The sequence below is a fragment of the Cavia porcellus genome, unplaced genomic scaffold, assembly GCF_034190915.1.
Source record: "Cavia porcellus strain 051 isolate PalLab524CR breed Dunkin Hartley unplaced genomic scaffold, mCavPor4.1 scaffold_16, whole genome shotgun sequence".
Lineage (NCBI taxonomy): Eukaryota > Metazoa > Chordata > Mammalia > Rodentia > Caviidae > Cavia > Cavia porcellus.
Genome location: NW_026947499.1, coordinates 58033878 through 58322235, shown reverse-complemented (window position 1 = coordinate 58322235; position 288358 = coordinate 58033878). Strand labels below are relative to the sequence as shown.

General features: G+C 39.9%; 1 protein-coding gene across 1 annotated transcript; it reads right to left on the bottom strand.

Annotated features, from left to right (window-relative positions):
• Window positions 1-89810: 89810 nt before the first annotated feature.
• Window positions 89811-228504, bottom strand: Cd109 (CD109 molecule). The gene is made up of 33 exons (XM_063226895.1): window positions 228294-228504; window positions 226938-227110; window positions 196606-196634; window positions 191876-192106; window positions 185372-185497; window positions 166112-166151; window positions 164192-164276; window positions 155432-155528; window positions 155047-155188; window positions 153931-154040; window positions 151623-151847; window positions 150539-150640; window positions 150383-150445; window positions 148842-149018; window positions 146112-146264; window positions 139204-139278; window positions 138627-138687; window positions 126381-126519; window positions 125314-125431; window positions 123634-123747; window positions 122121-122339; window positions 121239-121377; window positions 117508-117684; window positions 113287-113368; window positions 110833-111061; window positions 109107-109272; window positions 107291-107481; window positions 106719-106874; window positions 105578-105643; window positions 102268-102410; window positions 98589-98736; window positions 96823-96925; window positions 89811-94660 (listed from the first exon to the last, which is right to left on the bottom strand). The coding sequence occupies exons 1-33, from the start codon at window positions 228365-228367 to the stop codon at window positions 94485-94487; spliced, it is 4329 nt and encodes a 1442-aa protein (XP_063082965.1). The 5' UTR covers window positions 228368-228504; the 3' UTR covers window positions 89811-94484.
• Window positions 228505-288358: the final 59854 nt, after the last annotated feature.

Here is a 288358-nt window from a genome sequence, read left to right as displayed (position 1 = left end):
ACACAGGCATGCATTTATCTCTGTAGTGTGATGTCTTCAATCCTTTCATGAATATACACAGGAAAGTTATAGCTGGGTTACATGATATTTATATTTTTTATTTTTTGAGGAACTTTCATACCGATTTCTGTAGTGACTATTCTAGTTCACATTCCGCACCCCAACAATATATCTTTTTCATCATAGCCTTTCTAGAATTTTTTCTGGGCATATGTTGTTATTTTATTTTGTTTTATTTTGTTTTGTTCTGTTCTGTTCTGTTTCGTGAGACAGGGTTTTGCTAGAAAGTTCAGGCTGACCTTGAACTCACTATGTAGCCAAAGCTGATCTTAAACACACAGCAATCCTCCTGCCTCGCCTCTTGAGTGCTGGGATTATTTTGTGAGGGGATTTTTGTATGTTTTATACATTCTAGAGATTAATCCTGTATCAGAAGTATAGCTAGCAAATATTTTTTCCCAATCTGAAGATGTCTCTTCATTCTGTCATCTCCTTTGCTGTGGAGAAGGTTTTTAATTTGATGTGGTCCCGTATGTTGGTTCTTGCTATTGTTTCCCATGCCATTGTAATCTTATTCAGCATAGTCTTTGCTTATGTACATGGCCATCATCTTATAAGGACATCAGTGACACTGGATAAGAGGCCTACCCATTCCAGTATGACCTCATCTTAACTAAGTCTACTTGCAATGACCTTGTTTCCAAATAAGGTTATATTTAAGTATTGGGGTTTCATTGTATTTTTTGGTGAGAGGCACACAATTTAAGCTGAAAAGACTGGGCTTTAGGACTTCTTATAAAGATATCACATCATCTATGTGGAAGGCTTTCCCGAGAGATCTCCAGTTCCTTATTTGGGGAATTTATTATCTTTCTTAGCATAATTATATTGAAAGTTATTGATTTTGCATTGTAATCTAGAATGTTATATTCCTTAAATTCTGCAATTTTTGAGAGCAACTCTGCTTGATGTCTTTTTGTTTACTTAGCAATAAACCACCTCCTGCTGTGAGGTCACCACGGACAATTCTCAGCACAGCTGCTCACTGATTTCTAAGCCATACAGAGCACAACTGTCTGGCTTCTTCAGCCAACCAGGGAAGTTTTGTTTTTAGAGGACTTGCATAAATAGGATAGACTCACTCCAGAACAATCTTCCTGTAGTCATGTAATGTAACACAATCGTGACAGTGACATCTCATCATAGTCTCACTTTCTACCCACTCAAAGGGGATTATCCAAGGGTGAAGGTCTAGAAGGCTCATCTTAGAATTCTGCCTACATCATTTAAAGTTTCTCTTCCATGTACCCTGGAAATTTTCATGGCTTTGTTATTACTTGTCTTGGAAGTATGAACAGTGTGAAAATGCCATTAGAGGCCATAAATTTAAGGAAGCACTAAACATATTTCTAAAAAGTAACATGTTTCAGTCTTCAAAGTTATCTGGTAAATCTATCAGGAGGCTGTTGCTCTTTTTTGCCATTCTTTATCCAAGACAACATCTGGAAGAATAATTTTAGAATAAGTTCTGTCACTGTCAAGTTATGCAGCTCAGTTTTAAAAAGACAAATTAAGAATAATATTATTTTTAAGGTTTTTAACTTTTGCATAAATTAAATTTTAACTTCTGCAAAAAAAACTAATATAGGAAGAAAACAACTCATCTGGAGGCTAAGGACATCTGGAATGATATTTTAAAATTTAGAATTACAGAGGATCTCTGAGGTCCATGGGGGGGACCTACAGAAGTCTGTACCCAGAGACTCACAGTCATCCAGGAACCCACTGTGAGGCCCACAGGGACTGGGAAGCTCCACCCAATGACCCAGGCTCATCCGGGAATGCTCATTGAGGCTTGCAGAGTGTGAAAGTCCATACCCAGCAGCCCACAGTCATCTAGGGACTCTCAGTGAGGCCTTCATTAATTGGAAGTCTGCACCTAGTGACCCACTCACACCCAAGAACCATCTCTGAGGCCCACAGGAACCAGGAGTCTGTGGCCAGTGACCTGCAGTTATCCAGGAACTCTTGGCAAGGTCTTCAAGAACTAGAAGTCCACCTCTTCCAACCCTCACTTACCCAGAACCATTTATGAAGCCCATAGGGACCAAGAGTCTACACTCAGAGACCCGCAGGTATCAGTAACCTTCAGTAAGGCCTGCTGCCAGATGGGCTGCCAGCATGGTAAGCAATTAGGATTTGGCATCTGACTAGTTCCTGAGTTCCTGAGGAATATAGGAAAATGCCAGAATGAAAGAACCAAATGCAGTCTCGAACTTCCAGCCCCTCCAGATCTGGTACAAGAGACATAGACAGGGATCAAATTAGAAACCACACACCTGAAATTTATAAAATAATAGCAACAGAAGAAAGAACTCTGGGAAGCTGTAAAGTAAAACAGAGCACAAATAATCTCTCAGGTAAAATTAGAAGTGACAAGCATAATGAAAGAATTGGTGAACATATCCAAAGAAGACATAGATAAAAAAAAATAGAGGAGCATAGGAAAGTGAAGGAAACCTTGAATGAACAATACAGGAAACAATTAGAATACATGAAATAGATTCAAAGAGATATCTGGGTGTTATAGTCAGGGGTTGTGAGAACAATTAGAATTAGGACATGCAGTTTATAATATTGTTTTATGATGCTCACCCAGAATTAACATGAGAAAATGCAAGAAATCTATCTACAATACTAAAGACATAGAATATTTAGCCAAGGGCCCGAATCCCACAGCAATGTCCCACATGAGTCCAGATGAAGGCCCAGAGCTCATGACAGTGCCACCCGCAAGTCCAACTGGAGGTCTAGAGCCCACAAGAAGGATCCATGCCAGTCTCTTTTATGGATCCATGTTGAGAAGGCCCAAAGGTCAGCAGTGGAAGCTAGGAAGCCTATGCCAGCAGGGTGAAGAAGCTGTGCTGATAGGGTGAGGATTCTATGCTGGAGCCAAGAAGTCACATTCACAACAAAGATCAGGGCTCTCCTGAAAAGCACCACAGCTGTACTCAGTGACACAGAAGCCCCGAGCTCTGACTATGACAAGCACAGTCAAGTACAATCCAGGAAGCCAGCATGACAAATTCATCCTGGAGACCAAGTAGCACACATCTTCCCCTCCAGAGCCAGGAAACAATGCTCGATGTAAGGACCAAAGTTTCTCCAGGAGAACCAGTGGCTCAAACAGCAACTCATAGGCAAATCCACAATGCCTCAATGCCTCAATGCCTCAATGCCTCAATGCCTCAATGCCTCAATGCCTCAATGCCTCAATGCCTCAATGCACCACAATGCCTCAATGTACCTTAATGCCCTACTTCTCCTTCTCCACATCTCTATTTATGCTGGCAACTTTCCTCAGGTGGAGCATCTATGCTCAGCAGCATCTGATGTTATCTAGCTGGTGTTAAGTTGACCACCAGTTTTTAAGCCATTACACCAGGAAATCAAAAAGTCCATTGAAAGCTAGCAAAACACCATAAATGAAATTGAAGACAGACTCACAAACCTGGAAGACTGGATAGCAGCTAGTGATTATGAAAGGAAAAAAATCTCTTAGAAATAGCAAAGAATCTGGAAATAACAATTTAAGACATACAAGACAATTCAAAGAGAAACAATATAAGATTGATAGGTGTCAACAAAAAAGGAGACAACACAAATGATGTAAAAAGACTATTTTCAGATGTCATGGCAGAAGTTTTCCCAAACATGTGAAAAGAACCTGACACACAGACAAGCAAAGAATATACAACTCAAATTAACCATAACCAAAATAAATTTACACCTTGATGTATAATAATCAAGATCCCAGAAGTTCAGCATAAGAATAGGATATTAAAAGTTGCTAGAGTAAAGAAACAGATCATATATAAAGGAAAGCCTGTCAGAATCAAGGCAGGCCTCTCAACACAAACCATTAAGTCAAGAAGAGCAAGGAATGAAGTATTTCAATTACTAAAAGAAAACAACTTTCAACCCAGGTTGAGGTACCCTGAAAAAACTGTCTTTCAAAATCAGTGGAAAAATAAGATGCTTCCAAGACAAAGAACAATTGAAGAACTTCACGACCACCCAACCAACTCAACAAAGAATACTGAAAGATAACCTAAAAAGAGATAAAAATGACCACAATTCCAAGAACAACAACAGAAAGAAAACAACAAGCAAGACAAGCAATCAAACAGAAGATAAAAAGTAGGAAACCAACAGCAGAAAGATAACATGACAAAGATAAGCCAATAGTTATCAGCTATAACCATTAACATAAATGGCCTCAATTCATCATCATAAGAAACAGACTGCATAGTGGATCAATAAACAAAATTCAACAACATGCTGTTGTAAGAAACACATATCATTTTTTCCCCATTCTATTCTGTGGGAGTAAGAAACACATTTAACCCAAAAAGAAATTCATAGACTGAAAATAAAAGGATGGAAAACAATACACCACATGACAGGAACCCAGAAAAAGACAGCAGTAGCTATTCTATTTGCAGATAATGTGAACTTCAAACCAAGAATGACAAAAGAGATAAAGCAAATTACTACATACTTGTTAGGGAAAAACTTCAAGAGGAAGAGATAACAATCATAAATATATATGCACCAAATATGGGAGAACTCAACCATGCAAGACCAATATTAACAGACATGAAAAATCAAATAAGCAATAATAGAATTATAATAGGGGAACTTAACACCTCTTTGAAACAAAGAGGCACATCAACTGGACAAAAAACCGGCAGAGAAATAACAGAACTGAATCAAACTTGTTAACAAATGGACTTAATAGACATTTAAAGGGTGTTCCACCCAATAACATCAGAATACACATTCTTCTCAGCTGCACATGGGATGTTCTCTAAAATAGACCATATACGAACCCATAAAACATGCTTCGGTAAATGCAAAGTAACTGGAATTATCCCATGCATATTATCTGACCATAGTGCATAAAATTGGAAATTTGTGACAAAAGAAGCGACAAAAGCTCCATAAACACATAGAAATTAAGTAGCACCCTACTGAACAGCCAATGGATCACACAGGAAATTAAAGAAGAAATTAAACAATACATACAATCAAATGAAAATGCAAGTAAAACTTACTGGAACCTGTGGGATGCAGTACAAGCAGTCCTAAGAGAAAAATTTATAGCACTGAATTTTCATATCAGGAAAACAGAATGAGCACAAATAAACAACCTAATGCTACACCTAAAACTTCTAGAAAAGAAGAACAAGTCAAACCCAAAGCCCAAAGAAGAGAGAAAATTATAAACATTAGAGCAGAAATGAATACAATTGAGACTAAGAAAACAATACAAAGAATTAATGAATCAAAAAGTTGGTTATTTAAAAGAATAAATAAAATTGATAAACCCCCAGTCAAACTTATCCAAAAAAAGGAAAGAAAAAACTGAAATTCATGCAATAAGGAATGAAAAGGGTAGAACTGCTATAGGCAATGTGGAAATACAGAAGATCATCAATACCTACTTTGAAAATCTTTACTCACATATGATTCAAAAAGCAGAAAAAAATGGACAGATTCATAGAAGCATCTGAATTACCAAAGCTGGACCAAGAAGATATAAAGCTGCTGAATAACCCAGTATCATTTAATGAAACTGAAAATATAATTAAAACTTACAAACAAGAAAAGCCCAGATCCTGTGGGATTCTAGCTGAATTCAACAAGAAATTTAGAGATGATTTAATAGCAGTGCTCCTCAAATACTTTAATGAAATTGAAATGGATGCAATTCTCCATAACTCATCTTGGGAGACAAATATTTCTCTGATACCAAAACCAGAGAAAGACCCAAACAAAAAAGGAAGTTACATGTCAATTACTCTAATGAACATAGATGCAAAAATCCTCAGTAAGATACTAACAAATAGAATTCAACACATAGTCAAAAAAGTTATACCCATGACCAAGTGAGATTCACCCTTCTTATTCAGCACTAGTCAGTATAAGTAGATCAACTTAGGCAAAATATGCTAAAGCCTAGGAAAGCTAACTTCCTAGCTTATGGAAGGCCTTAGGGCCATCCCATGTGCTTCAGCATGAAGTTGGTGAGTCCCTGTGCTCAGAGCATCTCCATTGTGTTCCAGCTGAGCTGCTTCTAAGAACATTAAAAAGGATAAGGAAAGTTTTGCCACTGCCCAATTGGTCTCCTTTGTTCCTTCTAAGAGAATAAATACAAATGAAAACAAGTGGGCTTCTTAAATCCACTCCCAGATATTTGCTTCATATGCTGAACAGTGGCTAATGAAGATAGGGCTGTAAGAAGAGAAATTTTAAGACAGCTCTGGTTCCTGCCAAGACTTCATCTGAAACAGGCTGTAAGCTCCCTTCCTGGAAATCAATGCCAGACAACTATAGAAGCTAGAAGGAAACACAAACCACGTAAATTAATAGAACACCTAAAAAGATAAGGAAAACCCTAAGACTGAAGCCAGCCACGAACTGATTTGTATAACAGTTAGTGACTGACGCCCAGAGGTCAGCAGCGAGAGAATGAGCCAGGCAAATGCCTTTTTTCAGTTTTGCATTTGCTCTATTCCCCTTTGCCTCAGGATGTGTATTTCCATATCTCAGGTGTCAGTAGAGATCTCCTGAGTTGTCTGTGATCACAGGAAGGATACACCAGAGGAAGGCACAATCCATCCAGGATAAAGACTTTGAAAATCATAGCATTTGACTCTCCACACCCCAGTTCTGTGGCTTGCAGTCCATTATTCTGTCTTCTCCCCTGACACTCCTCCCCCGGATATTCAGATCGGTCCCTGGCCAGAGAGTGACTCAGGGAATTGCTGCAAGCTGGGTTATCAATGAGCATATTAGGGCTCCTGAGTGTCTCTCTGCCACTCCCCCTAATTTATTCATACTAACTAAGAACTACTCACTTTACCAGACCATGTCCCCTACAGGGAAATGAATTCAGGAACTCATCAAAAAAGATGTCTGAGAAGAGTAACTTTTCTTTTAGAAAAAGTCAAACAAGCTGAAAAACACAACATTTGAAGCAAGATTTTTGGAACAAGCAAATTAATGTTCTAAATTAAGTATACATATATTTTTAGGCAATGAAAAGAGAATAAAATGAAATAAACTGGACTTGGAAGCATGCAAGACCATGTATGTTAAAGTGGAATGTTAAAGGACAGACAAAATGTTGAAAGATGGAAGATTCCAGTGACAAAAAAGCACACCATCTATACAGAAACAGGGTCAAATTGATGTCTGATTTTCAGCAGCTGGATGAGATGAAAAAAAGGGTTGTCAAGCTCGATTCAGGCAAGACCCTTCCACACCCAACCTATTTTTCAGCAGCAGCACTATTGTCAGCAGAGATCTAGCTCCCCCCAAGATGTTCTAAAAGAGACAAAACATAAATAAAATCTTACAAACACTGAGACATTCAAAAATACCCAAACATACACTCTGAATGCCTTAAGACTTTGTCCACTGAAATACTGAACATCCAGAAAACTTTGATCATTATACTTACTAAGATCTCCTTGCCTAATGTCCCTTACATTTTTTCAAGCCCTATTTTTTAAAAAAGACTGTTTCAAGTGACCTTCTCTCAATCCTGGGAACTGGGTGGCCGGAAGTGAGTGTCTGCACACCATCCCAAGCCCTGGGAGTTTGGGATTCTCGCACTGGTCAAGGAACTTCCCAGGTAGGTTCCTGCCACACTCAACCTGCTCCACCTGCCTGCCTCATCCCCTGGTGACCCTCTCAATCTGGGGAACTGGGAGGCCAAGCCCCAGGAACTGAGGGCATAGGAGACAATTTCCAACAGGCCCAGGGGAAGCCTTGGAACAACACTTGAAACATGGAAATATAGGAAAATGACAAGATGAAAGACCAAAGTACAATTTTAAAACTCCAGCACATCCCAAGAAACATTAGGGTCTATATACATAGAAGAAAATATATGCCATACACCTTCAATACCTCAAATAATATCAACTGAAATAAAGAAGCAACTCCAGGAAGCTTTAAAGGAATTCAAACTAGAAATAATCTCACAGGTAGAAGAAGAAATGATAAAAGAAATGAAAGAAATTCCTAACACATCTAAAGAAAACACAGTTTAAAAAATTAGAAGAACAAAGCAAAAAGATAGAATCCCTGCATGAACAATATAAGAAACAAACAGAATACATGAAGCAGATTCAAAGAGATAAACAGGAAATCAAAAACTCCATTGTAACTTGCCAAAACCACTTCAACAAAAGTGAAGATAGAATTTCAGATCTCAAGACAAGATTGCAGCTAGTGAACAGGAAAGGAAAGATCTTTTAAAAATAACAAAGAATCGGGAAATAACAATTCAATGGCTGCAAGATGATGCAAAGAAAAACAACATAAGACTGATAGGGCTAAATGAAAAAGAAGGGGACAACACAAAGGATATCAAGAGGATATTTAGAGAAGTAATAGATGAAAATTTCCCAAACATGAGAATGGAAACTGACATCAGGATCATTGAAGCATATAGAACTCCAAATAGCCATAACCAAAATAAAACTACACCCAGACATACAATAATCACCATCCCAGAAATACAACATAATAATAGATTATTAAAAGCTGTTAGAGAGAAGAGACGGCTCAACTAAAAGGAAAACCTATTAGAATGACAGCAGACTTCTCAGCACAAACAATAAAGTCAAGAAGAGTATGGAGTGAAGGATCTCAGATCCTACAGGAAAATGATTTCCAACTTAGACTGATGTACCCTGCAAAAAGGTCCTTCAAAATGGATGGAGAAATAAGATACTTCCATGACAAAGAACAGCTGAAGAACTTCATGACCACCAAGCCAATCCTGCAAAGAATACTGAAAGACAGTTAGATACACTTAGGAAAAAAGCACTAAGCAAAGCAGACAATTAAACAGAATGGAAAGATAAAGATGCAACAGCAGAAAGAAAACATGTTAACAATAAACCAATATATAACAGTTATAACCATTAATGTAAATGGTTTCAATTCAACAATTAAACAGACTGACATAATGGATCAAGAAACAACATCCAACCATATGCTGTCTATAAGAAACCCATCTAATCCAAAAGGATACTCACAGACTGAAAGTCAAAGGATGGAAAACAATACTTCATGCAACAGAAACCCAAAAGAAAGCAGAGGTACCTATTCTGCTTGCAGACAAGGTGAACTTTGAACCAAGAATGATCAGAAGAGATAAAGAAGGTCACTACATACTGGTTAGGGGAAAACTTCAAGAGGAAGAGATCACAATCTTAAATATACATGCACCAAATTCCAAAGCACCCAGTTATACAAAGCAAGTATTAATAGAAATAAAAAATCAAAGTAGCAATAACACAATTATAACAAGAAACCTTAACACACCATTGACACCAAAGGAAAGATCACCAGACAGAAAAAATCAAAAAAGAAATAACAGAACTGAACCACACCTGTGAACAAATGGACTTGATAGACACATACAGAGTATTCCATCCAACAATATCAGAATATACAGTCTTCTCAGCAGTACATGGGACATTGTCTAAAATAGACAACCCAAAGAACATATTTAAATAAATGCAAAAGAGTTGAAATTATCCCATGCATGTTATCAGATCATAGCACCATGAAATTAGAAATCAATGATAAAAGAAACTGCAATAAACACACACACATGGGAATTGAATAATACACTCTTGAGCAATCAGTGGATCAGAGGGCAGAATTAAAGAATAAATTAAACAATACCTACAAACTAACAAAAATACAAAATGCAACTTACCAGAATCTGTGGGATGCAATGAAAGCTGTCCTCAGAGGAAAATTTATTGCACTGAGTTCTCACATCAGGAAAACAGAATGAATACAAATAAATAACCTGATGTTACACCTCAAACATCTAGAAAAAGAAGAGCAAGTCAAGCCCAAAGCCAAAAGAAGGGAGGAAATTATGAAAATCAGAGCAGAAATTAATGCAATAGAGACTAAGAAAACAATCAAAAGAATCAATAAATCAAAGAGTTGGTTCTTTGAAAGAATAAATAAAATTGATAAGCCCTAGCCAATCTTATTTTTAAAAAGGAAAGAAAAATCTCAAATTCATGCAATAAGGAATGAAAAAGATGAAATCACTAAAAACTCTGTGGAAATACAGAAGATCATCAACACCTATTTCAAAAACCTCAACTCTCATAGGTTAAATAACACAGAAAAATGGACAGATTCCTAGAAACATATGAAGTACCAAAGCTGGGTCAAGAAGATGTAAAACTGCTGAATAACCCAATTTCTATCAATGAAATTGAAAATGTAATTAAGTCCTTACCTACAAAGAAGAACACAGGCCCAGATGGATTCACTGAGGAATTTTACAAGAAATACAAAGAAGACCTCATGCCAACACTCCTCAAACTCTTCAATGAAATTGAAAGGGAAGCAATTCTTCCTAAGTCATTCCTGGAAGCAAGTATTACTCTAGTACCAAAACCTGAGAAAGACCTAACTAAAAAAGAGAACTACAGACCAATCTTCCTAATGAGCACAGATGCAAAAATCCTCAACAACATATTGGCAAACACGATGCAGCAAATCATCAAGCAGATTATACACCATGACCAAGTGAGATGCATCCCAGGCATGCTGGAATGGTTCAACATATGTAAATAAAAAATGTAACCCACCGTATCAATAAAACCATAAGTAAAAATCACATGATCATTTCTATAGATGCAGAAAAACCTTTTGATAAGGTCCAACACTCATTCATGGTAAGAACCTTACAGAAAATTGGAAAGATGGTCTTTACCTCAATATGATAAAGACCATTTATGACAAACCAACAACCAGCACATATTAAATGGCCCAAAACTGAAGTCTTTACCTTAAAATCAGGCACAAGACAAGGATGTCCATTATCACCACTCCTACTTAATATAGTACTGGAAATGCTAGCCAGAGCACTTAGACAAGAAAGAGAAATAAAAGGGGTAAAGATAGGAAAAGAGGAAGTTAAATTATCATTATTTGAAGATGACATGATACTCTACACAGAAGACCCTCAAAACTCCATGGAAAGACTCCTAGATATAATAAATAAATTCAGCAATATAGCTGGATACACAGTCAACACTCATAAATCAATAGCATTTTTATACATTAACAACAAAACTGAGAGAGAAATAAGAGAAGCCACACCCTTAACATTAGCCTCCAAAAAAAATGAAATACTTTTTTTTTTATTTAAAGAGAAAGAAAAAATACATGGAGATAAAAAAGGGTAGAAATAATACAGAATTACAGAAAAATAAATGGTAAGAAATCGCCAGTTGATAAATTACATATTGTAATCTTAGAAATAGCTGTTCAGGTTACAAAATTAAAGTACATAAAATGACATTCAAATAGTGACACTGGCAACACTTCTGCTCAGTGATCTAACAAAAACTTAGTAATATGGTTATCAGTCCTACACACTTGTTTTATATCTTAAAGAGGGTAAGATTAAACATATCAAAACAGAACAACACACTTTTAAAAAAACAATTTAAAGAAATACAGATTTCAAAGCAAGTCCACTGGAGATCTTCACTGTCTATCTAATTGTCTTTAGTTTCTTCCAAATAGTTGTCCCCATCTTCACACACATTAAATACATACTGCATATTATAGAACTAATCAAATCATTACAGGATGATGAAGCTTTTTAGGTCTTCAAGATCTGACACTGGGGAAGACAATAATAACTACCATCACATTTCTCATTCTCTTCATAGTAGCTGTCCTTATCTTTACATATGCTGATATTGAACTTAAGAGACTAGACTAATATCACTCTGATCAGTGAATAATAGTATTGCTAGATTTTATATCATAATGCTACAAAATTAGAATTGGGTTTCTTAGTGTCTCTTCTTCTTCAGAGTATCTGTTCATTACATATTGCATTATATAATCTGTTCCCATAAATAATTTTTTAAAAGAAACTTCTCATGCATGAATTTCTGCATGTATATCTATCCTTTCTGTATTATAGGGGAAAACAAATCATAACAAGACAGCAAAACAAATTCCTAGAAAAACATGCAGTGAAAAAGACACATAAGACCATAATATTAGGTGATCTACCATAGTCACTATGCTTTCTCTTGTTATTTTCCATAGTCTTGTCCACATCATTGGGCTTAATATAGTTAAACATAGCATTACCTAGCTATTTTTATAATAACACAACTTTTAAAACATTGTAGAACTTGAGAGCTGTTAATAATTAATACTGGTATGGATATCTTTTACATCATGTCATCTTCAGAGTAGTTGCTTCTACTTTTAGGGTTGATACTATCAAGCATATCAAATTCAAATAAAATCAGCCAAGGCAAAACCACGGTCTTATGAATCAGATTCAAATAAGATCAGCCATAGTAAGACAATATAAGTAGTACAGGATTTCAGCTCAAGTTAATAGGAAATTAAGAATAGTTACCATGGTATAACCTGCTATGTTTGGGTCAGATGTCTGTGACCTCAAATCCAATATGAGTGGACAGACCAGAACAAATTAAATTAAAACTAAACAGGGCGATAAGACTACTGTGACTTTTAAATCCTGATACACTATTAACAATGACCTCTGCCTTTTTTTGTAGTGTATCAAAGCTATCTATACTAAAGCCTATAGCTTACCATCTCTGCCTCATGTCTGCTACTCCACTTTACTGCTATAATTTGTCCACCTTACTCCCTCTTTCCACTGTCTGCCCAGTTCATTGAGTCCTCTCTGCCACTGTTGCTGGGATCCTGGTATCCCTTCTTCTCTTTCTCTGGAATGTCCTTCAGCACTCTCTGTAGAGTTGGGTTGGTGGCCACGGACTCCCACAGTTCCTCCTTGTCTTGGAAGCATCTTATTTCTCCATTAGTTTTGAGAGAGAGTTTTGATGGGTATATGAGTCTTGGTTGCATATTATTTTCTTTCAGGACTTGGAATATTTCTCCCCATTCCCTTCTTGATTTAAGAGTTTGTGTTGATAAGTCTGATGTTATTTTGATAATTTTCCCATTGTAGGTAATCTTTTTTTTTTCTGGCTGCTTTTAATATTCTGTTCTTTTGGTGGATTTCTGGAACCTTGATTATTATATGTCTGGTTGTAGATCTATTTTGGTTGTAGGTAGCTGGTATTCTGTATGCCTCTTTTATCTGGATATCATTTCTTTTTGCTATACATGGGAAATTTTGCTTTAATATATCTGTGAATATTCTTTGTATTTCATTTTTCGTTGCTCCTGCTTCCTCACTCACATTCTTTATTCTTAAGTTATGTATCCTTTTGTCATTTTCTAGCCTTTGAATTGTTTCTTTCTGGTTCCTTGTTATTTTTAAGAGGTCTTTTCTTTCATGATCATATATGATAAATCTCTCTTCAAGTTTCAGAAGGCTGGCTTTAGTTTCTGTCAAGGCAATTTTCCAGTGTTCAATGGAGTTTTTAGTTTCCTGGTAATCTCTTTGGATCTGTTTCATGTATTCTAAGTTATGTTTAAATTCTTCTTCAGAAGCATCTCTTTCTTTTCTGATTTCCTCAGTTCTTCCATCTGTGTTCTTTTGGGTGGGGCTTGTCATTTCTTTAATTAATCTCTTTATATCTTGCCTCACTTGGATCAGGAATACCGCTTTAAATTCATCTATGAGGTCATGGAGGTATTTTTTTTTATTTCGGCTGATGTTGTGTCCAGTATTGGATGGTTACTGTGCTTGTTCTCTTCAGTGTTTACTTTTCCTGGACTTATTTTCTCATGTTGGGAAGCTGGAGATTTTTTTTATTTCTATATCTTGTCATGTTTCTGGTTTCTTTCAGCCTGGAGTGTTCTGGGGGTCTGTGGCCCTCTCTGTATTGCTTAGGGCCTTTTAGAAGTGCATTGACTTGAGTTTTTGCTGTCCTCCCCAATTTGCTGTTATCTGGGGTAGGCAGGGATGAGGGGTGGTGCAGGCTAGCCTCTAGCCTCTGTGCCAGTCAATCTGCAAATTAGGCTGTACTTTGTGGGTGTCGCAGAATCGTGACTATTTTGTATCTGCTTATTGGATCCCAACCAGAGGCTTGGTTCAGCCCCAGCAGGTCCTGCCAGTTCTCTTTGTGCTAGAAGCAGCTGGCTAATATCACCATGGCACAGGGCTCTGCCCAAATCCCAGCTGTCCCCTTCCAGACCTCTCTGTGCCAGGAGCGACTATGTAATGTCCCCGCAGCTGTGGGTCTGCCCAATTCCAAGATGTCCTCCACTAATTCTCTCTATGTCGCTGACGCCAATATGGCGCCGGGCTCTGCCCACTTTCAAGATGTCCTCCACCAGACCTCTCTACGCCAGGGGCAACTGTCTGATGTCACTGAGCCGCGCACTCTGCCCAACTCCAGGATGTCTTCCACCAGACTCTCCGTGTTATTGATGCTGCTGTGGTGGCGGGCTCTGCCTAATTTCAAGATGTCTTCCAGCCAGTCACAGCATCTGTACTCAATCCCCAGTACTCACCAGGACTCATGCAGGTCTTCCTCTTGAGTCTACTGCACACTACACCCCTTGCCTTCACTGCATTCCCAACACAGCATGGAACAGTCAGAAAACTGCACAGTGCCCAGCTTCGGAACTCCGGAGCTTCTCACAATCTCCTCCGGCGCAGCCAGGCAGCCCTGGCTGCTTTGCGGGGTCCCGGGTCTCAATTTCCAGCAGTCACCAAAAGCCTATACAACTTTTCCTCTTGGGTCCACTGGTCAGTTTGCTGCATTAAAGGCACGGGATTTTCAGACTCCTGTTATCATCCATCACAGTCTCAGCACAACCTTAAATACTCCAGCCATGCTGTCTTGGTTAAGAAGAATCATTATCCATTCATCTGGCCCTCTCCATGCTGTCATATTCTAGCATCTAATATGATTTCTCTGGAGAGACTCTCTGCCCAATCCCCTAGCAAGTCACCATTTTTGAAACTCCCCAAAAATGAAATACTTAAGAATTAATCTCCTGAAAAAGTAAAAGATCTATACAGGGAAAACTATAATGCCCTGAAAAAAGAAATTGAAGAGGATCTCATAAAATGGAAAGACATCCCTTGATCATGAATAGGGAGAATAAATATTGTGAAAATGGCCATTCCCCCAAAATTACTATACAGATTCAATGCAATCCTAATGAAAATTCCAATAACATACTTTATAGATCTAGAGAAATCATCCCTAAAATTCAGCCGGAACCAGAAGAGACCTAGAATGTCAAAGACAATTCTAAGCAACAAAGTAAGGCAGAAGGCACTGACTTGAAGTTATACTACAAAGCCACTGTAAGAAAATCAACATGGTACTGGAATAAAAACAGATCCAAAGATCAATTGAACAGACTAGAAGATACAATCATAACTACAACACATTCAACCACCTTATCTTTGATAAAGGGGCTAGACATGTTCACTGGAAAAATGACAGTCTCTTTAATAAATGGTTCTGGAGAAACTGGCTCTCCATATGCCAAAAACTAAAATTAGACCCATGCCTATCACCATATACTTAACTAAAATCTAAAAGGATCAAAGATCTGAATACTAAAATGAAGACACTAAATCTGTTGGAAGACAAAGTAACTAACCATCTTGAAGACATAGGGGTAGGTAGAGAGTTCATGAACAGGAATCAAACTGCATGGGAACTATTTCCCAGAATCAATAACTAGGATCAATCTTATTAAAAAGTTCCTGCATGTCAAAAGAAATCTCCAGCATAGTGAAAAGAAAACCCACAAACTGGAAAAAAATCTTAGTGAACTGTCCTTCAGATAAAGGACTTCTGTCTAAAACATATAAACAATAAAAAAATCAGATCTCCAAAACTCAAGGACCCAATCCAAAAATGGGCATCTGAGATGAATACACAGTTCTCAGATGATGAAATACAAATAGCAAATAAATACATGAAAAAATGTTCATCATCATTACTCATTAGAGAAATGTAAATTAAAACAGCACTGAGATTCCATCTCACTTCAGAAACAATGGCCAGGATCAGAAAACCAACAACAACAAATGCTGGAGAGGCTGTGGGGGGAAAGGAACTCTCCTGCACTGTTGGTGGTAGTGTAGACTGCTGCAATCACTGTGGAGGTCAGTCTGGAGATCCCTCAAAAAGCTGGGATTGGAGGTCCCATTTTACCCAGCTATTCCACTCCTGGGCATATTCCTAGAAGAACTGAAAACATCACACCACTGTGATACATGTGCTCCCATGTTTATAGCAACACAATTTGTTATAGCCAGATCTTGGAATCAACCTAAGTGTCCATCAACTGAGGAATGGATAAAAAAGTTGTGGTATTTTTGTACAATGAAATACTACTCAGCTATAAAGAATTATCACATTGAGATATTTACTAATAAGTGGGTGTAACTTGAGACTATACTCTTAAGAGAAATAAATCAAACTCACATGTATAAATACCATATAGTCTCCCTAATGTAAGAAATAGTAAACATAAGAGTTTATGGTGATCATGATTCCCATTACATTGTTTTGAAGCCTTCTAATGATTGCATTCATTAGTTGTAATGGGTTTGTCCTGGTTTTTTTTATTTTATTATCTGTGATGGTGTGAATAGCTATTTTGAGGGTAACAAGTCATTATATTAGCCAGTACTGATGTAGTATCATCTTACTCTGAAGTCCTACAATGCTCTTGCTCTTCTGTTTCCATTGGCTCTATCATGTTGTACCTTATTGGATTGTATTACATGTGAAAGTATAAAAAAATTTTCTATGGAAAATGAGATAATAGAGTAGCCATTTTGTTTTCTGTTATTTGGTTCTGAAAGCCCCGTAATATTCTCATTCTCTTGAATGTTTTTATACTATTATGCTATGTTTGATACTATTGTATATGAAGTTATACTCAACTATTTCAAAGAAAGAGACATTGTGGTAGTTACTGTTAATTACAAGTTGTCTTCTGGTGAAATACTGTGTTGCTTACATTGCTCTGTTCTGATCTGCTTTGTTATGTCCTGTTTTGTCTTAATCTCTTTAAAATGAAAAATTAATAAAATTTAAAACCGAAAAAATATATACTTGAAAACAACAAACTAAAACCTTAGAAAACATCAACACTATGGAAAAGGAAATATCAGTAATTACAATAAATACAGACTGACCAAATGAAAGTGCAGGGAGGACTCTGAAATTGGAATTTTTGAGTCCTACATTTTCATCCACGAAAAGTATATGAAAACTAAAAATATACAGAAAAATTGAAAAGGAAGAAAAAGATATACAGAAAAGCATGATATAAGAAAGAAGGGATAGCAATCATAAAATCAGAAACTTTATAATGTAAGGTTGAAAATGTCATGAGAAATAAAGAACAGTACAAAAACAGAAACAATCAAGAAATGTATCAACCACAAAGAGAGGTTGATAAATCAGCATTTTGCTATAAATTTTAACATATCCTCTTGAAAGCTAGCATGTCTACCAGAAAAAAATACAGTGATATCAATGACTTTAATAGTAAGCTCTATTAGACACAGAGAACTTCACACCTAACAGAGAATATTCATTTTTATAAGTACACTATGTAACATTTTAAAAATTAAATGTTACATTCGGCCTTAAGGTGGAACTCAATACATTCTATCATATCAATAATCAATATATTACATTATTGTAACAGCATGAAAAATTTATAATTAATAACACACAGCTTTTTCAAAATATCTCTTCTGTGTGGGCATATATTTTACCAAATTATTATTGTGCTAATGAAAATATAACGAAATATTTAAATTAGACTCATAATACCAATTCTGTTATTCAAACTTTGTCAGGCACATCTAAATCAATACATTTTAAGTACATTTATCAAGAAATAAGGAAAGTTAAAAATAAATTGGTGACTCATTCAGCTCAGGAAATCTGGGGCGATGGTACACGCCTATAATCCTAGCACTCAGCTGAGGCAGAAGGATTGCTAACATGGCTTTTATTTGTGAAGTGTCAAGATGACTCTATGTAATGAATACCTCCTTATCACATGTGAAATTCTAGGTAAGTATAAAAATACAACAGCAATTTGTTACATAAATGGATAACAGATAGCATGGTTAGCTATTGGTTTTATTAGGGTCATTCCATTTATCCCAGTACTAATCAGTGCTTAACGAGTAGGACCTGAGGAAGTGAGATGCAGAACTAGTAGAAATAGTAATACAATGTAATAATAATAATGCAAGCTTCATTACCCTGCAACACAGTATGTTTAAATAATAATATGTCAACACAACAAAATTAATGGATGTCTTACTAGATAATTATGACTGCATATAATTCATTTTAATTATTCACTTCCCACATTTTATTAGACTTTTAGCCTTAATTCTCAGAATATAAGGAAAATCATAGATTTGATGTACTAAATTAGTTTCAAATCCCAAATTAGTATTAAAATTAGTTCTCTCTAACCACTCATTTTGCTACCTTTTTGCTGACCGAATATTCTGCACCAGTCATGGTGACAGTCTTTAAGAAAAAAAATCATTTTTTTAATATTTCATCTAGCAAAATATACCCTAAATGAAATCTCATTACAAAGCTTTAAATCAAGGCCTCACCAACACCTGCAGTATTGTATTGTTCCTTAATTCTTGAAACTACTTTCTGAAAAGCAGAAAGTTAACCTTAAATATGTATTTAAATGAAAATATAAACAGAATGAACAAGCATGAGAAGTGCTGTCCTCTGAATTAGGAATGTAGTGGTATCCCCTGAGGTAGTCACTGTGGCAGGTGTTGAGGATCCAGGTTTAATTAACATGGTTAATCTACTTGACCTAGGCAACACCATTCTGCAGTATACTACAAAAATGTTAATTGGCAAAGTAGGAGAGTTTTAGTTTACTCAGTATCATAGGCTGGAAGAAAATTTTATATGCAAAAACACCAAAGAGGTAAGTTTTTAATGCAGATTTTACAAGCTCACAGGGCAAAGCAGATGCCACAACTTTTAGTTACACACTGCGCTTCTCATGATTGAAATATCCTGAACAAATGAGTTGTCATGCCCGCCCCGCCCTGCTGTTCTGACCACTGCAGCCTGTCCAGTGGCAGCAGTTCATCCTGAGCACCAGACAGTTCAAAGAGCAGACAAGAGGAAAGTCGGGTATAAGAGAGACATGGTAAAACCTGCAACTGAGGAGGAAAGCAGTAAAAATGTAAATTCATAAAAAGTTGGTTTCATCTCGACTAATTACAAAGACTGTGCAAAAATAAATCAGCAATATTCCCTTTTTCCAGGTGTACAGAGTTAAATGCTGTGTGTTTCTCACTTATGGGTACATAAATTTACAAGAGGGATGTTGTACTAAAACGCTAAAAAACTAAAATAGTTAGTTAAAAGATAGTTATTAGCAGAAAAATTTAAAAAGATAGTTATTAGCAGTATTGTCATTCTGTGCTGAGCCCATTACCCTAGTAACCAAGCACCAACCACATAGTCATAGATTGACTGACCATGTTGTCATGCTGTTCTGTATGTCTCATTCCCCAAGTAACCTGTTTGCTGTGTCAACCTTTGTTCTGTTTGTAAGAGACAAATGATGCTGTGTCAACCATTGTTCCCTTTGTGACAGACAAATGCTCCTGGAATTGGCAGACCAAGGGCTATGAATTGGCTAACCACCCACTGTGAAATGCCTCTGACCTCAAGCAAAGGGGAACAAAGGCCCACCTTGTTTCTGTTTCTCATCGCTATGTACTTAATGACCAATGAGCTAATCATAAATGAACTATAACAATCTGTCAAAATTCTAACTCAGTTGCACAGCTTTGAAAACTCCATCTGCACTGTGCTGCTGTGTACCAACTTAAATAAAGCACTCTTTTACAGACATCTTGCCCCCCTTCCCATTGTGATTTATCTTGGACTTGTTTTGGGGTACAACAAGGTACAAGTCTTTGGTGTTTCTCCACAGATGATTAAGCTTTTCTGTAAACTTGAAATAGCAAAATGCTGCAAAAAAAATTTTTAATAAAAATTAGCAGTGAAATAGAACATGCTTGTTTCAGGGAAGCACAAGACTGGGTGATCTCAGCTGAGCAAACAGGGAAAACCTTTCAGAGAACTGACAGCTGTGCCCAACTCCAGATGAAAGGATAGAGGCAGCAAGAGTCCTGCAGTGGCTGGGGTGCAGAGTTGGGCCTGAGAGACAGCACACACCTCCGACTTTCCAGGGGGCTCTTTGAAGATGACTGGACATGCAGCAGTCTCTACCTCCAGTCCTGACTCTGAGCAAAACTAATGTAGGTAAACTCATCCTGGGAGGCTGACGTCCTTCTCTCCATGCTATTGTTCATTCTCTCTCATTTATTGATGCTGAGGCTTGCATCACCAAATCTTCCATCTTCTTCTCCTTTCCTCCACCCACTTGGCCCCACATGCAGTGACACCACAGAGTCTTGTACCCTTCCCTGGAAACTCTGCAGAGAAGATGCACTCATGCATGTGAGAGCTCTGCACTGCCTGATCTGTGCCCTATGCTGCAATAAACATATGGGAAATATAAGTTAGCGGTCACACCCTCCAGGAATGTACTGTCTGATTAGGAAGACCCTCAAGAAGATGCACACTAACCTTGTGGGAGAGGCCAGCCTCTTGGTTAATTTACATGAAAAGAAACTCCTGCAAAGAGTGACTGTGTGTCATAGTGGAACCTGCACACTTTATTTTGACCATACGCTTTCCAATTTTTCCTTCCTTCCTCAACAGTGAGAATCACATCTGTTATTTCTATAGAACTTCAAGTACTAGAGAATAATGTTTTCATACTACCTTCGCTTATAAAGTATTTGGTTATAATTATACCATTAGTCCTTGTAGAATCCTCAGTCCATCATTACTATGCCAGGTTATGGAGAAAGGATCTCCCATGGCTTTCCCAGGTAAAAGCAAATAATGCCTTCTTGCTTAAGTTACTTCTCTCCACCAGGCATGTAACTCTCTAGATGCACAATATATGGAGTTTGCATCCTATCTGACAGACTTACAAGGCAGCTGTGAAGGCAGATATAAGACCTAATCGGACTTCCGGTGTCATGGCTGCCCTGACCACAACGTAGTGCTGAGAATTTCTGTCCCGGCTAGACTGCTTACTGAGACTTCTACGGCCTACAGGCCTCATGGAAGGACTCTTGCAGACCGGAAAGACACACAATCTTTTAATATATTATGGAGGATGTCAAAGATGTAAGATCTAGCCAATTGCTCAGTACACACAATTAAGTTGCCATTTGACTCTTCCGGGAGAGCATGGCGGACAGATAACAGCAACTACCGGAGGCTCTCTGAAAGACTCGGCTCAGAAGCCAGGAATGGTGCGGACTAAGGAGACATAAGCAGGTGGAGATATGCTCTGCTGACTCAGGAACGAACTGGGCTGAGAGAAGCCAACTTGGAATGCAGTCCTGGTGCTAAAACAGGAACAGAAAAGACTCGGTGTGGAGGCTGGAACCGCGCCATTGTAAGCCGCGATTTGGGTTTCCCGCCGCACAGCGGCTGGCTGCCTCTACAGTGGCTCGGCAAGGGGAGACACGTGCAGAAGCTCTGAGAACGGCAATCTGCGAACGGCAGGGAGGCGTGCACTGACTTATGGTGAGGTGAGTGAGAGAAACTGACACTCTACCACAGTTTGACTCCAGCAGAGGACTTTCTGGGCCCGAGCAGTCCTGCGGGAGCAGGGCGCGGTGGCGACTCCAGCCACACATCCCCCTCTCGGGCGGGATTGGTGAAAAGTGCCTGGCCTGCGTGACGCTGCCGGCGGACCTGGTAGACTGTCCCAACCCAGATCCCAGAGCCTGACGGTGGCCGGGAGAGGAGACGCGTAGGCTGCCTGGTCCGTAACTCCCTGGTGCGCAGCGGTGAGCGGGAACACCTAACTGGCGCAATTCGATCAGGCTGTGGCTGACTGGGAGAGAAGCTGGGCCTCTTATACAAGCTTGCATATATAAGGAACAGAGAAGAAGAGGCAGCATGGGAAGAGGCAGCAACAAGAAAGGCTCCTCGGCCCCCAATTCTGAGAAACAGGCAATAGCAGACACCGCACCAATACACATAAGGCACCATATAGAGAGCCTCATAGACCAATTCAGGAATGAAGTTATCAGCGACCTGAAGCTAGAAGTATGCAGAATAGTTAGAGAAATGCTAAGCACCACCCAAGAAAAAACAGGTGGTGGAATGGAAGAACAGAAAAAAAGGGGAGAATTGTTTGATGGAGAAAACAGAGAAAGCATAGAATACGTGAAGCAGGTTCAAAGGGACTACCAAGATACTAAGAAGTCTATCGAAGACTGGCATAACAGCTTGAAAGAAACTAAGGACAGACTATCTGAACTGGAGGGCAGACTTGTAATATGGGAGAATGAAATGAAAAACTTCTTAAAAATAACAAAGAAACAAACAGCAATAATACAAAGACAAGAAGATGATAAGAGGATCCATAACTTAAGGATTAAGAACATAAAAGAAGAAGTAGGGACGCAAACAAGTGAACTACAAAAGCTACTCACAGAAATAATCCAGGAGAATTTTCCTAATTTAGCAAAAGGTAAAGATACTCAGATGTATGAGGCATACAGGACCCCAACTACCTACAACCCAAACAGAGAAACACCCAGGCATATAATAATAAAAATTCCAGAAATTCAATACAAGAACAGAATATTAAAAGCTGTCAGAGACAAGAAACAGACCACTTACAAGGGAACACCCATCAGAATTACAGCAGATTTCTCTGCACAAACCATCAAATCACGAAGAGCGTGGGGGGAAATAATTCAAGCATTGAAAGATAATAATCTCCAGCCAAGATTGAGATATCCTGCACAACTGTCCCTGGAAATTGATGGAAAAACAAGGTGCTTCCAGGATAAAGAGGAACTGGGGGAATTTGCAACCACCAATTCAACTCTACAGAAAGTATTGCAGGATATTCTAAAAAAAGAAAAATACAAAGAACCCAGAAATAGTGGCGAGGAGGCCACAACAAATGGAGCAGAGAACAAAATGAAGAAGACAAACTGACAGCTACTGACAGAAAAAGAGCTTAACAGAAATGAGGCAGAGAAGATTGGATGATAGGAACAGCTATTTTGGAGAAAATGACATCTTAATAGGTAATACTGATTTAGTATCATCTTGTTTTGAAGTCTCATCTAGCTTTTGTCCTTCTGTCTCCAATGGTCTAAATAGGCTGTATCTTATTGGATTTTATTATGTACGATAGTATAAGCAAAAACCTTTTAAAGACAAGGAGATTATACAGAAACCATTGTTCATTTTCTGTTAGTCGATTCTAAATACTCTGTAATGCTGTCATTCTCTTGAATGGTTTTACATTGTTTTGATATACTTAATGCTACAGTATACGAAGTTGTACTCAAGGATTTCAAAGAAAGAAACAATATGGTAACTACTTTTAGGTTAGGATTATCTGGTGGTGAAACACTATTCTGCTTAAATGGTTATGTTTTGATCTGCGCTGTTTCGTTGTTATGCCCTCTTTTATCTCAATCTCCACTCCATTATTTACTTTTTTATCTTTATCCTTTTAATTAAAGGAAAAAAATAGCAGGATATATTATAGTAACCCATTTTGACTTTTCATTACCTTGATTTAAAGCCCTGTATTACTCTCACCATCTGGTTTTTAACTGATGTTCCCCTATTCTGTTTTGCTGGATAGTATCAGGTTCGAAAGTTTAGGCATCAGCTGTGAAGATAATGAAATTCATTATGACGCCCATTCTTGTTGACTTTTAGCTACTTTTGAAGACCTACAGTGTCTCCAATGTTTTGGTTTTGTCGGTTTTATTCTTTACTGTTTTGTTCAATTGTATTATAACTAATGATATAGGCAATTCTATTAGAGATAGCGGGAGACATTATGGTAACCATTGTTGATCACCTGTATTATGTTTTTACATTATCTATTATGTCCACCCTTTTGACTTGACCGATTCTGTTCTGTTATGTCACATTTGGTTTTACTCTCCTCCAAAAAAGTAATAAGAACCGTGGGAGCAATGAAACCCAAAATGTGTAATAATCATGGTACAAAAGAGAGGAAAAGAAAGTGCTCTAAACTATATAACTGCATGTATATTTAAGTGTATAAGATAGAAAATGATATCACAGAGTTTTATTGGATCAATGAACAGAACTGTTTGCAGTATCATTGATGGAATGTCCACTTTACAAGCTTTAATTTTGTGACTTGAACAATTATTTCTAAGATGACAATATGTAATCCATTAACTAGTGATTTCCTACTGTTCATTTTTTTTCTGTAAATCTGTATAACTTGTACCCTTTCCCTGCTTTTTTCTTTCTTTTCTCCTTAAATAAAATTTAAAAAAAAAAAAAAAAAAGACCTAACCAAGAAACTCCAGGGACACTCCAGGGACAAAGAGGCAGAGCCACAGAACTGGCAGGCAGCACAAAAGGTTTTTCTAGAAAGGTGGATTTTATAATTATCCAAGTTTACTTTAAATTATCATTGAAATTACCAGTCGCATGAATGACAGACAGACTTAGCAAACATAGCTACTGAGAGTAGAGTGCCTACCAGCAAAACATCTAGCTGCTCCCAGAGTTTCATCATGAAATAAGGAAGGGAGGCTGAATAATCTCTGAATTCAATTGCAGTTCCAAAACTCTAGGATCAATTTAGCACAATAAATGCAAGAATGTTCCCTTTGTTTTTTTTTTAAATTTTATTTAAAGAAAGGAAAATAAAACAGAATGAGAGTACAAGTAATACAGAATTTCAAAAAAAAATAAATAGTAAGAAATCACTAGTTAATAGATTACATATTGTCATCTTAGAATAGTTGTTCAAGTTACAAAATTAAAGCATACAAAGTGGACATTCAAACAGTGAGACTGCAAACAGTTGTGTTCAAAAACTTAGTAATATGGTCATCTATTTTACACACCTAAACACACTTGCAGTTGTATCCTTTAGAGCACTTTCTTTTCCTCTTTTTTGTACAATAACAATTACACATTTTGGGTTTTATTACTCCCACAGTTCTTATTACTTTTTTTGGAAGAGAATAAAACCAAATGTGACAAAACAAAGCAGAGTCAGTCAAAACAAAGGACGGACATAGTACATGATGTAAAAACAGAATACAAGGTGATCAACAATGGTTACCATAATGCCTCTTGCTACCTTAAAAAGAATTGCCTGTATCATCAGGTATAATAAAACTGAACAAAACAGTACAGAACAAAACCAATAAAACATAAACATTGGAGACATTACAGAACTTCAAAAGAAGATAATAGTCAAACCAGAATGGGTATCATAGTGAATCTTATTGCCTTCAAAGTAGTTGCCTATACCCTCAAAATTGATACTATCGAACAAAAAAGAATAGAGTAAAATCAGTCAAAACAAGATAGTGAGAGCAATACAGGGCTTCAAATCAAGTTAACAGGAAATCAAAAAAATTACTATAATATATCCTGCTAATTTTTTAAAAATTTTTTCCCTTAATTAAAAAAATAATAAAAAATAAATAATTTTTTTAAAAGGGGGGAGATTGAGAATGTTTCATTTGAAAAAGAAGGCTGTTACTGTGTTTTTCAAACATATTCAATATCCTGGAAGTCGGTAAACTGATAGGCCAACCACAGGCATCTGTATATAGTGATATTACACATGATCTTTTCTCCTTCCTTCTTATTCTTTCTCATCATAATTTCAGTAATTCTCTACATGTTTGTTAATCTTTCAGTTTTTAGTATGTACTTGTGGCACAGAATAATTCCACTCATCTTGGAGAGCTGAAACCTATATACACACATCACACACCTTAGTCATCTTCACTCCTCCTAACCCGCTCCCTGCTCCCCCAGCCCTAAGGTCCCCTCCCTCTACACATAACCTACCTCCCTGTTTCTACCATTTCTCTTTTACTTTGCTCTTTAAACTACTAATATTTTAGGTTTCTCATATTACAGAAATACTAAGATGTTCATCCTATGTCTGATTTATTTCACTTACCACTATTTTCTGTATTTTTATACTGTGATTTTTATGACCTTTATAATACAAAATGCCTGTTAAAAAGTAAAGGATTAAGTAATGACTATAAATGGCAATAAGAACCCTCAAGATTGTCTTCTTCATGATGAAAATTCAGACTCATCAGGAAGCTGTTTCTACTAGGAAGTCTGCTCACCTTTACTCCAGCTTCCACACTGTCACTTAAACTCACTACTGACCACATTTCTAAAATATTTGTGGCATTCCTATTGCAATAAATGTAGGGGAAATGATATGGTAAATATGGCAGTAAACTGTTCACATGGAGAGCATTAAGTGGAACAATCAAAAGTGGCTGGCTGGAAAGGAAGTTGAATTCAGAAGATGAGAAGTTGAGTATAATGGAAGAATTTAAGGCCTCTGGACTCCAGCAGCCCAACTGCAAACTGCACACTGGAAGCCCAGGGTTGAAACTTGTTTACAAGTGCCTGATATGAAAATGAACTTTGAAAGGCCTTTGAGAAACTGGCCTTGGCCCTCTCAGGACTCAGAGTGACATCTGGGGCTTGTTTACACAGACTGGGAAAAGAAGCTATTTACATTTCAAATACTCCTTTGCTTTGGAAAGAATCAACTTCAGATGCCTTGCAGTTCTTCTCTGAAGACCTAACAAGAGACTGAACCCCCAACTGGGAACAATACCTTCCTCCAGGTTTGGCTGTCAGGATGTGGTAATATTTCCACAGGCAACTAGTGTCTGAGGGTAACCAAAAAGCTGAATATACAAGAGACAGACAGCCATATATACCCAAGAATTCTCTCACCCAAGTAAAATCAGCCAGTCATAAAAAGACAAATACCTATGATTCCACAGGCATGAGGTACCTAGAGTAATCAAATTCACCGGTACAGTCAATGAGGGTTCCCAGGAACTGTAAACACTGGAGTGTAGTTTCAGGTTCTCAAGAGGAAAAAAATTTCAGAGATGGAGAGTGGTGATGCTTGCACAGCAATGTCAATAACACTAAACTAGACACCTAGGGATAATTAAGATAATAAATCACATACTATATGTATTTTGTCACTTTTTAAAATTTAATGCAATGTTGCCTCCAGTTGAAGCAACTGAATCCTACTCAAATCCTGAATCAGTCAAATTGAACACCACAGTCAAAAAACGGGCTTCCTTTTCTTCCAATAACTATATCTAGCATTAGTTATAGCAATTAGCTGTGGGACAAGGCTAGTGCCACGCAGTCTAAAGTGCCTTGAAATAGAAACAGTTTGAATCATCATGAGATATATGAAGAGACTTTGCTCCGTTTGGCCTAAGAACTCAGAGAACACTCATTGGTTTCCAAGATGAGATTATGTACATAAATGATTTTTAAGTTATAAAACTGTATATAAATCAAGTGTCACAGTTATTGGTGCAGAACCCCCTTTCTATTCCTTCAAATTAAGGCATACATTTTACCACAAACAGCATTTAAAGTGATTTATTTGGCCTAAGTCTGTCTGAGCATGATAGAAGTTTCAGTGAGTATAATACCTATAGTCACTATATACAGGGAAGAGAAAACACATTAAATTTGTATGATGACACACACTATCAAATTTTCTATTTAGACTCTTAAAATCAGTAAGGAAAACAGAACATGCTGGATTAAGAAGGCATGCCAGCTCATTTCAAGAAAGACTAACCTACTTGACGAAGAAAAATGCTTGCTACAGCTGTCCTGTCAGAGATTGCATTTGTATATGCAAGAACCAGACGGAAGAGGGAAGGCAGGCCCTTTCTGTTCCCACAATCCCTAGGTGCATGATCTGGGAACAGGAATACAAAGAACACTGTCTTACATGAAAAGAGAAAAACAGCTTGAATTATCAGGCTAGAAATTTCATCTTGTATAGGAGTTTAAACTATGCAGTGCCCAAGAATTCAAGTTGGACTATGGGAGATTATGATCACTCCCAGAATTTGGCAGGATAAGAGGAGTTATGGTAAAGAACTGTGGCTCCCTCACTGGTTGAGGAGGCAGAAAAGAAAAGTGGACCCTCACCCCAGGCCCTGGACCTGCAAGGAGTCTCGTACTCCAAACCTTCTCAGAGCAAAGGGCTGACTTCTCAACCACTTGCCCAGACTTTGAAAGAAGTCTTACTAAGTACATTATTTTACTTTCTATCTCCTTTGTTCCTATTTTAAATTGCCTGGGCCCTTCATGTAAAGAACATCACAAACATCTGAACAGCTGCTTTGTGGATTAGGCCAGATTAAGTCACAGGTGGTCCAGAAAATGTCTCCGCTAAAGCTGCAGAGTGGACATGGGATCAGTTTGTCAAGACTGTGTCCTACAGGCCAGGCAGTGGCCATCAATAGAGATGCCTATAGACTCTGCTGCTATGCCCACTATATCACAAATTCCTGTGGGCAGAAACTAGATCTTTTTTCATTTTTTTTACTCTTGGTCAGTATTTTGCCTAATGCCTTATCTGCAAGCAACACACAGTTCTTTCTCCAGCTCATTTTGGTGAAAACTCTTGAGTGGCATTTTTTTTCCTTTAAATAACCCAGAAACCTCCTCCAGATGTTTCTCTTCTAACTAGGAATTCAGCGAAACATTTTTATTAACTAATATATCTTAGTGATGGGTTGCAAATGGCCCTGGGAAAAGAAGTGGGAAACATTTCTGAAACAAAAACATCTCAGCCCCATTTCTCCTGGAGTGACTTGCACACAGCCCAGCTTCACCAGGACACCTTACATCACTCTGGCTTGTAAGGCTGGGGTTCATTAAAAGACCACTGTGAATGTATGTATGGATTCTGGAAAGGCCCTAGATGCTAAGTGAGGTGGGTGGGTGCAACAGTTATGCCCACCTCTCCTAGATGAAAGAAGCCATATGTGATGTAGGAATAGCATTACCAGAATGGCCAAATAGCCACTGGATAAAAAACTAATTTATTTCCTTTTTCAGGAGACAAGGAGAAGAGTCTATCAAGGGAGTCTCTTTAAATTAAGGCACAGAGCTCCCATCACCTCTCTGCCACCATGGGGACTCAGCTGAAAGGTGCCAGAGGAAAGAGAACCCTCCCTTCACATCTCCACCACTGCATGAGCCCAGGTGAGCCACGTCAGAGACTCGGGCAGCCTCTCCTCTCACCACTGCCACTACTGTGGTGAACTTGGGAAGGCCCAGAGCCCGGAAAGAACACCAGCGACACAGGAGGATCCCAACAAAGGCACACAGGATGGACGGGAGAGACTGGTGGTGCAAAAAGTCTGAAGTAACAATAACAATATGAGCCAACAAGTTACTAAGGCCTCTACAGAACCGGCAACCGGCTTGAGAAGAAGCCAGGACTCAGCAACTGGCCCTTTTCTCTCAATGTTTTCTCTTTCATTTTTCTTTTTCTTCTTCATCTCCCTTTTTTTCTTTTCTTCTTTCTTTTTTCTTTCTTTCTTTCTTTTGCTCTTTTGTTTCTCTTTTCTAAATGGCTGGGAGAACTCCACCCAGGAAAAGTAATCCCATCCCTGAAACTAGGGACCAAATTCAGATAATCCCTTCAGTATTACTCCATTCTTTCTTTTCTACCCCCTTTTCTAGTTTTTCAAACCTTGCATGATCATGCTTTGTCCAGTAGCCTTGCTTCTACTTCCTCTCCCTAAATTTCCCCACCAAGTGTAAAACCATTCTACCAAAGGGAAACACTTTGCATACAAATTCCTGATTTACCATAGGTTCTTTTCTATAACTATAGACTCTGCTGCTATGCTCTAAAGTATTAAATCAATAGTTACCAGTTTGTCACTTTCTAATCTGGATTGATGTTATTGTTATTGCTAATTTTACTACTTTAGCTAAAATGTCACATCTGTTGTAATCAGTTGTTCTCTCTTCTGTAACAACACTGGAAAGCTCTGGGGTAACAACCTCACCACAACCCTATACCAACGGACCAAGGACTGAGGCAAATACCAACCCTCCACTCTTAATTAACTGGCAAGGCAGGATACCATAGCAGACAAAAATCTCCTACATAGGGAACATATCCCTGAAGAACAGACTTTTTCTTAAAGAGAATGTGATACTACTGATAAAGCTACCAACTAAAAAACCCAAAAGGACCATCACAGAAAACAAAATAAAAAAATTTTAAAGTAAAAAATGACAAGATATAAAATGAAAATGCAATCTCAGACGTCTAGCCCACCTAGAACATGTCCAGGAGACATAAACATGGAATAAATTTGAAAATACACAACTGAAATTTCTGAAATTATGGCAACCAAAGTAAAGAAACAAATTTATACAGAGGCTATAGATGAAATCAGAACAGAAATAACTTCCCAGGCAAAAAAAAAAAATCATTAACATTTATAAAGAATTCATCAGCAAATCTAGAGATACATTTAAAAAATAGATGAACAAAGAAAAAGGATGGAAACAATAAATGATCAATATAGGAAACAAATAGAATGAATAAAATAGATTCAAACAGATATCCAGGAACTTAAAAATTCTTTTGAAAGCTAGCAAAACCACTCGAATGAAACTGAAGACAGATTTTGCAGACCTTGGAGACAGAACCATGACTAGCAATAATGAAAAGAAACATCTGAAAATAACAAAAGATCGTGAATTCTATGAGAAATGTAGAGAAGATTTAATGCCAATATTCCTCAAACTCTTTGACAAAATTGAAAGGAAAGCAATTTTCCCTAACTCAATCTTTGAGACAAGTATTACTCTGATACCAGAACCAGAGAAAGAGCTAACCAAAAAAGAGAACTACAGGCCAAGCAACTTAATGAACATAGATGCAAAGATCCTCAAGATCTTTGCAAACAGAATGTAGCAAATCATCAAAAAAAGCTATACACCAAGTGAGATTCATCCCAGAGTTGCAGGGATGGTTCAACTTAAGCAAATCGTCATATCATCAGAGCCAAAGACAAAAATCACATGATCATCTTAACAGATTCAGAAAAAGCTTTCAATAAAGTCCAGCACTCATTCATGATTTTAAAAAGCCCCTACAGAATTGGAATACATGGTGTTTACCTCAATCTGGGACAAACCATCTGTGACAAACAGAAAGCTTTCACTCTAAAATCAGGAATACAACAAGGATAACCACTATCATCATATCCAATATAGTGGATATGGTAGAAACATTAGCCAGAGAAATTAGGCAATAGAGAAACAAAAGTACAGGAAAGGAAGAATTTAAATTATCACTTTTCACAGATGACATGATAGAAAGAACCAACATTGTGAAAAGTGTCATACTCTCAAAACTATTATATAGATTTAATGCAATCTCATTCAAAATGTCAATACCATACCTCATAGATCTAGAGAAAACATTCCTAAAATTCATTTAGAACCAGAAGAGCTAGAATAGTAAAAGTAATTCTGGACAGCAAATGCAAGGCAGGAGACATCACTGTCCCTGGCTTGAAATTATATTGCAAATCTACTGTGATACAAGCAGCATGGCCCTGACAAAAACCAGATATGTGGATCAATGGAACAGATTAAAAGATGCAGACACTACTACAAGCACATTCAGCCACCTTATCGTTGACAAAGAGGCCAAACATGTCCACTGGAAGAAAGAAAGCCTCTTTAACAAATGGTGCTGGAAAAACTGAATTCTCTGCATGACAGACTCGTGTCTGTCACCATGTACTAAACTAAAGTCAAAATGGATTGAAGATCTAACAATTAAAACAGAAACACTAAATCTACTGGAAGGGAAAGTGGGTGGAAATATTGAAGACAAAGGGATAGGCAGAGAGTTCATTTACAAAAACCAAACTGGTAAATATTTCAAAGAATTAGCAGCTGGGATCTCATCTTATCAAAAAGTTTTTGCACATAAAAGAAATCACTAACACATGAAAAAAAGCCCACAAAGTGTGAAAAAAAAATTAGTCAACTGTCCCTTAAGACAAAGGACTTCTATCTAGAATGTATAAAGAACTGAAAAAAATCAGGGTTCCTAATTCAAAGACCCAATCCAACAATGGGCATCTCAGGTAACTATACATTTCTCAGATGAAGAAATATAAATGGCAGATAAATATATGAAGACATGTTCAACATCATCAGTCATTCAAGAAATTCAAATTAAGACAATGCTGAAACTCTATCTCACTCCAGAAAGAATGGCTATCATCAAAAATCATTCAATTACAAGTGCTAGTTGGGCTATGGAGAAAAAGGAAACCCTTCTTGACTATTGGTGGGGGTGTAGACTGACACAACCACTGTGGAAATCACTGGAGAATCCTCAAAAAACTAGCATTAGAGGTCCCACTTGATCCAACTGTTTCCTTTCTGGGTACTTTCCCAGAATAATTGAAGACATTGTACCACAGCAATATAGTAGCACAACTTTTAATAGCTATGTCTTAGAAACAAACCAAATGCTAATCAACTGAGGAATGGATAAAAAAGATGCGGTGGCCTTCCCAAGAGCCAGGTCCGCCTTGGGGAATGGGAAGAGACTCAGCAAGAAGATGAACCAGGTCTTCCCACAAGCCAGCCAGTGTACAGGTTGGAAAACTAGAAGAGCATTTCCCGTCTACCCCAGTAAGCACCTGGCTGATATAGAGGAACTCAAGGTGAGATGATAGCAACTGAGGTGAAAGGAAGAGGTTAATTTTTGTATTGTTTAATTGATTTTTAGGCTTGGAGCTGACGGCAGTGGCCAATGTGGCAACTGTGGGGGATTTCCTTCTGTCTTGTTTTTGAAATCCAATGTTTTATTCCATTTTACTGTTTTGTCTTATTCTTGTATCTGGTAGCTTGAGCCACTATATTAAAGATAACAATATGCAGTGTAAACCATTGTTAAATTCCCATCATCTTGATTTGAAAAACTGTATAGCTATTATTTGTTATTATTGTTGTTGTCATTTTGATTTCGGTTTTGGTTGTTCATTTCTTGATTTTTTTCTGGGTTTTTCCCTTTTTTCTTTAAAATAAAAAAATGATTCAGAACGTAAAGAAGGTACAGTGTCTTATTATGAAAACAATAAGCCATTATGGAACAAGAACCAACAGATTTACAATAGAACCAAAGTGAACTTCAAGAAAGGAAAACACCTGAACCTTAAAATTGTAGTGAAAAATTTAAACAATAATTAGCCATACGTGGAAGGGGAATTAATGAACATATCATCAATCCAAGAGAATTACTGAGAATACAAAAAATGAGGTTTAAGAGATGAAAATAAAACAGAGAAATTAAAATATATAAAGAAGGGAATGAAAAGATCTAATATGTACGTAATGGGAGTTCCAGGAGCAGAAATAAAACACAAGAGAGGAGAGGAACTGTTCAAAGAGAAAATGCCTGAGAACTCTCCACAGTGAGGCTCATGTCTGAGGCAGGAGGGGAGTGACAAGGCTCATTTTGGGTAATAGAACAGACCTAAAACCTACGCACATCCCCGAGACCAAATGAAAACCTTTAAAGTTGTTTTGAAAAGACAGAGATGTTATGTTATCTACAAAGAATAATGATGATATTGACACAAGAGAAATGCCAAAAAAATGAAATCTCTTCAAAGTGATGAAGGAAAAGTAACAATGAGGAATGGTGCTAAATAAGGACACTGTTAAAGACTGGGAGTTCCTTCAAAACTCGCACTGAAAGAATTAACAAACCGCTTTCACAATATCTGTTGTACATTTTGGATTTTATTTACTCTTTCATGTTTTTAAACTAGGAAGACTGTACAATTTTTATACCCTTTCTACTCCCTTTCCACCCTTTATCTCTTGGAACCTTTCAACTTTTGAGGGAAATAGGGTACATGTTTATAGTACATAATGATCACATTCTCCATAAGAACTTGGTACCTGTACATATGTACACAACACATCGCAACTCCTTTATATTGTCCCACTCCTCTCCCCCCTCCCCACCCTTGAGCTCCTGGCCCCCTTCCCATATACTAAAGATCTATCTCACTATTTTCTGTTATCTGTCTTTTATTTTGCTCTTTATTCATATTTTGTTTTGTATTAATAGTCATACAAGAGAAGCCATGCAATATGTAAGCTTCTGTGTTTGATTTACTTCACATTATGGTATATACATTTTTCTATAAATGATTCAAGTTTATCCTTCTTTATGCCAGAGTAGTATACCATTATGTATAAGTACTTTCCTTATTCATTTTTCTGTTGATGGACATATGGGCTGCATCCAACACTTAGTTCTTGTGAATTGTGCTGCTATAAACATAGGTATGCATGAATCTCTGTATTATGATGTCTTTAACTTTTTTAATAAGAAACAGAAAATGAATATCTGGGTCAAATGTAATTTCTAGTTTTAGATTTTTGAGAAATCTCAAAATACCAATTTTCATAGTGGCTATATGAGATTGCACTCTTACAAACAGTGTAGATGGACTCCTTTTGCCCACAGCTTTGTCAGCATTTGTTATGTGATTTCTTGATGATAGCCATTCTTTCCAAAATAAGATGGAGTCTCAGTATTGTTTAAATTTGAAGTTCTCTAAAGACCAAAAACGTTGAACACTTCTTCATGCATTTATTGGCTATGTGTACTCCTTCTTTGAAGCATCAATTCATTTCAGATGTCCATTTTTTGATTGGGGTCTAATTTTTTTTTCAGTTCTCTGTCCAAAGACTAGCTGGCAAAAAAAAATTCTCATCCTGTAGGTCATCTCTGCATTGTTTTGGTTGTTACCTTTGCTATACAGAGATTTTCTAATCTGATGTGATCCCATTTGTTGATTTTTGGTACGACTTCTTGTGCAATTAGTTTCTCTTCAGAAAGTCTTTGCCTAGATCTATGTCTTTAACAGTTTTACCTATTTTATCTTCTGGCAGGTTGTTTCTGTTTTAACATTTAGTTCTTTGATGCACTTTTATTTTAGTTTCTATATAGTGAGGGATGAAGGTCTAGGTTCAATCTTCAGCATATGGATACCAATTTTCACAGCACCATTTGCTAGAGTCTGTCTTTCCTCTAGGGTAATTTTTGGGCCCTCTTGCCAAAGATCAGATAGATGAATGTGCCTGGAGTTGTTTCTGGGTCCTCTATTCTGTTTAATTGATCATTGTCTGATTTTTTTCCCAGTATGATGCTATTTCTTTCAGTGTAGCTTTGCACTGTAGCTTGAAAGCTGGGATTTTTATGCCTCCAGTAGACTCTTTACATAGACTCATCCATCTAGTGAGTCCAGTGACACTTGATTTTGAGCAATAACTCAAGTTCCTGGTATAATCTTCTCCTTTACTTAACATGTTAGCCATTCATCAAGAGCACTGTATAATGACTATATCTCTATGATTACCATCAGGATGGATCATGTGTGAGGACAAGTGGGAGTCCTCCAACTATCCAAGAGGTAAAAACAGACACACATAAAGTGGATTTGGAAAAAATGGGGGAAAAAATCTATACACATTCTAATGCCATATATCAGAATTACCCAAAGCTTGCCAAGACTCTTCCATGACACCTGTTACAACCACTCCATTGTCACTTAATAAATGCTCCCTCTGGGTGCCACCCAGCACTGTGCCCTTCCCCTGAAGAGAAAGGAATGGGAAGGGTGGGGCCTGCAGTCAATATTGTTTGCAAGATTTTGTATCCCACTAAAGCCTACTCTTCCCAATTCTGGAAAATGCCTCAAAAAATATTTCCCTTTTCCTTGTCATCTCCCTAATATATATTAGTAGAGTAGCCTCAAAAATCCCCTGCCCCATTTCAAAGTTAATCCTCTTGCAGACCTACCCTGGCTTACCTGCCACCATTAGAAGGCTTGTGTCCTGCTGGCAGACAGTACAAGCAGGAAGAAATAGCCAGGTCCATCCCTGTACATCAGCCATCATTGGGAAGGCTTGATTTTTTCAGTGGGCAGCCAACACAAGAGGGAGAAAACTAGACCTTCCCCTGCATATATGGTGCCCTCAGAAAGCTTACTTCTCTCAGGTAACCAGCATGGACAGGGAGAAACAGCCAGATATGCCCCATGTGTCTGCAGACCATAAGAGATTCTTGCTTCCTGTGGGCAGCCAGTACAGGCAGGAAGAATCACACAAACATGGCCCTGTGTGCTTGCCACCATCATGGCAGTCCCTGTGTAGCCACACTGGCTGAGAGAAAAAGCAGTCCCGCCACCATGCCCCTGTAGCCATAAGGGAAGTATTAGTGTAACCACACAGGTTCTGGAGAAGCTTGCCCCAAGCCCCACTGCTTCCCTGGAACCTGGGTTTGGAAAGACTCAGGTCCCTGGCCCATTCTCCTAGATTGCAGAGGGGCAGCCAATGTGGTAAGATGCCTGGGGCCCCACGACTGGCTTGTTGGGAGAAACCCAGGAAAATGTTAAGAGGAAGGATCAAAAGGCAATCTTAGACCTCCAGCCCACACAGAACAAGTCTGGGGGATACAGTCATGGAATAAACTGGAAGCCACACATCTGAAATCTCTGAAAGGATTGCAAATGAAGTAAAGAAATAATTTCATGAGGCTATAAAATAACCAAATCAGAAATCATATGGCAGGTAAAAGAATAAATCATAAACATAATGAAAGAATTGCTGAGCACATCTAAATAAGACATAGGCAAAACAGAGGACCACAGGAAAATGATGGAAACCTTGAAAGAACAACACAGAATGGAATTGCAATGCATGAAACAGATTCAAAGAGATGTCCAGAAAATTTAAAACTCCATCAAAAGCCGGCAAAACTGCTTGAAAGAGACTGAAAATAAAATTTCAGACTTTAAAGACAGCTAGTGATCTTGAAAAAAAGGTCTCTTAAAAATAACAATGAACCAGAGAATAACAATTCAACAGCTGCAAGACAATGCAAAGAAAAATAATTTAACACTGGATAGGAGTCAGCAAAAAAGTGGGGGCCAACACAAATGAAATAAAAAGACTATTTACAGAAGTAATAACAGAAAACTTCCCAAACATGGTAAAAAAAAAAAAAAAATAACCACCTGGCATACAGAACAATGCAAGGCATATCGAACTCCAACTAGCCATAACCAAAATAAATCTACATCTAGACATATAGTAATCAAAATCCCAGAAATTCAGCCCAAGATTATTAGGGGGCTGAGGATTTAGCTCAATGGTGTAAGTGCCTGCCTGGCAAGCATAAGGCTGTGAGTTCAATCCCTAGTATCAAAAATATATGTATTATAATATACTATATATATATACATATATTAAAGGCTCTTAGAGAAAAGAAACAGCTCACCTATAAAGGAAAACCCATTAGAATCACAGCACATTTCTCAGCACAAACCATCAGGTCAAGAAGACCTTGGAGTGAAGTGTTTCAAATCCTGAAAGGAAACAACTTCCAACCCAGATTGATGTATCTTGCAAAGCTATCTTTCAAAATTTATGAAAAAATAAGATACTTCCATGATAAACAACAATTGCATAAATTCATGACCACCAATCCAACCCCACAAAGAGCACTGAAAGATATTCTAGAAAGATAAAGATGATAATGTTCCAGCAATAGCAGCAGAGGGGACCACCAAACAGGAAAGGCAATTGAATGAAGGGAGAAAGTGGAGGGCCAACAGCAAGAGGTTAGCATGGCAGATATGAACCAAGGCCTGCCAGTGGTACTCACTAATGTAGATGGCCTCAACTCACCAATAAAAAGAAACACAAGGATATTGGATCAAGAAACAAGATCCATCAATATTCTTTATACAAGAAACACATTTAACTCAAAAGGAAATTCATAGACCAAAAGAAAAAGAGAGAAAACAATGTTCCAAGTGACAAGAGACCAGAAAACAGCAATAGCTGGCCTATAAACTACAGAATGAATAAGAAAGATATGATATTTTCATACAATGGAAAGCTACCCAGCTATAAAGGAGGATAATCTCAAGGCTCTTGTAGGTAAATGGATGCAACTGGAGATCATGCTCATGGGTGAAATGGTTCAGACTCATATGAATGAATATCATGTTATCTCTTAGCATAAAAAACTGGAGCAGTTAGTGGGATCCAAAAAGCACAATACATATTATGAAAATATAGGGGAGCGAACATCTAAAAAGGGCAGGTGGTAACAATTGTTAATTTCCTAACATATTGTTTTGAAATTCCTGTATTGTTTTCATAGTTTTATTAGCTTTGGTTTTATTCTGTGTTGTTCTCTTTGATTTTACTGTGTCTGATGGTGTGGACAGTTATTTTGAAGATAACAGAATGTATTATAATAGTCATTGTTGATTTCCTAATATCTTGTTTTCAAGCCCGGTAATACTTTTATTCTTTTGTTTTGATTGGATTTATTCTGTTTTGTTTTGTTTGATTTTATTATGTGTGAGGGTATGGACAACTATTTTGAAGAAAACTAGAGACATTATGGTAGCCCTTATTGATTTCTTATTATCTTGTTTTTAAGGTTCATTATTTTATATCATCCTGATTAACTTTATTCTGTTTGTTTCGGCTTGGTTTTATTCTCTTTAAAATAAAAAATAAAAATGTCTTTTAAAAGTTGGTCCTCTTATACACTTCAAATCAGTCTTTGAACCCCTCCACCCCAGAGACAGTGCAGCTGGTAGAATTATTGGCAGTCCCTGCCCTTCCATCCCAGAGACCTCTGCAGCTGATGGAATGGTCCACAGCCCTCTTCCTCCACCCCAAAGACCTTAGGGGTTGCAGGATCATTGGTTGCCACTCCTCCTCCTCTCAGGAGACCTCCAGATAGAGGGATCATTGGTCACCACTCCTCCTTACCCCAGAAACTTCAGCAGCCCACAGACCATCAGTGACTCTGTCCACCACCTGGAGAACCCTGGGGCACTGGTGAAAGCCTCAGGAACCCCTCACTCACACGGAGAACCTCAGAGGACCTGCAACAGCGTGGTGAGTTTCTCCTTCAAACAGAGGACCTCAGTGGGTCAACAGGAGCCACAGCAAATGCTCCCTACCAGCTGTAGGACTTTGGCAATCCCAGCAAGAGTGTGAATGAGTCCTTCTTCCATACAGAGGACGCCAGGTGGATTAAGGAGAATTCTTTTTTTTTTTTTTTTTTTTTTTTTTGTCTTTTTCCTTTTTATCGGTACCAGGGATCGAACCCACGGCTGCTTGCTTGCAAGGCAGGCGCTTATACCGCTGAGCTAAATCCCCAGCTCCCAAGGAGAATTCTTATAAAGCCTCCCCCAACCTGGAAGAACTTGAAATAGCCTAGGGGCCTAGGAGACCCCCAGTGACATGTAAGGTCCCAGTTGAGGCACACAATTATAGCCAGGTAAATCTAGCAGCCTGAAACAGCCTAAAGCCACAGTAACAACAGGAGCTGAGGTTGGCTTACATCAATACTCATAGGCTAGTCAGCCTAAGGAGAATACAAGACTCTTCCAACAGGCCCTGAAGGAGTAATTCAGGTAACTGGCCTCTCCCCTTCATTGTGGGACCCAGCAATGGGACAAACATCAACCACACAGTAGAACCCTAAGACACAAATGAAAATCAGTTGAGACTAGTGGGGTTGAAAAGACCAAAATATTAACCAAATAGGTAAAAATGAAAAAACAAAAAAGCAAAATGCAATCTCAAATGTCCAACCCATCAGGAAAAATCACAGGAGACATTGAAATAGAGGATATTAGAAGTCATACACCTGAAATTTCTGAACAGATAACAAATGAAATAAAGAAACAAATCCATGAGTCTATAAAGGAAACCAGATCAAAAATAATCTCTCATGTAAAGAAAGAAATGAAAACCTTAATAAAGGAATTGCCCAGTAAAGCTAGATAAGGCATAGATTTAAAAAGTACAAGAATATGGGGAAATGATGGAAACCTTGAAAAAAACAACTTAGGAAAGAAATAGAATGCATGAAACAAATTCAAAGAAATACCCAGGAAATAAAAAACTCCATTGAAAGCTGGCAAAACCATTTGAATGAAGTTGAGGATAGATTTTTGGACCCTGAAAACAAGATCACAGCTAGAGATTATGAAAGAAAAGAACTTTTAAAAATAACAAGGGTGCATGGAATAACAATTCAATAGCTTCAAGATGATGGTCATGTACAATAACAGCAATAACATCCTTTTTTTGGTACTAATTATCAGTATTGGTCAGGTTTCTCATCACTGGGAAATAATATCCAATACCCACAATTTAAAGGAAAATATTGAGTTGATAATTTCAAAGAGTTTACTCTATTGTCAAGACAGGGGTGGGGGAGATCAGGGCGGGAAAAATCATCGTGGAAAGGAATGGCAGAGCAAAGCTGCTTAATTCATGGTGGCCAGGAAGCAAAACAGAGGAAGAGTGCCAGAGAGGTAAGGGCCAGAGGCCAGCCATACACTCACAAAATCACACCTCCATGACCCCACCTAGCCATACTTAAAGAATGTTCCATCAATTCCCTGGATAATTTCAAAACAATCAAGTTGACATGGCCAAACTTAACTATCATGTCAGCTTTGGAAAGGTGAGGTCTTCAGAAATCCTGACCTTAGGTAAATATGAACAGAGGGCATCATTTGAGTAGAGTTTGCAAGGGACTTCTGACTTGAATCTCTCACTTGTGATGAGATACAGAGTCAGCTGAACCAATCAGATAGCAAGCCTCTGCCAGGTAGCCGCAGGACTTGATTTTAAACTTGCACATCTGAAAGAATATACAGCAGAAGAGGATTTGTGCACTGGGGTTCTGACAGAAGCCAATCAGCAGCAAAGGCAGGCTGGGACTCAGTTATAGGCAGATTACAGGTTATTTGTACTCTTCAAATGTTTGTTTCTCAACCAAGTCTACAAGGTGGATGGGACTACAATGCCACCAAGCACTCTCAAGACTCTAGATTTAACTCATTAGCACCAAGACCAGGGAAAGCAGCATGAGGCTGGCCACACAAAATTCCACCTCATATGTCCAAAGAGGAAGCTGTTATCATGAGCAGTCTTATAGTTTGGCAGTACATCTACAGTCAAAGGCATACACTACCAAGCAGTCTCTGAATTTAATCACACATGACTCAGATTTTCCCAGGGTCAGATTTTACAGGCTTAAGAAATTCCACAGAGAAAGGTAGTGGAAAAATCTACTGGGACAAAAAGGGCTGTAAAATGTCTGTACACAAGAGAGGATGGGAGGAGGGATGCCACCACAGCAAATGGATACACCTTACAAGACCTGTATGAGTACCACTATAGGAGGATAGAAAGAGGATGGATCTCTCCCAAAATAAAACTGGTAAGTTGAGCTGCATATGTGTCTTAATAACTTTCTTATCACTGAAACACAATACCCAACACCCACAACTTAAAGAAAAAAGGTCTATTTTTACTCACACTTTGTAGCAGTTTTAGGCCTTAGTCAGCTGGCTTCATAGGAGGGTAGTATGGCAGAGAAGAATCAGCTTGTGCATGACAAAAGAAAGCAAAGAAAGGGAACAAGGGAGAAAAGAAAGAGTAGACCCTCCCAGGCTATGCCCCCCAAGACCTACCTCCTGTAACACAGCTTCACCTCCCATCATCACATTAGGCTATAAATTCATCAGCAGATACCACTGATGGGTATCACATTCCTCATAATCCAGTCACCTCCCAGAAGCCCCACACATGAGTGCGTGAGACTTTGGGGGGACATCAAAATCCAAGCCATAGCAACATGTAACTCAGTGATACAGCACTTGCCTAACTTATGCAAAGCCCTTGGTTCAGTACCCAGCACCCCCCAAAAAATTAAAAACAAAACTAGTGAAAATTTTTCCCAGTTGATTTCAAGTTAGTTCATTGTAGTTTATGGATGATTGGCACTGACTGGCATTCTGATGAAACTAAAACCAAGTGCTTCTTACTGAGCTGATTAGTTGGTTGTTTGTGATTGCTTTGCTTTGTGTTATCTACAATCCTTAACCTCAGATTTCTTCAGCCTTTGAAACATTATGTCCTGGGCCCTGGCAATATGATTTTGCCTGGGTGATTCTCCAAAGTTGGTGGATCTGAGATTAGAACTATGAGGCTCTACTAAGACCTTTTAAAATCAAAGAATTGGGCTTCAAAGATTCTGAGGCCCTAAACCAATTGTACCATTCACATGAGTGCACATAAAGTCAACATGTTTACTTGGAAGCTAAGCACATTTAACTAAGACTGAAAAGAATGAGAAATTAGAGAATTTTATAATTCATTTATGCTTCTAACTCACAAAATTTATAGAAAATGATTTTGGACATAAATTTCTTTTGATGTGGGTCTTTAATTTCCCTCAGGGAATTTCATATATGAAAACAATTTAAATTCAGATTTTTGGGGAGAAAAGTCAGCACTTCCTGAAAATCAGCCATGCTGGGACTGGAAGAATCCAATAAGAAACCAACCAGCCAGCCTTTCTGGTAAGCAACGCAAGCTGCACGGCTTCCAGGAAGAGAAAAGTCAGTGCCTCCAGGAGCCTCTCGGTAGGCAGCTGAGAATCAAACACTCCCACCCAGTAAGCAACCCACTGGTTCGGAGAACAGGCTAAGTTGATAGCAACTAAGATACATAAAGCAACTAAATGCTTGTATTGTCTAGTTGATCTTGCAGGCCTGGGGCCAGTGATCTGAGCATCTCTTGGGAGGATGACAGCATGCAATATAGCAAATATGTGGGATTTCCTTCTATCTTGTCTTTGAAATCCAGTATTCTTACTGTTTTGGTTTGTTTGACCATTTTGCTTTATTCAATATTCTGTTTTGATTGGTTTTATTCTGTTTTGTTTTTGGTTTGTTTTGCTATACCTGATGGAATGGACAACTATTTTGTGAAGATAACAAGATATACTATGATAGATATTGTTGCTTTCCTAGTATCCTGCTTTGAAGTTCTATACCAATTTTGCTGTTTTGTTTTGATTGGCTTTGCTCTGTTCCGTTTTGTTGGATTTGACTATCTTTAAAATACATTTTTTTACTCAGATTTTAGACACCTCTACATTTTTTGTTTTGAAGAAGCATCTTGCTATGTAGTTCAGGCTGGCCTTGAACTCACTATGTAGCCAGGCTGGCCTCAAACTCATGGCAGCGATCCTACCTCAACTCCCAAGTACTGGGATTATAGGCATGTGCCACCACACCCAGCCCTCTATATTATTGTGAAAAGAACTAAACTAATACAAGTTTTGGAAGCAAAATGTTTATGCTGAGTTTTATTAGTAAGTGTATTTAATAGTATCAAATAATCTCACTGAAACCTCATGACATCACATTGAGCTATATAGTTGGACACAAATTGGGATGAATGGACATTAAATAAGTGATTTTACACTCTTCAAAAAATCAAAGGGGTCTTTGAATTTACTTAGCATGCATTTTAACCATTATGTATTTTCTGGATAAAAATTTATATTGCCTACAAGTAGATCCAGAATGAGACCTGAAGGATCATCAGTTGGTATTAAAGGATGACTATGTGCTAGCGGGACCAAGACAAACCTTACACCAGGGATGGCTATGTTCCCAGTTCACCTTATATATAATGGGTAAGCTCAGTGCAGAAGAAAGCACAGGTAGGGACTGTTAGGAATGTTTCCTCCAAACTCCTGCTATTTCTGTCGAGGTAGAGGAAGCTTCTGACCTCCTGCCATCGCTTCCCTCTCTCAAAGCAGGTGAGAGCAGTGACTTTTGTGCTTAGCAAGTGTAGGGAGCTTGGCCAGCCCAGTCGTTTCCTCTTCATAGGCACACACTGCCCACAGACCTCTTCCACTGTGCTACTTCTCTGGGGCCAGTTAACTGCCTTTGGGCTCTCATAACAAATAAGAATCTCAGATTTTTCCCTTTATTTAATTATATCCTCTATTCTTCCATTCTATTTCTGATTGTTCAGTACTAGGGGAGGCAGGAGGTAGCACTATTATGTGGGACCACTAGCGCTCTTGTTAATATGATCTGCTAGAACCATATCTGGTACTGATGCTGATGCTGCCGATGACGAAGATAGTGGTACTGCTGCTGCCACTGATGCTGTGCTGTTGCTGCTTTGCTGCTAATACTAATGCTGCTAATGCTGGTGCTGCTGGTGCTGGTGCTATTGTCAATTAGGGTGAAATAATGTTTTACACACATTGTGAAGAGATAGCAAGATCAGCTTCAATACTGAGCATCCCCAGGGCAGGCAGGCCCCCCCTTACAGTCTTACAAAAGACTCCATTTCTTCTCCAGTGGCAGCACATACAGCAATGGAGTTGATCAGGAGCCATTTGACACATACCCTCAAGCAAACCCAGCACAGGATGTGAAGGCTCCTTAATTCATGGAACCATTCCGGACCCACTCCTATAAAACCATGTGAGAGTGAACGGAATTGCTCCCAACTAAATATCAATATTGTTGTAATTGTTCTGGTTGTTACTTGTTAACCCCATCTGTACCTCTTTCCCATTGCTTTATGTTTCAGAACAAACTATCTTGTGCTTACTTAAGATATATGACATGATTTTATCAAGTACATATAGATAGTACAAGGATTACTGTAAGCAAAGAAAATTATATCCATCATCTCACATAATGACCCATTTTTATATTGACAAAACACTGTCACATTTGACTCCAAGCCTTTTATTAAGTGGTTCCACTCTCAAAGTATGTCTTTCTCATTTTTTAGTTTCTTAAGGCTCAAAAATTCCACAAATCACATTCTAAACAATCCTGCTCCCTGTACTAAATCTAATCTCCCTCTGTCATCCATTTTGATTCAGAACCATATTATATGACTTATATATTTTCCCAAGATGTCCAGTTCCTGAGCAGTCAAACTCTTAACACATATTTGTAAGGCCTCTATCTTTGTGGTACTCTACACAATGTATGCATGTTGATAAGCATTGATATGTATCCTTTTTTTAAGTGCTTTGGATTTAGCCATGATCTTGCACACCCTAGGAAAGCACTCTACTACAGCTACACTCTACTACAGCTATTCTTCCAGACTGATAATTTACTTTTTAATAAATGAAGGTTTTCTCTGCATTTCTTTAACATCTAAAAAATTCTTAAAGCTTCTCTTTCTGTTTTAACAGAGTAACAATGTCAAAGATATGCATGCCTGAACTACAAAAGTCAAAATCTCTTATGTGTATTGCTTTTTCCCAATATGTGTAAATTACATGTGGAAAATCAAAGGAATTACATATTTCTATGAACTGAACCTCAGAAAATGTTTGACATTCAATATATATTTGTCTGCTGAGCACCTAGTATATACCTGACCGCATTCTAAGTACAGAAGACTCCAAAAGGAAAATGTGAGCCTAGCATTTATGGAGATATCCCTAGAGATGTGTGAGACCTCAAAGGTGTGGCCTAAAGAACCTTTCATCAGGATCACCAGCAAACCTGTGTAAATGTTCAGACTTCTGAGTCTCAGGACATATTGAACTCAACCTCCAGGAAGGGCCCAGGAATCCCTTATTTAATAAGTTTCCAGTGATTCTTAGGCACTTCCGAGGAAGATACTGTGATCAACTTACAAACAGTACACTAAAACTTGCAAGAAAGAGCACCTAGTTTACACTGCTCCTGGAGGAAAAGGGGAGTTTCTCAAGGGAAATGATATCCACGAAAAGGTTAATGATAGATAAAGAGTGACACTAGTGGCAAAAGAGAAAAGATAGTCCTAGCAAGCAGTGGAGTTTGTTTTTAATTTGTATTTGCAATGATTCTTACTCAAAATAAACTTACTCAACACGTTGTTGTGGTGGGATTTGCAGGGGTTGTTTCAAATGTTTGCTATAATAGATGATACCATTTCTTTTAATTTTCACATTCCAAGACAAGCAAAGCTAATATTTAAAATCTTACTCTAACCAGCAATGCTGTGTATCTTTCACAGATAAAGAAATAGAGGTAAATAATTTGGTCATGCCTTATACCTAGAATATCTCAAAGTAGGACCATCCTAATGCATGTGCCTTTTATTTCACCATGATGTAGTATTTCTTAAAGAATGTATACTCCTTTGACATACATTTTATCACTAAATTTCTCCCTCCACTTAAGGATTTAAGACGAGTTAGCATGAATGCTCCACAGATCTATGAAAATGTCTAAATTTTGTTAAAATAAAACTAAAATCACTACTAACAGATTAATTCATTCATGAGATATTGCCCTTAGATTCCAAGTATGTTTATTCTCAAGCAAAAACCGTGGTCAAATTGGGAAACATCAGCTGGAAAAAGCACATAAAATTGTTGTTATGATTCAAGTAAGAATGCAAAGATAAAAGGGAAAACCACCAGACTGAATATTGTGACATGATATGACATCATATGAATTACGTTCAAATACCAGTAAATTTTTAAGAGGAAAATGTTTAGCTAGTCACATAATTAGTTCTGCTCTGGTAATCATCTGTTGGAATAAGACACAGTCTTAATTTTTATGACTTACTTCAGTCTGACCAATGATAGTGTAGAACACATATCCAGGTATGTCTTTCTGTGTCTGCTTTAACTGAATACCTTTAATACTAATTTGTGCCAATAAAATCATATTTGAGGTATAGAAGTAAGAAGAAAGCAGAACACAGCACATAATTTATGCTTTTAATTTAAGAAACTGAAAACTTTGGCTCAATTGATTCAATCAATAAGGAATTCATTATCTCACACAGTAAGAAGTCAAAATACAAAATACTTCCAGAGCTGATTGATTAGCAGCTCATGGACACCGTTAAATATTGAGTTGTTTCCTATGTTTGTTCTCAGCTATCTTCAGCAAATTCACTTCGTTCTCAAGCACATGGAAACCACAGTATCTACATGTCACGTCTTCCTGGCCAGACACATATAAACCATTTCTTCCCATGTATCTCATTTTATCAATGGGTTAAAACATTCCCAGAACCACTCGTAAGGACTTTAATTGTATCTTTGTCCAGAATTTTGTCAGAGGTCCATGCTTGCCCCAGTCACTGGCAAGAGGCAAGGGGCCTCTGGGAATCCCTTACACTGAGGTTCTCAGTGGCACTGTAACACCGCCCCCAACATGCCCTTCTGAGCTTCCCTAACACCACCACCCTTTGCTCACGTACAACAGCTCCATAACAAATGTTTAGCGGACTTTTAGCTGTCATAGTGATGGAAGTGCTTTTGGAGTTTAGACACTAGAGACGGATGTTGAATGTCCTATAATTCAAGAAACCACTTCATAAAATGAGGAAGTAACTGGGGTTTAAAACATCTACCCCATACACACCTTTGAGGATCACCAGCATCGATGCCTGGCAAGGGATCTGGGGACCTGTCTCCCCTGAAACACAGTTCTGTGGATGGTGGGCCCTGGAATGTAATCATGGTTCTGCTGAGCAGACAGCACTCTCAATACTCTCTGAGGTGTACAAACAAGTCGATACATGAAGACAAGAAGATACTGATGGAGAATTCAAGATGTGCATTCTTCCTGAGATCCTGGGTTCATGAATTATAAATCTTATACAGTTTCCATGATGTTACAAGTAGTACTTCAAATGTGATATGTATAAAGTCACTATTCTGGTCAATCAGGGGATAGATGTAATGCCCTTCACTCTAATGTCTTGAAAAGAATGATAATTATCATTGCCAAGTTTGATTCTCCCTATGAAATAGCAAACTGTGCTCTTCCTAAATGGTTTTGAAGAGAAGCACATATTTTATTTTCCCATCAGTGCCAACTTTTTTTCTATCAAGCACAAGAAAACACTACCAGGGTGATCCATGAAATATGGACTACGCCTGTGTGGGGACTGGGACAGGGAAGGTACACTTAGCTGCTGTCAGGACTCACAAATCTGGTTCTGATGTATGAGACTGTGAAAGAGGGTGGAATGAAGACTGGTGTTAAATTGTGTCAGTTCTTTGTTTTCCTCTTCTGCATCTGCTCTGCTGCTTGAGTTGCGCCCTAGGCTATACTGATGAAAGATTCCAGTCTAGGAAAGTAAAAACACATTGTCTTTAAATATGTTAAGCCATTCATGTGTAAGAGAAATAAGACATTTCTCTGTGGTGTCAATAGATTAGACCAGGACACATAAAAAGCTGTGAAGAGACAGTGTTCTAGCAGCCAGAGCCTTCTAATGATGGAATGATGTACACTAGGAAAGAGTAAGCATGCAGGTTTAGCACGACTGAAAGAAAATTAAAGTTCTGGACTAGCTTATCTTAATGGTGCCAGTTTCTTCTAGCCAGTGATTAATCGGCCTTAATGAAAAAAATTACTGTGAGAAACCAATTCCCACTTCCCTTCTCCAATCCCTAAATGCATACTTCACAGTGAATTTCATCAGATCTCTTCACTCCTAATCCAAAAGAAGTGTTCATTTACATCGCTTTAAACACCTGTATATTCAAGTAAAAATGAAAGATTTTGCTAGGAGAGAAAGGGAAGTTAGAGTATCTTGCTCATATTTAATTAGCATTCAAAAAACTTTCACTGTTACATGATAAATACATGCTAGTTATGTAACCAGCAACATATTAGAAAAGTCTTCACAAATTAAATCCAAATGTGTTAAAATAGCCTGCCTAGCCCAGACTTTGGAAACCCATCCACAAATCTAAATCACATGCAAAATGTTCATCCTTTACAGTCTTCAGTAATTTTTGGCTTCATTGGTCAGTTATCAAAATCACCATTGTATATCTTTAAAATAATCTCTTAGAAAATTAGATACTTCATATATTTAATCTATAACACATATATATTAATATGTACATATGAATTTTCAATGCTCTAGCTACAAAAACATAAAATTTATGCCCATCTGTAATAATTTTACTTACTATTTTTAAGTTCATTTATCCTTTTTCATTTAAGAGAATATTAAGTCATTCTCTTTTTTAAGTTCTCATACAATTCCAGAAAAGAAAATAACTGTGTTCAAGAAAAAGCAGACAAGAATTATGCAATACAAATGCCAAATTAAAGAGCTTTTAGATACCAACTACTTGATCAACATCCTTAAATAAATAAATAAATACATGCATAGAAAATTCATTTGTTTCAAAAATGGCATTTGTCAAAATTTTTATCACTGTAATAAAATCCATTACATAATGTCAAAAATATTGAATTTATAATCAAAAATGTATAGTGAAAATTTATAATCAAAAAGTATAGTGAAAAAGTATAGTGAAAACCAACCACAAAATGACAAACACAGCCAGGCACAGTGGCACACATCTGTAATCGCAACCCTCAGAAGGCAGAGGCCAGAGGATTGCTGCAAGTTGGAGGCCAGCCTGGGCTACCAACTGATTTCAAGGCCAGTCTGAACTGCATAGTAAGACCTTGTCTCAAAAAAAAAAAAAAACCTGACAAAAACTGTATGACTGTACTCACATGAGGCACCAGAGCAATCAAATAGAGAGCTACAAAGCAGTATGGCGGTGACAGAAGCTAAGAGGGCAAGTAAACTGGAATTAATGGGTGAAAAGTTTTAGTTTTATGAGGAAATAAAGAGATGTGGGCATTGGGTGCAGAACATTTGAAAGTGCCCAATACTACTGAACTGTACACTCAAAAATAACTAAGGTAGTAATGTTACATTATGTGTATTTCATTACAATTAAATTTTTGAAATTTTTTCCAGGAAAGAAATCTATTCTGGCTCTGACCTTTGAAAGTGCCTAGAATCAAAATGCCCAGTAGAGTAAACAGACTTATCTAGTCTTGCTTCTCCTACTGTTCCCAACCAAATAGAGAAAGGCAGACCTAAGAGAAAGTGTGAATTGAACCTAAATATTTTATAGTATCAAATGTAAATTAGGGTTCAAAAATGGACGGAGACACATCCAAAGAACACAGGCAATAGCCTAAGAGAGTTCCCAGCACTCAACCTTGCAACAATCAGAGCTTCAGACTTCACATGTAAGGCCGTGGATTAAATGCACATTGAATAAAAACAATCCATGAGTTAATGCTGGTACCAAAAAATTAATTAAAAGAAAAAAGTTCTTAAAATAGACAGCCACATAATAAATGTAGAAAAAATAACTGGAAAATTATAAATGGAAATAATAGCTGGCAATTACTCCATTTTTCTTTAATTTTATTTCAAAGATAATAAAACAAAACAAAACAGAATAAAGCTAATCAGAACAGAACAATGAAAGCAGTACAAGACTTCAAAACAAGATAATAGGAAATCAACAGTGGAAACCATAGTATCTCTTGTTTTCTTCAAAATAGCTGTCCATATCATCACACATAATAAAATCAAACAAAACAAAGCTGAACATCCAAAACAAAAGAATGAAAGTATATTTTAAAGAGAATAAAACCAAACAAAACAAAACAGAATAAAGTTAACCAAAACAACACAGTGAACATAGTACAGGATTTCAAATAGGCTAATAGAAAATCAACACTGGCTAACACAATGCCTCATGTTATCTTCAGAATTGCTGCCCATGCCACTAGACATAATAAAATCAAACAAGACAGAACAGAACAGAATAAAACCAATCAAACCAGATCAAACCAATCAAAACAGAACACTGAATAAAATAAAACAATAAAATGAAACAAAACAAAATAGCAAGAACAGTATTGGATTTCAAAAACAAGACAAAAGGAAAGCCCTCATGTTTGCAATACTGTATATTATTGTCCTCTTAATAGGTGCTCAGACTACCAGCCTTAGGCCTAAAAAGTCAATCGAACAGTATAAGCATTAAGTTGTTTTGGTACCTGAGGGATTTAAATTTTTATTTCCTTATATATTTTAGATACTAGTCTATTGCCTGAATAGTAGCTGGTAAAATTTTTCTCCCATTCTGAAGGTTGTCTCTTCCCTCTGTTGGTAGTTTCTTCTACTGTGTAGAATCTTTTTAATTTGATGTGATCCCATTTCTTGACGCTTACTATTATTTCTTGTGTAACCAGGGTTCTATTCTGAAAGTCTCTTACTATACCTATGTCTTCAAGAGTTTTACCTATTTGGCTTCTAGTAGATTAAGAGTTTCTGTTTTAGAAACACTAAATCTATTGGAAGACAAATTGGGTAGAAACCTTGAAGACATAGGGATAGGTAGAGAACTCATGAACAGGACTCAAACCGCACGGGAAATACTTCCCAGAATCAATAATTGGGACCACTTCTTATTAAAAAGTTTCTGCTTGTCAAAAGAAATCTCCAGCATAGTGAAAAGAAAACCCACAAGCTGGGAAAAGATTTTAGTGAACTCTCTCTCAGACAAAGGACTCTTGTCTAAAACATACAAAGATTTAAAAAAAAATTTCACACCCCCAAAATTCAAAGATCCAATCCAAAAATGGGCATCTGAGATGAATACGCACTTCTCAGAAGAAGAAATACAAATGGCAAATAAATACATGAAAAAATGTCCATCATCATTGGTCATTAGAGAAATGCAAATTAAAACCACACTGAGATACCATCTCACTCCTGAAAGAATGGCCAGGATCAAGAAAACCAACAACAACAAATGCTGGAGAGGCTGTGGGGAAAAAGGAACTCTCCTACACTGTTGGTGAGAGTGTAGACTGGTACAGCCTTTGTGGAGGTCAGTCTGGAGATTTCTCAAAAAGCTGGGATTGGAAGTCCCATTTATTCCAGCTATTCCACTTCTAGGCATATTCCCAGAAGAACTGAAAGCATCATACCACAGTGATATATGTGCACCTATGTTTATAGCAGCACAATTTGTAATCACCAGATCTTGGAAACAACCCAAGTGTCCATCAACTGAGGAATGGATAAAAAAGTTGTGGTATTTCTATACAATGGAGTATTACTCAGCTATAAAGAAGGATCACATTGAGATATTTACCAATAAATGGGCACAGCTTGAGACCATACACATAAGTGAAATAAATCAATCTCGCATGTATGAATACCAAAGTTTCCCTAATGTAAGTAATGATTCAAATATATAAAAATATGTGGTAATCATGAATCCCCATTATGTGGCCTTGAAGCCTTATAAAGTTTTCACTTGTTAATTGGAAAGGCTTTATTCTGGGCTTCTTGATATGGAAATATTTGAAGCTATAGTATATGAAGTTTTATTCAAATATTTCAAGGAAAAAGACAGACACTATGGTAACTACTACTAAGTCGGGTTATTTGGTGGTGAAGCACTAGGTTGCTGAAACAGTCATGCTTTGGCCTGTATTGTTATATTGTTATGTCCTCTTTTATCTCAATCTCTCCCTTATTCATTAAAAAAATTATTTAGTTATTTTTTGTTTTTTTAATTAAGGGGAAAAATTTTTTAAAATAGCAGGATATATAATAGTAATTTTTTTGATTTCCTATTAACTTGTTTTGATAATACTGTAATACTCCCACTATCTTGTTTTTGACTGATTAGACTCTGTTCCATTCTGTATGATAGCATCAAGTTTGAGGGTATAGGCAACTACTTTGAAGACAATAAGATTCACTAAGATGCCCATTCTGTTTTGACTATTGTCTCCTTTGGAAGTCCTGTAATGTTTACAATGCTTAAGTTTTATTGGTCTTGTTCTCTACTGTTTTGTTCAACTTTATAATATCTAATGAAATAGACAATTCTTTTTAAGGAAACAAGAGACATTATGGTAACCATTGTTGATAACCTTGTACTCTGCTTTTACATCATGTGCTATGTCTATCCTTGGTTTTGACTGACAGCTTTGTTTTGCCATATTTGACTTTATTCTCTCCCAAAAAAAAAAGTAATAAGAACTAAGGAGTAATAAAACCCAAAATGTGTAAATTTTGTTGTAAAAAAGAGAGGGGGGGGGGAAAGTGCTCTAAAGGATACAACAGCAAGTGTGTTTAGGGGTGTTAAATAGATGACCATATTAACGATTTTGGTTGGATCATTGAACACAACTGTTTGCAGTCTCACTGTTTGAATGTCCACTTTGTATGCTTTGATACTATGACTTGAGCAACTATCTCTAAGATGATAATATGTAATCTATTAACTGGTGATTTCTTACTGGTATTTTTTTTTTGTAGTTCTGTATTATTTGTACCCTTACACTGCTTTGTTTTGTTTTGTTTTTTCTCTTTTTCCTTTTAAATAAAATTTTGAAAAAAGAGTTTCTGTTTTGATGTTTAGAACTTTGATTCGTTTTAATTTTAGTTTAGTACATGGTGAGAGATATGGGTCTAGATTCAACCTGCTGGTTGTAGATAGCCAGTTTTCCCAACACCATTTGTTAAAAAGGCTATATTTCCTTCAGCAAAAGCATTTGGCCCCGTTGTCAAAGATAAGATAGCTGAGTGTGTCTGGAATCATTTCTACCTCCTCTATTCTGCTAAATGAGAACTTTAAAAGTTACTTACTCTCTTTCTAGTATTTTGATAGCTAATTTTATGACCTTGGTTTGATAACTCTTTTATTCCTTGTTAAAATATTAAGGAATCTACATAGCCTAAAATAGGGCCGTCTCTATAGATATAAGCTCATCAGCCTCTTGGATCATCTGCCTTATTGCACAATTTTATACAGGACAAAAAAGACATCCAAGCCCAATTTGAAGAGGAAAAGGAATCAAAATAAGAAGTATATCAGAAAAACAGATTGGCAGAAGAAAGAAGATGTTCCAGTCATGGATAATGTTTTTTGGACTATGGTAACTCCCACCTAGAAGAACCCACTGCCCCAGGACTCTGCCCAGCCACTCTCCTCCCTACACTCTTAAACTATTCCCTACAGCACTGTTTGTTTTAGATAATATTCATACTTGTGCCAACTCTTAGGGAAACAAACCTTTGCCTAAGCCTCTCTGCAGTACCACATCCTTAGGCTATGCACTGCCATTACCTAGCCAAAAACTAGTGTTAATTGGACATCTCTCATCTCATGTGGAATGTAGGATTCTATTTTATTTATACCTGATCACATGCTGAGTGGAAGGAACAACGATAGCTTTCCTATCTCTTCTCTATAAGTTTAGCTGTGGCAGCCTTAATGGAAACAAACACTAACTGTTACCATCTCATCTGTGTTACCTTAAAACACAGAAATTCTCCAGTCTCTGGAGACACACATTGACTGGTGATGGGCAGAAGAAAGAAAGAACAAGAAACATAATGAACTAGACAAGTCCAAGAAAAATCATAAGAATATGAAAAGCATTTGACCCAGGATAGTTGAGAGACGTGAAAACCACATGACAACACAGTGCTATCCAAAAACAAAATCTAAGAAATACACAGGGCTAAGGCAGAGACTCCAAGCCCACTGAGGTTGACTATTAAGGATAATGGCAGCTAATCCACATCAGTTCTGCATTCCATGTGTTATCATTCATGTAGATCATCTACGAGTTCTCCCAGACATGCAGGTGTCTTTACTTAGCTAGAATTCACCATAAAGAAATTGTTTGGTGTTCTGATGTTATCCATTCTCCTCACATTTCTTGCTTATGCAAGTCAATTGACTATATTGTTATTTCAACTAACTAAGGCTTTAGTTTCCCAGATTCATTGTTGAAAACCATAAGGCTAGTCTCTTTCCCTTCAGGAAATCAACCAAAAACAACTAGGAGAATGAGAAACAGAAAGTTATGCTCTAAGCTTTCTATTTTAATAAAATTCAGAGACATCTATAATCCAAACATAATACATGAAGCTGGGCTGACCAACACACTGAAGGTCAGAAGTGTGGGAAAATACCCAGAGAGGAATTATTTGGCTAAAGATCACAATTGTCAGAGCAGAAATCTCCACAACTGTGTGAGTAGATAGGCTGAACAAGGAAAAGTGTGTAAAACAGTAGAAATCACTCATCCATGCCATTTCATTTGTTAGACACTTTCAGGAAGAGAGTAAGACAGGGCAGAGTAAATTATGGATAGTACTGTAGCTGACATTTTGAGGCTACTAAGAGCAAATAAAAACTAAAAGACTTTACTCACATAATCCTGTATCATAAGAAATTTTACTTATAATGAAAATTTTCTTCAAAATGGGTACCTTTTAATTCCTCTTTCACATAAATCTTCAAAAAATATTGCTCAGAAAAAAAGCTCTACTCAAGTAAAGTGAAGAATAAACAAAAAGGAGCTGCTGGTAAACCTCTGCAAAATGTTACCAAAAAATATGTTTGTACATGTGTGTCTGTCTGTCCATGTGTCTGTCCATCCATCTGTCTGTGTAAGAACAATATTTACATACAGCAGACAAAAGCAAACTTTAAAAGTTAATGAATTAGGGACTTCCAAGAGAACATGGCGGATAGATAACAGCAGCTACAGAGACTCTCTGAGATAGCCAGCTTAGATTCCAGGAATGGTACAGTGTGGGGAGACCTAAGCAGGGGGAGATATACCCTGCCATACCAGGAACAAACTAAGCTGAGAGAAACAAGCAGGGGTAGATATACCCTGCCATCCCAGGAACGAACTAAGCTGAGAGAAACCAACTGGAAATGCAATCCCGGTGCTATGACTGGAACAGCTAAAGTCTCAGCACTGAAGCTGGAACCCATGCCTCTGGAAACCACAGCTTGAGTTTCCTGCCACTGTTGCTGCATCTGAATCAGCACAGCAGGACAGAGACGTGAAAGCTCTGAGAGCGGGAATCGGCAAACCGAATTGAGAGCAGAGCTGGCAGGGATCCTTGAATCGACCTGCGGTGAGTGAGAGGAACACAGACCCTTCCATGGACTAGGATGCTCTAACAGAGGACATTCTGGGACCAGGCAGACTAGCCAGAACAGGACGCTGCAGTGACTTCAGTCACATATTCCCCTCTCAAGTGGGATTGATGGGAGCACTTGACCTGGGTGACGCCGCAAACTAAGACCCATTAGGCTAGCCCAAACTAGGTCCCTGCACCTGGCAGTGCACCCTAATGCAGTGAAGCCTTCAGCAGGTTGGCTAACCTGGAGGGGCAGGCCCAGTATAGGCTGCCCAGGTTTGTGTCTCCCTAGTACACTGCAGTGGGTGGGAACACCTAGCCAGCACGACTCAAACAAACTATAACCAACAAAGAAAGAAACTTGGCCTCCTATATATGCTTGTATGGAAGTAACAAAAAGTATAGAAAGAGGGAGTAACAAAAAAGGGTCCTCAGTCCCCAATCCTGAAAACACTGATCCAAGAAAGGTAAATGCAAAGGAGAATGAGGACAGAAAACATGCAATATCAGGCACGGCACCAATAGATATAAAGCGATATCTCTGGGACCTCATAGATGAGTTCAAAAGGAAAGTATTTAACCAAGTAAAGCAAGATATAAGTAGAATAGTTAAAGAAATGACAAACACCTCCCAAGAAAATATGGATGGAGGAATGCAAGAACAGAAAAAAAGGGGAGAATTGTTTGATGGAGAAAATAGAGAAAACATAGAATATGTGAAGCAGGTTCAAAGAGATTACCAGGAAACTAAAATATCTATTTAAAGCTGCCATAACAGGTTGAAAGAAACTAAGGATACATTATCTGAACTAGAGGACAGCTTTGTAATGTGGGGGCATGAAAGGAAAAACTTCTTAAAAATAACAAGGAAACAAGCAGTAACAATACAAAGGCTAGAAGATGATAAGAGGATCTATCATTTAAGAATTAAGAATGTAAAGGAAGAAGCAGGGATACAAACAAATGAACTGCAAAGGCTATTCACAGAAATAATCAAGGAGAACTTCCCTAATATGGGAAAAGGTAAAGATACTCACAGCCACCTAAAACCCAAACAGAACTCCACCCAGGCATATAATAATCAAAATTCCAGAAATCCAATATAAGAACAGAATATTAAAAGCTGTCAGAGACAAGAAACAGATCACTTACAAGGGAACACCCATCAGAATTACGGCAGGCTTCTCGGCACAAACCATCAAATCATGAAGAGTGTGGGGTGAAATAATTCAAGCTTTGAAAGACAATAATTTCCAGCCAAGATTGATATATCCTGCACAACTGTCCTTAGAAATTAATGGAGAAACAAGGTGCTTCCAGGATAAAGAGCAACTCAGGGAGTTTGCAACCACCAATTCAACTCTACAGAGAATACTGCAGGACATTCTAAAAGAGAAAAATACCAAGATTCCAGAAACAGTGGCAGAGAGACCACAATGAATGGAGCAGAAAGCAAAATGAAGAAGACAAACTGAAAACTAATGACAGAAAAAGAGCTCAACAGAAATGAGGCAGAGAAGGTTGGATGATAGGAACAGCTATTTTGGAGAAAACAAGACATCATAATAGCTAGTGTTGATTTAATATCATCTTGTTTTGAAGTCCCATCAAGCTTTTGTTCTTCTGTCTCCATCTGTCTTAACAGGTTGTATCTTATTGGATTTTATTATATATGATAATATAACAAAAACTTTTATAGACAAGGAGATAATACAGAAACTATTGTTCATTTTCTGTTAGTTGGTTCTAAATACCCTGTAATACTGTCATTCTCTTGAATGGTTTTACATTGTCTTGATATGTTTGATTCTACAGTATATGAAGTTATACTCAAAGATTTCAAGGAAAGAGCCACTATGGTAACTACTTTTATGTCGGGATATCTTGTGATGAAACACTATTTTGCTTAAATGATTGTGTTCTGATCTATGCTGTTTTGTTTTTATGTCCTCTTTTATCTCAATCTCCTTTTTTATTATTTATTTTTTATTTTTAAATAAGGGAAAAAAATTAAAAATAGCAGGATATATTATAGTAACCCACTTTGATTTCCTATTAATTTGATTTGAAACCCTGTATTGCTCTCACCCTCTTGTTTGGACTGATTTTACTGTATTCTGTTTTGTTTGATAGTACCAAGTTCAAGAGTATAGGCAATAACTGTGAAGACAATAAGATTCACTATGATGCCCATCCTGGTTTGATTATTATCTTCTTTTGAAGTCCTGTAATGTCGCCAATGTTTTGGTTTTATTGGTTTTGTTCTTTATTGTTTTGTTCAATTTTAGTATAACCGATGATATAGACAATTCTTTTTAAGATAACAAGAGGCATTATAGTAACCATTGTTGATCACCTTGTATTCTGTTTTTACATCATGTACTATGTCCATCCTTTTGATTTGACTGACTCTGTTTTGTTATGTCACATTTGGTTTTATTCTCTTCAAAAAAAGTAACAAGAACTGTCGGAGTAATAAAACCCAAAATGTGTAATTGTCATTGTAAAAAAGAGAGGAAAAGAAAGTGCTCTAAAGGATATAACTGCATATATATTTAAGCATATAAGATAGATAACCATATTACTGAGTTTTGTTGGATCATTGAACTGAACTGTTTGCAGTGTCACTGTTTGAATGTCCACTTTATATGCTTTAATTTTGTAACTTGAACAACTATTTCTAAGATGACAATATGTAATCTATTTACTAGTGATTTTCTACTGTTTATTTTTTTGCAATTCTGTATAACTTGTACCCTTTTTCTGTTTTTTTCTCCTTAAATAAAATTTTAAAAGTTAATAAATTAATTACTTCCATAAAACAGGAACCCATAGCAAAAATGCAAGAGTCAAGCAAGAAATTCTTGATCAAAATTCCAATACCATTTTTTTCAGAAACAGGAAAAATCTATCCTAAAATTCATATAGACTCTCAAAAGACTCTAAATAAGCCAAAAAAAATTTTAAGCAAATCTAGAGGCCTCCCACTTTCTGATTTCAAAACTTATCACAAAATTTTGGTAGTGTGGTAGTGGCATAAAGACAGACATATAAGAAAATGGAACAGAATATAAAGCCCACAGACAAATCCATGCATACATGACTAAATGATTTTGGACCAATGTTCCAAATCCAACTCATAAGAAAAAGGGTAGCAATTTCATAAAATAACCTTGGGAAAACTGGGCATCTATAGGCAAAACAATAAAATTGGACCCTTACGTTACATCATATAAGAAAAGTTAAAATGCATCAAAGATCTCTAAAAGCCTTAGAAGAAAACAAAGGGAGTTTTTCAAGAAACTAGACTTGACAATGGTTTCTGGAATATGATAACACAGAAAATAAAAACACAGGAAATAAAAAATAAATAAATATGACAACAAAATTAAGTGCTTTTATATATCACTGCACATAATGAACAGTGTGAAAAACAATCCGTATAATGGAAGAGAGTATTACAACCCATAAAGCTCAGAAGAGATTTATATCCAGAATATATGAATCTGCAACTCAGCAACCCCCCCAAAAAAGAAAAATTTAAAAACTGATACTTGAAATAAAAGATAACATTCCTTTGTAAAGTTGATACTTGAGTTGACATTTCTCCAAAAAGCATATATCAGTGACCAAAAAACACATAGAAAGAAACTCAATATCACTAGTCATAAAGGAAATATAAATCAAACTCATGCTGTCTCCTGACAACCATTTGGATTACAGTTAAAATAATAGCAAAAGGACTTCCAGGAACATGGTGGAGCAGTAAGCAGCAGAGTAAACAGCTTCTCTGATAGAAACAGTCCAGATGCTGGAATATAGAATCGTGGGGAAGACAAGAAGGAAGGAAGTGGGTCCCCCAGACCCAAGAAGAGCCAAAAGTGAGAATTGAAGTCCACAGAGAGAGTAAAAAGGAAAACTTAAATGAAAAAGAAGGCGGTAGCTGGTGGCACCTTCCCCCTGGAGCCAGACCTGCTGTGTGAGAGGAGCTGTTGGAACCTGGGGACTCACGGTCACGGTGACTGTGATGGCTGGCAAGCCTGAAAGCCTTGCCTACAAAGAGACACAGCAGTAGAGGGGAGTGGCAGACACACAGGACTGCACTGGCTGGCAGTGAGTGCAGAGGGCTCGGTTCTCCCACAGGAGAGAGCAATTGGCTGGGAGACATTTTGGAGTTGGGCTGGACAAGCCCAGAACCAGAACTGCAGCTGGCTTCCTCTAGCAGCTCCAAGCTGGGAGCAGTCTGGTGGAAAATGCTTGGGTTGAGCCCTACCCCTGTGTGCGTTTCAACAACCATTGCTGAGGTTCCCTACCAGTAACCAGCTTGGTGCACAGCAGCCAGCCCTGCCTCTGCACTTACCTTAACAGCCATGGTGGGGGCTCTGGCCACAGCCTCCTGTGCACACTCTGGCAATCATTATTGTAGATACCCACAGTAACCATCTAGGAGGCAGAGGGCTAGCCCTGCCCCTGTGTGCACTCCAACAGCCACCCACAAGCCAAACAGTAGCAGAGGGGGCTCACGGAGTAGGGCAGATGTCAGGCAGCCAGCACAGGCAGAAAGAGCCAACAGATTCATCTTTGCCTGCTGGGCACCACCACTGGTAGGCCCTTTCCTGCAGGTGGCCCTCAGAAGCAGGTACACACGAGATAAGCTCTATGCACCTGTAAGCCACCATTAGAGGCCCTTGAATCCTTTGGACAGTCATCACCCACCAGCAAAATCAGACAAACACATCCATGTGCCTCCCACCATAGCTGGAGTCCCAGCATAGACACACAGGTTGAGAGAAGCAGCCTCACTTCCATGCACCCCTGATCATCAGGGAAGCCCCAGTGTAGCTGCACAGGTCTAGAGAAGCACACCCTATACCCTACTGCCTCTCTGTAAATCTGGAATTAGAGGAACCCAGGTGCCTGTCCTATCCCCTTACACTGCTTAGGGGCAGCCAACATGGGAAGTGCCTGGGACCCCACAACCAGCTTGTTGGGAGGAACTCAGGAGAATGTCAAGATGAAGGAGCAAAAGGAAATCTCAGAACCCAGCGCACACAGAACAAGTCTGAGAGATACAGTCATGGAAGAAAACAGAAGTCACACACCTGAAACCTCTAAAAGGAAAGCAACTGAAGAAAGAAACAACTTCACGAAATTGTAAAAGCAGTCAAGTCAGAAACAGTATCTCAGGTAAAAGAAGAAATCACAAATATACTGAAAGAATTGCTCAGCATGTCTAAAGTAAATATATATAAAACAGAGGAGCATAGCAAAATGATAGAAACCTTGAATGAATATAGAAAGGAATTACAATGCACGAAACAGGTTCAAAGAGAGATCCAAGAAATTAAAAATTCAACCAAAAGTTGGCAAAACCTCTTAAAAGAGACTGAAAATAGACTTTCGGACCTTAAAGATAGGATTGCAGCTAGTGATCATGAAAGGAAAGATCTCTTTAAAATAACAAGGAATAAGGAAACAACAATTCAATGACTGCAAGATGATGCAAAGAAGCATAAATTGAGAGATAGGAATTGGTGAAGAAACAGATGCCAACACAAATGAAATTAAAAGGCTATTTACAGAAAATAACAGCAGAAAACTTCCCAAACATGAGAAATGGAGCTAGCATGCAGATGAGTGAGGCATATAGCAGTCCAACGAGCCATAACCAAAGAAAATCTATACCCAGACATATAATAATCAAGATCCCAGAAATTCAGCACAAGAGAAGAATATTAAAATCTGTTAGAGAAAAAAGACAGATCACCTATAAAGGAAAACCCATCAGAATCACAGCAGACTTATCAACACAAACCATCAAGTCAAGAAGAGTTTGGAGTGAAGTGTTTCAAACTCTGAAAGAAAACAACTTCCAACCCAGATTGATGCACCCTGCAACACTATCTTTCAAAATTGATGGAAAAATAAGATACTCTCATGATAAAGAACAACTGAAGGAATTCATAACTACCAAACCAACCCTACAGAAAGTGCTAAAGGATATTCTAGAGAGAGATAAACATGACCACGATTCCAGGAACAACAGTGCAAGAGGATCACCAAACAAGACAGGCAAATGAATGAAGGGGAAAAATGGAGGGCCAACAACAGGAGGAGAGCAGGGCAGAAACAAACAAATGTACACTGGTTGTAACCATTAATGTAGATGGCCTCAGTTCAGAAATAAAAAGAAAACAGGGAGAGTGGATCAAGAAACAAGATCCATCGATATACTACATACAAGAAACACATTTAACTCAAAAGGATATTCATAGGCTGAAAATCAAAGGAGAGAAAACAATTGTTCCATGTGACAGGAGACCAGAAAAAAAATCAAGAGTAACTTGCCCATCAACCACAGAATGGATAAGAAAGAGATGGTATTTCCAACCAGTGGAAAGCTACCCAGTTATAAAGTAGAATAATCTCAAGGCTCCTGTAACTAAATGGACCCAACTGGAGATCATATTCATGGGCAAAACAGTTTGAACTCATTCACATGAACCCCAGCATAAGAAACAGAAGGAGTTAATGGGATCCAAAAGCAAAATAGTTATTTTAAGAGCAAAGGGAAGGAAATACCTGGGAGGGAAAGGTGGTAACTACTGCTAATTTCTTATTGTCTTGTCCAGAACTCTTGTACTGTTTTCACAATGTTGTTAGGTTTGGCTTTGTTCTGTCTTGTTTTGCTGGTAAGAATGTAAAATGGTAGCATTGTTATTCAAGGAGAATTATTTCTCAAAAAATTACTCACAAAACATACCTATGATACAGCAACTACATTTTTGGGTATATGCCAATGATTGGACATAAATAGATATTTATATACCCATATTCATAGCAGTATTATTCACGGTAGCCAAAAGGTAGAAGCCACTCAAATGTCCATTGATATATAAGAATAAACAAAATACAGGTATATGCTTTCAACAGAGTTTTATTCAGTCTTGAAAAAGGAAGGGAATCCTGACACCTCTACAAAATCAATGAATTTTGACATTATGCTGAGTGAGATACATCAGTCACAGAGGGATAAATACCATATAATTCCACTTTCATGATGTACTTGGAAGCAGAAAGCAGAATGGTGGCTGCCAGGAGCTGTGGAAAGGGGAGAATGGTGAGTAATTGTTTAATAGGTATTAAGTTTCAGTTTAGGGAGATGGAAAAATGTCTGGACATGGAGAGTAGTGATAATTGCACAGCAATGCAGATGTACTGAATGCTGCTAAACTATACACTTGAAAATGTTTAAAATGGTTATATATAGAGATAAATGGATAGATAGATGTTCTTCTAGTGGGGTAAAAGTGTTATAGTAACTAGTTATATGTGATAAGAAGTTTAATAATGTACTATAAGCAAAAAGTGAGGTATTATAAGATGGGGCTCTCTCGATGCCAAGGGCAGAGTTACAAATGGTCATAGGGAATGGATCAGAAAAACCAAGCACTAGAACCCTGGAGAGAACCAAGAGGTACTTCTCATCTGTGCCACCGCCTGCATCTGCCTCATTGTTCTTCGTTTCTGAAGTCCTGGTTTATATCTTGGTCTCAGTGCTAACTGTAAAAAGGCACATACGATACTGGCCCACATGTGTTCAGTCAGCTGAGGGGGTAGAGATGCATTGTGCAAACCTGACTCTCCTGCTGTAAACATGTGACAGGGACAGGGGAAGCAGCGAGGAGTCACCGGAGAAGAGGAAGCCACTGTGAGCTGCCTGGCAGCTGCCTAGATGCCACCATAAATCCATATACATATTTGGCTTTTTACACTCTGTTAAATTCCTCTTTTTCCCTATTGTCTCCAGGGTTCTCAGATTCTCCACCCTCACTGGTCCATCTATGAACGCCTTGGGTAAAAGGAGGAATTCAAGATAAAAAGCAACATTGGCAAGTGGTTTGGGGTCAGTTGCAGTATGTGACAAACAATCCATAAAAATAATGGAAGAATTCAATACTAAGGGGTAGAAATTTAAAACTTAAAATTATAAATATGTCATTATATGAGTTTTACTAAAAATAGCAGTTGTTGTGCTATTTAAATTCTTTTACCACAGTGAAAGAATAAGGCTTTAGAATGGTAAAAACATCTATTATTAAATTAATCTAAAAAATGGTTTCCGTAGAAAAAAGAAACTAAACAACACAAATTGCAAAGAGAAAAGGAGTTTGAGCAAATAAAAGCCAGATGATAAAAGCTGAATCTTAAAGAAAGAAAGAATGGCTCACAGATGGCTTCACAGCAGAACAGAATCAGCACAAAACTTAGGACACCCAGAGCAGGTCTGAGCTGCTCCCAATTCTTCAGGAAATCCAGTGACTGGAAAGACATTTGTTCTGAATTGTAAGACAACAAATTAGGTGCTAACAGAGATCTGGGATGAAGAATACAGGCACTAGAGTCATGGTATTAGGTGCTACCTCACAGCTGCCTAGGAAAAGTGATGTCATGTGAGAACGCAGTAACACTAAAATAATCTTTAAACAAGGGACAATAAGAATGTTTGCTTTGGGGCTGGACATACAGCTCAGTGGCACAAGTGCCTGCCTGGCAAGCACAAGGTGGTGAGTTTGATCCCCAGTACCTCCCCTCCCCCCAAAAAGAGTGTTTGTTTCATTTCGTCCCTAGGTATATTAAGAAGTAATAAATGTAACGTATTTCATTAAGTACCAAATAATATTTCAAGAAGTATTAATTTCATCACTTGAAAACAATATTGAGCTGATATGGAAAATGATCTCAGGTCACATTATTCTTGAGATGATCCTGGAGTCATTTTATCATCCAACTCCAACTTTCACTGTATATTTCTTTCCCCAAACAAAACATGTCTTTTCAATGTATGTGACGATATCAAAACCTAAGATGTTGGTGGATCGGGTCTGCAAGATTTGATCTTGATCAGGAGAGGTCACTGGATGCCAGGTGGATGGTACAAGGTAACAAGATGATGGAGATACCCCACACTCTGGAACCAGACTGCTTGGTTTCGGGCTAGCTTGTTCCATCTACTATCACATGATAAATACTTAATCTCATTTTATAGGCATCTTCGCGTGTAATAATGCAATTACCTTGTAAGGCATTTGGAACACAGGTCTAGCACAAAACCTGGGAAGCAGTTAGAACATTGCTGGATACATTGTAGCCACAAAACCTATGTTAGCTGCTGCCACGAGTGATACATAGTGACCACTGAGAGCTGCCACCTGGACAGTGGACTTTCCCATGCATGGGGTCAATAACAGGTGAATATTAAGCAACTGTTACCAACATCTTGGTATTGACTTCTCAGGAAATAAATTACACTGAGGAGAAGAAACTAGAGCCCTTCAACCAATGGGCCACACATCCCAGGGTCCCAGAACCCGTGAAAGAATCTCATTTCCAACACAGGGCTGAAGACCATCAGCTCAGACTTGGCATCATTTAGAACTGTATTGCATGGAAAACAAAGGGCCTGTAGAAACATTTGTGACTCTGTCTCTTGGTGTCTTGAAACATTGTCTGGTTTGCAGAATAATAAAAAGTGGAAACATCCCTATTTGGAGAAGTGTGAAAATAACTTAGTTTCTGGAAGCCTAGGTTTTATTCTTTGCCACCAACTCTAACACTAGGACTTGAAACACCATGTAACCTTTCTGAACCTGTTTTTTGGTTTTCTTAACTGAAAATAGCTGAGTGAGGGAGTTGACTCTAATAATTGGTTAATAAGTAGAGATCAATCCCCCACTTGGACTTCCCATCCTTCTGAGAGATTTGCAAGACTTTTTGCAAGAAGCAGCATCTGTGTGAGAAAAACTGCCCACTGTGCCCTCGTTCTGCATGTACTATTCTGCGTATCTGATGAATACGCATCACCCTTGAGAAATAACGACAGTTTCCCATAGGAAGGAAGGGCTGGGTCTTGTGACCCCGACTTGAACATCTGACTTCACATACATATTCTTGTTTTAGCGTCTCATCAGTTTTTTTACTAAGTTCATTTTAGATACACAAAATGATCACATTCATCATAGGGAATTTGTACCCATACGTGACACATTTTCATTCTTTTTTTCCCAACCCTCTCTCCCCCTTCCTCCCTTCAGCCCATCTTCTCCTCCCTATTCACAAAGCTTTGCTTCACTTTATCCTTTTTTTAATCATTTTTTCTTTTCCTTTCCTTCCTTTCCCTCTTCTCCTACCCTAGTTCTTCTTTCCTTTTGGAATTCTTCCCATATCACAATATCTGTTTTACATTTTGGTCCTTATTTATTATTTCAGTTTCTCACACCATAGAGACAATGTGATGTTTATACATGTGAGACTGATTTATTTCACTTAAGAGTATGGCCTCAAGGTGTTTCCATTTACCTAGAAATGCCTGAAACTTGTCCTTCTTTATGGCCAAGTAGTATTCCATTGTATTTTTAAAAAAACACATCTTCGTTATCCATTCTTCAGTTGATGTACATCTAGTTTGTTTCCAAGATTTAGCTATCACAAAATGTGCTGCTATAAACATGGATGTGCATATATCACTGTGGTATGATGTTTTTAATTTTTATGGGAAGATATCTAGAAAGGGAATAACAGGATCAAATGAGGCCTCTAATCCTAGGTTTTTGAAGAATCTCCACATTAATTTCCACAATGGTTGCACCAGTTTATACTCACACCAACAGTGGAGAAGGGTTCTTTTTTCCCTAAAGCTCCTCCAGCATTTGTTATTGCTTGGTTTCTTAACAATAGCCATTCTTTCTGGGGTGAGGTGAAATCTCAGTATAGTTTTAATTTACATCTCTCAAATGACCAGTGATGCTGAACATTTTTTCATATAATTATTTTTATTTCTTCCTCTGAGACGTGCATATTCATCCTAGATGCCCATTTTAGGATTGAATCTTTAAATCTGGGGGGACTGATATTTTTCAGTTCTATATATAGATATCAGTCCTTTGTCTGAAGGACAACTGGCTAAAATTTTTTTACACTCTGTGGGTTGTATTTTCACTCTGTTGGTGATTTCTTTTGTTGTGCAAAAGCTTTTCAATAGGATGAGATCCCATTTATTGATTCTTTGTATTATTTCCTGTGTAGCTGGGGTTTTATTCATGAAATCTTTGTCTACACTTGTATCTTCAAGTCTTTTGCCTATTACCCCATCCACACTGGCCTCACATGAAATCATGTATCTCACAATTTGAACTCTTCTTTAAATTCCCTTTGATACAGCTGAAATAGGGCCAAAATGTTTAAGAGTCACTTAAGAGAAATCAGGAGAAGAAAGTACAGAAGAAGACAATCTGGCCCTTCTTCAGCCCCCTTCCTGTCTGTCAGAGCAGAGGCCTTCTTGAACTCCTCCTACAGTAAGCAAACATCCAAATACCTAGAGAACCAAGAGCTTCTTCTCCAACCTCCTGATTTCCAGTCTTGAGTACCTACAACTTCTCCATTGATAGCTCCAGGAATCACTGCCCTCTTAGACACCTCCTTTCCTGACCATGACAACAGCATCACAAGAGTTCAACTTAAAGGGAAAAAAGAAGGCAGTGAGTGGGTGCTATGGAGGAGAGGTCGTTTTCTTCTAGGGCCAGATCAATAGTGCACTTTCCTCTTAGGAAATTTCTGGATCGTCTTCTCAAGTGAGAGGGGTTTCATGGGTTCTCATTAAACACTGTTATGCATGAGCCAGTTCATAATAAAATCAACCTATGGGAATCTAGTGCTGTACAATGAAGACAGACTTTGAGAAGTTCAAGAGGCAACTGAGCCTCCACTAACAAAAGTCCATTTTTCTGTCTTTTTTATTACATTTATTCTTCTCCAGCTGTAGGGAAGGTGTGGGATGCTGGTGTGGCTGAAGTAGGTGGAAAAAGATAGCAATAAATACTTGTTAGATGATTAACTGAGACTCTTTGATTCTATTAGGAGATTAAAATTCCACAAATTCTAGGTCAAGTTTTACTTGCTATAACTTATTCCCTAACCAAAACAGGCTGGGGAAATAATAGTAGATGCTGGCAATGGCATCTCTTTCTAAACTCCAAAGGTTAATGATCTTTTGGGTTTTGAACATCAGGATTTGTTTTCATAAAGTCAAAGGCAACTCCCATTCTGGGCATGCTTTTCTATTCAATAAATTATTATGCATAAACTACATGCCAAAGATAAGAATGCATCCAAAAAGTGGTATAGTAACAGGAGTAACCACACCATTTTAATAATCTGATTATCTTTTTTCACAAAAATAAGAAAAAGCCCTCTGATTTCATTTTATTTTTAGTACCCAGCAGAATTTTAAAATTCGGCAACAATTTGTGGGGGAAGTACTTACTTTTCTTGATCTTCTTCTGCCCCCTAGTGGATCCACATTTCTATGTACCATGAAACGATTGTTCCATTTCTCCAATTAGAATGACTGTAGTGTCTTATGCTTGTTATAAACCTTAAAATAAATTTAGTAAACACATTTGACTCTTGATAAAAACCTTATGATCATGTTTGTCCTTAAGAATTATGTATTAGCTTACAGCAACTTTACCCAAAACATTTTACCTAGAAAACATCCAACGAGAAATATTCTTGGGGAAATGGCATGTGGTGGTCTAAAGATCTGCAAAACATTGAATATCACACACTTAAAAGTCAAGATACACATTACTCTATTAATGATAAATCCCACAGAAGTGCCATTTTGTGATTTTATAAACTTTTTCACTAAACAGAGGCTTTTGGTCTTTAGTTTCTACCTTAGACCATGGCACTTCGTAAAATATTCCTTGGGAAAGGGTTGGCATGCAGGCGTCATTCCCAGCCCATTTTCTCTCCTGAAAGTGGCTGGATCTACATCCCGTGTCACACCTGTTAGTCCCCATCATATCAATTTCATTCCATTTGAACCCTCTCCATCAGGAGACAGGCGGGGCCCCCTCTGTAGTGAGGAACAGAGACACAGCACATGAAGTCCTTGACCTACTGCTCAGCAGTAAATGAGAAATTCACTCCTATACACCTAGGCTGATCTTAAGACACTTGCTCAGTGGGAAAAAATTCCCAGAGGCTACACACCAAATAATTTCACTTATATGACATTCTCCAGATGGCAAATATCTAGGTAAAGAACAGGTAAGAAGTTGCCAGGATTGGGAAGAAAAGGAAACTATGACTCGAAGAGCATGAGAGAGCTCCTTGGGGAGGTAAGTTATGTATTAATGAGAATGATGTTTATACAAATCTATACATGCAATTAAAATGTCTTAGAGTTATTTTTTTAAAAAAAAACATTGAAATAAGATGAAAAATGACATCTGTTGTCTCATGGACTGTATGTGTCATCAGTGTCGTAGCCTTCATAACATATTACAGGTCTTTAAGATGTCAGTGTTAGGGGTGCTAAACCATAGGCATACAAAATCAGGATCGGGAACTAGATTAGTGTTGCTGTTATTTACAGTGGTAGGTTTCTTGAGGGTCCTGGTTACTGTTTCTCCTCTTCAACAGGAATAAAATGAGATATGAGTTTGACTCCAAATGGAGTCTCACACACACACACACGTACTCACACACATTCTCCAGTTTCTTCTCTCCATCTCAAAACATGCTTTTTCTCATTACCTGTCTAGCTGTTAAGGGCAGACTTTTTAACTCTTCTCTTTTCTTCACTTCCCACATCCAATCTAGTCACAAGTCTTACTGATAATATCTCGAAACTATACCCATCCACACCCCCATTCTGCATTTAAAGAGTACACAGGGAGGGGCTAGGGATTTAGCTCAGTGGCCTAAGTGCCTGCCTTTCAATTGAAAGGTCGTGAGTTCAATCCCTGGTGCCAAAAAAAAAAGACTACACAGGAAATGAGAATTTGAAGGAGCTTAATACAATCACTTGCAAGTCAAGGGAAAAAAAGACTCAGGAAGGAGATGTGTCAAGTTATTAAGATGTTAAAAACAGAACCAAAACCAAACACTTCTAGATGCAGACTAAAGGTCAAGAGCTGGTGGAATCCAGAGAACATGGCGGACAGATTGCAGCAGCTATGCAGGCTCTCTCCAAGACCCAGCTTAGAATCCAGGAATGGTGCAGAAGGAGGAATCCTAACCAAGAGGAGATATACCCTGCTGACCCAAGAACGAACTGGGCTGAGAGATACCAACTGGGAATGCAATCCTGGTGCTATAACAGGAACAGATAAAGCCTGAGTGTGGAAGCTGGAGCCCGTGCCATTGAAAGCCGAGATTTGGGTTTCCTGCTGCCACAGCTGCATCTGAATCGGCTTGGCAGGGAGAGAGACGCGCGAAAGTGCTGAGAACAGGAATCCGTGAACGGAGTTAAGAGCTGGGCGGGCAGGGAGCCATGCATCAACCTCCAGTGAGTGAGGGAAACTGGGACGCTCCCACGGTCTAGGAGGCGCCAACAGAGGACATTCTGGGACCGGGCAGACTTGTTGGAACAGGGAGCTGTAGTAACTTCAGTCACATATCCCCCTCTCAAGCGGAATTGGTGACCAGTGCCTAGCCTACGTGACGCCGCTGACTGAGACCCAGTAGGCTAGCACAACCCAGATCCCAGCACCTGAAGATGTACCGTAGTGGTAAAGCCTTTCAGTAGGTTGGCCTGGAGGGGCGGGCCCTGCATAGACTGCCTGGTCCGTAACTCCCTGGTGCGCTGGGGTGGGCGGGAACACCTAGCCAGCACAATTCAGTCAGACTGTGGCCAACAGGGAAGGAAGCTGGGCCTCCTATATACACTTGCATATATAAGGAACAAAGAACATGGGAAGAGGAAGCAACAAAAAAGGCTCCTCAGCCCCCAATCCTGAGAAACAGGCAATAGCAGACACGCCACCAATAGACATAAAAGGCTATCTCCAGAGCCTCATAGACGAGTTCAGGAATGAAGTTATTAATGACCTGAAGCAAGACATAAGCAGAATAGTCAGAGAAATGCTAAGCACCACCCAAGAAAAAGCAGATAGTGGAATGGAAGAAGAGAAAAAAAGGGGACAATTATTTGATGGAGAAAATAGAGAAAACATAGAATACATGAAGCAGGTTCAAAGAGATTACCAGGAAACTAAAAACTATCGAAAACTGGCATAACACCTTGAAAGAAACTAAGGACAGATTATCTGAACTGGAGGGCAGATTTGTAATATGGGAGCATGAAATGAAAAACTTCTTTAAAATAACAAAAAAACAAACAGCAACAATACAAAAACTAGAAGATGATAAGAGGATCTATAACTTAACAATTAAGAACATAAGAGAAGAAGTGGGGACACAAACAAATGGACTACAAAAGCTACTCACAGAAATAATCCAGGAGAATTTCCCTAATTTAGCAAAAGGTAAAGATACTCAGATATATGAAGCATACAGGACCCCAGCCACCTACAACCCAAACAGAGCTACACCCAGGCATATAATAATCAAAATACCAGAAATCCAATATAAGAACAGAATATTAAAAGCTGTCAGAGACAAGAAACAGATCACTTACAAGGGAACACCCATCAGAATTACAGAAGACTTCTCGGCACAAACCATCAAATCACAAAGAGCGTGGGGGGAAATAATTCAAGCTTTGAAAGATAATAACCTCCAGCCAAGATTGATATATCCTGCACAACTATCCCTGGAAATTGATGGAAAAACAAGGTGCTTCCAGGATAAAGAGGAACTAGGGAAATATGCAACCACCAATTCAACTCTACAGAGAATACTGCAGGATATTCTAAAAATGAAAAATATGAAGAATCCAGAAATAGTGGCAGAGAGGCCACAATGAATGGAGCAGAAAACAAAATGAAGAAGGCAAACTGACAACTAATGACAGAAAAAGATCTCAACAGAAATGAGACAGAGAAGATTGGATGATAGGAACAGCTATTTTGGAGAAAATGACGTCATAATAGGTAATGCTGATTTAATATCATCTTGTTTTGAAGTCTCATCAAGCTTTTGTTCTTCTGTCTCCATAGGTCTTAACATGTTGTATCTTATTGGATTTTATTATATGTGATAGTATAAACAAAAACTTTTATAGACAAGGAGATTATACAGAAATCGTTCATTATCTGTTAGTTGATTCTAAATACCCTGTAATACTGTCATTCTCTTGAATGGTTTTACATTGTTTTGATATATTTGATGTCACAGTATATAAAGTTATACTCAAAGATCTCAAGGAAAGAGACAATATGGTAACTACTTTTATGTCAGGATTATCTTGTGGTGAAACATTATTTTGCTTAAATAGTTATGTTTTGATCTGTGCTGTTTTGTTGTTATGCCCTCTTTTATCTCAATCTCCATTTTATTATTTACTTTTTTATTTTTATCCTTTTAATTAAGGGAAAAATACATTTTAAAAAAGCAGGATATATTATAGTAACCCACTTTGATATTCTATTAACTTGATTTGAAGCCCTATATTGCTCTCACCATCTTGTTTTAACTGATGTTCCTCTATTCTGTTTTGCTTGATAGTACCAGGTTCGAAAGTTTAGGCAACAGCTGTGAAGATAGTGGGATTCATTATGACGCCCATTCTGGTTGCCTATTATCTACTTTTGAAGATCTGTAATGTTTCAAATGTTTTGTTGGTTTCATTCTTTACTGTTTTGTTCAATTTTATTATAACTGATGATATAGGCAATTCTTTTTAAGATAGCAAGAGGCATTATGGTAACCATTGTTGATCACCTTGTATTATGTTTTTACATTATCTATTATGTCCATCCTTTTGATTTGACTGACTCTGTTCTGTTATGTAACATTTGGTTTTACTCTCTTCCAAGGAAAGTAATAAGAACTGTGGGAGCAATGAAACCCAAAATGTGTAATAGTCATTTTACAAAAGAGAGGAAAAGAAAGTGCTCTAAAGGACATAACTACATGTATAATTTAAGTGTATAAGATAGACAATGATATTACTGAGTTTTGTTGGATCATTGAACAGAACTGTTTGCAGTCTCACTGTTTGAATGTCCACTTTATATGCTTTAATTTTGTAACTTGAACAAATATTTCTAAGATGACAATATGTAATCCATTAACTAGTGATTTCCTACTGTTTACTTTTTTCTGAAATTCTGTATAACTTGTACCCTTTTTCTGCTTTTTTTATTTTTCTCCTTAAATTAAATTTTAAAAAAAAAGAAATGAAATGCTGAGTGAGCTGCAGTTACTGCCCGCTGTTGTACCTGATTGCAGAGGAAGAGGCAACAACTGCTGATAAGCATGGGACTCAGCCAGCAAGAGAAATAGTACCAATATGGTTTTAGATTCCCAAAGACAGGAAGAAGTGCTTCCCAGAGAGTTGTTTTAAAATCAAAGAGGAAAAAAATGTTCTTCAAACCACAAATTTCTACTTGCCCATCTTTAAAATTATATTTTTAAATGATACCTCCTGTTCTTCACTATGTCACCCAATTTCTAAAAAAACAAAATGTGACTTTCGGGAAGATGGCAGAGTGGTGAGCTGCAGAGAAAACAGCCTCTCTGAGAGTCATCGTTCAGACGCTGGGGTATAGCATCATGAGGAAGATAAGAAGGAAGGAAGTGGGTCCCCTGGACCCAGGAAGAATCTGAAGTGCAAAGTGAAGTGCAGAGAGAATAAAAAGAGAAACTTCAAGGGAGAAGAAGGTGGTAGCCATGGTGCTCTGAGGTGGGACTTACTGCACAGGAGGAGCTGTTTGAACCTGTGGACACACAAGAATGGTGATGCTGACAGCTGGCCACCCCAGAAGCCTCTTCTGAGAGACGTGGCAGTGGAGGGAAGCAGCAGATATGAAGGACTGTACTGACTGGCAGTGAGTGCAGATGACTTAGTACTTCCATGGGGAGAGACGGACTAGCCAGGATCCATTTTAGAGATGGGTCAGATAAGCCCAGAGCCTAGAACTGCTGCTGGCTTCCTCTAGCCGCTCCCAACTGGATGCAGACCTAGGACTATGGCAAGTGCAGTCTGCTGGGATTATCCTCTACTCTGCCATAAAGCAACTGCTGTCTTGCTTGGATAGATCAGCATGATTTGGAACTCCATCTCCACAGGCTTCCATACTTCTGAACCCAGAGAGAATCCAGGAAGTGAACTGTTTGCTTTTCTTCTTTTTTTCTCCCTTTCTCCTTGATTATATTTATGAGTGTGAAAGTGGTTCCTAACCTCTTTGTAGGTGTAATTATATTCTGTTCTTCCTTTTATCTCCTCCATGTCTCTTTGCCTTCAGTCTTCTGCACCAGTTTCCCCAAGTGGGCACAGTTCCCCATTCTTCCAACCTTAACTTCTAATCTCTTTCCTTTCTTCCTCCTCTCTATTTTCTCCTTAATCCACTTCAAGTTTTAACCCTAAAGGGCAAAAGTGACACATTATAGATTTATATATTGCATAGTTATCTGATCTGTTTTACATTTTCGTTATATAATGACAAATCTAGTTCATATGGTTAAAAGTTACAAATTAAAGCTTAGTTCAGTTGGTTGTTTTCTAGGCTGGGTTTGATGCTATTGGTACCACTATAGCTAAAATTGACATAATTGTTCTAAACAGCTATTGATCCAGCTATTGATCCTGGTATTCCATAACTGACACTGACTAAGGGTCACAGAAAATATGTTGGCACAGTGGCAAAGAATCAGGGACTAGGCCAAACAACTTCTTATCTCCAACAAACTGAAGATCTTCCAACTGACTCAAAACACAAAAACCAGCTACACTGGAAGATATCGCAGAAAAAAAAATCATCACCTAATAGCCCCAAATACTACCAATAGAGCCACTCATCATGTGCAATTTATAAGCATCATCCGAGGAATTAAACTAAAAAAAAAGAGAGAAAAAATAGAAAGACACTTAAGCAAAATACATCCAGAAATCCAGTTCACCAAAGTCAAATTTAGGTGGCAATGAGGTGAGGCAATCCAAAAGCCCCCCACCAGATCTCTCTGAACTGGTAACAACAAAGCAATTGAATGAGGCTCTGGAAAAAATGAAATCACAAATAGTCTCTCAGCTAACTACAGAGATTACCAAAATACACATAGTCATGCTTAGCAATGTTAGAGCAGAAACAGACAAAAAAATAGATGAGCTGAAGAACACTATGGAAGCTCAGCACCAAAAAAAAAATGGAATCCATAGAGCAGATTTAAGCAGATATCCAGGAGGGAAAAAAAACCATGGAAAGAATTTGAAGCAGATTAGGCAAATATGAGGATAAGATCTCAGATATTGAAGATAGACTTGCAATTAGTGACCAGGAAAAGAAAGATTTCTCAAAAATAGCAAGAGATCATGAGAAATCAATCCAGCAGCTGCTACATGAGACAAAGAAGAATAATTTAAGATAACTGGAGTTGAGAGATCCAGCCATGGAGGGACTCAGGCAGCTTATTCACCCGCCCTCTTGGTAAGCACCTGCAGCTTGGGCCTGGAGAAGAACCATTACCTGTGAGCCTACTGCCATGTGAGCTGAAAATCAAGCACCCTTCTCCCACCTGCCCCTTCCCCTCTTAGCTACTGGGGATAGATGTTTCAACATCTCTTGGGAGGATGACCATATGCAGTAAAGCAAATATGGGGGATTTCCTTCTATCTTCTGTTCGAAGGCATAGGTTGTTTTCACTGTTTTGTTATGTTTCTTTTGCTCTATTCAGTATTCTCAATTGGTTTTACAATGTTCTATTTTTGGTTTGATTTTACAACACGTAATTGACTGGACAGCTATTGTTAAGTTAAAGAGATATACCATAGTACTTATTACTACTATCCCAGTATCCTACTGTGAAATCCTGTACCAATTTCACTGCATTGTCTCGATTGGCTTTGTTCTGTCTTGTGCTGTTGCATTTTTACTACTTTCAAAATTAAAAAAAAATATATGTTAAGACTCATGCATGTGTAGAATCTATAAACAGTTTATGAGAACTGATCTTATGACAATTGATGAAATGAACAGATACTTTGAAGAAAAGGAGACACTAAAATAGCCAGTGCTGATCTTGGAGTGTCATAGTGTGAAACCTAGCAATAGTGTTATTCTTTGTTCAGAGTGATATTAACCTGCTTGGGTTTATTCAAAGTCAACATAATTGAAGATATGGGTAACTGCATATATGTTTAAGTGTATAGGATTGATAACCATATTTCTAAGTTTTTGTTGGATGGTTGAACAGAACTGGTTGCAGTCTCACTGTTTGAATCCCCACTTTATATGCTCCACTTTAGTATCTTGAATAACTATTTGTAAGAAGACAATCTGTAATCATCAACTAGTGATTTCTTACCATTTATTTTTTCTTTGAAATTATGTATTATTTCTACTCATTTTCTGTTTTTTTAGTCTTTCTTTAAATTCAGTTTTAAAAAGAAGACACTACAGTACCCAGTGCTGATCACAGAGTGTCATGATGTGAAATCCAGCAATACTATTATTCTTTGTTCAGAATCATTTTAACCTGCTTTAGTTTGTTTAATCTAAACATAAATGAAGATATGGATAACTGCATGTATGTTTAAATGTATAGGATTGACAACTATGTTACTAAGTTTTTGTTGGACAGTTGATTAGAACTTTTTGCAGTCTCTCTGTTTGAATTCCCACTTTACATGTTCCATTTTTGTACCTTGAGCAACTATTTGTAAAATGACAACATCAACTAGTGATTTCTTACTGTTTTTTTTCTCTGAACGTATGTACTATTTCTACCTATTTTCTGTTTTAATTTTTCTTTAAATAAAAATTATTTTAAAAGATAATTGGAGTCAATGAACAAACAGGAAACACCACAAAAGACATTAAAAAATGTTCATGTACATCATGACAGAAAACGTTCCTGGTAGAGAAAAAGAATTTGACATTCAGATAAGTGAGGCATATAGAACTCCAATTAGTAATGATCAAAAAATCTACAACCAGTACCCTGCAAAACTATCTGTCAAAATTGATGGAGAAATAAGATACTTTGATGACAAAGAATATCATAGGAAATTTATGACCACCAAACTAGCACTCCAAAATGTCCTAAAGGACATTCTAGAAAGAGATAATAAAAGCTACAGCTCCATGAACCTCAATGGAAGGAAACCACCAGGGATGGCAAACAACTAGAGGAAGGGGTAAAAAGGTGGGGAGCCAACAACAGGAAAATAACATGACAAGGATAAGTCAATACACTTCAGTTATCACCATCGATTTAATGATCTCAATTCACCAGTCAAAAGACACAGACTGGCAGAATGGATCAAGAAGCAAGATCAAGCAATATGCTGCACACAAGAAACACATTTAATTCAAAAAAATTCATAGACTACAAGTCAAAGGATGAAAAGCAATATTCCGTATGACAGAAACCCAAAAGAAGCAGGGGTAGTTATTCCGTTTGCAGATAAATTTCAAGCGAGACTGATTAAGAGATAAAAAAGGTCACCACATCCTCCTAAAGGGAACAATTCAAGACAAAGAGATAACAATCACAACTATATATGCAACAAATATCAGTGCACTCAACTATATAAAACAATTACTAATGGACATGAAAAATCAAATAAGCCCAAATACAATTTTATTAGCAAAACTCAATGCTCCACTATCACAAAAAAGCAGATCAACTAGACAAAAAATCAGTAATGAAATACTACAACTAAATCAACCTTTTGAACAAATGGACTTACTAGCTGTCTATAAGCGCTTCATCTCACAACATCAAAATACACATTCTCCTCAGCTGCACATGGGACATTCTCTAAAACAGAACATACACTGGCTCATAGAATACATTTAAGTAAATGCAAAAGAATTAAAATGATCCCATGCATACTATCAGACCGGAGTGCAATAAAATTGGAAATCCATGGCAAAGGAAACCACAAGAACTTCACAAACACATGGAAACTAAATAGCACCCTACTGAACAACCAATGGGTCACAGATAACATTAGAGAAATTAGACAGCTTTTAGAGTTGAATGAAAATGAGAATACATCATACTGGAATATGTGGGACACAATGAAAGCAATCTTAAGAGGGAAATTTATAGCAGTAAATACCCATATCAGGAAAACAGAGCAAGTGCATATAAACAACTTAATGTTGAATCTCAAATTTCTAGAAAAAGAAGAGCAGGCTAAGCCAAAAGCTCCTATGAGGAAGGAAATTATAAAGATCAGAGCAAAAATTAATACACTGAAAGCTAAAAAAATTAAAATAATCATTGAAGAATTGGTTCTTTGTAAGATTAAATAAAATTGGCAAACCCTTAGCCAGCCTTATCCAAAAAAGGAAAGAAAAGACTCAAATCCCTGCAATTAGGAACGAAAAGGGTGAAATCTCTTCAAATCCTGCAGAAATCCAAAATATCATCTATTCCTACTTTGAAAATTTGTATTCTAGTAAGATGTAAAATACAGAAGAAATGGAAAGATTCTTACATACATATGAATTACCAAAGGGGAATCAAGAAGTTATAAAAATCCTAAATAATATAACATCAATAAAAGAAATCAGATGTAATTAAAAACCTATCAACAAAGAAAAGCCCAGGCCTTGACAGATTCACTGCTGAATTCTACAAGAAATGTACAGAAGATCTCACACCACTTCGTCTCAAACTAATGAAATTGAAAGAGAAGCAATATTTCCAAATTCATTCCTGGAAGCAAACATTACCCTGATGCCAAAACCAGAGAAGGACCAAAAAGGAAAGATAATTACAGCTAATTTCCCTAATGAACACTGATGCAAAAATCCTCAGTAAGACACTGAAACGGACTGTAGCAAATCATTAAGAAGATTGTACACCATGGTCAAGTGGGATTCATCCCAGGGATGAAGTGATGGTTCAACATATGTAAATCTATAAATGTAACACACCATATTAACAGAGCCAAAGACAAAAATCATATGATCATATCAATAGATGTAAAAAAGTTTTGACAAAGTCCAGCACCCATTTGTGATTTAAAAAAAAAATCTGCAGAATATTGGAATAGATGGTCTTTATCTTAATCTGATAAAAGCCATCTATGACAAACCAACAGCCAACATCATACTAACTGGGCAAAAACAGAAAACTATCTCTCTAAAATCAGGAACAAGACAAAGATGTCCACTGTCTCCACTCTTATTCAACAAATTCAGTAACATAGCTAGTTACCAAGTCAACACTCAAAAATCAGTATCCTTCCTGTGAAGGAATAACAAACTCACTGCAAGAGAAATCAGGGAGACAATACCTTTTACAATGGCATTCAAAAAAATGAAGCATCTAGGAATCAATCTCATAAAGGATATAAAACACCTCTACACTGAAAAATACAATACTCTGAAAAAGAAAATTGATGAGGAAAATGCACAGATATTGGATGCACCTGGGTAGGAAGAACCAACATAGTGAAATGGCCATACTTCCAAAACTGTTATAGATGCAGTGTAATCCCAATCAAAATCCAACAGCATATCTCACAGAGTTAGAGAGAACAATCCTAAAATTCATTAGAACCGGAAGAGACTTAGAATAGCGAATTGTGAGCAACAAAGACAAGTCAGGGAGTATCACAATCCCTGGCTTAAAATTGTACTATAAAGCCTCTGTGATAAACGACAGTGTGATACTTGGGGGGGAAAAAACAGATCCAAAGACCAATGGAACAGATTAAAAGATGCAGAAACAACTCCAATCATGCTAAGCCACCTTATCTTCGACAAAGGTTCCAAACATATTCACTGAAAGAAATATAGCCTCTTTAATAAAGAGTGCTGGAAAACCTGGCTCTATACGCATCTAAGATTAAAACTGTACTCATATCTTTCACCATATACTAAGCTAATATCAGAATGGATCAAAGATCTTAATATTAAAAGAGAAACATTAAATCTTCTGTAAGATAGGGTAGGTGGATAAAATTCTTGAAGATATTGGCATAGGCAAAGACTTTATGAATAAAACCTCAATCACACAACAACTATCACAAAGTGTCAACACCTGGGATCTCACCCCATTGAAAAGCTTTTGCACAGCAAGAGAAACCACAGAGTGAAGAGACAATCCACAACATGCGAGGAAATGTTTGCCAGCTTTACCTCAAAGGATTACTATTGAGAACATATTTTTAAAAATCTCAAAACAATCAGTTCTCTCAGATTTAAAGATCCAATCCCAAAATGGACACCTGAGATGAATACACACTTCTCAGATGAAATAAAAACAGTTAATTAATATGTGGAAAAAACGTTCAACATCATTGGTCATTTAAGAGATCCAAATTAACACAATGCTGAGATTTCATTTCACCTCGGAAAAAATGGCTATGATCAAGAAATCAAGCTGTAACAAGTGCTGAAGGGGCTGTGGGAATAAAGGAACCCTTCTCCACTGTTGATGGGAGTGTAGACTCATGCAACTACTGTGGAAGTCAATGTAGAGATTTCTCAAAAATTCAACTAGAGGTCCCATTCAACCTAGCTATTCCCCTTCTGAGAGAGAATTAAAATTCCCCTTCAAGAGAATTAAAAACATCAAATCATAGTGATATATGTACCCTCATGTTTATAGCAGCATAATTTGTAATAGCCAGGTCTTGGAAACAACCTAAATGCCCACCAACTGAGGAATGCATTTTTAAAATGTGATATTTTTACACAATAGAGTGCCGCTTGGCCATAAAGAAGGATAAAATAGAGCCTCCCATAGGTAAATGGGTGCAACTTGAGACCATACTCAGCAGTGAATAAAGACACATATGTAAACATCGTGTTGTCTCTTTAGTGTGAGAAGCTAAAAGAAACAACATGTGTATATGTGTATGTATATGTATGTAAATAACAGTTAAGATAGTTATACTACTGATTTCTCTGAGTTTACTGAAGAGAAAGATTTGTGCTGGTAATATTTGAACAATTGAATGCAGATGTCTTGCACTCTGGATGGATGATTTGGGGATGACAATGTGCAATGTATGTACCATTGTTGCCTCTTGATTGACATGTTTTGAAATTTTAAGGGGTTGTTTTCTTCTTTCCATTTCTTTTTCTTCTTGAAATAAAATGGTTTGTTTGATAACTTGGGCATGATGAGAGAAAACATGAAAACTGGAGTTCAAAGTCCTTAGGAAGAAAAGTATTCTGTGCTTACTAGTTTGTGATGCCAAGACCTTTCGTACATGACTTACCTTTCTCATTACTGAGACAGAACACCTGATGCCCAAAATTAAGGAAGAAAAGGTTTGTTTAGCTCACAGTTGGTAGAGGTTTCAGTCTATAATTGACTATCTCCAAAGCAGGGTGGCACAAGGCAGAGGGGCAATAGTCCATGGTGGTGGAAGACAGCAAAAGCAACACAGGAGAGAGGCAAAGGAGGTTCTTTTTGTCCCTTATACTGCATGCATGCTACCCACCCTAGGACAGGTGTGGTACTCACACCCTTAACCCCAGCACTCGACCATGAATCAATCATGGACTCTAGATTTAACCACCTCTGAAAAGCCCAACCCCCTCATGACTGTCTAAGGCTTTAGAGGGACACTTAAATACAAATCACAACATTCTGCTTCTGGCCCCCCAAAGATTCATGCTCATCCTTTTATGCAAAAGTCATTTAGTCCATCTCTGAGACTTTCCAAAGTCCTAACAGTTCAGCATTGCTGAAAAGTCCAAGTTTAAAGTCTCCTCTGAGATTGAAGGAAAACTCTGAGCTGTGAGTCTCTATATAAATGAAAAGGAAGTTAAACACATACAACATTCTTTTAATATTTTTTATTTAAAGAGAAAGAAAAAAACATGGAGGGAAAAAAGGGTAGAAGTACATACAACTTTCAATGGCACAAGATAGACATTTCCATCCTACAAATAATAGGATACAAAGGAATGGGACCAAAACAAATCCAAAATCCAACAGGGCAAACATTAAGTTGGGTAGTTCCATGTGCAGCATCCAAGGTATTCTGTGGCAAGATGTGAGCTCCAAAGGACTGAGGTGACTCCATTCCTATGACACTACCTGAGGTTGTAGCTCCCATAGCTTCTCTCTTGGTCCACTCTGCTCCCTCTTAGCAGTTTCCCTCAGATGATCCATATTCCTGGTTTCTCCAAACTTCTGGGGTCTCTACTGCACCTTTGGCTTCACACTCAAAACTTCACATATTGCCCTCTCAGGAGCACACTGCCTGGTCTTCTTAAAACTGAGCAGAAGCTTTTCTGACCCCATAGCTCATGCATTCTGCATACACCTAAAACCAGCATCATGTGGATGATGTCAGGAGCAGTAGTCAAGCTTCCCTCCCTCTTCGCTGTAGGGGTTGACAGCCTGGATTGCTGAGTGCTTTGAATTCAATTCCAAGGAAAAAATTCTGTAGGTTTCTGCCATTCTGGAACACAGTGCTCTGTAAAAAAAGCTCTCACTTTTACAATTTTGAGGTTGCAAAGGGTGGAGTCCTGCTGCTTCTTGTAATGCCCTTGGGCCATCTTTTCTATTCTCCTGTTTCTTCTCAGCAATCAAGACATTCTCTGCTCTGTCTTTTCAGCACATAGCTTTACTGGAGCTTCCTTTCTGGCCAAATTCACAATGCCTTAAGTTATTCTGCAGGGTTCTTTGCCCTTGATTCTCAACAGAAACCTGGCTAAAAACCCCCAACAGTAGTCATGCCACCACCTCAATATTCAACTACCTTGAAATTTCTTCTGCCAGATTAATTAGTCCAACTCCCTTAATCCTAGTCTCAGGCAAAGTCTCTTGATTCAAGGAAAATGCAGATGAACTTTCTGCCAATCATCTGGACATCACCTGGAGTCCAGCAATCAGTGCTGTCCTTCTCTTCATCAGAAACCTCCTGATCCTGGTTTTTACGAGCAGGATTTCTATCAGCCTTCTAGTCTTCTGAGTTCTGACCAGAACAGAACTGTCCCATACAGAACAGTCTTTGGCATTCTTTTTTAGCTGGCATCTCCAAATAATTCCAAACTCTTCCCAGAAGCCAACTCCCAAATCCCCTGAACCACATGGTCAAGTACAATCTCAGCAATGATCCCACTTCTCTGGTACCAAATTCTGCAGTAGGTACTTTTCTTGCTGCTGAGAGAAAATAGCTAATGCTGAGAGTTAAGGGTGAAAAGGTTTATTTAGCTCAGGTTTCAGTTCATAATCAGCTGGTTCCATGGCAGGATGGTACAGGGCAGACAGGCAACAGTTCATGGCAATAGAAGAAAAGCAAATTCTGTCCCTTATATTGTATGCAGGGCATACCTACCATAGGGCAAGTATAGCAGTCACATCCTGGTCACAATTCCAGTCACAATCCCAGCATTGGACCATGAATCAATGGCAAACTCTAGATTCAGCCACCTCTAAAAAGCACCACCCCCAAGACAGTATGAGGTTTTGGGGAGACACCCATCAGTGCATAACGTCAGTTGTAACATCATTATGATTTATCAGTTCTATCATTTAGAGTCCACAGAGTATACTAGGCATATCAGAAAGATGCATTCACCATATTTATATTATATGTAGATGTATAAAGTCTACAAAACAAGGTAAAAAAATTCAAAAATACAGGCTTACAATATGGTAAGTGAATCAAGAACAACATCAATAAAAAGATCGGTTCATTGTGCAAGGCAACATGATTAGTTACTAAATTGTATATGGCAGGCCCCAAATCAGCAAAAGCAAAGTCCCAACTCAAGAGTGCCCTCTGGCCCTGCCCTGTGAGAGAAATAGCCTGATTCCAGCTTTAATTCCTGCCAGGTCTACAAATGTTCTGTGTGTCTAGTAAAACCTCCAGGTTGTTATTTCCAACTGATTTCAGCTGATACTCCTGAGGAAATCTATTTGGCATCCCCATTTACAAGGATTTATTTTAAAATACAGTAAATAAGTTAGTTAAGATGGATGGTGACTATAGCCCTACCACTTGATGGGAGGCAGGAAATCAAGAGCAGAGGGTAAGTGTTAGAGACTTTGCCACCAGGGCTCGGCCTACAGGATGGGGCCAGAAAGCTATCAGCAGGCTCAAGTTCAACTTAAGATAAAAGATAGGCTTATTCTCTCCACAAATCACTACTGAGTGGCTATTACACACCATGCAAAAGCCCCTTCTTGCTCTCAAGGAGTTGTACAAGGTACTTGGTCTTACTGAATCTCAGCAGCATTGGTGATGATTAGTACAATAAGTACCCATGTCCTATTGCTGCTGTAACAATCTACCATAAGCAGGAATTTACTGCCTTACAGTTCTGGAGGCTGGGTTTAAAAGAGATGTCTTGATGCTATGCTCCTCTGGAACTGTGGACGATGTCTCAGTGGCTCCCCGTAACCCCTGACGGCTCACCGGCAATCTTCCGGGCTCCTGGCTGTATCATTCCAGCTTCTCTCTTCTCCTCACATGGGTTCTCTCACTTATGTCACTGTCTCAACATGGCCATCTTTTTATGTTCTTCTGAGAACATCAGTCCTACTGGATTAAGGGGCCTCGCTACACAAGCACGACTTCATCTCATTTCCAAATAAGGCCTCTGTCTGTGGTACCAAGAATTAGGATTTTGATCTCTCTTTTTAGTGAGGGTACAATTTGACCTGTGACAAGAACTAAACCAAAAAATTTCTTAAGTTCTCTAACTTCTAACACTCAATGAAACACATGAAATTAAGAAGATACCACTTTTAAAAACATCAGTCATCAATAGTCATCACCTCTGCTAACCAATTTCATGGACCATGTAAATGATACCTTCTGAAAAAGGGATGTTCCATTTGATCCCTCATAATATAGTCAAAAGCCACCCAATGGTCATCATTTTAGAACTTGAGTGTGTTCATAGTTGCCATGCAGGAATTTGAAGGCAAGTGTGAGAGTCCACATGGTCTCTTTATCCTAAATTTGTATGGCTGTCTGATTCTTTAGAGAGCTGATATAACATAAAAGGAAATAAGAGCTCACTATCAACCAGAGTAAAGAATTACCGAGTCCTTTCATCATGCCTGCATTCTAGAACTGTGGCACTGCAATCAGACAGACAGAAGAAGGAACGCTCTGATCCATATCTCGTGTGAGATAAATGAAAAATACAAAGCCAAGAAGACACTTGGGACTTCCTGATTTCTAAAACCAGTAAATAACCAAAAAAGGTGAAAAATAAAGAATAGAGAACAAAGATAAAATACAAGTTGTCAGAAGGAAACAGAATAGAAATTAGCCTAAAGGAAGTAGTGAAAATCCACCCACAAATATCTGTGCCCACAGGGACATGTCAGAGGTCTCAATAGTGAGTATTCATGTTCCCCTACAGTCTGACAGGACAGTGTAACTAGATCACCATATTCCTATATCTGAATCTCTATAGTCAAGATTTATCACCAGTTATCTGAATAAATTGCTTGAACTTTCTTCGAGGTCTCTTTTCTGAGTTTACCTTTATCAAAATAATGGCACAAAAGTAGCAAGAAGGAGAAGCATACCCATAAACCTCAAGCCAAGCACTGCCTCTGGCTCTGGAGGTGACGTCAGTACAGGCTACAAGGCACTGAAGGAACCCACCTCAAGGCGACACCTCAGCTTCCCTGCTGGACAATAGAAGGGTTTCTTTCCTGCCTACCCAAAGTGATTCTATGAATATAAATTATATATAGTGATTACAAATCATAGTGATATGATATTCACTGATATTACACAGACTTAAGACCATAATTTAGTAAGTACTCAAACTGTAGTAGATACTGCAAAATCTGCCCAAGACCATGCTTTGGTAGAGGTGCTGCGATCTACCAAGAAGTGCAATAAACAACATGCGGAACCCCACCTGTGACACAAATGTCAACAGACGAAGGACCCAAAATACTTCTATACTCCTGCCAAAGCCTGAAGCAGAGAATACAGCCTGACGTCTAAATCCAATGGATCTTCTCCTGGAAGCCCATTTCTGGGCAAATTTTCTTAACCACCACAGGCCTTTCTGCTGAGGCAAGGTCCAGGATCAGCATAGGACTGAGCAGGACATTGAGCGGATCCCAAGAGAGAGAAGGGTGAGATGAGACTCCCTTGCCAGTTAATCTTCCTAACTTGACAAAAGTGCCACAAGAGCACTTTGTCTCCTTTGGGGTGAGTTACAGGAAAGAGAATCTAAAAATTAATTTTAGAGGAGAAATCCCTGTCACACACACCAGAGGGAGAAGTTCTTCCCTCTGACAAGAGGCAGAGCCAGTATCTGAGGTTGTTGAGGCCACCAACAACCCCACATTACCCTCAGTGGCAACTGTGCATAAGTACATCTGGTAAACTGTTGGGTAGGTGGGTAACAAGGATCGATTTTGCTTGTGGGTGTACGTGTGTGTATGCATGCATTTGTGTGTGCACAGTTTAGTATTTATACTTCCTGGTATAAAACCCAGCCCTCTAGATTTGGGAGAAGGGCTGTAATCAGAAATTAAAGAAAAAGTTTCCACAAAGACTCTGATCACTGAGGCACAAACAGCCCACCCTGTCCACAGGATAAAAATACAGCACAGAGTTGGGAGAGAAGCCTTCCCCACCACCTTCAGCATGGAGCTCAGTATAGCTCTCAAGCAGCAAAGCCTCTGAAGAACAAAGCTGCCCCTTGACAGACAGGTGGCAGTGACACTTGTGGAAAAGTTGAACACAGACAATGCTGACAAATTTACAGGTCCCTAAAAGACAATAATGACCACAGCAATAGGTTTAACTCTTAGGAAAAAATCAGCTGCATGAGCAGAGTTAATCTCTTAAACTTGTGTATTAGTTTTCTGTTTATGACCTCACAGTTTCTGTGCATTAAGAGACAGCATCAGTTGAGCTCTGTTTAGCATCTCATGCAGGTGCGATGAGAGCATCTACTCAGACACAGTGCATCTGAGGTTCATCTGGGGGAAGATCCACTTTTGAACTCACCTTTCAGCTGTAGGGACTTCTGTTTCTTGCTGGTTGTCCCGAAGAGACAGCCCTCGGCCCCTTGAGGCCACTCTTGGTGTCCTGCGACCTGGGTCTCCCAACAAGGTGCCCACATCTTCAAAGTCAGAAAGGAGGCAGTGGCTCCAGCAAGAGCTCTGCAACCTAATGTCACCCTGTTCCCTCTGCTGACTGTAATCAAGTCATGAGGGACAGCCACTCATGGGATTGGAGGGAGAGCAAATCAAATTGTCATAAACATCAGCAGGCAAGTGTCATAGGTACCCTGAAGTCTGGCCACTACCCCTGGATTAAACAAGACAGTTTCTCTTGTGAAGGAAACCCAAAATTAGGCAGTTCGGGCACCTGGCCCCTTCAAGTTCTCCAGCCCATAGTCCTTAGGGTCTGGCTTTCTTCCTGACCGAAGGCCCACAGAGCTGCAGCCTGCCACTTCCAGGCAGAAGGATGACACAAAAAGAAGGGGGTGGGGGGTGCTCTCCTTGGAGAGACTTCTTAAAAGTGTCATTCACATTTCAATTTGTGTCCCACTTGATAGATTATAGACCAGGGCTCCACCTAGGTACAAAGGAAGTTGGGAAACAGAGCTGACACTCTAATTATACTCAGAACCCCAAAACAGGATAAAAAGGAGATAGAGTAGAGGAGGAGGGAAAGAGAAGTCTGCTACACTGGACATCAACAAAGTGATCCAGACGGGAAAAGAGAGCAAAGATCTCGTGGGATCGCTGTGAGGATCCTTGGGAGAGCACGAAGCATCCCTGGAGGCCCCCACAAATGATGGGCAAGATTCATTCCAGAGATTCTGTCATTATCTGCACCCCATCTGCACCCACGCCAGTGAGGTCTGGAGAAGTTGTCCCATGTTCCCACGGTTTCCAAACTGAAATCATTGTCAGACTCAGCTTCTTGCTTAAGAACTTAGGTTCAGGGGGCTGGAGATTTAGCTCAGTGGCATAAGTGCCTGCCTTGCAAGCAGGCAGTCGCGAGTTAGATCCCTGGTACTGCTAAAAAGGAAAAAGACAAAAAAAAAAAAAAAAAAAAAAGAACTTAGGTTCAGAACTGAACCCCTGACCTGCTGACTGGTTTCTACAAAGGAAGGCAAAGACTTTCTGTGATGCCACACTCCTCAGGGGAATCTGATAGTCAAGTTTAGAAATTACCAATATGTACATTTTCCAAAAAAATTACTTTTTCTCACCTTTCTTTAACTCGGGACGGTTATTTATTAGTCTAAATATCATGATGATTCTGATGACTCAACTGTCTTGTACATACCTTAGTTCCTTCTGTTTTTATACCTGAGGCTGCATAATTGATAAGGAAAAGTTTATTTGGCTCAGTTCTGAAGGCAAGCATGGCAGGTGGGGTTCTTCTCACAGGCAGAGGACTCGAGAGTCCTAAAGCAGTGCAGGGTGTCACCAGGTAAGGGGAGGGAGGAAACAGAGGGGCTGACCCACTTTGTAACAGCCTGCCCTTCTCCTGCGTCTGTGCAAATCCTGTCATGAGTCCCGGTACCTGAATCCCCCTCACAGTCCCACCAGCTTTCAACACCCAGCACTGCAGAGTTCCGCCTCCGCATGAGTTTGGTGGGACAAACCACAGCAGGAAGGATGCGGTAAGTTAATCAAGTGCAGGTAGTTGACAATACTAGGTAAGCTGGAAGTGTCCAGCCTGCTTCTCTTGAAGGCCCCTCAAGCCCAGCACTTTGCTGTTGGGGGCCAAATCGTTCTCTGCTGTGTCCTTCACTGTCGGGCATTCATCAGTGTCCTGGCCTCTCCCCCAGATGCCAACAGAACCACCACTGAGCGTGAAAACTAAAACAATCTCTAAACATTGTCACTGAAGGGTAAATTCATGCTGACTGAGAACTATGATACTATCTTTAGCCTTTCCCAGCAGCCCAGAAGTCTCATGACACTAGACATGTTTAAAACACTGTGCAACTGCAGTGTTATTCGGTGGCTGTGGTAACTCACGCCTCCACGTAAGGGCACACAAACTACACACCTGATACTTGTGCATCACTTCCATTAAGTGGAGTAAGTGTGCATCAAACATCAAGCCGTTTTCTATGTGTGACTCACCTACCACTCCCACACACCGTTCCAGTATCTAAAGCAAAGATGAGGAGAAACGTGAAGAGAGTTGGTAAGCAAGTATCTTAGACCTCATTAATGTCCACGCCTCATTGTGCAGGAGCACGTAAGCTGTGCTATTCCTCAAGATTAAATAGGCTTAAGTAAGGCAAATGTGCTATACATAGGCTTTAAGATACAATTAAGAAACAGAAAATAATTTTTTCCCTTAATTAAAAAAATAAATTTTAAAAAAGGGAGGAGATTGAGACAAAAGAGGACATAACAACATAACAATACAGGTCAGAACAGAACAATTTAAGCAACAGTGTTTCACCACAAAATAACCCGACTTTTTCTGATTTCCTATTAACTCGATTTGAAGCCCTGTATTGCTCTCACCATCTTGTTTTAACTGATTTTACTCTATTCTGTTCTGTTTGATAGTATCAATTTTGAGGGTATAGGCAACTACTTTGAAGGCAATAAGATTCACTATGATGCCCATTCTGGTTTATTATCTTCTTTTGAAGTTCTGTAATGTCTCCAATGTTTATGTTTTATTGATTTTGTTCTGTACTGTTTTGTTCAATTTTATTATACCTGATGATATAGGCAATTCTTTTTAAGGTAGCAAGAGGCATTATGGTAACCATTGTTGATTACTTTGTATTCTGTTTTTACATCACGTACTATGTCCATCCTTTGTTTTGACTGGCTGCTTTGTTTTTTGTCACATTGGATTTTATACTATTCCAAAAAAAAAAGTAGTAAGAACTGTGGGAGTAATAAAACCCAAAATGTGTAAATGTTATTGTAAAAAAGAGAGGAAAAGAAAGTGCTCTAAAGAACAAAACTGCAAGTGTGTTTAGGTATGTAAGATAGATGACCATATTACTAAGTTTTTGTTGGATCACTGAACACAACTGTTTGCAGTCTCACTGTTTGAATGTCCACTTTGTATGCTTAATTTTGTAACTTGATCAACTATTTCTAAGATGACAATATGTAATCTATTAACTAGCGATTTCTGTTTGTTTTAAATTCTGTATTACTTGTACACTTTTACTGTTTTGTTTTGTTTTGTTTTCTTTTCTTTAAATAAAAAAAAACAGAAAATAGGAACGTCAATTTTTATTGATAAAGCATGATTTCCTATTGATTACATAGTAAGGTACAATTAGTGATAATTAACAATGTTCCAAAGCTTAAAATAGCTTTCAGGATCACCTTGATCAATATATAAAAGCTTAGTTCTTGAAAAAATAAGGTTTTATTTCAGTGGTACACTTCTCATATGCAAAAGTTTCTCGAAACAAGAGATTTGTAAAGGAAATTTTATAAAGATTTCTCTGTACAAAAGAGATACTTCACTGTATCTAATGCACCATCCTAAAAATTCAACATATAAAGCCTTGAAGGACCAAATCACCACGCCATATTCCATTAAATCTATGAAAGATATCTTTTTTCTTTTTTTTTTTTCATTATTGCGAATTGAACCCAGAACCTTCATACTGAGCTACATCCCCCGGTCTTTATGTTTTACTTTGAGGCAGGGTCTCACTAAATGGCTGTTGCCCCGGCTGAGCTCTCACTTGTCATCCTCCTGCTGCTTCAGCTTCCCAGAGTGCTGAGATTACAGCCGTGCACCACAACAGCCAGCTTCGAAGATAAATCTTAAAAATCTGTGGGTAGAACACAGAACTGCCCTCTACCACAAACTCAATGAAGAAGAGAGGTAAATCTTGTGACAATATGCAATAGACTCTTACATCAAAACACACATCAGTACCATCCCTATTACAAACACCCATGTGTTAAGTGTCCTTTGACATGAGAAGTCTAGAAATCATCTAGAAAATGTTTATTTTACTGTATTAATAAGTGAAAGAAAAATTGCAATGTATTTTACAAAATGATGCAATGTAGCACTACCTTTTGATGAGGCATATGAAACTGGAAAATACCTAGAAATGGTTTCACAAGTCTATTCTCACTGACCTATACTTAATTTTAAAAGTGACATCTACTCAATTTTTTGAACAATGAAGAATAATGGCCCTCTGTTTTCAAATTAATAGTAAAAAGTAACTGCTCCTCAAACTATTCCCAACCTAACTTAAGGTATTTAATATTAACATATTAAGTTCTTAAAAAGTGCTATGCCTTAGCAGAATTTAAACACAAAGGAAAATGAAGAATGTACTCTTTTGGTCTAACAAAAGCCTCTACTGAGAATATAAAAGGTACTGATGCTTACCCAGGTGTAATCCATTTACTGGGGTAAGTGTCTCAGATTTACAATGTGCAAGAATTGATACTCCAGAAATATGTGATGATGCCTTGACCTATGACAGCCACTTGGCAGACTCAGAATAATTATAATCCTTTGGCTGGAGAACCTTGCCTAGAAGGTGTTTACAACATATTTTTATAGACATCAATAGTCAGTAGTTCCAATGCAGTCAGAAAAAAAGAACTCTAGATTATATGTCAGCAGGTTAATAAAATGGCTCTTTTGTTAAAAATTACAAAGCAAAATCAATTCCAATTTTTTAAATGTCATAAGGCGTCTAGAAATGTCAAATGAAATAACTGAATGTCAAAGTAAAGATAATTTGGATTATACTGCCAAACTACTAACAAACAACTTCACATGAGAAGAAATGACGGTTAGTTATGAGTTTCAAAAAGTACTATACCCAGGTTCAAAAAAAATAGTAGCAGAGAGTTATGCCTATATGTTCTCCCACATTTAGGATATGGTACCATATATAAGTACAAACTTCTAGGTAACAGCTGTACACTTGTATTTTGTATGAACACAGTGCTGCTAATTATAACGTAACTAAAATACTAAACCAAAGATAGTTTTTTTAGAACATTTTTAAAAAACAAAGCAAATAGAACACAGTAAAAGGAAGCATTTCATTGGACACATTTTCAAGAGCTCTCATTTCTTTTTTTAGCACTGTAACTAAAGGTAGTAACATGGCGAATCTAAATATAAACACGTCATTCTGTCCTAAAACTGTGAGGTTCCTACTTACTCCCAGTGTTCAGTCTGTGGAACCACTGGCCAATCAAAAACCAAAATGAGATAAGGGACAATGAAGAAATTTAAATGAGCTCATTTCAAGAAGCAAAACTGATGACATTCTCAGTGGATGAGTTTCAGCACAAGCAGACAAAAGTAAAATGATTTTTTATATTATTTCTCATAGCACGTGAAGAAAATAGTGTACACTATTACTTACTGCTCCCAGTGCACTGTATTTCTCCGTGTGCCTGTGGTCTTTCAATCCCTTCTTGGAGTGGAGCGCGTTCTCTGAGAAGCACAGAAGCAGTGGGGAGCGGCTGAGACACCCCTTTGGCCCCATGCACCACCAACTGACCTGACTAATCCTCTCCTCACCTCTGCTGCCTCCTCCTTACTTCTAATAGATGCATAATGAAAAGAGGTGAGTTACAAAGTACCTTTTTACCTAAAAATCTTAAGTACTATACCCAAAAAGTATATTTCAATCCTCGTTTTTAAATGAGGAAGTCTAAAACACAAACAATCTGTCTTCCGGTGGAATTTCCACCCTAGTGTTTCCCGATAAACAGTGCTAAGTTCACTATAAATTATTTAATACAGAACATAAGGTAGTGACAGTCACTACAAGGTTCTCTGGGCAGGCAGGCAGGGGGAATCTCTGCCAACACACATCATAAAATGATTCTACCTTCACAGAATTTCCAGAGAGTAAAGCCTGAGATCGCAGAACAGCGAGGACAAACATGACAAATGCCGTTTCTAGAATGAACTGTTCCTAAGGTGAAACAGATTGTTATAGTTTATATCTAAAATGCCCCCCAAAGCCTCATGTACTCATAGATGGGCTTTGGGGAGATGACTGTATTGTGGGTGTGTGTACTCATGACTGGATTAGCCCGCAGGTAGACCTGCAGCTGGGTATGATGTTGGGAGGTAAAGCCTGGTGGGAAGCGGTGGGTGGCTGTGGGGATATCTCCCCGCTTCCTTTTATCCTCCTTCCTGCCATGCCATGGGCTGTCTCTCCTCCACCATGCCCTCTGCTATGTCACCCTGCCTTGGAACCAGCCAACAATGGACTAAAATTTCTACAAATTGTGAGCTAACATACTAACATAAACCTCTCTTCTAACTTATAGGTGTTATGTGTTTTGTTCCAGCAATGAGAATGCAAGTAAGACACAGATAAAAAAAATTTTAAACTTTTCTCCAATTTAAAATAAATACATGAAAATTATATACTTGATATTTAACCACTCTCTTCATAGGCCACTCCCTGAGTTTCTGTTTTCTACAGAGAATGCAAGTATTAAAATATATAATGTTGATTGTTTCTACCTTGGTATCAAAATATCCATAAGCAATGTATGAACATCTATTCCAATATAACTTCTTAGAATTCACTATAATAAAAGTATTCTTTTTAAAATTAATTTTTAAAAATATAATTGCATATTTTAGTTTTCATAGACTTCTTTTTAAATAGCTAAAAAATACGTAGCAAACTCTTTGAGGCCCATGGAAATTATTTTCCCATGCCTACTTTGAGACAAAAATCCATGGAGTTAAGAAGCAAAATTAAACCACTCCCTGGATTTAGTTTTTAGAGTCCTTAATTTTTTTAATATCTAATGTTTGTTGACAGGCAAGAAGGAAAAAAGAAGAAAGGATGAAAAGGGAAGGAGCAGGAAAGGATTTTTTTTTAAGTCTCATCTCATAGGTATGTGAATATCTTCAGAGTACAGGGTGACCAATGAGCCAGATGCTCAGAATTCATAAATCTTCTTAAGGAATCATATTTTGCATCACATCACTAGACAGTGGCAGTCTGGTGCTCAGAGCCTTAAGCCTAGACAAGGTTCTCCAGAAGTCCAGGCCAACACTACAGCATTTCAGGTCAAGACTTCAAGTTGGCCCCATCAGCTCCAACTTCCTTCCCAGAGCACGTGGAGGTCACATGTTGTCAGAAACTTGTAGAGCACGTTCTTGTACTTCTGGTTCAAGCGTATTCCAGCCTCGGCCCTCTGTTCTCAGTCACATAAGGCACACGTAGCAGTGCTCTCTGACTCATGTGCCTGAAATATGGCTGGGTTTGGGGCTGAATACACTCTCCCCACTCTCTGAAAACCACATCACGCAGAAGAAGACAGGTCGCTTCTCATTCTCTCCAGGAGAAACAGAAAGGGTAGATAAAGGCTGGGGAGGTGATCTGACTAGAAGTGGAAAAAGACCATTCAACTTTTTAAAACTTGCCATCTACATTCTAAAAGAAAGAAACAATGTCCAATTCAGAAAGATACACTGAAACCACGGGGTGTGCATTAGATTGGAGGTAGGAAGAGAACAGGAGAAGCTCCTCCTGCTGGTTCCCGAAGAAATCCATCTTGAACGCTAGAGCAAACACTGATGCATACTAATGCTTGACGGCCTAAGACTATGTCTTTTACAAAATAGAAAAAATTTTTTAAAAACATTTTTAGACTGAAGAAAACAAAAACTTCCTTTAAAAAATCTTAAACAATTTCACATAGGGAAAATAAAAATACCCCACTGCAGTCATTCTGATCACACAAAGGCCAAGTGAAGAAATTACACCCTAAGACACGTTGTAAACCATCCCCTGACCCTGTGTAATGAAAATACCTTTTTTTTTTTTTCAAAATAGCCCGAGGTGATAATTCAACTATGAAAACAAAGCGATCGCGTGTGATTTCTGGAAATGTTAGTTTTACATGGAGTCCTTAAACAATAAATCACAGCCAGTGTTGCAAAGAGCACAGAAGCACAAGAGAAAAGACGAACAGGACTGAAGAAGGGTGATGGGGGTCTGAAGCTCCATCCTCACAAGGACAGTGGCCCTGGACGTCTTGGCAAAGGTCGCAGGAGGACAGCTTCACTCGGGAGTTGTAACTTCTCACCGCCTGCCTCCCTGTTCAGAGGCAGACATCAGTTTACACAGTGCCCATGTTTAGGCCACATTTGCCAAAATAAATGTAAGAGCATTTCAATACACTTTCATGAGTTTTTCACTCTTTGCATTATTTGACCTTTTCTTTACAAGAAATAAGGTGTCCAAGGGTGGCCTCAAGTGCAAATCAAATCCCAGAGAGAAACAATGCATTCAGCCCAACCTATCTATCACAAGCAGTTGGCCAGCACTACAGGGACCACATGGCTTGCAGATGCAAGCACTTTAATCTCTTCCTGAAACAGGAAAAATGCCAAACTGAAGACTGTTTAACATCTGAAACAGTTTATTTTAGGATGACATATTCTATACATTCACATAAAATTCTGATTATTAGAATTTCTGAAAAGAACTATTAATCATAGGCTTTATTTAAAAATACATATTCAAGAAAAAAATCTGTTTATGCAATGTTTTGTGTTGATGTTTTAACACACTGAGCACATACTGTCTAAAAACTACTCCATCTAAGTACAGTTACAGCACAAACTAATATTTTTGAAGTATATGGTGTCTATAGCACTATAAGAAAGTACAAGATAAAAATGCCTTTTAGTTTGCAATTTTTAAAAAGCACATTCTACTTTCAAATTTCTTTTCAGATTGTTTTGTATATCACAAATGTTTCTGAAATTTCAAAAATGGGTTAAAAGGCTTTATTTTATCTTTCCCATAATTCTATTTTTAAATGGCTCCTTCATAAATAAGTTGTTTTCCACAAAAATATTACAAATACTGAATCTTTCTCACTTCTTAAATATTTAAAAGGTTCACCATGCAAAAAGAAACTACTTAACTAAATACTATAAAAAATTTTAATGTTCTGCATATATCTAGAAAACGCCATTTGGGGACTTTTGTGCATCTAAAAATTACCATTTGAGGGATCCTGCAACTAGATTAAATAACAAAGCTGGATAACAAAGTACTGTCACAGAGTCTCCACAATGTATTCCATTACCCACCAGGAGAAAAGCACTATGTCTGTCTCCCAAGAACCTGGGTGGGTGCTCATCGCCAGCTGCAGCAGGAGGCCCAGTTAAGAAAGCTACACGCTGCCCTACTTCAAGCTTGAATACTTACTAAGCACTAGTAGCACAGTACACAAGCTTGTCTTGTTTTTAAGTGTAATTTTGTGGAGCTGTCTAACCCATGAATGCATTCTAATTCTGGACCACTTTAAGTGCTTATTCAAAGTCGGACTTACTACAATCAGCTACTTTAGCCCAGAGATCACATACTAAAAGTCACTCTCTGACTAAATACAGATCTCCAGACCACTTCTCTATTTGTTTTTCTTTTTTCTTTTTTGGTACCAGGAATCAAACTCAGGGCCTCGCATGAGACAAGCAGGCATGCCAGTTCTCTATTTCAACATCCTAAATTCTTATCATTTTATAAAATAAGCTACCAGTCAAATCGAAAAGCAAATTATCTTTAAGGACTACATTTTTCTTGATACACTAAAATAACATCTGTTATAATGTGCATGTTTTAGTAAACCACCAGATTCCTTCAATGCTGAAGCAGCCCACCCCCACGCCAGCCTATCCACCCTGCAGATGCTGCTCATCCCCCACCCACCACACAGCTCCCACTTGGCAGAAGGGGTCAGATGGAAACATTAACGGGCTTCTCCATGCCAATTTTCCTTGACAAATTGTAAGTGAAAACCTAAAACACTATGAGCAAACTATCACTTTTTAACACTCATATGCTAAATGTTACTATGTGACATTTATAAATGAATCCATAGTCTTCATTTAAATGGAAAGCTAATCTCCTGTATCTCCACCTCCTACACTTTCTCGTACCAACTGCCCCACAAACTAATCCAAACCACAAATGAAATTCAATTAAAAAATAATAATAATAAGGACAGGTATAGTAGCACATGCCTATAGTCCCAGCACTCAGGAGGCTGAGGTAGGAGAATTGTTGCAAGTTCAAGACCAGCTTAGGCTACAAAATGAGTTAAGACCAACCTGAACTACACAGTGAAACTCTGTCTCTAAAAGACAAGAATAATAATACTAATAATAATCCAATGAATAGATGGATAGATGGGTAAATGGATGCCTGGCTTAACTTCTGAAGTATTGGGAACTCTAGACCACACTTACTTGGTTCATAGTAATCCACTATGGATACTGAAGCATCTTGGGTATTTGACACTTTAAAGTTTCTCACAGCAGGAATATCAACACAAAACTGTGTTTCATTTACCTTGAAAAAATACAGAAGATTCTTAAGGAATTGGCATACCAAAGTTCAAAACAAAAGTGAAACACATTCCCTTTTCTTATTATTTTAGGAAACAGAAATAAACATTTATGGAGGATCTCTACATGCCAAGTACCACAGTAAGATTTTCCTATGAATTCTCTTATTTTAACCTGCAAAACAACCCTTCTAAGACAGGTATTGTTCATAGTTCCATTTTGCTCAAAAAAGGATATGAGAATCAGTTATTCAGTAAGGCATAAGCCCAAAGTGTGTGCTCCCAGGACCACGATGCCTCTCCCAGAGTCTGTCTTGGGTGGTGGACCCAACCTCTACCACTGGCAATGGCTCACAGAGCCTCTTCCCTAGGCACTTACCCTCTGCCTGTGGGAGCCACCTTAGCCTGCAAGCTAAGTAGCCCTGAATTGGGTTGGGAGGGTGCCCTGACTGATGTGGGGAACTGAAGGCCAGCCTCCCTGCCTCCCTGGGACAGTTCAAGTCAATCTGCAAACAGGATCCGTTAAAGGAATCAAAAATTTATGAATCCCTTCAAACATTCACTGCTTGCCCATAGTAGCATATAAAAAGTCAAAAACTAACCATTCAGAAGTCATTGGACACTCAAGATAACTATTATCAAGAATGATTAGATACAAGACAAACTCCCAAGGCAATTACATTACTAAATGAAACCTTAAATTTGTTTCTTGAGTTTCAAATCAAGTCCATGGCTTTCAAGTATTTAACTTATGAAAATTCTTCAACAGCAGAAGAATTGAAAGACTGAGTTAGTTTTAATAGGGCTTTAACCAGAATGCTTTTTAAAATGCTAAAATGAATAACACTCAGGGCCTAGCCTTTTAAAGGTAAAAAATTGGCAGTATATGGCTAACTCGAATTTAGCAAAAGTGGAATAAGTAACATATACCTCCTCCTCGGATACTGTGAAATCCTGAAAACACTTGGAATTCAACTTCAACTCAACCTAAGAGTTTTCACATAGCTGCTAGAGGGAAATAATAAACTTACATGCAAGCATGCAAGGACGTAACGATTTATGACAATAGTAGCATCTGTAATTCTTCACTGCAATTCTGCACCTTTACCTGATATATTCTTTGTGCCTATTCTTATATCACTAGCAACATTTTAGAAATGGCACAGGTACATAAAGGTTATATAATTGCTGTTTGTCACGACCAAGAGTCTGAGAACATTCTTCTACGATTTAAACACCTAATTTTCTGCGACAGGGACACTAACAATTTGAAGATACGTTTAAGATTTCATGAAAGCACTTTAAAGGCATTAAATTGTTCATCTGCAGCATTTAAGCAAATATGTTTAGCAATTTCCTGAGAGAAAGGGGCTTTCAAATTGATCTGCACTGAATTTATGAAATTATAAAATGGTACTTGCTCTATATTTTGTATCAAGCATGAAATTAGGACTTAAAAGTTATCAAGACTTTCCTCCAGCTCAGTACTTTCTTTCTAAACCAATTTTAGAGTGATGTCATTTTAGTGCAGACAAACAAGGTTACCATGTTAAAATCACTGAGAGACACAAAAACCTAATACAACAATCACTGAACGAAAACATATTTAAGATCGACTTCTGAACACAGTTAGTACTGACTTTATGGAACTTGCTTTTTACTACTTACAGAATCTAAATAGAGGTTGAGTTTCCCGTGATCATATTCCACTTTTTTCACTGTCTCACTCAGAGAAATGGTATCGGACGGCACAGCAAAGCCGCTGAGAAGGTTAACTTCCATGAGGGCCATGCCGCTTCTATCTGGGCCCAGAAACCTAAACCAAAGAGCAGAGGAAGGGAAAATATCCTTTAGGAAAAACCTAAAGCAGTTGGCAAATAGATCTTCATACCAAAATTAAAACTGCCAAATACTACTTGACTTCAAATAAAGTTCACTAAAGAAAATCTGACAACAGGTTTTCCTCTTCCAGTATGTATGATAGTTTTTCTGCAGCCGTATTAGGGGCAATGTAGCAGGGGGCTTGCTGGGCGAATAGAATGTAAGGCCACATGGTGACAGGTGCAGCAAAACGCCCTGTCAACAGACTTCCCAGTGTTTTGCAGTAATTATTCCAAAGCAAACCACATTTTTCATTTGCTCAAAAACTAACAGCAACAAACTTTCCAGCTGAAAACTAAAACTTGGAAAAGAAGCACCATGTGGCTACTCAGGGGAAGGCCCAGCCAAGTCATCAGCAACCTTTTCTCTGCCTGGTTTTAGGGGGACAAGATTACAGGTGAGAGGGTTCCCTTTGTTCTCCCACAGGCGTGGAGCACATTTTCTTTGGCGCCTTGAGAGAACCAGAGGCCTGGGAAGTGGCACTGCACTGCATGCCTCTTTGATCAGGAGGACCCAGGCACCAACATCACTTTGTCTCCTTGAGAATAAATATTCTGCTAAAATGAGTGAGTAGCAGAAGCCTGGTGTGCTTACAGGAAGAAGCGTCCTTCCAACATAAAAGGTTTGTTGCATTGTTATTTCTTGTCATCCTTTTAAATGTCAAAAGCAAGGACTGCTAGAAAATCTGGCTTCTTAGAGGTGACTACCATACATAACTGACTGAAAAGCCAAACGGCGGCTCAGCATCCAAAGCAACGGAAACCATCTGCTGGGCAATATCCACAGCCAGAAGAAACACTGCTCCAAGGTTAAAACTGGACTGGAACTAGAGGTGTCTACATGTGAGCACGAGATGCAGATGATTACTATTGTAAAAAAGAGAGGAAAAGAAAGTGCTCTACAGGATATAACTGCAGGTATGCGTAAGTGTGTAGGACTGATAACCATATTACTAGGTTTTTGTTGGATAGTTGAACAGAACTGTTTTCAGTATCGCTGTTTGAGTGTCCACTTTGTATGCTTTACTTGTGTAACTTGAACAACTATTTCTAAGATGACAGTATGTAATCTGATCAACTAGTGATGTCTTACTATTTTTTAAATTATGTATTATTTCTACCCTTTTTATGGTTTTTTTCTCATTAAATAAAATTAAAAAAAAAAAGAAAAGAGTTTCAGATGACAAGAACAGCCCATCTACCCTAAAGAGTGAACAGTATGATGCAATGGTCATATATATGTTAGCAAAATGCCTTGCTTGACCACAGGCACTCAAAAGACTGGTTCTCCTAGCCCAGGGCAGAGTTCATCAAACAGCATGACACACAGAAAAGAGTGTCTAGGGTTCAGTCTTGGACCCTGCTGATGGGAATAAAGTACCTGAAATATTATACAACCCTTTTTATGAAGTTCCACTAAAAAAAAAAAAATCACTCAATGTTAATTTGGGTTTTATATGAGATTTTGCTCAGGAAACTAGTAATAGCATTTAGAATTCTCTTATAGTCTTTACTGTATAGAAAGGCATTTAATTTCTGCCCCTCTCCCTTAACTAGTGTATGGCCTGCCTGACCGTGAAGCTGGTTACAATTAAGAACATTCATTGCTACACGAGCCCTGCGGCCATGATGAGACCTCTGTGTGGGCCGAACCTGGTCCTACATCATCTTCCCCAGCTGTTTCTTCATTCGACTTCAAAAGAAGTAAAACACGCCCTCTCACAGTTTCATGACGCTCTTCCTTTATGACCTTTCAAAGCCAGAATTTTAGACTTGCTTAGAGGATTTTCTTTCACTCCAGTCAGTGAATTCAACGAAGGCAGGTCCATGTCTTCTTGGGCTTGCAATTATATTCACACCTAAAACTATGCTGGCACACAGAGAGAACTAGCCAACATTTATTGTGTAAGTGGATGAATGAATGCAAAAGGCAAGGATAATAACAGGACTTCTCTATAGATTTCTCATAAGGTGTAAATGAGATGTATGTGAAATGCTCTGTACGGTGTTTAGCATTTTAATTGACGATAAATGTAGGTTACTGCTGCTGACAGTAACCACCTGATACTGTTATTCTGCAACCTCAGTGAGGTTTAATGGGAATTAAATTCAGCAGAAAAGGAAGCCACTTCAGAGATGCTGATATCTCCCTGATGCCTAACTGCCCAAGAAGGTGAGAAATGGGGCAAACACCTGTCCTAAGGTCATGAACAGAAAGGTCCAAAGGCAGGATGGATGAGAGCAATAATGGGGGAGACTGAGTTTAGCCATGGCTAAGAGGGTGGCACCTGGATGAACACCAAAACTACCTTCAAAGTTCAAGACCACACTAGTGACTCCCTGCCTACCAAAGCTACATGCAGCCATAATGCAACACGGTATCGGAAGGAGCAGACAGCAGCTCCACAGTGTTCAGCCCATTCTAGTACAACCCTGAGCTGTGTAACCCAGCAATCTGATGCAAGACCACAGACAAACAAGGAAGCAGTTACGAAGCATCCCAATGATTCTAGAACTCTCTCAAAGACTTTTTCTCAAATGTGTGTGTGTATTAAACAATCACACCGAAACAGGCAGGCACCTTCACAGCCCTTCATTGAAGTCATAGATCTGACAAACAGCCTCTTTCCCTGGTGATACAGGAGGCTTAGATGCCTGGGATACAGGCCAAATTAAGAACTGCTTTCATAAGTACTTCTAGAAGTTTCAGTTGCCAGAGTTTAAGTGTCTTAGATGTCATACTAGAAAACTTTCTGTATGTCTCAAAAGTCATTCTCTGCATTAAGCATACATAAGATTAGACTTTGGGTCAAAAGCATAAAAGTTAAGCTTAAATCTGAACTGGAATGAAATTGTTTCAGCAGAAAAGTAGCTCATAAAAAATCCATTTTGGAACATTAAAGGTGACTGCTAATTTAAAGTTTTCCTAGGGGGCGGGGATATAGCTCAGGCACACAGTACCTGCCTGCCAAGCATAAGGTCTTGAGTTTGAGTCCCAGTACCAAAAAATAAAGTTTCATAAGCTAGACTTGAGTTTTATTAACTTGAACAGTTTGTGTTTTTCTCTCTCTCTTCTCTTCTCTTTCTCTTTCTCTCTCTCTCTCTCTCTCTCTCTCTCTCTCTCTCTCTCTCTTTCTCTGGGTTTTTTTTTTTTTTTGGTACCAGGAATCAAGCTCATGACCACATGCTTGCCAGGCAGGCACTGTGCTGCTGAGCTACATCCCTGCATCTCTGGTACCAATTTTTCTTTTTAAATGTATTATACATATGAGGAAAACTTGTAAATAACTTTGGGCATGTTGAAGAAATGTGTAAATATAATTGTAGTATTTCTAATCCACAGTCTAAAGTATAATCCAAAATTAAATTCTCTATTAAATATTACTGCATTAATTATAATTTGATGGTGATACATAACTAAATCCTCAAATTTACTATTTAAAGAAGGAGGAAGGAGAGAAACCTACCTTGTACACACATTCAAATTTACATGATTGACATCATTTTCATCATCTTTTACGTTAACATCTAAATCAAAGGCTTCTTGATTTTGGGTTGATCTTCGTCTTCTAACAGACCCTGAATCCTTCACATTATAAACAACATTGAGCTGCAATAAATAACAAATTAGCAATAAATTACTAATAATAAATTGCCACCACTGGGCAGTCTAAATACTAGTCAATGATTCTAACTGGAATAAATCCAATTGAATTTATAATATTCAAACTAGAAAAGAATATAGTTGCATTGGGTAATAATGCATCATTATTATAAAATACTGTAAGGTTTATAAAAAATTATTTTTAAAATTGAGCAAACTGGTAGGTAATATTCCAAGTAAGTATCATGAAACATTGTAAATGATATTCACAGGATATTGTTTTTTTTTGGGGGGGGGTGTTGGGTTTTGTTTTGTTTATTTTGAGACAGGTTCTCACTACATAGTTCAAACTGGCCTTGTCCTCACTATGTAACCCGGTCACTATATGACCTTGAACCCATGGCAACCCTCCTGCCTCAGCCTCCCCAGTGCTAGGTTTATAGGCAAATGCTACCACCCCTGGCTGGTTTTTATAAGGAACATGAAACATGGTTCTCAAGGGGAAAAGAAAGTGACTGGCAACTTTGTCAAGAGCAAATGCCAACCTCTAATCTCTGCCACCCAAGTAAGTGATTTTCAACAAACTGGAGCTTCAGTGATTCTCTGCAAAATAAATTACCACTAAAATATCAATCGCTGAGGATTCATCACTGAATGCTTTCCAAAGATGATAAGAGAATGAGAGCTTTCAAGTCAACTGGTTTGTCCAGCACACACTGTCATCACACTGACATGAGAAGGGGACACAGCAGTTGCTGGGAACCCCAGGGTGCACGAGGACTAGGGTCATACAGAGTGACCCTAAATCAGACGCTTGCGTGTGTAACCAGAATTTACTAGACTAGCCTCATCCCAGGCTGGGGTGGAACCCATTAAAGGCTTTACCTCATCTACTATTTTTGATTCCAGGTGCATAAAGTTAAAAACTGCTGCATAACACTGTTCTTTCTTTTACCTCTACTTAAAACACGCGCGTGTGCACACACACACACACACACTCTCCTCCGAAGTAAATATCTAGCACCTTCCGTACATTGACACACTTTTAAAACCCTCTGAAACTCAATCTAAGAGTTCCAATCTTTATATTCTGCCACAACCCATATTCATATTATCTTTTATCCAGCAGATCATTGTGTTTATCTTACTGTGGACATTCTCCAGCTCTTTCTTAAACCATAAAAATTATTAATTTTAGAAATAATTTAAATTATTCCTGGGGCAGGTGGAGAATAGTTCTATAAAAACTGAAGAAGTGTAATCTGTTACTGCAATCATCTCCTTTGTAGTGAAACTTAAGGACTACTAGTTTGTCCCTTGGGCCATAATTAATACCCATTCACAACTACACAACAAGGTTTCTGTCTGGCCCACAGTAAAGCTCAACTTTTCCATCACAAAACTTCCAGAGATCTTGCAGATTATTTCCAACAGCTTAACATTTTATTACCCAAAAGTGGTTAACATCTACTGCAAACCTGAGAGTTTTCTTTGCCTTCCTTTTCCCCATACACTTATAAAAATACCACCCGAGGAAAATCCATTACCCATTTCTGGGTGACCAACATTTTTGCAGTTCTTTCCACCATGGTGAGAAGTGCCCATTGGTCCCTCTGTTTTCTAAATTTCAACGCAAACCTGGGATTTGCAAACATTCCGATTCATGGGTATCACATTCACTCCAATGTCCTTCAAACCCCAAGCAACAATCATTTACTTCCAGTGATTTTTCTACATTTGGTTTACCAAAAATATATTCTAGACAACTTGGTGAGTCATATACATATGATTTTTCAATTGTATTTAAAGTATACTATATTTTGGATCTAAAAGTCTTGGCATAAAAAAATAAATAAAGTATACTATATCTTTACTTCTGGGTTTACTCTTCATTAAAAGCCTGGAGACAGTAATTTCCCTATGGTCTTTGTTAGTAAAAACCAATACAATATATTTCCTCTTTCTATCTTTTTCCTAGAATCTGTCTCGTTTTCATTATCACCATTTTCTTGATCTTTAAGAGTATTTACTGTTATTTGAATATCATGCAAAACAATCAGAATTATTTGAAAGTTTCCAAATTAGACTTCCTTAGCAAGGCATACCTGACCTGGTAAGGCACCAGTCTCTCAACTAGAAGATCTGTACCAGGTTTGGAAAAGCCTATCTCTACAGTGGCCACTTCGGTACTTGAGTCAGTGCTTTGATCTCTGTTTAGTTTTTGGTTCTGTTTGTTTTTAATGCCCAAGTACATAATCAGCTTTAGTCCTTCCACATACTATTTTGGATTTCCAGGAGGATTATTATTCCAGCAAGTATTTTTATACTACTTCTGTTTTATTGTTACTCCTACTATATTATAAAGTGTAGTTTTCTTTGGATTGGCACTGAACACATTCACATGCTGCTTTATTTTCTATCTTATAAGGTTTTATATTAAAGGAACACATTTTCTGTCTCCAAGACAATAATTTGTAAGGTCACAATAACATTTATATTCTTAGATAAATATTGAGAATTTGTAAGTAAAATGTATATTTGCTTTTCAGTTAATAGAACTCTACAAGTATTACAATTTCTGAACTTATTTTTATACACAAAAAGTGACAGTCCCAACTGTCACTTGAAGTAGATTTCAACCACTTCAAAAAGTACATAATCTCCCAAATATATTTTCAGATAGGTTATCAATATATATAACTGCTGCCTACTCACTAGCTGGTAACATCTCTAATACTTTTTGTTGTTATTTTTTGAGACAGGGTCTCACTGTGCACTCCAGGCTGGCTTCAAACTCATAATGAAAGGGGCTGGGGATTTAGCTCAGCAGCATAAGCACCTGCCTTGTAAGCAGGCAGTCGTGAGTTCGATCCCTGGTACCGATAAAAAAAATGAAAAAGACAAAAAAAATAAAAGAACAAACTCATAATGACCCTCCTGCCTCAGCCTTGTGAGTGCTGGGACTACAGGTATGACCACCATGCTCAGCAGGTCTACTACTTTTTATTAAAGAGAGTACTTTTTATTAAACAGAGTAATTTATCTTAATCATAAAAGTATATCACTAAAGATTTTATATAAATTTTCTAAGGTAGAGATTTAGCAGTGCCCTAAAACAAAGAATTATTATAAAAAGTCATGTATAACTGAAAAAAACCAGCATTCTTACATACCTGACAGATAGCAAATCCAAAACCATTTGCGGTTATATCAACTGCAGCTAGCTGCGTCACAGCAAGCTGAAGAAAAATGAGAGAGAAGAGTGCGTGAGGGCAGTTTTCCATCTTTAGATCCTCCCAAGTAACACAAGAGAAGAGGGTCACCCTCATTAGGGGGAAGAAGCTCACAGCGAATGCCTGGAGCTCTGTAGTTTACAGGTCAGATCCCCAGCGGAGCAGTCAAGAGAATGAGGGCCAACAAGAGCGACCTCTCTGAGCCGCTCATCTCTGTCCTCCATCAGCACTACTCACCGCGCGTCCTCCTACTGAGGCCCAAGCACAAGGGATACAAGACAAAAGCCACACCCTCCCCAGCCTCCCTTAGTCAGGGCTGGCCCCCGCCTCAGACCGTGCCTGGCTTTTCCTCCTTGTCCTCTGCCATCACCCTCTTCCTCAGTTTCGAGCCTTGAAGTTGTCCCCTTCCCCCATTGTCTCATCTCCCCGAAGTTTAGCTAAGAGAATAAAGTAATCAACTAGCAGATTCCCTTATTGCACTTTAAAGCGAGAATCCTACTACTGCTTCTATCAACTTTTTTCAGGATATGTGGTGCAGCTAGAAGCATGACCTTCAGCAAGTTCCCTGCCTCTCTGTCTCAGTTTATGTCAACAATGACGAAAAAAGTATTTGCCTTAGAGTTGGCCTGAGAAGTAAATGTAATTTCTTATCTACAGTGTAATTTCTTATCTAGCATAGTGGTCATGAACAGGAACTCAGTGGGTGTTTATTCCCATCCCAGTGTAAAAGTGTCCGTGTTTTCTCCTTTCCACCAGTCTTTCCAAAGTTCTCATCTCCTCCACCCATCCTGAGATCGGCAACCTCAACCAGAGGAGACCGTCCCCAGTCCTCCCTGCCTGTCTCCCTACAGCTCTGAGAACAAGTCTTTGTTCAAGTCACTAGATTGGGAAGAAAGCACTGCAGGAGGCTGGAGCAGGAAAATCACAAGTTTAATCTCCAGTACCAAGGAAGAAAAGAAGGAAGAAAGGAGAGAAGGAAGGAAGGGAGGAATAAAGGAAGGGGAAAAAAGAGAAAGAGAAGGAAGAATTCCAGTATAAAGACCCTCCACATAGAATTTTAAATAACAGTCATTTTCCATACCTCTGCTGTCTGAAAGAGAAAGCGGTTGTGTGTGTCGATCAGAAACTTCACAGGACGTGGTGCACTGGGCCCTGACACCGTCACTTGGATACCTTTTGTTTCTGTATTCATTAGGACCGCAAATTCGGACAAGGCTTTTAAGGCCACGATGGTGTCCTGTTGAGAGAAAAAACCAGTTGTGCACACAGTGTATATCAAAATCTCTCAGGAGCAAACTCAGTAATATCTAGGACATGCTCTACACCCACCACCTCAAGATCAGACCCTTCCTGGAGGTCCCCAATTCCTCCATGCAAAACACATGAGAAGCTCTGCCTGGGGACCTGAGCATCCACTTTAAATCAGTTCCACAGGTGCCAAATAGCTATAACAGATGGGGACCCAAGTGACTCCATGTGAGTATCAGACAGGAAATCCACATGAGAAAAGTTCAGACTATCACCTTAAATCCTAAGTTACTCAACTTTAAACTGCTAAGTAACTTTATGAAGTCATTAAAAAAAAAAAAAAGTATGATTCCTAAATATTCATGAGTCAATAGTGTAAGTGGGAAAATCAACCGCGTCTCTCACCTGGGTGGATACAAAGCCCCCCAGGCTGGTTCTCTTCCTGCTGAGCCACCTCATAACAGGGAGGCCTTGGGGAGCCTGGCGCTGCAGGAAGTGGGAGAGCAGGGCATAGGCCGCCACCTCAATGTCCAGGGAGCGTGGCTGCCAGCCCTCGGACAGCGTAGATGCGGGTGACACCCAGAAACGCTCACCTCCTGAAGAAGAAAGGTAACAGCATTCAGTCAACATTAAACAGCCCTCCAGAGCCAAGGCCTCGCTGACTTAGATGAAAATACATTTTATCTGTGCACACACATAGGCCAAGCAAGGCTATGAGTATTCGCACACACCACATGCACCCGTAGGAACATGCACTTATATGTATGTCACTTTTCAAACTACTACAACTTAACAAACTTTCATCCTCTTTCTATTGCCTGTATTTGAGAATGTTTTAATTAAAATATTTTCCCAAGATAAATTCTATATGTCTGCCTCAAGCAAAACAACCATAAATGAAAAGTACTGTATTTCAAACATAAAGTGTATAGCTTCTCTGAGCCAGTTATCCCCAAAACAGTTTAGGACACATGAGAAAGAACCTTGTCATCGGATCTGCCACTAACCAGCTCTCACATTCCCACCAAACTGCTCCCTTTTTCATTGTCTGAAAGATGAAGTTATAAGTGCAAAATTCAAGCACTCCCTCCCCCACAAAAAACCCTGAGGGACGCTAGCCAAGTCGCCAACCTTCCTGGACATAATCCCATTCTGGCCCCAGACCAGCATCCCATGTGGCATCCCCAGGACTTCAATGGCAATTGCACTTGAATACAATGTGACATTCCATGAAGTCAAGGATCACTTTGGTTTCTGCAGTAATCCTCCAGTCTTCAGCACTGGGATATGGAACAAGAATTCTGTCTAAATTCCTGTTAATATCAATATAGTATTTCCGATAGCCTCACACTTCTCAGCACTTTCTACAGTTACTCCTTAAATGAACAGAACTTTGGATCAGAGAACATCATCAAAAGCCTCTCTCCCTCTCTCTCTCTCTGTCTCTCTCTGTCTCTCTCTCTCACTCACACACACACACACACACACACACACACACACAAACCTGGACCCCTGGCTACTTTACCAAGATCACTGTGGGAATAACTATACCTGTCCTTTTTGTCCTTTTGTGACATAAAAGCAGCTCCCATTTAAAAAAAAAAAAAAAAAAAGATTCTCACACACACTTTATTTAGTGTACTGTATTTAGTAGCAGCAGTGTTTTTTGACATTTGCATTTCGCTTCTATTTTTAAGCGTTTGCTATGAGGCAGGCTTTGCATATTATCTTATTTAATTGTCACAGCAACCCTAACATAGGTGTTACTCCACTTTACAGCGGAACTGAAACTCACAAAGGCAAGCTGCAGAAACAGAACTGGAACCCAAATCCTCCAGAACCCAAGGTCTCAGGGAGCACAAAAAGCTATCAAATCAGAAATGGTATCAGGGGCAGGGATACAGCTCAGTGGCACAGTGCCCGCCTGGCATGCGCAAGGTTGTGAGTTCAACTCCCAGTACCCAAGAAAAAAAAGAAAAAGAAAAAAGAAATGGCATCAGAACCTCAAAGAGTCACTGTGTAGGACAGAAAGTGTCTTAAAGAAGGAGGCTCTTAGTTGTGCAATTCTGTACAAAACTCCTCAGGAGCTCCAGGCATCAGAACCCACTGGCCCTCCTGATCTCCTTCTACTGTTCATTTTTCATCTCATTCCAAACACATAATACAATCAACTCCATACCTGGCTAAAGAGTCTAACGACCTCAGCCGGTCCCTCCTTTACCTTCCTCCTCTGCGCGCAGGCTCAGCACTCTCAAAGCCTCCGCCGCCTTAGGACTCCCCACTGAGGACAGTGCATGCGTTACCAGGGCCAGAGTGTAATTGTCTGAAATTCCTTGACTGAACTTGGACTCCAAAAAGCTGATGGAGTCTCGCACATCAATATTAGGCTTGGAAGAAGAAGATACATATTTTATTATTCAAAAATACCCATTAGCTTGTGTTAAAATAAAATGTACTTTTCATTCAAAAAATAGAGCATTCACTCAAAAAGTAACTTCAGTGTTTGTTAAACACCTACCTGGCTCCAGGCCAATGAAATTCACAGCACACACTGATATTTAAAGAGTTGTCATGGATTTTGAAAATAATACTGCTCTTCAGTTACATTGAAACAAGACCCATTCCTCAGCTACAGTACGGTATAAAAAGTAGATTTTGCCATTGTTTATCTCATTGAGTACCATTAGCTCATATGAAGGCAGAAAAGTAGCTTGAAGAAAAGATTATGCATATTTAATCTCAGATATTTAATCTCTACATTTAGAGAAAAGTTCATTTTCTGTGAGCCCAGTGCTGGGCTAGTAAAAGCTTAGTGGAGAGAACGAACTGTTGACCCTGTGAAATGTAGGTGAAGTAAACAGTAAGGAATCAAATACTGAAATCAAATCAGCTCTGAAACAAAATTAGAATTGTGAGCATAACTTTCCGCATACACTCATCTTGACCTCGGCATCCATGCCCATGAACCAGGCTTTGCAGAGAGTGAGGGTACCTTGCACTAAATTAGTGGACACTGCAACTGTTCCAAGATACTGTAGAAATGTAAAAAGCAACTCCTTCACAACCTCAACTTGCTGGAACACATTCTTGGGATAGAAGACAGGGTGTGGCAGAGCTGGCCGAGGGAAAGGAGGGGGACCTATCAATTACAGGACTCCAGGGCAACGCCAGGACAGCTGCTCATGATTTCCCCCAAGCTGTGGTCTGCAAACAAGACAAGCGGCCATCACAGTAAACCCGTTTTGAGTTTCCAGGATAGCACAGATGGAATGTACTTTGATTTTTGCGTTTACTTTCTTTTTCTTTCTTCAGTCCAAATTCACCTTACAGAGTTGGTTTCTCCCATACCCACTCAGCCCTCACTGTTCAAATAAATGTTTGGCACCACTTGTCTCATCCAATGCTTTGTTCCAAGCAAAATGGATCAGGGACACTTTTGATTGATAGTTATTTCTAAAGAAACTGCCCTATAACATTCTCAAACTCTGAAAAATCATCTTTCCTCTAAAAATAATAAAGTATGTCTTGACTTCTACTACCAATAAAGGTACAATACCTATAGTACAAAGCATTTTGGAATCCTCTTATTACTCTAGGAGAGTGGGTTAATATTCTTATCCTAGCTTTTGCAATGTGACCATAAATACAAAGCAGAAGGTACCCAAATTTCAAATAGATTTCAAATGCAATGCAAAACCCTTTAAAAGTTTCCAGGGCCAAGCATTATGACACACACCTATAATCCCAGCACTTGGGAGGCTGAGGCAGGAGGACTGCTGTGAGTTCAAAGCTAGCCAGGATTACAAAGTGAGTTCAAGGCCAATCTGAACTGCACAGCAAAACTCTGTTTCCAAAAAAAATTTTTTTTCAAGTTTCCAGACAAATATTTGGCCATCAAGATCTGCCTTCCTAGACTTTCCCACTATCACTTACTACAAATGAAGTACCTGATATTTTCTGTATCCCAGGAGAGAAGTCACAATATAGGCTGTGAGTGTCACTGGACTATTATTGCCACCCTGAAGGTCACTATGGATCACTCTTCCTGGCTCCCAAAATTCACCACTGGATTTCTGATGTCCTTTCAGCCAATTATACGTTCTGTGTAGCACATTCGGATCAATATCTATGTAAGGATCGGCTTCAAGGAAACATCTTAAAACAAAAGCTGACAACCTTGGTGAAAGGGAGAGAAATACATAAAATACACATTACAAATACACTCCAAATTGGTACTGAGCAAAAACTTCCCCATCAGAAAACTCACCAAAGGTAGAATCTGAAAAAGTATAAAAGAAGAAAGACAACACAACACACAGCCTAACAGATGGGCCTGGTTCCACTTGAGCCTGGCTTGGGCTTTCAGGCCCCCTCCAAAGATCAGATTTGGAAAGGAAACTGGAAGTCATCTAATCCCACACCATTCTTGTATAGATTGAAAATGATGTGACACTCCAGGAGAGTTAAGTAAGTTGTCCAAGGTTACTCATCTTTAGACTGTTCTAGCCATTTGCCAAAGGAGATTCCCACAAAGGAGATTCCCATATACTTTCCATTCAGCCCCAAAGCACAGACGAAGAATACACAGTTTACAAGCAAACTGCCGCGCTTCAAGTGAGGAAAATGGGTACTTTTCTTTCCTACAAGACTATACTCTGTGAGCCAAACCTGTCTAGCTCAGGGCATATTTATATGTGCACCAACCCCCCAACAGCCAGCAATGATTTCCAAATGGAGAAAACAATGAAAAGGGGGAAAGGATGGGAGTAGAGAAACAAGCAGAGGGAAGGAGAAAAGGAAGTAAGGGAGCAGGAGACAAAAAAGGATTCTTAGATTCTTTCTGGTCCAGTGCGTCTGCAGTATTGAGCATCTGACCCTTCACAGGAAAATGTTTGCTAACCTGATGAAAATGTATAATAAAGTGCAAAGAATTGTTAAGCAATGAAACCAAAGAAACCTTTCTGTCTATAGATCCATATACTGACTTCCTGACATGAGAAAATTTGAAGCAGATCTGTCTCATAAAACGCTTAGTGTGGTAAACATTACGAGTACTCTACAATACCGGGTTCTCTTTTACTTTTGTTATGCAGAGGAATTCACATTCCTGGCCCCCTAATGTTAGACACAACCATCTGAGCGTCTGTGACAATGATAAAGTGAGTCTAAAGCCCCAAATGCCAGTGCCAGATCATTCAGGCTTAGCTTCAAGGTTGTGCTGCTGGAGCCTCCTGCTAAGAAGGGGTGACGGCAGCTCCATAGTCACAGACTGCAGTCTCTCTATCCACCTCCACTGCAATGCAGCATGGGCCAGAAACAAACTGCTGTTGACATGCTGCTAGGATTTAGGAAGTGCCTGTCACCTCCAGCACACCTAACACAGACTGACAGAGAGTTAGTGCTGTAGTCTGGATCCTGAATGTCCCCCAAAGGTCCACAGAACAATGCTTTTGGAAGGTGGTGGGGCCTTTGGGAGGTTACCCTTGTGAGAAGTCCTTCGATTACTGAGATGTGCCTCCCGGAGGTATCTGGGGATCCTAACCCCTTTTCTCTTTCTCTTTTCTTTTCCAGCCACGGGGTTAAGTGGTCTACTCTGCTTTGGCTCCTGCCATAATGTGTGACCTCACTCCAGGCCCAAGCCAGCAGGGCCACTGACCGAGTACTGGGACCTCAAGTCAAGTTTTCCTTTGTAAGTTGATCACCTCTGGAATGCCACCCAAATGGAAAGCTGATTGACACTTTTGGCCAATCTGACTCTGGAATATGAAACTGAAGATGGTGGTTACTTAGAGATTCCATTCGGGACAAAGCTCTGGACGCTTACTGCATAATTCTATCACTGTTTGGTTGTCAAATAACACAACTTTAAAGAGACCACACAGACCAAAATAACAAAACATCAGCCCTCACAACATCAGGAAATGTGGAAAAAACAATGTCACAATGACCAGTTTTCCTTATCAACTCCACCAACATCATAAAGTATTTTTATCACAGCTTCTCCCACAAACAAAAGAGTAATTATGATTTGAATTTCCTAAGCAAAAATCACTTGATGTGTTCATGTTTCAAAATCATGCTTTTTAAAAAATTATATTTTAAAAAGATACCTTTTACCAGGGTATGGTAGCACATGCCTATAATCCCAGCACTCAGAAGGCTGAGGCAGGAGGATTGCGCAAGTCCAAGGCCAGCCTGGGCTCCATAGTGAATTCAAGGCCAGCTAAAATAGTTGAGATACTGTCTCAAAACACCAAAAATAAATAAATATCTTTCAAAGCCAACTACTGGAAGAGCAGCTGCTATACCTATAGATGGTGCCATGTGTGTCACCTTCATTGTCACTAAGATCCAAAAGAAGCTCATTCCACTATGCAGATCTGACTGTCAAAAACACTTACCAAGTGCTCCCAGAAGGATCACTATTCCCAAATGCACTGAAAGAGCCATCGTCCCTTTGATAGAGAAGTTCTCTCTGGTAACCTGAGAACACAAAAACTGATATTCAGTGGAATCCCTGTGCCATGGATGGAAATTTCTAATAATGGCTTCATACTGAGGAAATATGCGTAGAGAGAAGGGGAAAGAAATAAACATCACCACTTAATTCTTTATGTTACATGTCATAGCAAATTTAAAACACCAGCACTTTTCAAACAGCAACCAAAAATAAGAACTGTCAAATCCCCAAATTAAACTCAGAATACTATTGCATTGATGACACTCTTACTCTTCGAAAGCAAGCAAAATAAAGGCAAAGTTATACTTAACTCACCAATGTCCCACAGTGGTTTCCATCCCCACTCACCTAAAACTGCTTACTGCCTGAGAAAACTACTAATTATGGTATAATAAAGTTTAAGGGAAAATCAGAAAGTAGAAATATTTTCTATGGTTAGGCCAGCAATAGAGGGGCAATGTTGACATATTAAAATAAGTTCAAACCCTAGCATCCCCTAAAAATAATATAGTACAATAACTTTCATTCAACACTGATTAGATGTTAAGAACTGTTAAAGGTCGTTTTCAGGTATTAACTTAAGTAATTCCCATAGCAATCCTAGATGCAGACGCAGATGCAGATGCAGATCCCCTTTCTGTCAATAATGAGACTGGTACCCAGAGGATACACCATGTGCAAACACCATGTGCAAAGTTACACAACTGATAGGCAGTGAATGTAGGTCAGACAAGATCTGGTTCTAAAAACAGTCTTCAAGTGTTCAGAGATCTCTTTCTACTATTTCTATATGAATGATCCATCTTTTTACTCATCTGAGGCAATCAGGGATCACAAGGAAGCAGAATAATTTCCTAATATTGCACACACTCAAAAAGCAAAAAGGGCTCAGACAAACTCCTTCTGAAATTTGAAATGCAGAAGGCTGTTAGAATAATTATCCAGAAACTGATGTTTATGAAGGGTCACATAAGATGCATAACTTCCTTGGGTTATGAATTTTCTTTAGACTAACAATGAATTTAAAATCTTTAGGATTTACCATAATAAAAGGGAAAATATTGCTTATAAAAATAATTCAAAAAGTAACATTCTGGGGCCGAGGATGTAGCTCAGTGGTAGAGCACTTGACTAGCATGCTTGAGGCTCTGGGTTTTCAACTATTCTTGGTCAAAGTTTCTCTTGAAAAACTGAGCTTGCAGGCACTATGCTTCAAATAACTGAAAAACATGAGATTTAATTCTTTAATTAACAGTTTCAGGATTTTTCAATCCTTATCAGAAACATTTTTTACTTTGGGTTCTACCTTTTTTTAAACAACAAAACATATTTCATTCAAAGATGTAACTGTTGCTTTGACCAAAACACAAATGGGTTAGGTTACAGGGTTCCTGGGCCAAGTTATGAGTCAAGTAAACAGTGTGCTACTCATAAATGACAAATAATATAATATGACTCATACTAAAGCCACTTTAATTTCTTAAAAAATAAAAGCTACATTATATTCAAAGAACTTTGCCAAATGTTATGGCAAAAGAAAATAGTAAGTCTGTGAAATGAGACACTCATTTCATAATGAGAAGGGTCCTCATAGGAAACTTTTGCACCATTCTGAAATGTACTTTGGTTCAGCAAGTGAGGTGTTGTATTTTGGGGAGCTTCATTTTGCTGACTTTCAACAGCCACTTTGCCAGCTCCAAAGGGACCACACTGAAGCCACCGCAAATGTTTTCTGACTGATAGGAACATGCCAATGGAAGGTGGAATCATTAGTGTCTGCTCATAATTGAAAATAAGACCTGAAGATGGAAGACGTTTGTGCTTAAAACTCACCTATCCACTCTGCACACACTGAGGTACTCAAACAAGGATGCAGCAATGAGATGAACCAGGTGCGTGTGCACACACACACACACACACACACACACCGTCAGTCAAGAGCTCCCTTCCAGTGCAGTGCCCAACACAGATGATGATCTTAACGTTAAGTGAAGAATTGAAGTGATAATGTAAATAAAAGTTACTAAAGAGAAAGGCCCATCAAGGCCACTATGAGGAAAATAGTACCTGACTCATGAAAAGACGAATCAGGCATGACACTCACCTGTGTGATCTCAGCACTCAGAAGGCTGAGGCGGGAGGATCTTGAGGTCAAGGCTATCCTGGATTACAGAGGAGATGCTGACTCAAGAAGTGAAAGGAAAAGGAGGGGAGGGCTTTGCAGAAGTGGCTGAATCTAGAGCGGGTGGTGCTGGCATCAAGTGAGTGTGATTAGGCAATCAGTTCAGTTTGTCTGGCACAGTTCTGGCAGGGATTAAGGGTGTAAGTGCCACCCCCACCCTGGGGCAGGTAGCCTGCACACATTATAAAGGACAGAAAGAGGCTCATCTCCACCTTTTCTGTTGCTTGTGCTGTTTCTCTTCTGTGATTCCCCTCTGCCATGTGCCACCGTGTCTTGGAGCCAGTCGATTATGGACTGGAACCTCTATAAATTGTAAGCCAAATAAACCTTTTTCCTTTAACTTTGGGTGTTGGGTATTTTATCTCAGCAGTGAGGAAAGTAACTAAGACAGGGTCTAACCACCTCCCGGGGTTGAGAGGCAGCCCAGAGCACACAGGGCCTGGCACTAATTCGAGGAAATATAACTCTCTCTCTTCACATCAGAACTCAGGTCACACCTGACCCAAACTCTGAACCCTAGTCTCATGCTCCACACTGTCCCTGATATGGCCCAGATGGTTACTCAGCCTCTGCTGGCAGCACCCCATTCCAAGGAAATTTCTGAATGATACCTCCGCTCATCTCCTTGGATCCCACACCTCACAGCTCTCACACTGGTGTGAACAACTGCAGATGCTAACCCTCAGTTTCTCCTTCCCCACAGAACCCCATGCTTCTCCCATTTTTGTCAAACTCCATGAAGACCTCTTGCACACTGGCAGGACCCAAGCACCTTGGCACAATTCCTGGTCCTCTTGTATCCCACTGCTTCTAACAACCCGGGAAATTCCAAACTAGAATTACTCTGCAGTGTGCTGTGGAAGAGGATGGACTCAGCCAGAGCACCTAGAGTAGCCACAGGTAAGTTACTTAACCTCGAGTTCCTCAGCTATCAAATGAAAATAGTAATGCACCTACTGCCTAAAGTTTCTGTGAAAATTAACCGAAGCATGTGTAAAGCTTTTAAAGAGGGTTAGTTACTAATTACTACTATTACACAAATTTTAGCTTAGAATAAGCAGGTCTCTGAACCATAAGAAAACCCGAAAGAAAGATCACATCAAAATGGTGTCTTTCCCAGGCTTTCTAATTCTGTGGAAAAGTCAGCAAATGGCTTGCCTCTCTTGGCATATAACCCATTCATTATTTTAAAAAAGGAAAAGAAAAGAAATTCTTTAAAGCTTAGGAATTAAAAACAGTTGCACTATACTTTTCTTAAATTACACTGGGTGATTTTCCAATCATTTTGTATAACCCTCCAAATCCTCATAAGTCTGATGGACAGCACACATAACACAAATCACACAGGCAGAGAAACTCAACCAACTCTTTTGTACCTCAGCTCTGTATGGCATCACGCCGATACTCACCGTGAGCACGGAAACATTAGGTGGAGTGACCAGAACATGCCTGACACAGACAGCTAATCGATACTGTTAGCAAGTGGCTGACACTTCTAGGGTCTGGGTCAGTTTCCACCTCTCGGGGAGGCAAGGTACAGTCACCACCAGGATAACATTTTCTGAGGTGCCTGCAGGTCTCTCCCACCAACATCTCTCTGAGCCCCATCAGCGGGGCACTTTAAATGCACAAAGCAAGTCCTCACCGCCAATGAATTCCTGGAAGGGAAAGGCTTGACCTCCTCTATTCCCCAGCACTAGAACTGAGCCTGGCACTTGGACATACTCCACAAATATTGAGTAAGTAAGTGATTGCTCATTTCTTTAGATTTCTACAGCGTTCAGTTTCAGATCCTTATACCCCTAAAAGAGTCAGTGAACTACTGCCTAGCACATTTCAGCACCACTGAGCCCCATCATCTACTAAGACAAATCCAACTGTTCTGAGATGCCATACACCTCGGGTGAACCCTGCCTCAAAAGAGAACAGACTTTTTTGCACAAATTTGCACAAATAGAAATGTACTTCTAAAATGCTTACCTTGCCTCATAAATGAAAGGGCTTTTTCTTTTACATTATCTGTCAGCTGTTTCTTTTGAGTCAGATAATCCAAAATGTAGATATTTGGAGCAAAATTTATCATGTTCTGTTCTCCGCAGCCGTAAGGCATTCGAATCAGTGAAGCTAAGCCATGGATGGAAGGACCAAGGACATCTCCTGCAAGCACAAGACATCTCAGTCACTGGGTAGACACAATTAACAACTCACCCGCCAGTGGCAAAGAGTTTTCTACTCCATACAGAACAAATCTGGCACACGTGAAATGGGAGCACTACAGAAACTTTACACCACGTTACATGGCCAAAAAGTAACAATGCACAGTACTGAACTCACAAATCATGTACTAAATTACTTTTAGCTCAGTTGATGATATGACATACACATATTAGGTAATTTTTTTTCTTTAAATTTTGAAAAAAATGTCAAGAATTGATTATTAGGAATCATGATTCTCATACAGGAAAGAAATGTTTTTATTATTAGTATTTTTCATGTAAATATAACTTTATACCAATTTCTTACTAAAATGCTATAAATCCTTGAGAAACAGTATTTCTTAAAACAGCAAGTATTTTATAATGTGCTGCACTGAGCAACAGAAGGTATGAAATGTAAGTTTTTAATGACTCGGCATCAAAAAAGATTAGGATATTCTTCAAAGTTGGTAATCTACAATTAAATGAAATGCGTTTATAAGACTCATCACCCACGTTCATTTAATGCTGTTGCTCAAGAAAATAAAAGTTGAGATGTATAGAGGCTGAATTTCTATTTTAGAGCCCACTACTGTAGTTGTAAAAGAATATCCTTCAATGCAGTTCATTCTGAAAACTTATACAATGTCAAGTCCAAATATCTACCAAAAATCTGACCCTCAAAAGTAATTTACATAAGAAACAAAGGAAGACCTCTTTCTTATGAACAGGCTACAGCTCCACCAGCATATCTTCGACTTTAGATGTCAAAAGTGAAACAGTCACATTATTGCCACTGCAGGTCACATTTTTAGTATTCAAAATGAACCATACATTTAAAATCTCAAAAATCCAAAGAAAAAAATTAAAATGTATATATTCTGAGTTTCAAAATAGGTTTATATGGAAATAAAACTTGAAAAACCTATTCTTCATGTTAAGCATAGAGTTATGGGCTGGGAGAAGAACCAAGAAGCCAATCTCCCCTCCTGTGAGCCAGGCAGTGAGTGGGCTGGGAGACGAGAAGACCCCTCCCACAGGTAGGGAACCAGCTGATTCGGAGGAACAGAGGAATGATAGCAACTGAAGTACAAAAGCAGCTTAATGCTTGTGTTGTGTGACATTGCAGGCCTAAAGCTGGTAGTCTGAGCATAAGTTTAGAGGATAACAATACACAACATAGCGACTATAGGGGATTTCTTTTTATCATGTTTTTGAAATCCAATGTCGTTCTCGCTGTTCTGGTTTGTCCCATTTCATTGTTTTATTCTCTTCAAAATAAAAAAGTAAAAATATATTAAGCATAAATATTAAATCTCGAGTATTTTAATGACCATAGATAGACTCATTATTATTTAAGAAGTGGTGGTATACATTTAATCTTCAAGGATTTTTGCATGTGTGTGTGTGCGTGCATGTGTGTATGTGTGCACTTGTGCAAGCACTGTATCCCCAGCATCCCAATGCTTTGGGAGATGCTTAATCAGAATTCCTATAAACAGAAAGCTTAATTCCTTTTAAAAATTATATCTAGGCCTCCAAATAAAGTATAGGGATGGTTTCTTTGTATCTATCATAAAAAGCATTACATGTCGAAAGGTGAGATTTAAATGTACCAACTCCACACAATGAATATAATCATTATGTGCTGCCAATATGCAGTAATAAAAACTAAAAGAAAGAACTCTGAAAAAGTTCTGTAGGTACATGATACCTTGAAGACTAAGACACTATTTTAATGTCATTTCTTCTTCACTTATTTGTAAAGCACAGATCTATCTTTAAAAAAAAAAACAAAAAACCTTTAGGGATAGCTAATTTTACATGTCAACTTGAGTAGGTCACAAAGTGCCCTGATGGATCTGATAAATACTATAATGTTATATGTGGGTGTGTCTTTAAGTGTTTGTGGAAGAGATGAGCATCTGAATCCACGGTCTGATGAAGACAGAAGGTCTCAGGGGTACAACAGACAATAGCAAACCAAGGAGAGCAACAGCACACACAGCCAAGAAAGAAGATGTCTGCCATTTCTCCTGGCTCATGCTGAAGTCCAAACATCGTGTCTGGGATTTTATAGGACCAGCGCACCACCAGCTCTTGGCCTGCAGTCTCACACTTATCACCGCAGCAGCTGTTCTGGATCTCTGGCTTGCAAATAGCCTATGACAGGCTCACTCGGCCTCCAAAATGGCATCAGCACATTCCTCATAATAAAACTCCCTTTACATATGTACTGTTGGTTCTGTTTCTCTGGAGGACTCCAACTTCAGTTGTGTTTAATTTGAAAGAAGTTTTAAGTTTCTGACAGGATCTAGGAAAAGTGACTAAATCAATGGGCAGCTTCCAGATGTGAAGGTTGCTGTGTCCTCACCAAGAACTACTCCAAGCAATCATTCTCAGCCTGTGTTTAGCAGAATCACCTAACAAACCTTTTCAAAATAGACCAACCCTAACCAGAGTCCAAGAAATTCTAATTTAGTAGGTTTTGAGTTATTTGGGGGGTGGGGGAAACCAGTCTGATTCAAAGCTCAGGGGCATCTAAGGACACCTGAGGATGTGACCCCACCTGTCTAGCTCAAGCGCACAGTGGAATACAGTTATGTAGCCCTGACTTAGCGCAGGTAAACATGCATGCACTGGTCATAGCACTATGAAGAATGTAAACATGCGATGACCACCTGTATAAGATTATTACACAATAAAGATGCAGGCGGCTCCTGTGCTTGCGCTTTTGTGCTCTCCTCTGCTCCACGCTGCCTGCTATTGGTGCTGATGTCTTGCACATGTGCATTCTTTAATTTTTTAAAATTTTATTTAAAAAGGAAAAAACAAAACAGAAAAAGGGTAGAAATAATACAGAATTTCAAAAAAATAAACAGAAGGAAATCACTAGTTGATAAATTACATATTGTCCTCTTAGAAATAGTTGTTCAAGTTACAAAAGTAAAGCATACAAAGTGGACATTCAAACAGCAAGACTGCAAACAGTTCTGTTCAGCAATCTAACAAAAACTTAGTAATCAATCCTATATACTTAAACATGCATGCAGTTATATCCTTTAGAGTACTTTCTTTCCAGTCTCTAGTCTTGAGACCTTGCCCGCAAAAGCTCCTTTGGGCCCACCAAGTGGGCTGACATTGTATTTTTTTAAAAGCTTCATAGAAAATTCTGGTACTCGCTAGAGGTCAAGAGCCACACAAGCCAGAGCTCTACCTTTAGAAATAAATACTCTGCAGCCAGAGTATTGTGGGGTCTTGCTACGCATGGTGTGGCCTGCAAGCAGAAGCGGCACCCTTGCCTATTAGAAATGCAGGTGATCCATATGAACCCTGAAAAGGGAGAGAAGATAGTCTAAGGGACAGAACTTGCTGTTGAATCAATGGCTGGCACAAACAAAAACTTTTATCATCTCTTCTCATTACTAACAAATAAGGAAGTATACCCGTAAATAGAAGAGCAGTAGATACTATTATATACCAGTAAGCCAACAGAAGGTGATGCTGTGTTCTTACCTACTGCAGTGATCTGAACTCTCTCACTGCCACTGACCGTATCAGGGGGAAACGAGAAACTCAAAGTTTCCACGGTTGGCTGTCTGTTAGTCGAGTCTAGCAAGACGGCTTGTGAATATGATTTTTCTATCCCTTCAGCCTATTAAAAAAAAAAGGACAAAATTAATATCATCTCAGTTTCTTTACAGAGAACTGGACACTACAGAAGACACAGAGAAGTGGACACTACAGGCATCAGGCCTATTGTATCTGTAGTTTGTAAACAGCTAGATGAGTACCTATTATTTCTTGATTCTGACTTCAAATCTATATAATTCCTAGTTAAATTACACAAAATTCACGGAATACCAATGGAAATGACAAAAGAGATCAAGTGGGATGTGAAAACCTTCTGAGGCAGATTTCATTGTTATCCAAAAGAAAAATTACCTTACCGAAATCACATCTAATAAAGCAGAGTACAAACCCAGGTGTATCTGATCCTACAGCCAAGTGTTTATCCACTATGCTGAGCTGTCTTTTTTTAATTCTTCTCAGAAGTCTACAAAATCTCTTCTACCTATGTTGGGGGCACCAAAATTTCCAGTCTACTTACCAGCTTGACCATAATTTAGCAAGATCCCACGTAACACAGCTTATAGATGTAAAAGACCATAAAAGAGATTTTACAATTGTGTTTCTGCTTCCACTCATAATGGAGCAGTTCTAAAACATTAATGTGTCATATTTTTACACACAGATGAGAAAACATTAGGCAAGAACAGGAAGATTGAAGCAATGACCTACTAGACTTGCCAACAAATTTAACTGAGAGAAAAACCATCTTGTTTGATTTTCAATTACGTATTTCCATTTTATTTACTTAAAACTGCAAATATTTACCTTTACTAAAATCCTCTGGGTGATAGCATCAGAAGCCATGGGTGAGATGGCTCTGACTGTGATGGGGATTTCTCCCAGATGTGTAGGCCTAATTGGGAAAAGAACAGTTGTACCATCTTCACTGGGAACCAGAATGTCCTGCTGGTGTCCTGTAGCATTTATTTCTTTTGAAGTCATTAGAATATCAAATCTGTCACTCTCTTCAATGATTACCTTAACCTAGAAGGAAAAAGTACCAAAGATTTTTTTATAATAAATGCTCTTTGGTAAAGTGTTGTCTTATCACCACATTAAATCTGTGAGGCTCAAAATCAGAAAAGATGAGACAAACATTCAGCTAAGGGGAGAATGAAAGGATATCAGGAAAACATTTATTTCCTACACTTTCCCCTCTCACCTCAATATAACTGGGGAAAGAAACTTTTAGGCTCCATTTCTTGTCCTTTCTACCATTAAGTTCTCTCCTTACTCCAAGGAGTAATAAAGTTGTTACGGAAAAGTTATTTACAATATTTGTATCACAACCAGCCTAACTTAACTGCGACATTCTAGGAGACACTGGTCCCATTAGAAAAGCATAAGCCAAACAGAATAAATGTTACCACCTCTATTAGGAGTCTCTTCAAAACTTATCCCAAGAGCAGTGTTATTCAGAGATTAGTTCTAAAACACATGCCAAGTTTCTAGTCTCAAAAAGCAGCATTTTTCTAGGCTTTGTATTTTACTAACTGTTTGACAACTCACTTTTTAACTTGCTTCTCAAAATATTTTTTGTAAATAGTAATTATTATCCCCACTTTTTTTAGATGAGAAAACTACAATTAAGTTATACACGGTAAGTGGCAAATAAGACCACTGGCCTTCTGACTCCTTTTTTTTTTTTTTTTTTTGCTTGCATCATGCTCACTAAATTAAAAAATACAATTAAACCATAAAATGCAGCTTAGTAGTAGAGTGTATGCTTAGCATAAGCAAGGCCCTGCACTCAATCCCTAGCAACAATAATTAATTAAAATTTTAAAAACACTGCCCTGTATAGACATAGTACCTAAAGAACTTGTGGCATTTTCACACTGTAAAGCTAACTGCATATCCCTAGTTACTCTGGGGAAAAAAATTTAACCAAAATCTGTTTCACACTACTGCAGGCATAATAACACAGCAGACTTCATCCCTGGCCTCCAGGCAGTGACTGCCTAAGAAGACACAGGCACATGTGCAGCCATGGAGAGTAAAACACAACAGAACAGGAAAGGCATCTCAGTGTCACAACCATCTTCACGGGGATACGTACTGAACAACTGCAACAGGCCCAAAATGGCAGTGACAAGAGGAGGCCTCCGTGACCACAGGGAAGCCCCGCGGCTACCAGTGAGAGCCTGTGCTGGAGAGATGTGCTAATGACAGCCTGGCAAAGTACATCTATGCTCAGTCTCCCGGAGATGTGGAACGTGCTTAGCTGCCCAAATATTTCCCCATCTAACCTCTGCATGTTTTCTCTTGAATACATTACCTCCGTAGCATCTTTCAAATAATTGAATATGGTTACTTCCAAAGCAAATTCTTCACCTCTGATAACAGAGTAGGGAAGATTCAAAAAAATGAAAAATGGTTGGAAGGCTTGTAGCTGGAAAGAACACAGTGAATACATATTTTTATTCTCGTCAAAATGCTTCACATTATACATAATTAAAAGCAATACTTACAAAGCCTGTAAAGCTTATAAATCTACCTACTAATAGCTCCTCATCTATCAACAAAGAGCACATAACAACTGATCCCAAATAAATGACAGCAAATTGACTTGATTTATGTTACTTAACATAACAACCAGCAACACATTATGAGTCACCTGCCAGGAGTTAAGCATATCATAAATTATACCACTTCATCATTACAACTGTATAAGGGCATTATGCTCCTATTTGACAACCAAGAAAACTGAAGTTCAGAGATCTTTCATACTGCACACACATGTGCAAACACACACACACACATCCTCCTTGGAGAGCCAATGCTGAAACGGGCTGAGCCTGCAGGAGGTGCCAAACCCATCCTCTGTCTCTGAAGCTAAACCTGGATTCGTTTAAGCCAATGGTGTCACTGGTGCAGCAATTCCCCTAGAGGTTTATTTGAACCTTTGTGAAGGTGTCTTGGACTGTTACAAAGATGGAAGATGTTACTGGCACCCAGCGGTGAAGTTCGATCATGCTCAGGGAGCCCTAATCAATGAAGAACTATGTCGTGTTCTTCACAATTTCTGAATGTCTCTGTAGACATTCATGTAAACAATCTATTTAAATGCTTTAAGCTTACAACACAATCCCAATTTATACAAAAATCCTAAGCATTTTTCAACATGCAATGAATTTTTCACAGACACAACTAATTTGTAAATCAAGGGAACACTGCACCTTGTTTTGTGTGTAACCTTACCAAAAGTTGCTCATTATTTCAGAAATTTACAGCACCACAGGCAGTGGTTTCTGAGTTACTAAACTCAACATGTATACATCAAGCTGCATTCATAACCATTATACACAGGGTGGCTCTGCCCAGTGTAAACATTTAAGCTTCCTGACCACTGACATCCTGAAACACATATTATGTTATCTATTCTTTTCCTTTTATTTCCCCTTAGTACTTCGCACAGGATATAGTATTAATTTTTGAAACCATGTATGTAGGTATGACCTATGCATTTCATTTTGGATGGTAAAGAGGACACACGAATTGCTACAAGTGGAGGGCTTTTGGTACTGTACATCAGAAGTGACGGCATTGGTCTAAGCTACACATCAGCATTGTACTACTAATAGTAGCTGGAAACAGAATGCCATAACAATTTGACCAAAGAGATATGAAGGAATCATATATGCTAGGGGACATCTTGAAAAGTTCTGCTGACCCTTGAGGGACAGATGAACATTCTTTCTCTTTTACCACTGGAAGTTATTAGATCAGCTCAATAATAAATTTTTCTACCCAAATCTTAATAGGAACCTAGCACATCCAGTAATTGCATGTTGCTCACATTCTAAAATTTGAAATGCACAGAAAGCAGAAAGGCAAAGCCAACCAATCCCCAAATTATGGTAACATCATAAGCAATCATTTTTTTAAATCTACTGAGTAGCTGAAATTCTTAGCTTCGCAGTACTGTGACATGAATGTACAGCCTTTAAAATGCTACCTCCACAGGAGCAGTTGTTAGGCCAAGACCTAAGTCTTCAGAGATCACAAAAGCTGTAGCCACCCAGGAAGTGATAGAATCAGGTACAGTAACTTCAAATTCTTGATAAATCTTAGATCTGAAGTGAAGACAAACATAAAAATCACAAAAACCAAAATAAATCAAGAAATTTTGGGGAAGGATTTTAATTTTCTGTATCATCTGTATACCCAAATTTAATATTATTTTAGCATAAAAAGTAGATACCAAATTCTCAAAAACTAGGCCAAACTATTGCATACTGATCCTTTTCTCTTAAAATCTTTCTACAATGTTTCTATCTTCAGAATGACCACTATCTTTTCATAAATTTTGTACAGAGAAAAATATGTATTTCTAAACTTTTATTTTTTCTCAGTTGCAAAAGAGGTTTTTCTCTATATCTCCGTCAATGCTGACCTTTTTATAGTGGTGGTCTAAGATCTGACTCATGTCTGATTTAAGATATCCTTTAAAGTCTGACTATAAGACACTATCTAGATTGCAAGATTTTATTTTTTGTTTTTGTTCTTGTTTGCTGGACCTCATACAGTTTGAGACACATCCTGTACCACTGAGCTATAGCCCCAGCCCAAATTCCAAGACTCATTGGCTCAGGTATCAGGGTGCCCAGGATTGCTCAGCAAAGCTGCCCCTTCTTCCCTCTGTGGCTCGTGGGTTATCTTGTGAGGAATGCTCTTCAGTTAGCTGTCCTACCCTACAGTCCAGCAGGTAACGATGAGCATTTCCCTCCCATGGTCACAAATGGAAAAGCCATTTTTCTACAACCATAAGACTTTAAGGAAATTAAAATCTTCCTTCCTTTTTTTAAAAAACTCCCTCTACCTTGATGGTGCTCTGCAGCCACAGTCTGCATGTGACTTCATTAAATAGTTAGATTTAGTTGACATGATTCTAAAACAAAAGTCTCTTGGCTTACTTAATTCTTCATTATACTATATTTGTACTTAAACATTAGACAGAGCGCAAACTTTATTTAAAACACACAACAAGCAAAATATGCATGAACAAAGTTTATCGCTGTTTACCCCATGTGAACATCCAGCCAAAGCCAAGTCTCTGGAAAGTGCTTTCTGACATGTGGATTACTGGCTGAAGAAAAACCATGAATATCTAAGTATCCCTCATTTTCCTCCATATACCTCTCGGCATATTCGACAAAGTCATCTAAAGATAAACATGAATCTTGGTTAGGAACATACTCATTCAAGAGAATGAATTTTAAACTTGATGCCCAGAATCACAGTCCCTCTCAGATGCCTGTGTTTTCAAGTTCATCTTGAGAAACTTGAAAGGCACAGGAAGTTAACCGATTTACCAAAAACCACCTGGATGGTGACTTCAGAACCAGAATTTTAAAAAAAGAAAAAAAAATTCTTATTCCTACAATGAATAACCAAAAAACTACTTATCATCAAGGTCTTAAAATTTTTCAACTAAAATATTTTTCTTCTTTTTTTTATCTATTGCCATAGCCTCCCATGGTGCTGAGATTACAGGCATGTACCATCCCACCCAGTTTAACTTGAAATTTTAAGAGTCAAATCCCATTTTTAAAGTGTCCACAATTTTTGAATTTTTCTCTTTTTAGTTCCTTTGACCATTTATCACTGGCTATGCAGCCATGCTACAATCACCCAGTGTGTTGGGTTTTTCGGGAAAAAGGGGGCCATACAGACTTTCAATCATGTATCTTCATTTTTTTCAGTTTGTATGTAAGACCAAAATAAAGCCTACAGTGTTGTAGGCTCTAAGATTATAAAGATGGATGCAATGAGACAAACAGAAAACTGTAAGAGTATTATAAGGGTGCCAGAGATACGTAAAAGATCTGCTTGATGAATATGAATATGAATATGAATATGAATGATGAAAGGATATGCCAAGATAGAGAACGTCCAGGAAGATGGGAAAGCGGTAAGCAGTAACAAATCAGCCGCTCCAACATAGATATGGAATACAGATACTAAAAAATAATAACGTGGGGGAGGAAACAAGAGAAGTGGATCCCTGGGACCCAGCAAGGACCTGAAGGGAAACTGGAGCCCACAGAGAAATAAAAAGACAGACACAGCACAGAAAAGGAAGAGGAAACTTGTACTTTCTCCTCATCTCCTCGTTCATGGCAAGAGAAAGAAAGATTGAATCTACAGTGAAAGGAGATGACGCTGGAGGCCTCCAGGGAGAAAGGCCCCAGGGCATGGAACAGTTGATGCCATGTACTACCACAGCTGGTGAGTGACTCCAGTCCAAATGACTGCTGTGTCCCCTGGAAAGCATGCCCAGTCAGATACCAAGGCCAACTGACCTAGGACTCAGAGCAGTCGCAGACCCGTTTCATCTCAGGACTCCCAGAGTTAAACTCCCACAGTGACTATGTAAGGGACAATCATAGGAGACGTCCATGGTCAGGGAGCTGTAGACAAGCTGGAGAAAGACACCAGAGTGTTACAAGCTAAACCACTCAGACCTCAGCCCAAGACCAGACATCAGGTGCATCCTCAAGTTCCACGGATTTGAAAGTCTCAGAACCAATGCCAAACTCTAATCCTGCTGCCTGATTGCGGGGATTATCTGGCACTGCTCTGGGCGCTGCTTCCTTCCCATGTCTATCAGCAACAGCAGAGGCACAGCTTGAACTAGACCAAAACTATAGACCCCAGAAGACAACCACAGGCTTGAAGTCATAGAAAAATTTGTTTCTTTTTTTCTTTGCTTTTTTGTTTTTATTTTTATTCTTGGCAGGGAGGTTCCCCTCTGCTTGCTTGTTTTTATTTCTTTGTGAGGGTGAATTTTGTTTGTAGTTCATTTTGGTTGGTTCCTCATTTTGTTTTCTTTCCTTCCCTTCTGTCTTCTTCACCAGTTCCTGAAGCTTGGGTAATCTCCCTCTGTCCTTCAGCCTTGCTTCTAATCTTTTTCTTGTTTTATTTCTCTGTTTTTTCCCCTTCTCCCTTTTAATTTTCTCCCATTAGGGTAAAATTGCTCTACTGAGTGGATATTTACTGACAATTTTCTGATTTGTCTTAGGTCTTGTTACATAGCTATAAATCTTTACATATGATTAAAAGTGACAAATTATTACTTATCACAATTTGTGATTTTCTAGTCTGTGCTTGATGCCATTGTTATCGCTGACTGATCTACTTTACTCAAGGTGACATACCTGCTATGATCAACTGATCTTCTTTGCATACCAATACCTAGAGTGTCTGGGAGACACAATCAACACTACAATCCATAATCAATACAAAGAACTGGGTGCTAGGTCAAACATGCAGCAACCTCTTGTTCCTAATAAACCAAAGGGGCAGGATCCTGGGACAGACTCAAAGGCTGAAAGGCAGGTATCCTAGAAGACATCTCTGAAAAGTAGTCATTTCTAAGAGATCACATTTCTAGTAATAAAGCTACCTACCCTAAGCAATTTATAATCATCACTGCCAAAAACAAATAATAGAAAATGAGAAAACATGGAAGAATATGCAACCCCAGATCTCAAGCTCACTCAAGGCAAATCTTAGGGATGTTGAAGTAGAAGAAATCAAAACCCACCCAGCTAAACTTTCTGAAAAGGTGGAGTGGAAGTATTAAAGCAGATAAATGAGACTCTAAAAATAAAACAAAATAGAAATAATTACAGGGATAATTAGAGATGATGATCATAATGAAGGATATCACTGGTGAATCTAGGGTAGATACACATTAAAAAAATAAAGGCAAAGTCCAGGTATGGTGGTGCACACCTGTAATCTCAGCACTCAGGAGGCTGAGGCAGGAGGATCATTTTAAGTTTGATACCAGCCTGGATTACAAAGTGAGCTCAATGCCATCCTGAACTACCTAGAGAAATCCTGTCTCAAAAAAAGGCAAAAAAAATAGAGGAATTAGGAAAGTGATGCAAACCATGAATGCCTAGCATAGGAAAGAAACAGATTTCATAAAGAGGACTCAGATAGCTACCAGATTAAAAATTTTATTAAAAGTATACACAGCAGAATCAACAAATGTGAAAATAGAATATTATATCTAAAAAAAAGGGTGGTGGTAGCAATTGTCAAATGAAAGACTCTTAAAAACAGCAAGGGGCCATGAAAAATCAATCCAACAGCTGCCAAACAATACAGAGAAGAATAACATAAGACTAATCAGAATGAATGAAAAATTAGAAGATAGCACAAAGGCCATAAAACAAATTTGTTCACAGAAGTAATACAAGAAAACTTCCTAAGCATGAAAAAGAATAAGATAAGTTAATTAACCAAGATCAGAAAAACTACACTAAAGCATATAATAGTCAAGAGTCCAGAAATTCAGCACAAGAATAAAATATCAAAAACTTCTAGAGAAAAGAAACAAGTCACCTATAAAAGAAAACCCATTAGAATCTCAGCATATTTCTCAACACAAACCCTTAAGTCAAGGAGAGTTTAGAGTGAAATATTTCAAGCTGTACAAGAAAATAAACTCCATCCCAGACTGTGGCCTCAGTTCCTGAATTTAATTCTTTCCATGATTCTGGTTCCAAACAGAATTAGACAATAATCAAATCAAACTCAATGGTCACATTCAATGTTGACCTTATAGGTAATTTTTTGGTTCACAACCAATTAAGTTTGGAACCAGGAACATGGAAAGAATTAAGTTCATAAAGTAAGGTACCACTGTACTTTTCAAAATTGAAGGAGAAATAAGATACTTCCATGATAAAGGACACCTAAAGAAATTCATGACCACCAAACCAGCACTCAAAAGTACTGAAGAACAACAATTCCAAGAATCCCAATGGAATGAATCCACCAGGTGAGGCAAGCAATTAGACAGAAGGGAAAGAAAGTGAATCAACAACAGAAAACTGATATACTGAAAAAGACAAGTCAAAAAAAATAAAAAATAAAAAGACAAGTCAATACCTATTAGGTACAACCATCAATATGAATGGTCTCAATTCATCAATCAAAAGAAACAGATTTAACAGAATAGATATGAAACAAGACTCAACAACGTGCTGCACTCAAGAAACACATTTAACTCAAAAAGAAATTTACAGACTGAAAGTGTCAAGGAATGGGAAACAATTCTACAGGCATTCAGAAAAAAGCAAGGGCAGCAATCAATTAGGAGACAAAGTGGATGTCAAGCCAAGACTGATCAAAAGAGACAAAGAAGGGCACCATATACTTATTAAGGAATAATCCAAGAGAAAGAGGCAGCAATCATAAATATATATGCACCAAGTGCCAGAACACCCAATTATATAAAATAATTCACGCATATGAGAAATCAGGTAAGCACTAACACAATTGTAATGGAGGAACCTCAATATTCTACTGTCACAAATAGACAAGTCAACTAGAAAATCAACAAAGAAATACCAGAGCGGAACCAAACACTTGAACAAACGGATGTAGCAGACATCTAAAGAGTACTCTACCCTACAACAAAAGAACACACACTGTTCTCAGCAGCATACTAGATTTTTCTCCAAAACAGACGACATATTAAATCACAGAACAGGGCCCAGGATTTAGCTCAGTGGCATAAACTCCTGCCTGGCAAGCGCAAGGTCATGAGTTCAATCCCCAGTACAAAAAAAAAAAAAAAAAGACATTAAATCACAGAACATGTTTAAGTAAATGCAAAGAAAGTGAAATTATTCCATACATATTATCAGATCATAGTGTAATGAAATTGGAAATAAAGGGCAAAAGAAACCACAAAAATTTCATAAACACATGGAAATTAAGTAACACCCTCCTGAGAAACTACTGGGTCACAGATAAAGAAGAAATTACAGTTTGTATAATGAAACAATAATGTCAACATGACACACTAGAAATTATGGGATGCAATGAAAGCAGTACTACAATGGAAATTTATAGTGGTGAATACCTACATCAGAAAAAGAGAGTAAGTTCAAATAAGTAACCTAATGTTGACGTTCAACCTTTTAGAAAAAAAGAGAAAGTTAAACCAATGCTCATACAAGGAAGGAAACTATAAAGATCAGAACAAAATTAATGCAACTGAGACTAAGAAGATAATACAATGAATCAAGATTTGATTCTTTAAAATATTAAATAAGGGCTGGGGATTTAGCTCAGCAGCATAAGCACCTGCCTAAGCATGAGATCGTGAGTTTGATCCCCAGTACCAAAAAATAAAATAAAATAAAATATTAAACAAAACAGACAAAGCTCTAACCAACCTCAACTAAAGAAGAGAGGGAAAGATCCAAATATATGCAATTTGTAATAAAAAGAGTAAAATCTCAACAGATCCTGCAGAAATCTAAATCATTAGTACACACATTGAAAACATACACTCTAATACAATAGAAAGTTCAGAAGAAATGGACAGATTCCTAAATACATATGAATCACCAAAGTTGAATCAAGAAGATATAAAAATCCTAAATAACCCAGTATCAATCAAAGATGTAATTAAGAACCTATCAACAAAGAAAAGTCCAGGCTCTGATGAATTCGCTGCTGAATTCTACAAGAAATTTAGGCCATTCGTGGACTACAAGGGGAGAGAACCAAGCCTCACCAGGAGGCAATCCCCCCCACCCCAGAAACCACATCATTTTCATTGTGTTCCGAGGTTGGGTTTTATTCTCTTTTTTTTTTGATTATGTTAAATCTGATGGCATGAGCAGCTATTTAAAAAATAGCAAGACATATTATGGTAACCATTTTGGATTTACTATTGGTTTGTCTCAAAGTCCTTTATTGCATTCATTGTTGGTTTTTATTGTTTCTATTCTATTCTATTCTGTTCAATTTTTACTTTGTCTGAAGGTATCTTCAGCTATTCTGAAGACAACAAAAGGCATTTTGGTAACTACTGTTGATTTTGTAAGGTTTTGAATTACTGTATCACTTATACGGGTTTATTTTGATTGGTTTTATTCTGTTTTCCTTGGTTTTATCCTCTTTAAAAGAAAAAAAAATTCTAGAGAAGATCTAACACCATTACTTCTCAGCCTCTTTAATGAAGTCGAAAGGGAAGCAATAGTTCCAAATTCATTCCTGGAAGCAAACATGACCCTGATACCAAAACCAAAGAAGGACCCAAATAAGAAAGAGTTTACAAGTCAGTCTCTCTAAGGAACATCAGCGCAAAAATCCTCAATAAGATACTGGCAAACAGACTGCAGCAATCATCAAGACAATCGTACACCATGGTCAAGTGGGATGCATCCCAGGGATGAAGTGATGGCTCAACATATGTAAACCCATAAATGTAACACACCATATTAACAGAGCCAAGGACAAAAATCATATGATCATATCAATAGATGTAAAAAAGCTTTTGACAGATTCCAGCACACTCATGATAAAAATCCTACAGAAAATTGGAATAGATGGTCTTCATCTCAATTTGATAAAAGCCATGTATGATGAACCAACAGCCAACATCATACTAACTGGACAAAAACAGAAAGCTTTCACTCTAAAATCAGGAACAAGACAAGGATGTCCACTGTCTCCACTCTTATTCAGCATAGTCCTGGAAACTTTAGGTAGAACTATTAGACAAGAGAAAGAAACAAAAAGAATAAAAATAGGAAAAGAAGAAGTTAAAACTATCATTATTTGCAGATGGCATGATATTCTTCATAGAAGACCCCAAAAACTCCATGAAAAGGCTTCTGGAGTTAATACACACCCCCAAAAACTCCACGAAAAGGCTTCTAGAGTTAATACACAAAGTCATTAACATTCCTGGTTACAAAGTCAGTATTCAAAAATCAATACCATTCCTGTACACTAATAACAAATTGACAGAAAAATTAGGAACACAACACCTTTTACAACAACCTCCAAAAAAATGAAATATCTAGCAATCAATCTAATGAAGGATGTAAAAGACCTCTACATTGGAAGCTACAGTACTCTGAAAAAGGAGATTGTAGAAGATATAAGAAAATGGAGAGATATCCCATCCTCTTGGGTAAGAAGAATCAATATAGTGAAAATGGCCATACTTCCAAAACCGTTATGCAGTGAAATCCCAATCAAAATTCCAATAGCATGTCTCACAGAATTAGAGAAAACAATCTTAAAATTCATCTGGAATCAGAAGAGACCTAGGCAACAAAGATAAGACAGGAGACATCACAATCCCTGACTTAAAATTATGCTGTAAAGCTACTGTGATAAAAAAAAAAAAAAAAAAAACAGTGTGGTACTTGCCCAAAAAAAAAAAGACCCAAAAATCAGTGGAACAGATTAGAAGATGAAGAAACAACTCCAGACACACTAAGCCACCTTTTCTTTGACAAAGGTGCCAAACACATTCACTGGAAGAAAGACAGCCTCTTTAATAAATGGTGCTGGAAAAAATGGCTCTACACATGCTGAAGATTAAAACTGGACCCATTATCTTTCAGCATGTACCAAATTAAAATAAGAATGGATCAAAGATCTTAATATAAAAACAGAAACATTAAATCTGCTGTAAGATACAGTAAATAAAACTCTGAAGACATTCCTGTAAGCAAAGACCTTATGACTAAAACCCCAATCACACAGGAACTATCACAAAGTATCAACAACTAGATCTCACCCTATTGAAAAGCTTTTGCATTGCAAGAGAAACCACTAACAGAGTGAAGAGACAACCAATGACGTGGGAGGAAATGTTTACCACCTGTACCTTAGACAAAGGATTGTTATCAGCAACATATAAAGAACTAAAAAAAAAAAAAAAAATCAGTCCTCCTAGATTTAAAGATCCAATCCCAAAATGGTCATCTGAGATGAATGAACACTTCTCAGATGAAGAAATAAAAACAGCAAAGAAATATGTGAAATCACAAGTGGGAAAAAAAAAACAAATTAAAACAACACTGAGATTCCATCTTACCCCAGAAAAATGGCTATTCTCAAGAAACCAAGCAATAACAAATGCTGGAGGAGCTGTGGGGTAAAAGGAATCCTTCTCCACTGTTGGTGGGAATTCAGACTGGTACAACTACTGTGGAAATCAGTGTAAAGATTTCCCAAAAAACTAGAATTGGAGGTTCATTCAATCCAGCTAGTCCCCTCGTGGGTATGTTCCCCAAAAAATTAAAAACATCAAACCATAGTGATATATGTGCACTCATGTTTACAGCAGCACAATTTGTAATTGGTGATCTTGGAAACAACCTAAATGACTGAGGAATGCATTTAAAAAAAAAATGTGGCACTTTTACACAATGGAGTGCTGCTTGGCCATAAAGAAGGATAAAGTGGAGCTTCCCACAGGTAAATGGGTGCAACTTGAGACCATACTCAGCAGTGAATAAAGACACTGTGTAAGCATCATGTTGTCTCTTTAGTGTGAGAAGCTAAAAGAAACAACATATGTGTATGTGTATGTATATAAAAAGTTAAGATAATTATACTACTGATTTCTCTGAGTTCACTGAAGAGAAAGATTTGTGCTGGTAATATTTGGACAATTGAATGCAGATGTCTTGTGCTCTGGCTGGATGATTTGGGGATGACAGTGTGCAATGTATGTACCATTGTTGCCTCTTGATTGACATGTTTTGAAATTTTGTTTAAGGGGTTGTTTTCTTCTTTCCATTTCTTTTTCTTCTTGAAATAAAATGGTTTGTTTGATAACTTGGCCTCAAATTCACAGCAATCCTCATACCTCAGCCTCCCGAGTGCTGAGATTACAGGCATGTGCCACCATACCCGACTAAAAGGTTTTCTAATATGAAAAAAAGAAGAAAGAATATACTAAGAAAAGTTTCCATTTTGCCTGAAGTGACTTGCATTCCATTTTCCTTAAATCTCCAAGTGAAAAGCATCCCCCACAGAGGGGGAAAATATGAGCTCAGTACCAAAATCATATCCAGATCACAGTGAGTATCAGGAAAAAGTTATATAAATGAGAAGAAAGAAAATTATTGAGTTCAAATTTTAAAATATCAAGTTAGGTCATGCTGAAGAATTTGGACTTAATCTTCAAAACAATAATGATCCAGTAAAGGTTTTAAAATACTTCAAAAACATGACCTAACCCATGTTTTATAAAGACAACTTTGGCATCACAGGGGCGTAAAACTGGGGACAAACAGGGAGTTAGAAGGAGTCTGAAATGCCAAGGAGAGCTGATGAGAGCAGAAAGCTGGTCCAGGTCAGGAGGGAGACTCAGGCAGTGGGAACGCTCTGCCCCAGCATGGAGGTACCATGTATCAGGGAGGCTCTGAGCACCATCCTCAGTGTGTGTCTGGCTCTTGAGACCAGCCGGGAATCCCCACACCTCATCCAGGCAAAGCATGCAAGTAAGACCATCTCTGCACACTGAACACCAAGTGAATGCCCTAGATCTTAGGAGCAGCATAAAAGAGAAACCACAGGCTCACACGTGCCGAGCATGTCCCAAGCGCTTGGGCTGCTGAAATAATTCCTGTATGTGAAACTGCGTTTGCAGCCACTCCATGCAGGATGATTCTATGGTTTTGTATTGGCCCTCGCAATGATCCTGTGAGACATTACAACTCACTCTACACTGTAAAGGAAAACTTGGGATTTACATAGTTTAATTCATTTGCCCCAGGGACAAAAGGCCAAAATTTGAAGTCAGGAATGTGTGAAAGTAAATTCCTTTCCTAGTCACTATGTTACTTTACTAATGAATTAAGTATGAAGAGTTAAGAATGAGTTCTGGGCCAGGTGTGGGGGCACACACCTGCAATCCCAGCACTCGGGAGGCTGAGGCAGGAGGATCACGGTGCGCTGGGCTACACAGTGAACCCAAGGCCAGCCTGAACTACATGGCGAGACCCTGTCTCAAAAAAAAAGAGGAAACGACTACTTCATTACAAGAGACATGAAATCATACCAAGTCAAGGAACTGTTTTGGTTAAATCATATCGTGGAAAGGAAGTGTAAGGTCTAAGGAGAGAAGTTATAAACCTGATTTATGACACACTGGATCTGAGGTATTTGTGAGGCATCAGGGTGCAGAAACAAAAGGGTAAGACAAAGTGCTGAGTTGATCTAGAGTTGAGAGGAGTGGGGAAGACGCTTTGGAAAGACAAGGAACCGGGAGGGAGTGCTACCAGAATGATCAGTCTGTGCATTAGGCACTGGAGAGAAGTGGAGGCAAAAGGAGCCAATCACTGGAACTGAAAACCAAAAGACTGAAGGCCGAAGAACACAGTTAACAAATGGAGGGAACACGAAGGCAGGCGAAAGTACAGGCACTGGAAACGTCAGGGTACAGAAGTGCTCAGTGAGGACACTGCCGTGGGCAACACAGCATGTGCCACTAGAGGGCGCGAAACACAAGGACATTCAACTCCCAGGAGGAAGACTCTCAGTCAGCGGTGCACAAGTAAAAAAGTGCTGGCGTGAACGTTGACTGAAGAAGCTACGGTTGAAAACTTTGAGCTTCAAGTAACAGAGGGCTGTTGAATACAAGGTCTGAAAACAGTCCATAAAATTCAGCTTCTATTTAATCTGAGCCAGAAAAATGAGGGTCTGCCGCATGGGAAATTTTCCAGGGACATGATACGCTAGTAGGAATGTCAGGTTTCTTCTGTGACTATAAAAAGCCGGAAGTTTCTAGGAAAATGAAAAGGACAGAATAAGTGCAGTCATTCCTTGGTATCGTGGCAGTCTGGTTCTAGGACCTCATGGAATACGAACTCTCCAGATGTTCCAGTCTCTTATAAAATGGTCAGCAGTAATCTACACACTCTCTCCTAAGCTTTAAGTCACCTCTAGGTTACAGATAACACCTAGGACGATGTAAACAGTTGTTATACTGTGTTGTTTAGGGAAGAATAAGAAAAAAAGAGAGTCTGAACATGTTCAGGACAGAAATCTTTTTTCTTCTTCTTCTCAATCTTCATTTTGAGAAAGGGTCTCATTAAATCACCAAGTTGCCCACACTGGGCTAGAGCTTTCTGTGCTCCTGCCTCAACCCCCTGGAGCACTGGGATTCAGGTGAGAGCCACCACACCAGTGCAAACAGCATCGCTTTAAAATATTTTCAATTCATGGTTGGTTAAATCCACCAATGTGGAACCCACAGACACAGAGGCCCAACTGTACTGCTGACAATAAAATGAGGATTACAGTGAGCACTGGCAGGACCTGGCAAGTAGAGAGGAGCAAAAGCTGCGACTGGACAGTGGGTGAAGAGAGATGCCTGGACGGCTGTACAGGACAGAGAATTCTACAAGGAAAGCTAAATGTACCCTGTGTTTTCAATACACAGAGGTCATGATGACTCCATTAATCCTCAAAACTGTAAAATTCTGTTTTGAGCTTCAGGACAGGGCTCAAGGTATTCTGTGGGGGTGAGGAGAGCCCAGAGCCAGACAGTGAGGACTTAGTTTAGTGCAGAGTAACCGAGAGCCCCTGGAGAAGCAAAGACGGGGATACGAATGGTGACAAATCTCCAAGATGCTTTCCAGATAAAAATACTAGTATGATTTTGCCTGAAAAGAGAGAAACTTCTATGTTAACCATCCTTACAGATGCATTTTCTTCATTCAAAACATTTCTAAAGATCAGGGGAAAAAGTCACACAGTCACACCCCGCTTGGGGCAACTTAGCCAAACTCTGTCTCCAAAGATTAAAAAGGACTGGGCGTGCAGCACACTGGTAGGGCACCCCTGGGTTTAATACTTAGTGCCAAAAAGGAGAGCAGTGGCTTCTCCCCTAGAAGTTACTACTTCTTATTCCTGAGTAGCCAGCACTATGTAGCAGTTTGTGGAACCGGGATACAGATATGACCTCCTAGGAAGGGGACAGACAGAGACAGAGACAGAGAAACAGAGACATCCTACAGCAGTAACTGAGCTGTGTTTAGGTGCATTATCAAAAAGCTCAGGAACAAAATGTTTCAAAAACATATTGCTACCAGGCATGGCAGTGCATGCCTACAACCCCAGCCCTCAAGAGGCTGAGGCAGGAGGATCACTGTGAGTTCTAAGCCAGCCTGGGCTACACAGCGAGTTGAAGGCCAGCCCAAACTACAAAAAACTATGTTGCTTCTCTTAACTAATTTTAAAATAGTAGCACAGTTTGCAGTGTAAACTGGAATCACAGGAGCTTCGTATTTAGCCTCCTCAAAAATTAACAAAAAGCAAATGGGAAGGCATTTGTTTCAAAGATCATATAGGCGTCCAAATGAGCATCACATATTCTGTCCCAATACTTTAAAACATGACCTGAAAGGATTCCTACCTACCTGAATAGGTTAAAAATGCAAGGTAAAAGACAAATAATTTATGAGCATATTTCCAAGTCCTACTTACAAACACCATCGATATAATCCTTCATGAGGTGTGCATCCGTCAACACCCAGAGGCCACATTCCTAAAAAATTAATTTTAATTTTCTTTTAGGGCTGGGATTTAGCTCAGCGGCACAAGTGCTTGCTTGGCAAGTGCAAGGCTATGAGTTTGATTCCCAGTACCAATAAATTAATTAATTAATTAATTAAAGTTTAAATGTTTCTAACCACATAAGTGGCCCATATTCTGACTCACCCTTGCTCATTTTTGAGAGCTTAGGTACATGTATTCTCATTTTCTCTCTCTTCCTCTCACCCCCCAGACATACATCCATGTATAAATAGCTACTCCAAAGTCAAAGACACAGGAAAACAAATTCTCTGTTTCATGATAATTCCATTAACCTTTCTAATGGTGAATGTTTCTGTTTTTAAAACTGAAGGGTTATCTTTCCATTAAAATTATAGTTATGTAACAGTGCACTTCAGTAATACATTAACAAAAGATTAACATTTCATAATGATCATTAATTTCAATAATGTTTCCAACAGTAAAAGGCATTAATTTCCTTCCAAATTATACAGCAAACTAAACATACCTGAAAGACGGTAAAAGAATTCATAAACATGCCTAAATAATATCCTGTGTTATAAAGTTCCAACTCATGGACCACCTATAAAGAACAAAATACACAGAATGAGTGGATTCCCATCAATGTCTGCCTTCCATTACATTTCTTACCAGTAAGTAGACACAGCCTTCACATGTATCAAATGGAAAAAGATACAAATCAAAGAGTAGCAATGTGTAAATGCTTTGCTCATAACTCAACCCATGGATATTATATTTCTTATTTAAACTTAGTTTTACTCTGCTCAGGAATCCAGAGCTCCTAAGTATGGTCTTGACTTTAACAAGGAAGACCTTAAATGCTACTGATTGACAAGATCAGCAAATAGAGACCAACACTAAAAATGATCCGTAGTAGACTCTCGGGGCGATGGTGTAGTAAAAGGGCAAAATGGGTGAAGTACGTTAAATCCAGGTACAAATATGCCAAAGTGAAACCCATTACTGGTACAAATAATGTACCCTAATAAAAATTTTTAAATGATCCCCATTTTTGTACTACTGGCAGAAATAAATAGGCTAACTGGATAGAGTTTAATATAATTCTGCAAAATGTCCATTACCAAAATTAAAAAAAAAAAAACTAAAGCATCACAAAAGAGGAAATGTAATTACTAACAAACAGAATAAAATTCAGCCTCATTGATAAGACAATTCAAAGTATGCCAATAATATCTTTTTAATGATGAGATATGTGCGTTATCACATAAAAATGCTATTGTCTAGAACAATATTTATTGCTAACAAGGGTGAATAAAATGGACTAAAAATGAATAAAATTATCACTCTTTTTCTTCAAAAAGTTAGACATGCAATTAGAATATGATGCAGCAATTCCTAAGCATACATTCAAAGCAAATATTTGGAGATATTCCCTGCCAATATTCATTGCAGCATTGCTCACAATAGGAACAAGACAGAAATAACCCAATGTCCATTAATGATGGATGGATAAACAAGATGTGGCACATATATATACCAGCAGACTATCCAGACCTAAAAAATGAAGTTTAATACATGGATGAACCTTGAAAACATGGTGTTAGGTAAAACAAACCAGACACAAAAGGGCAAATGTAGATTAAGAGGTTACCAAGGGTTAGGGACAGAGGAAAATGGGGAATTGATTCTTCACAATTAGAGTCTCCAGGCTGATGAAAAGGTCAAGACATAATGGCGATGGTCACAAGACACTGTGAAGTAATTAACAGGGAGACTCTCCAGCCCGAGCTGTGATCCTTCCCCTCCCCTTACACTCTCAGGACTCACCGACAGGCCGAGTGTGACGTTTGTCCACAACTACTATAAAAGAAAACAGCCAACTAAGCAGCATACGGCAGGGGAAGCAGGGCGGCTGAAAATTTCAACTCAAGAATGTATAGCAAGCGTAGAAAATATGCAGAGAAGATAAAGGGCGCAGTAGCCATGTGAAGCAAGAACAAAAGACCCAAGTTTAACTGACATTTTGTGGAGTTTATTAAACTCTGTACAATTCAACCTATTTATCCCTACCAAAAGTATAAAAATATCAGTTGTACAAAAAGTGGGTTTCATTTTGGCATATACGTATCTGCATATAACAAACTTCGATCATTTTTATACCCCCACTACCTCACCATCTATAGGAGGTAACCATTTGGGTCCACTTAGACTAATGCAACTTCTTCATGCAATAAGCTGCAAAGAGTCCAAAAATGATCTGAAATAAAATAAATTAGAAAAACAAAACTTAAAAGATTATAAGCAAAAAGATGAAAAATGCAAATATGAACCAAAAGAAAGCTGGAATAGTAATTGTATTGTCTGAAAAAATTTAATATATATTACATCATTAAATATATAATAACTACACATATATAGCATGTGTGTTATAAAAATATAAGTGTAAATATACACGCTGTATGTGTTAATATAAACAGGAAAACTGATGGCAATACAGAACTTGCCTACCAAATACAAGAGTAGTGTGTGTATGTACATATGTATATTCAAACAAAATAACATTTATTAAGATATTCAGAAAGCTAAATATGATATTATATTCAGTTAAGTCAAATGCAAAATGTGCAGACTTTTTGTTTTGTGAGGCTGAGTATCAAACCCAAGGCCTCACACATGCGAGGAAAGCCTTTTACTACTAAGCAGACCTCTAGCCCCAGATACAGAGATTTTAAGAATAATATGAATTTAGGAAGAGTGGCTCATTTCACTTTACATAATGATCCATTTCATCCATGTTGGCATAAGTGACATGACTTAGTCTTTTTAGGGGTGAAATGAATACCACTTATTTGCTCTGGGTTTCCTTCACCCATTTACCAATTCAAGGACTCTCGGGTTGTCACCATTTCTTAGCTATTGTGGACAGGCTGCTGGGAACACGGCAGTGCAGATGCCCCTGGGAGATACACCCCGCAGTGGCACTGCCAGATCATAGGATAATGCTTTTGGCAGTTTTTGAAAGAATTCCATATTGTTTCCCATCACTGTTGTACTAATTTACATTCCCACCAACAATAAGCAAGGACTTCTGCTTTATGTCGTCACCAGATCTTGCTATCTTTAGTCTTTCTGAGGACAATCTTACTGAGCTGTAATTTCTTATTACTTTCTTGAGTGTCCTAAAATACACTTTGAAAACTTTAGATGGCATTTCCTTTGTAGTGCATATGTTTATGGGACACAATGTGATGCTTTGGTTGTGGAATGATCAAGTTTATCTCAAATGACCAGTGATGCTGAATATTTTTTCATATATTTATTTGCCATTTTTACTTCTTTACCCAAAAACTGTGTATTCACCTCAGATGCTCATTTTTGGATTGGGTCTTTAAATTTAGGGACCCATGTTTTTCATTTCTTTATATGTTCTAGGTGTTAGTCCTTCATCAGAGGAACACCTGGTCAAAACATTTTCCCACTGTGTGTTGTCTTCATGCTCTGTTGGTGACTTCTTTGGCTGTGCAGAAGCCTTTTAAAAGATGAGATCCCAATCTGATAAAAGCCACCTATGACAAACCAACAGCCAACACCACACTACATGACTAAAATGGAGTGCTTTCTCTCTAAAATCAGAAACAAGACTCAGTTGTCCACTGTCCCCACGCTTATGTAACATAGTCCCTGGAAAGTTTAGCCAGAGCAATTAGAAAAGAGAAAGGAATAAAAGGAATACCAATAAAAAAGGAAGAACTGAAATTATCATTATTTGCAGATGCCATGATATCCTACATAGAAAGCTCCAAAATCTCCACTAAAACACTAATAGATTTAATAAGCAAATTCAATACCATAGCTGGATACAAAGTCAATACTCAAAAATCAATAGCCTTCCTGTACACAAATAACAAGCTGACAGAGAGAAATTAGGGAAACATCACCTTTCACAATAGCACCCAAAAAAAAAAAAAAAAAGATACCTAGGAATCACTCTAACAAAGGATGTAAAAGACCCCTACATTGAAAACTCTGAAAAAAGTACTCTGTACTCTGTAAAAGGACACTGAAGAGGACATCAGAAAATGGAGAGATATCCCTTGCTCTTGGGTAGGAAGAACCAATATTGTAAAAATGGCCATACTTCCAAAACTGTTATACAGATTCAATGCAATCCCAATCAGAATTCCAATAGCATATCTCACAGAGTTAGAGAAAACAATCCTAAAATTCATCTGGAACCAGAAGAGACCTAGAATAGCAAAAAGAATCCTAGGCAACAAAGGCAAGACAGGGGCATCAAAATCCCTGACTTGAAATTACACTATACAGCTACTGTGATAAAAACAGTGTGGTACTGGCACAAAAAAACAGAACTGAAGATCAATGGAACAGATTAGAAGATACAGAAAAAGCTCCAGACAAACTAAGCCAACTTATCTTTGACAGAGGTGTCAAACACATTCATTGAAAGAGAGATAGCCTCTTCAATAAATAGTGCTGGAAAAAATGGCTCTGCACATGCTGAAGATTAAAATTGGCCCTATAATTTTCATCATGCATTAAACCAAATTTGAAATGGATCGAAGATCTAAATATTAAAACAGAAACATTAAATCTGCTGAAAGACAGAATAGGTAAAACTCTTGAAAACACTGGTGTAGGAAAAGACTATGAATAAAACCCCAGTCACACAGGAACTATCACAAAGAACTGGGATCTCATCTTATTAAAAAGCTTTTGCACAGCAAGACAAACCACCAACAGAGTGAAGACACAACCCACAGTGTGGGAAAAAATGTTTTTCAGCTGCTCCTCAGATTACTACCGAGAACATACAAAGAACTCAAAAAAAAAAAAAAAAATCAGTGCTCGCCGATTTAAAGACCCAATCCAAAAATGGGCACCTGAGATGAAACACATTTCTCAGAGGAAGAAATACAAATGTCAAATAAATATATGAAAAAATGTTCAACATCATTGGTCATTCAAGAGAAGCAAATTAAAACAACATTGAGGGCTGGGGATTCAGCTCAGCAGCATAAGCACCTGCCTTGCAAGCATGCGGTTATGAGTTTGATCCCTGGTACCAATAAAAAAAAACACTGAGATTGCATCTCATCCCAGAAAGAATGGCTATCATCAAGAAATCAACCAATAACAAATGGGGAAAAGGAATTCTCCTCCACCATTTATGGGAATGTAGACTGGTGCTACCACTGTGAAAATCAAGGTAGAGATTCCTCAAAAAGCTAGGATTAGAGGTTCCATTTGACCCAGCTATTTTCCTTTTGGGTATCTTCCCAGAAGAATTAAAAATAATACATGTGCACCTATGTTTATAATAGCACAATTTGTCATAGCCAGATCTTGAAAACATCCCAAATGCCCATCAACTGAAGAATAGATAAAAAAGATGTGGTATTTTTTATACAATGGAGTACTACTCAGCTATAAAAATGGATAAACTGGAGACTTTTATAGGCAAATGGATGCAATCAAAGCCATACTCATAAATGAAACATGCCAGATATACATGTGCATGCACTGTACAGTCTCCCTAGTGTGAAAAACTGAAAGAGTAAGATCCAAAATGTACAACAGATAATGTGAGATGAGAAGAAACTGCTCAAAAGGAAAGAGAAACTGGGATGGGGGAAAGGAGAAAAGAAGGAAGGGAAAAGCAACAACAAAAACAAAAATAATATACACACATAGTTCACTGAAAAGCAAGGTTTGGGCTGATATTGTTTGGACAATATCTTATACTTTGAGATACTAAATGCAACAATACACCATGTATTAACCATTGTTACCTTCCTATCATCTTGTTTCAAAATTTCTATTTTTTCTCTAAAATTAAAAAATTAAAAATTATAAAAGATGAGATCCCAGTTGTTGAATCTTGATAATACTTCTTGTGTAACTGTGATTTTGTTCATGAAATCATTCCCTACATCTGTGTCTTTCACAGTTTTACCTGTTCTCTCTTCCAGCAGATTTAGTGTCTCTGTTTTGATATTCAGATCTTGGATTCATTCTGATTTTAGGTTAGTGTACAGTGAGAGACATGAGTCTAGTATAGTCTTCGGCGTGTGGAAGCAAGTTTTCCTAGCATCATTTATTAAAAAGGCTGCCTTTCTTCCAGTGTACATGTTTGGCCACTCTGTCAAAAATCAGGTGGTGGGGGCTGGAGGTTTAGCTCAGCGGCATAAGCGCCTGCCTTGGAAGCAGGCAGTCATGAGTTCGATCCCCGGTACCGATAAAAATGAAAAAGACAAAAAAAAAAAAAAATCAGGTGGTTGAGAGATGCAAACTAAAATAATGCTAAGATTCCATCTCATGACTTTATTATCAAGAAATAATCAATAACAAAAGCTGGAGGGGCTGTGGGGAAAAAGGAACCCTTCTCCACTGCTGGTGGGAGTGTAGACCAGTGCAACCACTGTGGGAATCAGTGCGTAGATTCCTCAGAAAACTAGAATTAGACCCATGTATTCTCCTTCTTGCTATCTTCCAGAAAGCATTGAAAGCATCCTACTATAAGGATATACGCACACCTATGTTTATAGCAGCACAGTTTGTAACAGCTACATATTGGAAACAGCCCAAATGTCTATCAACTAATGAATGGATATGGAGCACTACTCAGCCATGAATACAGATAAAATTGGGACATTTATTGTTAAATGGATGCACCTTGAGAGCTTACTCTTAAGTGAAATATTCACAGATGTAATTATCGTATTATCTCTCTAATGTGAGAAACTAAAAGTGTAAAAAAAGACTAAAATGTATAATGGATATGGTGAAATAGTAAGAAAATGTTCAAAAGGAGAGAATCAGGGAGGGGGAGGAGGAAAAGAAAAAGTGAGAAAAGAAGGCTAAAATGGAAACAAAGTTTTTGCAAATAAGAATAACAAGAGGTGCTGAAGGGAGAGGAGTTGAATGGAATAAAAAGAGGAATCAAGATATATCGTGTACAGGAATAAATTCCCAATGATGAGTGTGATCATTATGTATATCTAAAATGTACCAATAAACTTAAATTTTAAAAAGTGATTAAGTCAAGCTAATGAATTTATCTCACGTGTTTACCTTCTTTGTGTCAGAACGTACATACACTACCCTTTTAGCAATTTTAATGATATACTACACTATTATTAACTATAACTCAGAGGTGTAAAATTGTCCTGCAGAGATCAGTCTTGCTGTCTACCCCAAGGTGGTTTTTCTCCTGTAAGACAGAAAAGACACAGCCGAACCACACAAGCTTCTTTCCAACATAACACCTGCACAGAGTCTTTTTCATTTGGAGGCTTTTCTGATCACTGGCTTATAAATGCACAGAAACTAATGAAATTTCTTTATATACTTGAACTAATGCAACTGCTTTCCTCATCTAACATCTTTCTTTGTAATTAAGAAAACCACACTCACGTTTCCCATTGTGATATCGTTTGAGGCATTCATCAGGCTTACACTTTTGTCAACAGCTGCAATCCCGACGACAGAGTCAGGCTGTGTCACAGCGACCCTCAGCGAGACTTTCTCCGAAGGCTCTGCATTAGGTTTACTCCAAAACAGCTTTACCTAACAAAGGGACAAAGTACAATTAGCTGATTTTGTGCTTTAAAAGCATTATTTATATTTCTTACCAATAGCAGATCAGTAACTCAAAATCTAAGAAAGAGTATCCATTTGCCGTGGCCCAGGGGATAACTCTAAAACCACTCACAGCCTCTCAAGGACAGGAATAACTGCACTCCCCAGCATCTGCAAGTCCTGGACTGCCTCCATCGGGTGGTATCAACCTGAAGCATCCTTCACTTCTGGCTGTGTTCTTCCCTTTCTCCCTCCTCCCGCCAGCCCAGCCAGCACAGGCCAGCAGACAGCTGGGTCCCATGCGCCTGGGTAAAGGCAGCACAGAGCCTCCATGCTGACTTTGGCTGAGGAATGAAGGTGGCAGGGTCTGCAAGGCTCATGAGATGAGCTGGGCTGTGGGGAGTTTAGGGGTGTCTTCAGGAAGGAGTGGACCCCATTCTGCACTCGAGTCTCCAGGGCTCCTCCATCCCCACACTCATCCAAGCACGGCCCCAACAGTACCTCACACAGACCAGTACTCAACACCACCGCTGAACCAAAGGCTTACCTTGGACCCTTCCTGCTGGGGCCTCTCATTTCCTCCAGCCCCATCTTAACACTGCCCCCCCCCCAAGACTGCACTGCCTGACCAAGGTGGATGGAACGAGCCCTCAGCCTGGCCACACTTTAAACAGCTTCTCCTTCCTAGCCCCAATCTCCCTGTTTTCAGAGGATTTGCTTTAGGAACCTTCTAACTGCAAAGTCTTTCTCGGCTCCACTCAGATTTCAGTCTTCTCCCAGCCTCTTGCCTGCCAGCTCTACAACCCAGAAGTGTGTCGCTCAAGGACCCAGGAGCCATGCGTTGGATGTGCCATCACCTAGAAAGGAGTCCGGGTGTTTTCCAGCCCCTGTGGAAAATGGAAGCCTGTGCAGTGGGCAGGCATAGAAGGCCCAGCACAGTGACCTGCTTCCCTGGCACCCTCTGCAGTGCTTGTGTATGACCTTGGCTCGTGCTTTAAAGCTCTCCTTCCTTTTGTTTCAGAGGACTCTATTGCACAGTGTTCAGTAAAGCCTGCCTCTCCTGCTTATGTTATTTCATCTACTTTTTCTCTCACACACCTCCCAAGCCCCTCTATCTAGTCGGCTTTCACCTCTACTCTCCATAGCCAGTGGGGGAGCAGGACATATAGCAGCATGTGGGAGACGCAGCCTTAGACCACACAGTTCTCACAGTCTCTGCATCCTGGGCTTCACCTCACACCTGTGTGTGAATGGTTTCTAAACCTACAGCTGTCATCCCTTCTATGTCTCATTCATTTATTCAGGAATCATTATTGGACATCGATAAAGATACACTAATGTTCTCCTGCTTAAACACATTTCATTTCCATGTATACAGTGTCTTTGTAAATGTGGTAATGGGTATACAAAAAATAGAGAAAGATACATCTTCACAAACAATTAAAATGAGGACCTAAGCCATATACCTAAGACATTTCTTGAAAGATGCTTCTAATGCCCTCTGTTTTGTTAATGTCGCTGATCTTGTGCACTGTTCCTCCCAACAGCCTGGTCTCAGTTTCAGATACGTCTCCTTGCTGAAGCCTCCACGACTCCTTCTTTAAAGTTCACCTTTACTGGTGATTTTATAATCACTACAAGTCAAAAATTATGCCCTGAAACTCCTCCAAAAAGTTTTGAAATAATAAACCTTTTCATAAAACAAAAAATAGCAGCTTGTAGTATCATGTTTTGAAACAGTTAGGGTTAACAAAGAGTGGGGACACCGCTCAGTGGCAGAGCTCATGCAAGGGTCTCCAGCACTTCAAAAAAAATTAGGCTTCAAATTCTTAAAAGAAAGCATGGATAACTGATGAGACATCACATCAGAACAAACTGGTAATTTAGTTTGAAAACGAATACTAGAAGAACTACACTCTACAAACCACTGTTTTACAACAGTGACTCTTTTACCTAGGAAGGACCTGAAAGGTCACAATTTTTAACGAATGCAGTGGCTCCTGGTGTACGACAGACAATGCAGTAACATTCTCTCATAGGCTGGTTACTTAGCCTATAAGAAGCACTGTGTGTTTGGAGACCGGGCTCCAAACCGCTCCTCACACACGAGGTGTCCACGCTTACCGAAACCTGACCAGCCAGCTTCCAGCAGATGAAGCAGACACTTGCCAGCCCTGCTCCCTCACATCCTCCCAGACCGCTCCCTCCTTCCCATGCCCTTCTGCTCGGGGCTCTCAGGCAGTGTACACACCACACAAGTCCCAGCTTGGCTCTGAATTCCACACCAAACCAATACTGACTGACTCTGTGAAAAATCCTGAGAAGGTTTCATGGCTTTGAGTTAAATCTTAATGCCAAGAACCGCATCTTCTAGTTGAGACCCCTAGGCTCCACTAATTCTGCAAGTGAAAACACAAATATGAGGAGTTTCATCCTTCGTCTGTAGTTCTAGAAGGGAATGTAAGAAATTTTCAAACAATTTGGCTTAATGACACTTTTGCAACACAATACTACATTTCTCAGAATTCACTACTTTCTTTTAAATATTACTACTTTGAATCTTACCTCATTTTTAAAAACAAGCTGAACAGGAATTTTTAGAACATCATTTATAATTTCTCCATCATTTTCCACATAATACACAATTATACAGGCCTTTGGAGCCCAAGAATTTTCTGGTGTTAAAGAGAAAGTTGTTGAACTTTGTTTGCCTACAGCCACCAATTGACCCCTGGATACCACCTGAAAAGAAAAAGCAGATGAGTTTAATTTTTGTGTAAAGCTAATAAGATACTCACTAAAGTCACATTTATTATACATTTTTCTTAGTATATATTTGCAGTACCTAATGACCCATGCATTGCAGATAGCTGACAGGTGTACATAACACATCTTAATTCTTTTTATGTCCCTCTCCATCTACACATTTTTCATACTTTTATGTTTATACCCAAACTCTTGCCTTAAACCAGCTTCAAAGCCGTCTTGAATATAAGAACACCACGTTGACAAACAAAGAGTATAAACTGGGAAGTAAAAAATGGTCAGGATAAAGTAGTACTGACTGCAGTAACAGTAGCTTCATAGTCACAAATCAATATTGCTTTCAATTCTCAATTTTAAATTCTTTTTTGCACTTTTAGTTTTTAATGGACACATAATATTAGTGTATATTAGGAGCTAAATGTTGTATTCCAATATATGTATACAACTTAAAATGATCATATTAAGGTACTGGCATGCCCATCACTGATTGGTCACTTTCTCTTTGCCTGGACAAAATACTAAACACAACTTAAAAGAGAAGACAGTGCCAGGTGGGGGAGCGCACGCCTCTAATCCTGGCACTCGGGAGGCTGAGGCAAGAGGACTGAAACAAGTTCAAGGCCAGCCTGGGCTACAGAGTAAAGTCAGCGTCAGCATGAACTGTACGGCGAAACCCTGCCTCTAACAGACAAAAGAAAGAAAAAAGACGGAAAGAGTTATTCTGGCTCATATTCAGTCAATGGTTGGCTGGCTTTAAAACAGAAGCAGTCAGGGGGAAGGCAGAGTGCAGCAAAGCTGCCAAACTATGGCAGCCAAGAAGCACAGTGACAGAACTAAGGACAAGCATACACTCCGCCAGGTCACACCCCCAACCCGTGACCCCCTCTGACCAGCCCCCACCTCCCAAAGTGAGAGATTTTGGAGGGACATTTTAGACATTTTAGATCTAACCATCATATCCCTTCAAATATTTATTACTTTTTTGTGCTGAGAACGGATCTACATTAGAGAAGAATGTAAGACTCTACAGGGATAGTGGGATTTTAAAGAAATTACAAGGTCATGGTGGCAATTTTTATTTTCTCTTCATATTTTCTGATTTTCCACACAATGTCTGAATGTTGCTTATTTAATAGAAATTCAAATTGTAAACACAATACAAAATGTAATTACCTATTTTTAATTGGAAATGCAAACACAAGTGAAGAAAAAAGATATTTTGATTGCAATATAAAAAGGACAGGCTAATATCAAAAAGTAACTTTAACTCAGACATAAGTTAAACATCATTTAAAATAATTCTGTAATAGATTGTAAATTTAAATTCTAGAAGAAATTACCATATAGCTAAATTCCTTCACTTGTTTGTTGCCACTAACCACCAACTCAAACAGTGTTCCAACCTAAAAAAAGCAACAAATCTTAATTAATATGTACATATCAATGGCAAGAGAGTCCAATTACACTGCAGTTATCAAGTGAGCGGGAAGCATTACCTTTATATTTTCATCTCTTGTCTTTAGCTGGATGTATGTCTTACTAGGGGATGTAAACGTGCCATGAACTTCCATGTTACTTTCACTATCAAGAAAGTAAGCCTACAAAGAAAAGAGAACTATAAATTTTCAGCTTCAATCTTGAGAAAAGCTTTCAGTAATCTGAGAAACAGTTACTAAAAGCCAAATTCACTCTTTTTTCCTATTTTTCCATTTGCCCAATATTGATTCATCATCATTGTATACCTTATATCATAAGAAATCGAGTAGCTTAAAATCATGCAAAAAGGTCTTCACCATCATAACCTATAGGAAAAAAGAACTGCCCCAAATTACTTCAGAAACAAAGGCATTTTATCAAGTAACACTTCAAGCAAAGAGAATACATGAAAAAGCAATGCTTTCCTTCTCTCCATAATATGCTGCTCAGATAAAAGTGAGAAATCAAACCCCCTCTGCCGGATCCACCAAGACTCAGTGTGAAAACCAAGTTGGACACAGGTGTACAAGCTACTCAAGCTACTCAAGAGGCAGAGCAGGAGAATCACAAGTTCAACGCAGCCTGCCTGGACAGCTGAGCAGCACAGTTAAACCCTGTCTCAAAATAAAACAATGGAAAAAATTAAGTAAAAAGGTTAGGGCTGTACTAAAAGTTAGAGTACTTGCTTAGCATGTTAAAGGCAGTGGGTTCAAAACAAAAAAGCCAGCGGCTACCCTGTAAACAGGGTGCTCAGCCAGGCCTCACAGGTGGGGCTAAATGTCCAAAAGCTAGGAAGCATGAAAGGATACGAACCACTCTAGAACAGGCAGCTCAGAACAGAGTGTACGTGTAAAAAACACACATTCCTCCTGCACTTCAGTTCCAGTCAGAACAGAACTGCAAATGACTGAAAAATCAACCTAGGTAAGAGTTTCAAGAGCCTCTCCACTGTTCCTTCACATCACTATATTTTACTGTGCTCTTCTAAAATAAAAACACATCTCCACTTCCTAAACACTGAGCTCTAACAGGCTGAATGCCTAGTGCAAGACTACAACTGCAAGGGTGGCGGGGCTGGAATGCAACGTGAGTAACAGGTGGCACCTTCACTTGGAGCTGGCTGGAGCTGTCCAGGACTGGGAACTCAATCTTAAAGATTCCATCCGGGGGAACAGTGTAATTTGTGATGTGGGCATCTTCCATTCCCTCATTTTCATGGTTCCACCTGCTCCAGAGATTGGTCCTGTTTCTCTGGGTCACTGCTATGGCTACCTGATTCCTTCTTTCTTCTTGAGTCAATCGACTGCCATCAGAACGGGTTACCTTCACCTAATCGTCAAAACAGAATATTTTAAAAACAAGTAACAAGTAATGGACTGAAGCTCAACTGAATCTAGATTCCATCTGTACTATTCCCATGAATCTGAACTCTCAACAATAATTGGCAACGTTCTAATTTCGGCCTTCAGTGCTTTTCTCCAGGCAGCACCAGAACCAGGATCACTGCCTTCTAAACAGCATGGCTTCCTGATTCCCATAGCCCAAAACAACATCCGATACTTGCATCTCCCTCCTGCACCTGCTCAGTGTCCTTTTCGATTCTTTTTCACTCTCTTTAAATGTAGGAAACTGTCAAGGTCAACTAGTCAGTTATCCATGTTCTCTTTTCCATTTCTCTCTTCTCATTCCCATGGCTTATCTCATCTCTCTGTGACTGTACCCCAGATCCAAAATCTCCATCCTCACCTCACCCTGGAGTTCAGACCCAAAGCCTCCAACTGTGCAGGAAATGTCTCCGTGGACACCCAGTCCCCTCAAATTCTGCACACCTAACACTAAGCAATCATCTGCCATTCCAGGTCTACCAGTCTCAGTTCACCTGCCCCGCTCGACCGAATTTTCCCTCCCTTCTCCTACATTCCCCATATTTCTCATTCCCTCCTCTCCATTCACACAACGTTGACTTGAAAATGCCCATAGCTCAGGTCCCAGCCACCCTCCCCGCTACAGTTACCCCAATCAGCCTTCCCCAAACAGCACATTCTTCCCACGTTCATTAGGCTTCCGTGCTTCTCACTGTACCGAGCATAAAGTTCAAACCCATCTCTGAGGCACTTCGGGTCCTCTATACCTCTCCAAGCTTCACCTCCAGATGTGCCACGCCTCACTCCCCTGCAACAGCCCTCAGTTGCAGCAATAACTGTCTGGTTACTGTCATCTTAGCACACCCTGAGCTTGCCAACCCACGCACTCTCTTCCTATCCTAGCTCACTTTGCTCTCCACTTCCCAACCCCATGCCCAAACACTTAAACCCTACTAATCTTCTAACAAATACTTCAGAGCTTCCTCTTCTGTAATAATCCCCTCCATGCCCCACAACCAACTCTCTCTTCTCAAACTCCCACTGTTTGACTCTACTCATTTGGAAATGACTCTTTATAGCCTGTGTAAATCAAGATCATTGAAATTCACTGAAATCAGGAACCACTTAAAATTTCTCACATTCAGCAAGAACTGATCCCTTCTTTATTTATAGCAAGGATCAGCTACAGCAAGCAAGCATGCCAAATCAACAGTTTTGTGAATAAAATTTTTACTGGAACACAACCATTCTCATTTGTCTACAACTACTTACACGCTACCATGACAAAGCTGAGTCACGGCAACAGAATATGGTCCATAAAGTTGAAAATGTTTACTGTCTACTCCTTTGAAAAAAAAAATCCTGTTTAAATACCTATAAAAATGAGTTTATGACAATTATACTTTTGTAAATATTTTCTTATCATCACCACCAAAGCTATAACTCTTAGGTCGACACTCAGTTCTTCTGAGTCCATAAGCCTAGGCCCTCCACATTGACAAAGTTCGGTCAAGACTAAACGTGAATCCAACATTCTTGAGGGGAAAAAGTAGATTTGTTGATAATTTTTAATCTTACATATTTGTTAAGTCTAAGGTTAGCCATTTTAAAAGTCAAGTTTTAATTAGAAGTTTTGACCACCATCTAACTCCTCCAATTAACCAAAGCTTCAGCATACCATCTAATGAACTGCTTTTTAAATAAATGTCCAGTAAAATATTTTTGTTATTATTAAGAACAATGTTTAAGGCTGGGGATTTAGCTCAGCGTGTAAGCACCTGCCTGGCAAGCACAAGGTCATGAGTTTGATCCCCAGTACCAAAAAAAAAAAAAATAATAATAATAATAATAATAATAATGTTTGTAGAAAACATTAAACAAAGGTCATTTGGAAACAATCCTCTATACTTCACATTCCTAAAGACAAAAGGTAATCTATTTACTTTTTGGCCTAAAATTTTTATAAAAGCACTGAAAATACTATTTTCCATTTTGTCTTATTAACATAAAGGTGGAAATACAGATTGGCATTAAATATAATAACTTACAGTGGCTGTGAAGTTGAGAGATGGCTTCAAGACAGTGGCATAATCAAAAAATTCAATGATATAATCATGTTGCTTGAAAAAGACATTGGAGCTTGCATTTCTTGAGATACCTATTTGGTGAATTGCATAGTTTAGAATACAAAAGTAATATTTCACGAGCACCTTCCACCCACCAAATCTCTCCAACCTACTTCTAGCCACCAAATGTCTTCAAGCCAGAAGGGTTTAAAACCTCGGGGCACATAAGCCTCATTTCCATGACGGCTTTGCCACTTAGAGAAGCACATGTTTCCACTGAGTTTCCTACAACTCCTGCAAAGCACCATCACTGCCATCTTCCCTCAGAGACACTTGCACCAGTAGAGCGGAACAACTAGTGGAATATTCTTTTGCTCTTTCAGTAATTGGTTAAAACTGCTGACACAGTTATAGTAAAGTCCAAAAATTAACTTCTGTTTTCATATTAAAAGAGAAAACTAGCCATACACAATGGCACACATATCGCTACTTAACAGGCTGAGGTAGGCAGATTCCAAGTTTGAGGTCAGACTGAACAACTTAACAAAACCCAGGCCAAAAATAAAAGGGTATAGAGACATAGTTCAGTTCTCTCTTAATTCAATCCTCAGTACTGAAAAAAGGGGGAAGGAAGAACTCTCGGGAGCAGGTGAGACTTCAGACTACATTAAATGATTTTGTAAGAAAAAAAAAAGACAGCCAGCTGAAAATCTAGGCCTTTCTGTGTGGTTTTGCAATGAGAAAGAGTAGAAATAGAAAGAAAGAAAGACACTGCAAATAGATACCACATGTGATTAAAGTATAGACTTTCATAGAAAATCAGTTTCACTTTTTTTATAAAAACATCCTGCAAATTACATAAATTAATATTTATAACAATTTCAATATTAAATAGAATCGTTAGAAAGACAATGAATGCCCCCAAATGCAAAGTGCTAGTGTGGCTGGGGATTTAGCCCAGTGGCATAAGCATCTACCTTGCAAGCGTGCAGTCGTGAGTTTGATCCCTGGTACCAAAAAAAAGTGCTAGCTATAGTAGAAGAGATGAGAGAACACAGCACATAAACAGCTTTACCTTTCACTTCAAAGTCTACAAACCTGTAAGTGATTCTGTCACTGTGGCTAGAATTTCCACTGGTCCCGGGGTGGACAGATCCACGTGCTTGGAATGCCCATCTGCAAAATCCATTACCTTTTTCATTTCTTCATCATTAAAAGAGAAGTTTGCAGATCCATTTATCTGTTTGGTTTAAAAGTTCAATTTAATTTTTTAAATCAACAATTCAGATTCTAGAAATAGTAATATGACACCTCCGACTCCATTTTAATCACTGTAAGTGGGTAAACTCTAACTTGTCCAATTCCACAAAGCTCTTGATTTTCTTCCATTCAATTTTTTGTCAACTGAGTACAAAATCTTATTCCTAGAAAAAAATACTTAATTTTTTTCCCATTGCAAGTTCTAAAATATCTGCAAATTTACCTTAAATGTTTTTGTAATGTTTTTCTTCTCTCCCCAAAATGATAAAGGTAAAAATGTAAGTGTTACATCTCCTTTGACTGGCTTCCCATATGTATACCTGAAAAACAATGAACAATTTGGGGCTTTTTAAGTTTTGTTTTCATATAAAACTTGATATTATCAGAGCAACACAATAAAAATACTGCCTTCCATAACATACACTAGCAATCTGAGATAAAAGCATAGTCCTGCTAAAAAATTCTAAAAACTAAGCACAGTAGCAAAGGTTTTTAATAAATGGTAACCCTTGAAACTCGGTTTCCAAAGTGGGAAGACTTTTAATTAGAATATACACACTCTACCCAGGTGGTGACCACTTAAAAGACTCAACAAAATAAACTAGAAGTGAAGCATCCTATCTAAAGAATTTTTAAAACATTTGGAAAATCTGCCACTCCTAGAACTCTGGATTAGCCTATCACTGCAGGCCTGTGAGACTTGGCAACTTTTGAAGGTTTTTACGGTTATTTGAAACTGTAATCACTATGCTGCACACTGCAAGTTCCAGAGTTTATTAGACCACAGATTCTGGAGCACCCAAGGTACTCATGGCTCCCAAAAAATTGGGAGTTTTTGTAAGAAAATGTAACAGTCATTTTTTTTTTAAAATTCACAGCATCAAATTTATCTGCTTGAGTCAAGTCTCATTCTCTGCTACTTTGGCAATCTGTGCCTTAATATTACGCCTTCCTGTGATGAGAATGAAAGGCAATCCTTGGTAGATCATTTTACTGCCAAAGAGTATTTATAAAATGTGTTTCCTAGGTTTCCTCTGCCTCCTTGGTATTGTGAAAGATAGAAGTCAATTTTGTATTCTGTAAAATGAAATTTGAAACTGCTGTTTCTTGAATACTTTTTTTTGACACAGAGTCTCGCTGTGTAGCCCAGGCTGTCCTCAGACTCGCAGTGACGCTACGCCCAGTTTTGAATACTTTAATTGAACACAGAAATAGTCTCTCATCTGGGTCAACTCAACTCAAAAGCAAATATAACATATGCCAAATGAAGAAGGAAAAAGATCCGCCATCAAATGCGCCCCCTCCCAAATATAAACAATAAAGTTAACTAAAACCCTGGTTAGAAATTTTAGCATCAAAATCTCCCATTCAACAGAATCCTTGAAGCCCAATATTGCTATATCTTGTTAAAAGACTCTTAAAAAGCCAAGAGCGTCAGAATATTGAATTTTATACGTGATGCATCATGTGGTAATATAGGAAACTTTAAAATAATAACTTGAAGTATTTTCAGATGCAAGTATTTTTAATTTGGGTCTAAATGAAAAGCAGATTTAGTTTTTAAAGTACTAAGCTGATTATAATTATTGTGGAAAACAACACTGACAATTACTATCCTAAATAAAATCTGGAAACATTTGAAATAAACTATTCATAAAATAATGACAAGATTTTTTAAGTAACTCAAGGATGTCCTTGGATAATATAATTAATAAGATAAGAAATTCTTTCTGAAAATAGCCATAACACAAAAGATTTATAAAATAGTACCTAAAATCTTGAACCCTATAATTTATGTTTCTTCCCATCTATCTTTTTTTTTTTTTCATGTAACTTCCAGGATAAAAATGTCTCAATTCATCAAACATATGTAATGAACCTTATATTAAAGAATATTTTTTAAATTCTGTTCCCAGAAATTATAGAAGTAAACTAAATATATGTTACGTTATCTGCTTTAGAATTCAGCGTGCCAAGTGGGAAAGTTTATTATTTATAGTTAGTGAGCTGATCAGCAGATGTTCAGATTGAAGCTAATAAACAAACAGATGTTTTTAATTCCTTATTCACCTCAATTAAAGATTTCAAAACTAAATGGAAGGACCAGGGATATAACTCAGCAGCACAGTACCTGCCTGGAAAGCACAAGACCCTGAGTTCAATTCTCAGTACCAAAAAAAAATGTTAAGTCTAATTGGAGAGACAATAGAAAACATGGAGATGGAGCTTTTGCAAATGAGAAGGTGATCAAGAGATGCAGGGGGACAGGGTGTGAAAGAATTACATGTACATGTACCAACTATGCACAATAAATGTACTTATTCTATACCGCAAACATGTACTAATGTTTGTATTTTTAAAAAATGAAGCCTGTTTGACCTTCTTCAAGAAATGTTTACAATGCCCTAAATATTAATGATAGCCTTGATGGAACCTAAACTCTTTATTTACCCAGAGAGAGGACCATGAAAGCTATTATGAAATAAATATTTATAAAATTATAACCTCAAAACAACCATCAAAATCGTAAGCAAACAGAACCCATCCTTTGAAATAATAACTTATCAATAATGCCCAAGCAACAACTTGCCCTACTCCCTAATTTAGTAATGAGACCCAAGCTATCATTCACCCAACTCCATTTGGTTCACCAAATCAGTCTTTTGATTTTGTATGAAGATTCTTGCTGTGTGACACATGGCTTGGAAATGAAATCTCAAGGGTATCACTGTTTACCCAGTTGGACTCTTTCCCATGACTGGTACCAAGGCAGACCAGTAATAGCAACACTGCGTGACCACCACTGGGGTGGTATGACAGTAGTGGGTTAGGGAGAGCTGGTCAAGCCATGAAATTATCTATATAAAGACTCAAAAACAGATACTGTGTTCTTAGAAGTACAAATAAAATTTGGAAGTAAGTTTGGAGAGCAGAGAAGGGTCTGAGAGGGATGTTTCAAAAGACATGAAACTAGCGTAGCACCTTTTAAAATATGCTGACAAGTCTGAACTCCACCCTCAAGGCAGTGGCTTGAACATTTTCATGCAAAAAAGTGACTGCCTTTTAGTTAAAAAAGAAAAGAAAAATCATTACACTGTACAAAAGAAAGTAGAAGGTGTAAAACTAAAGTCAGGAAAAAATTAAGAAACTGTAAGAGGAGCTAAGGCGAGTTTGTCGTCAGAGGTTGCAAGCAGAACAATTACATACTGGACATATAATTTATAGTGTTATCTATAATGGTCACCCAAGGAGTCAAATACAAAGCAAATGCAAGAAATCTGTCCACAACACTAAAGACCTAGACAATCCAGCTGTGGGTTGGATCCCATGGCAATCCCATGGTAAGTTCAGCTGAAAAGCTAGAGCCCGCGACAATTACCCGTACAAGTCTATCCCACAGATCTGCACTAGGAAAGCCCAAAGGTCAGCAGTGAAAGACAGAAAGTCTATGCTAGCAGGGTGAAGGATCTGTGCCAGCAGGCCAAGTGTTCTATACTGGAGCCAAAAAGTGACACTTAAAATAAGGACAGGCTGCCCCAAAAAGTACCACAGCCATCCTCAGCAAGCTCCTCCGACAGTGAGAACAACTGAGTGCGTATCAGGAAGTCAGCGTGACAAACTCCTCCTGGAGACTGAACTGCACAGATCTTCCCCTCTGGAGCCAGAAAGCTCAGGACCAAAACTCCCTCAAAGTAAACCACAGCCATTCTCAGCAACAATGATAACAGGCGAATTCATATCAGGGAAGCCAGCGTGACAAGCTCCTCCAGCAGAACCAATAGCTCCAAACAACCCACAATGCTACTCTTCCTCTCCAGGTCTCCTTTCTATGCTGTTAACAGTCCTCGGGTGGGCCATCCACATCAGCATCATGCTGATTCTGAGGGAGAGATGTTACTGGCTTCAACCACGGAAGTGGCAATGGAAGGAGTTAGAGATATCAGGGGGAGGAATCGGCAGCATGGACTGCTTATTGAATATGTGGATTGAGGGAGTAGGAAGAGCGCCTCTGACTCAGCAGCTAAACAGAGAGTGATGCGGTCTACCAGGTCAGGGACACAGACAAGCCTCAGATCCAGGGAAGGTGGTGAGTGTAAAGCGCCTGTGGAGATCAGGGGGAGATGTCTAGTAGACAGCAAAACAGAGAGAAAAATGTAGGCTAGAGATATGGATCAAGGCGAGTCACTAAATTAGGAAGAGTAGCAGAACACCTAACCATGGAGAAGAAAACTCAGAAAACATGTAAAGACAGACATGAGAAGAGCCAAAGATGGAGCTCTGGAAAGCAAGAGCTTCTAAAAGCCAGAAAGAAGACAGCTGGCTGCAAAGAGTCTCAAAGGAGTCACCAAAGGGAAAGGGGAAACCAAAAAAGGAAATGCAAGTGGACAATAAAGTCAAACGCTGCAAACGGGGGGAAAAGTGCAAAAATCTAAAAATGTACTCATGGGACTAAACCCGAAGGAGGGGGTCTCTGTGACCATGGAAAAGCAGATTCCAAGGCAGGAAGAGGGGAAAAGGCTGACAGTAGGCTGCGGAGATACGGGAGACGCAACTGTGACCAGCTGTGAAGAGACACGAAGGGCAGGCACCAGGGAAGCCAGCGGTTACAGAAGAGTTTGTTCTTTTAACTACAGAAATGATTAAGTGTGAGGATGCCACTGAAGAGCAAAAGGTTAAAGATACCAAACAGAAAAGTCCAGGGGGAGCAGGAGGATGTGGGATGGGAGGAGTCTCCTGACACTGCTAGAATCCGGCCCCTAGTGGGAGGAGAGAGGTGCTGTTTTAGCACAAAGACTGGCTCCAGGGGATGCAGATGACGATGATCTTTCTACCTGTTCTGGGACACAGCATTTACACAAACTGACACACGACCTTCCCTAGCGTACCACAGCAGTGAATCCCATTCTTGCTCTGAATTTCTCCCAGCGAGGGGTGGGAGATGGTGCTCATGACTGATTCTCAGGGTCACAGTTCCACTAAAATTACAAAATGACTCTACTCTGCGAGAGAACAGCCTTCCTTCGTCACAGCTTTCCTTCATCACACCCGCAGTCCACCCAGCAAACAGTCCTAAGGAAGGAGACCTTCACAGGAAGGAGGTATACACGGGACAGTAATCAAATGAGCCACAGCAAGAGGGCTCGCTGTGCCGCAGACTCCCAAACACACTGACTGCGGGGCTCCTTCTGGCGAGCTACCTTCACTAGGCTGATTCCTGCAGTTACTAAATCCAACACTAATCTAAGCACTGAGGTCAGTGCATACTATAGATGACAGACATGATTAAAGTCCATAGTGAGACTGAAGTAGGAATTCTGACTAACTGCAGCCATTTTGTCCAGTTAAGTGGCAGGCATTCTGTTCTCTGCCACTCAAGTCAGCTAAATCATGTGGTTTGTCATCATCTGAAATTTCTGTGAATGTGCTAAACACAACTTTGCTACACACACCTATGCTCACCACAAGATATTCATTGTACCACAGCCTTTAGCTAAAGCTTATCTCATTCCTATAACTTCTGTTTGCCACCCTATAAAAAAGACAAGCTCGCCGTGATCAGCACCTCAGACTTTGGAGATTACTCCTCTGGCGTCTGCCATCGTCAATAAAATTTCTTTTCTTCTCCTGAGCTCCTAGCTGCTGTTGACTCAATTTTTCCCACAATGGTTTCTGGTACACTGACTGGGAAACAAGAAAAGACATCTACAGCCCTGCATGGTGCTTGCCATGGGTCATGGAGGTGGATCTCCCCCACGCTGTGTTCCGCCAGCACTCAGACGGGAGGCATTCCCCTCTGGCTGACTTCTGAGGTCCCCTCCACAGTCTGCAGATGTGGGCTGGGACACATTCCCCTCCCTCATTAGCCCTAAACAGGAACAAAAGGAAACCACTGGGACTCTGAATCACCACAAGGCCACCTGGGTTTTTCTGTTTTCCATCCCAAGTCAAGGACAGAAGAGGAGCTTGATCACCTCCTGTTTTCTAGGTGGGGATGGAATGTTTTAACCCCTGAATGAATGTGTGAGTGAATGTACAACACCCTTGGGGAGTCCAGCTGCTGCAGGTGTTTGTATGGCCTCACAGCTTCAGCTGTGGAAGCTGAGTGGGCTTTGTCCTGCAGTTCTGTAGGTCTGTCAAACGGCTCAAAGGCGACTCACACTTCTGTAAAGGACGTCACTGACCTGGACTGGCCTAGGAACACAGGTGCCCCTACTGCTAAGACACACCTCCGTCCCCAGAGGGGAGCAGCAGGCAAGTGTCTGACTGGTCCTCTATCAAGGGGGCACCCGCCTTTGTGAGCCTCCTGCATCTCTGCATAAGGGACCACCACCCACATGTGGGGAACCAGAGTGAGATCAAATGAGTCAAAGCTCACAATTCTGAAATGTATCTGAAAGAACTTTTTTAAGGGGGTTTTCTGGTGATTACAGAGTTAAAACCAAACTGGTTCTTGCCTGAACAGACTGACTCACAAAAACCCATCTTTCCTGAGGATACCACTGGGGCAGATTTATCCTTCATCAGCTACCACAGTTCCATCGGCCAGCCCTCCTCCTCCCACTCCTGACTGTCCTCTTCCAGCCACCACTCTTTCTGTTCCTGACTCACTGGCTCCCAGCCCTCCCTCGGTTCATCTGATACCACGCCCACCCGCCTCGCTGCCTCCAACTCCAGACCTTCGACCAGTCCTTGCCTGCGCTGGACCACAGAGGCCCTCCTCCCATCCTCCAGCTTTCCGCTTTCCAGCCGCCTCACACACCTAACCTGGTCAGACGGCGCCACCCGGCGGCCACGCAGCATGACTGTCAGCAATTCCTGACTACAACACTGAGAAACAGCACCACATTTTGACAGAGGCAAAAAGGGGGGGGGGGGGTGATAAAAGGAAAGGTCCCTGAAAGACAGGATGCCGTGGCCTTTTGCAAAAGTCTCCCCATTTAGGATACCAAGATCCCCCACAGGAGATAAAGCAATCCAGAGATAGTGTCAAATCCTTCTCAAAGTCATCAAAGGGAGGGCAAAAAGCCCACCAATATGTCAAAAGTTACTACTGTTACCCATAAAAGTCCTTCAGATTTTTATGACAGACTCTTTAAAGCCTCCGGGGTCTCTACTCCTTTTGATCCTGAGGCCCCAGAAAATCTACAGATAGTAAATACAGCCTTCAATTGTGCAAGCAGCACCTAATATCTGCGAGAAAATCCAGTCTGGTAGACAATCATACTCTCTGACCAAAGACCAATATGTAAAGACTATGGGTCCTGGAAGAATAAATGCCCATTCAGATTAAAAAATAAACATTCTCAAGAGCCCCATTCTATATTAGATGGCAACACTTTCATCAGTCTGAGGGGTTCACACTAGGCCAGTCCAGGCTCCCTTCTTCAGCTCGGCCTCCAGGAGTCCATGGTCCACATCTGTACTGGTAGTCAACCTACAACATTCCTACGACAGTGGAAACAGAACGGTCTATAGTTACCCAACCTGTTGCTCCTTTTCAAAAAAAGTAAAAAGTTACTATCACTGAGGAAACACCCATCTTCACCTCTGAATGGGAAGACCCTAGTTCTGAGCTCTAAAGTCAGCTGACCTGAACTCTGCTTCCCTAGGGAGTCATAAAATTCACCTACCATTTTTAGAAAAGCCCTCAAAGCTGACCTCACTAATATCCCCACCAAAAAGTATCACTGCACCTCCTCCAATATGTTAATGATCTTCTGGTTAGTGACACCCAAGCTTCCTACTGGCAAGGCACAAAAGCTCTGCTATAACATCTGACAGAAGCCGGCTACAAGGTATCTTGGAAAAAGACACAAACCTATAAACAAAAAGTCAGATACCTGGATTTGACTTACATCACACACCATGCCCTTGTACTATAAAGGAGAAAAAAAAAGAGGTCATCTGCCCCATACTGGCCCCAACCACAAGAAAGAAATGGCTTGAATTCCTTGCAGCTGCTGGATTCTGCAGAATCTAGATCCCTGAGTCCCTGAGTTGACAAAAAAAGTAAAGCCCCAATATGATCTCTTTTATGGGAAAGACTCTTGACATTTTCAACTGTAACCCAGAATAAGAAAAAGCCTTCAATGACATTTAAAAGGCCCTGTCTGCTTCCCCTGCTTTGGAAATTTCACATATAAATCATCCATTCAATTTGATTGTATATAACAATGTGTGGGTTCAAAGATGCCGAGTCAAACTGTTAGCCCCTGGGAGCACCCCGTGGCCTACCTGTCCAAACACTTGGATCCAGTTGCTAAGGGCTGGCCCCCCTGCCTCCATGTTCTAACAGTCACCATCCTTCTGATCAGGGAAGCTAAAAAGCTCACCTTAGGCCTAGACTTAACCATCCAGGTGCTACCTGCTGTACTGGACCTCCTGAATAACTGTGGACATTGCTGGCTCTCCAATGCCAGGTCACCTAGTGCCAAGAACTCTTTATGTGAAAATCCTTGCCTGACTCTTACGACAGTAAAATTACTCAGTCCTGCCATGTACCTGCCCACCAACCTGGGCCCTCTAGACCATGACTGCCTGGCACTAACCAATGAGCTGTTCTCAAGCCAGCCAGACTTAAAGATAAATACCTTGGCAAATGCTGAGTACACCCTATTTACAGATGGAAGGAACTCTGCTAGAAATGAGTCTGACAGGATAGATATGCTGTGGTCATCTGGGACCAAGTTATTTTGGCCAAAGCTCTCCTACAAGGGTGCACTGCACAGTAAGCTGAATTATGGGTTCTCATACAGACTCTCAGTAGGTCTGAAAACAAAAGGTCAACATCTGCACGGATGTTGCACATCTAGATAGCCTTTGCCACAGTTCATGTACGTGGAATGACATATCCTAGTCCCCTAGTGCCTGTTAGGGCATTTTCGAAAATGAAACATGTTAATATTCTGGACAACATAATGGGATTTTTGCCATACAATTTTAAAATGGTATACAATCCTATCAAAAGAAAAATGAGACTTACTTGGCTGTGATGGTACCATTTAAATTCTTATAATTCAAAGAACAGTATAATGGTGTCTGGAGAACAACTTCAAATTTTGGTAATACTGAAAGAGAAAAGCAATATTTCACTATCCACTTCAGCTGGCCAAAATACAAAAACAGAGACATTCTAAAAGTGTTGATACCTGGTCATATTTGAACTTAAAATTTATCAGGATCCAAATATATGTTAACATAGATGAAAAGCCCTATATTTTATTCAAAATCATAAATCCTTACCTAAATCAATTTTATACAATTAAATATGAAATGTTCTATAATTAATACTGCTTGATGTACAACACCAAAAAAAATAATTTTTTTGGCCTGCTCTATAGGAAAACTTTTCTATAACCTTATTGACCAAAGAAGTAGATGAAAGTCTCATATAAACAGGCACTGCACTCTGCAATTAACATGAGACAAATGTCACAAAAGCCCATGAGCCTGTGGCTAAGGAAATCAGATGTCTGGGCATGACAGGCTGGCAGTCAGTCCCCATGCCATGCCCCAGCAATGACATACACCCACCCAGCACCCCACAGTGTGACATGAAAACAGCCTGCAAAAATTGGACTCCCGTGATATATGTCTGGATCAGCACTGTCCAAAAGAAATGTAAGCTACGTGTGTAACTTTTCATTTATAGCATTAGCATTTAAAAAGTAAAAAGAAATAGGTCAAAGCAGTTTTTGCAATATTTTAACCCTGTATATCCAGCATCTAATCTATCTGCAATCTAAATAAATCAGCTGTTAATGGACTACTGTCTTTCTCCTTCTTGCACTAAGTCTCAGGAGGCTGGAGTGAGCTGCACACCTAAGGTACCTCTCTCCCAGGACCAGGTGCATGTCTAGCACTGAGCAGTCACATAGGGCAAGTGATCAATCTCAGCCCAGATCAGGGGCCAGCAAGCTATAGCCAGCATAAGTTAACAGTGGCTTTAACTATTTTTAATTGGTTTTTTTTAAAAAAGGAAAATTATGTGAAGTTACATGAAATTCAAATGTCTATGTCCATTAAACGAACTTTGCTACTGTAACCCAAGAACATGCACTGACACATAGTCTACAGCTGCTCTCTCATTCACAAGGTGAGTACTGCAACAGAGACAAGGCTCACAGAGTCTCCGAGAATACCAAGGGGCCGGTTTCCGGAAGATACTTTTCTGACTACTGCTCCAAGGAATCATAAACCACAGATCAGAAAATACCATGTGAGCTGTGAGCACCTGAGTCACAAAGGTGTCAGCAAACTACTTTCCAGAATGTCTAGTGCCTGAAGGAAATAAGGCATGAATCAAATAAAAAGGATCATTTGTAAACGCAAAGTAGCTATACATGTCCTACACCAATACTGAGATTCTATGGGTCTCTCCTTCCTTTCTATCCAACAAGAAAATAGCTGGACCCATGCTTTCATCTGTGTGCTTTCTAATGCAATTTCCAAGGGCAGTAACCGGCAAGACTATATCTTCACCAGTGTTAAGTACTGTAAACTATGTTAAGTAATGGATATTAAATTTGGGGGTTGTGTTTTGTTCTGCTTTGTTTGTGGTGCTCTACATTCCTGCTACACCCAAGCCCTGACGCTAAGTATGTAAAAAGCAAAATTTCAAGTATTTGGTCATTGCAACAAAGTACAAAAAAAAAAAGAAAAAGAAAAAGAAAAACCACATATAAGTAAAAACTGGCATAATGAGACCCCAGATAATATTTTTCTTACATTTTTCTTTATAACATTTCTAAAACATTTAAAAGGGAAATGCATGTTTAGACCTATAAGAAACACCAGAATTTTATCTCCATTGGGATTTTTACTTTAATATATTTCTTCAAAATTTATCTTCTCTCAGTAAAAGTAATAAATTTTTCTTTCAAAATAACTAAGGAATTCTTACCGTATTCGGAGACCTGAAATGATTGGTAATATGTCTGGTCCTATTGGGAGAAAGAATTAAAAAAAAGGGGGTGAATTCTTCTTTGATTACTTTGCCTTAACCTGCATTTAAAAGGATTAGAAAATTAGTTTTAAATTATAATGATTTAATAAACAAACCAGTTTATTTTACCTGTAGACGTTTATTTTTATTCAACTGCAACATTAATTTTGTGAAATTTTAGAGGTTTTCTTCTCAATTTGCTTACATAAAAAAGTGACCTGTCATTTCAGCAGTCTATTTAATTCAACTTCTGTTATTTACAAAGCAAGAATTAGGTTAAATTAATAATTCACAAATTTATGAAGCAAAGATAACACATACCAACCTCACAGGAAATTACTTCAAGTTTATTTTGGCTGTCACTACAGAAAAGGCTAAGGATAAAATGAAGTTACAGATAATCCAAGCACAATTTATTCCTAAATTTTAACCTGTCATCCTCAAAATCAAACCAAGTCAGTAATCTACCTGTAAATTTCTTTCTTTCTTTTTTTTTTTTTTTGTTTTTTTGTTTTTTGTTTTTTTTGTTTTCTGGTTCTGGGGATCAAACTCATGACCTCACACCTGCCAGGAAGGTGTTTGTGCCACCTAGCTAAATCCCCAACCCCAGTAATCTACCTGTATTACTTGTTCTACTGGAAAAGAGTTCTGGTCTTACTTAAGTGCGCTTTATTACTGAGGCCAGCACAGGTAAGGCCTGGGATAAGTAACTTAACAATGATGATATCTCTGGTAAGCTAAACTCATACCGCAAACAATCAGGCAGTACATGTCAATACCATAGGAGGTTCCAGAGACCAGTCAACCGTCAGCATCAGGAGTGCTCGTGGGAGAGACAGGCCCCATCAGCCACCACATGGACGCATCCTGCAGCCACATGCAGAGCGGCCTGCACACGCACCCCAGGGTGTCCTCGCAGTGAGCCCTTCTCACAGTGTCCCCCTGTGAAGCAAGGCACAACTAGACAAAGTGGATAGCGTCGCGGGGTCCACACACTGTAACCTGCGCTTCCTTTTCCTACTCCACTTATCTGCTTCACCTCTCCCATTTCCCAAAGCTTCGCTCAAACACTGCTATTTCTCCGGGTCTCCACACCAGGGGCAACTTCTCTGCCCACCACTCCCCTATGCATGTTAGTCCTGCCTTTGCTTCCTGTTGCTTTCTTCCCTGCATCGTTAGTGTTTAGATACATAAGCTTATCTTGCTGCAGGTTCTTTGAAATCCAGGTCTAGAGTGGATTATTTCTATATCGCTCAGGTTACAAACCTACCCCAGTGCCTGGCACAAGAAAGTGTTCAATAAATACATGTTAGACTAAACAAAAATTACTAGCTTTTACAAATGCAGAAAATCAGCTCATTTATTTGGGCTTACTTTAAGCAAATACCTTAAAACCAAGTTATGGGCAATTATTCAACACATACGTAGCTATAATAAATTATAACCAAAATGAAGTCTGTATCCTTTTCTGCCTCCTACATTGCCAATCATGCTTGATGCTTCCTGGATTCATTCATTCTCCCATTCTCATTCTCATCCTCATCCACATTCTTATTCTCTTTGTGTGTCTCTCTCTGTCTTTCTCTGTCTCTCTGCATCTCTCTCTGTTCCTTCTCCTTCTCCCTCCCTTCCCTTTTCTCTCTTGACATAGGAGTTTCCCCAAACTGCCCAGGCTGTCCCTGCCTTGAACTCATAATCCTCATAATCCTGTCTCAATCTCCCAAGTGACTGGGATTACAGATGGGCACCACCATGCCCGTGTGATTTTCCATCTTTCTGTTGTCTGCCTCCTTCAATCATTAAGGTAATATACATTCTCAAGACTTCTGATTTCGTGGTATTTCTAAACATTTTTCAAGCTCTTCCTTGCTTCATTTATATAAGTCTTCCTGATCCATAACCATTGGCCCTACTTATCCTGAAAAACTCATCAGCTCTCAAGTTTTTATCTGCCCATATCTCAATCCAGTGATTCAGACTCAGTAATTCCAAGAATCAGGGAAGAACCTGATGCCAGCTCCTTTCTACGCACAAGCTGAAAGACAAGAAGAGCCAAAGTCCCTCACCCCACTCTCCAGAAGTGACTGGCTGATGCAGAGAAACACAGGCTGCTACGATAGCTATTGAGGTAAAATACAACTTAATGCTTGAAGTGTTTAGTGTTTCAATGACTTTGTAGGCCTAAAGCCAGTAATCTGGTCATCTGTCCAGCATATATGGGGGATCTCCTTCTGAAGGCGGTGGCCACTGTTAATGCCCTATTATCTTATTTGGAAGTCCTATATCATTTTCATTGTCTTGTTTGATTGGGTTTTATTCTGTTTTGTCTTGTTTGATTTTATTACGTCCAATGACATGGGCAGCTATTTCAAAGATAGCAAGATATATTATGGTAGCCATTTTGGATTTACTGTTATCTTGTTTTAAAATCTTTTATTGCATTGTTTTGTTTTCATTAGTTCTATTCTGTTCTGTATGGGCAGCTATTTTGAAGACAAGAGACATTATGGTAGCCACTGTTGATTTCCTATTATCTTGAAGTCCTGTGTCACTTACACTGTTTTGTTTTAATTGGCTTCATTCTGTTTTAATTTTGCTACATTTTATTCTCTTTAAAATAAAAAATTTTTAAAAATCAATAAATGGGATAATACTAAATTAAAAAGCTTCTACACAGCAAAAGAAACAACCAACAGAGTGAAAAGACAGCCTAAAGAGTAGAGGAAAATTCATAGCTATACCCCCCCAGACAGAGGACTAATATTTAGAATATATAAAGAACTCAAAATAACTAGACCCCTCAAAAAGTAAAAGACTCAGGTCAGGAATACAGCTCAGTGGCACAGTGCCTGCCTGGGAAGTGCAAGGTCATGAGTCCAATTCCCGGTACCAAAAAATAAATAAATAAATAATAAAAGACCCAATCAAAAAAATGGTTAAATGAAATGAACAGTCACGTCTAAGAAGAAGTACAAACAGCCAGTATATACAACATTGCTGACCGATAGAGAAATGCAAATTAAAACAATACCATCTAACCTCAGAAAGAATAGTCATCATTAAAGTATCAAATAATAACAAATGCTAGCCAGATGTAGTGGCACAGGACTGTAATTCCAATACCTGAGAGGCTGAAGCAGGAGGATTGCTGTGAATTTGAGCTCAGTCCGAACTGCATAATAAGACCTTGTCTCAAAAAAGTAATAATAATAAAATATAATTAAAAAATAAAAATAATAAAATAAAATCACCTAAACAAAATCCCTGGCAAGGCTTCAGGGAAAGGGAAACTTCTACATTGCTAATGGGAATGTAAACTTGTATAACCGCTTCATAAATCAGTATGAAGATGCCTCAAAAAAGTAAAAGTAGAAATTCCACCTGAGGGCCAGGGATATAACTCAATGACAGTGTTTGCCTGGCAAATACAAGGTCATGAGTTTGACTCTCAATACCCCCCAAAAGTTCCACTTGACCCAGCTGTTGTTCCCCTCTAGAAATCTTTCTGAAATAATCCCTAATCCCAGCAGTCTGGGTAAGATAAAAGGGGCAGAAAGACACTGTAAGTCTCTTGTTGTTTTCCGTTGCCATACACAGTTGCCCCTCTGCCATGTGCCACCCTGCCTTGGAGTAGGCAGGTTTTGAACTGAAACCTATACAGACCATAACCGTAAATAAATCTTTCCCCCTTTAACTTTGAATGTCAGGTATTTTGTCTCAGCAATGAAAGAAAAGTAACTAAGACAATGGGGTACTTTTCTGCCATAAAGACAACTCTGAGTTATTTTCAACAAAAGGGTTACATCTTGAGACCATAATGTTACATGAAATAAATAAGACTAATCTTCTTCTTCTTCTTCTTCTTCTTCTTCTTCTTCTTCTTCTTCTTCTTCTTCTTCTTCTTCTTCTTCTTCTCCTCCTCCTCCTCCTCCTCCTCCCCCTCCCCCTCCCCCTCCCCCTCCCCCTTCCCCTCCCCCTCCCTCTCCTTCTCCTTCTCCTCCTTCTCCTTCTTCTTCTTCTTCTTCTTCTTCTTCTTCTTCTTCTTCTTCTTCTTCTTTTTGTATCAGTACCAGGGATTGAACTCACAACCACACAATTGCAAGGCAGGCGCTTATGCCGCTGAGCTAAATCCCCAGTCCTGTGTGATTCTTCTTATATGAGAAACCCAAGGTATAAATAAAAGTTAGATCATAGGAAGTAGGGAGACAGATCTTTCTCAAAAGGAAATGAGATCAAGGAGGGAGAGAGGAAAGGGGATGAAAAAAGAATTGAGATGTGTTATGCATATCTATCAACTCCAAACAAAGAATATAAACATTATGCACTGCAAACATGCACCAAAAAGAAAAGGGGGTTCAAAAGATGAATGGAGAAGAAGCCAGATATGGTGGCACATGCCAGTAATCCCTGAAGGCTGAAGCAGGAGGATCATTGCAAATTCAAGACCAGCCTGGGCTACAAAGTGAGCTCAAGCCCAGCCTAAACTGCGTAGTGAGACCCTGTCTCAAAAAGACAAAAAAGAGTGAGGGGGAGGTGGAAAGAAAAAGGGGGTGGAAAAAGGAATTTAAAATGTTCTGTGTATATGTACCAATTCCCTACAAGGAATGTAAACAGCAGGCACTATTAACTGCATACTAATAAAAAATTTTAATTAAAAAAAAAAAAAACAGGAGTCAAGTTGATTTGGTCTTCAGGCCAGGGTACACAGACTCATGGTCTTAAAAAAATCAAATTTATTTCCAAATTATTCTATGTTAGTGCTAGCTGAACTAAAGTTGACTAGATTTAACTAAAATCATGGAGCAAAAAATATAGAAAATTTTTTTAAAAGAACAAAAATACACCTGGTCTTTTGTAGGATGGACAGGTTTCTTTTACTACATAATTTTTCTTCAATTTCAGGTTTAATCTGCTACAAAATGAGCTTTTATGTTAACCGTCCTCCATGAAAATGGCTATGTCATTCTCTGCCAACAACCCAAAGGCTTAAATTTTTGGGCAGCTTGTCTTCCAGGCAAACTCCTTTCCAAATAAGATAAAACAGAGCTCACCAACACCTCAGCGCTTCTCTCTCCAATATGGTCACCGTTCACGGGGAAGCTCACCACTAGAAAGTACAAATACTTACTCTCTGTTTATATTAGATGTAGGCCTGCTTTAATCAGATTTTCTAAACAACTTCTCAGGCAAATACAGAAAAGAAGAGCCAGCAGGTAGTCTCAGCAACCTCTGTAATTTATCTGGTCATTCCTTGACTAGATAATTCATTGTGAGGATGTATGTTATGGAAGTCAGTCAAATGAAAGAGAAAAAGAGAAAACAGTATTTTCCTACTTTTCTAAGATGTATGCTATGACTCAACTACAAATTGGAGACACATGAATTACTGAAATGAGTCTCAGAATTTTCCTTCTCTACGAAGCCATCCAATTCCTAAGAGCATTTCTATTTTTAACAAAACTTAAATGACTATAGCACACTACATGACACCATTTAAAAATACATTTAAAATGTAGGTCAATTTGTTTCAACTCTTGCTTATGGAGTGAAAAATGCTTAGAAATAGAATTAAGCACCTGGATGGATTATTTCCATTTCATAACAGTGTGTCTTACCGTTTATCTCCAGTGTCAGAATTTACTGTGTATTTAAAGACTAAGAAAAGCACTGCATTTTTAAAATCTACACATGACAGGATATTAAAATGAAACTCTTCCAGACCTAGTTTGGACTTTGGCCCTGAAGACAACAGACATGAACGCCTTCCACACTCCAAAGCCAAGTGTAGGCCTGCTGGGCAGGCCTGGTGAAGCAAGCTCCCAAACACAGTCTGCAAGTCTTCATCTCTCACTTAGATGAAGTCCACAAAGGGTTGAGGTAGAACTAAAGGGAATTTTAGGAGTTTCTACAGGTTGGCCATGGCACACACCCTACCTCCCCTTAGATGGGAGTTATTTGCTCCTCATTTTAAGCCTTGAAAAAACAGCTTCAGTGGGACAACCCAGAGAGCTGGATATGTGTCCCTAGAAGCATCGTCAAGCTGTCAAGAGCCAAGCTCTTCAGACAACTGAAAGGGCTGAGAGATTACTGGCACTCTTCATCTACACCAACAGCACAGCTAAGAGTGTGACTCCAGAATGCCAAAGCAGAGAAAGTGTCAGAATGTTTCCCCACTGTATTTGCAGAAAAGAGTGACTCATTGTGGGACTGTTTTCTATCCTAATCAAATCAGCCTCAGGAGGGCGAGGGAAGTGGTACTCCAGATGCCCAGGAGCTGACAGCATACCTAGAAGCTGCCAATTCAGAGGAGGTGGTTCCAAAGCATGCAAGCCTCCTGGATAGAAGACCTCCCCGTGACTGTAAGTATGTGCTAGAGTCCACAGAAGATCTAAGAAAAAAAAAGGTGCTAGTTCTAAATAAATTCCTCCTAATCCCAGAGCATTTGACACAAGTTGACAATAGTACTACAGTGAACCATATTAAGTTGCCATTTTTGTAAGACAAATATTGGGAAAAATCTTTTGGTGGTAGGGTTTGATTTCGGTTTTGGGGGGTTCTGTTTTGTTTTGTTTTGTCTCAAAACTGTCTCATTGTGTAGTACAGACTGGTCTTACACTCATTATGTAGCCCAGGCTGGCCTCAGACTTACAACAATCCTCTTGTATCCACCTCCCAATTGTTGGCATGTACCACCATACCCAGCAAGAATATTGGGAAATTTTTATGTCTTATCTTTACATGTCATGTAAGAATGTCTTACTCCTTACCTCTCTCCTCTAATTCATTCTGGAGGGATTGAGGACAGGCACAAGACCAAGGAAGATCCAAGCAGGGAGAAGGAAATACCTGAATCTGTACTAGAACTGTACAGATTAATTAGTAAATGTAGACTTCTGTGTGTGTATGCAGCCAAAAATTTTATTACCATAGAATAACCAGAGGATTTAGCTAAGCGGCACAAGTGCCTGCCTGGCAAATGCAAGGTCATGAGTTCAATCCCCTGTACCAATAAGCAAATAAATAAATAAATACAAAGAATAACCAGAAAAAGTCATGAAATTTGCTCTGCATTTCACTCCAAGAAGCGAAACCTCATGGACAGGACTTAATAGCATGAGAATAATGTAGGTCTTTAAACTGTATTTGCTGAATAGTAAATGTTTAAGCTATAGTTACACGTAAAGAACTGAGCACAGAAAATGGACTGCTTACTGATCTTGCTAAGAAAGGCTGAGAATTGAAAAAGTAACCAAATTCTCAACTCATACAACTTTTTTCCACAGTTACAGTTATGGTCAAAGTTCTGGACTGGTTCACAAAAGTTTACTTGGAGTAAATAAAAATACGAATATCATTAATGTAAGTGAAATTACACAGTATTTTATTGCTATCCCAACCAGATGCCATATTAATTCTCTTTATCAGGAACCAAAAAAAAGTTTGAAATGAGTGATCTCTACTCCTCTTTGCTCCTGCAACCTGGACCCTGCCTCCACCTTTCCATGGCACCAAAGCCTTCTCGAGAATGGCTCACCCCTGACTGCCCACAGTCCGGCCTTGCTCCCCCTGAGCCTCTGCAGCCCCCCATCCTGAATCTCTTCCCCTGCTGTTCTCTACACCCACACTCTCGCTTCTCTCTTCCCAAGCCCAGCTGTTCTTTCTCTGCTGTTTTGGGTGGCTCTTCTGCCTACCTCCTGAATGTGGTGGTTTCTGATCTGTCTAAAGACCTTTGCTCATCTCTGACTTTCCCAGTGGCTGTAACAGATGATTCCCCCAAAGGCCAGCACTTGAAACCCCACAGTCACCTGCTCTGCTCCTCTTACTCTTTTGTCCCAGTCAAAATTCAGTCACTAACCCTAGTGATTGGTGATTCTTCTTTAAAGTGTTTCTTGAATTCGCCCATTCCTCTTTAATATTTGCTGCTCCTCTAATGCATCTCCTTAGTACCTTTAGACTGGACTACTACGAGCTAACACAGAAGACATTTCTCTGTTTTCTCTACAGTGATACTGTTACCAAGTCTTCAGTTTCCCTTCCTCTAATCTGCCACCAAAACTACTTTAAACATCTCAAATTATTACCTAAAAGTGTCCTGCAAAAATCAACAAGATGACAACAAATGTTTCTTTTGGGGGGAGGGTTAATCATAAACATATACTTTCTAGTGTGTAATGTTTTAATGCCTTTACCTTAATTATGGGTCACTTTTATAATCAGATGAAAATTGGAAAGTTTAGATAACTGTAATCTAAACTTTGGATAAGGGAGACAGAGGTAGACATAAAGAGTAAAAGCTGGGTCTGAATACATTTAAGAATAAGGATACGGGTGGTGAAAGAGCGTAAGACATCAAGGAGAACTCCAAGATTATCAGCTTGCCCAGCAGCCCGGAGACAAAACCATCCAATTGGATGAGTAAGAGCCATGATGTGATGGAAGAAAATCAGGAATGTATTGGTCATGGTGACCGTAAGGTGTTTTGAAACATCCACACAGAGATGTTACATAGAGAGGTGGTTTTACAGCACAGGCTTGCAACACAGAGGTCTTCAGAAAGACGCCCTGGAAATGCATTAGTATGTATGGAAATTTGAGACCACATCTATGGATTAATTTGCCTAGAATGAAAAATAAAAGAAACTTATAACCAAACTTTGCAATATGTCAAAAAAAAGTGAGTAAAAGAATAAATCACAAAAGTGGCCAAAGAGAAGAACCCAGATTAAAAACAAAAGAAATTTAGGAACCAAAACTGGAATGGGTTGAGGAAATGCAGACAGAGAGATGATACAACTGCTTTTCTTTGTTGAAGAAGGGCGAGAAAAGCAATGTGTCCTCACTGGAAGAGAAAGTGGTACTCTATCTTTTGAGGGTCTCTGTATGTGAAAGACTTAACTATATTAGATTTTGTAGAAATGGATCTAGTTGGAAGATATATGAGAAATAAGAAGTTATCAAAACTGGGCAAGCCACATAGGGCCCAGAAAGAGAGAAGCCAGTTCACCCTCCCCATGAGCCAACTGGCACACAGCTCTATTAAGCTAGTCACTGAGAGCAGGAAATAATCTTAAGTATCACCACCAGAAAACTCAAAAGAATAACCCAGATGGCCTACCTCCAGTTGCACATCCTGTTCATTACCCAACAATTCCTCTTAGCAGAACAGAAATACTAAGGATGCCAAGCTACCAGCATTCATCAATACATCTTAAAATTAGGGGAGAAAAAGGACTTCTTACAGTGTTCATTTAAAGTTCAAATTCCTGGATCAAAATAAGCACATTGTGACCCCAGGTGTGGGCCTGGAGCAAGCATCTCTAACAAGCTTCCCAGGCAGCAGATTTGACACGTTCAATCTCAGGGTCAGCGGTAAGTCTGAGGAGGTCCCGAGCCCCAGGTGACGCTGGCGGTAAGCTCAGCTACAGGTTTTGGAGAAGGCGTCAGAGGACAAAAGGCTGCAGTTTCCAAGAAAGCAAGAATCTTTCAGGGCCTCACTCTTGCTCCAGGCACTCAGAAGAGCGTAAGTGCTAGTATGTGGGTCCCTCGGGGCCTGAGCTCCAGAACACACACAGGGTGAGGGCTACTGTACCAGAACGCTGGCTCCCCGAGGCTGTTCGCAGTCACTAGCCGTAGCCTTTCTAAGAATCTTTAAAACTGACTCCTTACAACCTAGGGCACAATTTTAAAAATCATAAAAGCAAAATCACTTGCAACTAAAGGTAGCATATTCATGCAATGAAATACAGTATTACTTGGCTTTTAAAAGGAAGAAAATTTTTGTATTATGCATCAATGTGAACAAATGTCCTAAGAACATCACACAAAGTCACAAAGGACATGCCGATGACTCCATTGATACAAAACGCTTTGGGTTATCATAAATCACAGAAAGTAGAAAAGTCATTGCCAACGCTAGGTGGAAGCAGAAAAGTGGAAGTTCTATAACAGGTACAGAGTTTCAGTCTCACAAGGTGGAAAGAGGTCTACAAGGATGGATGGATGGATGGATGGTAGTGATGGTTGCGAAATAATCTTAATGAACTTAATCCCAATGAACTCTACACCTGAAGGCAGTCAAGACCATAAACTTTACACTGTATTATTTTAGTACAGTGAAAACAAATTGGGGGGAAATTGAAACTATTTGGGGGAGCTCTAAACACCAGTATGTTTTTGCTTTCCCTTGGCATTGGGCAGCAAATGCATTGACTAACTGACCAACATGATCCTGAACAAAACCAGCATCACAAGAGAGGAAGCAAGCCAGAGAGCCAACAGACCCAAAGAGAAAGCACACACCTACACCTGGCCAGCAGCTTCCAAGAGTCCAGTGTTACCTGCCCAAAGTGACTGGGATAGACAACCTTGGGAGACCACTGTGGCTGTGGAGGAGGGGCAGGTTAGACACACACCTCCTGAGAAGTGTAAGCTCAGACTGGGAAGGGCACAGACCCTGCCCTCCATAGTGAGACTCCAGGCCCAGTGAGCACTGACCTTCAGTCCAACTGTCTGCTTGAAGCCTGCACAGTGTCCTACATCCAGCAGCACACAGGGGCCTGACCACTTTTCCCATCATGAGCAAAGGACAAACCTCGGCTTAGACAGTTACCAGACTGGCGTGAACAGACAGAGGAGCCTCTGATGCATGGAGGGCACCCCAACAAACTCACAGGCCTAAAGCCAGGCAGAGAAAATCATGACTTACTGGATTCCAAGGCTGTGGATCCTAGAAAAACATTCATTCAAAAACACAGAGGAGTGATCAGGCATGGTGCTGCACACCTGCTGAGGCAGGAGGATCGCCATGAGTCTGAGGCCAGCCTGGGCTACACAGTGAGCTCAAGGCCAGCCTGAACTATATGGCAAGGTCTAGTCTCAAACGCACACGCACAGAGGAAATTTCTTTTTACTCAGTCGGTTTTTCCCTTTTTAATGCTTTTCCTTTCTCTTCATTTTATCTTTCTTTCAATTCCTTATTTTGCTGTTGTCCTTTTTTCTTCTTTTGCTATTTATTCTTTTCTGCTGCTGTTTTCTAACACTATTAATTTCCTTTTATGAATCAATACAACCCCCATCTCACTCTTCTCTCATCCTTTTTATCTTTCATTGACTAATGTTTCAAATTTTACCTTTTTCATTATATGGTTCTCATTACTTCTATCTTTACTAGTAATATATAACTATTAATCTTCATGAATCTTCAGATAGCTAGTTAAATATTTTATTACCGTTGAATACTGCTCTATATTTAGTGGAGGTAAAATTGTTCTATTTAATACATATTTACTATAGATCAACATTTAGTTTACCTTGTATTTATACTACGTAGATTATTTTTCAGTGGTTAAGGCTGATACATTATTAGTTTGTAAGGTATGTCAATATCCAAATTTTTTTGAGCCAGAGTCTTTCTGTGTAGTGCAGTCATTTATGTAGCCAAGCTGGGCTCGAACTCATAATGATCCTCCCGCCTCAGCCTCCTGAGTGTTGGGATTATAGATATGTACCACCACATCTGGTTCTAGCTTACCTTTGTCATTACCACTGTTGTTGATTTTAATACTACAATCAAAGTGACACAGTTGTTGCTATTGGTTTTCTCTGAATGTCAATATCTGATTTGCCTTTGTGTCAATAACAATACTGTAGCCAATTCCCAAAGAACTGGATATTGAGGCAAATACAGTGGTACCTCAGTTCACAAACTTAATTATTTTCATGATTCTGGTCACAGATTTTGTTTCTATCTGTGAATGCCCACATCAGAAAGAATCCTAAAGTCATATGGAACCAGAAATTAAAACTAACACCCGCTGTGAAAGGAGAGCATGGACGCTCAGCAGGAAACAATGAGGGGCTCCGGCAGCCGAACCGTGGGAGGAGGAGACAGTGATTCTCCTCAAGAAAGCAGAATCAGGAGCATGGACCAGGAAAGCCAAGATAGAAGCTAAGCCCCTCTGTGAGCCAGCCAGAGCACCGGCTGGGGAGAACCAGGAAGGGAACTAAGCCCCCTGCCTCAGCACTGGGCTGGGGAGAGGAAAGCACCTCCCTCCTCCGTGAGCAACCAGTGGGTTTGGAGGAACTGTTTTGCTTGATTGACTTTACAGGCCTAAAGCCAAGCAACTATTTAGAGGACAACAATATGCAATATAGTAACTATTGTGGATTTCCTACCATATTGTTACTATTTCAATTTGTTTCATTGCTGCTTATTCCCTTTAAAATTACAGAGAAAAAAAAAGAAGGAGTTAGTGGGATCCAAAATGCACAATAGATATTGTACAGGTGAAACAGAGAAAATGTCTAAAAAGGGATGGTGACAGCCATTGTTAATTTCCTACCACCTTGTTTTCAAGTCCTATATCATTTTTATTGTTTTGTTTGGTTTGATTTTATTCTGTTTTGTTTTGTTAGATTCTGTTATGTCTAATGGTATGGTCAGCTATTTTGAAGATAACAAGATATTTTATGGGGGGGCTGGGGATTTAGCTCAGCGGCGTAAGTGCCTGCCTTGCAAGCAGGCAGTCGTGAGTTCGATCCCCAGTACTGGTAAAGACAAAAAAAAAAAAAGATATTTTATGGTAGCCACTGATGATTTGTATTACCTTGTTTTGAAGTTCTGTATCACTCTCATTGTTTTGTTTTGATTGGTTTTATTCTGTCTCATTTTGTTTGGTTTTATTCTCTTTAAAATAACATTCTATTAGAATGCAGTAACATTCTATTAGAGGGAAAAAAAAGCAAGCAAAATCTCCCAGGCTGTAAAGAATTATTCACATCAGATACAGATGTGAGAATTGATCATATGCATAAACAACAGCCAAAAGAAGTCAACTGTCAACTGCCGTAGTAAGACTACTGTCTTACTAAATTTTGCTCACTTTCAAGAGGGCTTAAAGATAACACCACCAGAACTGCTTTGCTGGCTTAGCATGCAGCTCAATGATGGAGCGCTTGCCTGACACACTTAAGGTCCTGAGTCCTCAGCATCAGTGCTAGAGAAAACAGGAAGGAAAGGAGGGAGGGAAAGAGGAGGAGAGAGAAGGAAGAAGGGAGAGAGGGAAGGAGAGACAGAAGGTAGAAAGACAGAAAAGGGAGACAGCAAGAGGGAAGGAGGGAGGGAGGGAGAAAGAAATTTTCTGTGCAATTTTATTAAACTAACATTGTAAAAATAAATCATAAGCCATCTAAACACCATGGCACATCCCTATAATCCCAGCTATGTGGGAGGCTAAGAAAGGAGCCCAGAGACTGCGGCCCCACCAGGGGGAGAACCAGCAGCAGCTCCTGAGATCCACACCATGTTGGAACTTACGACACTGTGAAACCAAACAACCAGCCTGCCTCCCTGCTAAGCAACAGTGAACCTACTGATGCACCGCCTAGAGTCAAATATCCCACTTCCCGTATCTCCTTCTTCCCCCACTCCTCCACCACCCATTAGCAAATGGGAACCAGAAATCTGAGCGTGTCCTGGGAGGTTGACCATAGCAAATAAGGGGGACTTCCTTCTACCAGTTCTTTGAAGGCAAATATTTTTATTACTGTTTTGCTGTTTTCTGATTAATGGTACTGCTGTATTCAATATTCTGTTTTGATAAGTTCTATAGTATTCTATATTTCATCTCATTTTGATATACAGGATTGAAAGAACAACTATTATAAAGATAGCAAAATATACTGTGATACCTATTACTGTTATCCCGGTAACCTGCTGTGAAGTTTTGTACCAATTTCACTGTATGATCTTAATTGGCTTTATTCTGTCTTGTTCTGTTGTATACTTTCAAAATAAAATTTAAAAAAAAAAGAAAAGAAAGGATCCCAGTCTGGGAAATTTAGGGAGACAAGCTCTCAAAGTAAAACAATAAAAAAGGGCTGGGGAAGTAGAAAAATTAAGATGTGTTATGTACATGCACCAAATTCCTACAGTGAATGTAATCATTGTGTATTGCAAACATGTACTAATAAAAATTTTAAGTATTTTTAAAAGTATAATAATATAATTAATAATAATAATAAAGAGCTGGGGAATCTGAGTGTGGTGGTGCACACCTATAGTCCCAGCACTCAGGAGGATAAGAAGGGAGGATTACTCAAATTTGAGACCAGTTTAGGCTAAATAGTGAGTTAAAAACCAGCCTGAACTACATAATCAGATCCTGTCTCAACCAACTAGTAAAATAAATGACAGGTAGCAGCTCACTGACAGAAAGTTTGCCTAGTACACACAAAGCCCGAGGTATAATCCTCAGTGCTCCAAAAGGGGGGGGGGGGACAACAATAAAATGGGTCTATGAATATACAGGAACTTACTATGTTCCACCAGCATATACTGTAAAATAGGGAGTGAAAAACATTAAAAATAAGAGTAAAAAAACACAGAAACATTACTACACCAACATAATTACTCATCATGTAAAATCCTAGAGGTTAAAGCAATACACAAATGTCAAATCAATATAAGTTATTCCAGAAAAGTTAACAGGAAAATAAATGATTCATTACCTCACTTTATGAAGAAACATGTTGTAATTGGATAAATGCCAAGGAATCCATCAAGTGTGTTTTATTAAAGGGCCCTTTTTGGACCAACGGCAAAGTGTGACTCAAGAATGCCATTTTAATCATTACAAATCGAAACTCTGGTAAGTCCTATTTTTTATTACATTGTCCTTTAGTGGTCACACTAATACCAGTACATATTTCTCTACAGACAGAATGGGATTTCAAAATACTCTTCTGAAAATAAGTTTCCCTTCCCTGAGCTTTATACTGAGAATGGTCACTGCCTCGGGAGAAAAACAAAATTTTTAAAATATATATAATTTGATATATGTGTCTCTGATATATACGTCTATTTAAATAATGAATTTACTTTCTCCATAGTGATTATTCAGTGCTAAAAGAAAAGTTAGTCATAAGCCGTGTGCAGTCTTTCAGTGCTGTGCAAGCATCCAGGAAAGATGAAAACCAAGGTGGAGGTTGCATACCAGGGGCACCTCCAATCATGTTTTTGGTTATACTGCCTCCTGGTGGTCATTGATACAATTTTTTTAATAAAGCAGGCTTATTTTTTCAATGTTATGTGGTTCAAATTAACATTTCATCAGCAGTAAGTGCCTGATCAATACACTTGTCTTCAAAAGGATAAAGATACTTTGCAAATTTCTGAATTGTAGTTAATTCAAAATATTTAGAAGCTCCTGACTTCTGTGCAAGTTTCTGGGGGCAGAAGGATGAGGCAGACAAAACAGTTGCTACACTTAGAGAAGAAAGTAAAAGCGACACGAATGAGTGCTGTGCAAATGTCTGGAGGAGTTCAGTCTTTTTAAAAAGTAGCGAGACTAACAGGAGGAAGAGCAGACTACAGGCAGAGGGAGCCACATGTGGAAGGCTCTGGGATGACACAGATGTAAAAGGCTAAGAAACATAAAGGACACAATATTCTAAAAGGTACAGGTGCCACTTAACAAGGCTGAAGAGACACGTGAAAGCCAGATCTTGTGAATGTTTTCTAAATTTCTCAGTAACTATATTCCCTTATGGACAGTAGCTCTTTCCTCCCTACCAAAGTGCTCTCAGGTCAAGTCCACGCCTGCATGAGAAATCCTTCTGCTCAGTCAGTACGCAAACTCCTGCCCTGCACAAGACCACACACACACTATTCTAACCCCTCTCGCCTTTGGCCCTTGTTCTGTTCACCACCCTTTAAACAAAGTAATCTCTCAGAGCCATTACCCAGATGAAACTGCCCTCACCCACCACGGTGCAGGGTGACTCTGGAGTGGACCAGCAATGGACACCCGACCCACACAGTCCATCCTCTGGCCTCCAGCCTCCCATGCAGGACGTGCCTTGCAGGGCTCTGAAAGTGGTGGCTGTTTACCTAAAACAAGGTGACCAGCCCGTTTAGAATTAGACTGAAGCATATCTCAAATGTTTATAAGAAAGTAACTGCAAATGCAGCATATTGTGAGAGACATGAACACTCACACGCATCCCCACCATAAAGCTGTTTCTCACCAAAGTAGGCCAGGACCTTACGGTTCCTCAGCTACTGCACTGCCTTGTGTCTGTCTTCACCTTTGTGCTATTTAACTTTTATTATATTATTCATGTTACCACAACTGTGATCTTTGAAAGCAGAGATCCAATAAGTACAAGAGTTTAGCTTCCTTGGGGCCAGGGATTTAGCTCAGCAGCATAAACACCTGCACAAGATCATGAGTTCGATCCCTGGTACCAAAAAAAAAAAAAAAGAAAGAGTTTAGCTTCCTTGAAAGCATCGTCACACAATAAGTCCTCAACACACACTGGCTAGATGGATGCGCAGATGGATGGTGCACAGACGATGCATGGACGGCTGTGTGAGGGGATACCCAGATGCATGCTTGGATAGATGCATGGAGGATGTGTGGATGGATGGCTGTGAGCATGGCTACTTGTATGGACAGGAAGGCAGATTCACAGATGAATGGACAGATGAATGGACAGATGGATGGATGGATGCATGCATGGATGCATGGGTAAACACACGGATGCATGAATGGATGAATAGTAAAACAACTGATTCCTGGAAAATGTAACTGGGAACTGAATATAAAATCCTAACTCATGCACACCCACAGTACGCTCCCAAACTTCTCCCACCTCCCCAGACACACAGGTTCTCTTCATTTTCCCTACTGCTATGAAAATCCTTTTCTAAGTTTCACGAAGACCTGCTTTCCTCCTTCTTTATGAATTTAAACCTTCCCCGTGACTCACCCCACCCTGCTCCAGCTTCCGCACTGCTTGGATATGTCTCACTCCCTCGCTCAGACCTGCCCCCGCCCCCACAGGACCGCCTCGCTTGCCACGCTGTCATCTACAGAAAGATGACAAGCACACTTTTAGGATGTGGCCCCCAAAAATGTGAACTACAGATAAAAACAAGGAAAGACTTTTAACCCCTCAGTTTAGGGGAAGAGCAAGGCCCACAGAAAATGCCCGTTATCCATTTGAAGATATTATTAAGCTTATTGCTCCAACAGAGAGACACTGAGGACCTGAAAGCAATGAAGTGAATGGAAAGCTGCCATTTAATCTACACTGAACCAAAGACAGAATGGGAGGTCCAATAAACTTCTGCTTCCTCAAGAAGTTGCTCAGTGACTCTGGGCCATGCTCCTGCCATGGTAAGACAGACACAGAAACAACCACCTCACAGGACCAGACAGCATGTGCAATGTGAGAACATGCGTAATTACCTCACACTGTGCGCAGCCAACAGGAGAGGCTCACCTTCTTAAAATTCACTACAGTTACATGGAATTACAGAGAAAAACAGCCTGGAAAACTGAAGTCCGATGGCCCAGTGTAGTCGTGAGAGATGTGGAGACCACATGTCTTCACTATGAAACGGTAACCCTCTGTCCTCTCTAATTTTGTACTTTCCCAACATTTAGAATTTGGTTATAAATCATACATAAGAAAAATAAGCAAAAACCACACATGCAAATCCTACAAGCACGGCTTTAATAGTTACGCATTACAAACCACTTTTACAACATTGCCTCAATATTCTCCCCCACTGAAGACTGAACACAGGGACACTCTTATCGCTGAGCTGTTTGTTTTTGTGTTTTGTGTTGTGTTGTGCAGTGTTGTGTTTGAGATAGGGTCATGCTAAATTACCCATGTTGAGCTCAAACCTGCGTGCGATCTCCCTGCCTCAGGCTCCCTCAGTGCTGGAATTACAGGCATGCACCACCATGCAAGGCCATATTTTTCAATTTTTAGTTTTAGTAAAAGACATGTAACATAAACTTCACCTTTACCATTTTTAATTATGCTGGTCAGTAGTATTAAGTATATTTATATTGTGTAACTGATCTCCATAACTTTTTCACCCTGCAGAGCTGTAACTGTCCCATTAAACAGCTATCTATTTCTCCCTTCTCCTGCCCCCACCAGCCACCATTTACTTTATGTTTTTATGATTCTGATTTCTGTAAATATCACATATTGGTAGAACCATGCACCACTTGTTCTTTTGTGATTGGCTTATTTAATTCAGAATAATGTTATCATGATCGGTCCATGTTGTAACATGTGTCTGAATATCCTTCTTTGAAGGGTGAAGACTCCTTGGGCTGGAGATTTAGCTCAGTGGCATAAGTACCTGCCTGGGAAGTGTGAGGTCATGAGTTCAATCCCCAGAAGCAAAAAAAAAAAAAAGATTGAACAAAAAGAGTAAAAGATGACATTACTTTTTTATGGAAAAAAATAAAACAAAATTTCAAAACAAAATAATAGAAGAGTAACAATAGTTAATACATTGCATATTGTTACCTCCAAAGTAGTTACCCAGAGTACAAGACAGAGGCATGGAAAATTGCCCAAAGTATCATTTGATCTCATTATTTCTAATAAGGCAAAAGTGAGAAGATAAACCCAAAGAAAAATCAAAAATACTGAATGTCTTCATATTTCAAAAGCTAAACTAAGTCCTTCCCCTCAGTTGCTCCTTTCCTAATGCCTAAGAAAAGAAATCACAATTACTTTTTTAAAATTACACATTTCCATTTGTTTGCTGAGGCGTTTCTTTCCAATAACATGTTTGCCTGAGGACGGTTATGTATTCAAATAAATCATATAAAATCACTGGTATTTGGCAATTTAACTTAAAATGGCAATTTTACATGTCCCACCTAATAATTATCATTTTTCTTTTAAACTAATCTAAAAAGATACGGTTTTGAAACTACATAAGGTTTACTATGCATTGCATCCTTAGAAGAGCACTGAAAGAGACAGGGGCTCAGGGGAGAAGGGACAGGTGACAGGAAGGCTTAGAGTCACTGGTGCCTAGAACATTCACATCAGGAATCATTAGTCTGAGACACAAAATTTGCTACAAATAATAGCTATTCATCACTCTGTTGTAAAATACTCAGTGCATGCAACAAATAAGTAAATATTTAATCTTTTATACCAAATGCCAAACATTGGTATCAGCAAACATTATATCGTAGAAAGAAATAAGAATGCTTAAACTATAATATGCTGTGATGATACAGGATTCATTAGTAAACAGCCAATTAAAAATAAACCACTTAACTTGTCTAATCATTTGTACTAATTTTTTCTGTTCAGTGAATAAGTGACTTTGGAGATACTTCTCCACCTGAATTATTTGAATCACTTTAACATTGCTCTCAAGAATGTACTCACATTTATTTGAACCTGAATGGACCAGTCACCAAGTATAGGATGTGAAGATAACTGAAAAGTTTTGGAAATGACTCCATGATCACTTCGTTGTAACAACCACTGTTGGACCACATTGGACTTGGGGTCCTAAAACAAAAACCACACACATTAAGCACACAAATGCTGCCCATGTGCACTATACCTCACAGGTCAGAAAAGGTTCCCTGTGGCACTGCCCAGCACACCCAGGACTCTCTTCTACATAAAGGACTAACGTAAATTTTGGAAAACATCAAGCCTATAGTACCAAAAAGACAAATCAGAATTTCTTTTTTTTTTTTTCTTATATTGTTCCAGAGGTCACCTTAATTTGGGGCACCTTTTAACTCTGAGCCCTACATTTCCTTTCACAGGAGCACGCACATACATCACCAAACCCACAGCAGCAGTGGTGGTGATGGTGTTAAACAACTCTGCTGTAGAGACATGGGGCCCACTCCTGAAGGGTGGCTCTGTGTCAGGCAGGTTGACTGCCACCAGTCACTGTAACTGTGTTCAGGCAGCATAATCCTCACCTCATAGTCAAAAAACTAATGCCAAGAGAGGTTAGGTTAGCATGGACTATAAGCTTCTAACAAGGCCCAATATTACAGCACCCACACGGGATGGAATTCAGGATTCAACTCCGTGTCTGTCTTTCAACTCAGCAAATGTGTATCAGAGAGGTATTTAACCAACAGGATACATGAAAAACACTTCAGTCCTGGCTTTCCCCAGTAATGATCCCTCATGCAATAGTCATCAACACAGCAACCAAGGTTCCTCTCTCTCATTCCCAGTCTATAGTCTCTGCCTCATTCATTCATTCCCATATTTTCTCTCTCTCTCTCTCTCTCTCTCTCTCTCTCTCTCTCTCTCTCTCTCTCTCTCTCTCTCTCTCTCTCTTTCCCCCTTTCTCCCACCCCTCTGTCTCCCACACACATGTCCAGCAACTACATCTTGGTTCACAACCAATCTCTTCCTCCAGACTTGGCCTCTCCGCTGCCTGCAGTATAGTGGCCTTTACATCAGAGACCTAAGAAGGAAGTAGAGCTACTGAAGTGCTTGACACAGCTCCTGGGTTTTCACAAGGACTCAGTAAGCATTGGTTCTGATCATTATAATAGACCACTAGCTGATTCTGGTTTTTGGTTTTCTACAAAAGGAAGTCTAACTTTTTTGCTTTGTAATCTGACCTCAGCTATGTATCTAGGCTCCTCTTTTAATTTTAGTATATGTGCTGCCGAAGCAAGCACTAGGCTCCACTTCTAAACATACAGATTCACTGACAGTTCACCCTAAAGGTCCACACATCTAGACCTCCGCCACTGCGGCAGAGAATGGCCGCCACACTAGTGAAATAAGCTCAGTTCTTCATCCTCCATCCATGTTTCCAACAGGAGAGATGACTGCTTAGAGTTCCTACACCTGGAGTTTACACCACTTAAGTGTATCTTACCGATACAAGCAGTAAAATCAGCCTACTTTATCTATTTTATCTTACAAAAGCAACTTTTTTTGTTCCTACCTAGACTGTGAACTCCTGAGATTGGGAATTAAATATTTCCCTTTTTTTCCCATTGTTTGACAAGAAATAATGAATTGGCCCTATTATTTGAGGCTGGAAGAAAGCTCTCTCCCACAGTGGAGAGAAAGGACAATGCTGAGAATTAAGTAACAAGGAGGAGTCAGCCAGAAACTAATTGTTGAAACTGGGACCAAAAGCAAATCAAGAACAAGCAGGTCACTGTGTCCTGAGCAAACCTCTAGTGTGCCTGATGCCTCCACCACTCTGGGGACAGCTGTGGAAAAAGAAGGTTCAGGAAACAATAAATAGCTAATGACTACTGCTGCACAGCCATTAGGGGAACGAAAACAAGGTATGCTCTTTTTCCTTTGTCAGACCTACAAGGACTTAAACATAATCGTGATGATAACTCCAAGTGCTGGCCTTTGCACCAGGAACTCCGTCCACCTGCACACAGAATGAATGAAGGCAGGTCACTCAACACAGCACCTCACCTGGCCAGGGCGGCAGCTCTGAGTTTGCCATAGCTGCTCAAAGTTAGTCAGTCAGGGCACAGTAGAAGGACAGACGGGCCTTCGAGCCAATATCTATACCTGGACAAGGTCGTCCCGACTCCAGGTATAAGAGCTTCTCAAAGGAGAAAGGTCAGGGCCAAAGCCAGTCATGCCCTGCCATCCCAGTGCTGGCAGGGCATCTCTCTCCAGGGCCAGGAGGACAGAATTAGGGCTGGAGAGAGGCATCTTGTTCTACTGCTGAAAGCTGCTTGAAGCCCTTTCCTGGGTTTAGTTACAAAATCAGGCAAAGTTAAAATACTTAAAATGACTCACATTTATAAATAAACTAAAATATCCCAATATCTATTCTTGGCCAGGCAAATTTAAGTCTCAAAAAGCTGACAGCCTGGGACTTCCGGGAGAACATGGCGGACAGATAACAGCAACTACCGGAGGCTCTCTGAAAGACTCGGCTCAGAAGCCAGGAATGGTGCGGACTAAGGAGACATAAGCAGGTGGAGATATGCTCTGCTGACTCAGGAATGAACTGGGCTGAGAGAAACCAACTTGGAATGCATTCCTGGTGCTAAAACAGGAACAGAAAAGCCTCGGTGTGGAGGCTGGACCCCGCGCGCCATTGTAAGCCGCGATTTGGGTTTCCCGCCGCGCGGCGGCTGGCTGCCTCTACAGTGGCTCGGCAAGGAGAGAGACGCACAGAAGCTCTGAGAACGGCAATCTGCGAACGGCAGGGAGGCGTGCACTGACTTGTGGTGAGGTGAGTGAGAGAAGCTGACACTCTACCACAGTTTGACTCCAGCAGAGGACTTTCTGGGCCCGAGCAGTCCTGCGGGAGCAGGGCGCGGTGGCGACTCCAGCCACACATCCCCCTCTCGGGCGGGATTGGTGAAAAGTGCCTGGCCTGCGTGACGCTGCCAGCGGACCTGGTAGGCTGTCCCAACCCAGATCCCAGAGCCTGACGGTGGCCGGGAGGGGAGACGCGTAGGCTGCCTGGTCCGTAACTCCCTGGTGCCCAGCGGTGAGCGGGAACACCTAACTGGCGCAATTCGATCAGGCTGTGGCTGACTGGGAGAGAAGCTGGGCCTCTTATATAAGCTTGCATATATAAGGAACAGAGAAGAAGAGGCAGCATGGGAAGAGGCAGCAACAAGAAAGGCTCCTCAGCCCCCAATTCTGAGAAACAGGCAATAGCAGACACCGCACCAATATACATAAGGCACCATATAGAGAGCCTCATAGACCAATTCAGGAATGAAGTTATCAACGACCTGAAGCTAGAAGTATGCAGAATAGTTAGAGAAATGCTAAGTACCACCCAAGAAAAAACAGATGGTGGAATGGAAGAACAGAAAAAAAGGGGAAAATTGTTTGATGGAGAAAACAGAGAAAGCATAGAATACGTGAAGCAGGTTCAAAGGGACTACCAAGATACTAAGAAGTCTATAGAAGACTGGCATAACAGCTTGAAAGAAACTAAGGACAGACTATCTGAACTGGAGGGCAGACTTGTAATATGGGAGAATGAAATGAAAAACTTCTTAAAAATAACAAAGAAACAAACAGCAATAATACAAAGACAAGAAGATGATAAGAGGATCCATAACTTAAGGATTAAGAACATAAAAGAAGAAGTAGGGACACAAACAAGTGAACTACAAAAGCTACTCACAGAAATAATCCAGGAAAATTTTCCTAATTTAGCAAAAGGTAAAGATACTCAGATGTATGAGGCATACAGGACCCCAGCTACCTACAACCCAAACAAAGCAACACCCAGGCATATAATAATAAAAATTCCAGAAATTCAATACAAGAACAGAATATTAAAAGCTGTCAGAGACAAGAAACAGACCACTTACAAGGGAACACCCATCAGAATTACAGCAGATTTCTCGGCACAAACCATCAAATCACGAAGAGCGTGGGGGGAAATAATTCAAGCTTTGAAAGATAATAATCTCCAGCCAAGATTGAGATATCCTGCGCAACTGTCCCTGGAAATTGATGGAAAAACAAGGTGCTTCCAGGATAAAGAGGAACTGGGGGAATTTGCAACCACCAATTCAACTCTACAGAGAGTATTGCAGGATATTCTAAAAAAAAAGAAAAATACAAAGAATCCAGAAATAATGGCAGAGAGGCCACAACGAATGGAGCAGAGAACAAAATGAAGAAGACAAACTGACAGCTACTGACAGAAAAGAGCTCAACAGAAATGAGGCAGAGAAGATTGGATGATAGGAACAGCTATTTTGGAGAAAATGACATCTTAATAGGTAATACTGATTTAGTATCATCTTGTTTTGAAGTCTCATCTAGCTTTTGTCCTTCTGTCTCCAATGGTCTAAATAGGTTGTATCTTACTGGATTTTATTATGTACGATAGTATAAGCAAAAACCTTGTAAAGACAAGGAGATTATACAGAAACCATTATTCATTTTCTGTTAGTCGATTCTAAATACTCTGTAATGCTGTCATTCTCTTGAATGGTTTTACATTGTTTTGATATACTTAATGCTACAGTATACGAAGTTGTACTCAAGGATTTCAAAGAAAGAGACAATATGGTAACTACTTTTAGGTTAGGATTATCTGGTGGTGAAACATTATTCTGCTTAAATGGTTATGTTTTGATCTGCGCTGTTTCGTTGTTATGCCCTCTTTTATCTCAATCTCCACTCCATTATTTACTTTTTTATCTTTATCCTTTTAATTAAAGGAAAAAAATAGCAGGATATATTATAGCAACCCACTTTGACTTTTCATTACCTTGATTTAAAGCCCTGTATTACTCTCACCATCTGGTTTTTAACTGATGTTCCCCTATTCTGTTTTGCTGGATAGTATCAGGTTCGAAAGCTTAGGCATCAGCTGTGAAGATAATGAGATTCATTATGACGCCCATTCTTGTTGACTTTTATCTACTTTTGAAGACCTACAATGTCTCCAATGTTTTGGTTTTGTCGGTTTTATTCTTTACTGTTTTGTTCAATTGTATTATAACTAACGATATAGGCAATTCTATTAGAGATAGCGGGAGGCATTATAGTAATCATTGTTGATCACCTTGTATTATGTTTTTACATTATCTATTATGTCCACCCTTTTGACTTGACCGATTCTGTTCTGTTATGTCACATTTGGTTTTACTCTCTTCCAAAAAAGTAATAAGAACCGTGGGAGCAATGAAACCCAAAATGTGTAATAGTCATGGTACAAAAGAGAGGAAAAGAAAGTGCTCCAAACTATGTAACTGCATGTATATTTAAGTGTATAAGATAGAAAATGATATCACAGAGTTTTATTGGATTAATGAACAGAACTGTTTGCAATATCATTGATGGAATGTCCACTTTACAAGCTTTAATTTTGTGACTTGAACAATTATTTCTAAGATGACAATATGTAATCCATTAACTAGTGATTTCCTACTGTTCATTTTTTTTCTGTAAATCTGTATAACTTGTACCCTTTCCCTGCTTTTTTTTTTTCTTTTCTCCTTAAATAAAATTAAAAAATAAATAAATTAAAAAAAAAAAAAAAAAGCTGACAGCCTGGCTTGAAGTACACTTCTCCAAATTGACCTGCAGGTGGCGCTGTGCTGGGCACACGACTGCTCCAGCAGGAGTCCAGCTCCTGCTACCAAGTTCCACTTTCTTCTCACAAGTATTTCCATGAAACCAACTATCCCACACTAGAAAATGCACAAAACATCACAGCTACTCAACCCTGGCCTAATGGGATGTTTTTATCCGGAGGAGTCAATGGGACTGGCCTTCACATCAGAGGTCCGACTTGGCTCTGCAGGCTCCGAAGGACAGAGGCAAAGCCCTAAGTCCACACCCAAGTGCAGAGAGGAGTTTGCCACCCCTCATTCTCTGTCCCCAAACCTGGCCTGAGCCCAAACTTCCCACTCCTGGCCAGGAGGGACACATGCTGGCCAAGCCAACAGAGAAAGATTTAGCTCTCTGTGCCCTTCCAGGAAAACCCAAAGTGGGCCAGGCCCAAACATGGACAGAAGCATCCAAACAATCTCCAAATCAGTTTCTAGGGCAGACACCAGAGCACAGAGACAGAATATAAAGAACACACAAGTGTGCTTCTTTGCTTTGTCTCCTCATTATCCACTAAAAACTAAAGACCATGTGAGCAGGGACTCAGTCTGCTCTGTTCCCTTCCCAGCATCAGTGCCTGGAAGACAGAAGCTCAGTAAATGTTTGGCAAATGAACCGTCTGCGGAGGCCAGAACTGCAGCTGATGGGTGGTGAGGGAGCCTGCACTCTTCACCCGGGCTCTCCTGCCTCCCTTCCTGGGCAGAAGGTTCCCATGTGGGCAGCAGCCACCCCAGGTGACTGTCTAAGACAGGACAGTGCCAGCGACAGGAGCAGAGCTTCCAGGGAAGCTTTAGAAAGATAGTTTGAACTGACTTTATCTTTACCACTTACCTTAATGAAGACATCTAAAGAGGCCTTATAAGGCCTAAAATCTGAGGAGAACATAATAACCCGAAACTTCACTTCCTGCCCTGGCTTGTAGAGCAGCTTGTCTGTCTGAATGACGACAGACACTCTCTTAATCTCAAATGATAAGGGCGTGCTGTTGTAGAATAAAATCTCATCCTCCGCGTGGCCAGTGACGCGCAGCTCATAGCTCTCATCCTTGCTGTTCAGAGGTAGCTGCAAGGGGTGAAAAAACCAAAAGCTCACTATTTAACCTCAAAAATGTTTCAATTACAAGGTAGAGTAAGTAGAAAATTTAGATATGTGGTATTATCAATTGTAATGCTGAAGATTTTTGCCTTCTGGGCACCAAAGTAATTTGTTTTTCCTCCTCTAACATTCTACAGTTTGTTGTCTAATTACATCGCAAAGATCCTGAAACAGGGTGCATGCCCGGCCGCTCTCCCCACAGCAGTGCGTCCTTGCCCTCTGCCGTTCCTCACGCAGGTCCCAGCCTGCTGCAGCTGGAACCTTCCACCTGGACAGAAGCGCGCATGCACTTTCACTGCACTGTCCCAGGTGCCTCTCTGCATGTATCCCATTCGCTTTTTTTTTTTTTTTAATTTTAAAGAGGGTAAAATTAAACAGAACAAAATGGATCATAAGGAAACAATTTTAAGAAACACAGATTTCAAAGCAAGACCACTGGAGATCTTCACTATCTATCATATTTGTCTCTTGTTTTCTTCCAAATAGTTGTCCACATCTTCACACACAGTGAATACATACTGAACATTATAGTACTAAACTGATCAGAACAGGATGATGAAGGCTTTTTAGGCCTTCAAGACCAGACAATAGGGAGGTCAACGATATCTGCCATAATGTCTCTCATTCTCTTCGAAGTAGCTGTCTTTATGTATGTTAAAATTAAACATAAGAGACTAGACTAATACCACTCTGAACAGTGAATAATAGTATTGCTAGATTTTATATCATAATGCTACAGAATTAGCACTGGGTTTCTTAGTGTCTCTTCTTCACAGTATCTGTTCATTACATTGTGCATTATATAATCTGTTCCCATAGACTGTTTAGAAATTCTACACATGTGTGAATCTCTACATGTATATCTATCTTTTCTGTTTTATAGGGAAAAACAGATCAAAACAAGACAACAAAACAAATTCCTAGAAAAACATGAAATTAAAAAGACATATAAAACCACAATACTGGGTGATCTATAGCAGTTACTATGCTGTCTCTTGTTATTTTCACATTCCTACACCTCGTTCATCATCATGTGTCACGATCTTGGTTTGGATGGAGGTGCTATTTTCACTACAGTTACTAACAACAGAAATCCTGTCCTGTCCTTTAACAGACCAGAAGCTGTACTTAAACATCGCAGTCATTCCATTGGGTGCTAGAGCTAAAAGAACTTCAGAAACAAGGGAGCTGGGGCTCAGGAAAGTTATGCAAATTTGTCCAAGTTCCCAGGCCAGAGTCAAACTCAAAGTGTCTCGTTTTGTTTTGTTTTGCTTCCATTCTGTATATCTAATTTATTTTTTAATTAATTTTTATTGGTACACTTTTGTTATACATAATGATCACATTCCTCATAGGGAACTTATACCTGTATATATCTTGATTCTTTTTTCCCCATTCTCCTCCCCTCTCTTCAATCCCTCTTCCCCTCCTTACTTACAAAAGTTTTGTTTCCATTTTTTCCTTCTATGCTTTTTCTCCTTTTCCGTTCCTTCCTTCCCCTTGCCCCCTCCCCATTTCCCAATATCTATTATACATTTTGGTCCTTATTTACACTTGCAATTTCTCACACCAGAGAAACAATTTGGTATTTAAACAGGTATGTCCAATTTATTTCACTTAAGCGCACAGTCTCGAGGTGCATCTGTTAGGAATATCTCAGGTTTATGCTTCTTATTCAAATGCAACATGTCCACATTGATCTAATAAGAAACTACAGGTGGTGATTTTAAAATATGTTCAAAGCCTCTGCCAGTTGCCCTGGGCCCAAGATGGCCTTCGGGGGCTCTTAGGGATGTGCCATCCATTTTCAAAGACGTTAAGCTACACTTCTTCCTGCAGGGCTGAGTCACTCCTCCTGTCAGGGCCAGACCATGGAAGATTGTTTTCTATTCTGGGAGATTGTTGTAATTTAAGTGATTGTTTTAATAGAATCCTAAACTGTAATAGCTTAAAAAAATAAAATATGTTCAAACCATCTTTGACCTTCCTCACTCTAGAAGGTGAAGCCTAATTCCCCACATATGGTGACTGCTTCTAAAGCCTACAATAAGATTATCATAAAAAGAATAGTTTCTTGGCATATGTGTCCATCAACAGATGAACAGATACAAAAAATACAACATTTATACACTTTGGAGTACTACTCCGTTATAAAGAAAGATAAACGAGTCATTTGTAGGGAAACAGATGCACCTCGAGACCACAATGTTAAGTGAAGTCAGACACATGAGCTTAAACATCACCCAAAGTAGAAGTAAATTAATGAGCAAAGAAATGGGGAAGTAGATCTTTTGCAAGTGGGAAGGAGACCAAGAGATGGAGGGAGGTGAGAGAGAGGGGAGAAGAAGCAGATGACACAAAAATTAAGGTATGTTATATACATGTACCAACTGCCCATGATGCATGTAATCATTACACACTGTAAACATACAGAATAAAAATAAATTTTAAAAAAGAATAGCTTCTGCCAGATGTAGTAGTGGTACATGCCCGTAACTTCAGAACTCTGAGAGGTTAAGGAGGAAGGATCACAAGTTCAAGTCCAACCTGGGCAACTTATTGATTTAGTGAGACCCAGTCTCAAAATAAAGAATTTAAAAGGCCTGGGGATGTAGCTCTGTGTGAAGGCCCTGGGCCCAATCCCCAGTACCCCCGCAAAAAAAGATCTAAAATAACCATAGTAGCCAAATTTCTACAGGGGGGTTTTTGCCATGTGGAATCAGCAGCAGCTCTCCCTCCCTTACCCTCTTTCTCCTCGCAGACTCCCTACACTCCTGGCCTGTGAAATTCTTCCAGGGAAACAAGCACTGGGCTGTAAGTTTGATTCCTGAACTTAAACTCCATCTTCATCCTGCTGGAGGGCAGTTACATTACACAAGGTTATTTTAATTCCAACAGAACATCCATACAGGCACTAAGGCCTGTGAATCCACTGTTTTAGATTCTATTACTGCAATCTGATGCTTTATTGTCCCAAAAATTAAGGGGTTTTTCCCACTTCTGCTTCCTTGTGCCTTTTATTTCCCTCCACTTTGTTTTTTGGATTGGGCTGTTTTGTTTTGGTTTGGTTTGGTTTGGTTTGTTTTGTTTTGTTTTGTTTTGAGACAGGGTCTCACTATGTAGTTCAGGTTGGCCTTGAACTCACTGTGTAGCTAAGGGTGCTTCAAACTCATGGCAATCCTTCTGCCTCAGCCTCCTGAGTTCTAGGATTACAGGCATGCACCACCATGTCCAGGAACTTTCTGTTATTAGCACTAGTATATTTCTTAGCAAGAAAAATACAGCACAATATATTAAAAATTTAATAAGTATGGCACATTAAATAATTTGTATAACGTATTACTTGGGGCACCTTAGCCTCATAGAGTACTACTTAGGGGCCCCCAAAAATGAACGTGACTTCTCCAGGTACTGACCAAGAAAGTTCCAAGAGACAGTCAGTGCACTGGCCCATAAGGTAAGAGTAATTCTGCATAAATTCATACGTGTCAGGCCCAAAGCCATTGGTCATCAAATGTTTTTTAATTTTTGAGAAAGGGTCTTGCTATGTAATCCAGGCTGGCCTCAAATATGTGGCAATCCTCCTGCCTCAACCTCCTAAATGCTGGGATTAGAGGTGTGCACCACCACACCCAGTTTAGTCATCTATTCCCAAACAGCACATGAAACTCACCTGTGGTTGGGCAATGTGTCTTCTCTATCATACATTCCAAAACTAAGCACAGTAATAGTATCACATGTTCCAAAACAAAGCACATTGATAAAAGTACAAACTTCCACATCAAAGCCAGGGGAAGTAGGGTTAGTTCACAAACATTTGTTAACCAGGTTTGATGACTTTTTCAACAAAATAATAACTGCTTTCCATTTCTATACAACATTTCATATCCCTTTCACATCTTGTTTCCCTCCAGGGTGTCCCTAAGAGACAGAGATAGAATTGTCATCCCCTTTTCCAGGGCCAGCCCTGGGAGGAAAGGAGCTTGTCTTAGGGACCACATTTAAGTGGCATCAAACAACTCAATAATCAATAATATATTATTCTAATATAGTATTTTATATCATCAAAATTAATGCAAAAGTTATATTGTGACGTCTCCCCTCTCCAAAATGTCAAAACTTTAAATAAAGGGAACAACAGTATTACTGGCTTTTCCTGATGTCTCAGATCCCAATATGGCTCACCATTTTCAAAGGCAAGGACCACGAAATAGAGAGTTAATTAGAGTGTTAATACAACACTGTAAGGCTCATTAAGGCAAAAGCAGGATCAAACTCAGTGAAGTTTTTTATTTCATAAGAGAAAAATCTCTTTCCGGTGTTTGAAGAACCTACCAAATATCCCTTAAATAATCAAGCCAAACTTATAAGAAATGTAAACTGATTTAAAAGCCAGAAATATATTAGTGTGTTTAATTCACTGATGCAACCTATTTCTAAAACAAAATATTTAAATGGATACTTACTGATGGGAGAGTAAGTGTCTTGAAAGAGCCTAAAAGGAAAACAGGGAAGAAAAGAAAACAGATTTTCACAATTTCAATATGATGCTGCAACATAAATGTTACAAAACTATTCCAATACTTTTTTTTTTTTTGAGACAGGGTCTCACTATGTAATTTAGGCCAGCCTTGGGCTCACTATGTAGCCCAGGCTGGCCTTTAACTCACCGCCATCCTCCAGCCTCTGCCTCTATCTCCTGAGTACAGGGATAACAGGTGTGCACCACCACACCCAGCTTCCTAATACTCTTTTTTTTAGTAGTTTTTTGAGAAAGGGTCTCACCATGTAGCCCAGGCCGGCCTCTATCTCATAGTGATCCTCCTGCCTCAGTCTCCCAAGTGCTGGGATTTCAAGCATGCACCACCACACCTGGCCCTAATACTGTTTTAAATGTAGTTGGAGTCATAAAATTTTATCAAACCAAAACAACTTTAGTACCAAAATACCCTAGTATCCTTGTGCCAAAGAATTAAGAATCAAAAAGAAAAAGGTATCAGTGAGTGAGCTAAAAAAAGTTCCCTTTAGCATTATCATTTTTGTTGTCCTTGCTGGTTCTCTTGTTGCTTTTTTAATGTTAAATACATTTTAGGCACCTCAAAACACATTATGGAGGGCACCTGAGGTTTTGGGGTGTGGAGGCGTTGCATTAGTAGGCTTTCTTGTTACTCAAGAGACAATGCCTGGACACTCTGAGTTTAAAGGAGGAAAGGTTTGTTTGGCTCATGCTTCAGAAGATTCACTCCATAATCAGCTGGCTCCAAGGCAGAAACACCACAGAAGAGTGTGGCATAACAAAGCTGCTTAGTTTTTGTCCAGGAACAAGAGCCAGGGAACAGTACAGAAGAAAAGAGAGACCAGACAAGGCCATGCCTCCTTGACCCACCCAGACACACCCAGAAATGTGATCCACCAACCTCTGCAGGTGAATCCCAAAGCCAATCAAACTGACACTCCAGCCCAGCTGCCACCTGGTACCTCTCTTAACAAACCCATCTCCTTAAACCATACTTAATTTCCAAATAATGAAAATAGCAAGTTCATAATTCTATTGAACCTAGTAAAACTATGCAAAGTACAACTAGAAATGCAACAGTCTCTCCCCAAAGCCTCAACAGTTCCAGCATTTTTCAAAAGACCGGCTCAAAGTGTATTCTGAGGCTAAAGACAAACTCTTAGCTGTGAACCTCTGTAGAAATGAAAAACAAGCTATGTAATAGAGAGATAGGAAAAAACCTGATCCAAAGTAAAAGCCCAGGATCACCAGGAACACAAACATTAAGTCCTAAAGCTCCATATTCAGTACCCAGAGCACATGGTGGTAAAACACATGCTAAGCCCTTGAGTGGCCCCAGCCCTACAGCCTCGCTGGTTGAAATCACACAGATCTATCGGGTGGACTCCACTCATGGCCTACAGCTTTCCTCAGCAGACATTCTACCTTCCTGGCATCTATGGGGTCTCCAATACACTTTGGCTTCATTCTCACAGCCTCACACATTGCCCTGGCAGGGGCACACTGCTTAGCCTCACAGGTCTCCCTCTTAAATCTGGGTGGAAGCTTCCCTCACCCCGTAACTCTTGCATTCTGCATACTGGTAAACTCAGCATCACACAGATGACATTAAAGTCTGCTGTCAGTGGAGTGAGTAGCCAGCCTTAGACCACAGTTGCAGCAGCCTATGAGTGTTTGGATGATGGAGCACTGTGAAATGAATGCAGGAAAATCTAGGAGAGTCTTCTCAAGGAGGAGTCCAGAAGCACTCTTTTTAAATGAAAGGTTTCTACTTTTGAACCTGTGAGCATGCTATGGATGGGGTCTTGCTGCTTCCTAAAATGTGCTCAAATCTTTCTTCTTGTCCTGGTACAAAGTGCTTAGTGCTTTTTAAAAAAAAAAAAAAAAACTGGTGCTCATCTCTTTAGCAACCATACCTTCTCTGGCCCCATGTTTACACATGGCTCCTTCTGGGCAAAAGTTCAGTTCTTCAAATTTTTCTGCTCTGCTTTTTGCCTATCACTATAAACCTGGCTAAAAGTAGTCAGCAATACCCATGCCACAGTCTGAAGGCTCAGCTGCATTGAACTGTTCCCTGACAGACCAGTTAGTCCACTAAACTTAATCTGTGTCCTCCAAAGTCTTGGGACACAGGAAAAATATATAGAACTTTTTGACAAGAGTGTTACACATATGGTTTCCAATTCAACTGCCAATGTTGTCCATGTTCCCAACTAAGACCTGAGCCTGATCTTTACTGCTAGTATTCCCACCAGCATTCTGGTCTTCTGAGCTGTGACCAAAATCATCCATCAGGCTCAGCTTACAGCATTTAGAGCTACTGTAGTCCATATCTCAAAACTTTTTCAAGTCAGTTCCAAAGACCTCTGAACCACACTGTCAGGTACAGATACAGCAATGGCTCCATCTATCTGCTCCTAGTTTTCTGTATTAGCCTTGTTGAGACACAGTACCTGTTACAATTTAAAGAAGAATTCATTTGGCTCATGGTTTTGGGGAATTTAGCCAATGAATAAAATAGACCTTAACCAATCTTAGCTGGCTCCAAGGCAGCAACTTCATTATACCCTGGGATCATAGGCGTGTGCTAACACAAAAGGGTATAATGGAGCAGAGCTGTTGTTCATGGTAGCGAATAAGCATAGCAGGGAAGAGCACTGGAGAGGAAAGGATGGAAGAACAAAAACGGACCACAAGGCCATGCCTCCATAACCCACATAGATACACCTAGAAGTGTGTTTCCCCAACCCCCAAGAGAATCCCAAAGTCACTCAACTTTAACATTCCACTGTAACTACCACACAGGTGGTGTGTGTGTGTGTGTGTGTGTGTGTGTGTGTATGTGTGTGTATGTGATTTACTTTGATTTCCTTTAGAACTAGGGATTAACCCAGAATACTGCACATGCTAAGCATACACACTACCACTAAACTACATCCCCAATAAGGTTTACTTTTGATATTCTCATACCCTTGTGATAAAGCAAAAAAAAAAAAAAAAAAGGACAGCATTAATCATGTCAGGAATGAGCTGGGACTTCTAAGTGACTCATGGGTACCATTTTCATGTATAGTTTCTAAATATAGGAATACTAATTTTACTCATGCCAACTTGTCATATTTGTTCATCTCAAGGGAAAAAGTGGTTCCAACTTGAAAAAAAAATAAACTAATAAGCCACATGTGGTAGCACATGCTTATATTCCTAGCATTCTGAAGGCTGAGGCAGAAAGATGGTAAGCTGGACTCCCACCTGGGCAACTTAGTGACTTAATGAGACCCTGTCACAAAATAAAAAACAAAAAGGAGCTGGAAATGTAGCTTAGTGGTAGAACACCCCCAGGTTTGATCCCAAAATAATAATAATGATAATAATAATAACAATAATAATGATAATTATATCATCAAAATAATAATGATAAATTAGAAGCACTTATCCCAGCTTTCCAGAAGACAATAAATTTTCCATTTCTCCAGTCATTGAAGAACTACTTACTAAGGGTACCACAATAAATAAAATGGTCCCTCCATTCCTGAAAGCCACATGCATCCATCATGTGGGAACAGAAAGGCCCCTAGAACAAATCAAAGGACAGAACAGAAGCTAAGCAAGCAGCCTCTGAAATCAGACTACACTGGCTCTTCATGAATGTGCCATGTCCTTCAATATGTTACCAGTTCTATGAAACTAGAAATCAATGCCAGAAGAACCCACAAAAATTACGCAAACACATACAAATTAAAAAATACACTCTTAAATCATCAATGGGTCACAGAAAATCAAGGAAGAAATTATACGGTTCCTAGATGCAAATAATAATGCCAACACAATATACAAGAACTTAAGGAAAATAATGAAGCAATTCTAAAAGAGAATTTTATAGCAGTGAATGTTCACATCAGAAATAATTAACAGAACAAGCCCAAATAATTAACTTAATGAGGCACCTGAAGGTCAAGAAAAACAAGAATAATTTGAAGCCAAAACTAGTATAACAAAGGAAATTTTAAAATATCAGAGCAAAAATTAATGAAATTGAAACCAAAAAAAAATCACAAAATATGCCGAGGATTTAGCTCAGTGGCATAAGCACCTGCCTTGCAAGCACAAGGTCGTGAGTTTGATCCCTGGTATCAAAATAACAAAGTATCAATGAATTGAAGAGCTGGTTCCTCAAAAGAATGAATAAAATAGACCTTAACCAATCTTAGCAAAAAATAAAGACCCAAATTAATGCAAATCAATGAATTGAAAAAAAGCTAAATCACAACAGACACCACTAAAACCCAGATTATTAGTAACTACTTTGAAAATGTATACTTCAATAAACTGGAGAATCCAGAAAAAATGGATAGATTCCTAATACACCTGAGTTACCAAAACTGAACCAAGAAGATACTAAAATTCTGAATAAACCAGTTAACAGGCAATGAAATTGAGAAGGTAATTTTTTTTTAAATCTACCAACTAAGAAAAACATTATGAATTCACCACTGATTTTTACAAGAACTTCAGGGACGATCTAATGCCAGTACTCCCCAAATAAAATTGAAAGGGAAGGAGTTTTCTCAAAGTCATTACTGGAAGCTATCATTACCCTCATTCTAAAATCAGACAATGAACCAACAAAAAAAAAAAAAAAACTACAGAATAAACTCCTTAATGAACATAGAAACAAAAATCCTCAACAAAGTACTAGCAAACAGAATGCGACAAATCATGAAGATCATAACCAACTAGGCTTTATCTCAAGGAGGCAAGAGTGTTTCAATATACACAAATCAATAATATAATACATCATATAAAGAGAAGCAAGGGCAAAAATGACATGATCATTTCAACACATGCAAAAAAGCCTTTAACAGAATCCAACATCATGCATCATAAAATAAAAAATAAAAAGGAAAGCCCTGAAAAAATAGGTATAGAAGAACATTACCCCAATCTGATAAAAGTAATTTATAACAAACCTTCTATCAACATAATATTAAATCAAAAAAGCTGAAAGATTTCACTCTAAGATCAAGAACAAGACAAGAACATCCATTAGCACTACTCCTATACAACATAAAACATTAGCAGGAGCAACCAGGTAAGAGAAAGAAATAAAAGGAATACATATAAGAAGGGAAGAAGTCAAATTATCATTATTTGCAGATGGCATGATCCTCAACATACAAGATGCAAAGTATCCTCCCCAAAGATTCCTAGAATAACCAAATTCAGTAATGTAGCAGGATATAAAAGCAACACAAAAAAATCAGTAGCATTCCTGTACACCAATGAATGCACTAAGGAAGAAAACAATACCATTCACAATATCAAGAAAAATTAAATAAGTAGGAATTAAACCTAGAAGTGAAAACCATCTACAATAAAAACTACAGTAGTGTGATAAAGGATATCAAAAAAGACAACAGGAAATCAAAAAATATTCCGTTTCTGAGTAGCCAGAACCAATACTGTCCAAATAGTCTTACTTCCAAAACCAACATACAGATTTAATGCAATCCCAATCAAAATAACAGTGGAATTCCTCACAAAACTAGACAAAATATTAAAATTCATATAGAACCAGAAGAGACCTGTATAGCAAAATCAACCCTGAGTAACTAGAACAAAGAGAAAAGTGTCATGGATCTGAAGTTATATTATGAAGCTACAGTGATAAAAATAGCATGATACATGTGCTAAAATGTATATCCATGAAATAGAATATAGGATACAGAAATGACCCTGAGCATATTCAACTAGGTCTTTAACAAATGGGCCAAAACCATACACTCAAGGAAATGGTGCTAGATAAACTGGCTATCCACATGCAAAAGATTGAATCTCTATCCTTATCTCTCACCATACACTAAACTACATAAAGGGATCATATATCTAAATGTTAAAACAGAAACAGTCTACTGAAGACGAAGTAAGCACATGGATAGCCAGTGTGCTGCTTTTGGAAACATTCCTTCTGGTCTCCCCCAGAAGTCGGTTCTTTCCACTGTGTCTCAGGTTGTTTCTGGAGGTGACTTGCCCTCCAGAACACTAAGCTGGGACACAGCTTTACATGTATTCTGCAGGACAAGTAAAATTCCAATGTCTCACCTGACCCAGAGACTTTGCTCAAGGGCCTATGTAATTAGATAGAGGATACAAATGCCTTAGAGACTTTGCTCGAGGGCCCAGGGCACAGTTCAAATTTAGTTATTGTCTTTATCTGTTCTGAGGGCTTCTCCTTCACCAGAAAAGTGCTCTAACACATCTTCTTACAATACACAAAAACAATAGTTTATTATAAAGTTATAATTCCTTCTTTAAACATTCCTGTCACAACTAGGCTTATGGAAACAAAGTTCACAAACTACCTGGGAAGATAAAATTGTGCACCAGTTTGAGGGTGGATATAAGCTGGCCAAATCTATCTTCTACTCTCTTGAGAGAACCCACCTGCCTTGGAGTGGAATCAACCTGAGGAATGCCCTGAGGACATTATCCAATAGGAATAAGAAAGGGACACCTAATTATTTCATTTTTGCATAGATAGATAGTTCAATGCCAAAGTCTCATATCCTTACTCCTGGCTTTTTAAGTTACAGATGTGGGCAACTCAGTGCCAAAGCCCCTTACTCCTCTGGAATGCATTCTTACGCACTGGAAGATGTTCAACCCTTCCATGTTAAAAAACAGCCGTTGATACTTCTTTACACATGTGCATGGCCTACCTATCCCCTAGAGCCAAAATAGAATATAGAGGGAAGTATTAACTATAAGGTTCTTTTACAATTAAAATCACACTATAAGAAAGAGAAAAAATGGTCAGAATTGCTTTATGTTGAAACTTTATTTACATTAAGAAATAATTCTTATTTATGCTCCAGCTATAGTTAAAATCCTTATGAGACTATCCCCATTCACAGGTCTTTTTTTTTTTTCAGTGATTTAAAGCAAATTAAACTAGAACTAGGAAAATTTTCAGATGACCCTGACAAGTACATTGAGGTCCTTAGAGGACTTACTCAGACTTATGAACTAGATTGGAAAGATGTAATGCTACTCTTAAATCAAACATTGACTCCTAGTGAGAGACAGGCAGCATTACAAAAAGCTGTTGCCTTTGGAGATGAACATCATGTTGTTAATTTCAAAAGGCCAGAAGAAAGGCAGCCAGAGGAATTACTAATTCTCACTAGTACGCAAGCAGTTCCCACCCAAGATCACAACTGTCCTGACAGCAAGACAGGAGACTGGAAGAGGAGACATTTTCCCAAATGTGTACTCCTGAAGATCTAAGAAGGACAAAAACCAAGCCTTCTAGTTATTTTAAATTATCAGCCACTTTTCAGGAGAAAAATGAAAACCTCTCTGACTCTTAGCTCCTTATAAGAGGCATTGATAAAACATACTTCCTTAGATCCTCATTCAATAGAGGGACAAATTATTCTTAAAGATAAGCTTATGGGGCTGGGGATTTAGCTCAGCGGCATAAGCGCCTGCTTTGCAAGCGCACAGTCGTGAGTTCGATCTCTGGTACCGATAAATTTAAAAAAGTAAGTTTATTACCCTGTCAGCCTCAAATATTAGGGAAAAAACTACAAAAGGTGACTTTTGCTTCAGATAGTTCACTTGACACTTTGATAAAAATTGCCTCCTCAGTATTGTATAACCATGATGAGGAAGAGATCAAAGAGAGAAAACAAAGAGACCAAAAATTAGCTGTCCTTGTTGCGGCCTTAAAAGAAACAGACCTAAGTCTGATTCCTGGGACCCCAAGAAGAATGCAAGGACTAGACCCAGCTGCTGCTACTGTGGCAATCCAGGCCATGTTAAGAGGGATTGCCCTATGAGGGTCCCAAGCCGTGCCGACTGTACAGACTGCACTGGAAGTGAAACTGTAGCCTGAGGCAGAGACCCCAAAGCTCCGATTTGTCTCCCCAGGTGGTCCAGCAGGACTAAAGGGCCTCAGGGCCCTTGTCTCCTCCCTCTGGTCAGACTGTCTTCTCTGCCTGTCACTCTGCAGAGAAGCCCTGAGTATCATGATGAGAGGTAAAACCAGTGCATTGCTGGACATTGGCACATGTCTCTCTATCCTTCCTGACGCTGGCCTTCCTTCTAGGCATCATACCTCAATAAACAGTCACCAAAATGTTTTGTTTAAACTGTAACTGGAATAACTTTCTCTTCACTCATTCCTTTTAGTTATGCCTAAAAGCCCAACTCCAATCCTGGAGAGATTTTATCTTGTTTAAATACTGTAGCATACATTCAGGTTGCCAACTAATCAAAATGATGCTGAGACTGATTTTTACAAATGCAGTACATATTGTTGTTCATGTACAAAAACTGAGAGTATTTCATTGGTCAAAAATAATATATTAATCTGGTTCTCAAACATTATCAAAAATTTAGAGATACTTATAACTAAAACTAGAGGAATTTATGACAAAATGTCAGATTCCATCAATAAAGGTACCAGAGCCAATGAGTTACAATTGCTACCCCTTAGAAACAGTTTCTAAACTTACGTGTCAGCTATAATGCTCACACCTTGATCATATCTGCCTCTGCATATATACTTTAATTATACATGCTTTGATTAAAATTTATTTTTGCCAAATCTCAATTTATTATACAAATAAAACCAATAACAAATACGCTAGATTCCTTTTAAATTCCTTTTACTGGGATCCACCATATCTTTTCTAGAAAAAAGGTTATATGACACATGTTGAGGCCTTCACTAAATATACTCGTGGACCTTAAATGACGCCACAACTGGTCTCTCACTCCTAAATAAAGTGTAAAATTAATAAAATACACCATCCTCCAAACTTGGATGACATTAGACATTCTAACAGCACAGGAGGCACTTATGCAATTGTAAAAACTAAATGTGTGTATATTTCTGATCTTTCTCTCAATAGCTGTTCAAGATATTAGATGACAAATCAATAATATGTTAAACTCTAAAATTCCCTGAACCTTATCTTTATCCTCCCTATGGGAAGCTATCACTAGCTGCTCTTGGTGGAAATCTTTGTTAACTGCAATCATAGTTATCTCATTTATTCTATTATTTGGCTCATATATATTTGTTTCTTTTGCTTTGTGTCCTCCAAAGGCATAAAAGCTGTATGCCTACCCAAAATAAAAATACCTGCTATCCATCAAGGGCCTTTAGAACCTCTGCAGTGTATCCCTGACTGCCAATCAACAACTATGAACCCCTTCAGCCCGAAGAAGCCAGATCAGTCATCGCGTATTACTCCCTCATGTCAGTTCAGGTTCCTTCTTCAAAGTGGGAACTGTTACAGCCAACTTAGTTAGATAGAAACATTATAAGCAGTCAGACATGGCTAGGTCCTCAAAGGAGCCCATGCAGAAGACCAGATACCTTGCAACCTTGGAGGAGACAAACTCCTTCTGCTATACACCAGACCCCCAAGACAAAAGATCAAACAAATACACCCACATTCTAAGGATTGATATTCTAAATAGGTATCTATCACCCTGACAAAGCCAGGAGTCCCATTCCCAACTCCCTATGGACTCCCTCTTCCAGTCACTGTTCTTTAAGCATGCCCCCTTGCTACATGACTCACTTCCCCATTTGTCCCCAATTTAATCAATTTTACCTTAGCAATTAATCTTACTGGTTGACCATAGTTCTGTCCTTATGCCCACCTTGTGAGTTCCTATTTTTTCCCACCTTGGACCCATCTCACCTCATGGTTTTGCTCTATAAAAGTCCTTAGAAAAGACAAGAGTCTTTGGTAACCCACTCAGGACCCCTTCTGTCTCTTTCTCAGACAGAAGCTTTTATTCCCTCAATATATATATTCTGGTTTACAAAAAAAAAAGAAAGAAAGAAAGAAATCAAATAACAGCTGGGTGCAGTAGTGCATGTCTGTAATCCCAGCACTCAGGATGCTGAGGCAGGAGGGTCGCTGTGAATTTGAGACCAGCCTAGGCTATGTAAACAAGGCCAGTCTGAATTGCAAAGTGAGATCCTGTCTCAAAAAACAACAACTACATAACAACAAATGCTGACAAGGCTGCAGGGGGAAAAGAGGAACCCTTCTCCATTGTTGGCAGGAATGTAAATTAGTACAACACTATGGAAATAGTATAGAGATTCTTCGAAACACTAAAACAAGAAATTCCATTTAACTCAGCTATTTCCCTCTTGGAAGGAGTTAAAGATGTCATTTTACAGTGATACATGCATACCCATGTTTATAGCAGCACAATTCACAAGAGCTAAATCTTGGAAGCAACCCATATGTCCATTAACAGATGAATAGATAAAGAAAATGTGACATTTATACACCATGAAGTCCTACACTGCCATAAAGAAGGATAAACTCAAAGCATTTGTAAAAAGATGGATATATCTTGAGATCATAATGCTAAGTGAAATAAAGCAGGTATGCAAGCATGGTTTATCTGAGAAGCCCAAACTATAAATAAAGAGGAAAATAAAAGGTAGATAATAGGAAACAAACAGATCTTTTGTAAAAAGAAGAAGAAGAAAAAGAAGGGAAACAAGTGATGAGGGGAGTGGGAAAGTAGTGGGAAGGATGGGAGGGTAAGCAGTGAAAAAAGAATTGGGTGGTGTCATGTAAGTATACCAACTCCCCACCAAGAATGGAACCACTGCATACTACAAACGAGCTAATAAAATCGTTAAGTGAGGGTGTTAATAACCATGCCCATCTTACAGGGTGGTTGTGAAAAGGCCGTGATGCTTGTGGAGTGCATATAACGGTCCCTGGCACAGAGGAAAGAGTTGAGGTGAGTCGGCTACCATGATGTCCAGAGCATGGTGAGCTGCCCGCTGAGAAGGGCAGGCTGCCTGGACAGCAGAATTCATCAAAGGAGCAACCATCAACGAAAACATCAAGCGCCATCTGTAAAGTTTCACACAGATACCTGCCCAGCTGACATATTCAACAGTAGAAGCCGTAATTTCTTAGTTTTGCTCAATAAAATAATAAAAGTAAAAATAAGACAGTTTCGGGCTGGGGATTTACCTCAGCGGTTCAAGCACTTGCTTGGTAAGTGCAAAGTCATGAGTTCGATCCGCAGTACCAAAAAAAAAAAAAAAATCAAAATCAAAATAAGACAGTTTCTGTCTCCAGCCTTAGAAGTGAGCAGACACACAGTGTATCACCATCACTTACCACCCAGCACCAATCAACTTAGCTGTATCTGTAACCACAGAAAACAAAAAGCAGGAGTCTTAACATAACGGGACATGGACAAAAAGTGTTTTGGAAAAGTAAGAAGGAAGAACAGTTGAACCAATAAAAAGACAGAGAGGACAAGAGGCACTGGAAGGATGCTGGGCAGTACCAAGACAAAAGGATGCCAGCTCAGCCACTGCAGGACAGGACAAGCTGTGCCAGCCCAGCAGCAGAGACCGGTGGGATCTGGTGGACAGAAGAGTCCTCACCACCACAGTTCCCGGTGACACTGTTATGCCAGCACCCTGATTTAGCATTTGTTCCAGGAACATTGTTATGAGATGGCTTAATGTGCATATGTTTTAATATATATATATTTTTATGTATACAGTGTATTTTGAAATATAAGTAACTTAAGCCAAATAACATATATGTGGACTCAACCCAGTTAACAAACATACTGATTCATCTTTTTCATTCGTGATGAGAACACTTAATATCTACTCTCCTAGCAATTGTCAAATACATAAAATGTCGCTGCCTCAACCATAATATATCTCCTGAACTTACTCCTACACTTTCTAACTAAAATTCTGTGTCATTTGGCCAGCAGCTCCTCAAATTCCCCCCACCCCAGCTGTTGGGAGCCGCAGCCCTGAGCCCGGTCGCCTTACTTGGCGGACGTGAGGCCTGTAGGAAAGAGCAAAGCCTGAGCTAGATTACCCCTCCCATCGAGTGTGCTAAGATGGTGCTTACTTCCTGCTTGGTAAACAACCCGCCCTGTAAGATCTCCTGCTTCCTGCTTGGTAAACAACCCGCCCTGTAAGATCTCCTGCTTCCTGCTTGGTAAACAACCCGCCCTGTAAGATCTCCTGCTTCACAACCCGCCCTGTAAGATAGTCTGCCTAGCAACAACTGAACCCTATAAAAGTGAGTGCCTCTCCCGCCAAGAAAAGAAGAAGAAGCAAAAGAAGCAGAAGAAGCACGCAAGGAGCCGCGGAGAGCGGACCGGTAGAGGCTTCGGGACAGACTGTAGGGAGAAGCACGCAAGGAGCCGCGGAGAGCGGACCGGTAGAGGCTTCGGGACAGACTGTAGGGAGAAGCACGCAAGGAGCCGCGGAGAGCGGACCGGTAGAGGCTTCGGGACAGACTGTAGGGAGAAGCACGCAAGGAGCCGCGGGGAGCGGACCAACAGAGGCTTCGGCCGGGAGGATTCCCGGGGCAGGCTGTACGGAGAAGGAAAATAAAAGAAAAGGTTGTCCACTGCCAGACTTTGTTGTGTGTCCTTCCTGCCGGCCGGGAGTGACACCGACATCTGGTGGCCCGTACGGGGACTGATCACCCCCGAGACGTGGCAGTGGACAACGCTCCAACGCAGAGCTGCAAGACAGGTGAGTAGAGGATAAACCTGGGCCCTGGGTGGCGCGCACCTACAGGGTTTGTAGACTCCTCTCAGGCTCACGCGTAAGTGGCGGATTCCTTGGGCCTCACGCGGTGAATAACATATTAAAAAATGGGAAACATGCTAGGTAGCGGCACTAAGAGTGAGGGTGGTTGCGGGGAAAGCTCTCAAGAGCTTACAAAAGTACGCAGGGTATTTGAGCAGGCCCAGTCAGGGAGCTCCCGAGAGGGGTCCGTCAAGGGGAACAAAGATGCTAAGGAGGAGGACGGGGCTCAAGCCTCGGAGTCGTCTGACTCCGAGGACGAGGGAAGGTTGAATGGTGAGGAGGCCAAAGAGACCAGCTGTCAGGGGCCTAAGTCGCTTGATGGGGAGACGCAAGGCTCTTTCGCTGCATTGCGCCGCGAATTGCGCTCCGCTCAGCTAGGCTTACGAAAAAGCAGAGAGCTTCTGAGCGCCCCCTGGCAGGGGAGGGAGACAGAACCTTCTGCTCCGCCCTGGAACTCGTTCCCGGAAGCGGTCCCTCACCGCGAGACCGCCGCATGGGAACTCCCCCCTCTTCCGTCAGTACAGGAAATAACGCACAGGCCGCCATTTTCTACCCAACCGCGGCCGCCATCTTATGATGCTCCGCCGCCGGCGGGACGTTATTTCCACAGACAGCTGTGGCATGGGGGTCGTGTGTCTAATGAAGACCACCCGTTCGCAGGGATAGATAGCGGCCCCTATGGGATATATCCTGTACAGATGGCCATGGGTCAGGGACGTAATGTGTGGGAACCCTTTGAAATAAAGCAGATTAGAGAACTTAAAAATGCAGTTACAACCTTTGGGCCGACTGCGCCTTACACCATTGCCATGCTGGAGAACCTGTCTTCTGGGCCCCTCACCCCCGCGGACTGGACTCAGCTGGCAAAGGCGTGTCTGCCCTCGGGTAGTTACCTGGATTGGCGAGCCTGGTACGCCGAGTTCGCTGCCGAACAGGCGGAAAGAAACGCTAACCGAGGGAACCGGGGATGGAATAGAGACATGCTTATGGGGGAAGGCCAACACGCTGATGACCCTATACCGCCAGCCAGATCAAGACCCTGGCTGCCTGCATAGATGCTTGGGCCATTTTGAGATGTGTTTTCCATGGGGATATAGACAATCAATACCCTAAAGACCCTATCTTGTCATTTGTTACTCAGCACCCTGTAATTTTTCCAAAGGTTACTGCCTCTGAGCCATTAGTCCCAGCAACTACAATATATACAGATGGCTCCAAGACGGGGATAGGCGCCTATGTGATCCTAGGCAAGCCCCCGGTTACCATACAATTTGAACCAGATCAGCCTCAGGTGGTGGAACTGCAGATCGTTAAAATGATTCTTGAAAGGTTCTCAGGACCCATTAACATTGTCTCCGATTCTAGGTATGTGGTCAATGCTATGCAAGTGCTTGAGACTGCCAGTTTAATTAGATCCACTTCCACAGTGGCTGGGCTGTTCCTGTCTATCCAGACATTGCTTCAGAACAGACACCATAAGGTCTTCACCACCCACATAAGAGCACATACATCCCTGCCAGGGCCTATGGCACAGGGGAATGCGGCTGCTGACACTGCCACTCGCCCGTTATGGATTTTTACCTTACTAACACCAATCGAGCGAGCCCGTGCCTTCCATGATAAGTTTCATGTCAATGCCAGGACACTAGCAAACCATTTCCATGTTCCCAGAGCAGATGCACGAGATATCGTGCGACTATGTGACTCCTGTGCCACATACAAACCTGCCATACCGATGGGAGTAAACCCTCGAGGTTTGATCCCTGGTGATGTTTGGCAGATGGACATCACACATATACAGGAATTTGGGACTCTTAAATATGTTCATGTTTCCACAGACACCTGTTCTCACGTCATATTTGCAACAGCAGAAACAGGTGAAAAAGTGTCTAATGTGATCAATCATTGCCTGGCGGCTTGGGCCGCATGGGGCAAACCAAAAATATTAAAAACTGATAATGGACCAGCCTATATAGGCAAAGCCTTCAATGAGTTCTGCAAAATGATGGAGGTTCAATTAAAACATGGTATCCCATACAATCCCCAAGGTCAAGGAATCATTGAGAGGGCTCATAGAAGCCTCAAAGAAATTTTACAAAAACAAAAAGGGGGAGTAGGCCAAGGCCTGGCCCCAAAGGCACGATTATCCATGGCACTATTCACACACAATTTTTTAAATTTAAATAATGATAATTGCTCCCCAGCTATGGAGCACTGCAACCCTTCCCCCAACCATAAAGGGTGGGTTAAATGGAAAGATGTCCTAACAGGACAATGGATGGGCCCGGATCCGGTAATCAGCTGGAGCCGAGGCGCGGTTTGTGCTTTCCCACAGGAACCGGGACGAGAACCACTGTGGGTACCGGAGAGACTGACACGGGCAACAAAGCCCTCGACTGAAGATCAGACCTGCCCTACCGGAGATCCACCACAGACCAACCAACAAGATGAATAGAAATAGCGGTAGCCCAAAATGGACAAAAAGATCCTCAGGCATATGCATGGCTCGCTCGCCTAGCCTACGACCGAGTCTAGGGGCGGTGAGCTTCCCACACTCCTCCTCTAAAAAATTATGACATAGCTGGGTAGGAGAGTCAATGACGGGTAAGAGCGTACTCCCCCGGTGCGACTCAACCTAAGCCAGGCCCTACCCCATCCTGCACGTAAGCCGCTGGACTGTTAGATGCTGCCCAGGTCTAAATTTCTCTCCGAGGGGATTTCTTTACGGAGAGGAAATGAGTGCAAGCTTGTGTGCATCCAGGTTCCGTCCAGTTTGTGCCTGGCCCTAGAAAAAGGACGAGGGCCTCAGGGCCTTGGCAGACCATGGGACGGCCGACCAGGGTCTAAGCCAAGGACCTACGGTGGGCCTACGCATAGGGCATAAGCCTCTGCACCCAGTCCAGGAAGGGCTACGATGCGCACATTCATAAAAAATAAAAAAGGGGGAGATGTTGGGAGCCGCAGCCCCGAGCCCGGTCGCCTTACTTGGCGGACGTGAGGCCTGTAGGAAAGAGCAAAGCCTGAGCTAGATTACCCCTCCCATCGAGTGTGCTAAGATGGCGCTTACTTCCTGCTTGGTAAACAACCCGCCCTGTAAGATCTCCTGCTTCCTGCTTGGTAAACAACCCGCCCTGTAAGATCTCCTGCTTCCTGCTTGGTAAACAACCCGCCCTGTAAGATCTCCTGCTTCACAACCCGCCCTGTAAGATAGTCTGCCTAGCAACAACTGAACCCTATAAAAGTGAGTGCCTCTCCCGCCAAGAAAAGAAGAAGAAGCAAAAGAAGCAGAAGAAGCATGCAAGGAGCCGCGGAGAGCGGACCGGTAGAGGCTTCGGGACAGACTGTAGGGAGAAGCACGCAAGGAGCCGCGGAGAGCGGACCGGTAGAGGCTTCGGGACAGACTGTAGGGAGAAGCACGCAAGGAGCCGCGGGGAGCGGACCAACAGAGGCTTCGGCCGGGAGGATTCCCGGGGCAGGCTGTACGGAGAAGGAAAATAAAAGAAAAGGTTGTCCACTGCCAGACTTTGTTGTGTGTCCTTCCTGCCGGCCGGGAGTGACACCGACACCCAGCCACTGAGTTCAACTTCTACTCTGTTGCTGTGAGTTCAACTTTTTAGATGCCAACTAAGGGAGAACATGTGGAATTTGTCTTTCTGTGCCTGGTTTATTTCCCTTAATATTGCAGTCTTAGATTCATTGATGCTATCACAAATGGCAAGGTTCCCTTTTGAAGGCTTGGAATATACAGTCCATTCTTTTTATCTTCTTGTCTGCTTATGGACACTTATATATACACTCATTTGCACTCTGGAAGCATCTCAACTTGTGGGGTAAAACCTTTGCTCATTAAGCTTTTACTTAATGGAATAGACTTACCTTCTATATTGTACTGAAATGCAATTCAAAAGTCTGATGATATCACAGCAACAAAACTTGGCAAGAACTTCAAAAGAATTGTTAATACACACCACTTATTTGACAAACTGTCTTGTAAAAATACTTGTTAGGCTGGAGGTTAAGCTCAGTGGTACAGTGCTTGCCTGGCATGCATGAGGCTTTGGATCTACCACTAGTACCAAAGGAAAAAGAATTGTTTTGGTTGAAGAGAGACTTGGTGCTCTGCAAACAAAGAGACTGGCTCACCTGTGAAATATTTGGGCTGAAATATTAAGCACTTCAATGTAGGAGGAAAGAGTAAAATTGTCCACATGTTAGACTTTGCTGCACAGGCAATATACCACAGCACATTCCTTAGCATACACAGAAAGTGTTTTCCTCCATTAAAAACATTATGTCCAGACAACCTGAACATTAAAATAAATAATAGTTTATAACCTACTAAATAAACAAGACTATCCTATGAATTCATGCTGTTATACAATTATTAAATGACTCAGTGAGGCAGAAGGAAAAGTCTTTCTTTACCATAAGAGTGAATAAATGCAAAGAGATCCTGAGACCTGAAAATTTTACAACTATCACAAGAACGACTGATTCAAGCAATAATCATCAACATAGAACATATAAGCCACGTCAGAGTCACAGGACATAATAACCCACTGTTTTTTCAAGCTACTAAGTTTGGGGCTAGCTTGTGTCATGGGGACACAGTAGGGAACTAGGACACTTTTAAAACAAAACTGACAAGCAAATCCCCAAAGCTGTGCAGTCCTGTACAATAGCCTCTAAGCAGGCACAAACAGTACAGCACTGAGATACACAGCAAGCATAAATACAACCCACAATTCTGATTTTAAAAACAAAGGGTATAAAATAGCTCATCAATAATTTTTATAGGGATAGGCGTGGTGGTACATGCCTGTAACCCCAGCACTCAGGAGGCTGAGGCAGGCAGTTTGAAGCCATATTCAGCTTCAAAGTGAGTTCAAGGCCAGCCCGCACTATACAGCAAGACTACCACAAAAAGACAACAATGACAAAAAACACAAAACAATAATATAATAATTTTATAGGGATCACATGATGAACTAATATTATAGGTGAATTATTAGGGTAAAAAGTTATATTATTAAAAATAATTTGCTAGGCATGGTTGTGTATGTAATCTCAACACTTAGGGAGGTTGAGGCAGGCAGATGGCAAGTTTGAACCCAGCCTGAACAACTTAACAACTTATTGAGACTGTGTCTCAAAATTTAAAAATTTTAAAAGGGCTAGGGATACAGCTCAGTGCAAAGGCCCTGGGTTAAATCCCTAGCACTGCAACAAAAAAAAAGAAAGAAAATTAATTTAGCCTGTTCTTACTTTTCATATGCCTACTAGACATTTTTCAAGTATTTATGAGTTTGTTATACTTCCCTGGGACATCCTGAGCTAAAGAGAAGAACACTTACATTTCTGCCTAGAAACAAAAAAATCAACTAACAGGGCCGGGCATAGTAGCACACACCTGTAATCCCAGCACTCAGAAGGCTGAGGCAGGAGGAGCGATGTGAGTTCATGGCCAGCCTGGGCTACATGAGCGAGTTCAAGGCCAGCCTATCCTACCTAATGAGACCCCGTCTCAAAAAAAAATCCAGGCCTGACAGAATACAAAATCTTCTCATTTTGTGAACAATGATACTATTTATAGAGAAGTCTAAAAGCACAACATATATATTAACTGGCTTAATTTTCTCAACAATTCCATTAGCTATTATCATCCTCATGTCACAAGTGAGAAACCTGAGCCACAGCAGCATGAAGCGACTTGCCTAGGGCCACACACGTCGTCAAGGCCCAATCCCCACCACAAGCAGCTGAATTCTGTCGCTTAGGTCACCGTCAGTGTTCCACCACCTGGGCAGCCTGCTGGTGAATGTCACTATCCCCTTTTCCTCAAGCACTCAAGTCTAAAATCACAGTCATCTTGGTTCAGGTTCATGTTAATGGGCCACAGGACCTATGCGTTGTGGAAGCCCTGGAGCCATTCCCCTGAAGGAAGAAAGGGGCCCCCTCCTGGCACAGCAAGAGTGGGTACAGCACAGCTTCCTCCCCAGGGTCCCACATTGGAATAAAGAAGAAGCAGAAACCAGTGAGCTCTTCCCCAACAAGCCAGCACCTGCTGCCTCAGAGAGGTGTTAGTTTTCCTTAGCTTAGGATGAGTCCTGAGCCTCCTCTGCGTGGAGGAAGCAATGTGCTTCCTCCCCACCCAGAGCTAATGCAGTCTGTCTCCCACCGCTGGCAGAATTACAAAGTCCGACAAGGTGGGGTGGAGCAGGGATTTATTTTTATCCACGTGACATCAAGCCAGGAGAAAGTAGCAAACAGCTGGGAGTCTATGCTCCAAATAAACCCTGTAGGCTGGTAAATTGGAGGGCGAGCATTTCGGCAATCCAGAACAAGCTCACCAGATTTGGAATGCAGGAAATCCATTCTAGAGGTTTTTTTAAATGCCCCTTTTAGTCACATCGGACTTTTGAAAGTTTTTCTCATTAGAGAGGAGTTGGAAGAGTTGGTCCACTGCATTCCTAAATCCCAGGATAACACAACCACATATGCTCATAGAACCAGGAAAGATAGAGTCAGAAAGAGAAGCTCCACCCAAAAGCCAGCAGAGAAGTCACTCCTGCTGGAACTAGGGAGTGACTCAGACAACTGTGACTGTGGACAGACCCTGTGCAAGGCCCATTCACTGGTCTCCTGCATCCTTATTAAAAGGGCAACTTTAAATATTTAACTTTTTTTTTTTTTTTGGAACTTCTTGTCTCCCCTCTAAATTTACAACACAGCTTGGAACTTCCTAGGCATTTATTAAGTCCTAGCATAGGACTTATTTGAAAATCCTCACAGGTCAGCAATAATTAGCACCACTGAAATATAAAGCCAGGGCCACAGGGTGGAGACCGTGTAACTGAGGAATAATAATCTCTTTCTCTGCTGTTGCTAGGTTGAGAACTAAATAGATAGTATTTGTAAACTGTTGTGAACATTTTTTCCCTCTTGGTGAGTCTCCACTCAGAGACCAAAGGGGAAATCGTAGCCACTTCTTTTTTTTTCTGAAATGTGGGGTGGCGCTCTTTTAAATCCCTAACTAAACATGCACTGTTATGTAAAGTTCTTGTTCACCTTATCCTAAGTACCTTTGTAAAGCTCTGCTCATCTTGTGCATAGCAGAGAAACCTCCCACACGTTCTCCCCTTGCCTACATCCCCTGAGCAACGCTGAAGAAACCTTGTGTTGAGGCGTCACACTTGGCAGTCTGAGAACTGGTCATCTGATTTACAAATAGATTCAGAGCTATTTTTAAAGTGTGTAATAAGCACACACAAAAACTAACCTTTCCTTAACTTTTTAAACACACTCTATAATACCATATTGCTGCCTCTTCTGACATCTGTTCTCAACAAATAGCTCCGGAGAATCACTGAGGAGAAAGAGTACTGTGTAATTGGAAATCCAACTAGGTCCAGAAACACTCTCTATGAAGAAAAAGTGGATTTTCTGCTCTATAAATATACCTGCCTGACACCGCTGCTTAATTATCTTTGCAGCCCTTAGCTATTCGGTTCTAAGTTTACTGTCACTATTTTTCACTGAAAATTTTGAACTCTTTTTCAATCTATCAAATATTCTCTATGTTGTGTATTCTTGATACATAGATGGACAAGAGGAAAAAGGAGGGTTTCCACCACAAATCTTACAGTATAATGTCGTTTTCAGGCTATACAACTGCTCTGGGAATAGAATCTATGCAGAAAGTACAAGTATTTCAAGTAAAACAAAACAAAAGCGTCTTTTCTATACCTCAGGCTCATACACTCCTTGTATTTTTTTCCCTCTTATCTCTCTTTGCTTACAAATATCTCAGCAAATGTGAGTTTTATAGAACATTTTATTCCACTTAGACTGTTTAGCAAAGTCAGCTCAAAAACCCACTAAAAGTGAAACAGATAAAGTGGCACAGTGTAACCTGTTAGGTTAAAGACAAGTGAAAGCCCCAGGGCCGGGGAGTTTGGGCTGCTTCACGGCACCGGGCTTTACCATGGCAAGGCTGGCCGTCTACACCTGGCAAACCAAGCCTGGCTCACAGCTGCTTTTTTCAAGTTCGTGAACTAAGAATGATTTTGCATTTTTAAAAAGTTGGAGGGAATTAAAAGAATGATCTGGGTTGTTCACTTGGGGCAGTTCCAGGAATTAAACTCACACTGAGCTGCATCTCAGGTCTTTTTTTTGTTTGTTTGTTTTTTGAGACATAATTTCATTAAACTGCTAAATTTTCCAGTATGGGCTCAAAATCTCAGTCCTCCTACGCAGCCTCCCAGAGTGCTGAAATTACAGGCAGAAGAGGAATGCTATTTTGTAACAAGTCAAATTGTATGATCTCTGAATTTTGTTACTAAAGTTGTGCATAAGGACTATGAAGTCAGCAGAACCTACATTTACCCTTTACAAAATGTTTCCAAGATACAAAATCCATATTAAAAAATATAAATAGCTTTTCTATATACAATCAATGAGCTAGCAGAGAAAAAAATAAAGCAATTCCATTCACAATAGCTTCAAAAACATAAATTACCTAGGAATCAACTTTACCAAGGAGGTGAAAGAGCTCTATAAGGAAAATTACAGAACACTAAAGAGAGTGATAGAAGAAGGCAAAGAAGATGAAATGACCTGCCGTGTTCTCAGATGGCAGAATTAATACTGTCCAAATCTCCATATTAGCAAACTTAATCTATAGATCTGGTGCAATCTCCATCAAAATTCCAATGACATTCTGCACTAGAAAAAACAATCCCAGCATCCATATAGAAACATGAAAGATCCACAACAGCCAAAGTAATTCCAAGCAAAAAACAGCAAGGCTGCTTATGACCTCTCTCTCTGCTCCACATTACAGACTCCAGCCCGGAGCAGCCATGCAGACAACCAGCTCCTCAGCCCCGTGAAACTGCTGATGACACAGACGCACACCCCACACACTCACCCCCAGCCACAGCTCACTAATCCCAGAAACCCAGCTTGACTTTGAAACTGTTCACACAGCGCCCCAACCCATCTCTACCTCAAATTCAGGCACGCACACAAGTGAAGCCTGCCTTCTTTCCCTGGAAGAGTAGAGAAACAAGAACTCAACATGGTCACTAAATATTTATGTCACCAGCACTATCGCCCATATACAGTTTGGGTCCTAATAAATGTTTGAAATGTTGAAAATAGTAAATGTCTTGTCTCTGTGTCCCTGGGGAGATTTTACACATATTTTAGCAAAGTTTGTTAACACTGAATCATTTGAGTCAACTATATTTTCATACATGTAAGTAAATCTCTAATATTTCCCTGCCTGAAAGAAACCACTAGGTGGTCTTTGAAAAAAAGAAAAGGAAAAGGAAAAATACTTTCCTCCCCATGTATTTCCAACCTCTTAGCCTCTCTGGTTTTCAGATTTCTGTTCATGAATCATTTCTACACAACTACACACCCACAGACCTGCCATTAGCTACTCATGGCTGTTTCCCCCTTCTTTCACCAAATTCACCCTGAGCCTTGCAAGGGAAGAAAGGGAACTCAAAGAATTTCCCTGAAGGAATTAAGAAAGGGTACATCAAGACCAGTGCCCAGATCGCAATCCCATCCCTTCTGACCAGGGAATTACCCACTCCTCAATTTCACCTCACCCCTTTTATCTGTCTACTGTGTCTTTTAAGAAACCATCCATTGATGGTTTCTTATGTACACGTACCAACTCCTCATAACAAATGCAATCATTATGTACTGCAAACATGTGCTAATAAAAATCTAAAAAATAATAAAAAGGTTGAAGATGTATCTCAGTTTAAAGTCCCTGGGTTCAGTCCCCAGTACCATAAAAAAAAAATCCACCTAGCCAGGCACAGTGGTGCACACCTGTAAACCCAGCACTCTGGGAAGTTGAGGCAGGAGAAGCAAAATTCAAGCCCAACCTGAACAACTAAATGACTTAGCAAGAACCTGTCTCAAAGTAAAAATGAAAAGGGCTAGAGAGATGTAGTTCAGGGAGAAAGTGCTAATCTGAGTCTCCAGTACAAAAAGAAAATAAATCACTTCTCTCCTTCCAACTGCTAAACCTCTCAAGACAGTAGAACCACAGTCACTTTCTGATTTATTTTCTCACCACTCATTTATTTCTTAAAAGCTGCCTTTAATCCCAACATTCAACATAAAACCATTCACTTATGGGTCATCCATGTCCTTGCCTCCATCTTCACCTTCTCTTATCTTCTGGGTTCCTGGTACCATTAAAACCTTCCAAGGTGGGCATGATGGTGCACACCTGTAATCACAGCACTTGGGAGGTTGAAGCAGGAGGACACAGGTGAGTTCGAGATCAGCCTGGGCTATGAAGTGAATTTAAGGTCAGCTAGAACTGCATAATAAGACCCTGTCTCAAAAAAAAAAAAAAAGAAAAAAGAGAACACATATAAAACCATTTTTTTTTGTCTTTTTCCTTTTTATCGGTACCAGGGATCAAACTCACGACTGCCTGCTTGCAAGTCAGGCGCTTATGCCGCTGAGCTAAACCTCCAGCCCCCTAAAACCATTATCTTGCCAGGCATGGTAGTATGTACTTGTCATCTTAGCAGTCTGGGAAACTGAGGCAGGAGGATCACAAGTTCAACCCAAACTGAGCAACTTCAAAACTATGTAAGACCATGTCCCAAAATAAAAAATAAAAAGGGCTGAGGCTTAGTGTGAAGGCCCTGGGTTCTGTCCTTAGTGCCACTGGCACACACATGCACACACGCACACACATACACACACACATGCACACACACACGCACATGTACACATACACACCATTGCTATCTCGTGTCCACCACTCAGCCACCAGCTGTCCTCCAGCACATCCCTCCCTTCTCTATTCTGCAAAGTGACAGCTCTGACCAGATGCCAAATGTAGAGTCGAGGTGGGACATTTATGAATAGACATCTGTATTCCTCTGGAAACAAAAGGTAACAGTACCAAGTACAGAGTTATACACAGGAAGTTGTTTGCAAACCGCATAGAACTTTTTATACAAACAAGAAAACTCCGACTTTTCTGCAGCATGCGTGTGTGTGTGTGTGTGTGTGTGTGTGTGTGTGTGTGGTAACAGTATTCACTGTCTTTGAAGCCACAAATCCTATCCAATTTATTTTACCTGATATTACAAGTTAGTATTCATTGAGCAGTTCCTTTGTGCTTTTAATTTTATATATTATTTTTCTGGACCCTCCAATAGTCTCCTTCCTCATGTTCCCTAACCCTCCCACCCTTTATTCATGTTTCATACACAACAGAACAGTCAATGAATGGTAAGTTAATGAAGGGAAACATCTTTGGGAAAACAACTCATTATAGCAGTATAAAGCCATCTTAAGTTAACATAAAGCATAAACATCAACCCTGCCCAAGTTCCTACAGGATCTGATTTCTATTTCCACCCAGCCTTTCAGTGAGTCACAAAAACAGTGACTCATTCAATGTCAGAAGAGAGGCACAAATTGAAGTGGAGTTTAAAGAATCAATGTTTACTTTCAACTTCACGGAATCACTGTAAGCCCCAAGGGCTGTCTCTCCTCGGCTGAAAACTGCCACTGCTGCTTAAGGTGAGGGGCTTGGAAGGCAAAATGAAGGCACCTTAAATCACAGCAGGCGGACCGAGGCATGAGCTCACTCAAGGATTCCATGGCGTGGTCAAGTACAATTTGTAAGACATGAAGCTGTAGTTGCTCTCCGGTTAACATGGCTAAGAATCACCAGTGGAGATAGCTGAGTTTAAAATTTAGGTTCCCATACTTACCTGTGTCTCAAGGATGGCCTTGAATCTGCATTTTTAAAAATTACAACACCCACTGTGAGAAATGCAGCACTAGAATTTCATTTTTTAAATATCTGCAATCCTCATAGCCCAGCCTCGCCCCATGCAAAACTATTAGTCCACAAAGAACAGCTCCACCTCAAGCCGAAACAAGACACGTGCACAAATGTGCAAGGAGGCATCTTCTAAACGGCTCAGCCTTATTTTCTTCCAAGTCAAAAGAAGCAACATTTTCAAATACACCGCAGTCTTATGTACGGCCCTGATGTGTTAGGAAAGCCTCCTGCAGAAAATGGAAATAGCAGCAGCTGAAGCTCAAGAAGCCTACAGTCTGTGTCAGCCACTGCAAAGAAAAACAACCTGGAAAAGTCCTTCAACACAGCCCCCCTTCTGTCTCTTCAGCATAAAGTAGCTTGCTGGGTTGGCCTATCTCTGAGGTCCCTTCCGGTTCTAAAACTCTATGAAGCTCATAACACGTTAGCCGCAAACTGGCATTTCATCTTGTAAATTCTCAGATCCAAACTAGGTTTCATTAGATCTCAGATTAAATGACTAAAAGCAAATATGAAAATGATTTCAGAGGAAGATGACTATACAACATTGCATCACTATCTCAAAATGAAGCCAGGCAGAGCTCTAACCTATAAATCCAGCACTTGGAAGGCTGAAGCAGGAGGATCACAAATTCAAAGCCAACCCAGGTTACACAACAAATTCAAAGCCAACCTGGACTTCTTATCAAGATCTTGTCTCAAAGAAGAAAAGAAAAAGAAAAGAAAGGAAATTCTCAAATGAAGCAAACAAAAAAATCTTTCAATCTTTGTCCTCCAGACAGTAAAAAGCCTTATAGAGGGCCAGGGATTTAGCTCAGCGGCATAAGCACCTGGCTGGCAAGCGTGAAATCATGAGTTCAATTCCCAGTACCAAAAAAAAAAAACCTTATAGAGTTGCAGGTATTCAGTGGCCAAGCACTAGCCTAGCATGCACAAGGCCCTGGGTTCAATCCCCAGCACCACAAAACAAAACAAAACCAAAAAATACTTTATGGACCTCAGACAGAACTAACTCTACTACTTATTCAGTTGGTTAAGTCAGGGAAATTGCTTTTTTTCAACCTCAGTTTCTCCACTTACAAAATGAAGATAACAGTGCCTATTTCATAGGACTGTAAAAATTAAATACTGTGCATAGAATGACCGGCACTATGAGGAAACTCAGTATTCCATGTGTTAAATCTCTTCCCCTTCCCTCTCAGGAATCCACCTTTTATACCTTTTATGCCTTCAAGATCATCAAGAGGTGATCAATCACTGCCTTGGACATTCATTGTTGCTATGCTATTCTAGTAACAATAGCTACTGTTTTCTAGAATGATTCCTGTGTGTTTTACATACGTTACCTTGTTTAATCCTTACAATAAGCATGTAATCATATAAGGCAGAAACCACTACAGTGTTTCCCAGATGACAAAATGGACACCTGGTAAGACTCGTTGACTAGTTGCCCACAGCACCAGCACCCAAGCAGACTGGTTCTGGATCCCATGCACATCTGCAGCACTGTGGCACCTCAGTCTCAGCCCGAACCTATTTCTTCACATGGATTCCCTACCACAGCACAGACCTGGGAGCGAGCAGCCCAGGAGCCCACGCCCTTTAAACCAATTCCGGGGAGCCTCAGGCTTGCCTTAGGAAACCGGTCTGGGAGACATGCCCACACAGTACTCATTAATCCACTTTCACAAGAACCTGGAGCTGATTTTGATCTAAGGAGCAAGAGGTGTACACTCAGGAGTTTGTTTCCACCAGAAAGCCATCCTAACTTAACTGGGTAGGCTTTTGTTTTTGCTTTTTAAATTTTTCAGCTACCATATTAAATTTTCACCCCCATCTGATCAAGATGGAAAATAAAATTCCCCCTTAGTAGAACTGAGCAAGACAATAAAAGACACAACAGATTTTTAATTCTTAAAAACTAGAAGGTAAACACACTCCGTCAGCCTTCCGGTATTTTAACACAAAGAGAAAAGGCAAGCGATCAAAGGGTACAGACGTGTGCCAACTCATCCCGACACCTCAGGGAGAGACAGAAGAGGGCTCAGCGAGGACAATCTGTCAGGAGAGGCCACACAGAGCTCGCAAACATCTTGCAGGCAATTTCAGCTCAGTCTTGGTTTTCACTAGGTTTTCATTCAGTGATGATAAATTCATTAACGGAAGTGGAGAGGTTAGACTGTAAGTTACTGGAAATGAATTTTGCTTAGGAAACATAGGGAACATTTATAAAGGAAAGTTTTAAGTAATATAAAAAGAAAAGAAAAGAAGATGTAGATTAGGACTTCAAAGACATCCAACTAATTCTTTCAATTGCCTTTAAGAAGAGAGTTCTTATTTTAACCTGTAAATCAACGTGCTTTACTTCTTTCTTGATTTGTTTGGAACTCCAGAGCAACACTGCACTAGGATAGAAATAAAACCACAAAGGGAAGAGAAAAATCTCCACCTAACATCTAGCCTAACATCCAAGCCACAGGCACTCCATCCTCTCCCCTCTGTTGAAATTTTACTACATCTTGGTAATTATGCTTACTAAAATAGCTCTATATAGAAGAAGATAAGATCATGAACCAAGTTGTACTCACTGTAGAGAAGATGGAGTTAAACACTGTTGCATGATGGCAATAATGATAAGTACTGAGAAGTCTGAATCGCACCACTAACAACCATCAAAAGTTGGGCATTGTGGCACCGCCCATAGTCCCAGCCCTCAGGAGGCTGAAACGGGAGGATTGCCTTGAACTTGACACCAGCCTGGACTACCCAGTGAGTTCAAGGCCACCCTGAACTGCATAATGACATCCTGTCTCAAAAAATAAAAACAGAAAAGAGGTATCTAGAGCCAAGGATACAGTAAGTAAGTATCACAAGCGCCTACCTTGCAAGCGCAAGGTCCTGAGTTCAATTCCCAATACCAAGGGAAAAAAACTTAGTGGCAGAAAAAAAGACATTGACATATTTTACAGAACTCCAAAACCTTTAGTAGAAACGCTTTCTCTAAAAAAGCTGATATTCACCAAAAGTAAAAATAATAATAATCAATCCCCAGTAAACATAAGATTAACATATTTTTAAATGAGTAATTGTAATGCAACTACTGTTCCTGACCTCAAGTATAGAAATGTAAATAAAAATTCCCCCAAATATAAATAAGAATTCCCCCACATATGTCAAGCGAATAAGTGAACTCCTCCCTAAGAAAAAGTCTGTATTTCTGCTTTTATTAAAGCACATTCTGCAATCTTAAGCCTTTAGCATTACCAGAAATACATTCAGGTGACAGCAAGATGCCCCTGCTGCAACTCAGAGATTGCTAAAAAGACCAAGACTTCTAGAAACAAGTACTCAAAGACAGGCTATCTGCTTAGTTCTCCCAGAAGATAAACCTCCTCCCAGGGGGATTCACAGAAACCGACGAGTGGTCAGATCTAAAATGCACTTTGTGTTATATGATCGAGGAAAAAAATACAAAACAAAATAGGAATTCTATGAAAATGCAGATTCTTCAGATTTAGAATTCCTGATTTATCTACTTACAGTTACAACTAGAGATGTCAGATAAAGCAACAGACATGAGGACAAGGAGAGTGAAATATCTTAAAGCCCTCATGTTATACGAAGCATCTGCCCCAAGAACAATACTCACAGCCCCTGATAACAGAGGAACACTCTGCTTTGAAAGGGGGAGAATCCTCCTGCCAATGGCAGCTTCCATAAAACTCCACAGCAGAGTCAAAACCCACCGTGAAAGAAGTAACATTTTCCTTGCCTCCTTTTCAGAGAGCCATTATGCCCCCAGGACATGGCTTTCTGACCCAGTTTGAGAACAGTACTCAGTCATACCTAGGAGTGGATGATGGCAGCCCCTCCCAAAGAAAACTAAGTATAAAGTGAAAAACCAGCCCACCTGCATGTACCCTCAGAAGAGAGACTGATGAAGGAAACTGCAGGAATACAGTAGCAAGAGAAATTCTAGAATGAGTGTAAGTAAATAATCAAGCGAACTCAAATACTTATCAAAATCTTGTAATTCTGGACCTCTAGACTGCCATACCAGTGGAGCCAAAAATATCAAATTGTTTTTGTTTGTTTGTTTGGTTGGTTGGTTGGTTGGTAGGTTTGGTTTGGTTTTGGTTTTTGAGATAGGGTTTTGCTATGTAGTTCAGGATAGCTTTGAACTCATTATCTCAGCCCAGGCTGGCCTCAAACTCTTGTAATCCTCCTGCCTCAGCCTCCCAAATGCTGGGGTTACAGGTGTGTACCACCACGCTCAGCCAAAATTACCAATTCTTAATGATAAATAATGAGTATGGAACTACCTTCAGTACTAAGTCCCATGATTTAATACTTCAATGTTACTATCATAAGACCAGGGTTGGGCCGGGGATTTAGCTCAGGAGCATAAGCGCCTGCCTTGCAAGCGCATGGTTGTGAGTTTGATCCCTGGTACAAAAATAATAATAATAATAATAAGACCAGGACAACTGATTTTCAGAAACGACAGTTTGGTAGTCAAAAGTGAGGTCTTTCCCCACGTGAAAAATGAAATGATGCTTTCTACATCTTCAGTATTTCTACAAATTTTTACACTAACATTGCTGTGTATTGAGGGCCTAATAGGTACTATGTAACCTTTTCCAGAGAAGCCACTTTTGTTACCTGCACTTTATAGATGAGGACATTGATGCTCACAGCAACTATGACACCAGCCCAAATTCACATAATTAACATGTGGTAGGGGAGCTAACTTTAACTCCAGTTTGAAGAAGTAACCTACACTTCCTCTCCAAAGAAACAAGGTTGCCCAACTCCCTGACACCATTCCACACACACAGACACACACACACACAGACACACACACACACACGCACATACGCACGCACACACGCACGCACACACGCACGCACACACGCACACACGCCTCCTCCTGACTCTGATTTGGAATTTACTCATCCAGTCGGTCAGCTACCAGGGAAGAAAGATTCACAGATGCAAAGAAACTTGTATTGCATCTCACTGGATGATAATACTATAACATCTCTAAGTGGGCAGAGGATCAATTTATATAAAGAACTGTTATAGAATCTCAGCCAACTTTCACTACATGGCCTTAAATTATTTCTTTTTAAAAAAATAACAATATTACAGAAATTTATGCCTCAATTTCTGACCTCTAACAATATCTAAACATGCTTCAAATTAATAGTTTATACTCAGGTGGCAGAATCGTAAGTGATTTGGGTTTAGTGCTTGCAACTAGGAAAAATTACAATGTGTTCATTTTAATGAAAAAATGTAAACATTGACCACTAAAATTATTTTTTCCTTAGCATTTATAAAGAAGGCATTCATCGATTCAAATACAATGTTGAGGGGTTGGGGATTTAGCTCAGTGGTGTTAAGTGCCTGCTTGGCAAATGCAAGGTCGTGAGCTCAATCCCCAGTACCAAAAAAAAAAAAAAAAGCAAATAAATACAATGTTAAACCAGATTAGAACTCATACTCAAAACAAGTCACTAGCAGTGCCAGCCCCTCCTTCCAGCCACCTCTGCCTCAAACCTGGTGGCGGTGGCAGGCCCATCAAGCCTATGTGCTGTCCCCAGAGAACCACATGTTGATGACACAGTCACAAGAGAAACAACGTGGGTCTCTTGATCCCTACTAAGAAGAGCCTGGAGGAAGACCTTTTAGACACCACATGATCAAGCGAGATTACATGTGAGTCACTGCCAGTTTGGGTTCCTATAATCCACTCACTCTATCAACATACTGCAATCATTGCTACACAAGAGTAAGTCTATACCGTTCGTCTTACCTTTCTCAAAGACTCCTTCTGCTTCCAAGACAGAGACAGTTAGGTTTGCCGCCTTCTTGAGCAGCTCGGCCTTCACAGTGATCTGTGAAGGGCTGTGTTCCAAGAGCTCCACCCCGATGGTCACATTTCCTCCTGGCCTGATGGTCCTTGGGGCTGTCACCAGAAAACTGGGCCTGAGGGGTCCCCAACAAGGGGAAACAGTTTCTTATCCTCACAGCTCTATTTCATGACCCTCAGATTTTAAAGACAGTGAATAAACTCCCCAAACTGTGCCTACTGCACACGGCGCTGTTAGCTCTATTTAGCAGCGTGCTGAAATGCTACTGAAACAGGAGTAATTCCCAAAGCACAATTACAGTGCGGAAGCCTGTGTTATGTGCCGCATCGTAGTAACCACAAATGGCACAGGAGGAGATTCGCATAGGACATGCAAAGCGCAAGTCCAAGCTCTTCCTTTAAGATAACCTCATCCCAGTGGCACCATTGCCTTGATGAAAAAGAAAAAAAAAAAAGGCAGACTAAGAATTTGCCTGCTTCTTATTAAAACCTTTATATTGTGCCTTACTCAAAAAAAAAATTATCCAATCCCACTGGTGGAAACAGCTGAAAAATGAACCTCCTGTGGCGGGAATCCCAGCGCAGGCTGCACAGAAGACAGTCAAAGCTGCATTTCAGTGCAACCAAAGCTGGAGGCTGGGGCTGGACTGCACATCTGTGGGAACGGGACACTTTTCTATCAGCTAGGAATTCTAAGTACTCCTCTTCCTACGTCGGCACTTGAACCTCTACTTCAGTTCCCTCGATGAGACATTAGTGCTTAGAGGAAAAAAAAATGTGTGTGTGAGAAGCCACTGTCTGGGAGCAAAACTATGAGAAACAGAAGGCAGAGGCAGTGAGGACTAAAAATAAAATGACTTTCTTTAGAAAGTTATTATGGCCAGAAAGGCTCTGGGATTTTATGAATGTACTCGGTAACTGCCTCACTCAGAGCCAACCTGAAACCTTAGAGTACCAAGGCTGGAGACCAAGCCGCCCAGAGCTTAGCCTCCTGGAGCCTGGCCCTGACTCCCACCCTACCCTTGATCTTCAACCCTCACGCTAACCCTAACCATGATCCTGGCTGGAACCCTAATTGCTGCGCACAGCGTTCGGTCTCCCAGTCCCAGGCCCTGACTTTGATGCTGATCTAAACTATAAATGCTAAACCCTAAATCTTAACCCTAAGGATAACTAACCCTCACCCTACCCCTGAACCCTGACACTGCCCTAACCCGCCCCACCCCTGGCTCCAAGTCCCCACCCCTGCCCCCCCCCCACACTCTCTTCACCCCTCGTCGCCCCTGCACCCCGTCCTACCCCGGCCGGGCGGCCAGAGCGGCGACGCCCAGACAGAGCAGGAGGAGCTCGCCGAGGAGCTGGGGGCCGCGCATCCTGGCGAGTCCGCTCGGGGTCCCGGCTCTCCGAGGTCGGGGTCCCTGGGTGCGGCGAGGCGCCTCGCTGAGCAGCGGGCTCCCGCAGACGGTGCAGCGGCCCTAAGCACGGTCCCGCCGCGTCCCGGCTGCGCTGGGCGGGAGCGGAGGGGGCGGAGCGGCGCGCCGAGGGTGGAGACGCCGACCTGGGCCGGCCGTGAGTCAGAGCCGGGACGGGAGGAGGCGGGCGGAGCGACCCCGGCCCCGGCCCCGGCCCGCGCGGCTTCCCGGCTCCGAGGAGGGGGAGAGGGCGGAGGAGGGCGCGGAGCCCGGAGGCGTGCTCGGCCCGGCACCTCCTGTGCCTCAGGCTCCGCTGTGGCCGCTCAAGGCAGGCCGCCGCCAAAACTGTTGGGAAGCGCCCCATGCGGTCCCAGCGCCTCCGACTTCTAAGTCGGGAGACCCCCAGAGGTCGGCGGAGGCCGCCGCCCGGGCGGAACCGCGGGGAAGCGCGGTCGGGGCGGGAGCGCGCCCTCGCCCCTTCCCGCGGCTCCCCGTGCCCGCTGTGCCTCCTGTGCCCGCAGGGCTGGGCGCGGGCACGGCGGGCCCGGGTCCAGCCTGCTCCTGCCGGATCGCTGCCGCTTCCCGCCCAGCGGGCCCCCTGCCCTCCGCCCGGCTGCGGGTGGCCACCCCATCCCTGGCCCGAGAGCGACCCCGCCTCGGCGCAGACGCAGATCCCGTGCGCTCCGCAGCCGCGCGCGCACCAGGCCTGCGGTGGGCAGCGCAGGACGCTCGGGTGAGCGGAGGGAGCTGGGGTCACAGCTCTCCGCGTCTCACGTCATGTCAGTGAACCAGAGTCAGTTAAACGAATGCACATGAATGTCACAGGGACTCCAGAACATGAGCTGATAATGCTGTATTCCAAGACCTCCAGCAGGCTTCGTTTTATAAGATTGAATGTCAGAGTTTAAACCGACGCGATCCCCCTATTTGTGCGTTCCGTGCCCCAGATAGGCATTGGTTAAACGATTTAACCTTATAGAAATAAAAATCGGCCTATTTCATGCCTGGCACAGAGAAGCTACTCAGTAACAAATTTTGTTAGACGGATTGGTGAATTATATCTCAAAATTATCTTTATTTTTTTATTAACTAAGGAAAACAGAAAATGGTCTGAATATCTAACAATGAGAGATTGGGTTAAGCAAAGGATTATACATTCAGGTAATAGACTCTTGCAAAGGCCAGGCATGGTAGTGCACATCTGTAATCCCAGCACTCAGGAGGCTGGGGCAGGAGAATCGCTGCGAGTTCGAAATCAGCTAGGGTTACAAAGTGAGTTTAAGACCAGCCTGAACTGCGTAGTGAAACTCTGTCAAAAAACAAACAAACAAAAAAAAACTGCCAAGTGAAAATTACGTGGTTGAACTGGAGACTAGCTAATGATCTAGAGACACGTATTCGTCATACAGAATAGGAAAGAGTCTGGTTAATAACTTTTGTCTTGAAAGAAACAGCCTGTTCTCTAATAGTGAGCTTTCCTTTTTCAAGTATGTATTGCTCTTGATATAGAATGAAAGCTTCTATCTGTCATGTTATTAATAGGCAAAACTTACAAGTGACGCAAAAAATATTGTGTACAGTCTGTTAAGGTTTTGATCTAAAATGTGGATCCCCTGGAGCCCACAGAGCATGCATTTGGACGGTGCCATTAGAGAAGGTGGGGTCCACTGGACCCTCCGCTTCCTGGCGACCACAGTATAAGCAGCTTTCCTCCACCAAGGCCTTCCGCAGTGGCCTTTCTGTGTTTTGGCTGCATACAGCAGAAACTCCTGAAACTGTGAGTCAAAATAAACCTAAATTGTAGGTGTCAGGCCCTGTGTCTCATAGTTAAAACAACCTGAAAATGGAGTATTTTTGAGACAAGAAGGTGAAACTGTTCCCCATGTCCCTCCTTAGCTGTCCTTGGACTGTGATCTCCGGACAAAGGCAGAACTGTTATGCACTATGGGAGCTGGTGGAACAGTACACACAGCCGTGCCTCTGTGTCTCAGCCAACAGAAGAGACGAGGAGCAAGTGACAGAGGCCTGGGACCCATGTCTCCCTTACCACCTCCAATGTCAGACATCACGTGATCTCCAGGAGCATCTGGTGTCTTTTGTTTTGTTTTGTTTTGTGCTTTTGAGGCAGGGTCTCACTATGTAATTCAGGCTGGTCTTAAACTCATCTATGTAGCCTAGGTTGCCCTCCAACTCCCAGTGATTCTCCTGCCCCAGCCTCCCAAGTGCTGGGATTACAGGCCTTGTACCTAGCATGATACAAAGTCATTAAAGTCAATCAACTTGGCATCCATACCTTATTTAACCCTAACTAACTTCAAAAAACAGAAAATCATACTTTTACCTCATACATCCAAAAACACCTACTCTACTCTCTAAAGTTGGATACAAAAACTCTTTACCTGTCTTTGGAGTTATTCATGTCTCTTTTAGCTGAATATCATTCCCTTTTTCTGTTTGTTTGTTTGTTGAGACAGGGCCTTACTATGGAATCTGGGCTGGCCTCACCCAGACTGGCCTTGACCTCTTGGCAGTACTCCTACCTCAGCTTCCCAAGTGCTGGGATTATAGGCATCACCATGCCCAGCTCCATATTCTTCCTTTAATATCCTGAAACTCAAATACTGAGGTTAAAGGTGAACTATGAGTAATACATAGTAGATGGTAGAGAATTGAAAAGGAAAACTTAGTTAATATAGTCACACATACATGAGGTGGGTTTGTGAATAACAATATAGGAATCCAAGCAGCCAAACTGATAAATTTGGAATTTAATTGACTGAGCTCAGGACCACTCATATACAGACCAACACACACCGGCTTAGGGTCCAAACAAGAGGCACTGAACTAGAAAGTTACAGAGTTCTTAACAGACAGAATCACAAAAGACATCCTGTTGGAAACAATTTAGCTAGAATCTTACATTAATTTTTGGTTGACACCTGTATCCCGCTTCTTTTGTTGAGCAGGTTAATTTCTCTCCTGTGGGTACAGCCCATTCTGCTTTTCTCATGGGACTCAGACTCTGAGTAATTTTCCGTTTTCCTGAATACAGGGCACTAGTTAAATGCAGGGCTCAAGATGGTGTCAGTTATACCAAGCTACAATACATTTATATCAAAGTAAGAAAATGCTCCCAACCATGACAGCCCCTGTTGCTGTCACTAATCACATGGCATTTATAGGTACTGTACCTTCCTCCTCTACCCAATACTTTACACTCAGGTTGCAGCACCGAGGCTGACTGTGGTCCTTTGCAGTTAGGATGGCCCAAATGCTCATTGTAAGGGCCAGAGCCATGAGCTGTCCTCTCTCCATGGTACTGTTATTTCCTACTGACTGTCATCACAGTACCTAGAAGCACCAAGTGCCCTGGCATTCTCTTCCGTATTCCAAGAACTCTTCCGTCCTTCACTGTGTCATGACAGTGCTTCCATGACCTGGATCATTTCATCACGCTGGCCCCGAGTGGCCTCTACTCTGGTGTAATGGTTGATTGATGCTAATTTGAAGAGTTTAGAAGTTTAACTAAATCAGCTCACCAACTCTACATCCTCAGATGTAGAGGACCATCCCTGGGGCAGCTTGTTGAAATGAGGAAGGATGGGCTCAGTTCTGTTCTTCCAGTCTTCGCCTTCAGCTTGGATGCCATCTCCTGGTTTCTAGTGCAGATTCTTGACTTCCTCTGGGGATCCTTCAGCCTTTGGTCATAGACTCATCAGCCTCCTGGCCCAAACCCATCGGCCTCCTGAAACAGACTCACATGGGACACCGCAGGGAGCTCCAGACCTTGGACTGAAACCTTTGGTCTCCTGTGTGCAGACTCCTACATGCTTCTTCATCTGACTCTCTGGGTAACCATTGTAAAGCAATCTTGTAATTTCTTATACGTTCATATATCTTATGCTATTATCTGTTTCTCTAGTGAACACTAACTGAGACATCTGGCTACTGTTTTGTGGCATGAGTGGCACCTCAAGTGGCCAGGTGGCAGCCTCAGCTTTTGAGTTTAACTAACCACTACAGTGTCTCTAAGTGGGAGTTGTCTATTTTGGAACTGAGGCCTCGAAGCCAGTAGTCCAGTGTTGCAAGAATGGAAAGTAAAAACTTCACAACAGATCGCTAGAGATCATAGAAGAGCCACTCATAGATCCATCCCTTTATTGTAGACCAGTGAAGCTGGCTTGGGGAAAACACTGAGAGAAATATGATCTGCTAATTTTGCTCATGTACCACATCCTAGAGTCTGTTGATGTTTACACATTCAAATTTTATAACATTTCAAAAATACTATGTATGACATTAATGTCTACTTACATTCATCTGGTACTTTTTTTTTTCATAGATGGCCTTGCTTTGTTGCCCAAACTGGCCTGGACCTCACAGTGATCCTCCTGCCTCAGCCTCCCAAGTGCTGGTATTACAGGCATGCACTGCCATGTCCAGCAACATTCATGTCTTAAGAGTTGCTTAGATAGAATTCTGCAAAGTGTGCCGTACTTTTCTCTAAGAAGCATTTTTTGTACTTTTTATTTTAAAGATAGTAAAATCCAACAAAATAGAACAGAACAAAGCCAATCAAGACAATGCAGCAAAATTGGTACAGAACTTCAGAGCAGGATACCAGGATAACAATAATAGGTACGATAATCTTCACAGTAGTTGTCCATTAAATCAGATGTAACAAAACAGAATAAAACCATTCAAAACAGAATATTGAATAAAGCAAAACAATCAGAACAAAGCAAGACAGTGAAAACAATATTGGACTTCTACGATAAGATAAAAGAAAATCCCCCGTATTTACTTTATTGCATACTGTCATCCTCCCAAGAGATGCTCAGACTGCTGGCCCCAGTCCTACATAATCAACCCAACAATACTGAGAATCACTTTTTATCTAAAGGCATAAGGAAATACCTGCCCATTGGGAATCAATGAATGATACTGACACTAACAAGGAATCTCCACACTGATTTCCACAATGGTTGTACCAGTCTACATTCCCACCAGCAGTGGAAAAGGGTTCCTTTTTCCCCACAGACTCCACCAACATTTGTTATTGGTTGATTTCTTGATATTGGCCACTCTTTCTGAATGAGATGGCATCTCAGTGTTGTTTTAATTTGTGTTTCTCAGATGACCAATGATGTTAAACATTTTTTTTTCATATATTTATCTGTCATTTGTATTTCTATATCTAAGAAATATATATTCATCTCAGATGTCCATTTTTGGATTGGGCCTTTGAATTTGGTGGGCTTGAATCTTTAAAAATTCTTTATATGTTCTAGATAGAACTCCTTTGTCTGAGAGGCGGTGGCCTAAAATGTTTCCCAATTCGTGGGTTTCCTTTTCACTCTGTTGGTGATTTCTTTTGAAGTGAAAAATGTTTTAGTGAGATGAGATCCCAGTTGTTCATTCTTTGAAATATTTCCCATTAATTCAGTTTTTGTTCAGGAACTCTTTGCCTATTCTTATGTCTTCAAGATTCTACGTACTTTGTCTTCCACTAGATTTAGTGTTTCTGTTTCAATATTTATATCTTTGATCCATTTTGACTTTTGACTTTAGTTTAGTGCATAGTGATAGACTTGGGTCTAGTTTTACTCTTTGGCATGTGGAAAGTGAGTTTTTCCAGTACTATTTGTTAAAGAGACTTTCTTCCAGTGAATATGTTTGGCCCCTTTATTAAGCTAAGGTGGCTGAGTGTCTTTGTGGCTGTGTCTGCATCTTCTAATCTGTTCCACTGACCCTCAGGTCTGTTTTTGTTTGTTTGTTTTTCCAGTGCCATGATGATTTCATCACAGTAGCTTTGTAGTAATTTCTTTTTTTTTCTTTTTTTTTTTTTCTTTCTTTCTTTATTTTTTTTCTTGTACGGGGGATTGAACTCACAACTTTGCACTTTTCAAGTAGGTACTTAAGCCACTGAGCTAAATTCCCAGCCCTAGTAGCATAATTTCAAGTCAGAGATTATGATACCTCCTGCTTTGCCTTTGTTGCTCATAATCCCCTTTGCTATTCTAGGTCTCTTCTATTTCTGAATGAATTTTGGAAATGTTTTCCCTAGATCTATGAGTTATGCTAACAGTAGCTTGATCAGGATTACTTTAAATATGTATAACCATTTTGGGAGTAAGGTCTTTTTTCAATGCTGGTTTTTCCTATCCACGAACAAGAGATATCTTTCCATTTTCTGATAGCCTCTTCAATCTCTTTTTTCAGAGTGCTGTAACTTTCAGTGTATAACTCTTTTACTTCCTTTGTTAGATTGATTCCTAAGTATCTCAATTTTTTATGCTATTGGGAAGGGTGTTGTTTCCTAATTTCTTTCTTGATGACTTTGTTGTTTGCTTGCCACGTTTAAATATTCATGTTAATCCTTCTCAAACTGTTTGTTTAATCTTTTTTATTTAAAGCGAAAAAAAAAAAGAAAAAGGGTAGACATAATACATAATTTCAAAAACAGTAAGAAATCACTAGTTGATAAATTACATATTGTCCTCTTAGAAACAGTTGTTCAGGTTACAAAAGTAAATCATACAAAATGGACATTCAAACAGTGAGACTGCAAACAATTCTGTTCAACAATCCAACAAAAACTTATTAGTGTAGTTATCAATCCTACACACTTAAACATACATGCAGTTATATCCTCTAGAGAACTTTCTTTCCCTCTCTTTTTGACAATAGCAATTACACATTTAGGGTTATGTTACTCCTGTATTTCTTATTACTTTTTACACTAGAGACACAATGTGATATTTATAAATATGATTCTTATTTATTTCACTAATGAGGATAGTCTCAAGTTGTCTCCATTTGCCTATAAAGGCCTCAAGATCATCCTTTTTATAGCTGAGTAATATTCCATTGTATTAAAAATACCACATCTTTTTCATCCACTCTGCAGTTGATGGGCATCTTGGTTGTTTCCAAGATTTAGCTATTACAAATTGTACTGCTATGAACATGGGTACACATATATCACTGTGATATGACCTTTAAAGTTTTTCTGGGAAAATATGCAGGAGAGGAATAGCTGGGTTGAATGGTACTCCCAATCCTAGTCTTCTGAGAAATCTCCATACTGATTTCCATAGTGGCAGCACCAGTCTACACTCCCTCCAAAAGTGGAGCAGGGTTCCTTTTTCCCACAGCCAACATCTGTTATCAGTTGATTTCTTGATGTCAGCTCTTCTTTCTGGAGTGAGATGAAATCTCAATGCTGTTTTAATTTGCATTTCTCAAATGGCCAATGATGGTGAACATTTCTTCATGTATTTATTTACCATTTGTATATCTTCATCTGAGAACTGTGTGTTCATCTCAGATGCCCATTTTTGGAGAGAGTTTTCCAATTTGGGGTACTTGATGTTTTTCAATTCTTTATATGTTCTGAATATAAGTCCTTTGTCTGAGGGGTTGCTGGCTAAAATTCTTTCCCATTCTGTGGGTTTTCTTTTCACTCTGTTGGTGATTTCTTTTGAAGTGCAGAAACTTTTCAATAATATAAGATCCCAGTTGTTGATTCTTTGAAGTGTTTCCCATGCAGTTTGCATTTTGTTCATGAATTCTCTGCCCAACCTTATATCTTTAAGAGTTCTACCTACCTTGTCTTCCAGTAGATTTAGTGTCTCTGTTTTAATATTTAGATCTTTGATCCATTTAGACTTTAGTTTTGTGCATAGTGATAGGCATGTATCTAGTTTCCGGCTTCAATATGTGGAGAGCCAGTTTTTCCAGCACCATTTATTAAAGGGGCTATCCTTCTTCCAGTGAACATGTTTAGCCCCTTTGTCAAATATCAGGTGGATAAATGTCTTTATAGTTGTGCTTGCATCTTCCAATCTGTTCTATTAAGTCTCAGGTCTATTTCTTTGCCAGTACCATGCTGATCTTATCACTGTGGCCTTCTAGTATAGTTTCAAGTCAGAAATTGACATGCCTCCTGCCTTACCTTTGTTGCCCAGAATTGCCTTTGCTATTCTGGGTTTCTTCTGTTTCCAAATGAATTTTAGGAGTGTTTTCTCTAGATCTGTGAGGTATGTTGATGGTATTTTGATTGGGATTGTGTTAAATCTGTATAATAGTGTTGGGAGTATGGCCATTATCGCAATGTTGGTTCTTCCTGGCCAAGAGCAAGGAATATCCTTCCATTTTCTAATGTTCTCTTTAATCTCCTTTTTTAGCGTAGCATAATTGTCAGCATATAGGTCTTTTACATTTTTAGTTAGGTTGATTTCTAACCATTTCTATTGTGAAAGGCGGTATTTCCATAATTTCTCTCTCAGTGAGTTTTTTGTTTATGTACAGGAATGCTATTGATTTTTGAGACTGACTTTGTATCCAGCTACATTGCTGAATTTGTTTATTACCTCTAGTAGTCTTTTAATGGAGTTTTTGGGTCTTCTATATTGAGTATCATGTCATCTGCAAATAGTGATAATTTAACTTCTTCCTTTCCTGTCTTTGTTCCTTTTATTTCTCTCTCTTGTCTGATTGCCCTGGCTAGTGTTTCCAGAACTATATTGAATAGGAGAGATGATAGTGGACATCCTTGCCTTGTTTCTGATTTTAAAGTGGAAACAAAGTAGGTAGAAGTCTTGGAGACATAGGGGTAGGCAGAGAATTCATGAACATGAGTGAAAGTTTTTGTCCATTTAGTATAATGTTGGCTGTGGATTTGTCATAGATGGCCTTTATAAGATTGATGTAGACACCATGTATGAAGAGTTTTTATCGTGAACATATGTTGGACTTTATCAAAACCTTTTTCTGCATCCATTGAGATAACCATGTGGTTTTTGTTTTTGGCTCTGTTGATGTGGTATAGTACATTTATTGATTTGTGTATGTTAAACCATCCCTGCATTCCTGGAATGAATTCCACTTGGTCATGATGTATAATCTTCTTGATGATTTACTGTATTCTATTTGCCAGTATTTTATTGAGAATCTTTGCATCAGTGTTCAGTAGTGAGATTGGCCTATAGTTCACCTTTTTGGTTGGGTCTTTCTCTGGTTTTGGTATGAGAATGATACTTGCCTCCAGAAATGATTTAGGGAGTATTGCTTCCTTTTCAATTTCATTGAAGAGTTTAAGTAGTATTGGCATCAAATCTTTTCTAAATTTCTTGAGGAATTCAGCCATGAATCCATCAGGACCTAGGCTTTTCTTTATTGGTAAGTTTTCAATTATGTTTTCAATTTCAATAGCTGATATTGGGTTATTAAAATTACTATATCTTCTTGGTTGAGCTTTTGTTTCTAGAAATCTGTCCATTTCCTCTGTGTTTTCCACTCTATGTGAGTAGAGATTTTCAAAGTAGATATTCATGATCTTTTGAATTTCCATGGGATCTGTAGTAATTTCCCCCTTTTCAGTCCTTATTGTGTGAATCTGGGTTTTTTTTCTTTCTTTTTCTTTATGAGGTTAACTAGAGGTTTGTCAATTTTGTTTATTTGCTCAAAAAACCAGCCTTTTGGTTCATTAATTCTTTGTATTGTTTTTCAGTTTCAATTATATTGATTTCTGCTCAAATCTTTACAATTTCCTCTCTTCTGTGAGCTTTGGGTTTAACTTGCTCTTCTTTTTCTAGAAGCTTGAAATGAAGCATTAGGTTGTTTATTTGTGCTCATTCTGTTTTCTTGATATGACAATTTATCGCCATATATTTCCCTTTTAAGTTTGCTTTCATTGTATCCCACAGATTACAGTATATTGTTTCTGCATTTTTATTGAATTGTAGGTTTTGTGTTATTTCTTCTTTAATTTCATCTGTAGCCCACTGGTTGTTTGAAAGGTTTTTATTTAATTTCCATGTATTTACACAGGTTTTGCAATTTTTTGCCATTAATTTCCAATTTTAGTGCACTATGGTCAGATAGTACACATGGGATAATTTCAATACCTTTGCAGTTACTTAAGAATGTTTTATGGGATAATATATGGTCTATTTTGGAGAATGTCCCATGTGCAGCTCAGAAGAATGTGTATTCTGGTGTAGTTAGGTGGAATACCCTGTAAACATCTACTAAGTCCAATTGCTCACGGGTATGACTCAGTTCTATTATTTCTTTGCTAAATTTTTGTCTAGTTGATCTATCTCTTTGTGAAAATGGGCTGTTAAGGTCCCCTGTTATAACTGTGTTCTTGTGTATTTGGTCTTTCATGTGAATTAGTATCTGTCTTATATAGGTGGGTGCTCCTGTATTTGGTGCATATATATTTATAATTGTTAGCTCTTTCTCTTGAATTTTTCCACTAACAAGTATGTAGTGACCTTCTTTATCTCTTTTAATCATTTCAGGTTTAAAGTTCACATTGTCTGCAAATAGAACAACTACTCCTGCGTTTTTCTGGGTTGCTGTTGCATGAAACACTGTTTTCCATCCTTTGATTTTTAATCTAATGAGTTTCCTTTTGGGTCAGATGTATTTCTTGTATACAGGGATAATGTGGGGTCATGTTTTTTGATCCATTCTGTCAACTCGTTTCTTTTGATAGGTGAATTGAGGCCATTTACATTTATGGATATCACTGATATGTACTGGCTTGACTTTGCCGTGTTATGTTCCAGTTGTTTGCTTTTTGCTTTTCCCCATTTTTTTAATTGCTTGTCCCACCTGGTGGTTTCATTCTGTTGTTATGGAGATTATGGTCATTTTTATCCCTTTCTAGCATGTCTTTCAGTACTCTTTCTAGGGTTGGTTTGGTAGATGTGAAATTCTTCAGTTGTTCTTGGTCATGGAAGTAGCTTGTTTCTCCATTAAATTTGAATGAAAGTTTTTCTGGGTACATCAGTCTGGGTTGAAAGTTGTTTGCTTTCAGGGCTTGAAATACCTCACTCCAAGATTGTCTTGACTTGAGGGTTTGTGCTGAACAGTCTGCTGTGATTCTGATGGGCTTTCCTTGATAGGTGAGTTGTGTCTTTTCTCTAACAGCTTTTAGTATTCTGTTTTTATGCTGTATGTCTGAGCCCTTAATTATTGTATGTCTGGGTGTAGATTTACATTAGTTGTGAATGTTTAGCATTCTATATGCCTCATTTATCTGCATATCAGATTTTTCCCCATGTTTGGGAAATTTTCTTCTATTATGTGAATATTTTAATTATGTCATTTGTATTGACTCTTGTATCTACACTAATGCCTATTAATCTTATATTGTTCCTCTTGCCATCATCTTTAAGCTGCTGGATTGTCACTTCATGCTGCTTTGTTATTTTTAAAAGTTCTTTTTTTTCATGATTGCTAATTGTGATCCTGTCCTCAAGGTCCAAAATCCTAACCTCAGCTTCATTTAAATGGTTTTGCCAGCTTTGAATAGAATTTTTTGTTTCTTGGATGTCTGAGTTTGTTTCATGAATTCTGCTTGATTTCTATATTGTTCATTCAAGATTTCAGTCAGTTTCCCATGTTCCTGTGCTTTTTTGTCTATTTCTTCTTCACCTGCGCTAGGCAACTTTTTTACTAAGGTTGTTATTTCTATTTTTACATGGGAGAGTACTTCTAATTTGATTTCCTCTTTGTTTCTTATTTCACTCACTATCTTTTCAGAGATTTCTGATGTGTTACTTTTGAATTCCTCTATTTCAATGTTCCCTGTACTTGCTCCTGATGGACTAGATGTTTGAGATTGCATTTTGCTTTTTCATTTTGCCATTTTCCCCTTTTGAGTTAATATTTGGTCCTTCAATCCCACTAATGTCAACTGTTGGTAGTGCATATCTTGGAGTCCTAATATAAGGCTGGTGTTTGTCCAATTGCTGGGTCCTACAATGAAGAGATGGGCCAGTCACCTGACTTCCCACTGCAGGGCCTGTTGGGTGAGTTCTATATTCTTCCTGGGCTGTCAAGCCTAGTAATATTGATGCAGGTCAACTTTTAGTTCCTGCTATTACTTTATCTTTAGGTTATTCCACATCACCAAATCTCCCTGTCTATAGTGTTTGTGTCAGCTGAGGCCCTACTGTGTCCCTATTGTGTGCCTATGTGTCTCGTAAGCCCTTTTGATTTTCTCCAAGTTGGGGGAGTCCTTACTGGCACACTCTTCACCCTGCCTGATGTTTTCTGTGTGCAGGAAGGAATCATCCAGACTCCTGCCAGATTCACCAAAGTCTTACAGTTAGTTGGGGGAGCTTTATTACTGGCCTATTTACCTACTGTACACCTCTATTTTAGAGGCATACTCACCACACGGACTGGAGCCTGTGGAGATCTTCCATTTGGGTGAGGCAGTCACTGAATCTCCCCTGAAGCTAACACAGTTAGTCCACTGTAGTCCAAGGTTCTGGAAGAAAGGGTGGGAGGTCTGGCTGGAGTTCCCTGGTCCCACAAGGTCATCTGTAGAGATGGTGGGAGTTGCAGGAGGGGTCCAGATCTAGGCTGGTCCATGCACACTTTTGGCTGGAGTTCCCCGGTCCCTCAAGGTGGTCTGCAGAGATGGTGGCACTCACAGAAGGGGCCCAGGTCTAGGCTACCCCGTGCACACCTCTGGCTCTTCTCAAACTCTTAAAAAATTGCAGAGAAGGGAACACTTCTAAATTCACTGAAAGTCAAACATTATCCTAATAACAGAGCCAGATGAATGCATAATAAGAAAACTAATAAGCCCATGTACCTGATGAACACTTATGCAAAATCTTCAACAAAAATGCTAGCACACAGAATTCAATCACTGTAATCAAATAGGACTTAACCCTGAAATGCAAGGATGGTGCAACACAAGTGATCCAATGAATATAATGCACACCATTAACAGAATGAAAAATTTTAAATATGTGTCATCTACTTATTTATAAGTGCAAAGAAAAGCATTTGACAATATTCAACATCCTTTCATGATCAAAATTATCAACATATTAGGTATAGAAGGAATGCACAACAAAATAAAGCCCAAAAATAATAAGCCCACAATTATCATCATATACCTACATGATGATGAAAAGGTCCTCTAAGATCTGGAACAAGACAAAAGGTGCCACTTTTAGCACTTTTATTCTGTATAATTCTGGAAGTCCCAACCAACACAATTAGCCAAGAAAAAGAAATATAAGACATCTAAATTGGAAAGGAAGAAATTAATTTGTCTCTGTTTGCAGATGGCATATTTACAGAAAATGCTAAGGATTCCATCAAAAACTTATAGCTAATGCCAGGCATGATGACACATGCCTGTAATCCCAGCACTCAGGAGACTGAGGCAGGAAGATTATTGTGAGTTTGAGGCCAACCTGGGCTACAAAGTGAGTTCAAGACCAGTCTGAATTGCATAGGGAGATCATGTCTCAAACAAAACAAAATAACTAGCCAGACACGGTGGTGCACCTGTAATCCTAGCACTCAGGAGGCTGAAGCAGAAGGATCATTGCAAGTTCAAGGCCAACCTGAGCTACAATCATTGCGAGTTCAAGGCCAACCTGAGCTACAAAATGAGTTCAAAACCAGCCAGAACTGCATACAGAGACCAAAAAAACAAAACAAAAAACTTACAACTAATCAATCAGTAATGCTGCACCATACAAAATCAGTGTATAAAAATCAGTTGCATTTTTCTACATCAAAACTAAACTATCCAAAACAAGAAATTGGGAAAACAATCCCAAAAGACCATCAGAAAATAAAATACTTAGGAATAAATTTAATCAAGAAGGTAAAAGACAATGAAAATTATTTTTAAAACTTATGAATGGGGACTTCCAGGAGAACATGGCAGATAGATAACAGCAGCTACAGGGGCTCTCTGAGATAGCCAGCATAGATTCCAGGAATGGTGTGGTGTGGGGAGTCCTAAGCAGGGGGAGATATACCCTGCCAACCCAGGAACGAACTAAGCTGAGAGAAACCAACTGGAAATGCAATCCCAGTGCTACGACTGGAACAGCTAAAGTCTCAGTGCTGAAGCTGGAAACCACGCCTCGGGAAACCATGGCTTGAATTCCTGCTGCCGCAGCTGCACCTGAATCAGCACAGCAGGGATAGAGATGTGAAAGCTCTGAGAGTGGGAATTGGCAAACCGAATTGAGAGCAGAGTTGGCAGGGAGCCCTGCATCGACTTGCAGTGAGAACAGGGACCCTTCCATAGACTAGGAGGCTCCAACAGAGGACATTATGGGACTGGGCAGACTAGCCAGAACAGGACGCTGCAGTGACTTCAGTTACATATTCCCCTCTCAAGCGGGATTGGTGGGGGGCAATTGACCGGGGTGACACCATGGACTAAGACCCAGTAGGCTAGCCCAAACCAGGTCCCTGCGCCTGGCAGGGCACCCTAATGCAGTGAAGCCTTCAGCAGGTTGACTGACCTGGAGGGGCGGGCCCAGAAGAGGCTGCCCAGGTCTGTGTCTCCCTAGTACACTGCAGTGGGCAGGAACACCTAGCCAGCGAGATTCAAACAAACTGTAACTGACAAAGAAAGAAACTGGGCCTTCTATATAGGCTTGTATGGAAGGAACAAAAAGTATGGGAAGAGGGAGCAATAAGAAAGGGTCCTCAGTCTCCAATCCTGAGAACACTGATCCAGAAAAGGTAAATGCAAAGGAGAATGAGGACAGAAAACATGCAATATCAGACACGGCACCAATAGACATAAAGCAATATCTCCGGGACCTCATAGATGAGTTCAAAACTGAAGTACTTAACCAAGTAAAGCAAGATATAAGTAGAATAGTTAAAGAAATGCCAACCACCTCCCAAGAAAAAACAGAGGATGGAATGGAAGAACAGAAAAAAAGGAGAGAATTGTTTGATGGAGAAAATAGAGAAAATGTAGAATACATGAATCAGGTTCAAAGAGATTACCAAGAAACTAAAAACTCTATTGAAATCCTGCATAACAGCTTGAAAGAAACTAAGGATAGATTATCTGAACTGAAGGACAGATTTGTAATGTGGGAGCATAAAAGGAAAAACTTCTTAAAAATAACAAGGAAACAAGCAGTAACAATACAAAGGCTAGAAGATGATGAGGATCTATAACTTAAGAATTAAGAACATAAAGGAAGAAGCAGGAATACAAAGAAATTAACTTCAAAGGCTATTCACAGAAATAAGCAAGGAGAACTTCCCTAATATGGGAAAAGGTAAAGATACTCAGATCTATGAGGCATTCAGGACCCCAGCCACCTACAACCCAAACAGAACTACACCCAGGCATATAATAATCAAAATTCCAGAAATCCAATATAAGAACAGAATATTGAAAGCTGTCAGAGACAAGCAACAGATCACTTACAAGGGAACACCCTTCAGAATTACAGCAGACTTCTTGGCACAAACCATCAAATCAAGAAGAGCGAGGTGTAAAATAATTCAAGCTTTGAAAGACAATAACCTCCAGCCAAGATTGATATATCCTGCACAACTGTCCATAGAAATTAATGGAGAAACAAGGTGCTTCCAGGATAAAGAGGATCTAGGGGAATTTGCAACCACCAATTCAACTCTACAGAGGATACTGCAGGACATTCTAAAAGAGAAAAATACCAAGGTTCCAGAAACAGTGGCAGAGAGGCCACAATGAATGGAGCAGAAAGCGAAATGAAGAAGACAAACTGACAACTAATGACAGAAAAAGAGCTCAACAGAAATGAGGCAGAGAAGGTTGGATGGTAGGAACAGCTATTTTGGAGAAAACAAGACATCATAATAGCTAGTGCTGATTTAATATCATCCTTGTTTTCAAGTCCCATCAAGCTTTTGTCCATCTGTCTCCATCAATCTTTTTTTTTAACTTTTTAAATTTTATTTAAGGAGAAAAAGAAAAAAAAGCAGGGAAAGGGTACAAGTTATACAGATTTACAGAAAGAAATAAACAGTAGGAAATCACTAGTTAATGGGTTACATTTTGTCATCTTAGAAATAATTAATTGTTCAAGTTACAAAATTAAAGTTTATAAAGTGGACATTCCAACAGTGAGACTGCAAAAAGTTCTGTTCAATGATTCAACAAAACTCAGTAATATCATTATCTATATTATACACTTAAATATACATGCAGTTATATCATTTAGAGCACTTTCTTTTCCTCTCTTTTGTACAATGACAATTACACATTTTGGGTTTTGTTGCTCCCACAGTTCTTATTACTTTTTTGAAAGAGTAGAACCAAATGTGACATAACAGAACAGTCAGTCAAATCAAAAGGGTGGATGTAATAGATAATATAAAAGCATAATACAAGGTGATCAACAATGGTTACCATAGTGCCTCCCGCTATCTCTAATAGAATTGTCTATATCATTAGTTATAATAAAATTGAACAAGAGTAAAGAACAAAACCAATAAAACCAAAACATTGGAGACATTATAGGTCTTCAAAAGTAGATAATAGTCAACCAGAATGAGTGTCCTAATGAATCCCACTATCTTCACAGCTGTTGCCTAAACTTTCGAACCTGGTACTATCAAGCAAAACAGAATAGAGGAACATCAGTGAAAACAAGATGGTGAGAGCAATACAGGGCTTTAAATCAAGATAATGAAAAGTCAAAGTGGGTTACTATAATATATCCTGCTATTTTTAAATTTATTTTTCCCTTAATTAAAAGGATAAAAAAGTAAATAATAAAATGGAGATTGAGATAAAAGAGGGCATAACAGCAAATCAGCGCAGATCAAAACAAAATTTAAGCAAAATAGTGTTTCACCACAAGATTATCCTAACATAAAAGTAGTTACCATATTGTCTCTTTCCTTGAAATCTTTGAGTATAACTTAATATACTGTAGCATCAAATATATCAAAACAATGTAAAACCATTTAAGAGAATGACAGTATTACAGGGTATTTAGAACCAACTAACAGAAAATGAACAATGGTTTCTGTATAATCTCCTTGTCTATAAAAGGTTTTGCTTATACTATCATATATAATAAAATCCAATAAGATACCACCTGTTTAGACCGATGGAAACAGAAGAACAAAAGCTTGATGAGACTTTAAAACAAGATGATACTAAATCAGTATTACCTCTTAAGATGTCATTTTCTCCAAAATAGCTGTTCCTATCATCCAATCTTCTCTCCCTCATTTCTGTTGAGCTCTTTTTCTATCATTAGTTGTCACTTTGTCTTCTTCATTTTGTTTTCTGCTCCATTCATTGTGGCCTCTCTGTTGCTCCTTCTGAATTCTTCATATTTTTCTTTTTTAGAATATCTTGCAGTATTCTCTGTAGAGTTGAATTGGCAGTTGCATTTTCCCCTAGTTCCTCTTTATCCTGGAAGCACCTTGTTTATCCATCAATTTCCAGGGATAGTTGTGCAGGATATATCAATCTTGGCTGGAGATTATTATCTTTCAAAGCTTGAACTATTTCCCCTCACGCTCTTCGTGATTTAATGGTTTGTGCTGAAAAGTCTGCTGTAATTCTGATGGTTGTTCCCTTGTAAGTGATCTGTTTCTTGTCTCTGATGGCTTTTAGTATTCTGTTCTTGTATTGGATTTCTGGAATTTTAATTATTATATGCCTGGGTGTTGCTCTGTTTGGATTGTAGGTGGCTGGGGTCCTGTATGCTTCATACAACTGAGTAGCTTTACCTTTTGCTAAATTAGGAAAATTCTCCTGCATTATTTCTGTGAGTAGCTTTTGTAGTTCATTTGTTTGTGTCCCTACTTCTTCTTTTATGTTCTGAATTCTTAAGTTATAGACCCTCTTATCATCTTCTAGTCTTTGTATTATTGCTGTTTGTTTCTTTGTTATTTTTAAGAAGTTTTTCATTTCATGCTCCCATATTACAAATCTGCCCTCCAGTTCAGATAATCTGTCCTTAGTTTCTTTCAAGCTGTTATGCCAGTTTGCGATAGACTTTTTAGTTTCTTGGTAATCTCTTTGAACCTGCTTCACGTATTCTATGCTTTCTCTATTTTCTCCATTAAACAATTCTCCCCTCTTTTTCTGTTCTTCCATTCTACCATCTGTTTTTTCTTGGGTGCTGCTTAGCATTTCTCTAACTATTCTGCTTGTGTCTAGCTTCAGGTCATTAATAACTTCATTCCTGAACTTGTCTATGAGGCTCTCGAGATAGCACTTTATGTCTATTGGTGCTATGTCTGCTGTTGCCTGTTTCTCAGGATTGGGGCCGAGGACTCTTTCTTGTTGCTGCCTCTTCCCATATTCTTTGTTCCTTATATATGCAAGCGTATATAGGAGGCCCAGCTTCCTTCCCTGTCAGCCACAGTCTGATTGAACTGCGCCAGCTAGGTGTCCCCGCCCACTGCAGCACACCAGGAAGTTGCAGACCAGGCAGCCTATGCGGGGCCCACCCCTCCAGGTCAATCTACCTTCAGGAGCTGGGACCTGGGCTGTGCTAGCCTACTGGGTCTCAGCCAGCAGCATCACATGGGCTAGGCACTGCTCACCAATCCCGCTTGAGAGAGGGATACATGACTGAAGTCACTGCAGCGCCCTGTTCCCACAAGTCTGCCTGGTCCCAGAATGTCCTCTGTTGGAGTCTCCTAGACCGTGGAAGAGTCCCAGTTTTCCCTCACTCACTGGAGGTGGATGTACGGCTCCCCGCCCGTCCCACTCTCAACTCTGTTCACCAATTCCCGTTCTCAGAGCTTCTGCTCGTCTCTCTCCCTGCCAAGCCGATGCAGACGCAGCGGCGGCGGCGGGAAACCCAAATCGCGGCTTCCAATGGCGCGGGCTCCAGCTTCCACGCTGAGGCTTTATCTGTTCCTGTTATAGCACCAGGATTGCATTTCCAATTAGTTTCTCTCAGCCCAGTTCATTCTTGGGTCACCGGGGCATATCTTCTCTTGCTTATGTTTCCTTACTCAGCACCATTCCTGAATTCTAAGCTGGGTCTTTCAGAGAGCCTCCGTAGCTGCTGTTATCTGTCCACCATGTTCTCCCGGAAGTCAGATCCTGTCTCCATCAATCTTAACAGGTTGTATCTTATTGAATTTTATTATATGTGATAATATAAACAAAACCTTTTATAGACAAGGAGATTATACAGAAACCATTGTTCATTTTCTGTTAGTTGGTTCTAAATACCCTGTAATACTGTCATTCTCTTGAATGATTTTACATTGTCTTGATATGTTTGATGCTACAGTATACGAAGTTATACTCAAAGATTTCAAGGAAAGAGACACTATGGTAACTACTTTTATGTCAGGATATCTTGTGGTGAAACACTATTTTGCTTAAATGGTTATGTTCTGACCTTTGCTGTTTTGTTGTTATGTCCTCTTTTACCTCATTTTTATCATTTATTTTTTTTATTTTTATCTTTTTAATTAAGGGAAAAAATAAATTAAAAATAGCAGGATATATTATAATAGCCAACTTTGATTTCCTATTAAATTGATTTGAAACCCTGTATTGCTCTCACCATCTTGTGTTGATGGATTTTACTCTATTCTGTTTTGCTTGATAGTACAAAGTCTGAGAGTATAGACAACAACTGTGAAGACAGTAAGATTCACTATGATGCCCATTCTGGTTTGACTATTATCTTCTTTTGAAGTCCTGTAACATCTCCAATGTTTTGGTTTTATTGGTTTTGTTCTTTACTGCCATTCTTCACAGAAGTTAAAAAAATATTAAAAAGTCCTAAAATTCAAATGAAACCATAAAGACTCCAGGTACCAAAGAAATCTTAAACAAGATGAAACAAAGTTAGGTCATGACATTGCGTGATTTCAAAAATATAGTACATTAAGAGATGAAGGAGAGTTTGACTGATCTGGAGGGGAGGGGCCAGCATACACTGTCCCTATCCGAAACTCACTAGCACACTGCAGTGGGAAGGCTCATCTAGCCAGCACACTTCAGAAAAATTGTAATCAACAAAGAAAGAAACTGGGGCCTCCTGGAAGAAGCAAAAAAGATGGGAAGAGGAAGCAACAACAAAAAGTCCCCAGGTCCCAACCCTGAGAACACTGACCCAACACAGGAAAATACAAAGGAGAATGAGGACAGCACATGCAGTATCAGACACGGCACCAGTGGACGTAAAGAGATACCTTCAGGACTTCATAGACGAGTTCAAAAGGAAATATTTAGCCAAATAAAGCAAGATATAAGAAGATTAATAAAAGAAATGCTAAGCACCTCTCAAGCAGACCCAGACAGAAGAAGGGAGGAACTCAAAGGAGAGAACCATTTGGTAGAGAATATAAAAAAATATAGAATACATGAAGCAGATTCAAAGAGATCACCAGGAAACTAAAAACTCTATGGAAAGATGGCAAATCTGCTTGAAAGAAACTAAGGATAGATTATTCAAACTGGAGGACAATTTTGCAATGTGGGAGTATGAAAGGGAAAACTTTTTAAAAAATAACAAGGTAGGCTGGGGATTTAGCTCAGAGGCATAAGTGCCTGCTTTGCAAGTGCATGGTTGTGAGTTCAATCCCTGGTACCAATAAAAAAAAAAAACAAGGAAACAAGCAGTAACAATACAAAGGCTAGAAGATGACAAAAGGATCTATAACTTGAGAATAAAAAATGTGGATGAAGAAGCTGGGATATAAACAACAGAATTACAAAGGTTATTCACAGAAATAATTAAGGAAAACTTCCTAAACATAGGAAAAGGAAATGATATTCTGAAATATGAGGCATACAGAACTCTAGCCACCTACAACCAAAACAGAGCTACACCCAGGCATATAATAATCAAGATCCCAGACATTCAATATAAGATCAGAATATTAAAAGCTGTTAGAGACAAAAAAACAGATAACCTACAGAGGAAAGCCCATCAGAATAATGGCAGACTTCTCAACACAAACCATCAAGTCAAGAAGAGCCTGGAGCGAAATATTCCAAGCCCTGAAAGAAAATAACCTCCAGCCCAGATTGATATACCCTGCTAAACTGTCTCTAGAAATTAATGGAGAAACAAGGTGCTTCCAAGACAAAAAGGAACTTGGGAAATTTGCAACCACCAATCCAACTCTACAGAGAATACTGGAGGGTATTCTGGAGAGAGAGAAAAGTACTGGGATTCCAGGAACAGTGGCAAAGAGGCCTCAATGCATGGAGCAGAAAACAGAATGAAGAAGGTAAGTAGACAACTGATAGCAAAAATGAGCATAACAGAAATGAGGCAAAGAAGATTTTATTCAAAACTGATATAATTGATAGTATCAAGTCTGAGAGTATAAGCAACTACCCTGACAATGACAAGACTCTATGATACACATTCTGGTTTGATAAGTGCCAGTTTTTGAAGTTTAATACTATATACAAAGTTGTGTTTTTATTAATACCGTTATGTACTGATATATTCAATTATACTATGTCTGATGATGTAGCCAATTCTATTGGAGATAACAAGAGACAACACAGGAACCATGGTAGTACTCTTTGTACAATGGTCTTATATGTTTATTTCATTTCATGTGTTTATAGGAGTATGTTTTGTTTTGCCTTGCTTTGTTTTGTTTCTCCCTCTAATATAGAAAGGATAGAAATACATGTTAAGACTCATGCATGTTGGGGGCTGGGGATTTAGCTCAGTGGCATAAGCACCTGCCTTGCAAGCAGGCAGTTATGAGTTCAATCCCTGGTACCGATAAAAAGTTTTAAAAAGTTAAAAAAAATTTTTAAAAAAAGACTCATGCATGTGTAGAATCTATATACAGTTTATGAGAACTGATCTTATGACATGTCGGTGTCACTCCCGGCCGGCAGGAAGGACACACAACAAAGTCTGGCAGTGGACAACCTTTTCTTTTATTTTCCTTCTCCGTACAGCCTGCCCCGGGAATCCTCCCGGCCGAAGCCTCTGTTGGTCCGCTCCCCGCGGCTCCTTGCGTGCTTCTTCCTACAGTCTGTCCCGAAGCCTCTACCGGTCCGCTCTCCGCAGCTCCTTCTGTGCTTCTTCTGCTTCTTCTTTCGTGGCGGGAGAGGCACTCACTTTTATAGGGTTACAGTGGCCAATCAGTTCAAAGCGCGCAATGCGGGCTGATTGGCTAACATCAGTTGTTGCTAGGCAGACTATCTTACAGGGCGGGTTGTGAAGCAGGAGATCTTACAGGGCGGGTTGTTTACCAAGCAGGAAGCAGGAGATCTTACAGGGCGGGTTGTTTACCAAGCAGGAAGCAGGAGATCTTACAGGGCGGGTTGTTTACCAAGCAGGAAATAAGCGCCATCTTAGCACACTCGATGGGAGGGGTAATCTAGCTCAGGCTTTGCTCTTTCCTACAGGCCTCACGTCCGCCAAGTAAGGCGACCGGGCTCGGCCGCGGCTCCCAACAATGACACATGATGAAATGAATTGATACTTTGAAGAAAAAGAGACACTAACATACCCAGTGCTGATCCTGGAGTGTCATAATGTGAAACCCAGAAATAGTATTATTCTTTGGTCAGAGTGATACTAGCCTGCCTGGGTTTATTCAATCTCAACATAATTGAACATATGGATAACTGCATGTATGTTTAAGTATATAGGATTGATAAAAATATTTTTATGTTTTTGTTGGTTAGTTAAACAGAACTGGTTGCAATCTCTCTGTTTGAATCCCCACTTTCTATGCTCCACTTTAGTATCTTGAATAACTATTTGTAAGAAGACAATCTGTAATCCTGAACTAGTGATTTCTTACTGTTTTTTTCAAATTATGTATTATTTCTGCCCATTTTCTGTTTTGTTTAGTCTTGCTTTAAATTAAATTTTTTTAAAAAAGACACTACAGTACCCTGTGCTGATCATGAAGTGTCACGATGTGAAATCTAGCAATACTATTATTCTTTGTTCAGAATGATTTTAACCTGCTTTAGTTTGTTTAATCTAAACATAAATGAAGATATGGATAACTGTATGTATGTTTAATGTATAGGATTGGCAACCATGTTATTAAGTTTTTGTTGGACAGTTGATCAGAACTGTTTGTAGTCTCGCTGTTTGAATTCCCACTTTACATGTTCCATTTTTGTATTTTGAACAACTATTTGCAAAATGACAATATATAAACATCAACTAGTGATTTCTTACTGTTTATTTTTTCTCAGAATGTATGTATTATTTCTACCTATTTTCTGTTTTGTTTAGTCTTTCTTTAAATAAAATTTTAAAAAAGAGAGATGAAGGAGAGTAAGAGGGAGAGTCATCAAAGGGGAAATAAAAGGTATCAAGATGTATGTGTTCATTACCAACTCCCCATAATGAATGTAATCATTAGATACTACAAATGTACTAATAAAATTAAATTTAATAAAACAATTCACTAAAAATCTATAGTAATCAAAAGCATGGTACTAGCACAGGCAGAGGCATAGAACAGAGGGCCTAGAAACAAATCCACACATTTATAGTCAACTGATCTTCAGTAAAATCCCCAAGTACACACAATGGGAGGACAGTCTCTTACATACATGGTATTAGGCAAACTTGGCATCCATCTGCAGAAGAATGAAATTAGAACCTCATCTCATATCATATACAAAAATGAGCTCAGAATGGATTTATGGCCTAATCATAAAACCTGAACCTGTAAAACTACTAAAAGAAAATGTGTGAACCAAGCATCTTGATGCTGATCTGGACAGTGACTGTTTGTTTGTTTGTTTATAACACTAAAAGTTCTGGGAATAAGAGTAAAAATAAGTGAGATTATATCAAACTAAAATGATCCTGCACAGCCAAAGAACCAATGAACAGAACAAAGTGATAGACAACTTATCAAACGGGATAACATATTCACAAGCCACACATCTGATAAAGGGCTCATATACAAATTATACAAGGAACTGAATAGCTAGAAAACAACCCACTTTTTAAATGGGAAGAACAATCCTAAAAACATGGACAAAAAGGCACCGTGGGGATACCTCAGTGGTAAACACTCCTGAGTTCTGACCTCAGTGATGTAAAAGAAGAAGAGAGAGCAGGGACTGACCAAGGACCTAAATAGACATTTCCTCAAAGAAAACATACAATGGCCAATGAGTACATGAAAAACTGTTTAAATCACTAATCAGGGAGATGCAAATCAGAGCCAAAATATACACACACTTGATAGAATATCATCAACATGCCATGTATGCTCACGCACTCCAGAAATTCTAGCTCTGAGGGAGGTTGAGGCAGGAAAGTCACAAGTTCAAGACCAGTCTGGGCAACTCAGACTGACTTGTCTCAAAATAATAAATAAATACGTAGGTAGGTATAAAGATAGATAGATGAGAGAGAGAGAGAGAGAGAGAGAGAGAGAGAGAGAGAGAGAGAGAGAGTGAGAGAGTTTGGAACAGTGGCAGAGTGCCCCAGTTCAATCCCCAATACCAGGGGGAAAAAAATCTATCATCACAAAGCCAAAAGTTGAGCTGGGAATGCAGCTCCATGGCAGAGTACCTGCCCAGCATGCCAAGACACTGAATTCATTCTCTAGCAATGAAGGAGGGATTTTTTAAAAAGACAAAAGTTAACAATGCTGACAGTGCTAAAGCAAAGAGAACCCTTAAGCACTGTAGTGGGAATGTAAACTGCTTGATGCATTATGAAAACAGTGTGGTAGTCCCCTCTCAAAATTAATGGGGAGGCAACTGAGAAAAAAACTGATAGGGCTGGGTGTGGTGGTGCATGACAGTAATGCCAGCATTCAAGAGGCTGAGGCAGGAGGCTTGCAGTGAGGTCAAGGCCAGCGGGGTCTTACATAGTGAGACTGCCAGCCTGAACTGCATAGCATGTCTCAAAAAAAACAATAGTAGGGCCACTACGATCCAGCAGTTTCACTGCTATGTGTATATCCAACAGTATTGAAAGCAGTATTTTGAGGAGACATGAGCATTCCCACATTTGTTGCAGCACAATTCACAATAGCCATGCTGGAATCAACCTGGGTCCATCAACTATTGAGTGTGTTGAAAAACGGTGGCATGCAGAGAAAAAGAGACAAAAATATATATTTTTTGTCTCACAAAAAGGAAATACTAATTGTGACAACCTAGATGAACCACAGGACCTTGTGCTGAGTGAAATAAACCAGACATGCAAAGATACATCAGTGTGATGTCATTTGCAAAAGTCAAAGAGAAACAGAGACAGAGTGGTAGTTAGGAGGGACCAGGAGTGGGGGAAGATGCCAGTAAAAGGGTAAAAATGGTCATTTATGCAAGAGGAGTAAATCCTAGAGGTCCGTGTATACCATGATGACTATACTCTACGGTATTATGTTTTTTCTTTTTTAATTTTTTCAGCAGTATAGGTAGAACCCAGGGCCTCACAAATGCTAGGCAAGTGCTCTACCAGCGAGTTACATCCAGCCCAAGAGAATGAATCTTAAATGTTTTAACATACACACAACTGTGTGACATGATAGGATAATTAGCTTACTTTTTAGGAATCATTTAACAATTTAGACGTATATCAAAGCATCATGTTAAAATATGTTATGTTTCATTTCTTAATAACCTGTCAGAAAATCAGTGGTAAAAAAAAATGGAATGCAGGGTGTGATGGCACATGCCTATAATCCCAGCCCTCAGGAAGCTGAGGCAGGAGGATCACTGCAAATTTGAGACCAGCCTGGACTACAAAGCAAGCTCAAGGCCTACCCAAACTGCACAGAGACGCTGTCTCAAAAAGACAAAAAGAAAAACCATGAAAAGAAACTAAATATTGTCCAGGGATAATGGCGCACACCAGTAACCTCAGCACCTGGGAGGCTGAGACAGAAGGACCACCATGAGTTCAAGGCCAGCTTGGGCTGCTTAGTGAGTTCAAGGAGAACATGAACTACACAGTGAGACCCTAACTTTAAAAAAGAAACTAAATATTTGAACAGACTAAAAGACAGCTAATAGCAATGCTTGACTCTTATTTGGCTCTAGAAGGAAACAGAAAATGTAAAATATTATTACACTTGTGAAACAATTAAAATTATGAATATTGACTGGATGTTTGGTATTTTCATTAATTGTTGTGGCTAAGGTTATATTTTTCAAAGTCCTTATCTTTTAGAAATATACTGAAATATATGTGGGTGAAATTTTATATCTGGAATTTGCTTCAAAATAATATAGAAACCACTCAAAACTCATTAAGGTGGCTATAGTAAAAAAATATAGAAGGGGCTAGGGATTTAGCTCAGCAGCATAAGCACCTGCCTTGCAAGCAGGCGGTCGTGAGTTCGATCCCCGGTACCGATAAAAAAAAATATATAGAAAATAACAAGCCTTGGAGAAGACATGGAGAAATCAAGACCATTGTGCACTGTTGGTTGGAATGTTAACAGGTGCTAGGAGAAGCATTTTGGCAGTTCCTCAAAAAAAATTAAGCATAGACTTATCATAGGATTCAGCATTTCACTTCTGAGTATAAACACAAAAGAACCAGAAGCAAATATTTGTATGCCCATGTACTTAGCAGCATTATTCACAATAGACAAAAGGTACAAGCAGCCTAAATGCTTATTAATGGGTAAACAAAATAGGCAACAAATGAAATATTATTCAGCCTTTAAAAACGAAAGAAATTCTGGCACAGGCTACAACATGGGTGACTCTTGAAAACATTATCCTATGTAAAATAAGAAAGTCACAAAAGATCAAACGTGGTATGATCCAAGTTATAGGAAATTCATAGAGCTGTCAAATTCATAAATGTAGAAAGGAGAGCATGGATTGCTAGAGGCTGGGGGAGCAGGGAGCACAGCGTCCTGTTGAATGGATGAAGTTCGGGAAGAAGTAAAAGTTCCGGTGCTGGGTGGTGGTGACTGCCAACACTGTGAATCGCCTCCTGCCGTGGGATTGCGCATCTAAAATGGCCAGAATGCTAAGTTCACCTGAATATGTCTACCACAGTAAGAACCCAGGACTGCACAGGCGAGTGAGACAGGACAGGAGTCCAGCTGTGAGCTCACCGCGCTGAAGCTGGGTACCAGGGCAGGCCAGCATCCACTGTACACTCTGCTCCAAAGGGTTGGAATTTTTCGTAATTATCTTTTGTACTAAAATGAGAGTCACATAAAGAAACAAGAAAATTCAATCCAAAAAAAAAGAAAACCTATGGCAAAATGCTAATAATACTCAACTGAGAAATGTTACCAGGGCATGGTAGCACTCACCTATAATCCCAGCATTCAGGAGACTGAGACAGGAGAATCACTGAGAGATCAAGGCCAGTCTGGGCTACATAGTGGGATCCTGTCTGAAAAAAAAAAGAAAGAAAAAAATTCTGAGCCTAAATGGTTTCTTCCAGAAACAGAAAATTGTAGGGTGAAGATGATGCTAGAGTTTTTTTGTCTGTCTCCAAGAATTACTTGTCTTTAAACTATGTGCATATACTTTTTTTTAAAAGAGAATAAAACCAAACCAAACAAAACAGAATAAAGCTAATCAGAAAAAAACAATGAATGCAACACAGGAGTTTGAAACAAGATAATAGGAAATCAACAATGGCTACCATAATGTCTTGTTTTCTTCCAAATAGCTGCCCATGCCATCAGACACAATAAAATCAGACAAAACAGAGCAGAATAAAACCAATGAAAACAGAACATTGCATAAAACAAAACAAAACAGTGAGAATAATATTGGATTTCAAAAACAAGACGGAAGGAAAGCCCCCATATTTGCTATGCTGCATATTGCTGTCCTCTTAATAGATGCTCAAACTACTGGCCTTAGGCCTGCAAAGTCAATCAAACAATGTAAGCCTTAGGTTGTTAGGTGTCTCAGTTGCTATCAACTCAGCCTGTCCTCTGAATCAACATGGTGCTTGGGGTTGGGGGGAGCGGTCTCCCAGACAATGCACTGGTGGCTCATGGGAGGGCAAACTGGCTTCTTGTTACTTCTCCCAGGCCCAGCATGGCCTGTTTTAGTTTCTTTAAACATTGAATTTAAGTTTAAAATATGTATTTTTCAAAGGAGGTAGCACCAAGTCTCTGTTTTTTTTAAACCAGCCCACATTACCTGTGGATCAAAATTGTCACGCTGACCTAATTAACATGTACTTGGCTCTGTTACCCACCTTTTAGCCTCTTATGAGCTCCTTACTTTTTTTTTCATTTCGTCATTCACCTTCAGTTTTTACAGATGTTAGACACCTTCTGGGTACTGACTAACTTGCCTTAGAAACAGAGGTTGTAAACCTGGTGCAGTGGTGCACACTTGTAACCTTCACACTTGGGAGGTTGAGGTAGGAGAACTACAGTGAGTTCAAGGCCAGCCTGGGCTACATAGTGAGACCCGTCTCAAAAGGAAGGGGGGGCTTAGGGAGGTCAGCAGGCAGGCAGGGGGTAGGGGCAGCGGGGAGAGAGGTAAGGGGACTGTAGATTGATTCCTGAAAGCCATCCACTGCCTTCCTCGGCTACCACAGAGGCCAGAAGCTAAAATAGGCAACTTCTCAGGCTCAGTTCATCCAGATGTGGCTATGCCCTAGGCTGGAGAGAAGGAGGTGCAGAGAATCAGGTGGGGACCTCGGGCCCCTGAACCAGCTGCTCCAAGCACCCCTTCCCCGTCAGTCCGCCTCTTTGGGGGAGGGGGCGCACCTTAGTCAGTGCCAACTTTCAGGCATGGGGCTGTCCCCAAGGAGACCAGAGCGGGGCTGTCCCCGGTGGGCAGCGTGGCCAGCCCTGCAGTGAGTCTTGTTTCCTCCACCTCCCTGCAGCTATTTCCCCCTCGCTGCCTGTGCAGACGTGAGAGCTAATCTGTCATGTTCCACCATCCCCCCACAATACAGCACAGCCTGAGGCCAGTGACTTCTCCTGAGCTTAGCCTCTTTAAATAATTCTGGAGGAGGGCACACCCTTCCCCGGCCAGGCTTTTAGTCATAAGTTATACTGCAGTGGCCGTTACCAGATCACATTCACCCTCTGGTGCTAAAATGTGTCCGCCTGTCTCACTTCCACAAATTACAGATTCTTTTCAAAGAGAAATTTTACAAAGGGGGAAAAATCATTAAGAGGGCAGAAAGAGTATTTCACAAATCCGTACCTGATGTATTTAAATATAAGTGGCCAATGTACGAAAATAAAATGGCTTAAAATAGAAAAAAGCAGAAGTGAACCTTGGGCCAATCACGTCCCTGGTTCACTGACTTCAGCCAGATGTAGTTTTAGTCTCATCTGGAAAAAACACTATATTAAGCTGCTCGTGTACAACATGATTCTTCAGGAACACAGCTGAAAAACACAACGCGCATATAAAATGCTGCACTTTTCTTGGTGATAAGTGGTAGACTTTTTAAATTACTGACGGCTCAAAGGTTAGGGATCTTTTACCCATAAGCTGCAGAAATGTTTGGAAGTGAGCTGGAGAAGGTTGAAGTATAACCATTTGTCTCTAAAAGGGATGGAACCTTGGTGACTTGTTTACATTTCTCGCCTCCACCAGATGCTGTCACACTTACCAGCCCAGCCTGCTCAGCAACACGGACAACTCACCCTTGAGCGCTGGCTTCTTCGGCCTCTTGTCTTCCCAGGCCAGCTCTGCCCAGTGCCACGAGCTGCAACTCTCAGTCCTTGCTGTCCAGGTACAACATGCTCACTGCCTCCTCCCAGTGCGCCTGTCACTCACCACAGCTGCCACCAAACAAATCCTCTCTGCAGGCTCTGACTGAAAGACGGTGTTTCTGTTTGGAGCATATTAACAAATCGCTGTTAATGAAGAGTTCACTTCGGTTACCCCTTTCAGTTACTGAAATAACTGAACATTCAGTGTTGTACACTGCCTTTTTTCACTTTTTTTTCCCTAAATTATCTAGGTTCGGGCTTGGTGTGGCAGTGCCTCCCTGTAAGCCCAGAATTCAGGAGGCTGAGGCAGGAGAATCATCACTAATTTGAGGCCAGTCTGGACTACAAAGTGAGTTCTAGGCCAGCCTGAACTGCTTAAAGAAACCCTGTCTCAAAAAGACAAGTGCAAGGTCATGAGTTTGACCCCCAGTACCACAGAAGAAAAAAAAAGTAAAATAAAATAAAATAAATTCCTATGGATCAAAGACCACCGAGTTCCTTGTCCCATGGAAGCAGAGCTTTTGTAAATAAAGAAAGGAAGTGGGGCTGAAGGGAGGTAAGGAGAATGGGAAAAAAAAGAAAAAGCAAGATATATTATGTACAGGAACAAATTCCCTGTGATGAATATCATCATTATACATAGCTAAAACGTACCAATAAAAGAAAAAGAAAAAATGAATTCCTGTCTCAGGATGACACCCTGCCAAGAAAGAAAAAACAAGTTGACTTGGGTAGCCTGTATTCCTGCACTTCTTTTTTTCTCAGTATTGGGGCCATCAAGGGTCCTGTTCCAAAGCCAAACTGGGATTTGGTGTTTCCCTTCCCAGAGAGAGAGCAGGAAGGAGAGCCAGGAGGCTGCCCACATGACAGCCCTTCCTCAGCCATGGCCCTGTCTCGTGAGGTATTTATTGTGTCCAGTTTGTATTGACTTGTCCTTTTCTACACTGGGCAAAACAGTGCACACAGTACAGTGCACACAGTAAACTCTACATTTCTCTTTCTCGTATATTATACCATGTTGTACTCTCTCTGTAAAGATCTACATATTCTGTATTAGATTTACAGACTTTGACATTATTGGGGGTTTTGTTTTGTTTTTGTTACCAGGGATTGAACTCATGACCTTGCACTTGCCAGAGAGCTAAATCCACTTATACCACTAAGCTAAATCCCTGGCCCTTGTTTTGTTTTTGAGACAGGGTCTCATTATGTAGCCCAGGCTGGCCTGAAACTCAAGTTGATCCTCCTGCCTCAGCCTCCAGGGTTCTGAGACTGCAGGCATGCGCCACCACTCCCCACCTGATGTTATCGTAAGTGGTGCATTTTTCTATTCCGTGATTCAATGAATTATTGATATTAACCCTTCTATCAATTTGTGAGTGTTGATTTCATATTCAGCAACTTGCTGAATGTTTACTGGTCCTCAAATTTGGCCTACACGGCCTCCTGAATTTTCTATTAATTAATTTCCATCAAGAAACAAATTTAGCAGCTGTGAACAACATCCAGAGTCTTGAAACAGGAGTAGCATGGGTAACAAGTTCAAAGGCTAAGGGCAGAGCCTCCTCAGGGACACAGCGGTGAGATAAGAAGGCAGGGCGAGTGTACTGACTGGACACGAGCCCGCAGGCACAGGGCACACTTGTGACCCCAACTCTCAGCTGGAGGCAGAGGCCATCAAAGAGGGAGCAGGGATAACCAGGGATTTAGCTCAGTGGAGTAAGTGCCTGCCTGGCAAGCATAAGGTCATGAGTTCGATCCCCGGTACCAAAAAAACAAAACAAAACAAAAAACCATAAGAGGGAGGGGGACTGGCAGGAGGGAGAGGAGGGCATGCCGGGAAATCTCAGACATCAGAGGCAGTAACAACCAGGAACCTCAGCATTCCACAGGGGTCACTATGGTCAGCTTGATTTTGAGCCAACAGAGTGTACCATTGGCTGTTTTATTTTGGTTTAAAACTGAGCTGCCACCACTGAAGAGCACAAAAGAGAAAGTTGAGGGTGATAGAACTGGGCCCCAACCGGGGATGGACCCCTGGAGGCCATGTGAGGCTGAACAATGAAGAGGAAGATAGTCTTTTGGGGCTGCAGCATCCACCCAGGGACTGTGGTTGATAAATCTTTCTTGACATTCCCAACACCACTTCTGGGTTCCTTTAAAATCTTCAGTTGCATTGTTATATGACTTTTCAGAAAGGACTCAAAATTTTAGCTTCTGTTGGGCATGGTGGTGCATGTCTATAATCCCAACCTCCAGGAGGCACAGGCAGGAGGATGGATGCAAGTTTGAGGCCACCTGGGCTGCATAGTGACTTCAAGGCCAGACTGAACTACATTATGAGTCCTTGTCTCAAAAGAAAAAAAAATTTTTTTTAACCTTCTGACCTCACATCATCTAGATGTCTATCTAGGAATCCCTGGAAACATTAAAATAGTAAGAAAACAGTTCCATTATCTGGAAGAGGACGCCTGGTCTTTGTTATTGAAGGTCTAAAACCACAACTGACAATGAACAGGTCTCTAAGCTTACAGGCGCTTTGCTTCATCCAGACCTTACAATCTGAATCCAGGAAGAGGATGCCATAGTCATCAAAAAGCTAGTGCCCATAAATGGAGCCAGACAGAAAGAACGCTTTCCCCCTCCCTCAGCGGCATTCTGCACCAGCCTGCCACCTAGTGGTTACAGCTGCTTATGCACCGTGTTACCAGGGTCACCACACAAACTGCATACATAGCTTCATCTTTTTGGGGGGCTTTGGCGTCAGTGGTCGCTGGATAAAATCAAGGGAGAGAAGAGAGTAGACCTTCCTCTTACGATGTGTCTTAGTCCATCAGAATGGCTGTAACTCCGATGGTACTGATTCCCAGTGTTGAAAAAGCAAACAAAAGTGCCTCCTCTAGGCCTTGGACCTATGACCAGTCAGTAGGGTGGCTTCCAAACACAAAAATGTATTTGTCACACTTCTGAAGACTTGGAGGTCCCATATCAAGTCTGTGGCATGTCCAGTGCCTACTGAGGAGCCCCTTCTGGTCTCATGGATGGCACTTTCTGCTGAGTCCTTACATGGGGCTTTTCCTAAGGGCACCAGTCCTGCTCCACCTGGACAACTGGGCAAATTCAGAAGCACTCTCTAGGTTGGTGTATATTTAAAATGTTTCATACTGAAAAAAATTTTAAGTCATGTGCTCTGAAATTTTTCTGCAGGATCATGCTGGTACGTTTCCCTAGTGACCACAAAGCAGAGAAAACTGAGACAGAGGGTAATGTAGAGTTTTCCACTCAGACCACCAGTCACAAGGTGATGACAGAGGGTATGGAAGGGTGACTGGGCTATCCTGAAGTAATAACTGGAATTCCTTTTCAAGTTTTATGCTGTTTTGGCAACTTAATCCCAAAGTAGGGTAAGTTCCTTAAAGCTGCACCATGGTATTTAGTAATTTCCTAAAATCTGTATCCATTCAGTGCCTGAAACATAAGAAATTATCAACAATGAAAGGCAGCATGGTAGCACAATCCTGTAATACCAGCACTAGGAAGGCAGAAGCAGGAGGATTGTTGCAAGTTTGAGACCAGCCTGGGCTACAAAGAGAGCCCAAGCCCATCCTAAATTGCATAGCAAGACCCCTGTCTAAAGAAGATTTTAAAACTAGGGGATTCAAGGTTTAGGTTAGTGGCATAAGGGGATTTAGGTTAGTGGCATAAGGCACCTAGTTGTGAGTTTGATCCCTGGTACAAAAAGTAGAAAAGAAAATAAAAAGAAATTATCAACAATAAAAACTCACAACTCACAGGTGGTCTTGTGTGGTTATTCTAAAATGACCCCAGGGGCCTATCTGTTAAAGGCTTAGTCCCCCTCAGCACTATCGGAAGGCAGGGGAAATTTAAATGGTGGGGTCCAGGGGGAGGGCTTCTCTTCCCTGGAGGCACACTCCTGAAGGGGCATGGGATGACAGTACCTTTGTCACCCTGTTGGCTATGACAGGGAGAGCTCTGCTCAGCATGAGCTTCTAGGCACGCACTCCCTGGAGTAATGGAGTCAACAGAGTCAACCACGGACTGAAACCTCCAAAGGTGAGACAAGATAAATCTTACCTCTTTATAAGTTGATTGTCTCAGACATTTGTTACGTCATGGAAAGCTAACATAGTCCTGTAAGTGCTGACTGAGTTTCATTTTCCAAAATATTCTTCCAAGGCATCTGGCATTCATGAGCATAAAGTATCGTAAAATATCTTTAATCTTTGTTGTCGGCATCTCCTGCCTCCTTGACTTCTAACCCTCTCGAGGTTCCCATTTCCAGGCCTGTGCCAGGGCCCTGAACTCGGTGGTGGAGTCGAGCCTCCTTAGTTCTCACATTAGCAAGGGCACACCAGTCAGTCCTCAGCCTGAGACCCTTCCCAGAGACGGCGGCCCAGAATGGACCAGCAGAGCCATATGCACAGTGGTACCCTGGGGTGGGGAGCTCATAAGTGGTCAGAACATGGAATCTGGGACAAGACACAGCTCATTCTAGGCCCTCTGCTTGCACAAGTTACCCAGGCTGAGCTCAGGTTTCCTCAGCTAACCATAAGAAAAATATGCCTGGTCTAATGGACACTTCCAAATTAAATACATGAACGCCTACCATTTAGTGGCAGTTTGCTCCTTTTACACTGAACCAAAGCAGCAGTACATGTTTCTGTCATATGAGTGATCACTTGCAAGTGTTGTTAGCATAAAGATAAAAAGTTAGCCTTCATTTCGGGCCTTGCTATTGATATAGGGGAATGAAACGCCCAACCTACTATGTCCGCCAGCTCATGTTCTCTAAAATCAAAAAATAAATTTTGGGAACAACGGAAGTGAAGAGTAGAATATATTTATTGAGAGAAAGAGAGCTTCTGTTGAAGAGAGAAAAAAGGGATCCCAAGTGGGTTGCCCCATTTCTGTCTTTTCCAGGGGCTTTTATAGAATAAAACTATGGTTTCAAGGCAGGGGAAGACTGGGAACTCACAGGCAGATGGGCATAAGGTGGGACATAACTATAGTCAGCCAATAAGATCAATAGTTCAGGTAAAATTGATTACATTAGGGACAAAATGGGAAAGCAAGTCACATAGGAAATGGGCATTTGGGAGCTGTAACCTTTCCCCTAGAGGGATGGTTTAGTGACTCCAGAATTGAGAGGGGACTAATTAGAATATCAGTCCCCAGTATGTAGATGCATTTGTTTGATCCTTTGTCTTGAGGCCTGGCCCACAGCAGGAAGTGTCTGTCTCCTCCACAGTTGCAAACTATCTGGGCTTCTGCACTTGCTGTTTGAGGACCTAGCCCTGTCCCACTGCCTATAATATTTCTGACTAACTTGACTGCCTGCACCAGTCCCCCCTCTAAAGAAGTAACCCGAACTGCTGTGAGGGGGTAATGGGCGATGACCAAAAGAGCTGCTTCAGGCTGAACAGGGGGGTTTAATGTTTGAAGGGCAGTCAGAGGTACTTCCACAGAGATCCTGTTTAGAGGCCCTCAATAGACACCAGGCATTCTCATCTTGGGTATGCGCACAGCTTTAAGTCTGGAGGAGACAAAACCGAAGAAACAGTTAAGTATGTATGGGTCAAAGACTAAAATTAATAAGACAATTTGAGTATAGTTAACAAAGATTCCACCAAGAGGAACTAGTAATAGCTTTCTATAAGGAGGAGAATGACACGGTCCAGGGAATCTCAGAGTCTGACATGTCATTGATTTGTTATCTAGTATCTTGAATAGCTACTGAGATATTAGCAGAAGAATCAGGAATGTATACACAGCATTTAGTTTTTACAATTGCACAAGTAGCCCCATGTTGCTGTTAGAACATCTAATGTCATTTGATTTTGAAGGACAGCCTGTCTGTCAGGTAATTTTTCTATATGGCTGCACTAACAGTGCAAGATTGTGACCCAGGAAAACTCAAAACATGCCAAGTCATGGAGAAGCACTTGTCCAAAAAGATGTGGACTATCTCTGAATCCTTGGGGAAGCACAGTCCATGTCAACTGAGATGCTTGGTCCTGTGGATTTTTAAAAGCAAAAAGAAACTGAGAATCTGTTTGTAAAGGGATACAAAAGAAGGCATCCTTTAAATGCAACACTGAAAACCAACCAGCATCTTCTGGGATCTGAGAAATCAGAGTGTATGGATTGGGTACCACTGGGTGAGTGGGCACTACTGCCTCATTATCAATCTAAGGTCCTGTATTAACCTCCATTCCCCATTGGGTTTATTAATTCCCACAATTGGAGTATTGTAAGGACTATTACAGGGCTAAGCCTTGTGCTCTTAGATTATCAATTATAGATATTAGTCTTTTCTTAACTTCAGGTCTTAAAGGATATTGTCTCTGATGAAGAAAAATAGTAGAATCTCTGAGGTGTGTCTGTACTGGGGCAGCTCTCATTGCCCTACCTAACCTACTTTTAGTTACCCATACTTCAGGGTTTATTTTTGTCTCCATGAGAGGAAGGCAGCATATATATATCACAGTATTTAAACATCATAAAATATCTCTTCCTAAGAGGGGAACTGGACTTTCAGGCATAATCAAAAATGAATGTGTAAAGAGAAAACCATCCCGTTACAGCCTAAAGGTTGTGAGAAGTATCAAATTACCTCCTCACCAGTGACTCCTTTCACTGAGGTGTGAAGACTAGAAGGAAGGCTTAAAAAGAAGGAGGAGAGTCTTGCATCAGTGTTCAGCAATAGGCTGGGGGTTTTTTTCCCTTTATAGTCATGACTACCCCAGGCTCCTCTGTGGAGGTGACAGTCCGGCCGCCCGAGGGAGAGGGCAGCAAGTGTCCCAGGGCCCTCAGTCCTGCTGGACCAACAGATAAGATGGGTCTGAACCCTGGGGCCTTGGCCTCAGAGGGCAGTCCGACCTCCAGTGGTCACCTTTGCAGCCAGGGCATGGCCCAGGGGGCTTCTGAGTGCTGTCCCTCTTGAGGTGACCTGGCTTGTGGTAGCAATAGCAGGTAATTGTTGCTGAGTTCTTCTTGGAGCCGCGAGAATCAGACTTAGGGTCTGATTCTGAAAAAGCAACTGCTTTTTCTTGGTCTCTTTGTTTCTCTCCTTGATCTCCTTCTCATCATGGTTATAAAATACTGAGGAGGCAACTTTTACTAAGGTATCAAGTGAACTGTCTGGAGCAAAAGCCATCTTTTGTAATTTTCTTCTGATATCTGAGGCTGATTGTGTCATAAACTTACCTTTAAGGATAATTTGTCCCTCTGTTGAATCAGGATTTAAAGAAGTATGTTTTATCAGTGCCTCTCATAATCAATCTAAGAAGGCAGAAGAATATTTATTATTTTCTTGTTGAATAGCTGATATTGGTTTAGTTCTCACTCTTCTTAAACCTTCTAGAACACGTGTCTGGAAATATTTACTAATCCAATCACCCACCTAGTTATTAGCCCAGTAGGGGTCTTGCTTGGGGACTGCTTTGTGACCCAGTGGGAACTGGTGGTTCTGCTGGCTGTCTATCTTCTGGCCTTTTAAAAGTAACAATATAGTATTCATCTTCAAAGGCAATAGCAGCCTGTAATGCTATCTCTTTTTCACTAGAAGTCAATGTTTGATTCATGAGTAACATTACATCTTTCCAGTCTAGTGCATAAGTCTGAGTAAATCCTCTAAAGGCATCAATGTACTTATCAGGATCATCTGAAAATTTTCCTAGATCTAGCTTAATTTGCTTTAAGTCACTGAGAGAAAGAGACCTATGAATGGAAGTGGTCTCATCAGGATTATAGTTATACCTAGAGCATAGATAAGAATTCTCTTTTAATGTAAAGAAAATTTTAACATACTGCAGTTCTAACCATTTTTCCTCTTTCTTAAATATGATTTTAGTGTGATAGCTCAGACCCCAGAATAAAATCCAAGGAAGCAAGAAATTAAAATTTGGGGAGCAAAGGCTTGATTTTAGGCCAGGCCTGGCGACACAGCCTCTGGGAGCCAATATGGAAGACTGCACACCTTACAGCTAAAGGGTTGGGTTTTTAAAACCAAAAACCACAGGAATGTTGTGAACTTTGACACAGTTTGATAAGATCTGGGCTTCTTGGTATCTCTTGTAACTTCCTTGTAGTTAAATGTTTCTTAAGGAGTAGCACATTTTATTACAGATAGGCTGAAGGGGGGATTACAAGAAACTGAAACTTAAGGCTTTTATGGGAAATGGAGACTTAACCTTAAAAGAATGGGGAGGGGAAGGGGGATTTACAAGGAGCTGAGACTTAAGTCTTTATTGGAAATGGAATTTTAATCTCTATTGAAATGGCACATACAGAACAGGAAGGAGGCGCATTGGTTAGAACTAGGCTACAACATTCCCCTCTGATGTTGTGACTGAGGCCAAATCTTTGGCCAGTTACTTAGGGGTTTTGGGGAACGAGCTCGTATTTCTCAGTCTTCACAGAGATCCATGAGTGGATTTCTCGTGGGTTTTAGTAACAGCTCTGCCCATGAAAGCTTAAAGCTCTGAAGGACATGGGAGCCTTTCAGTGTGAACCCAGGGTGGTCCAGAAAGACTCTGTCTTGGGCTGTCAACGGAAGTGAGAGTGTCACGCGAACCCATGGAAAGGGGGAGAAAACCCCTACTCCTGCTGCCCCCATACCTAAGGCTCTTGATATTCCTAGACCTACCAATAAAGGAATAAATTGAAATGCCCTCTTTGAGCAGCCTGTAATGTAATCTAAACTAGGAATGGGGACAGGCTCATCCCCAGGTAAGATATTCCTGAGGAGAGGTTTACTAGTGATAATAGGTGTAAGCTGTTGAGACCTCAGTGTCTCAACAGTGTCAGTGTCAGCATGTATAAACACAAGGGAATAAAAAACATTTTTATTCCCTTGTTTATACAGTGTCAGCCTGTATAAACACAAGGGAATAAAAAGCATTTTTAAGATTTAGGACTGTAGAGTCAGTGGTAGAGGGAAGATTTGGTACCATTGGGTGGATTGGGAAGAAGCAGTCTGGAACCTGCATGAAATAGGCCCTGTTTGTAAATGGCATAGGTTGACCCTCAATACCCTCTAGAGTTTGAGGATTTAACATAGCAGCCTGAAAACTCAGGAAGCACTCTGTACATATGTCCTCTATGTCCACAAGTATAAAGAATGTCTTACCTGAGACTTTTAGTGGGACTTGGACTCTGAGACAGACACCCATAAAGCAGGCTGTTGTTGGCCCTGAGCCCCGTCAGTCTTCAGCAGCAAGTTTAAGCAGATCTGTTGGTGATGAATCTGGTAGTGTTGGCATTTCCTGTGAGGGCTAAAAGTTAGGATGGCTTACCCACTCTATGGTGGCTAGGACAGTCCAGTAGTCCTGGGGTAAGGTCTCAAAGGAATGCCACGATGGGGCACTCTCTTGCCCAGTGTCTTCTGCTGCATTTGAGGCATGGACCATGGGGGTGGGGGCAGGCAGCTCCACCTTATGTCAGTTTACCTTTCTCAGAACTCCAAGTGTCACAAGTGTTATTATTATCTCTGTTGTTGAAAACATGAAAAAACCATATTAAGGTCTCTATGAGGTTTGAAGCCAAGTTTTGCCTTTTTGTTTGGGATTTGGACTACAGTAGAACGTATCTGTAGAATTAAGTAAGTGTGCAGGAGTCAAACATAATCAACAGGGTATTTATGAGTTTAGCAATGGCTTCTCATAAGGAGGACAAGTCCAGAGAATTTTAGGAACTGACATATCATTTATGTCATATATAAGTATCTCTTTATGTTATTAAAATGTCTAATGCCATCTGATTTTTGGAGGATGGCCTGTTTAATTAAATTTTTTTGTCTTTTTCCTTTTTATCGGTAGTGGGGATCAAACTCACAACTGCCTGCTTGCAAGGCAGGTGCTTATGCCACTGAGCTAAATCCCCAGCCCATAATTAATTTTTTATCTTTTTATTTAGGAGAGAAATCAGCTGTGGTGTTATTTAATATCTCTATATCAGGCAATAGGACAGCTGTTACACATATCCCTGTCCAGTTATTTGGGAGGAAAGTATAGGCCATATTTCCTCCACAAATAAATACTTGTCCTTTGGTGGGATAAAGGGAGGTAGTCCAGTTAACTATGGAACTACAATTAGTAAATGCAATGAACCCCATGTCAAAGTTGGAGGTGTTGTTATGAAAACCTCCTTGGAGACAGACAGAGTCCTTGAAGCCTACTGGTTATATTCTAAGGGGGGGGCAGCACTACAATTTAAGTAATCTTGTTCCTCCAGCATGGTCAGAGAAACATTGGTGGGGATCACAAGGGACATGGGGGAGCCCTGTGCCATGCGTAACCAGCAATCTTCAGCCAAAGTTGGATTAGAAGCATTTAAGGCTTTATGAGTGGCTTCTAGAATATCAGAAGTTTGAGCATCCAGATCAACTCCCCGTGATTTAGGCAGCATCAAGAGGTGGTAATGTATCTGGGGAAACATTATTTTTATTAGCTGCTTGACTCGTTCCTCAACCATGAGTTCTCTGATCTTATCTTGTGGGTCACCCCCATCAGACACACGTATTGGGAGCCACCCTGCTCCAGCACACTGATTCACCAACCATGCCATGACATGAGGCTTGGGCATACTTTGAATTTTCTATTACTGTTGGATTGGTGGACCAATCGCCTCCAGCACTTTCAGTCCGTGTCCTCATAAGCTCAGCAGTGAAATAAGTTTTGCTATCCATGCCTATACATTTTTGTACAGAGTCATAGCAGGAGGAATGCATTTCTGAATAATAAGAACAATTCTGAGGGCATGGCCCTGGCTGGCTGCCTTTGTTAGGTATCATGCAGGGCTTTAACTTACACATCCACACTTGAGTCAAACCCCTTGTAACTGAGGGTATAGCAACAAGGAATGCTAACTTGTCCCTACAATCTGTCTGAAGACTATATGTATATAATTTATCATTTATGTGGGAAGGATCATGATCCTTTTTTCCTATTGTATGTATAATTCCCCCCAGCCAGTGACTTCACCTTTAGTATAGCCCCCTCCGCAATCACAGGGGCTCCCATATAAAGATCTTAACAATTGTTCTTTGCTTACAGGGGGACAAAAGCCACCGTGCAAGGTTGGCATCAATGTTATTAAAATCCCCAGCAGTGGGATAGAAGGAGCAAAAGCAAGCAAGCTAAGGCAGTTCATGACTGGTATAATCTAACTATGTTTAGTCAGTTTTAACTTCAAGGGGTTACCAGTCTGCTGTATAATCCACTGAGTATGTCCCTCATTGTCCACTGTTTCCAGTGGCTTTACATGAGTATGGTGAATCCACGCAGTTTTTCCTGCTACCTTGACAGCAGTGGGGGTACTGAGCACCACAGTGAAGGGTCCTTCCTAGCAGGGTTTGAGGGAGTCTTGATGGTGATGTCACACCAAGACAGAAGTTCCTGGCTCGATGGGTGCTTTGAGTGGCATCCCTGAAGGCAGGTCCAGGTGTTTTTGTCTAAACAGCTGGTGGATTGAGGCCAACACAGGTTGGAGTGTCTGCAGGAACTTAATGAGATCTTGGTTAGTTATTTCAACTAATTTGTCCTCTGACAGTCTCAGGACCAGTGGAGGGAGCCTTCCAAACATAGCCTCAAATGGGGAAATTCCAGAAACATAAGGAGTACATCTAGCTCACAGCAGAGCAAAGGGAAGAAGACCCACCCAATTATTGCCAGTTTCTAAAGACAGCTTAGCTAAAGTTTCCTTGAGAGTTCAATTCATACATTTTATTTGCCCTGAGCTTTGTGGTCAATAGGCACAGTGGAGTTTCCAATTATTCTTTAATGCCTGGGCTAACTTTTGGGTGATTTGGGCTATGAAAGCTGAGCCATTATCAGACCCCATTGCTAATGGAAGGCCAAATCAAGGTATGATCTCATGTAATAGCTTTCTGGCTACCACTAAGACTGACTAGGACTTATTAGGGAAAACCTCTACCCAGCCAGTGAAGGTGTCTACTAATCCCAAGAGATAGTGGTGTCTTTGTAAACCAGGTTTTACCATGTCCGTAAAGTCTACTTCCCAGTGTTCTCCAGGGGCAGTTCCTCAGTGCCGGGTGGTCTCCAATGGAGAGCTTTTGGTCAGGTTGACTAACAAGCACTGCGGGCATCTGGAGCTCAAAGAGGCAGTCAGTTTGGAGAGTCTTGGAATGAAAAACCGAGTTCTGAACAATTCAGCAAGTTTAGTTCCTCCTAAATGGGTGGTTTGGTGAGCCTGGTGTAGCAGCTCATGTCCTAATGCCTCAGGTAACAGCACTAGCTTGTCTGGTAATTGGTACCAACCTCCTGGGGTGAGGGACTTAGCTCCAAGTTGAGATGCTAACTGCAGGTCCTTCTTTGTGTAGGCCAGTTCTGATAAAGTGGGTGGAACCAACATAAGAGCAGTTACCTTCTCGGTTGTCCCCTCTGATGTAGTGGCTATTTTTCAAGTGGCCTGATCTGCCAAATTGTTTCCTAGGGTGATGGGGTCATCTCCTGTCTGATGAACCTTGCAATGAATAACAGTAATCCACTGAGGCAGCCAGACTGCTGCCAGCAAGTCTAAGATCTGTGGAGCATTTTTTATCTTAGTGCTGGCTGAGGTTAAGAGACCTTGTTCTTGATAGATGGCTCCATGTACATGTATAGTAGCAAAAGCATATCTACTGTCAGCACAGATATTTACCCTCTTTCCTGTAGCTCACTTTAGCACCTCAGTCAAAGCAATAAGCTCCACCCTTTGGGCAGAAGTGCCAGGCTCTAACTGCTTAACCCAGAGTATCTCTTTTTCAGTGGTCACTGCTGCTCCAGCCACTCGTTTGCTATCCTGGACAAAACTGCTCCCATTGGTGAAATAGTTCTTGGCATTTCCTAAAGGTGGGTCCATGAGATCAGCCCATAGGTTCTGCTGCAGTTCAAGGATGTCAGCACACTCTTAACCTCCGGGTTGTCGTCAGGCATAAGGGTGGCTGGGTTTAAGGCTGAAGAGGTCTTGAATACCACTGACTCTGGGTCTAGAAGCAGGACCTGATAGCGTAGAATTCTTGACCCGGCCCGCTGATCAATCCGTGGGGTATATACCTAGAGGGGGAATGGGGATGAATACAACAGGGTGGAAGACAGAGATGGAGACAAGTTGAGGAGTCCAATCAAGTCTCGTTTATTCAGGAAGTGGTCACATCCTTTATGGGCCAAGGGCGAGCTGGTGGGACAGGAAGAGGCTATGGGGTGGTTTCTGATGGGTCATTGTCATGTCCAGGTATGTGACATAAGCAGGAGAGTATTATGGTTAATGTAGGCAGACGCATTATGTGCCCATAGGAGTGAGAGGCGGAGAGGCAGCAATGGGACTGTCGTGCTGCTCCCTACATCTCCTCCCTTTTTATATTATGTAATCAGGAGTATGGCAGGCCCTGTGAGGACAGCACCTGTCTTAGGTTAAGGACCTCATTACCTGAACACAACTGGGCCTTACCTATCATGGGCTTGCAGGACAGCAGTTGGTCCTGTGCCTATCTTAGGCGGGTGGTGGTATAACATGTATGTTCTAGTTGCTTGGCTGCCTGTCCATTGCCCCAGGGCGGTTAGGCTGCATCGTTATATGGGCCATTTTTGGGAATTCTTTCCTGGTAGGTTTGTTGATCTGCCATCTCCAGCTGGTGATAGTGTACCTGAATGGGTTTTGCCATAAACGTGTCTATCCGGTTATTAATGAGCATCATAATCCTCTGAAAAATACAAGGACCCACAGAGAAGAGAAGCAACAAGAGAGCTAGGGGCACCAGGAGGGGCGCTAGGTAGGGGAAGAGTGCTCCCCAGAGCGTGGAGAAGGGGTTAGAGGACATTTGTGATGGGAGGTCCAAATCCACCATTGGTCAAGGGTGGTTCAAGGAGGATCTCGAGAAGGCACCATGTAATCCATCGGTTTGGCATTTTCTGTAAGGAAGCACAAGAAGTTGCCTCAGGGTATGTGTTTACTCCTGGGTCTTTTTGGGGTTATTATTATTTGGCTCATTAATTTGCCTAACAAGGCATTTGGGGAGCCGTCTAGCCTCTTTGTCTTGGCGGAAGTATATGCACACTGAACCACGTCCCCATGTCAGAACAGGGTCAGGGCCATGCCATGAATTAGTCAGGGGGTCTCTCCATAATACAGAAGCAAATTGCTTTTGTGTTTCAGTATGCCAAAAACGCATGGCTGTTGACTGTCCAGAAGCATCCAAATTTAAAAAATTAAGGATGAAGAAAGCATGAGATAGAATATTTTTGGATGGCCCCCTCTTTATGCACATTAAATACACACTGCATATTATAGAACTAATCAAACTACCACAGGATGATGAAGGCTCCTCAGGTTTTTAAGATCTGACATTGGGGAAGACAATAAATACCAACGTAGTATCTCTCATTTTTTTTTCTCAGCAGCTGTCTCCATCCTTATATATGCTGCAATTAAACTCAAGAGACCAGACCAATATCACTCTGATCAGTTAAATGAGTCAAAGTAATTGACATTGGAATCTCTATCTCTGGAGTCTTTTTTGTAAAATGACCAGTCTCTCTATAGGCAAAATGGTTTTGTTTATGCTTTTGAGATAAGGACTGTTTAATTGTAAACCCTTGCAAGGCAGCAGCCATAGCAAGGCCTTGCTGACAAGCAGTTCCAATGTCACAGCAAGGGTGTATATATCTTTTTAGGTCTGTTTTATTTTTACAAGGTCTGATAGCAGCCTGGCAGGTGGTGTTGGTGTTTTTAAAAGCTAGCTGTTTAATAAAATCATTGCCTGCATCAGCATGGCCAAAGATTCTGTTAGCAGCAATAATCAAACGATCAACAAATTCTGAAAAGGGTTTATCTGGGCCTTGCTTAATGTTAGTGAAAGAGGAGCTCATATTATCTTTTGCAGGCAGCTTTTTCCATGCTTGAGTAGCTGCTGTTTGAATTTGAGTGAAAGGTGCTGGATTAAACTCCTTTTGAGCTTCTCTGCATGCATAGGCATCTCCCACTATTAACATATTAAGGTCCCACCCATTGCCGGCTTGTATATTGCACCTGGCAGTCTCTTTGCAATTTTTGTATATTCTGATTTTTACAAAAGATTATCCCCACCCAATAAAGTCACTCGGGCCAATCTTTGTCAATCTGTAGGTGTGAGCCAGCCATCAGCCAGAGAATTTAAAACAGCAAGAGTAAAAGCAGATGTAAGGCCATATTGGGCAACCACTGTCTTTAATTTTTTTAAAGCTGCCACTGTGAATGGCATATGGGTCTTAATGACTTGTGGAGCTAGCGGCGTGGCACCCATGCCATCTTGCAGCTGTGCAACGCCATCTTGGGGAGGTACATTTGTTTCCATCACCGGAAACGCCATTTTTGGGGAGGGGCCCACCCTGTTGTGGTGGAAGTAAGGCAAGTGCCATTTTAGATAGAGAGTTGTGGCAGGCCTCGGGTGGTCAAATGGGGCTTTTTTAACATATCATTTGACTCATTTGAGGGGCAAGAAGGTTTAGATTCATCTCCTGAAGGGAGCAATGTTGGCGAAGTGGAAGCATGTAAAGCTACTTCACCTTGGGTGATTGTTTTATCAATTTGAGGGTCTTGGCAGCGCTGTGTAAGTAGCTCCTAGACTAGGTTTCAGTATGCAAAAGCTGTAACTGGGACATTTTCAGGGCCAAAGACCCGACAGTAATCCTTTAATGCATCTCCTGCTCTTTCCCATCTTTTTGCATCAATAGAGCCCTCTAAAGGGAAACCAAGGGCAAACCTTATGAATAAATTGAAAATACTGCAATAATTCTTTTGTTCTAACCCTTACCCCTCTTGTCTTTAATGCCTTGCTAAGGCCTCCCATGAACAATTTATGTTTGCTCAATGCTTGACCCATGTCGGGGAAAGGGGATGGGGTTGCTGTTCACTCACTGTGACTCGGGCGGCACATCATGCGGTCGTCCACACAGGCCTCGGTCCTTGATTCAATTTGTTTTCACTTTTAGCTGGCGTTCTCGAACAGCTTCCTCGTTGACTTCCCTGTACCAGGAGCCCCCATGCTGAGCACCACTTGATCCAGCCTGCGGATCAATCCATGGGGTATATATCTGGAGGGGGAACGGGGATGAATACAACAGGGTGTGAGACAAAAAGAGATGGAGACAAGTTCAGGAGTCCAATCAAGTCTCGTTTATTCAGGAAGTGGTCGCATCCCTTATGGGCCAAGGGCGAGCTGGTGGGACAGGAAGAGGCTATGGGGTGGTTTCTGATGGGTCATCGTCACGTCCGGGTATGTGACATAAGCAGGAGAGGATTATGGTTAATGTAGGCAGGCACATTATGTGCCCATAGGAGTGAGAGGCAGGGAGGCAGCAATGGGGCTGTCACGTTGCTCCCTACAAATTCTGGCGTTTGAGAGCCACTTTTTGGGAGGGATTTGATAAAAGTCTCTAAACTATAGGAGGTCACCACAGAAATCTTCTGTCCATAAGTGAGTTTTTTTTTTATCCTCTTTAAGTAACATTGTCACAGCAGCTAGCATTCTCAAGCAGGGGGGCCATCCTCCTGTCACCAAATCAAGTCTTTTGGAGAGGTAGGCCATAGGCCTCTTCCAAGGGCCAGTGTCCTGGGTTAGGACTCCTTTGGCAATGCCCCTGAGTTTAGCTATGAACACAAGGTGAATGGCTTGGTAACGTCAGGGAGTCCCAGGGCTGGGGCCTCTGTCAAGGCCTACTTGAGCTGCTGGAAGGCCCATTCACATTCATCAGTCCAGTTCAGTGAATTTTGAGTTTCTCCCATAAGGGAGTCATATAGGGGGCAAACTGTTTCAGTAAAATTTAGAATCTATAGCCTACAGTATCCAACTGCCCCCAGAAACTCCCGTACTTTTTTTTAGTTTCTCTCTCATAGAGCAATTCTAACACCTTAGTTATCTTCTTGTTGGTAGCTTCTTGTAAATTTTCTCTGTTCTCAAAGACTTTTTGTGCTATCTCTATTAACTGGCTGAGGGGTATTTTCTCAAATCTCTCAAATCTTTGCAATTTTTGTCTAACATGTGGGGCCAACTGGCGATCCTCGGGAAACCTCCTTACCTCTGGTTGTCCAATCAGGGTGGGACAAAAGGAAAACATGGTTCTGGCATTCCAGATCAGAGAGCAGGCTTCATCTGGATGGCACACCACTTTTTGTCCCAGGGTGCTGCATGGCAGGCCATTGTTTTACTGAAATTATATACTTAACAAAAAAGGGATTTTTCATGGGTAACAAAATTAATTGTGCCACATAATCTCCTAGATGTCTTCAGCACATGCAAGAACTTGTATTTTATCTCTATAATCACTCACATTAGGCACAATAGTTATTTCTTTTAAATTTAGATCAGCTTTTTCCAGTACAAGATGAATTTTTTTTTTACAATCAAAATTTCAACTCTGTCTTTACAATCTATAACATTCCTGGAAATTCTCCTCCCCCAAACTCACAGTATTGTAAATTATCCTGTTGGGCTCTTTGCTCTTGATTTGCAACAGAAAGCTGCTTAAGAGCCCCCAACAATAGCCATACTACAGAAAGTATTTTCTCTTTTTACATTTTTACTTTAAGACAAAACCACCTTTTTTTACTTGTTATCAGTCAATTACCTTTTTTTCTTGCTTTTTAGACAACATTAAAACCTTTAACAAAATCCCTGAAGTGACCTTTTAATAGTCTAAAACATACTTAATCATTTTATGTCTTTTTACCACATTAAAATGCTGTATTTTAATAAACTGTAACCTTTTTAACTGGCTCAATTACAGTATGACCTGGTTTTTACTTGGTAAAGTTGATATGATTTTAAAAACCATAAATATACATATATATGTGTACATATGTTTACATTTTAACCAGAAAGAAAAATACTTTTTTTAAAAAAGCATGCTGAAGTTGCAAGTAATCAATTGAGGACTAAAACATTAAACAAGGCACCATGACATTAAAGACACAAACAAAGGTTGTTTTGTGCACAATTTGGTGAGCTAAAGGAAATAATTTTTTTATTATGAACCTTGAGTCTAACAAGCCATATGGATCCTGCAACAGAAATGGGCAACAAGCCCCTAAGTTAGTAACAAATTCAAACAGGCAGACAATTCTAAAGTACAAAAACACTGAACATAAATATCTAAATCCCTTTGTCTGTTTTGGGCTCATAGAAGGAGTTCCTAGGAGAGAATGTTGTGTTAGATTTGGGGTAACCAAAAGGAGAACAGTTAGACCAAATGGACACAACAGACAGACCTACAAGACAAGACAAGCTGAGCAAAAATGACCTTTGCTCAAAAATTTGTCAAATTTTGGAACTGGTCAAATTTTGGGATCTGGAGGAATTAACACTAACCAATGGAGCAGATCCCCTCCTGGGGAAGAGTCACAAATGGATGAGATTCATCCCAAAAAACCAACTGACTCTGTCCTCAGGAGGTCCTCGCTCCCCAAATTGAGGTCATCCCCTCCTAATGGAGTGGTTTGTCCCCACTCCCCAAATTGAGGGCATCCCCTCCCAATGGAGTGGTTCCCCACCCAGGGCAGAGTCACAAACAGATGAAATTTGTCCAAAAAACCAATTGACTCTATTCTTGGGAGGTTCCTGCTCCTCAAAGTGAGGGCGTTCCCTCCCAAAGTACGAATTGACCACAGTCTAATTAATCCCTCCAGAGTACTTACTTTTAGGTGTTCAGAATTGAGTCGGGGGTCTTGCTTTCATCCCGGACGAGCCCCCAAATGTGATAGCTCGGATCCTGGAATAAAATCCAAGGAAGCAAGAAATTAAAACTTGGGGCTGGGGAGTTAGCTCAGCGGCATAAGCACCTGCCTTGCAAGCAGGTGCTCGTAAGTTTGATCCCTGGTACCGATTTTTAAAAAAAGAAATTAAAATTTGGGGAGCAAAGGCTTGATTTTAGGCCAGGCCTGGCGACATAGCCTCCAGGAGCCAATATGGAAGACTGCACACCTTACAGCTAAAGGGTTGGGTTTTTAAAACCAAAAAACCACAGGAATGTTGCGAATTTTGACACAGTTTGATTTGGGCTTCTTGGTATCTCTTGTAACTTCCTTGTAGTTAAACATTTCTTAAGGAACAGCACATTTTATTACAGATAGGCTGAAGGGGGTGGGGGGATTACAAGAAACTGAAACTTAAGGCTTTTATGGGAAATGGAGACTTAACCTAAAAAGAATGGGGAGGAGAGGGGGGATTTACAAGGAGCTGAGACTTAAGTCTTTACTGGAAATGGAATTTTAATCTGGAAACAGTGCATACAGAACAGGAAGGAGGAGCATTGGCTAGAACTAGGCTACAACATTAGCTGTAAAAGAACATCATAATTAATACTTCCCTCCGTATGTTACTTTGGCTCTAGGGCGTAGGTAGGCTATGCACCACTGCAGAGAAATACCAATTCTCTCTTTTCCAACATGGAAGGGTTGAACATCTTCCAGTGCTTAAGAATGCATTCCAAAGGAGTAAAGGGCTTTGGTACTGTGTTTCCCATGTCTATAGTAAAGAAGCAAGGCATAAGTATGAAACCTTTTTTTACCTGAGAATTGAACTCAGGATCTTTCACTGAGCTATGAATTGAGCTATCTAATTATGGAAATAAAAGAGGTAAACAAGGCATCTCTTTTTATTCCTATTTGCCAAATAGTCCCTAGGCATCCCTGGGCCATGCCAGCTGGAGAGAACGGAAGACAGATTGGGTCAGCTTATCCACCTTCAGCCTGATGTGCAATCCTATCCTCCCAGATATATCACTCATGAGCTTTGTTTCCATAAGGAATGCTTAAAGAAGGAAGTATGGCTTTGTAATAACTACTTTGATTATTGGAAGTAGGATGTTTCTCTTTTTTCCTCTAGAGGTAGGCAGAACAATTGACTGGAAGAACCTCGCCCCATGCACTGGGCAAAAGAGTCTCCAGGTATTTGTCTCCTACTTTAATTACCTAGGTAACCTTTCCTAGTAACAGGATAAGGCTATACTTCATTTAAATTTCTATATCTTTAAAGCTCACAGGTTAAAATTTACAAATCATTATCTAGCAGTCACTGTTTAAGTTAGAAAAAGGCACATCAATTTTCTAGGCACACAGAAATTAACGTATGTAAGGCACAAATGTAAATCCTTTTTCACTATATGCAGTGAAATGTAAACAACTGTTGAAAGCTATCTCAGTCTAATCTCTGAAGGTGGGGGAAGGTAATCTAAGTGATCTGAAACTGCATTGAAAAGTTTAGAAATAAAGAGAATAAAAAGTGGAGATTTTCAATGGTCATGATCAAATGTTTTCTGAGGAACTCTTGGGTGTCCACCAGAGAGTTGCCCTGGCCAAGAGCTTTCAGTTCTCAGTTTCTATCAGCTCAGATAACCAGAGATCAGTCTCCGGAAAGGAATTCAGCTTTTGTCTGGTCAACATTCCATGACTCCATTGGCCACTGGCTTCAGTGGAATTCACCAAACAGATGCTGGGGAACCTGTCCTCTGCTTTTAAGTGTGGCAGTTGCTGTAAGAGCGACTAATTAGCTGGCAGAGTAACCACTGTTCATCAAAATTCTATAAGGGATAGTTAAAAGCCTGAGCAAGATCATTACTTATTGCTCTATGAATTTACAATAAAGGTCTTAAAGTCCGTAACTGAGATTGGAGAGCCTCTTTATTCTAATGTGTTTAGGTCCCCTATGTGGGTTGCTTCTGGGAATAGCTTCTTCCACTGTCACAGGAAGCTGGTTCTCCCCAGTGTGTCTCAGGTTTAATTTCCAAGGGAGATTTGCCCAGAACCCTGCTGGAACCTGGCTCTTATGTGTGTTCTCCCGGACGGGCACAATTCTGGTCAATGTCTCAGCTGACCCAAAGACAGGGTATGTGTCCTTTATCTAGGATGACTTCCCTATCTTTGGCATTAGCAAACACTCATTTTCTATGGGCTTAACTAAGAAAGTAAAGATTTGAATAGTCTAGATTTCTTTCTGATTTTACATGCCTATATAAGGAAAGTGCAAAGTGAGAAATAAGTAGAAGACAAAGGTAAGAAACTGAGGCAGAAAAGGCTTGACATTTCCTCTAGAGTATAGGGGAGGACCAGAGCCAGTCTGTCTCAGTGAAACCTGTTCACTGAGTTTTAAGTCCAGCCACTGGCCTAGTGCTGCTTAAATGGTGGAAAACATCCCATTTTTTTTTGTAGGCATGTATATTGAAGTCTGAGCTAGATTTTAATTTAAGAGAGCCATTTTACAGAAGTTTATATAAAGCCTCAGAGGTGTTCTAATATTTTTTTTCTAGTGCTATTATCTAAATGCAGTCAGGCAAGGAGTAACAGTAACTTTAGCAACCAATTTAAATTTAACTTGTACAAGAACAAAATAACAACATACCATTAAAGACATATTATAATTTTATAAATGTCACATGTTTTAACTTAGATTCACATTATTTTAATAAAACCATATGAGACAAAGCAATTAAAAACAATGGACTAATAGCAAGCAATTATCACAAATAGTTATAAACAACTGGCAAACACAAAGCAAAATTTGAAGCATAAAAATTTGTTACTAAATGAGTCCCAATCCAGAGTCTATGAAGCAAAAGCAAACTCTTACCTCCTTCCAGTGTTCTTGGTGGGACCTCCAAATGATATAGGAGAACAAAACACCCAACCTACTGTCAGTGAGTTTGTGTTCTCTAAAATTGAAGAATGAATTTTAGGAACAATAGAGGAAAAGAGTAGACTATATTTATTGAGAGAAAGGAAGCTTCTGTCTGAAGAGAGAAAGAAGGGATCCCGAGTGGGTTGCCCCGGGTTCTGTCTTTTCCAGAGACTTTTATAGAGTAAAACCATGAGTTCAAGGCAGGAAAGACTGGGAACTCACAAAACACATGGGCAGAAGATGGGACATAACTATAGTCAGCCAATAAGATCAATAGCTCAGATAAGGGGCTGGGGATTTAGCTCAGCGGCATAAGCACCTGCCTTGCAAGCAGGTGGTCGTGAGTTCCGTCCCCAGTACCGGAAAAAAAGAAAGAAAAAAAAAATAGCTCAGGTAAAACTGATTTCATTAGGGACAAATGGGAAAGCAAGTCACATAGGAAGTGGGCTTTTGGGAGCTGTGACCTTTCCCCTAGAGGGAGGGAATAGTGACTCTAGGGTGAGAGGGAACTAATTAGAATATCAGTCCCCAGTATGTAGATGCATTTGTTTGATCCTTTGTCTTGAGGCCTGGCCCACAGCAGGAAGTATCTGTCTCCTCCACAGTTGCAGACTATCTGGGCTTCTGCACTTGCTGTTTGAGGACCTAGCCCTGTCTCACTGCCTATAATATTTCTGACTAATTCGGCTGCCTGCAACACTATGATCATCTCTCAGGTCAAAGTGCTCCCCACAAGTGGATAGGGATGCAGCTCAGTGGTACAGTGCTTGCCAAGCATGCATGAGCCCCTAGGTCCAATTCCTGCTGCCCTACACATGCACAAAAATATCAATTTGATCTGGGTATGGTGGCACACACATGTAATCCTAGCACTCTGGAAAGTTGAGGCAGGAAGAGCACAAGTATAAACTCAGCCTAAGCAACTTAGCAACTGAGCAATACCTTGTCTCAAAATTTTAAAGAAGCAGGGGCCAGATGGGCACAGAGCCTGGTGTGAAGGTCCTAAGTTCAGTCTCAAGCACCACCAAAACAAAGGCTTTGCCTAGTCCCACTCATGATTCCTGTGGGGGTGGAAAAATAAAACAAAGCCTGTGCGTCACATTAAAAACCAAAATTTTCCCCTTCAAGCTCACAGATGCATCATCTTTTCCACTGCTGGACAAAACACCCAATAGCCACAATTTAAATGAGGGGAGGTTTATTTTGCCTCACAATTTAGAGGATTTAGAGGATTTAGAGGATTCGGTTCCTGATCAGCTGGCTCCAAGTCAGAAATATCATGGTGAAAGGGTGTAATGCTGGGAAGCTGCTCACCTCATAGCATCCAGGAAGATGTGGGGGAGAGTAACACAAAAGGAACAGGCCAGGGACCACATATAATCCCCAAAGTCACACCCCTACGACCCACCCACCCAGACATATGCAGAAATGTGCTCTACTAATTTCCTAGGCAGCTCCTGGGCCAGCTGAGTTGATAATCAAGATTAATCACCAACTGCAGTGAGTTCAAGGCCAGCCTGACCTACACAGGGATACCCTGTCAAAAAACAAAAAGATTAATGACTGTATTCTCTTCCATGAAAGTATGCATGTAGTCTGCCTCTGATATTACCACAGCTGAGCTGGCATCATTCTGACTACATAAGAAACAACGGGGTTCCAGTTCCAATACCTTGTTAAAAAAAAAAAGAAAAGAAACAACAGGGTAAAAAAAGAAGAAAAAAACAGCCAGGTGTGGTGGTGCATGCCTGTAATCCCAGCAGTCTGGAGGCTGAGGCAGGAGAGTCCTGGCAAGCTCAAGACCAGCCTGAACTGCATAGTGAGACCCTGTCTCAAAAAGACAAAAAAAAAAAAAAATAGGGTTGTGATAAAACAATAGGACTGTTGAGATTTCTTTTTCAAGTAAGCAGAAATTAACATGAAAGACGATGTAAGATTTAATAAATTAAATATCTTTTTCTGATTGTTCTGTCTTTCAAAATACGTTTGGAAGTTTTTTCCTGGCACTGTCTTCTTCAATCTCTTTCCCTCAAATATCTCACCTTGTTTTCTCTGCACTGGAGATTGAACTGAGCTACACCCCCAGTTTTTTTGTTTTGTTTGGTTTTGCTTCTTTGTTTTTAAAAACAGGACTCCATTAAATTGCTAAATTGCCTGGGCTGAGCTCAAACTTTCAATCCTCCTGCCCCAGCCTCCTAGAGTGTCAGGATAACAGACATGTGGTACTACACTGCTAAGCTCCTGAAGTGGAAGGAGAATCGGGAGAAGGAGGAAGAGACAGACTAACAGACAGGAGGGAGGGAAGAGAAGAGGAGAGGGACAGAAAGAAAGAGGGAGGGAAGTATACAAGTGGTGCCAGGGGCAGAGACCACATGGCAACATGGCATGGAATTTATTGTGCTGGGTGCAGGCAGACAAAAGGCAAAAAGACTGTAGGAAGCAAAGGGGAGTGGGCCTTTTTATAGGGACATTCGGTGGGGAGATTTTAATAAACATCTGTAGTCTAGGAGTTTTCTGACTGTCTTGTTCCTCAGTGGGCAAAGTCCCTAAAGCATCTGTTATAAATTTTCAAGTGTCTCCAGATGTCCCAATACCTGGAGGAATCCTTGTCCCCTCTTATCTCTTGCCTTATCTTATGCAGATATCTTGCCCATCTTATGCAGATGATACCCTGGTGCTGAGCTGAGCTCCCTGCTGAGAATTCTGTCTTGGCTGCAAGCAGGTGGGGGCTGGGTGAGTCAGGTCCCCCTGGAGCCTTCCAGAAGGGAGTCTGACTAAAATGGAAAAAGACCTAAGTAGACATTTTTCAAAATGAGACATACAAATGGCCAATGATTACATGAAAAGGTACTCAACATCACTAATCATCAGAGATATACAACTCTGAACCACAATGATGTTATCACCCTACATGTTAAAACACTATAGCTAGGCAAGCCATGCAGGGCCCAGGAAGAGAAAAGTCAGTGCCTCCCTAGAATCAGCCATGCTAGGACTGTGTGGAGCCCACCAAGAAGCCAACTAGCCAGCCTTTCTGGTAAGCCAGGCAAGCCATGCAGGGCCCAGGAAAAGAGAAGTCAGATAGTGCCTCCTATTGATATAGGGGAATGAAACTCCCAACCTACTAGATGTCCTGAACGAGTTCGTATTCTCTAAAATTGAACAATAAATTTTAGGGACAGTGGAGGTTAAGGGCAGAAATATTTACTGAGAGAAAGAAAGTTTCTGTCTGAGAGAGACAGAAGGGCTCCCAAGCATGTTGCTCAAGAGTCTGTATTTTCTTGGGTTTTTTTTTTTTTTTTTTTGTCTTTTTTTTTTTTTTTTATCAGTACCGGGGATTGAACCCATGACTGCCTGCTTGCAAGCAGGTGCTTATGCCTCTGAGCTAAATCCCCAGTCCCTTTCTTGGGGTTTTTATAGAGTAAAATCATGAGGTGAGGCAGATTTAAAATTGGAGAAAATTGGGAACTTGTGAGGTAGATGGGCATGAGGTGGGACAGAGCTATGGTCAACCAATAAGATTAACAGCTTGGGGCATCCACCCCACCCACCCACGCCCTCCCCCTCAAGGCTGAGTTGATAGCAACTGAGGTACAAGAAGTAACTAAATGCTTGTATTGTTTGCTCAACTTTGCAGGCCTGAGGCCATGGGTCTGAGCATCTGTTGGAAGGATAACAGTATGCAGTAGAGCAAATATGGGGAATTTCCTTCTGTCTTGGTTTTGAGGTCCAATATTGTTCTCACTGTTTTGTTTTGATTAATTGTTTTTGCTTTATTCAGTGTTGTTTTGATTGTTTTACTCTGTTTTGGTTTGATTTTGCTACATCTGATGGAATGGACAACTATTGTGAAGATAACAAGATATACTATGGTGGTCATTGTTGTTTTCCTGTTATTCTGCTTCAAAGTGTACCAAATTCACTGCTTTGTTTTAATTGGCCTTACTCTGGGTTTTTTTGTTGAGTTTTATTACCTTTAAAATAAAAAATATTAAAATACTATAGCTATCAGTGAAAGACAAAAGTTAATAATTGTAGTCAAGGATGTAGGGGAAAAAGAACCAGTATACACTGTTTATATACACATTTTATATACAGGTATAAACTGTTATATACAGCAAATACAGACGTTGGGTATAATAGTGCATGCCTGTAACCCCAGCACTTAGGAGACTGAGGCAAGAGGATCATTGCAAATTCAAAACCAGTTTGGGTTACAAGTGAGCTCAAGGTCAGCCTGAACTGCTTAGCAAAACTCTGTCTCAAAAAGACAAAAAAAAAATACCAAATTACAAAGCAGTCACAATAGAAGACCATACTTCCTCAAAAGTTAAAAATAGAACTAACATGATCCAATAAATTCACATCTGAGTGTATGAACACTAACTGAAATCATGATCTTGAGCCGGGCACACTGGCACATAGCAGTAATCCCAGCACTCAGGGAGCCAAGACAGGAGAAGTATGAGTTCAAGGCCAGCTGCAACTACACAGGGAGCACCTGATTCAAAAGCAAAAAAAGAAAGAAGAATCTCTCAAAGAGACACCAGTTGCCTTATGTTCATTGCAGCATTATTTGCAATACCTAACATATGAAAACCAAAATGCCCATCAGCAGATGAAATAAGTAAAAGAAAACTACAGTGTGTTTGGGCTGGGCATATAGGTAAGTGGCACAGCACCTGCCTGGCAAGCACAATGTCCTGAGTTCAATTTCTGGTACCGAAAAACAAACAAGCAAAAAAAAAAAAACCAACCCACTGTACTCGTGGTAAAGTTTACTCAAACCCCCCTAAATTGGGCTGGGAAGTTAGTTCATTGGTATAAACACCGGCCTGGCAAGTGTGAAGTCATGAGGTAAATCTCCAGTACCAATAATGTTATGGTTTGAGAACTGGTGGTCAACTTAACGCCAGCTGGATTACATCAGCAAGCATTGAGTGAAGCTGCTCCACCTGAGGAGGGTTGCCAGGATAAATAGGCAGACAAGAAGGGAGGTGTTGAGAGGGATTGAGGCGTTAAGGAGGCATTGTGGGTTCTCCTATGAGTTGCTGTCTGAGCTGTTGGTTCTCCTGGAGAAGCTTTGGTCCTCACATCGAGCATGGCTTCCAGCTCCGGAGGGGAAGACATGTGCTGCCTGCTCTCCAGGATGAACTCGTCACGCTGCTTCCTGGCACCTACCTGACTGTGCTTGTCTTCGGAGGAGCTTGGGCGGGGCCTCGGTGTAGCTGAGGACAGCTTTGGTGCCTTTCAGGACAGCCCCGCTCTTTTTTGTGAGTGTGACTTCTCAGCTCCAGTGTAAAACCCTCATCCCACTAGCACAGCTCCTTCATCCTGCTGGCATAGACTTTCTGGCTTCCACCGCTGACCCTTGCATCTTCCCGGCACGGATCCGTAAAAGAGATTGGCGTGAGTCCTTCTTGTGGGCTCTGAACCTCCAGTTGGACTCATGGGAGGCATTGTTCTGAGCTCTGGGTTTTTATCTGGACTCATGTGGGACATTGCCGTGGGGTTTAGGCTCTTGACTAAATAATTTATGTCTTTGTTGTGGATAATTTCCTGCATTTTCCCGTGTTAACTTCCAGTGACTATTATAAAAATATTATAAACTCCATGTCCTGATCTGAATTGTTCTCTGTCTACAACCTCTGACTACAACAAATAAATAAATTTTTTAAATGTCCTAAAGGAATAAAAACATGTATTCTTAAATTTTTCAGTGCATTTAGATTTTATATATAAGCATATGTCAGGCTTTTCACAGAGGCAACCTCATACCATTTTTATTTTAATATGGCTACTTTTCCAGTTTTCCCCCATCAAGTAAATGAAACTGATGAAGAAAATGCCACATAAAATAGCAATAAAATATGTCCTCTAGCTTTTATAAGTGTTAGGAAATATTTTAAAGTTCCATTGGACAGCAACTAAAAACCTCACCTATTATACATTTACCATTAAAATAACTCCTGAGGCTAAATGAAATTGTACTCAATGGTGTTAAGCTGCAATGGTAACATACAAGGTATAAAAATGAAGGGAATGTTTCCCCGTGAGTCAGCACCATTCATGGACTGCAGTGGGGAGAGAACAAGGCCACACCAGGAAACCAGCCCTGCCTGGGAACCAGTGCCACGAAAGGGCTACTGCTAGAGCAGGACAGCCAGACCCAAGCCCCTTCTGGCACACAGACTAGAACAAGAAGTACCAATCCCACACACACAACACCCTATAAGCAACCAGCTGATATGGACAAACACAGGCTGTGATGATAGCTATCAAGGTAAAAGACAATTGGATTCCTGTGGTGCTTTGCAAGTTTCACTGACCTTGTAGATCTAGGGCTGGTAGTCTGACCATCTGTTTGGGGCTGGGGATTTAATTCAGTGGCATAAGCACCTGCTTTGCGAGTGCATGGTTGTGAGTTCAATTGCCAGTAACCGTTAAAAAAAAAGTCTCTATTTGTTCAGAGGATAGTGGTATGCAGTGTGGCATAGAGAGGATCTCCTTCTGAGTATTGTAGCCATTGTTGATTCCCTATGGTCTTATTTTGAAGTCCTCTATCGTATACATTGTTTTGTTGGTTGGGTTTTATTCTTTTGTTTTGTTTGATTATGTTAAATCCCATGGCATTAGCAGCTATTTCAAAGATAGCAAGATACATTATGGTAGTCTTTTTTTTTTTTTTTTTTTTTTTTTTTTTTGTCTTTTTTGAGATGAGGTCTCACTATGCAATTCAGGCTGGCCTTGAGTTCACTTTGTACCAGGCTGGTCTCGAACTCTCGACGATCCTCCTGCCTCAGCCTCCCGAGTGCTGGGATTACAGGAGTGAGCCACCACGCCCAGCTTATGGTAGTCATTTTTGATTTACTACTGTCTCGTTTGGAAGTCGTTTATTGCATTTGTTGTTTTACTTTTATTGTTTCTATTCTATTGTTTGATTTTTACTGTGTCTGAAGGTATCTGAAGCTATTTTGAAGACAACAAAAGGCATTATGGTAACTTGTTGATTTCAAATGTTCTGAAGTCCTGTATTACTTACACTGGTTTGTTTTGATTGGTTTTATTGTTTTATTTTCCTTGGCTTTATGCTCTTTAAAATTAAAAAAAAATAAGAGAGTGATGAAGGAGTACCACACTTGGATTTGAATATTAAGAAAGGCAACACATCTGAATTTTAATAGTAACTCCTACAGACCCTTGGACAAATTACATCATTCAACTTTCACGTGTTAGTTCTTCCTTTAAAATGGTTATAAAACTCACATGTCTGTATGTCGCAAGAATTGCACACAAGAATTTTCCAGTTGTTCAGTTGTAAAGCAGAGAAAAATTCAAACTCTCCTATGAAAATGAATACATGCTATCATATAAATATGATAGAAAACTGCACATTTTCCATCTTGTTTTTACTTGATCATTGTCTGAGAACACCAGCTGAATACAACTGCCTAAAAGAAACAGGAAATGGAAAACTAGACTATCCATTCCAGACTATCCATTTTTTAAACTGTTTCCTAAAAAATATTATCACTATTCCCTTGGAATATATTATTCATACATTTCCTCTTTAGAAAATAACGATAAAAATATGTCCTCTAGCTTCCGTAAGTGTTAGGGAAATATTTTATAGTTCCATTGGACAGTATTAAATATTTCCAAAGAACATTTTGTTGAGAAGCTCCCTAAAAGCAGAAACCATGTTTATAGCTTGCTCCTACCATCATAGCAACCAGGACAGTGCATGACACATAACCTGAAGCCCCATAAATATTTATTCTCTCTGCTTACAGCTGGGATTGGAAGCTAAGTCAAGTTTCTTGCTCTCAAAGAATGACTCACTGGTCACTAAACCATCTTAGATAATTCATACAATGTGCTTAAAGAAAGGCATGTGTAACATCCTTAAGAGTAAGGGAGAGATTACCAAGGAATCATTAAGTAGAAGATGACATTTCCGCCTCCAAGGATAAACTCACCACACACAAAAGCAGCAGCACATGATGGGAAGAATCCAAGGGAAACACGATGTGTACCAGCCTCCACAAGCAGTGTGTAAAACAGAGGAGGTGACAGGGGTAGAAGATGAGGTTGAAAATGTGCACTGGGGCTTGTGCTCTGTGCCGAAGAATCTGGATTTTATACTGTTTGCAACTATAAACCTAGAACTTCTAAAGTGAAAACCACATAAGAACAAATACTCCGTCTATTTCAAAATCTTCCAAGGCTGATGAGTCTTTATTCCCGGGCCTCTGACTATTTCAAAATCTTCCAAGGCTGATGAGTCTTTATTCCTGGGCCCCACGCCTGCCCTTGAGCCAGCCGGAGCAAGGAATGGGGAGAACCATTAAGGAAGCTAAGCCTCCCACCCCCGCAGTCCTTTATGACCACGCTATTTAGTAGGGTCGTCACCTGGTACCTTGCTAGCAAATCTCAGGCCCACCTCGAACGCGTCAGACTCTCAAGAGACAGGCGCAATGGGAAGTGCAGAGGTGCTGGTTGCAGACCTATTTGAGGGGTACAGAAGCCTTGGGGCTGGGGTAGCAGACAGGGAAGGTGAAACAGGAGACCTGTCTGCTGGCGGATCCCATTATCTGGGGTGGGAGGAGAAGGGGTGAGAAGTTTGTTTTTGTTCTGGTCAGACATTCCACTGATTGAACGAGGCCCACCCCACTATGCAAACAGCTTTATGGGTTTAAGCAAAATAGGTGACACAAAACATTCCCCATCGCCACTACGCGCAGCTCGGATCCACGCGCCCACCGCGCCGCCGAGCAGTCTCTCACACCCTCGTAGGTATGCAGGTCCCAGCGCGAGGACCGCATCCCCTTGGGTGGGTCGCGCGTCGCCCCCCTGCCCCCAGACACTGCTGG

Coding starts and splice junctions, on each gene's coding strand:
- Cd109 (XM_063226895.1), bottom strand. CDS start 228,367: ATGCGCGGCCCCCAGCTCCTCGGCGAGCTCCTCCTGCTCTGTCTGGGC. Junction 126,520..138,626: donor GGATTATATCGATGGTGTTT/GTAAGTAGGACT, acceptor GTTTATCTTTAG/ATGACTTTGTCGAATATGCC. Junction 125,432..126,380: donor TGGCTGGATGTTCACATGGG/GTAAACAGCGAT, acceptor TCTTCACTTCAG/ATCTAAGATTTATCAAGAAT.